This window comes from Callospermophilus lateralis, chromosome 3 (assembly GCF_048772815.1).
Source record: "Callospermophilus lateralis isolate mCalLat2 chromosome 3, mCalLat2.hap1, whole genome shotgun sequence".
In the NCBI taxonomy this organism is placed as follows: domain Eukaryota; kingdom Metazoa; phylum Chordata; class Mammalia; order Rodentia; family Sciuridae; genus Callospermophilus; species Callospermophilus lateralis.
The window spans coordinates 2,138,695-2,376,327 of NC_135307.1; the positions used below are offsets into that span (position 1 = coordinate 2,138,695).

The following is a 237,633-nucleotide window of genomic DNA, read 5'->3' on the forward strand; positions in this document are numbered from 1 at the left end:
ACCCAGGCCTCTCCTGGCCTCCCTGCATGTCCAGCTATGCACAGCTCAAAACGCTGCTGTAGACCCCCAAGCAGCACCTGCCCGCTGCACAGTCCCCAGACTCAGTGTCCCTTCCGTTCCTGAGCCCACTATGACTCAGGCAATAGACGGGGCTTGGGGCAGACCAGGGAGACTCTGCCACACAGGCCCCTTGTGGCCTCGGAATTCTGCTTGGGCTCCCAGAGCACGTGAGAACAGTCCACGTCTTTGTGGGGCAGCTGGCACCAAGATGCCCACAAGGGGGCAGCGGGGCCTCTGCTTTCTTCTCAGTTGCTCTCGGAGCCTCCCCAGGGAACCTGCTTCTCACAGCCTCCCCCTGCACTCAGGGCCAAGGTGGAGTGGACCGTCCATACCCTGGACTCTGCTGTCCCCCTTGAGGAGGGTTTAGTCACCATAGGGCCACAGGGAGAACAACAGGGAGACTGGGGAGAGCCTGTCCTCAAAGAAGTGCTCCAGCCCCTCCAAGGGCCCAGGACATGACCCAAAAGAAGGCCTTCTAGAGAGAAGGGGAAAGAGACAGAATGGTCCAGGAAGGGCTGGGCCCGCAGGTGGAGAGCAGACAGGTGGACTGTGGACGCAGGATAAATGGATGGGTGGGTGGGTAGACAGGCGGGTGGGGGGCTGAGTGGAAGAGAGCTTTACAGAGGGTGGGTGGATGGGTGGGTCATATAGCCCCATGGATGGACAGCTGATAGATGGATGAATGGCTGAGAGCCCCATGGGTGGGTGGGTGGGTGGGTGGATGGAGGGATGAAAACTCCATGGGTGGATGAGGGAATGGATGGATGGGTAAGTGGGTATGGGTGGATGGAGGGATAGACAGATGGATGGATGGATGGATGGATGGGTAAGTGGGTATGGGTAGATGGAGGGATAGATGGATGGATGGATGAATGGATGGGTAAGTGGGTATGGGTGGATGGAGGGATAGACAGATGGATGGATGGGTAAGTGGGTATGGGTGGATGGAGGGATAGACAGATGGATGAATGGCTGAGAGCCCCATGGGTGGGTGGGTGGATGGGTGGATGGAGGGATGAAAACTCCATGGGTGGATGAGGGAATGGATGGATGGGTAAGTGGGTATGGGTGGATGGAGGGATAGACAGATGGATGGATGGGTAAGTGGGTATGGGTGGATGGAGGGATAGACAGATGGATGGATGGGTAAGTGGGTATGGGTGGATGGAGGGATAGACAGATGGATGGATGGATGGATGGATGGGTAAGTGGGTATGGGTGGATGGAGGGATAGACAGATGGATGGATGGGTAAGTGGGTATGGGTGGATGGAGGGATAGATGGATGGATGGATGGATGAATGGGTAAGTGGGTATGGGTGGATGGAGGGATAGACAGATGGATGGATGGATGGATGGGTAAGTGGGTATGGGTGGATGGAGGGATAGATGGATGGATGGATGGGTAAGTGGGTATGGGTGGATGGATGGATGGATGGATGGGTAAGTGGGTATGGGTGGATGGAGGGATAGATGGATGGATGGATGGATGGATGGGTAAGTGGGTATGGGTGGATGGAGGGATAGATGGATGGATGGATGGATGAATGGGTAAGTGGGTATGGGTGGATGGAGGGATAGACAGATGGATGGATGGATGGATGGGTAAGTGGGTATGGGTGGATGGAGGGATAGACGGATGGATGGATGGATGGATGGATGGGTAAGTGGGTATGGGTGGATGGAGGGATAGACAGACGGACAGATGGATGGATGGATGGATGGGTGATAACTGGATGGTGGATCGGTGGAAGACTGGATGGACAGAGGAGGCTAGCTATGTGGATGGACAGAGGAGTAGACAGAGGCAGGATGAACTGGATGTATCAGCAGGGGACAGGCAGGCCCAGCCCCATTTGGCGTGGGCGATTTGTGCCCTGGGACCTGAAGACAGCAGGACTGCCATGCTGGTGTGCCTCTGCCAGGTCTCCTGGGAAGGCCACAGAGGCCGCGTCACCCTCTCCAGCCCTCCGCACCCTGACCTCAGACCCAGAGCTCCGTCTGTCTGGGAGGCCACTGAGGGCCTGCATGGGGCTGAGGCCCAGGTGGCCTGGGCTGGAGTCTCCTCGGGCCACAGGACAATGCTCACCCTCCTGCCTGCCAGGTCTCTTGCCTGGTGTCCTGAGAGACAGGGGCCTGTGGGCCTCCCAGAGCTGCCAAGGTCCCAGACCCTTGCCTGGGCCCTGTTGCTCCGACACATTTCAGACCTGAAGCAGGGAACCTGTGCTACCAGGGCCAGACCCCGAGGGCGTAGGAAGGGAGGCCTGAGACCCAGGCCCTCACCACGTGGGCTTCGGCCTGCAGGTCCTCTGTGTCTTCCAGACTGTCAGGAGCCACTGCCCTACGTGGTGCTGGACCAGCTACAGGAGATCCTGGAGGAGGACGTCCCAGGGGCCAGCCTGTGGCCCACCACCGTCACCCTCCTCACCCTCTTCCTGCTGAGCCTGTTCTATAGCACAGCGCTGACCGTCACGACCGTGCGGGGCCCGCCTGGCAGCAAAGAGGGCCCACAGTACTGAGGAGGAGACAGCCGGCCCAGGTGGGGTGCACGAGGGAGTCCGTGGGCCAGCGTGGGAGGGTGCACTCGGTTCTGTGGACCGGAAGAGACCACCTGTTCCCACCGTGTGGGCTCTGCTCTCCCAGGAAGTGGGTCCCTTCACACCCACTGAGGACGGGGGGTCAGGTGGGAGGTCCCCACAGGCGCAGTAACTTCAAGATTCAGCCCAGTCTCGGGGCCAGGCCTGGGTCAGGGGCACAGACCAGGACCTGCCCACCTCAGGACCCCTCTGGCCCCTCTTGTCTTCACAGGGAGGAAACCTGGAGACCCCCTCTACGTGTCAGAGCTGAGCCTTGAGTGAGGCCACGGTCTCACCCCCACTCCCACGCTTTCCCGTGCAATAAACTGACGCCAAACGCAGACGTTCTCAGACTCTCAGACAAGTGGGGGCAGGGACTGTGATGGCACAGACTGGGGCATGCCTATCTCCAGAGGGGAGTCCGGGCAGGATGGACAGAGTGACCCTCGCCTCGTGTCTGAGACAGGACCTGGCCCCACCTGAGACTGAGGCCAAAGGCTGAATTCCAGCTTCACCAACGGACAGTGTCCAGGAAGACTCCTCCTCAGAGCCGGGGCCAGGCCCTGACCGTGATCCCGAGGCCCTGATCACTGCTTGCTCCTGACCCCTTGGCAGGACTGTGGCACCCAGAGTGGGTCCTGAACGCTGACCCTGCTCCTGAGCACTGGGCCCTGGCCTTATCACAAGGCCCTGGTCCTGACCAGTGAATCCTGTTCCAATTCACTAGACCCTGGTCCTGGTTCCAAGCCTGGGTCTCGATCACTGGGACACAGTCCAGAACCCATGAGCTCTGATGGTGACCACTGGGCCCTGGCCCTGGTCACTGGAGCATGGCACTGATGCACTAGGCCTCCGTACCAATCACTGAGATATCGCTTGGTGACAGGGCAGACATTCGGGTCCCTGAGCCCTGGTCCTGCTCACTGGGCCCTGGCCCTGGTCCTGGATACTAAGCCCTGGTCCTGGTCACTGAGCCCTGGTCCTGATCACTGGGCCTGGTCTTGATTACAGTACCCTAGCTCTTACACCTGGGTATTGGTATGAACACTGGGCCCAGGTTCTGGTCACTAGGCCCTGGTCCTGATCACTGGGCCTGGTCTTGATTACAGTACCCTAGCTCTTACACCTGGGTATTGGTATGAACACTGGGCCCAGGTTCTGGTCACTAGGCCCTGGTCCTGATCACTGGGCCTGGTCTTGATTACAGTACCCTAGCTCTTACACCTGGGTATTGGTATGAACACTGAGCCCAAGTCCTGGTCACTGAGCCCTGGTCCTGATCATTAAGTCCTGGTCCTGATCACTGGGCCCTGGTCTTGATTACAGTACCCTAGCTCTTACACCTGGGTATTGGTATGAACACTGAGCCCAAGTCCTGGTCACTGAGCCCTGGTCCTGATCATTAAGTCCTGGTCCTGATCACTGGGCCCTGGTCTTGATTACAGTACCCTAGCTCTTACACCTGGGTATTGGTATGAACACTGGGCCCAGGTTCTGGTCACTGAGCCCTGGTCCTCATCATTAAGTCCTGGTCCTGATCACTGGGCCCTGGTCTTGATTACAGTACCCTAGCTCTTACACCTGGGTATTGGTATATAAACACTGGGCCCAAGTCCTGGTCACTGAGCCCAAGTCCTGGTCACTGAGCCCTGGTCCTCATCATTAAGTCCTGGTCCTGATCACTGGGCCCTGGTCTTGATTACAGTACCCTAGCTCTTACACCTGGGTGCTGGGGTCCTGCCCTAGCGGGGTCCAAGGAGGAGACAGGAGTCGTCCTGTTGGAGGGATCCCCAGAGAGCTCATGCAGCTTGCTCTGGGTCACCTTTTCTTGCCATTTTTCTCATCATCATGGATTCAGAATGCGTCACTGATTATACAATTTCCAAATCTTGCCAAGACATGACATTTCCTGAACAACCCTTAGGAGTATAGAAAAATCTGACATCAATTTAAATTTTCCAGGATGTGACATTTACTTATCAATTATTAGGGGTACAAAATCATTAATAAAGTGTGTCACTAACTTGCATTTTTCAGATTTTCCAAAGATATACTATTTTTCCCAAGATATACTATTTTCTTATTAACAGATGCTAAACTGCACAACCAGACTCTTAAGTCTCCTAACCTGTCATTAACCTTTAAACTTAAAGTACACCTGCACTTTATTTCTAATCTAAAATCCCCATCTAAAGAAGTCCCTGTAAATCTTATACTTAAAATATCCTAAAGTCTATAAACTATTCTTAAAGCAGCTTAAGAACCCATACAGCTGGAAACTTAAAAATTCTAAACCCCAAGAATCTAAATAAAATAATATTTCTAACATTTTTCTAAAGATATGTCCTATCAAGCTACTTTATTTAATCCCTACACTTATTCCCATAAAACTGGTTGAGCTGCTTTCTCAAAGCGTTTCTTTGTTTCTTAGCCAAGGTGCGCCAGTTCTTATGTTTTCTATAATCTCTCTCAGTGAAAGGCAAGTTCTGAACATCAGTCCACTTACCACCAATATTAACTACACTCATCATAGTCCCTCTGTGAGGTAAAAGAGGATTTAGAGAAAAGAGGAGAATGTGTCTTTATTTACCTTAACTTTCCTAAGTGCATAACATGACTCTCCCTTAATCAAATAAACTACCTATGGTGGGCTTTGTGCACTAAGCATGATGATCAGGCTTTCTAGGAGGCGGGGATACGGGCTTGGGTTCTTAGTGATATCATCAATATGGTGCCTAAAGTTCTCATGATTGCTGTCCATTATCAGTTTTGTCCTCAGTGGGCTGAGATAGAAGACATTTTGTCCCCGATGTGCTGAGGGCTAGTAGAGCAGCCTTGCAGGCAGAAGTGCCTGTTAGGTCTAGCCCTCTGAAGTTTAATTTGGTTTGGCATTTAGCATCCTCAGGCCTCCTGTCAGGAACATGAGCATGAAAATGAAAAGTCCCAAGTACATACAAAAGGGTCTCATGGTTTCAGTTTCCCACCAACCAGCGCGGCTTTGCCAGCACTCAGCCTCACTGTGACCTTGTCAAGACAGTGGGAGGGGGAGCACCTTCACCACCTGGGTATCGGTATGGACACTGGGCCCAGGTCCTGGCCACTGAGCCCTGGTCCTGGTCATGAGTTCTGGTCCTCATCATTTAGTCTTGGTCCTGTTCACTAGGCCCTGGCCATGATCACTGGGCCCTGGCCCTGCTCACTGGACCCTGGCCCTGGTCACTGGGCCCTGGTTTCGATCACTGGGCCCTGGCCCTGGTCACTGGGCCCTGGTCCTGATCACTGGGCCTGGTCTTGATTACAGTACCCTAGTTCTTACACCTGGGTATTAGTATGAACACTGGGCCCTGGTTCTGATAACTGGGCGCTGGCCCTGGTCACTGGGCCCTGGTTCTGATCACTGGGCCCTGGCCCTGGTCACTGGGCCCTGGTTCTGATCACTGGGCCCTGGCCCTGGTCACTGGGCCCTGGTTCTGATCACTGGGCCCATGTCCTCATCATTAAGTCCTGGTCCTGATCACTGGGCCTGGTCTTGATTATAGTACCCTAGTTCTTACACCTGGGTATTAGTATGAACACTGGGCCCAGGTTCTGGTCACTGAGCCCTGCTCCTGGTCACTGACTCCTGGTCCTCATCATTTAGTCCTGGTTCTGGATATTAGGCCCTGATCCTGGTCACTGGGTCCTGGTCTTGTTTATGGGACCCTGTTTTCTCATACCTGGATGTTGATATGAACACTGAGACCTGATCCTGGTCACTGAGCCTGGTCCTGGTCACTAGGCCCTGGTCCTGGTAACTGGGCCCTTGTCCTTGTCATTGAGCCCTGATTCTTTTTTTTTTTTTTTTAGAGAGAGAGAGAATTTTAATATTTATTTTTTAGTTTTCGGCGGATACAACATCGTTGTTTTTTGTATGTGGTGCTGAGGATCGAACCCGGGCCGCATGCATTCCAGGCGAGCGTGCTACCCCTTGAGCCACATCCCCAGCCCAATGAGCCCTGATTCTGATCACTACACCCTTGTCCTAGTCACTGGGCCCTGGTCCTGGTCACTGGCCCCTGGACCTGATCATTGGGTCCTTGTCTGGGGGGCCCTGGTCCTGGTCACTGGGTCCTGGACCTTCATCACTTCCCCTTCCCCTGAGGTCTGCCCAGGTTTCACTCGGACTTGGGGTCCTGTTTCCATGTACTGTCCTCAGTCTCCTCAGAAAGACCCCTGCAGGATTGGAAAGACTGTCCCACGGTCCCCGCAGACCCTCTGTTCTCACACCTCGTGTGGCTAGAGCAAGGTCCTTTGCTCTTCCGGCCTTTCCAGGCCCAGAGGGGTGTGTGGATACCAAGCTGCCCAGACCAGCGTGAGCAGCCTCCACCCCAGCAGGGTCCCCAAGTCAGAGGTCACCACTGTGAAGAGGGGCTAAGGGCAGGTGTGGGCTGGTGGGGCCAAAGGGGTGCGCATCGTGGGGTGGAGGGCCCTTGTTTTTCTCTTGTTTCTGCAGCCTCTCACCCGTCACCTGCGGAACCCCCAAAATAGCCCAGCGGGTGGCTGAGTCATTGTGATCACAGCTCAGCCCAGGTGTCCCAGAGAGCACTGCTGTCCTGAGACGCAGGCCCAAAATAGAGCCCTGGACAGATGGGCTGGTGCCTGGGTGAGGGGCTAGAGCCAGGAGGTCCCTTCAAGAGCAGTGAGGTCGCCAAGACCTGAGAAGGCCTAGGCCATCTGTTAGCATTAGCAAGGTCAGCCAAGGTCGGCCAGATCGGCAAGGGACCCCACAATCTGGCCTCGGTGAGCCCAAGGTCAGGCAAGAGTAGAAAAAAGTAAAACAGCACAACCCTGCGCTGCCCAGGGTCACCAGAGTCAGACAAGGATGTGCCCAGGGTCGGCTAAGATCAGCCTGGTCAGCCAGGGCCAACCTAGGGTCGGCTAGGGTCAACAAAGGTCAGCCAGGCTCAGCCAGGGCCAGGCTGGGGCAGGCCAGGACTGCCAGGATCCACAGGGGATTCAGGCACCTGCCAGGATGGGGCCAGGCGCTCCGTGGGGCAGGAGTCACCTGTGGGCAGGCTAGGCCAGGGCCCTGACCACCACACACAGGCACAGGAGCCTCCGCCAGTCCGCGACTCTGCATGCGCTTCCTCAACAGCCCCCTGACCCCAGCCAGAGCCAGACTGTGGGCACAGCCCAGGGCTCCTGCAGGACACAGTCCCACAACCAGGAAAAGGAGAGAGGACCAGGCTCATGAGACACAGACCCAGAGACACTGGGGATGAGGGAGAGAGACAGGGAGAGGCAGAGACACTGAGAGACAGAGAGACAGGACCAGGCCCATGAGAGACACAGACCCAGAGACACTGGGGATGAGGGAGAGAGACAGGGAGAGGCAGAGACACTGAGAGACAGAGAGACAGGACCAGGCTCATGAGACACAGACCCAGAGACACTGGGGGATGAGGGAGAGAGACAGGGAGAGGCAGAGACACTGAGAGAAGAGAGACAGGACCAGGCTCATGAGACACAGACCCAGAGACACTGGGGATGAGGGAGAGAGACAGGGAGAGGCAGAGACACTGAGAGACAGAGAGACAGGACCAGGCCCATGAGAGACACAGACCCAGAGACACTGGGGATGAGGGAGAGAGACAGGGAGAGGCAGAGACACTGAGAGACAGAGAGACAGGACCAGGCCCATGAGAGACACAGACCCAGAGACACTGGGGATGAGGGAGAGAGACAGGGAGAGGCAGAGACACTGAGAGAAGAGAGACAGGACCAGGCTCATGAGAGACACAGACCCAGAGACACTGGGGATGAGGGAGAGAGACAGGGAGAGGCAGAGACACTGAGAGACAGAGAGACAGGACCAGGCCCATGAGAGACAGACCCAGAGACACTGGGGATGAGGGAGAGAGACAGGGAAATGCAGAGACACTGAGAGACAGAGAGACAGGACCAGGCTCATGAGAGACACAGACCCAGAGACACTGGGGATGAGGGAGAGAGACAGGGAGAGGCAGAGACACTGAGAGACAGAGAGACAGGACCAGGCTCATGAGACACAGACCCAGAGACACTGGGGATGAGGGAGAGAGACAGGGAGAGGCAGAGACACTGAGAGACAGAGAGACAGGACCAGGCTCATGAGAGACAGACCCAGAGACACTGGGGATGAGGGAGAGAGACAGGGAGAGGCAGAGACACTGAGAGACAGAGAGACAGGACCAGGCTCATGAGACACAGACCCAGAGACACTGGGGATGAGGGAGAGAGACAGGGAGAGGCAGAGACACTGAGAGACAGAGAGACAGGACCAGGCTCATGAGACACAGACCCAGAGACACTGGGGATGAGGGAGAGAGACAGGGAGAGGCAGAGACACTGAGAGACAGAGAGACAGGACCAGGCCCATGAGACACAGACCCAGAGACACTGGGGATGAGGGAGAGAGACAGGGAGAGGCAGAGACACTGAGAGACAGAGAGACAGGACCAGGCTCATGAGACACAGACCCAGAGACACTGGGGATGAGGGAGAGAGACAGGGAGAGGCAGAGACACTGAGAGACAGGACCAGGCTCATGAGAGACACAGACCCAGAGACACTGGGGATGAGGGAGAGAGACAGGGAGAGGCAGAGACACTGAGAGACAGAGAGACAGGACCAGGCTCATGAGAGACCCAGAGACACTGGGGGATGAGGGAGAGAGACAGGGAGAGGCAGAGACACTGAGAGACAGAGAGACAGGACCAGGCTCATGAGAGACACAGACCCAGAGACACTGGGGATGAGGGAGAGAGACAGGGAGAGGCAGAGACACTGAGAGACAGAGAGACAGGACCAGGCTCATGAGAGACACAGACCCAGAGACACTGGGGATGAGGGAGAGAGACAGGGAGAGGCAGAGACACTGAGAGACAGAGAGACAGGACCAGGCTCATGAGAGACAAAGACCCAGAGACACTGGGGGATGAGGGAGAGAGACAGGGAGAGGCAGAGACACTGAGAGACAGAGAGACAGGACCAGGCTCATGAGAGACACAGACCCAGAGACACTGGGGGATGAGGGAGAGAGACAGGGAGAGGCACAGACACTGAGAGACAGAGAGACAGGACCAGGCTCATGAGAGACACAGACCCAGAGACACTGGGGATGAGGGAGAGAGACAGGGAGAGGCAGAGACACTGAGAGACAGAGAGACAGGACCAGGCTCATGAGACACAGACCCAGAGACACTGGGGGATGAGGGAGAGAGACAGGGAGAGGCAGAGACACTGAGAGACAGAGAGACAGGACCAGGCTCATGAGAGACACACACCCAGAGACACTGGGGATAAGGGAGAGAGACAGGGAGAGGCAGAGACACTGAGAGACAGAGAGACAGGACCAGGCTCATGAGACACAGACCCAGAGACACTGGGGGATGAGGGAGAGAGACAGGGAGAGGCAGAGACACTGAGAGACAGAGAGACAGGACCAGGCTCATGAGAGACACAGACCCAGAGACACTGGGGGATGAGGGAGAGAGACAGGGAGAGGCAGAGACACTGAGAGACAGAGAGACAGGACCAGGCTCATGAGAGACAGACCCAGAGACACTGGGGATAAGGGAGAGAGACAGGGAGAGGCAGAGACACTGAGAGACAGAGAGACAGGACCAGGCTCATGAGACACAGACCCAGAGACACTGGGGATGAGGGAGAGAGACAGGGAGAGGCAGAGACACTGAGAGACAGAGAGACAGGACCAGGCTCATGAGAGACACAGACCCAGAGACACTGGGGATGAGGAAGAGAGACAGGGAGAGGCAGAGACACTGAGAGACAGAGAGACAGGACCAGGCTCATGAGAGACAGACCCAGAGACACTGGGGATGAGGGAGAGAGACAGGGAGAGGCAGAGACACTGAGAGACAGAGAGACAGGACCAGGCTCATGAGAGACACAGACCCAGAGACACTGGGGGATGAGGGAGAGAGACAGGGAGAGGCAGAGACACTGAGGGACAGAGAGACAGGTCCAGGCTCATGAGAGACACAGACCCAGAATCACTGGGGATGAGGGAGAGAGACAGGGAGAGGCAGAGACACTGAGAGACAGAGAGACAGGACCAGGCTCATGAGACACAGACCCAGAGACACTGGGGGATGAGGGAGAGAGACAGGGAGAGGCAGAGACACTGAGAGACAGAGAGACAGGACCAGGTTTATGAGAGACACAGACCCAGAGACACTGGGGGATGAGGGAGAGAGACAGGGAGAGGCAGAGACACTGAGAGACAGAGAGACAGGACCAGGCCCATGAGAGACAGACCCAGAGACACTGGGGATGAGGGAGAGAGACAGAGAGAGGCAGAGACACTGAGAGACAGAGAGACAGGACCAGGCTCATGAGAGACAGACCCAGAGACACTGGGGATGAGGGAGAGAGACAGGGAGAGGCAGAGACACTGAGAGACAGAGAGACAGGACCAGGCCCATGAGAGACACAGACCCAGAGACACTGGGGATGAGGGAGAGAGACAGGGAGAGGCAGAGACACTGAGAGACAGAGAGACAGGACCAGGCTCATGAGACACAGACCCAGAGACACTGGGGGATGAGGGAGAGAGACAGGGAGAGGCAGAGACACTGAGAGACAGAGAGACAGGACCAGGTTTATGAGAGACACAGACCCAGAGACACTGGGGGATGAGGGAGAGAGACAGGGAGAGGCAGAGACACTGAGAGACAGAGAGACAGGACCAGGCCCATGAGAGACAGACCCAGAGACACTGGGGATGAGGGAGAGAGACAGAGAGAGGCAGAGACACTGAGAGACAGAGAGACAGGACCAGGCTCATGAGAGACAGACCCAGAGACACTGGGGATGAGGGAGAGAGACAGGGAGAGGCAGAGACACTGAGAGACAGAGAGACAGGACCAGGCTCATGAGAGACACAGACCCAGAGACACTGGGGGATGAGGGAGAGAGACAGGGAGAGGCAGAGACACTGAGAGACAGAGAGACAGGACCAGGCCCATGAGAGACAGACCCAGAGACACTGGGGATGAGGGAGAGAGACAGGGAAATGCAGAGACACTGAGAGACAGAGAGACAGGACCAGGCTCATGAGAGACACAGACCCAGAGACACTGGGGGATGAGGGAGAGAGACAGGGAGAGGCAGAGACACTGAGAGACAGAGAGACAGGACCAGGCGCATGAGAGACAGACCCAGAGACACTTTGGATGAGGGAGAGAGACAGGGAGAGGCAGAGACACTGAGAGACAGAGAGACAGGACCAGGCTCATGAGACACAGACCCAGAGACACTGGGGATAAGGGAGAGAGACTGGGAGAGGCAGAGACACTGGAGACAGAGAGACAGGATCAGGCCCATGAGAGACAGACCCAGAGACACTGGGGGATGAGGGAGAGAGACAGGGAGAGGCAGAGACACTGAGAGACAGAGAGACAGGACCAGGCTCATGAGACACAGACCCAGAGACACTGGGGGATGAGGGAGAGAGACAGGGAGAGGCAGAGACACTGAGAGACAGAGAGACAGGACCAGGATCATGAGACACAGACCCAGAGACACTGGGGGATGAGGGAGAGAGACAGGGAGAGGCAGAGACAGAGAGACACAGACTGGAGTTGGGGAGGGAGACTCTCAGAGACAGAGACACTGACACAGAGACAGAGACAACGAGAGACACAGAGACACTGAGACACAGAGGCAGAGACACTGAACCACAGGAAAGAGACACTGAGAGAGACAGAGACACTGAGACACAGGCTGCGGTGGATGAGGGAGACACTGAGGGAGACAGAGTCAGAGACACAGAAAGATGAGGAGAAGGAGACACTCAGAGACAGAGACACTGAGAGGGAGGGAGGTGGACAATAGGGAGTCAGCAACATTGAGAGAGACAGAGACAGTGAGCAACACACAGAGAGACACAGAGATGGAGAGGTGGAGAGAGTCAGAGGGCAATACAGAGACAGAGAGACTGAGAGAGACAGGAAAGGGACAGAGAGGCCCGGGGAGAGAGAGATCCGAGGATGGAGGGAGACAGGCGAGAGGGAGAAATGGGAGAAGAGACCAGGAGCAGATAGCGATGGACCCAAAGACGCAGAGAGGCAGGCAGAGCGCTGGGAGGAGAAGGAAAGATTCAAGAGATAACAGACAGCTGGAGCAGTGGCCATGCCTGTGATCCCAGAGGCTCAGGAGGCTGAGGCAGGAGGATCAGCAGTTCAAGTCCAGCCTCAGCAACTAGTGAGGCCCTGTGTCTAGATGAGATACAAGGAAGGGCTGGGGATGTGGCTGACGGTTAGGAGCCCCTGGGTTCAATCCCTGGTGCCCCCTCCCCACACACACACTAGAAAAAGAGAGAGAGATCAACAGAGGCCCAGACCCAGGGCGGGTTTCCAGAGTGGGGGACAGGCCTCTAGGGGCCCAGAGGGCCCCCGGGGTCTGTGGAGCAGTCTAGAGCATCTGGGATGCAGGGGGTGCCGGGAGGGTGGATCAGGGTGCAGGGAGCGTGGGCAGTGTGTGGGCCACCGAGACACCTTTGCTTTGCTCTGACAGAGCCCAGGTGCAAGGGGCTCACGTGGAGCAGGGCGCCAGGTCCAGCAGGAGGCTGAGGGCAGTCAGGGGTGAAGCTGGGTCCTAAGGGGTCCTGGGAGTGGAAGGTCTCTAGCCTTCAAGGGGGACAAAGAGCTGGGAGTGGCCATCCATGTCCTCCTGCCCTCAGTTAACAGCCCTCATAGGGGCTGTGTGCCCAGCACTTCCCCCAGGATGCGTTTCTCGTCCAAAGGCCATCAGAGCCCTCACTGTGTGCCCCCTGGTCCTGGACTTGCGCACAGGGAATCACCCAGGTTGCAGGTGCTCTGATGATGAGGGGACCTGCCAGGGAGTGCTGGACGCAAGGTGCTGAGTGTCCAGGCCAGGGCACAGTGCCACGTAGGCTGCATGATGGACGTCTGGCCTCCCTGTTAGTGGGAACCTTCTAGAAGGAGGGTTCTTGTGTATAGTTGTGGAGACTGATCACTGGGGAATGGGCGAGACCCTCAGATCTGGGAACAATGGGCCTGAGCCCCACAACCAGGGCGTTTCCAGGCCCAGGGCAGGGAACTGCTCTCCTGCGCCCTGCCCTGCCCCAGCCGGCCTGCTTCCAGCTCAGCCCCTAGGTCGGCCTGGGCTGCAGACGAGGAGTCTGGCCGCCTTCCCCCGTCTGGGCCTGGGCTGAGGGCACCTAGCCTGTTCCCCAGATGCCTGTCCCTGTTCATCCACACTGAGGCCTGCTGACCCTGTAGTGGGCTCAGGGCCGTGAGCAGTCCTGGGGGCCCCCACCTCTCTGCACCCTCTGGCCTCCACCTTCCTGGCATCCTGAACCCGGTGGCAAGAAGGGTCTGCCACACCCAGCCAGGGGTGCCACGTCCAAGCTGGCCATAGCTCCTCATGGCATGGCCTTGGCCAAACAGGCCTGGTGCCTCCACCCGGTGTCCACAGTGGGGCTCTGCGGAGGCTGCTGGGGCTCGCGGCGCCTGGCCTGAGGGTAGGCAGACAGGCCAGGGGCACAGTGAGTCGGGGTCTCTGGCCCAACACCAGCCTCTGCTGCAGGACCTACTCTTGCCCCCCCTCAGCACCCCCCTGCAGGTGTGAATGGCTTCGGTCTTGGTTTCTCTCTGAGTCACCCATTTGGGGTAAACTTGGCCCTCAAGGGCGCATGCAAATGGTTGTTGTTCCAGTCGGAAAAACATGTTTCTCACTCTCTGAGGCTTTTCCAGAAATAGCTACACCGCTTCCCCCACCCGCAGCTGCCACCCCACCCCCAGCTCTGGCAGGCTGGGCTGGCCTCAGGGTTCAGCACCCTGCCCGGGGCTGGCCATCCTGGGCCAGCAGCACGTGGAGCCCTGCAGAAGGGGACTTGCTGAACTCGGTGGCTGTCCACCAGCTGCCACGCTGCTCTCAGAATGTGCTCCAGTCCTCAGCTCCCTGTCTAGCTCCCATTCCCCAGCACACTTCATGGACAGGGTTGGGCAGGGCCAGGGCTGGCCTGAGGTCACCATACCTGCCCCATGGCCCCGTCTGTGGGCGTGGAGTGGGCACAGCACCACACAGGCTCTCCTTGGCCTTTCATCAGGCTGTCCACCGCCCATCTCCTCCTGCGCCTCCAACTCCCCCTCTGCCCTCCTCCCTCTGTCTCTGCCTCTCCCACAGCAGCATGTCTCTCTGTCTGTCCCAGGTCCATCACCCAGAGGCCTCTCTGCTAGCCCGCTCCCCAGCTCTGCTCTGCTAGGCGCTGTCTGCCTGCGCCTCCTTCCTCAGGCATCTCCCCGCTCTGTGTCTGCACCTCTGTCTCTCTGTCTGTCTGTCTCTCTGTCTGTCTCTCTGCCTCTCTCTCTCTCTCTCTCTGTCTCTCTTTCTCTCTCTCTGTCTCTCTCTCTGTCTCTCTGTCTCTCTGTCTCCACAGCTCCTCATGGCGGGGCCTTAGCCAAACAGGCCTGGTGCCTCCACGCTGCCATTCTGACAGGGTGAGATGAAATCTCAGGGTAGTTTGGAATTGCATTTCCCTAACTGCTAATGACATTGCACATTTTTTCATTTTGTTGGCCATCTGTATTTCTTCTTTTGAGAAGTGTCTGCTTAATTCATTTGCCCATTTATTAATTGGGTTACTTGATTATTTGGTGTAAAGTCTTTTGAGTTCTTTATATATTCTAGATATTGATCCTCTGTCAGAAGAGTAGCTAGCATCCAGTAGGTCCTCCCATCCATAGGTCCTGCCTCCTGTCCTGTAGGTCCTCCCTTCCTGTAGGTCCTCCCATCCTGCAGGTCCTCCTGTCCCACAGATCCTCCCTTCCTGTAGATCCTCCTGTCCTGTAGATCCTCCCTTCCTGTAGATCCTCCTGTCCTGTAGGTCCTCCCTTCCTATAAGATACTCCTGTCCTGTAGGTCCTCCCATCCATAGGTCCTCCTGCCTGTAGGTCCCCCCTTCCCATAGGTCCTCCCTTCTCGTAGGTCCTCCCATCCTGTAGATCCTCCCATCCTGTAGATCCTCCCATCCTGTAGGTCCTCCTGTCCTGTAGGTCCTCCTGCCTTTAGGTCTTCCTGTCCTATAGGTCTTCCAGTCCTGTAGGTCCTCCTGCCTGTAGGTCCCCCCTTCCCATAGGTCCTCCCTTCTCATAGGTCCTCCCAGCCTGTAGATCCTCCCATCCTGTAGGGTCCTCCCTTCCTGTAGGTGCCCCCTTCCTGTAGATCCTCCCGTCCTATAGATCCTCCCTTCCTGTAGGTCCTCTGTCCTATAGGTCTTCCCATCCTGTAGGTCCTCCCTTCCTGTAGATCCTCCCTTCCGGTAGGTCCTCCCTTCCTGTAGATCCCCCCTTCCTGTAGGTCCTCCTGTCCTATAGGTCTTCCCGTCCTGTAAGTCCTCCCTTCCTGTAGGTCCTCCCTTCCTGTAGATCCCCCTTCCTGTAGGTCCTCCTGTCCTATAGGTCTTCCCGTCCTGTAGGTCCTCCCTTCCTGTAGGTCCTCCCTTCCTGTAGGTCCCTCCCTTCCTGTAGATCCTCCCTTCCTGTAGGTCCTCCCTTCCTGTAGATCCCCCCTTCCTGTAGGTCCTCCTGTCCTATAGGTCTTCCCGTCCTGTAGGTCCTCCCTTCCTGTAGGGTCCTCCCTTCCTGTAGGTCCTCCCTTCCTGTAGATCCCCCTTCCTGTAGGTCCTCCTGTCCTATAGGTCTTCCCATCCTGTAGGTCCTCCCTTCCTGTAGGATCCTCCCTTCCTGTAGGTCCTCCTTTCCTGTAGATCCTCCCTTCCTGTAGGTTCCCCTTCCTGTAGATCCTCCCGTCCTATAGGTCCTCCCGTCCTGTAGGTCCTCGCTTCCTGTAGGTCCCCCCATCCTGTAGGGTCCTCCCTTCCTGTAGGTCCTCCCGTCCTGTAGGTCCCCCCTTCCTGTAGATCCTCCCTTCCTGTAGGTCCTCCCATCCTGTAGGTCCTCCCTTCCTGTAGGGTCCTCCCTTCCTGTAGATCCTCCCTTCCTGTAGGTCCTCCCGTCCTGTAGGTCCTCCCTTCCTATAGATCCTCCCTTCCTGTAGGTCCTCCCTTCCTGTAGAGCCTCCCTCCCTGTAGGTCCTCCCTCCCTGTAGGTCCTCCCTTCCTGTAGGTCCCCCCTTCCTGTAGGTCCTCCCATCCTGTAGGTCCCCCCTTCCTGTAGGTCCCCCCTTCCTGTAGGTCCTCCCTTCCTGTAGGTCCTCCCATCCTGTAGGTCCCCCCTTCCTGTAGGTCCCCCCTTCCTGTAGGTCCCCCCTTCCTGTAGGTCCCCCCTTCCTGTAGGTCCTCCCGTCCTGTAGGTCCTCCCGTCCTGCAGGTCCCCCCATTCTCTAGGTTCTCTCTTCACGTTCCTAATTGTTTTCTTTGCTGCGCAGAAGCTTTTTAATCTGATGTCATTCGAGCTACTAACCCTTGGCATTATTTCCTGAGCTTTAAGGGTTCTATTGAGAAAGCCGTAGCCTGTGCCTATATGCTGGAGTGCTGGCCCTATGTTTTCTTCTAGGAGTTGCACAGTTTCTGGTCAAATTCTGAGCCTTTGTTCCGTTTTGAGTTGATTTTGTGCAGGGTGAGAGACGGGGTCGAGTTTCATTCTTGTACCTATGGATAACCATTTTTCCCAGCACCTTTTGTTAAAAAAGGCTCTCTCTTCTCCTCTTTTGGTGCCTTTGTCAAGGATCAGATGACTGTACCTGCGTGGGTTTTCTTGCACTCTGTGCCTTTGGTCTACGCACCTGTTTTTGTGACAGTGCCCGCAGGGTGAGTTAGAAAGCTCTGGGTAAAATCTGAGTCAGGTCTGTCCCATCGCACAGGCCTCTGTGAAACGATGCCCTGGCCTGGGACAGACAGAACCTTGGGGCCAGGCGCTCCCTGGCAGGCCCCGTCACCATCTGGGCACCTGGCGCCCGGGTGATTCTGTGTGGGCAAGTCTGGGACAGTGGGGCAGAGGTCACCAGAGGCCACTGGGGCACCAGACGTGGCCGCCATCCCAGGCCCGTGGCTCCAGGAACTCTACAGAGAGGGTTTATGCTGCAGGCTCAAGTCTGAGAAGACGCTCGGGCGCCCTGTGACCCAGGGCGTGGGAGGGGGCCTTGAGGATCCGTGGGTGGGTGAGTGCCCAGGAATGTCCCTGTGTGTGTCTATGAGGTGCCACGTAAACCCTGCCCACTGCATGAGGCTTGCTTCTCCCCACCAAGGACGGTGCTGGCTCGGGGCAGGCCCGGGTGACCCACTAGTGGAACTTAGAGCTACAGGGACAGTGGCCTTTCCTGGGAACCCTTCAGCCATGCCTGTCCACAGCTTCCGAGGAAACGGGGCAGCTGAGTACTGTGGGGACACACACAAGACTGCTCCAGGGCCCGTCCTGGCCTGACACCACGTCACACTCAGGGCTGTCCTCAGCCACACCCTGTCCCTCTGGGGCCCCAGCACACACCCCGCCCAGGAGCTCAGGCCCAATCCTGGACCCCAGCCCACAGTGAGGGCTCAGATGACCTTTTATGTGGCACGCAACGTTGGGGGACACGGGTGCACATGAGGGACATGAGGGAGGGCAGGCACAGGTGGCTTTTAGATATGGAAAATGACAGACCCCAAAGTGGAGAGGCCCAGGAGAGGGGAGTGGAAAGGAAGTCATACCCGGAGAGCACTGACCCTCTCCATACATCCTCCTGGGGCAGGACGGGCCTGGGGAGCAGCCATCCGGGCCCAGAGCAGCAGGCTCTAGGAAGAGGCCGAGTACTGACCCCTCCCAACACCAGTCCTTCCCCAGTGACAGTACAATGAGACCCCAGAGGGAAAGAGATAAATACTGACCACTGACCCAGACCCTCCATCTGGCCCACTGACTGCTGAGCCCGGACCCTCCATCAGACGTGCTCTGGCTTTACTCAAGTCACCTCTCAGTATGACCTACATAAGCCAGCCCTCTCCTCTGCTGGGTGGCCCCTTTCCACCAGGACGGGGGTCCTTAGGACCATGACTCCATTTCTGGAAAAAGGCTTTGGGCTGATGGTGAAGTTTGTGTCCAGCCCAGTCTCTGTGCTAACAATGGCCACTCCCAGCTCTCTGTCCCCCTTGGAGGCGAGTGACCTTCCACTCCCAGGACCCCTTAGGACCCGGCCTCACCCCTGACTGCCCTCTGCCTCCTGCTGGACCTGCCGCCCTGCTCCACGTGGGCCCCTTGCACCTGGGCTCTGTCAGAGCAAAGCAAAGGTGTCTTGGTGGCCCACCCACTGCCCACGCTCCCTGCACCCCCTGCCCATCCCAGATGCTCTGAACTGCGCCACAGACCCAGGGGGCCCTCTGGGCCCCTAGAGGCCTGCCCCCCACTCTGCAACCCTGCCTCTGGGCCTGGGACCTCAGGCTCCCATCAGTGTCCCAGGCTACGTCCTGCTGTCTGTGCTGCCTGTGACGGTCCTGCCTGTCCAGCTCCTCCTGAGGCCTGAGTCACCCCAGACCTGAGCCTTTGGTGTGGGGACCTCAGTGCCCCAGGGCCCAGGGTCCTCCCCGCCGGCCTCCCCAGCCCATTGGGGGTCTCCCAGGGGTCTGGGGGTTTCTTCCTGATACCAGCCGGCATAACAGAGCCATGGGGTGACCTCGGGTCCAGAGCTGGGAGGCACAGGGGGCCTCTGAGCTGCTCTGCCCCTACAGCAATGAGCCCCCACAGGCTCAAGACAGCACTGGTTGGGCTGTCCAGCTGCTGGCTGACCTCTACCACTGACTCCTGCACCGTTGGCATTTGGGCATTTCCTGAGCCAGGCCCTGGTGGGGCCTGCCCCTCCACGGCCTGGCCCCGACTGCTCCGAGCAGAGGGCACCTGACAGCTCTCAGAGGAGACCCCAAGGCGAGACTGGGGAGACACTGAGCTGCCTGCTCGGCCCCAGGCAGGGAGGTGGCCTGAGCGGCTCAGCCAGAGTCCCATGGGAGCGGCCCAGCCAGGAGCTGAGTGCAAACTTGCGTGTTGTCCTGCGGTCCTGCCACTGCGTGTGGCGGGCGAGACACTGTGGCCTGGGCGAGGGTGCTGGGTGTGTGCTACCCACCTGGCTGTGAGCGTGAGCGGCTCTGGTGGCAAGCCCCCTGGCTGCCCCGGTCTCTGGGTCTGGGCCTCTGTTGATCTCTCTCTCTTTTTCTAGTGTGTGTGTGGGGAGGGGGCACCAGGGATTGAACCCAGGGGCTCCTAACCGTCAGCCACATCCCCAGCCCTTCCTTGTATCTCATCTAGACACAGGGCCTCACTAGTTGCTGAGGCTGGACTTGAACTGCTGATCCTCCTGCCTCAGCCTCCTGAGCCTCTGGGATCACAGGCGTGGCCACTGCTCCAGCTGTCTGTTATCTCTTGAATCTTTCCTTCTCCTCCCAGCGCTCTGCCTGCCTCTCTGCGTCTTTGGGTCCATCGCTATCTGCTCCTGGTCTCTTCTCCCATTTCTCCCTCTCGCCTGTCTCCCTCCATCCTCGGATCTCTCTCTCCCCGGGCCTCTCTGTCCCTTTCCTGTCTCTCTCAGTCTCTCTGTCTCTGTATTGCCCTCTGACTCTCTCCACCTCTCCATCTCTGTGTCTCTCTGTGTGTTGCTCACTGTCTCTGTCTCTCTCAATGTTGCTGACTCCCTATTGTCCACCTCCCTCCCTCTCAGTGTCTCTGTCTCTGAGTGTCTCCTTCTCCTCATCTTTCTGTGTCTCTGACTCTGTCTCCCTCAGTGTCTCCCTCATCCACCGCAGCCTGTGTCTCAGTGTCTCTGTCTCTCTCAGTGTCTCTTTCCTGTGGTTCAGTGTCTCTGCCTCTGTGTCTCAGTGTCTCTGTGTCTCTCGTTGTCTCTGTCTCTGTGTCTCTCAGTGTCTCTGTCTCTGAGAGTCTCCCTCCCCAACTCCAGTCTGTGTCTCTCTGTCTCTCAGTGTCTCTGCCTCTACTTGTCTCTCTCCCTCATCCCCCAGTGTCTCTGGGTCTGTGTCTCATGGGCCTGGTCCTGTCTCTCTGTCTCTCAGTGTCTCTGCCTCTCCCTGTCTCTCTCCCTTATCCCCAGTGTCTCTGGGTCTGTGTCTCATGAGCCTGGTCCTGTCTCTCTGTCTCTCAGTGTCTCTGCCTCTCCCTGTCTCTCTCCCTCATCCCCAGTGTCTCTGGGTCTGTGTCTCATGAGCCTGGTCCTGTCTCTCTGTCTCTCAGTGTCTCTGCCTCTCCCTGTCTCTCTCCCTCATCCCCAGTGTCTCTGGGTCTGTCTCACATGAGCCTGGTCCTGTCTCTCTGTCTCTCAGTGTCTCTGCCTCTCCCTGTCTCTCTCCCTTATCCCCAGTGTCTCTGGGTCTGTGTCTCTCATGGGCCTGGTCCTGTCTCTCTGTGTCTCAGTGTCTCTGTCTCTCCCTGTCTCTCTCCCTTATCCCCAGTGTCTCTGGGTCTGTGTCTCATGAGCCTGGTCCTGTCTCTCTGTCTCTCAGTGTCTCTGCCTCTCCCTGTCTCTCTCCCTCCTCCCCAGTGTCTCTGGGTCTGTGTCTCATGAGCCTGGTCCTGTCTCTCTGTGTCTCAGTGTCTCTGCCTCTCCCTGTCTCTCTCCCTCCTCCCCAGTGTCTCTGGGTCTGTGTCTCATGAGCCTGGTCCTGTCTCTCTTCTCTCAGTGTCTCTGCCTCTCCCTGTCTCTCTCCCTCATCCCCAGTGTCTCTGGGTCTGTGTCTCATGAGCCTGGTCCTGTCTCTCTGTCTCTCAGTGTCTCTGCCTCTCCCTGTCTCTCTCCCTTATCCCCAGTGTCTCTGGGTCTGTGTCTCATGAGCCTGGTCCTGTCTCTCTGTCTCTCAGTGTCTCTGCCTCTCCCTGTCTCTCTCCCTCATCCCTCAGTGTCTCTGGGTCTGTGTCTCATGCGCCTGGTCCTGTCTCTCTGTCTCTCAGTGTCTCTGCCTCTCCCTGTCTCTCTCCCTTATCCCCAGTGTCTCTGGGTCTGTGTCTCATGAGCCTGGTCCTGTCTCTCTGTCTCTCAGTGTCTCTGCCTCTCCCTGTCTCTCTCCCTCATCCCCAGTGTCTCTGGGTCTGTGTCTCATGAGCCTGGTCCTGTCTCTCTGTCTCTCAGTGTCTCTGCCTCTCCCTGTCTCTCTCCCTCATCCCCAGTGTCTCTGGGTCTGTGTCTCTCATGAGCCTGGTCCTGTCTCTCTGTCTCTCAGTGTCTCTGCCTTTCCCTGTCTCTCTCCCTCATCCCCAGTGTCTCTGGGTCTGTGTCTCATGAGCCTTGTTCTGTCTCTCTGTCTCTCAGTGTCTCTGCCTCTCCCTGTCTCTCTCCCTCATCCCCAGTGTCTCTGGGTCTGTGTCTCATGAGCCTGGTCCTGTCTCTCTGTCTCTCAGTGTCTCTGCCTCTCCCTGTCTCTCTCCCTCATCCCCCAGTGTCTCTGGGTCTGTGTCTCTCATGAGCCTGGTCCTGTCTCTCTGTCTCTCAGTGTCTCTGCCTCTCCCTGTCTCTCTCCCTCATCCCCAGTGTCTCTGGGTCTGTGTCTCATGAGCCTGGTCCTGTCTCTCTGTCTCTCAGTGTCTCTGCCTCTCCCTGTCTCTCTCCCTCATCCCCAGTGTCTCTGGGTCTGTGTCTCATGAGCCTGGTCCTCTCTCCTTTTCCTGGTTGTGGGACTGTGTCCTGCAGGAGCCCTGGGCTGTGCCCACAGTCTGGCTCTGGCTGGGGTCAGGGGGCTGTTGAGGAAGCGCATGCAGAGTCGCGGACTGGCGGAGGCTCCTGTGCCTGTGTGTGGTGGTCAGGGCCCTGGCCTAGCCTGCCCACAGGTGACTCCTGCCCCACGGAGAGCCTGGCCCCATCCTGGCAGGTGCCTGAATCCCCTGTGGATCCTGGCAGTCCTGGCCTGCCCCAGCCTGGCCCTGGCTGAGCCTGGCTGACCTTTGTTGACCCTAGCCGACCCTAGGTTGGCCCTGGCTGACCCAGGCTGACCTTAGCTGACCCAGGCTGATCTTAGCCGACCCTGGGCACATCCTTGCCCAACTCTGGTGACCCTGAGCAGCGCAGGGTTGTGCTGGATGGCATTTTTCTAACCCTCCTGACCTTGGGCTCACTGAGGCCTGATTGTGGGGGACCCTGCCTGACCCTAGTTGACCCTGGCTGAGCTTGGCTGACTGTTGACCCTGGGCTGATGGGACTGACCTCTCAGGCTTGAGGTGTGTGGGTGTGAGGGTGAGTGTGGGTGGGTGTGGGGCTGTGAGCCCGTCCAGCAGGCCCTGGCCTGTGTTTGGGTCCTCTGCTCCCTCTGTCTCCCTCACCCTCTGTCCCCCCTTGGTGCGCCTGTCACCCGTCTCTGTGCCTGATTCTCCTTTGCGGGCCTCCCCACTCATTGCAGGTGACCTGAAGTACAGTGGCCAGAGCGACATCTCCGCCCTTCTCCAGATCACCAGGTCAGCAGTCCAAGCTCCAGCCCTGACCCTGAGGGCCTCATCCCACGGCAGCCTGACTCCTGTCCCTCTGTGTCCCAGAGTCTACAGCTCTCCCGGGCACAGACACAGGCCCAGCAAGGTCACCTGCACAGGCCAGGCCTCACACACACACACACACACACACACACACACACAGATACAGAGACACACATGGACACACACACTCACATGAACATAGAGAGACACACACACACAAGCACACGTACATCACAGAGACGCATATACAGAAACACATGGACACACACAGAGACACACTCACACCTGGACACAGAGACACACACTTGCACACAGAGCTACGTGCAGGAACGCTCTACTCACACATAGATGCAGACACATGCATATATTATACACACGGGCACACGTTTAGACACACACAACAGGCATGGAGACCCATGCACACACACAGACACACTGGTGCACACTAGCACAGATACACTCGCACAGGCGGGTCCCGCTGCCCTGGGCTGTGCCTGCCCTGGCCCTTCACTCTGTGCTGGGCCACCCCTGCGTGACCTCAGCCCTGTCGCTGCCCAGCCACTGTAGTGAGTGGGAACCAGGAGGCTGGACAGGGGCCTTGTCCAGTGGGGAGGCCAGCCAGGCCTGGAAACCGAAGAGGAAGCCTGTGCGCACCTACACATGCGTGTGCACAGGACCACTCTCCTGCGGACTCGCTGCCCACACACGCCTGCCCCACACACAAGGCCCTGCTGGGCTGGGCCGCAGCACGCGGGGTCAGAGGAGGCTCAGGAGCTCGGCTGCACTGCCCGCCCGTGTGTTCAGGTGGAGGTGCGAGGCCAAGGGCAAGGGCGTGAGGGCAGCTTGTCGGCTCCACGGGACACCCGGCGGCAGTGCGGGCCAAGTGAGTGGGCTTGAACGCGTGTTTGTGTGCACGGTCGTACGTGTGTGTGGACACTGGGGCCCTGGGTAGGCCTTGCCCGGGGCTCGGAGCCCAGGCTGGCGTTGGAAGGCCGTGTGTGACTGCAGCCTTGGCTCCACAGGCTGACCATGGGGGACAAAGTCTGGGCCCAGGCAGGACCTGCTGCCCCCCAACCACCCCACCAGCTGAGACTGGAAAACAGGACCCCAAGGGCCAGGCTGCCGCTCCCACCCACCCCGCCCCACCCCACCCCCACCCCACCCCACCCAGCACAAACACCACTTGCAAATGTTTCTAAAAACACAAAAACAGGAACCGCGAGCAGGTGGGACCAGGGTGGAAAGCCCCGTCACCCCTGAGACTGAAACGCAGGGGCCAGACCACAGGGGATTTGCATGGGGGCAGGGGAGACTGGCCCCAGGCCCCAGGGCGGGGGTCCTGACCTTGGAGGGGGCCAGGCCCGTGCTGTGGTGGGACCCAGATGACCAGGCCCCAAGGACACTCCACAGAGGACTGTCTGGGGGGACAGAGAGTGGCCTTGTCTGAAGGGCCAGGAGGAAGCCAGGCGGGCAGGCACCCTGGGAAAGGGTCCTTGTGGGTCACTGGAACCGGGCTCCAGGTCTAAAGCTGGGCCCCCACCCACTCAGCTCCTGCCCAGAGCTCCCCAAGGCCCATCCAGCCACCAAAACTGTGTCCCCACCATGCCATGCCCAGACCTAGCCGCCCAGACCCCTCAGGATGCAGCCCTAAGTGGGAGGTGCCCAACCTCCAGCCCCAGGACCCTCTGGGCCTCCCACACAGCCTCCCCTGGTGCAGACCTGCCTAACCAGGCCCCGTGTCCCCAGGAGGTCACAGAGGCCCCCTTAAGACCCTTCCCCACACACAGCTGCATCTGGCCAAGCCCCAACACAAGACGTGGTGACAAGGAGGGGGGCACCTTTGTCCCTATCTGGGACACACCCTGGGGCTGTCCTGACCAGGCAACCTGAATCCCAGCCTGTGTCCTGGGAGGAAGGGTCTGAGCCTGCCATTCAGACACACAGACACAGAGACACAGAGACACACAGACACACAGACACACAGACACACAGACACAGAGACACAGAGACAGACAGACACAGAGACACACAGACATGGAGACACACAGACGCAGAGACACATAGAGACACAGAGACACAGAGACACAGAGACACACAGACACACAGACACACAGACACAGAGACACACAGACATGGAGACACACAGACATGGAGACACACAGACATGGAGACACACAGACACACAGACACACAGACACACAGACACACAGACACAGAGACACACAGACATGGAGACACACAGACACACAGACACACAGACACACAGACACAGAGACAGACAGACACAGAGACACACAGACATGGAGACACACAGACACACAGACACACAGACACACAGACACACAGACACACAGACACACAGACACAGAGACACACAGACACACAGACACACAGACACAGAGACAGACAGACACAGAGACACACAGACATGGAGACACACAGACGCAGAGACACATAGAGACACAGAGACACACAGACACAGAGACACAGAGACACACAGACATGGAGACACAGAGACACACAGACAGACACACAGACACACAGACACAGAGACACAAAGACAGACACGGAGACACGGAGACACGGAGACACAGAGACAGACAGACACGGAGACACAGAGACAGACAGACACGGAGACACAGAGACACAAAGACACAGAGACACACAGATACAGAGACACACAGACACACAGACATGGAGACACACAGACACAGAGACAGACACGGAAACACAGAAACACAGACATGGAGACACAGAGACAGACACAGAGACACAGAGACACACAGACACAGAGAGACACACAGAGACAGAGACACACAGACACACAGACATACAGACATGGAGACACACAGACACAGAGACAGACACGGAGACACAGAGACACACAGACACACAGAGACACACAGACACAGAGACACAGAGACACACAGACACAGAGACACACAGACATACAGACATGGAGACATACAGACACAGAGACAGACATGGAGACACAGAGACAGACATGGAGACACGGAGACACAGAGACACACAGACACATAGAGACACAGACACTGACACACAGAGACACAGAGACATGGAGACACAGAGACAGACACAGAGACACAGAGACACACAGACAAACAGAGACACAGAGACAGACACGGAGACACAGAGACAGACACAGAGACACACAGACACACAGACACGGAGACATAGAGACACAGAGACACACAGACTCACAGACACAGACACAGAGACAGACAGACACAGAGACACACAGACATGGAGACACACAGACGCAGAGACACATAGAGACACAGAGACACACAGACACACAGACACGGAGACACAGAGACAGACACGGAGACACAGAGACAGACACGGAGACACAGAGACACAGAGACACACAGACAGAGACACAGAGACAGAGACACAGAGACAGACACACAGACACAGAGACACACAGACACAGAGACAGACGCAGAGACACAGAGACACACAGACACAGAGACACACAGACACACAGACACAGAGACAGACGCGGAGACACAGAGACAGACACGGAGACACAGAGACACACAGACACAGAGACACACAGACACACAGACACAGAGACAGACGCGGAGACACAGAGACAGACACGGAGACACAGAGACACACAGACACAGAGACAGACGCGGAGACACAGAGACAGACACGGAGACACAGAGACACACAGACACAGACACACAGACACACAGACACAGAGACACAGAGACAGACACGGAGACACAGAGACACACAGACACAGAGACAGACACGGAGACTCAGAGGCACACAGACACTCATAACCATGACACACCCAGAGACAGAGACACAGACACACATGGAGACACAGAAACAGAGAAAGAGAAAGACAGGCAGACACCCTCACAGAAACCCACGTGGACACACAGACGTGCACACACACCCACTCACAGAGACACACAGGTCCAGACCCACACAGAAATGTAAAACACCTACTGGACACACACTCAGAGGCACAGGCGCAGACACACGGCCACACGGGCACACCTTGGTGTTGATGCACAGATGTGCCCACTGCAGCCAGGGGGCACACACCCACTCACACTTGACAGCGGACCCCTGTGGCCAGGGGCCCAGCATCTGCCACCCCGGCCTGTCCCCTCTTGTCATGGCCCCTGAGCCCTGCAGGCTCCAGGCCTGTGGCAGCCCACTCACCCGCCACCTGACCACACCTGACCCAGCCTCACGCACCCGTGGGCTGAGGCCCTGCACGGGCCTCCTCCAGAGCCCCAGCCTGGCCCCACTGCCACGTGGTGCTGGGAGGGCCTGGAAGGGCAGCGGGTGCAGGCTGACCATGGCTGTCCTCGCCGTCTGCTCTGCCTGCCCCGCAGGCCCGTGCTGGCCACCAACAGGAAAGCTGGTCGCAGCCAGGCCAGGCCCTGCCTGAGCCCCCACGCAGGGGCCTGTGCAAGGCAAGCCCAGCCCTGACCCCAGCCCAGTCCCAGGACAGCAGGGGTGGTGAACAGACTGCCCCTCACTGCCCTCCCGGGGCCCAGGCAGGGCGACCCTCTCAGGAGGAGGAAGGGGCCAGAGCGGGGTGCGGGCAGGGCCGAGGCTGTGACCGTCCTACACACTGTTCCCCAGGGGCTTCCCCTTGAAGCCCGCGCTGGCTGCGGGGGAGACTGCCGCATGGCGCCCCTTCCATGAGTTTGGGCGAAGGGAAGGAAGGGACAGGGCTGGGGGCCGAGGATGGGGCGCCGGCCACCCTGGCCGCTCCCTCCCAGAGACCAGGCTCCTCACGCGGCTGCCTGGACAACAAGCTGGGGCCTCCTCCAGCACGTGACAGTGATGAAAGCCTGGACTTCCAGGGCTGGGGTGCAGCTCAGGCACAGCACTCGCCAGTTGGCCCCAGGCCCAGTGCCATCCAGAACCCATACAGCACGGGAGCTGCGAGCCCTGCCGGCCTGTCTCTGGGAGGAACTTCCCCGGGAGAGGGGACAGTGTGGGGCCTGGAGCAGCAGTGACCTGGAGGCAGGGTGCAGAGGGCTGTGTGTCCACGGTCCCCGAGCAGCCTCCAGCCCTGCAGCTGCCCCCGGGGTGGGTCACTTGCAAGATGGAGGCTGCTTCCAGGGGCAGCGGGCAGGTGGGAGGACAGGGGAGGGGGCAGGAAGGTGACGGGGACGTGTGGGGTTGGGGCCTGTGGTCAGGCCACAGTGTGGGCCGCAGGTGGGGGGGAGGCTCCCCCAGCTCCCATCCCCTGCTGTGCCTGGGTGCCCTGGCTGGCCCGGGCAGCTGGGACCCACCCATCTGTGCTTCCCTGAGGCCTGGCAGCCCGCAGACGTGCCTGTGCTCTAGCAGCCACGGGCAGCCACGGGCAGCCACACCCTGTCACAGCCCGGGCTGGCCAGCAAGACTCCAGGTGGTCAGGACCTTGGGCTCCTGAAGAAGAGACTGTGGTCAGGCAGGGGCTCCTTCCACCCAGCCTGGCCCCCATTCCCACCCACAGGGCCAGAAACCAAAGAAAGCCTGGGGTCCCCGGGGCTGCCTGCCTGTTGGGACAATGTCTTCCTTGCAGACTGCTGCCCACAGAGAAGGGTGTGAGCCGGAGCTTCAGGGGCTTGGCCAGGAGGCAGCTCAGGGCACCCGTCCAGCCCTGCCAAGGGGGACAGGCCCTCCTGGCCTCTGCCCGTGGTGTCTCCTTTCATTTCTGCTGTGTAGGACCCCTTCCCCACAGAGGCGCCACAGGGCCAGTGCTGGGCCTGCTGTGCCCAGAGAAGAGAATGGCCGCTGCAGGGGCAGCATGCAGAGCCTGAACGTGGACACACACGAGCTGTCCCTCCTCACAGCCCATCAACCAGAGCCAGCATGAAACACAGCACACGGTGGACCCCTGGAAGTCACAGCCCACTTGTCCTGGAGATACGTGGACAGGGGAATGCTGGCTAGAACTCTGGGGGTGGGGGCTTCAGAGTGAACCACGTCAGGCGGGGGGTCCCCACACCTGTCTCCAAGCTCAGCTGTGTGTAGCTGGGAAACACTACAGAACAGGCCTAGCCACGTCCACAGACCTCAGTACCCTTGCACATGCCTTCCTGTCACATGAGGAGCCAGCCCTCCTGACCACCAGACCTCCGGCCCTGGCCACCCAGAGTCCTTGGTCCATCTCCCCTCCTGGGGCAGGCAACTCCTCCCCTGCACCCCTGAAACCCCAGAGGTACAATGGCTAAGCAATGGTTGAGGGGACTCCCCGCCCTGTCTTCATGGTCCCCTCAGTGTCCAGGGCCAGCCACCCAGAGGTGAGCAAGTGCTGACCTCAGCCGGGCACTCAGCACACCAGCCCAACTCGATGGAGGATGTCTGGGGGACAAGAGATAAGCTGCCGTGGTCTGTCCTGCCCTCTGTGGCGGGGCCTGGCTCCGCCTGGGAACATGAGGACAGACTGGCTTCCGTGGGTCCTGCTCCGCACAGGGACCGCTCCTCCCTGCAGCCCCCAGCACCCCCGCTCTGCCCCAGCACCTGCGAGGCTCTGCTGCCCCCGTAAGGCCAATCGCAGCATCACACCACTGCCACAGAAGGTTGTGCGGCGGACCCAGGCGGGTGCCCTATCTTCCTGCCAGGCGCTGCCCCGTCCTGTTAGGGCGGGTAGGGACGGGTGCCCTGTCCTCCGTGGTCATATCGGGGAGTTATTCTTGGGAAGGAGACCCAGAGTTCGTGTACACCCTCGTGGTAGCCCACGCGTGTCTGTGTTCACAGTTAGGAAGCAGCTGATGCCATGTGGAACCAGGCTCCTGGGCAGACAGAACGCCCCATCTCATGAGCACAGCTCGGGGGCACACCCAGGGCCCACCTCTCCAGCACCTTCTTGTGGAGTGTAGGGCTCTTTGCAGCCTGATGGGGAATGCTGCCAATCCGGGCTTGGCACAGACGGCACAGGGTCAGGCTCAGCCTTTGGGCTAGTTAGGCCCTGTGGAGCCGAATCGCACCTGCACCGCCAGTGGGGTCTGGGGCCCCTGGTGCACCTGAACAGTGTCCAGCGACCAGGTGTTGGACTCAGTCGTCCCCTTGTGGCCAAGATGTGTTACAGCATCTCCACCCACTAGGTGGGCCCTTTTAACAGGCATAAGCGTGCCCGGGAGTGTGCACAGGGGCATGTGTCCCACACGTGTCCCTAGTTCTGCAGGCTGGGTTCCTCGGGCAACCGTCCATGTGTCTATGTGCACTGGGTGGGCTGTGTTCAGATGTCAGAGGTGGCAATAGGGTGAGGGGAATTTGAAGATTTTGTGACAAGTTTACAATCTTGCTATTGACAAGACCCTCTGCTTGGCCCAATCACCAGGTTCCTGAGTCCTCTCCAGCCCCACCTGGGCTCATGTGGTGAAACCTGGTGTCAGCCAGGCCCCTGCTCAGTCAGTGCAGCGAGAACCCCACTCTCCACTTCCAGTCCCCACACCCCTCCAGGCTCCTCATCCTCCACCACCCAGGTGGGGGCTGGTCCCCTGACCTGTCTTTATCATGACTCTCTGGCCACGGACACCTCCTCTTGCTAACTCCCCCCTCTGACCGCACCTGCACCCTGGCCATGCAACCCACCTGCCCCTGTGTTCCAGGGCCCCATGTCCCCCACTGCCAACCCACGGTCCTGGCCCCTGCATCTTCCTGAAGGGCCCTGCATGTGCCCTGCATCACCGGCTGGTTTCCTCACCCACACTACACATCTGCACTGACCCCCAGGTGGACACAGGCGGCTGTCACGGCCTTCAGCAGCACCCGACAGCAAGAAGGAGCCCATCAGTGAAGGACTAAAGGTGGCCAGGAAGGAGGACTGGCCCGTGACAGCTTCCCCCACCCATGGACAGCGGTGGGACTGTGCCTGGACCTGGTCATCCAGCGGAAGAGGAGGCCTGAGCTCAAGAAACCGAAAGGGGAGAGAGGCCTTCCCAGGCTCAGGATGGCAGCCATGCAGGACCTGCAGCGGGGGACATTCGGAATTGAGTCTGGACCACATGGGGCCCGTGGGCGGGCCGCAGCAGCGCCCGGGCTGGGCTCTGCGCAGGGTCCCCTTGGTCCCCACTGCTCCCTCGAAGTCCCGCCCCGGCAGCCTGGAGCCCGCACCAGCGAGGCTCTGCTGCCCCCGTGCGGCCGAACGCGGAGTCCCACAGCTGCCGCAGGAAGCTCTTGGGGCCGCCGCTGCGGTTCCGGGTCTCCTTAGGGGGCGGTTCCGCGACTCACTGGGGCAGGTGCCCATCTCGTGGGGGGCAGTTCCCAGTCTCATTGAGGAAGGCGCCCGTCTTGTTACGGTGAGTGGGTGCAGGCGTCTGTCTCCGTGGTCATATTAGCAATTTGGGAAGGTCACTCCAGCTCGTGGGCCCCCTTGTAGTGTCCCACAGGTCCCAGGCACATCCGTGTCCACAGTTCTGTGAGTGTCCGAACCCGGCTCCTGGCAGGCAGGACTCCCCGACTCATGTGGCCACACCAGGAGAAAAGTGGGTCTGTGACAAAGGTGAGCCAGCACCTGCAGGGGTGAACACAATTCGGAGGCTCCTGGGGCCGCCGCTGCACCCCTTGCCTCCAGCACCTTCTTGTGGGGTGTTGGGTTCCTCGCAGCCTGATGAGGACCCTCTGCCAACGGGAGTCCCCGGCGTGGAGAGGGCAAGGTCATACTCAGCCTTCCGGCCCGGCCGACCCCTGTGACCATGCGCAGGGCTCAGGCGCCACCTCGTGGTAGTGACGCGTCACTTCATGCTCCCCCGGTCAGCGGAGTCCAGCAAAAGAGCAGATAGAGGATGCTGGCTCAGCCTCAATAAGGAAGGCACACAACGAACACCTGCAAGCCACACACCCACCGACACCTGCTTTGAGACCAGGACAAGGGGGAACATTCCGTGCCGGTGACCCGCGAACTTTGCTCCTGCACCCTGGGTGCGCACCCTTCCTAAGGGTGTGTCTGGAAACCAGGATGCTGGCACCTGGGTGCCAGGACTTTGGAAGGGCAGGCTCTGCTGAAGTCTGTGAGGTCCTGGGAGCCAAGGAAAGTCCACTTAGATAACCCAGTGAGAGTTCCCGGGACTCCTCAGGACAGATCCAGCCAGAGCTGGAATGATCTGAGCAGCAAAAGAAGTGGCATTGGATGACACTGCCAACGTGACCAAGATCCACAGTCTGTGCAGATGCGAGAGTCGCATACTTGACCAAATGGACGAGGGAGAAGAGGCAGACCTCCCCGTAGAATTCTGAATAATCCATGTAGATAGTCTGCCCTCGAGGCCTGGAGATGCAACTCCCTAGTCCCTACCCGTGGGTCACACTGGCAGTGCCCCTCCAAAGACAGCAGTGTGGCCACCTCGGGTAACTAAACCTGCATGTGGCCTCATTCACGTGGTTGCACCCAGCACCAACAGTGCTGAGTCCTGTTGACCCGTGCCACGGCTGTGTTCCTGTGCAGAACCCCAGCGCGGCCAGAGGAAAACACTGGGTGAAGGCCAACTGAGACAGTGTGAAAAACACAGGGTCACCTGCACACCCAGTGCACCCCAGCACTGTTCACAAGAGCCAAACTAGGGACTCAGCCCGATGCCATCCACAGATGAATGGATAAGGAAAATGTGGTGTATAAACACCCTGGAGTTTTATTCAGCCATAAAGAAAAATGAAATTATGTCATTTGCAGGAAAATGGATGGAACTAGAGACCATCATGTTAAGCAAAATAAGTCAAACTCAGAAGGTCAAGGGTCATATGTTTTCTGTCCTGTGCAGAAGCTAGAGAGGGAAAAACAAAGATGGGGGCCGTTCTCATGAAATCAAAGGAAGATCATCAGAGAAGGAGCCCAAGGGGTAGAAGGCAGGGAGGGAGGGGGAGTGCTGGGGAATGATACTGGCCGAACTGTATTGTTATACTGTGTGCATGTGCAAATTGTAACAACAAATCCCATGGATATGTACAACTACAGTGCACCAGTAAAAATGGGGGGAAGATTAAAATTTGAAAAATTCTGAAATTTTAAAAAGAAAAAGAAAGGAAACAGCCAGGTCACCTCAAAACTTGTCTCATCATCAGGATAAGGAAAGTCCGAGAAAATATTACATGGGAGAACCTATGCACAAGTTCCCAGACACCCCACCACTATCAGAGGGAGGGACTGGGCCCTAGACACGAACAACGGCCCAGCCTGGGGAAGGCCGGAGCATGCGCGGCGTTGCAGCAGGTCCAGGGCCAGGTCAATCCAGACGCACCGCCAGATCCACCAATTGGGCCTCAGCCCCTGGTGCATCTGCTCTGAGCGCAGCGACCAAACACGGAGCTCTGGTGCCCCCTTGTGGTCACTCTGCGTCACTGCATGCCCTGCCAGCCCCAGGTCCTGCGCTCAGCCCTCCCTGGCAGGTGAGAACTCACTAGGAACTCCTCCCAGCCCCTCGACTTCGCTCCTAGTGAAGTCCCAGCACCGTGGGACTCGGTGGGGAGACCTACCTGACCCAAGGCTCACCTGCCCGAGGTCCCTCTGTGCAGACCTGTCCTCTCCCCTGCAGGGCAAAGCTGCTTCTAGGAAGTTTCTGGAAACACCCTGAGGATAGGGATGTAAGTGAGTCCTAGAGGAAACCAGGGCAGTGAGGCAGGAGCTGAGGCTGCCCCCCAGCAGCACCTGACCGCTCACTGTCTATATGGGGACTTCACGCCCACAAGCCTCCAGGCTGATGGTCAGCTCTGAGCAGCACTAAGCCGGCTCTCTAGGGAAGGCCTCTGGCAGAGCCAGCGTCCACCAGGCTGGAGAGGGTCATCTTCAATTCTCCATGGCAGCCAAGCCTTCCCCATGCTCCTATTCCAGCCTTCTCCTGCACACGATGGATGAGACGTGACCCAGGCCCCAGTGTCTGGGACACATTCACCAAGTTATGTTTCTGTCACTGCAGGTTTTCTCTCAGAGCCGTTCTGACTCTGGGAATGGGTGGGTTCTAATTCCACTTGATAAGGCTTTGCAACGTGAGCTCTCAAGACACTGCTCCCCCGCCACACCTTGGCCAGCGCGGCTGCTGCCCCTTGGCTTTGCCCTGCTGCACCCCACAGGACTGCAGTCTTACTAAGACACACTCTGGTGGGTGCAGGGGGTAGGGATGTCTGTAATTCCAGCCAACCAGAGGCTCGGGCTGGAGCATGGAGTTCAAAGCCAGCCAGGGGACTTAGTGAGACCCTGTCTCAAAGCAGAAGAGAGGCATGCTCTGGCTGAGGCCGGCTTCTTTGAGACTCCAGTCAAATGTGAAGGGTTGGACTGTGCTCACCAAGGTTCTCTCCTAAAACCCAGCCACGGCAGGGTCTGGCCATGCAGGGAGGCGCTTCTCGGGCCGCCCGTGCAGTGGACCCCAGGGCACCTCCCCCATCTTCACAGGCCCAGCTACAGATGAGGACCCCGAAGCCACATCAGTAGCCCACGTGTGGAGACACAGCACAGGGCCAGGAGCTGAGAACCCAAAGCTGACAGCAGTGAGGACACGCAGGGTCACCCGTGCACATGAGGCCTCCCAAGGCTCAGGACACAAGGCCAGCAGAACTGGCCAGCTGCCACACCCGGCAGCAATCGCCACCTCCTGCACCCGTGGCCAGCTTCGTGAGAAACAGCCAAAGCTTCCAGAAATGTCTTTGACCTTGGGGAGGGACTCCCCTCCAGCCACTGTGATCAGGCAGAACTGAGAGTGAGCCCCTGGATCTGAGGCCAGTGTCCAGAAACGGCCGTAGAGCGCCCCAAGGCAGCAGCGGGCAGCTCGCTCCTCAGTGTGCCGCTCTGCTCCTGCCGCAGCGTGGCTTCTCAGACTGGGTGCCACTGCACATCCCAGCAGGGACAGCCCCAAGTTTGGGAGGGGGTCCAGGGGTCTCTATTCCAGCAGCCACGCCTTGAGCGGAAGTCTGGGGCACCCTCCTCAGGCAGCGAAGGCTCCGTCCTCCTCTGAATAGGCCCTAAGAGGGCATGGAGACCGAGGGAGAACAGTGGGCCAGTGGCTCAAGTGCCCCGTGGCGCTGGAGGCCCAGCCCTGGGCAGCAGTGTTGGGAGGCGGCCAGGGAGGTCCTGAAGAGTGCGGCCTTGAGGGCACTCTCTACCAGTGAGGACTCGGCCTCAGCCTCAGGTGGGGCCAGAGCGAGGAGGCCCTCTCAGAGGCCGGGCCTCCATGATGGTCGTGCCTGCTTCCAGAGCCCGAGGATGAACACCTCCTCCTTTAAGTTCCTCATCTGTGGTGTTGTTACAGCAGCACAACATGGACTAAGACACAGCCACTGATGAATCCAGCTACACAGGTGACAGTGAGATTCAACTTCATGTCACATGTTTAAAGTGAACCAAAAATCAAAACAATACTAGATTGGGCGACAAGAAAACCACAGGTTAAGTGCCGGAAAAAGAGGGCCAAAATGCTGAATAATCGTAAGCCCAGCTGCAAAAACTTGCAGTTACGTGCACAAGTAACCGTTAAATGGTGGCCAGTCACAGTGGCACACTCCTGTAATCCCAGGGAGCCTGGAGGCTGAGAGAAAAGAGGATCACAAGTTCAAGGCCACCCTCAGTAACTCAGCAAGGCCCTAAGAAACTTAGCAAGACCCTGTCTCAAAATAAAAAATAAAAAAGGGCTGGGGATGTGGCTGAGTGGAAAAGCAACCCTGGGTTCAATTCCCAGTACCAAAAATAAATAAATAAATGACCAGTGGTCTGCCCTGCAGTGTAGGTCGTAGCCTTTGAAAAGAAGTTGATCTACAGTGTGGATGAACCTGAGGACATCGGCAAAGAGAAATCAGTCAGACGCAGCACCACGGGGCGCCCCACAGGAGGCAGGAAGGCGCCCGCACCCCGCTGGCTGGAGAGGGGTGTGCAGTCGGTACTCCAGCGCTGTGCAGCTTTGGGAGCTGGAAGGCATCCCTGAGGTGGATGGTGGGCAGTTGCGCAGTGGTGTGGATGCCTGACCCCTCCGACCGATACACCGAAAATGGTCAAAATGGCCAAGTTCATACTGCATTTATTTTATCACAGTCAGATAATGGGTGAAATCTGCCCTCCTGGAAGAAGTTTGATGGTGAGTTACAAAAGAATTTTTTTAAACTATACTTTCCAAACTAAAGACATAATGGGAAAGGCTGCCGAACACAGAAAGAGGGGAGGGAAAGAAACAGAGAGGCCAGCCAGGTGCACGAGGCAAGGTGCAGAGCAGCCTCCAGCCATGCCCGGGTGTGAAGAACCAGCTGGCCTCGCCAACAGAGATGTCACACTGGGTGGCCGCAGCACAGTCCACACCCAAACCAGCCACACAGAGCACTGGGCACCGGCTGCCCTGGCTGCACTGTCCCGGCCGAGCCAGGCACTCATGTCCCCGGTTCTGCAGGCTGCACCCAGATCAGGGTGCCAGCAGGTGGGGCGCTGGTGAGGGCTCTGTCCCTGAAGGGCAGGTGGCCACCTTCGCTCTGTGTCCTCTCCACATGGGGTGAAGAGAAAGACCTCCGGTGTCCTCCTTGTTACGGTTTAGATATAGTGTCCCCCGAAAGCCCCCGGGTGAGACAATGCAAGAAGGTGTGGAGGAGAAGTGATGGGTTATGGCCTTAACTACCCAGAGTTGATCACTGAGTGGTGGCCGGAGGGAGCGTGGCTATGGGTGGGGTAGGTATTGGTATCTGGCAAGTGGAGCCCTCTCGGCTTCCTCTCTGTGAGCTGCTTCCCTCTGCCACCCTCTGCCACCAGGATGCTCAGCCCCACCTTGAGCCCCGTGGGATGGAGCAGCCTTCTATGAACTGAGGCCCCTGAAACCTTGAGCCCCCAAATCAGCTTTGCCTCCTGTACGGTTGTTCTGGCTGGGTCCTTTAGTCACAGCAGTGGAAAAGCTGACTAAAACACTCCTCTTCTTGGAAGGACCCCCATGTAACCAGGGGACCCCACACTCGTGACCTCCTCCGAACCCAGCCACCTTCCAACACTGTCACAGCGGGGCCAGGGTGTGTTCTAAGCACCAGAATACAGGAGCATGACCGTGCACAGGGGCACTGTTCTCGCCAGCAAAACCCTGGAGAGGGCCCAAACATACATCGATGGGAACAGGATTGAACAGACCAGAATATTTGCATAATGGATTTTTTTGTTTGGGGCAGTTCTGGGGGTTGAATCCAGAAGCATTTTAACACTGAGCTACATCCCCAGTTCTTTTTATTTTTTATTTTGAGAGAGGGTCTGGCTAAGTTGCCCAGGCTGGCTTCAAACTTGCAATCCTCCTGCCTCCCAAGTTTCTAGGATCACAGGCAGGCACGACTGCACCCAGCCCTATTACTAAAAGCAACAAATTAAAGAACCAAATATTGAAAAACAGTCCACCCTGCATGGTCCCAATGCCTCTGGTTCTGTGCACCTGAGATCTATTTAAAGAAAAGAAAGGGGCCCCGGGACAGTGATCCACAGACAGCCTTCCTCCAAATCTGTGGGGAAAGCACTGAGTAAGAGAACGAGTTTGCACCAAGAACCTTGGAAAAGGAATGTCCTGGGAAGATGGGAGAAGTTGCTCCACCCCTGGAACAGCAGGGAGGTGCCAGTCTAACCGGTCCCTGGACTCCACCCCTCGGGCAGCAGGAGCCTGCAGCCTGTGACCACCAAGTGTGGCCAGGGAGGTGGAGCACGTTGGCTGCTGCACATGCACATCAGCGTGATTCTTTGGAAGAACATGGTAAGAAGCCTCGGAAAGATTCCAGAAGCTGGCACCGGTCCCAGGATGGCTCCCTTCTCCATTCCACCTGGACACAGAAGCACCCAAAGAGCAGCCCTGGCACCGGACATGCCGAGCCTGAGAGCTGACTGCAGTGGCTGGGCTTGTCTCCCCAGATGTGGGGAGCCTCCCTGAGAGACCCCACCGGGCCCCTTGCACCTCCCCGGTCCCCACCTATGACCTGATGGCCCAGTGCCAGTTCTGACAGCAAGACTTACACCGAGGAGCAGCCAGGAAGGAGGGACTGGCCCTGGACAGACGGATGGGCGCTGACCACCTGCCAAGAAATGAGCGGCCAGCAGAAGCAGCTCTGGGGTGGCAGTCCACTCCTGCTGCCACCACAGGGTGACTTGGAAACAACAGAAACTTATTTCTCACAGTCTGGAGGCTGGAACTCCAAAGTCAAGGCACTGGCCAGTCGTGTCTGGCAAGAGCACCTGCTGCTGTGTCTTCAGAGGGACAGATGCAGCGTTGTCACATGGTGGAGGAGACAAGCCCTGCGTAAGGGTGCCAGTGCCATCTGTGAGGGCAGAGCCCTGGTGCCCCATGCCTCCTGAGGTCACACTCCTCCCAACTGCACCAGGACCAAGCCACCATGAACTCCTGAGGACACAAAGGCTCAGACCAAGCAGCCACCTTGGGTTTCCTGACCCACGGGGGAAGCTGGCAAGTCCTCAGTCAGCAGAGGGCCAACACACCCTCCTCTGCACACTTGACCATGCTGGCCCAGCTCCAGCCAGGACAGAGTCCACCCAAACCAGCATCAGCCAGAGCCCATGCAAATCAGCATCCAGTCCCTGGAGGGGTGGCTACTGGGACCCTGGCCATGCTGCTGCACCCCCGGACTCCATGACCCACCCTCTGGGCGGCCACTCCACCCCCCAAGCCTGACCTCTTCCCACCCCCGCTCTCAGCCCCTGCTGCAGCCCTCCTGCAAGACAGACCCTGTGCCCACTGGACTGCATTCTGATGCCCCCTGCAGCCAGGACCCTGGGCAGCGCCTCCCTGCCCTCCTCTGATGGTTGCTTCCCATCCCTGGTCTCTCTCTCTCTCGTGACATGGCAGCCATCTTGCTCTTCCCTAAGCCACTGTGTTTGGGCACATGGAGTCAGGTGATTTTGCAGCCTTCCTCCCACCTCAGCCTGGGGCCAGCAGCAAAGAGGGCCCCCAGGAGCAGAGGGACTGGTCGGCGATCCACACCCACAAGGACCGCCATGACAGTCTTCTCCTGGGTCCTGTCTGCAGAGGTCCTTGTTTGGCTGCTCTAGAGGGATCCGATGAGTGGGCCAGTTTGTTAGATGGGCTTCTACCGGGTGAGGCTGCTTTCCTGTGGGTGTGAGTGTGCTCTGAGTGGAAGACCAAGGGTCAGAGGACCAGGCCTTTCCATTCTGTGGAGAGACCGGGGTCTGGCCTGCCTGCCCCAGGAGCAGCTGGAGTGGGTCCAGCCCTGCCCCCATCACCGCAGTGTCCCCAGGAGTGGGAAACAGCACGGGCACCTCCTCTGAGGCTGCCTCCCCTCAAGTCCTCCTCAGAGGCCAGCTCGGGTGCCCTGGCCAGAACCAATTCCCAGGACTACCTTTCTCTGGCCGTGGAAAAAAGGTCACTCGACTTCTCCTGCTAAAGGTGAGCCTACCACAAAGCCCTGGGGTCAGAAGAAGACAGGAGACTGTGGGTCCAACGCGCAGGGTCCTCTACTCCCAGGCCAGAGCAGCACAAGGCCCCACCCGCCATGTTGCTTCCTCTTGCCCACAGGCCCTGGGGAGATGGGGAGGCCCAGCAGAGACTGTACTCACAGCTGACAGGAGTCCACCCTCCCTCTGCCATTGCCCGAAGTGCCATGGAAAAGGACAGTACAAGCTGGACACAGTGGCACGCGCCTGTAGTCCCAGCTGCTCAGGAGGCTGAGGCAGGACTGCTCGAGCCCAGAAGTTCAAGGTCGGCCAAGTTCACCTGCTGATGGAGCCATGAGCTTGCAACTTGTCTTTGGTCACGTGACAGCCAATCCATGGCAAAGATTTTTCTAGATCCTGCCAGCACATATTTAAATCTTCCCCCAAATGTCCAACTGACTCTGCACAGGCAGCCGGTCTGGCCCATAGCGTGTTAACCCCTCCTCCCCGGTGATTCCACAGCAAAGCCCAGGCTGATGCTGCATGCTTGGGACATTCTCAGAGCTACCACCTACCTCCACCACATGGGCATCCACAGTCCTCTTACCCACTTGGCCCTGCCAGACGGGACAGGCAGAGGCAGCTCGGGAGTCAGCCAGTGTTCTCATGGCTGCCCGCTGCCGTGTGCTCAGGAAGAAGCCGACGGCAGCTCACCTGGGGCAGGTTAGAGGCTGGGTCTTCCCTGGAGCACAGCTGGCTGCCCTGGATCCTAGCAGCAAGCCATGGGGAGGGGCCCCAGGACCCAGACGTGTCCGAGCTGGGGTCAGCGCCTCAGGTCTTGGCAAAGTTCCCTGGCAGCTGGGAAGGAAGGGGACTCTTCCAGGACAACTCAACTTGGAGAGATAGCAGGCCCTGTGCTGGGGCATCAGCATGAATGCTGTCGGTGTATCTGGAGATGGGTTCCCCTGGACCCTTGACTGACATGTCCTCAGAATGGGGTGCGGCATGGGCCTTGCCTGCAAGGAGGAGGAAAGAGCGGAAGGCCCTGATGTGACCACAGGTGGTCCGGGCTGTGCTGCAGTCCCTTCCCTCTCCCACATGCTCAGGCATAATCCCAACTTGCAGTCCAGGTAGACACCTCAGTGGCCAGTGGCCTTCTGGCTGCCCCAACACATGCTTCCAGTCCACACTCTACTCGGCCTCTCCCCCCACACCTGGCCCTGGGCCCCTTTGCCGGCTCCTTTTCCCCATCCAGCCCTGAATTGGAAGTGGAGGTGGGGAGCCTTCTGCCCTTTTCCTGGTACTTCTCTTCCAAGCTGGAACTCTGAGAGGTACGAGGCCGGGTTCCAGCTGCCGTCCCCGAGCAGAGACTCCTCACAGTGAACACAACCCCATGAAACTGATTCCTCCAAAACCCCTCATGTGACCCCCTTCCTGCAGACCCCCAGGGGCTCGAGCCTAGGAGGCATCCTTGATGACCTTACCCAATGGACAGTGGGTCCCCAAGTCCTTCTTCCTTCCCCCTGACTCTTGGCTCTGGCACCTCTCACCTGAGGTGTCCCTCTAAGGTCCCACCACCACGGTTACATTTCCCCTCTGTTCCACACTGACCAGCTCCCACAGCTCCCACTTGCAGAGGGGGCTCCAGCTGACTGAGGCCTGGGCCCCTTCCCTTGCCCCTGCCCAAGGCCTCTCCCAGTGCCAGCACCTGAGCTCTCCACAGCCAGGCCCCTGCTCGGTGGGTTTCAGCTCACCACCAGCCCACTCCAGGGTGCTCAATGGACCAATGAAAGGACAAGGGGCTTCTGGCTGGCTTCTCTGCCACAAGTGACCACCACCAGTCACTTTAGGAAGCCAGGGAAGGACAGGCCATAATACAGCCAGGGCCTCACCCTGTCCCCAAGGGGGCCCCCAGAGGACACAAACCTTACGCCAAGCTTAACAAAGGCCCCTCGGTGCCCAGCCTTGCCATGGCCTGGCTCTGCTCCCTCCTGGAAAGAGTGACCGCCATATGTACAGATGCCACACAGACTGGGGGTAGGGACACTAAGCCAGGTCAAGACAGGGTGTAGCCATGTCCCTGGGAAGAGTAACAGCAGGATTGGGGCCACTCTGCAGGGCTCTGTGGGAGGCAGAAGCCGTGGGAGGAGCCATGCCGAGGAGCCTGGAGACCCAGGGCATTGGCCCTGCATGGCCCTGGGGTAGGTAGTGCACTGGAACCTCAGGTAGGGTCTCTGAGCCCCAGGCCCTCTTCTCTCTGCTGGAGGGAGCAAAGCCAGGAATGGCAAGTCCCACCTCTGACACAGGACATTGGCCTGGCAGGCAGAGCTGACCCACATCAATGCTACCACACTGCCTCCCCAGGCCTCTAGGTCAGCAAGTTTTTCAGAAGAGTCAAAATCAGAGGTCAAGGCTAGGGACATGGCTCAGTAACACCTGCCTTCACGTGCAAAAGGCCCTGAGTTCCATCCCCAGCACCTAAAAACAGAACAGATACCAGAAGCCCAAGACGCTGGAGCCCACGTGCCCTTCAGCCTACCCTGCCTGCTCCAGGACTCACCCGGAGATGAGTGCACCCTGTGCACTGAGGGTGGTCTTCACCCAGGACACAGACCAGGTAGGACGAGCAGGCACTGGCTTCAGCAAGACAGACTCCAGCCTTGGACACTCAGAATGCAGGCCTCACCTACTGGCCCCCACCCAACATTGCTGAGAACATCCCAGGCTTGACCACAGGCCAGTGAGACTCCCACAGCCCATCCCTCTCCACACCTGCCCATGGGCCACTCTTCCACCACCAGCAGCCCCTCCACTTCCCTTCCTGGTTGGCTACACTAGAGGGTGGGCTCCCCAGAGCAGAGGCCTGCGGTCACTAGCAGGATGCTCATAGGGGGGCCACTGAGGATGTGGGTGGAGGTAGGGACAGGCTGATGGGGAGGACAGAGGCACTGGTCACACCTAGCCACAAAGGGAGCCTTGTGCACCTGTCCCCAGGGCCTGCTGGAAGGCAGGCAACTTACCAAGCCAGACTCCAGATGACAGGGGGGCAGTCCCCATCTGGGAGTGGAGCCCGCCTGCCCCTGGGGCCCTGGACAGCGGCAGTCGGGGTGCAGAGGAGCCCACTGTGAATGGCTAGCCCCATACCTTCCTGGGGTGGTCACAGATGACAGAAATCCTGAGGCTTTGGGGCAGCAGGGAGGGCCATTCTTGCCTCCAGGGAAGCAAAGGCCAATGCAGTGGACAGGTGCCTGGCACGGCACAGAGCTCCAAGATGCAGCGAGTGTCACCAAGTGTCACCGGAGGTTGGAGGACATATGTAACCATGGCCAGTCATGGGTAAGAGCCATCCTCTCAGCCTCAGAAGGCCCCCAGGTGCCACAGAGACCCTCCTGGACTGGTGGGACACAGGGACACAGCACAGAAGTGGGACCCACAGGAGGTCAGGTGAGAGAACACCTAGGTGGCTCCAGCCTCTGCTGCCTGTGGACTCCACAGGTGTCGAGAGCTGGAGTAAGGTGTGGCCAGGCCTCATGCTTCTGGCTGGGGCTGCTCTTCGGCCTGGGAAAGCTGGCGCTGAGGCCATCCAACACAGGCAGTCTTGGTTTGGAAGAGCCCATCAGCAGAGAGGGACTTCCATGGGACAGGGCACATCTGGACCTGAGGGGGAGGCAGGGACATGGGGCCTGGACACCCAAGGTGGGGGTCAAGATATGCCAGGAAGAACACCATTGGGTTATGGTAACAGTGGAGGAGGGAGCAATGAGATTAGATGGAAGAGGGGTCTCTGGGGCAGGGCTGCAATGCCTCCCTATGCCTGGCTGCACAGGCGTTCCTGAGAGTCACCAAGGAGGGAGCCCCCCACCCTGAATTGCCCAGCAGGCCCCACAGCCACTCTCCCTGCGCTGAGGCACTTCTCTTGACTCACCCTCCCTGACACCCTGCCCAATTAGTTATTAGGAGCGCATGAAACAGGCAGAGAGGTGAGGCTTTGGATACAAAACTGTAAACGAGAGTCTTTAAAATGACAGAGGCCTCCCTGGCCCAGAACTCTGAGCCAGAGACCCCCACCAAGGGACCAAATGTCGTCACACTCTGCCCTCCCTTCCCACCCGAGGGGCAGGCCCAGCAGGCAGAGGCCAGGTCACCTCCACTGGGCTCAAGCCTCGAAAACTGTTCCGCGCTGGGGTGGGCTGGCGCAGTGGGGACTGAGGGTCCATGGTCCAAGGGATTCCTGAGATGAAGAAGCGGCCGCAGCCCTGCACCGCACTGGCCCCTGAGGGCAGCCAGCCCCACCCCATCCCATGCAAACCAGGCCAGGTTGGCCCAGCGTCTCTGCGCCCTGGGGTACAGCAGGGCCCTGTCACGTGTCCAGTGCCTCACGGGTAGGCGAGGGCCCATGGGGGCGCCCAGGCGGGCCATGCAGCGGCGGAGGCGGCGGAACAGAGTTGCGCTGCGTCGGAGGTGGCTGCAGTTCCAGCGCAAGCGCAGGTGGTGGGAAGTCGCGCACCTGGCGGCGGTACTCCAAGAAGGTGCAGGCCTTGGTGGCCAGCGCCACCACATTCTTGCCGACGAAGATAGCAGAGACGCGGCTGTCACGGAAGAGCGCCATGTTGGCAGCGCGCGCCAGCACTGCCACCACGTTGACGGTGGCGAGGCTGAGCACCGGGTACAGCATCATCTTCTGTGGCGCTATGTGCTCGCCCTGCATGCTGACCTCGCTGAGCGCCACGCACGGCAGCACTAGCAGCAACATGTAGCAGTAGAAGAAGGTGAGGCCTTCGGCCCACAGCGGCAGCCCGGTGCGCGGCGGCTCCCACAAGTTGGCCTGCATGTCCAGCAGGTCCAGCAGGTCGAGGGCTACCCAGAAGAGGCGGCCGCGCAGGTCTTCACGCTTGCGGAAGGTGCGCACATACTCCATACGGTCAAGCGCCACGAGCAGCAAGAAGAGGCCCGGCACGCAGACCGACAGCAGCAGCGTCAGCGCCTTGCGCGCCACCGGGTCGGCTGCACCACGCCTCGCCGCCTTGTAGTTCTGGAAGATAAAGTAGAGTTTGATCTCCAGCACAAAGATGTAGAGGAACCAGAGGATCATGGCATAACCGCGCTTGGCAGTGCGCACCTCGGCGCCCACCCACACGGCCACGTAGCGCAGCACCAGCAGGAAGCAAACGTCTCCCACCAGCACGATAATGCACACACCAATCTTGCGCGGGCCCTGGTTCTGCTCCACCAGGTATGCGTCCATGACGGCCATGCTGCCCATGATAACCAGCGTGGTCAGGCACACGTGGCGCCGGTCTGGGGGCGGCAGCACCATGGTCAGCCGCCGGGGCCCCGGCCCAGATGCGCACGGCCCCCACGCGAGGCAGGACGAGGCCCTGCGGCGGCCGGGAGCGCGGCGGGGCGCGGCCGTGCTCAGCCCGTGGGCATGGTGAGACGGAGCTTGTCCAGCTGCCCGGAGGGCGCCGCCGCTCCCGGCCAGCGAGCTTGGAACCTGGGGAAGACCAGAGGAGACAGGTCAGCGCGCAATCCCGGGCGGCGTCAGGCTCAGGCGGGCCGGGAGGGCGGGCGACCTCCCGCAGCCCCCGCTGTTTCCTGCGCGGGGCGCTGTCACAGTGCAGCACTCCTGGGGTCTCGGTCGCACGCACGCGCAGCTGCGCGCACACAGGACCCTGAGCCAACGAGCAGAACCTCCAGGGGGCGCTGCAGCCCCACCTGAGAGACTGGAGACCTCGTTCCCGCCACCGCCAGGAAGGAAACCGAACGGAAATGGTTTCTCCTCGCCGCGCGCGTTCCCGGAGCCCCGGTAGTTTGTCACGGCTGGGCCAACGCCGCCACCCCTCCCGGTTCGGGCGATCTGGACCTCAAGCCCGGGACGGCGGCCCGAGGCCTTTCCTGTGGGATTATGGGCATCCTCTCCCTGCCGCGCCGCGCTAGGGAAAGAGGCGGACCTGCTCCTTGGCCCTAAGAGCACGGGGAGTACGGGAGGCCCAGGCCCCATCCCGGAGACAGGGCTCTGGGCAGGTTTCCGACCCGGATTGAGAGTCATCCAAGTCCTGCCGCTTCCGTCCTACACAGCCTCTCCGTAGCCCCCTACCCATTTCTTGAAGCCCCCACCACCTCTCCTCCCTAACTGGCAGACTCTTATTCCCTCCTGTCTGCCCTCCAGGGCAGTAGGGACCATTCTCTGCCCCGCGCCCACCATGGCTCCCCATTGCCCTGGAGACGTGTTCTCTTGTCCTGGCTGCATCTCCAGCCATATACATTCCCCACTCCCCGTACAAACACACCCACACTGCCTTACTCCTTTGCCCTGGTGGTCCCCGGCTGGGAGCTGCCTTCGCGAAGACGCCAGCAGAGTGGCCCTTCTGGTACACCTGGCACAGCCTGTCCCTCTGTGATAGTCGGAGGGCCCCTGCACCTGGGCCTGCTCACACCCCCACAGTCCTTACACACCTGAAAGTCACTCCCAGCCAGGCCCAGCCCCTGTGCAGGACACTCAGGACAGGGGGCTGCGTTTACTGCCCCGTCTAGACAAAGACATAAAATGTATTGTCACCCATGCTGAGCTCAGCCTGTTCCTGGTGACACGGCCTCCACTGACTGGAGGAGGCCTTGAACTGCACATCGGCACCCCTACCCTCATCTCAGCTGCAGCCACGCCTGGCACCCTCCTCCCAGGGGTCCCCACAACCACACACAGCACTTCCACGCAGAGCTCCAACAGCTAGTAAAGGACGCCTTTGGGAGCCATCAGCCCCCACACCCACCATCAGATTCCGTGCACTCCTATTCCCCAACCGCCCGCTGACCCTGCTGACTCGCCCACTAGTAGGCACACCTCGTGGGAAGCCCACGCTGGGCCCATTCCTGCCCACCTGGGCCTCCTCTGGGCGCAGCCTGGGAATTTCTTCCTCTCAGCACTTGCGCAGGCCAAGAGCCCTGTCGGCTCCACCGGCTCCACCACCGCTCCCCAGTCACTGGTCAAGGAGGGCGGGGGGCTGAGGGCTTTGCGGTGGTGATGGGGCAGACGCCACCCCCTAGAGGAGCCCCCGCCCACGAAGCCCGGGCCGTCCTTCCAGCCGGGCTCCTCTGGACCTGGCCCAGGTCCACCTGCCCTGGGTCTCCCGCTCCGCCCTCGGCTCAGGTCTCACGCACCGACTCCGGGCCCCCAGGCCTCCAGGCCCTACACTGCGCGCCCGGCGCCCGCGCCCGGCACGGACCCCCACCCCTCGGTGCCTCCAGGAGGGGGTTGGGACCCAGGAAGGGTCGCGCCACTCTCGCGCCGCGGATTCGAGGGTCCAGCCGCTCGCAGCAGGTTGCTTCTCCGCTTGTCCCTCCCCCACCAAAGGCTTCCCTAGCGGGGCCTGCCCCGTCACACCGCCCGCCCGAGGCTTCACCCGGCATTGTCCCCCCGGCCATCCCACGCCCCGCGGCCGCGGGACGGGGGTCGCCCAGGCCCGGAGGGCAGCAGCGCCGGCCTACCGCCCCTCTCCACCGACACGCCACCGGCCCGCCCGCCCGCCCGCGGATCGCCGGCGCCTACCCCGCCGCCGGCCAGATGCTGCGAGCCCGGCGGGCCCCGCGGAGCCGCTGCTCCCGACCCGGCGCGCGGAGCTGCGCTCCGCCCCTCCGCCCCCGGCGCCTCCCCCGGCCGAGAACCCGCCCCTCGGCCCGCGCCCCGGACCCGGACCAGGGCCTAGCGATCCGCGGGGGGTCCTGCACCGCGCCAGTTGCGGAGAAATCGCTCTGCGCAGTCCCGGCGCACTGGACAGGTGGCGCTGAAAGCGGACGCTCCAGGATCCACCCCTGGCCCGGATGTCTGTCTGTCTCGCCTCACCCAACAGCCGAGAATCCCTTCAGTCCTCTCTCCCCTAATTCCTCTGCAGCCCTCCGGGCTCAGAGCCTGACCGCCACTGAAGTGACCCTGCTCACCCACGACAGGCTGCCCGCTGGACCCCGTCCCCGTGGAGCTGGCCAGGATGTGGAGGCAGGGCCGACAGCCGCGGACCCTAGGAATGGCCCTCGGGCCAACACAGTGGAGGGGCCTGGGGCCTGCTCCCAGCTGGGAGCTGGGGCCCTCTGTGCCCTATGGGGAAAATCCAGCCCGGGTCTCTTTCGGGAGGAGGAAGAGATGAGAAGCTGCTTCCGTTTCCAACCGTCGGGGGGCAAGCCAGTGCTCTGGGGCTCAGGCTTCCTCTCTCCCAGAGTCCTCACTGAGCCCCCACCTACCTCGGGGCCCTGTGAGCCAGAGAAGGATGAGGAGGGCACTTACTCCCAGATGCCCTCGTTCCCAGAGAGGCTCACTTCTCTCTGACAGAGACTGAGGGTCAAAGATGTGAAGGGACATCCAGAATCCCACTGCTGGGAAGGGCAGAGTCGGATCCCTCTCAGGTCTGCTCACACTGGGGCACTGCACCGGAGGCAGGGTCCATGCAGGCACCTAGGTCTGCACAGGGCACAGTCTGAAGCACTCCCTAGACCCTGGGGACAGGTAAGCATCATGGCTGGTGAGAGGCAAGGATAGGGACCAGGGACCAAGCTGAGGTGCTCACTGGGATAGCTGGGCAGGGATGCCAGCCCCCACCAGCCCGCTTGCTCTCACTGGAGGGTGTTGCCTGGTACCCAGGAAGGGGCTCCACATCCAAGAGTGGACTTCTTCCCTCATGGATTTCTCCAGAGCCCCCTGGTGTCATCAACAAGGAGGCTGAGGGCTAGACCACTCCAGTGCCAGAATGGAGAGAAGAGGAGGCCCCCACTGGACAGTGGGCAGTGCCAGCCTTCAGCATCAGTGTCCGCACGACAGCCCTGGGTGTCCACTCTGCCCTCCCTACCTCACCCGAGGCTAGTCTTCCAATGCTCGGTCTGCCCAGTGCTCCGCCTGGCCCTCTCCAGCACCCCAACCCTTGGCACACTGCTTACACATCCAAATGGCAGCTGTGGTCAGGCCATGCAGTGAGACACTGTCCTGCATCATCTGGATGGCCAGAGAGGCAGGGGATCCTGTCAGAGAGGGACTTGAAGACGCAGCTCTGACGGCTCTGGAGAGGAGGAAGCGGCCACAGGCCAGCTTCACAGCTGGAAGGGCAGCACAGGGACTCTCCTTAGGGCCTCAGGAAGGAAGCAGCCTTGGTTTTCGCCCAGTGGCTCTATCCTGCACACTGCAGGGCAGTGGACGGTGTTGTCTGAAGACACTAAGTTTGTAGCAGTTTATTACAACCACAATGGGCTAGGGATGTGGCTCAGTGGCTGAATGCCCCGAGTTCAATCCCCGGGGGGAGAGAGAGAGAGAGAGAGAGAGAGAGAGAGATGGGGTGGGGAAGAAAGGAAAGGAAGAAAGAAGGAAGGAAGGAAGGAAGGAAGGAAGGAAGAAAAGAGAGAAAAGGAGGGAAGAAAGGGAAAGGGAAGGAAGGGACAAAGAAACCAGCACGGCTCCTGCCCTGAAACAACTCTTCCCACACAGACAAATCTGCGAGTGACTGCAGAGCAGGTCAAATCTGGGCAGGTGGCACATCTGTAATCCCAGCACTGGGAGGCTGAGGCCGGGTTGCTGGAACCCAGGGATTCAAGGCCAGTCTGGGCAACAGTCAAGACCCCAATTCGAAAAAGAAAAATAGGCCAGGCACAGTGGTGCACCCTGTAATCCCAGCAGCTCAGGAGGAAGAGGCAGGAGGATCTCGAGTTCAAAGCCAGCCTCTGCAATTCAGCGAGGCACTAAGCAACTCAGTGAGACACCGTCACTATTAAATGTAAAATGGGGCTGGGGATGTGGCTCAGTGGTTGAGTGCTCCTGAGTACAATCACAAGTTCCCAAAAACAAACAAAAAATAAAACAAAAAAAAATAAATAAAAAAGTGGACAGGAAGAGAAACATCCTAGATTAAGATGGGGAGAAGAGAGAGTGGCAAATCCATGGGGATGTTGAAGTGAGCATGCACTACATGTGATAATCACAAAGTGCTGACCACAATGGAACCTACCATTCTACATAGATATGCACCAGTAAAAATAGAAAACAAGAAATTAAAACACAAGTCAAGCACAGCACATGAAACAAGGGGAAGGGAGATGGTCCTGGCTGCCGGGGACCAGCAGGGATGCCCAGCAGGGATGCCCAGCAGCCCAGGGCGCGCACTGCAGGAAAGCAACACACAGCTCTGAGGGAATCCAGGGACAGTGGGGCAGAAGACAGGGTTAGCCAAAGGGAATCCAGGCCAGAGTGGGAGATGCAGCAGCTTACCAACCAGAAGAGAGAGCAGACTTAAACACTAACCTGTCACCAGACACGATGGTGCACACCTATAATCTCAGTTATTCAGGAGGCTGAGGCAAGAGGATCACAAGATCAAGGTCAGTCTTGGCAACTTAGCAAGACCCTGTCTTAAATAGAAATCTTACAAAGGGCTGTGCACATAGCTTGGGAAGAGTGCTTGCCTATGATTTACAAAGCTCTGAGATCAATCCCCAGCACCACAAAAAGAAAAAAAGAAAAAGAATGTCAATAACTACACTAAATGTAAATGAGCTAAACATCCCCACTGAATGTCTAAGATGATCTGATCAAAAAACAAAATAGAGACTGTTGGTAAGAGCCCCACCTAAATCCCGAGGACATGGGCTGGTGAGAGGCAAGGATAACAGGCTACAGTGGAAAAGGACAGCAGAAAACACATCAGAGAAGCGTGCACCAAGACACGGCATGCAGAGCTGCAACGCTTTCCGTGTGGCCGTGTGTGGCCAGCAGAGAGGAATTGGAATGTCCCAACCCAGTGACTGCATTGAGACAACAGCCTGCAGTTACCCTGATGTGATCATGCACGTCCATGTGTGTGCAGCCATCAGTGTTGACAGGTGAGACTGAAGGGAGCCGCCTTGTGTGTAGAGTACCCTCAGCTGCTCTGGGAGAAACTATCAGGACCCACAGACCTCGGGAGGACCTGCGTGTCACAAGCAAGGAAAGCTGCAGAATCCAGGTAAAGGCCATGGTGTGGCGGCTAAATGATACACTCACATTTCCTGGGCTCCCGCTGGGGTGCTGGTCTCCCCCAGGGAAGCACTCCAGAACAGGATGGAAAGCGTAAAGCATGCAAGGTCTCTGAAAGCCAAGAGCTCCAGGAGACGACAGTCCTGAATTTGAGGCCCCGTTGAACGGTGTGTTTCTGCATCTTGCTCCCACCTCCCAACCTGGCAGCCTGGAAGCCAGACATGTGTTTCTGACTTAGGATATGTTCAGCGTAAGATGCATTTAGGGGGACATAATCTCATTGAAACTAGAGGAACAGTGGTATTTTTTTTAAATCTTCAAAATCAGCAGCAAGAAGACAGTGCAGCTCAAAACTGCAGAGGCTGGGGCTGTAGCTCAGCGGTGGATGCTTTACTACTGCAAGAGGCCCTGGGTTCCACCCCAGCACTGCACGCAAGAGAATAAAAAGGGCAAGGGCTGGACAGGCTGGCTGTGTTCAGCCGCAGGGCTGCAGGGTCCCAGCACACTGCTTTCCTGTCTCAGAGAGCATGGAGGACTCGGCAGAGAGATTTTGGACACTTTATTACCGAATTGGTGGCAGCAGGCAGCAAGCAGTGGCTGGGGGGGTGGGGGGCGCGTGCCTGCAGGCTGAGGGAGGCGAGGGCATTCTTCAGATGCTCCCGAGTACCTTCCTCCACCTCCTCACAGTCAGGGTGCTCTGCAGACCTGCTCCCATTGGCGATGAAGTGGACACCAGCTCCCCCACCTCCCCCTGCCCACCTTCTCCAGAGCGCTCTCAGGAACTGCAGTGCCTGACGCAGCAGGAGTTGGACACTGAAGAGGTGCCTCCCATGCCTGCTAGAGGGGCTGTGCCCCAGTGCTGCGGTCCAGACCTGCACGACCCACAGGCTACGGGCCTTCTCCTCCAAGTGGTGCTGTTCCAGTGCTGGCAGCCTTCAGAGGTGGGCCCTGGGGGTCTGGTGACTGGGGGCTACCTAAAGTGGACACTGGGACCCAGCCCCTCCTCTTCCTCTCTCTCACATCCCAGACATGAGGCCAGCTGTGCCACAGGCTGTGCCAAGACGTCCCCTTCCGCATGGGCCCAGAGCAAGGGGGCCAATCCACGTGGGCCAACCGGCCATGAGCTGAAGCCACCAAAACCAAGAACCAAAATAAACCTTTCCTCCTCACAGGCTGATGATCTCGGGAATCGTTATAGGAACTCCACACTGACCAAGCCAGGGTGACCACAGATGACCACTGAAGGCTGAGTAGGGTGAGGGCTCATGGGAAAACTTAGATTACAAGTAGATTAGAGCCCAAGAGAGGTTTCAAAAGAGACAGAAACCTGAGGGTAAGAGACTGGGCTACAGCACTTATTTTGTTAGGAAAAGGTGGAAATAGTAATAAGTTCAAAAATAACCATGAAAATGGCTTTGAAATCCAGAGCAATGACAGAATAAAAATAAAACATAACAATGTCTACGTCAACAGAAGTAAATTCCATCTTTCCAATGGAAAGTGGAAAATGAAAAAAGAAAGAACAAAATACAATAGCAGGGCTGGGGTTGTGGCTCAGTGGTGGAGCGCTTGCCTAGCACATGCATGGCCCTGAGTCCGATTCTCAGCACCACATAAAAATAAATAAATAAAGGTATTGTGTCCAACTACAACTAAAAAATAAATATTTAAAAAATACAATAGCAGAGAGAAGTCCTAATATAACGATAATTACCGTTTGTGTAAACTCACTAAAACAAAAAGTTTTTTTGAATTTTTTGTAGTTGTAGACAGACAGAATGCCTTTATTTTATTTATTTGTATGTGGTGCTGAGGATCGAACCCAGTGCCTCATGCACGCTAGGCAAGTGTTCTACCACTGAGCTACAGCCCCAGCCCACTAAGACAACATTTTTGTGTTCGAATTTTCTAAAAGTCAGCAAGATGCTATAGAAGAAACACATAATTTTTTTAAAAAAAGACACATTAAGATTGAAAAAGAAAGAACAAATTAGCATATACCAAGCAAACATGAATTAAAGAAAGTTCCAAGAAACAACAAAGTGTATCCATCACAAAAGTGAACACCGAACAATTAGCCTCCAAGTACATGGAGCTTGATGAGCAGAATCACCAGCAAAAGTAGATTCATGAACCACTGTTTAGATTCTTCATATAAAATACCAAAAAAAAAAAATGTATTTTAGAATGTAGAGTTTGCTCTTGAGCATGCATTAAGGAAATTAGATAATAATGATAAAAATAAATAACAGCTCCCAGGTCTGGATGATTCTACTGAATATCAAAGATCAGTTAATTCCTACCTTAGCAAATTATTCCAGAAAACAGATTGCAGAGGCTACAGTGGGGCCAATATGACCTTGATTCCAAAATCCAAAAAGAAATACTAATAAAACAGAGAAAAAAAATCATAGGCCTGTTTCAGTTTAAACATTGATAGAAACATCCTAAATAAGACAAAGCTTTCAATATTTACAATTATTTTAAAAAAACTCAGGAAATCATGAGAGGAAGGAAACTTTCTACCTGGATTGTTATGTATCAAGAGCACCCGGCAAGCATCACTCCCTCTGGGGAAGGAGGTACTGTCCTGTAGGACAGGGGCCACTCTCCCTGCGGCCAGTTGCTACGAGCAGCGGGAACACCAGGGAGGCCCCCCTCGCAGCACCTCGCCACACCAGCAGTGACACACGCACACCTTCCCCACGTGTCCCTGTTCCACTGCCCCATCTAGCCCTGACAGGGAACAATGTGGCACAGGCTGTGTGGCATCAGGGCAGGCAAGGCCCACAGGGACAGCAAGACCCCCACAAATGGGCCAAAAGTGGAGGTGACAACAGGGTCCAATGAGGAAAGGATAGGCGTCAGCTACTCTGTGTATGGAAAGAAGCTGGACTCCCTGGAGCTGCCCGAGGGAGGGACGTGGCTGGACTGAAGACCTAAAGGTTAAAGGAATGGTGACAGGTGGGAGTGGGGACAGCTCAGTGGCAAAGGGCTCACCCAGCACACTCAGGCCCCAGGTTCCAGCCCCAGCGCCACACAGAATTCACAGGCCACAACTGCAAGAAGGTGACAGGAGGACAACACAGGAGGCAAAAGAGAGGGACTGGAGCACAGCAGAAGGAGGAGGTCCTGGGAGACCACAGGCCGATGGCCAGCCGCAGAACAGAGGCGAGAAGAGGTCACAATGTGCAGACCCCGGGCCTTCCTTCCGCAGGTCTTCAGAGAGTTCCTGAAAATTGAGTTTTAAGAGAGCAATCCACTCCCTCACCCCACCCCACCCCCCCCCACAAAACAAAAGCCAAAAAAGATACAACCAGGCATTTACAGAAGAGGAAACCCAAAAAACTAAGTACGTGCTGAAAAGATGTTCAGATTCACCAGAGAAACCAAGCTGACGCAATCCTGCCGACACAGAAAACCTGGAGCAGGGCAGCAGCAGTGCCATCCACGCCTGGTGGAGGACCACGGGCCTGGCTCTGCTGGCCGGTCCTGGGTATGCAGCCCAGAGCACTGCTCCTGCCGCCTGCCAGCAGGGCTCTCCATGGAGGCAGAGAACTGGAGACAGCAGGCAGTGTCTCTGGGAAACAGCTAGGTGCATGCACCCTGCTGGACACGGGTGAGGTGGGCTGGCTGGAAGAGAGAAGAGCTGGCCTCAGTGTGGACGGTGGCACCTTAGGTCACCTTAGGACACAACACTACACAGACACAGAAGGGGAAGGCTTAAAGGCGGGACCAGCTGTAGCTGCCGTTCTGAACCCTGTGCCGCATGGAATCCTCAAGGGGGCTGCAGGCATCGTAAAGTTCTGAGGGGTGCGCAGCCTGTCGGACCCCTCTCAGCCCATTCAAGAGCACACAGAGCTTCCCTTTTGATGATGTCTCTGCCAAGCTGGGTTTACAACCTCCCTGAGATAAAAGCAGATACCAGGCAAAAATCAATGTGAAGCAGGACACACGGGTGATGGTGTTCAACCTGACACGGTTAAAAAGGTGTGCAGAGCCTAACAGACCTGCACAGCCTCTCAGCAAACAGTTATAGCTACTTAAGAATTAAATCAAGGGCTCGAATTCTTTCCAATTTCAGTGTCTTTCTCATATCTAAACTGCTACTAAGTTGCCCGGACATAAATACTTAGGGCTGTTTGGTCCTAATAAACAAACAGGACTTAGATATCTCTTTTGAAGAAAGGGCACAGTGAAAAACTCTCTAAGACACTAAGAGCACTGTGAGAAAGGTCAGGGAGCCCAGTCAGGGTAAAAGCCAGCTGCTGTAACAGGCAGACCCCAGGAGGGGATGGGGGACACCCACTGCTGCATTTCCCACTCCCTGAAGCGGGGCAGGCAGCACACCCACACCACCGTCCCTGCACCCAGCTCACAACCCAGGGTCTCTGGAGCCACACCTGTACAGCCAAGTGCCGGTCTCCATCGCCCCCGTGTGACTCAGCTCATATCACTGATGCAGGACTGGCTCAGTGGAAAGCTCAGACCACAAAAGGGAGGCCTGGCCACGTGGAGGCCATTGGTGCACAGCAGACACTGGCTGTCCACTCTGCCCAGTAGGAGCTCTCAACCCTGGGGGCCACGTGCTGGCCGCTTGCTGATCCTGTCCTTGGGGTGAGCAGGAGCAGACGGCCCTTCTGAGGCTGCCCACACTTCCCCAGACAGGCTGTGATCTCCAGCAGCATGATTCTGTCAAGGGTCTGGGAGTCAGTGCCGGCTGCTCAGCCTCCGTGGGCAGCCACGCTCGCAGGAGGGTTCACTGGGGGAGGTCAGCAGGATTCTGGGGCTCTGTCCAACTCCCCTCCGGCAACCTAGGGCCTGGAATCAGCAGGGCTTTCCCTCTGGGGCCCGTCCTTCCTGCTTTCCGAGGGCCACAGCTCACTCTGCGCATTTCTTGGGTACTATAAAACGAGGTCCAGCGACGCCCTCCTGCCTGACCTCAGGGCCTTTCAAGGCATGGCCCATGACAGCCTGGTGCCCAGGCAGTGGCCTGGCCACACAGCTCTCCCTTCAAAGTCCACATCCTGCTGGTTGCGATCACCATGGCATTGAGTGTCTTTTTATTTTCTGGGTTTTGTTTTTGTTTTCTATCTTTGGAGCTTGGATGTCTGGGGCCTCACTGATGCTGGGGGGGCCTGCCCCTTGGTGACAGTACAGGATGAGCCTGCAAGCACAACTATCATACGTGAACGAGCCCCAGCCACCGTGGGGCGGCCCCACACCCCAGAATGTGCAGACTGCTGCGTGGCAGGTGCTGAGGCTGCTCACCCTGCCTCCCCAGTCCTTCTGCAGGAAACTTGCAGACATCTTGCCCCGTGTCCCCTTGCTCCCAGCCTTCCAACAGCAAAAGGCTTCTTCCCTCATGACAGTCACCATATTTGCGTGTCCTGCCAACTGGGCTAAGACAGATCCAGCTCCCTGCAGTCAGCACCCACTTCTCTGGGCCTCCCCTGCAGACGGCAGGAGCTGAGGTGCATACTCTCCTCCTCTACTGAGCCCACCAGGCCGGCACCCATCCCACCTCACTCCAGGACGCTGGACACAAGAGCCAATCCTCGGCTTCCTTGTCCTCCAAGACCTGCCCTCCCCCAGCCCACCTGACCTGCCCCTTGGTCCCTCTGCCCTCCTCTTGCTAACTGAAGCTCCTCTTCCAGCTGCAAGTCAGAGGACCAGAGCTCACCCTCTGACTTGGGCCCTAGCCCCACCATGCCCAGCGTGGTCCCACCATGCCCCAGGGGTCTCATCCTGCTCTTCAGCTCCAAGCTCACCACCCAGACATCTCCACTCAGAAGCCAAGGTGAACTTGCCAAAGCTGGGTTCCTAGGCTGCCTGTGCCCATGCTCCACCTGCCCAGCTCTAGATGGCCAACAGAGCTCATCCATGATGACGCACAATATCAGCCGAGCTTCCCTGGGCCACCCTCCTGCCCTCTGCTGGGCCCCAGAACGGCTCCTCCCCCAGGCAGAGGGGATCATTCCAAAGACCAGACCCAGGCCCCGCTGACCCACACAGCCCACTGTCCCCAACAAGTGTCCTCACGTCCCCCACCTGCACCACCCTCCTTGGGCCTCTGAGGGACCTGCTTCCCACTGCACAGGCCCTCTGACCTCCCTTGCCACTGCCCTGTCCCCAGCACTTGCCGGTGGGGTTTTCACTTCCCTCCTGCGCATGGGCTATGAGGCCTCTGTGCTGACCCCACCCACTCAGAATTCTGGCCAAATGGATGAGCAAAGCCGAGGACCAGAGAAGCCAGAGGCAGGGTAGGGATGGGCAGCTCAGTGCCCACGATCCGGTGAGCAGGGAAGGCTCCGAACCTGGGGCTCCTGTGGGGCAAAGGAGAGCCAGGACTGTGCACGCACAAAGAGCCATGAGGCCAGAGGCCAAAGGACAGGCAGGAGACCTCATTGCCACCACTGCCACCACACGCAAGGTGGACCCAAGAGCAAGGCAGTAAAGGCCAGGTTCCCGAGCTTAAACAGAACCCACCACGCCTAACCAACCGAGTTACTCCCCAATGGCACCTAAGCATCCTCCTTCCCAGTCAAAGCTGGGTGTCGGCAGGACACAGGGGACACCCCTTGGGCATCCACATGCTGGTGCAGCAGCAGAAGGGCATGCTCCTGATCGGCTGTGGGCCCACCAGGCTTGCCCACTGACCAGGTTGACCCATGCCACGCCACAAGCACAGAATGGGCAGAACCAACTAAAACCACAGGCTGGGCACAGGGCTGCATGCTGCACTCCATCCGTCTGTCTTCACAATGTAGGAGACACGCCCAACAAACAGCAGGAACATACATGAAGTCATGGAGCAAAACACCCATGTCCAGGGAGCCATCTGCACAGAGAACTTCCGTGCGCCTGTCTCCCACCCTACGCCATGGTGAGGTGACAGTCAATGCCAGACCCTTCCCTGTGCAGTGGCGGGGTGTGGGGACTGAACCCAAAGGCTCAAGCATGCCAGGCCAGCATCCTACTGCTGACCTTCTCTAATGTCCTCCTGTGTCTTACTGTGACTTGACCTTCTACGAAGGCTCTCCACTGCTCCACTTGTGTACACACCCTGGGCTTCCCATAGCCATCAGCGTCTCGGTCCCTGTGCAGCCCTATGAACTGCTGCCAGGGGACACTGCTGGGCCCCTGCACACTGAGCATGACTCTCCAGAGTGTGCCTGCAGGCTGAGGTCCTTCCACTCCCCGCCACAGTGCCAGTCCTCACGAGCCCAGGACCATGCTCAGCCCCTTCTACTGCTAGTGAAGGTGGACACTGCCACCCACTTGGCCTCTCCTAGGCCCTGCTCTCTGGCACCCACCCCATCTAGCACATTTACCTTCTTCACCCTTGATGGTCCCACGTATTGTCCTGACACTAATTATCTGCCATAAACATAGCAAGCAAATTTCCCACTCTGGCTCCATTTTTTTTTTGAGGCGCTAGGGATGGAACCCAGTGCCTCACACATGCTAGGCAAGCGCTCTACCACTCAGCTACACCCTGGGTTATGTTGTCTTCTAGTAAACAGAAGTTTCCAGGATTTTATTTCTCAGGGTACTAGGGACTGAGCTGGGGAGCACTCTACCACTGACCTACACTTCCAGTGATGTTTTTAATGTATCTATTTATATATTTAGTTAGATGTAGATGGACAGAACGCCTTTATTTTATTTATTTTTATGTGATGCTAAGGATCGATCCCAGTGCCTCAAATGTTAGGCAAGTGCTCTACCACTGAGCCACAGCCCTAGCCCCTAGTCCCTTTTTTAAAAATATTTTTATGTATATTTTTTAGCACTTTACCACTAAGCTACAGCCTAAGCACCCCCAGTCCTATTTTTTGAGGTAGGGTCTCTAAATTGCCTAGGCTATCCTCAAACTTGCAATCCTCCTGCCTCAGCCTCCAGAGTTGATGGGATTGCGTGTGCGCCACTGCGTCTGGGAGTTTTCGTTTGATGGAGTCAAAGTGATCATGCTTTCCCACACAGGCAGGTGTCGGGAAGCTGCCCTGCTGCCCTCTTGCTGCTTTCTGTAAGAACATACCTGCCTCTTCATGGGAACCTGGGGTTCAGACTGCATGTCCTCAGACGGACTCCCAGTCACACAATATGCTAGACCAAGCGTGCCTACAGGTCCTGGTTGTCCCCTGGGTAAGACAGGAAGGTTATCTGGAGGAGCGAGGGCAGGGGGCAAGTTCATACCAGCTCCTCAGTCAGAGAGGACAGGAGTGTCTGATGGCCTTCGGGGCCATGGGCGGGGATCCCAGAGCAGCCTAGGACAACGACTCCTGTGAATCTGGAAGGACTCCCCCTCAGGTCCTCCAGAGGCCCCTGAGGAAGTCGTGCCCACCAGCACTTGGTTTTAACCCCGTGTGGGGGCTCAGAATGAAGAGCAGGCAAGTCACACGGCAGGGCTGTTTCCAGCCACCGTGTGGAAGAGTTGGCACCCAACACCAGAGGCCTCCCCAGTGCCCACACATCACACTGACTAAGCCTGGGCCCTCAGGCAGGCCCCCTGCAGGCCCCTTCCTTAGAAGCACCAGGGTCTGAGCTACCACGGTCACCATGGTCATGTGCACAGGCACACCACACGACGCACACACACACACATATGCACACACATACACACACGCGCGCACACACAATACACACACGCCCGCGGTCCTAACTGGACTCTTTGGACCTGCAGAGCAAAGGAGGCAGAGGGGGTGCCTGGCATCACATCTGCCTTTGGGCTTCAAAACTCAAGCTGTGGAGGGCCAGTGGGAGTCCTGGGTTAGGACCTCCTCCAGATGCAGGGAGCAGAAGTGGCCTCGCTGCATGTGGCTGTTACGTGCAGGCCCAGGGCACAACGGCAGATAGCTGCAGGGCCGATAGCTGCAGGGCCGGAAGTGACTCCAGGAGGCTGGACTCCAAGTGCCCTGGGGCAGAAGAAGCCAGAGGAGTGGCAAAAAGGGCTGGGGGAGGGGCCTCAGGTGGGATAGGGGGCCAGGGAGCAAGAACACACACACCTGTGGCACATCAGGGGCCCCTGTGACTCTTCAGGGCCATGTCCACGAGAGTCAGGCACAACCTGCTGGACACCATTCCTGAAGATGGCATGCTAGCAATGGCTGGCCAAGAGGAGTAGCGGGGTGTACAGCCCCAGAGGCCAAGGAGCCCCTGGCAGAGTCAGAGTCTGGGTGTAGGCTATTGCTCCAGCACATACCAACCAGGCAGGAAAAGTCCCATAAAGGAACATTCTGGCAGAAAAACCAGGTTCCCAGAGGCTGAATTAGGCTTGGGCCTAGGCTGGCAGGAGGCTGCACACAGCCAACTGACCCTATCACCCGCCCAGTGCCAGGTCACGGTGTGAACCCTAGGAGGCAGGAGGCAGGGCTAGAGGCCACAGGGCCCACCTGTGCCTGTTGGCTGGGGGGATACTGGGATGGAAGTTGCTCCAGCAGGCTGTGGGCACGTCGCACATACAAGCAGCCCTTTGTCAGAGCTGAATTCCCTGAGCAGCCTCAGGAACAAGGCCCCTCTGTCCACATTACGGCCTCCCCCTCACTCCCAGGCCACCACCCCCAGGAAAGCAGAGCCCCCAGAGCTCCCATCCGGCCCCCACCCACAGCAGGCCTAGCACAGGAGGGAGGCTGTGCCCATAGCCTAGATCTGGGCATGCCATGGGGACCTGGGGAGGTGGCACAGTCACCCTCCCCAGATCCCCACACTCACCCGGTGTGTAGGCCAGGTGTCTCCCAGCCCTGGCCAGCCCTGCACTGGCTCCAGCTAGTCCACCACCACCCAGGGGTATCTCACCTGACCCAAGATGCCCGCTCCGCCCACCCTCAGACAGAACCCAGAAGGGCAGCAAAAGACGGCCAGTGGCCTGCTCCCTACGGGGAGGCCTCCACTGTTTATTTCTGGGTCCCTTTGCCCCTGTACTACAGGCCAAGGGTCTGGATCCTGGTCATTCAGTACGCAGCCCAACCTCTGCATCCACGGTGGCACATGGCTACCAGCTCTAGTCTGGGCCAGGGCAGGTTCCCACACAGGGAGGGCATGTCCACAGGCCGTCAGCGTCGGGGTGGCGGGATCCAAATGAGGCCAGGTATGGGTCCTGCCAGCCTGGCCAGCTCCTGCTGGCACTGTCCCTGTAGGCGGTGCAACGTGGCCTGCAGACAGGCCTCCTGGCTCCTCAGCAGCCTGGCCAGCCCGGCCGCCTGCAGGCCCTGGGTCCTTGCAGCACTCTCCTCCCTTCTCACCAGCCGGTGGGGCCCCTGAGGTGGGGTGGGGCCCCTGTCTTGCTCCCAGGACCTCCGCAGGGCTGCCAGCTCTTGGTCCACAGCCTCCTGAGAGGCCCTGCGCACAGAACTCCACTGTGGCCCCCGGCCCAGGCCTCCAACCTGCAAGGAGCAGATACAGCAGCTCCTGAGCCCAAGGGACTCTACCCCAGGACACAGGACACAGGCCCTGGGCAACCCTGGGCCCAGGTGTCTATCCTCCTGTCTCAGAAAGCAGGTCTAACCTCAGGCCAATGCAAGATGCCCTCAGGCCTGAGCTCTGCCTCAGCCGGACAGAGCGCCCAAGCCCTGCACCAGAGGCAGCTTCGCCAGGGGGACTCCCAGAACCCAGGGCAATAGGCCCCGCCTGACCCCACTCCCTGCCTGAGCTGCAGGACCCAAATGGCTTACTGGGCAGGAGTGGGGGCGGGCCTGGCAGCTCTCAGAAGACCACTCTTCTCAAAGCCCTTCAGAGGTCAGAGCAAAGACCCCCAACAAACTGTCCTCCTGGGTTCAGCCCAGCACTTCACACCTCCCGAGCTCTCAGGCAGGGACTGAAGGGTGGGCTCACCAGGAACACAGGACCCAGGGCTGCCCACCCTTCCACCTCCCGTCATTGAGGCCAACTCTATCCAGGACCCTATGGAGGGTAATCTGGAGAGGGGGTCACATCCATGGGAACCTCAAGCCTCCAGCTCCCTCCAGATGACCCCAGGGAGCCACCCTGAGCCTTTGGTGGACTCCACAAGGCCCCGAACAGCAGCAGGAGGCAGATCCATTCCTGGGAGCAGTGAGGATAAGGGGCTGCCACTCAGCAGGGTGAGGGGGTGACAGGCCACAGGGGCAGCGCCACTCTTCACGGAGGCTCAGGAAGAGTCTAAGGGAATCTGCCTGGAGTCACAAGAGCATGCGGCTGCCAGCAGTGTCTGCAGCCATAGCTGGCTCGGGGTGATGCTGCAGGAGGGCCACATGTCCCCACAGACCCGCAGGACTCAGGGGATGACTGTGAGCATGCACAGGAATGGCAGGCAAACAACGCAGCGTGGGCTTGCTCCCCTCTCTACTGATTCCCGTGGAAAGTGAAGACCCCTAAAGGGCAGTCAGGGACACAGTAGCTATCCTGGGGAACAGGTGGGCCTTCAGTGTGCAGCCTCCTGCCCGGGTGGAGTCTGGTACCTGAGTGTACCACCTACCAAACTTAATCCAACTAGATCGGTGATTCAGTAGCTCAGAAAGGCTGCCAGGCTCTATGGTGGGCACTCCCCAGGAGATAGCATGGGGCTGAGAGGGTACAGAGGACAGAGTTGCTACACTCACCTGGGCCTCCCAGGCCACCCGCCGGGCGGCGCCTGCCTCCAGTAGCTCCTCGTGCAGGGCCTGCAGCTCCTGCGCTACCTGCTCCAGCTCGCCAAGCCCTTGCTCAGGAATCCTGGGCAGGATCGTGGGTTGTGAGGCTGCAACAGGGCCCTCTGGAGGGCAGATGCCCAGGACCGTGTCCTGCAGGGAGGTAAGTGGGCATGTGCCAGGCATGGCTTCCATTAGGGGAGACAGAGGTCCCAGGAGGCAGTGGTGGCCCTCCCAGGTCCCACAGAGGTCTGGACAGCTACTGACTCCCCAGCAAGGTAGCATCCAGGAAGGCACAAAACTCAATACTTCCAGGCCTGTAATCCCAGCAACTTGGGAGGCTGAAGCAGGAAGATCACAAATTCAACACCAGCCTAAGCAAATTATCAAGGCCCTGCTCAAAATAAAAAAAAGAACAAGAGCTGGGGATGTGGTTCATTGATTAAGCACCCCTGGGTTCAATCCCCAGCACCAAAAAGAAAAGGATAAAAAAGAAGACACTTGGGGGTGCTAGAGGCCATGGCCAGCAATGTTGGGCCTCCCCAGAAGACATGCAAAGGTCGTGGGCAAAGCCCTAGACTTTGGGTGCCAGATCTGGGGTGTGGGCTCCCTTAGAGCCTCTTCCTCCTGTTGGGAGGTGCGCCCCCCACCCACCCTGCCCAAACCCACCACCTGGGCCAGGAAGGAAAGGGGAGGGGAGGGGGCAGCCTAGCTCACCATCCACCGCCAGAATACCAGTTCCCAGCGCCGCCACTCAAGAGCTGCCTTCAGACGGGTGTTCTCACATTCCAGTGCCCACAGCAGCTGCAAAACAAGCCACAGCTGGGCAGGGCACACAGGGCCCCTTGGCCCAGAGGACCAGCAGGCAGCAGGGCCAGGTACGTGCTCCCGAGCCACTCCTATGGTTTCTGCCTTTCTGCAGGGCAGGGTAGCCCAACGCATGACCAGGCCTAGCCACCCTTCCCCTCAAAGCACACCCATGCCAGGGACAGTGCTGGGAGACTCATGAGAGAGGCAGGGAGCCAGACCAGGGCAAGGGGAGTGCAGAGTATGTCCACAAGCCACCCCCCACTCCCACTCAGGCACCGAGACACACCAGTAAAAGAGCAGTTAACACAGCTTCCAAGAGTCCCCAGGATGCCCAGCACCCCTGGACTGGGGTCGGGCATACAACACCTCCCCTTCCTCTTCTCTGGGGCTGCACTCTGACGTCTTCTGCCACCCCCAGCAGGACTAAGGGCACAGGGGACAAACGAAAGGTTGCAGGCTCCACCAGTGACCAAGAGAACTGCCCAGTCACCCAGCAGCATGCCAGCTGCTCCACACCAGCCATAGGTCATTCCAGAAGCTTCTAGGACCTGTCCCAGCAGTGCAGGCTCTCAGGTAGGCCAGATCCAGAATTTAGCCAGCTCTGTCCAGAAACTTGGAAGGAGGCCAAGCGTAGTGCCACTTCACCTAACCACTGCTGTTTGAAATCCTGCAGCACCAACACATCCTGCCGCCCCCTCTAGGTCCCCAGCCCACACTGAGGGGCTCAGGCAGGCCCAGATGGAACCTGGGCAGCCCCTGTCCTGCTCTAAACCAGGGACCAGGGGCTGAAAGCCTGGGCCTTGCTGAGTCACCTCCGAAAGGGGGACAGAGTCAAAGGCAGGTGGGGACATCCAAATGCTGTCTTAGCACCTCCAAAGCCAAGCACAGGCCCTTCTGAGGCTAGCCCAGGCCTCATCCAGGGAGCCAGGCCCAGCTGGCACCAAGGCCAGGCAGGCCTCACCAGGTAGGCACACTCAGTCACAATGGGTGCATATAAATCACCTGGAGCATAAAGCACCAAAGCTGCATCTGACGGCCAGATGTGCCAGGGCAGAAGCCCCAGCAGAGCAGCCAGTGGGGACCAGGAGCCGTCCACCTCTGAGCCCTGGGCTCCCTGTCCCACCTGCCAGGTTGTAGGCAGAACTGGGATGAGGCAGAAGAGCCAGAGGAGGAGCTACTGGCTGGAGCTTCGGCCCTCCTGCCAGCAGTGCCCGACTCAAGTCAGTCCAGAGTTCAGTGTGAAGGTGACAGCCGGCCACAGCTGGGCAGGGCACACAGGGCACTCTGGCCCAGAGGACCAGCAGGCAGCAGGGCCAGGCACATGCTCCTAGCCACTCCCTATGGTTTCTGCCAAGAAGAAGAAAGGAGCGGCAAAAAGCCCCTGGGGAAGGGATGGGGACCAGTCAGCATGGATGAAGGCAGAGGGGACAGATAGACCCAACTTGATCTTTTATTAAAATTGGGAGCCATCTTGCCACAAAGCCATGAAAAGCTAATTTTGGCTTTACTATAAATTACTGCAAATTCTGAACCTGCTTGGAATGCCTGCCCATGCCTTGAACTCACCCATGCCTGGCTCTCTGACCAGATAGCAGCCCTCTCTGAAACTTAGTGACACCTCATAAATATTGGCCTTCCCTGGCCAGACAACGACCCTCTCTGAGGCTCTAATGGTCCTCATAAATTCTGATGTTGGGGCCAGCAAAAAATGTAAACTACCATTAGTGTGATGCTCAGAGTTCTGTTATCTGTAACCCCCTTTGTGTAACTTTCTGGGCTGTAAAGCTGGACTTCAGGAAAGCTGGGCTGCTGTCTTGTTCCCGCCGTTTTGGGAGGGAGAGGCAGCCCGGCCGGTCAAAATAATAAGCTTGCTTTAATTTGATTTTAATTGGAGTCAGTGGTCTTTTCTTGCGTCCTGGTCTAACAGGGACAGCAGAAATGGGAGAAACTGGACGGTGTCGGGGCCAGCCCTGACCCTCCTCTCCTTAGTGCCCCAGCAGCCTTAGCAAATGACCCTCTGCCTGAGGATACATGGCCACCCAGGTTCAGAGCTTGGTTTTTCTCTAGGTCTGTGCTTCACAGGGCTGAGATTCCAAGGGAGTACATCAACTGGGCAGCACTGTCCCGCAAACATTGAGTGGCCTCTGACCAGGAAGCAGGACTGAGGCTACCATGTCTCCAGGGCAGAGCCTTCCCAACAGGCCCCTGCTCTGAAGGGCAGCTGTGCCCTCTCAGCCAATCCTATGGACAGTCCCTCCTCCAGGACTCCCCTCAATACCAGGTGACAACTGTGTGGGCTCCAGGTTCAACGCAGACCTGAGGCCAGCAATCCTTAATTCCTGTGGTCTTCTTCCTCAACTAGCCCAGCCTGGACCCATGCACTTCTGGGACCCTGCTCATATCTGGTCAGAGGTGCACACACAGCAACCTATTAGGATTCTGGGAACGATGGACAGTTCATGGGACAGACAGAGTCCTGAAGACACCCCTGTCAACCACACCAGCAATGACAGCGAGCTCGGCAACAACCCAGAGACATGTACAGCTCAAAGCCTGGCACAGCCCAGGTCATCCCAAACAGGCCCCGCCGAACCTCAGGCAACACCCACCCCCAGCAGAGAGCCCTCACCTGCTGGCTACCCTCTGGGTCCCTGAGCATCTCAGTTTCCGTGACAGACAGATGGCCAAGGTTCTGGTCACTGTGGCAGCCGTGGGTATACAAGTGGATCTGGAACAGAAGGCAGACCCCAGGCTGTGGAGGTGCACCCTCTCCAGCACGGGGCCTCCACTGGAGCAGCATGGTCACCTTCAGAGTTCAACTCCCATGCAAGACGGCCATACCTTACCTGAGGCTGGCCAGGGCAGTGTCAGGCTCAAGATAGCTATCACACCACTCGGGAGCCCCTACAGAGGGAGGGACACCAGGCAATCTTACTCAGGGCCTCCCCAGGGGTCCAATATGGTGGGATGGTGCCCCCTGCCCTGCTATCAAGCCCTAGGCTCTGGAAGGTACAAACCTGCCCCAGAATGGTGGGCCCCTAACCCGGTGCAGCTGCTGGAGCCAAGGCCAGGCAACAGGAGCAGGTCCCAGGAAAGACCAGCTGAGAAGACCACAGAAGGGGTCTCAGCACCACGGAGCCCATGGCTACCACCCAGTAACCCATCAGCCCTCACTTCACAATGGTCATGTGCTGGGCACCAGAGCGCTTGAACCTAATCTCTACGGCTCCTTCAAAGGCCCCTACAGGAGCTGCCCACTGCCCAGATCAGCCCACATCCAGAACATGGTGGGAAACAGAGGGCTGGAAGTGTCCAGGGGGAACAGTTTCTCGTGGCAGAGTCTAAAGGCAACAATTTCTGTCAACAGTAAAGCTGATTGACTCCGTGGCTCTCTGATCCAGCAGACTCTCTTCCAGCAGGATTGAGAACTCTGACCATGGCTCCCAATACTGCCCAGTTCCATCGAAATCTGGTCCCCTACCTGGATCACAGTCCCAACCCCCACCAGCCCCAGCCAGCTCAGGGAAGGCCCACAACCAGCCTGGGGTCAGCCCCTGCCAGGCTTGGTGGGATGGGCCATAGGGAAAGGTAGCCAGGGTCTCGGGTCCCTGGTGGAGAGCTGTGTGAAACACTACCTTGCCCAGGAGGGTGCACTGCTCCTGCTGACTGGAGATCAGGTGCCGCCACCGGAACCGCAGCTTTCCCATCAGCCACTGCACACAGCGGAGGTCCACGGGGACTTCTGCTCCCATGTGTAATACAGGTGGGCCAGAGCTGGCCAGGGTCCCACTCTGGAGAGGTAATAAGGGTTAGCCCCTATTTCACTTTCTACCCTACCTGAAGAAGGGGCAAGGACAGTAAGAACCGTGGAGGTACAGCCACAGACCTAGCTGCCTGCACACTCTCAGCTAGACAGCCAGGACAGCCCAGCATGGGCTGCCCTCAAGTCTGACATGGGATGGCCCACAGGTCATGGGGCATGGGACACCCTGGCATCTGGGCAGAGCTGGGCCCAATCACCCTTATTACACACCCACCTCAAAATCAGGCACCTGGTCGCCCAGTTGGACGCGAGTCTGCACCAGTAGCCGCTCAATCAGAGGCTCTCGGGCCAGGAGCCAGGACAGGGCCAGCAGCAGCTCCCGGCTGCCCTGGGAGCCATCCTCCGGAAGCTGTGCCAGCACAGGCCTCGGGTAGCCCTGGGAGCACAGCACTGCCTTCACCAGGCGGGCTTGGGCCTCTGGAGTAAAAGACCACCAGCTCAGGGAGAAGCCTACCTAAAGTGGATATCATCTGTACCCCTTCAGGACCCCCAAATAGAGGAGACAGGAACAAGGACAAGGACCCAACGCGGGGTAGGGGTTGGGTCCTCCAACCAAGATGAGGGCACCATACCCTAACCTGGAAGGAAGGGGTTAGGTGTTGGTTGAACCAGGGTCTAACCAGAACCAGGACTTCGGTTGAGTGGGAGGGGCCAGAGCCTCCAGGGGTGGAGCCTTAGAGTTGAGCAGGACCAGTGCCTCCCTGGGAGCGTGGTCCCAGAGCCTTTGGAGGTGGGAGCCTTAGAGTTGGACAAAGCCAAAGCCTCTGGGGCGGAGCCTTACCAAGCTGGGCGGAGCCAGTGCCACCGGGTGGGCGGCGTCAGCGCCAGGCTAGGGTCGCCAGGGTGGGCTGAGTCGAGACCTTTGGGGCGGGGCATGCCAGAGGACGGGACTTACCCGGGGAGAGCGAGGCCGAGGCACCACGTTCTGGGAGCGGCGCGAGTACGTGGAAGAGGAGCCGCCAGAGCGCGGGGGCCTACGGAGAACAAAAAGCGCGCGGTCAGCGGGCCAGGCTGACCTTGCATCCGGCAACTCCTGGCCCGACGCCCGCGCCGCCGGCCTCACCGCCTCCGGACGGTCGAACTTGGCACGGCGGAAGATCTCCGGGCTGGGCCCAGCGGGCAGCAGTCTACTGAGCGCGGCAATCGCCTCGGGCAGGGTCCCGGTCCCGACTCCGGCCGCCCGGTCCACCCTGCGCCGCCGCCTCCCCATGCAGCCTGCTCCAGGCCTCCTTGGATCGCCCGCCCCGGCAGAAGGCGCCCAATCACAGCGCCGGCCAGGACCCGCTTTTGCGCCGTAACCCAATGAGTGCTGGCCCTGCGTCTATTCGTCAGGCGCGAAGGCACTTCCGCGCTCCTGGGGTGGAGCCTTCGAGGTCAGCAGCACCGAGGCTTCTGAACTCGTTCGCCCAACCTTCGCCCTACACCCGCCTCGTCCAGAACCAACCAATCAGCGCCCCGAGCCATTGACTACCTAGCAACCCGGCGTCATCAGCACTGAATGAAAGACATGCGCGCCCCCTAGAGCCCCGGAGGACTGTGCAACCAGACTCCCTTCACCCGCGGCCGGCGCCCCTCCGCGGAGCCTCCCCGGCTCGACGCCAGGGGGCGCCAGAGCCTCATAAGCCGCCGCCCGGGCAGACAACCCGGCAGATAACCCGGGGCAGCTGGGTGGGGACTCCGTGAGTAAGCTCGCCCGGCGAGCTGGGCAAAGGAAGCTCCAGAAGGGAAGGCCGTCAACTCTTTTATCTGCAGACTCCGGCCCCTCGCCCGTCCCTAGCCCCAGCTCTCTGCCCTCAGCTACCTTGCCCAAACATAGGCCTCACTGTCCCCACCTTCTTGGGGAAGCAGTGTGGCCATTTCCTTCAGAAGCGGAAGTTTCCCACACGACCCAACAGTATCAGTCCTGGTAGGCTGTGAGCCATCTTCGCAAGGACACGCGGGAGGTCACAACAGCCCTATCACACGGCAAACGGACCCAGAGTTCACCCTGGTGTGTGGGAAAGAACCACAGCACGCGCATAACTAGGAATCCTGTCCAGCCGCGGGCAGCCTGGGTGACATCCTCGCGTTCTTCTGAATGCAGGAAGCCCCTGCAAAAGCCCGCATCAGGTAGGCCGGACCGTGTGGAGTGCCAGGAGGAGGTAAACTCGCTGGGCCCTGGCTGCCCGGAAAGGGCTGGCCAGCGGGCAGGGGGAGAAAGGCAGTGGCTGGAACACTCTGGCACGAACTCCGTGCGCTCCACGTCACTGAAGGTGCGGCTGGGGCGGTGGACTGGACCGTGCGCACACTACACGATAAAGCCGGAAAGAAGGCAGGTGGAAAGGGGGAGGGCGCCCGAGAGAAGGCGGAGGAAACCCAGCTAGAGAGGGAAGTAGGAAGCACCCCACGCACCTGTCCGCTTGGCCACGCCCACTGGAAGCGGGAGCGCGGCGCGCCCTCTCGGAACGTCCTGCTTCCTTGGCCTCAACTGAACGGCGGTGGCAACGTTGTGCCAGTGGTCGCGGCCAACAGACTCGGCTCCGAGGTCCCTGGCCGGGAGTTCCTCCCCCAGTATGGGGTACGCTGCTGGCTTGTTCTCGGCTCCAGGTCCCAGGCAGTCCTGCCCTCCATCCCTTTCTCAGTGCCCCCTGAGCTTTGGGTGCGAAGACTGTTCCCCACCCCCACCCTGCGCGGCTTGATTTCTGATGGACGACTACGGATCTTTTCTTCTCAGGGATTTTGCACTGCTGACCTTCTGCCTGGGGTGCTCTTAACCCCATTTGGGGCTTAGCTGATTCCCACTCTCTTTCTGCAGGTCCCAGCTCGCTGACAGTGCACCCCAAGTCGCCCCAAATGGGGCTGTGAGCTATGTGGGGAAGGGAGTCACGGCAACGGCGCACCATCGGGAGGCTAGGACCTCGGGTTGGGGAGCTGCTGTCCCTACCCTGGCGGCCAGGTATCGCTGGGCCACAGCCCTCAGCCCCCACCCTCCACCTGGATAGGGAGCCTCTGGAGCTCAGCATCCTAGGCTCCCGCATGGCTGCCCCACCCCCTCTGCGGCCCTCCAGGATCGCCCCTATGACACGAGCTTTCCGCTCTACAGACCACCCTCGACAGCTCCCCACCCCTTCTTTGCCACCTTATGCCTACAGTTCACTAGGCTGACCTGGGCTCTTCCCGTCTACAGATGGTCTAAAGGGGTTTGGGAGACCTTTGGCCAGGGCTGGGACTGAGCTGCCAGGGGACAGTGGGGTTCTGACGGTAGCCCAATGGGCAGGGGCTGGGATTGCAAAGGAGTTTTCTAAAGGGCCCCCTCCACTGTGCAAAGCCAGGACATACCATGACAGCACAGGCCACTGTGGGGAGTCCCTGCTCAGGGAGGGGCCCAAACATGGGTCTGGTGTCTGGATGGCTAGCTGCGCAGCTACAGCAAGCCCCTGCAAAAAAACCCACAGCTTGATCTGGGGTAGATGGGGACAAGGGTGGAGCAGCAGGAAGTGGGAAGGCAAGGAGTCCACATCACAGCTCCCCCAAAGCTCCTCAAAAAGGGAAGCAGCTCCAGCTGAATCACTCTCTGACCTGTGGCCAGAGTCCTCCCAACACCACCCACTCCCAGGCCTCAAATTCCCTCTGACCCTTTGGCCCAGCCCATTCCAGAACCGACCACAGAGGAGGGCCTTGGTGAGTCTGGAGGTCAGAGGTGGAGGCCTGGACTCATACCCTGCAAAGGGGGCCCCAGAGACCTCCTCAAGGGAGTGGGCAACAGTGCCTTCTGCAGCAGGCAGAGCAAGCACCCTGGGCTGGGAGTTCCCAGATGTCGTTTCTTTCCACTATCTACCAGCACACACATGTACCCAAGTACTAGTGAACACACACACACACACACACACACACACGTCTTCCACGTGTTCAGGTTTATTGAAGGCACAAGGGGCTATTAGGAGCCCTGGGTGTCTGGGGTAAGGCCCGGCATCTGCTGAATGGGCAATGGCCCGGTGGGTGGCCAAGGATAGGGTCTCCTCAACCTGTGCAGAGAGACAGAGGCATTCTTGAGTACACCTCTCAGCCCTGCCTCCAAGCCCCTGAGTATCAGACCTGGGGGGACATCCAAATCCTGAGAAGGATGGGCTGGGTGGGACTGGAGGGAGGATTATACCTAGGTTTACTTGAAAGTGTGACTTTCGGCTCCACCACGGCCAAAACCTGCAAAAAAGATGTGGAAGGTCAACACAGTATGGGGCGGGGGGGGGGGGGGGGGCGCGGGCGGGGGGCCTTGGCAGACTGCCAGAATGTACCTTTGGGCCCAAACATGGCGGAGTAGCAGGGGTGGTTGCAGTAGGGCTTGCCTTCATGCTGCGGAGAAAAGGCCGTGAGTAGCTGCCTTCGCCCCAGCATGACTCCCCCTTCCAGTGGCCCGCAGCCCACCTACCTCTGCGTGGCCCCCGGAGGTCAGCGTCTTCCCGCATTTCTCACACTTAAGGCAGGGCCTATGCCAGTCCTTGCCCAGCGAGGTCACCCGCTCCGCTGCAGGGAAGTCCCCATGAGACACCGCTCTCGGGCCCTGGCACACCGCCACTCACACCCTTCCTCCAGTCCACCCATACTGCGTTCTCTCAACTTGGCAGCACCCCCCACCCCGTCTCTTCTTGCCCCTGTACATATTAGGAACACACCTCTAGTCCCCAGCCAAACTAATCAGAGGAGTCTGCCCCTCGTCCCACTTCCAGGTGCTGTGCCTGGGACGCGCCCCGAGGGCTGGGGTGGGGTAGGCGGACAGGAAGCCTGGGGTCAGGCTGGCCTGGCGAAGCCCTCTGGCCCCGGGCGCCGGGGGACTGGGTGGAGCCTGCGGGCGCCTTTCTCCTGGGGCGGAGGACCTCCCACTCCCTCCTGCCCCTCCCCGGGGCGCGCGCGGGGCCGGAAGGCGGGCGCTCGCATCTGAGCGTGCCGGGATCGCGCCCGGGGCGTCGGTTTCCGCGTCTGTTTCTACTTAGCGCTAGCAGGGGAGGCCCCAGCCCCGCGTTCCTTCCTATCCCTCGGGGACCCCGCCCAAGGCGCGTGGATGGAAAGTGTAGAGACATCGAGACCAGGAGTCACGAAGACAGGGGTCACCAGACGGGGAGACACAGAGGCAGGGAGACAGAAACCGTGAATGGGAAGAGATAGCCATGCCGCCCGACTCAGGGGGTCCCAACTCACACCCGGACGTCCGTGAGCCAGGCGGACAGGTTGGCTCCGAGGAGGCCCTCAGGACTCCAGAGGCCCTGCGCCTACCTGGGCGGCCCCCGCCAAGTCGCCAGGATGGCCAGTACGTCCCCCGCCCCGGAGGGTCGCCCCCTCGGCCGCTCTTCCGCATCTGGCCGGCAGTGCGCGCACGGGGAGGCCCGGGTGCAGGATTCACTCACCGAAGTACACCTCCTTGTCACACTTGGGGCACTTGGGCATGGCGATACTGGGTATGGAATGAGCTTCTAATGCTGGGCGAGAGCGGGCTGTGGGCGCGAGACTGGGTGACGCCCGCTTGGTGTAAGCTTTTCAGGGACCCTGGGGCCCCGCCTCTTAGGACCCCGCCCTGCGAGTCCCGCCCCGAGGCAGAGACTTGTACCCTGGGGACCTCGCATCCAGACCGACCCGCCTAGAAAGATCATCTGGTCCACGCCCGCCTCTGGGCAGAACTCAAAAGTGGCCGAGGGTCCAGCGGAGACATGGGGACCTTCTGGGAACCAGGCTGCTCCAGCAGGTCCACACCCCAGGCCAAGCAGCCCACAGTCCCAGATCTGGGGCAAGGGGCTCTCCTCTGCAGGAAGGCTTACCAGGTCCCTAGTGGCAACTCGCAGGCACCCGCCAAAGCCCCAGATCAGCCAGAGCCAGGGAAGGAACGAGTCACTTCTAAAATACAGAGGGATGCAAACTAGCATGAAAGGATTCTCCTCCCGTACTTGGACCCTGCCCCTCTTCTAGAAAGGTTGGGGACACATCCCCATAGTCTCAATCTGGTACCTCTCCAGGAATCCTGTTCTGATCTCCCACTCACAAAGAGGCCAGGAGCCTCCTCCCTCCAGACCCTGGGAGTGGGTGGGGCACTTGAGCTGTGCCAGCTCACCCCCACCCTGCTGCTCTCTGGGAAGTCCACTGAACCACAGCCGGAACGTCCCTGGGGAACTTGGAAGAGGAGACTTCAGGCCATGGCAGTCCCTCCTCCACAAGAATAGAGGAGCCCAGGCCCCGGGAACCATTGCCTGGGGGAACCTGAGACAGGGGCCAAGGTCCTTATCTTTACAGAAAGTGTCCCAGCACCAAGAGTGGTCCAAGTCTCCAGCCTACATTGGGGCCAGCCAGAAACCAGAGACCATCTGACCCAGCCTGTTGAGAATCAGAGGGCTGGTGCTGGCCTACAGATACCTGGGATATGAGTTGCATCTGCAGCCTCACCAAGGTGGGACTGCTGGGGCTTCCAGCCTCCCTTAGTCCAGGCCTCAGCCTCAGTGGGGATGCCCTGGCCCATCCCTCTATCTAACCCTCCTGTGCTGGGGTCACTGTCAGCCAGGCCCACCTCCCCCTGGAGCAGGGGGCTACCCTCTCCGTAGAAGTCCTTCCTGCTCTGTGGGGCCCCCACAGGAAGTATTCAGCCTTCTCTCCATCCCGGCCCTGGCACACATATGGGCCCTTCCTCTCCCTGCACTGCCTGCCCTTTAACCCCCTTATCAGCACCCACCTCCACTCAGTACACCCATCTCAAAACACAAGGCATCACTCTGGACCTCTTCAGGCCCTGTCCCTGAAGCAGAGCAGGAGGACAGGCTCCCTGATGCCCCATGCCCCTGGCCTTGCCCCAGGGTACTCAAAGGAAGAGCCATGGGTCCAACATCCCAGGATGCCCCCTCCCTGCTCCTCACTGGGCCATAGCTGGAGTGAGGGTCAGAGTTCCCAGGGTTGTGGGATGACCAAGGCCCCATGTGTCCCTTGCAAAGGCCACACTCCGGGGAGTCCCCCATATCTACAACACAAAGCCAAGTCCTGCCCCTGACAATACTTACCAGTTCCCACCATCCTCCCTGGGACCCCTCAGGTCACTGCCCAGGGCTGAGGTACTGCAAGTGCTGCAGTCCTCAAGGACATACTAAAGACCCTTGTCAGCTGGGATTTCCAGAGCAGAGGTGCACACGGATATGCAAGGGGTAGGACCCCAGTCTCCAGCCACTGTGTGGTTCCTGGACTTGAGGCCACCAACACAACCATCCTCCACCTCCAGCACGCCCCTTAGAGTCTCCTTGGCTAGTCCGATAACAAGAGGATCGGATCCTTTTTCTTTTTGTTTTTCCATGATGCTGGGGATTGAACCCAGGGCCTTGTGCATGCGGGGCAAGAGCCCTACCAACTCAGCTATGTCCCCAGCCCTAAGAGGGCAAATCCTGACTTCCTTTATCCCTTGACCTCAGTCCTCAGCACAGCAGAGACAAGACCACAAGGGCCAGGAAGGGCAACAGGAACACAGGACAGAAAGAGGAGGATCAAGCAGGGCCCCCAGCCACAGGAGGGAGGCCCCGGAGGGCCAGGACAGTCTTGGGCAGGGGGATCTTACTACTGTAGGCCCTTGGAACCTGACCACACCCAGGACATACCCACTTTGCTGTTTATAAAGAAGACCAGCCACTACCAATCGTGGACGTGTGTGGGTGGAGGCCATAGGACCCTGGCACAGCTCCTCCACCTCCGCCAGGATAAGGCACTGCAGCAGCTGGAGGGACTGAATGCCTGTACAACACACACACACACACACACACACACACACACACACACGTGCGCGCGTGTCCTGGCCCCTACAGATTTACCCGTGTGGGGCTTCGTCCATCAGGTGTGTCTGGTGTTGTGCGTAGGGTCTCTCAGATTACATGGCTACACACATTTCTGTCTGGCCTCCACCCCAAACCTACCCTGGGGCTTCTGGGAAGGTGCTTCACAGCTCCTCTCAGAGACATTTTCTGGGGCAGGTGGCAGAAATGACCTGGTCCTTGTCCCCCTTCCACTGCCCCACCCTAGGGATGGCTCTTTCTCCCATACCGGACTCCAACCCTGCCCTGCCCAGGGTGCCCCCACCCCTGAAACCAGATCCTGAGTCCTTCCTGGCCTTCCCTGCTGTTATTTCCCGTTGCCATGTCCACTGGGTGGGGAGAAGAGTGCCAGGCGGGGGAGCCCTGGGGCGGCACCCTCTGAGTTGGACACGCAGCAGTTTTTCTAGATGCGCGTGCTTAGACACACACATAAACATGCACATACAAAGACACACACGTGCACACACCAACACCCTCTCCCTGGAACTCTCCCAAAACTTCAGCCACAGGCTGATGTGCCCCCACCCACCCTACCTGTGGATGTGGGGACCCCTCATCAGTTGCAGGCCACCAGTCCCCATGCCAATGCCCAGCGGGGGCCCTACAGCCTCCCTGAAGCTGCAGCCCCCACCTACTTGTAAGGCCTCTTGCTTCAGTTCACCTGGCCCCTTCTGACCTAGGCTGCCTGTGGAGGGGGGCCACTGACCAGATCCAAGGGGTCGACCTGACTCAGGACCACTGGTCCAGGTGAAGGCCCTGCAGCTCCACCCCCTGCAAACTGCCAGGTGCTACTGGAACACGTCGCATCAATGGAAGGCAGTGTGGTGGGCAGGACAGGACACTGAGCACCCCGAGCTGTTGCCCTGGGTGCCTCTGTGCCAGAACATTCTGCCCTGTACCAGCACAGCACGAGGGCACTAAGACCTGGAGGGGTGGGGGCAGATTCCTCCTCATCTGCCCGGCCTTCTCTCTGCACACGCCCCTGCGCCCTCAGCTGGCCAGCCAGAGAAGGCAGGGCTGGGCCCCCTGGGGCCCAGTGACCGCTGAGGAATCCTGTCATCCACCCCCATCGGGAAAGTTCAGCCTCTGGGTAAGGGCCCCTGGTGGCCCTTCCTTGGCAGAGTGTGCTGTTTGCCTTTGCCTCCAGCAGCCACCTTCACATCCCTGAAGCCCTCACCCAGCACCTAGCCTTGTGCCCAGCTCAGGGTGTGGACAGTGAAGATGTCCCCCAAGGCAGCTGGGCCTGCCCTGTGTTCTTTGCACCCAGATACCTGCTCTGCCAGCACTTGCCGCTGGAAAGTATGCTGAGCCAGACCAGGCTCAGGTCGCCCCAGGGTCCACCCGCCCTGCCCCTCCTCCAGGCTCAGTCCAGGATATTCGCAAGTTCCCAGGGCCTATTTTCAGTAGTTTGTCTCTTGGGAAGGCTGTCAGGCCTGAGATCTGGCCCCAGGGTTGACCTGCTGGGACGCATACTGGAGTGAGGGTGAGGAGGGACTGGACATTGTGATTCCCAGACAGGTCTCTCTGTCCTGCAGGTATCATACCTTGGGCCTAGGTAGACAGTTTTTTTCCTCTCCTGTAAGCGGCATAGCTGTTGGGGTGATGCAAAGGGTACGGCCTCTGCTAGTGGGGCTGCACCCTCTGCCTAGGCTCAGAGTCTGGCCAGATGGGGTGTCCTGCCCTCCCCTTCCTTGTGGCTGGGCTTGATGCCCAGTTGGCTTCCTAGAACCAAAGCCCAAGCAGAACCACCTCAAATTCCAGACTTACAGCCCAGCAGCTGAGGCCCTGTTTATGGCCCTGAGCCAAACCCAAAACCAGTCAGCCCTGGGGAAAAGGGCTGCCCACACCTGGCCACTTTGGTCCCCAGCCAGCCCTTGCCTGTGCTCACCCAACAGCACAGAGCCCAGGGCTCTGGAACATGCTATTTTCTTGATACCCAGCCTCCCAGGCTGCAGCCAGAAGCCAGTGAGCCAGACCCAGGGGCAGGAAGGAGTCATGTCACCCCAATTTCTATAGAGGCCAGAGGAAGCTACCCTGAACTGGATAGGGTCAAGGAGCCAAGAGCTGGGGAAGTCTCTGGGGAGAAGGGTGCCAGGGCTGATGCCAGGGTCACTGGCCCAGAGGACGCTGAGATGAGCCTGGAGGGTGGGTGTTGGGAGTTTGGAACTCGGGAAGTGGGGACACAGGGAGCCTCAGGCTGAGCTGCCTCACTGAGATGCAGATATGGGAGCAGCTTGTGTCAGAGGCAGGGGAGAGGTGGGGGGGGCGTGGATTGGGACGGACACCTGGCAGGGAAGTCAGCCACTAAATTGGGCAGTGGGGTAGGGTGCAACTGGGGAGGGAGGGGGCATGCGCAGACCAGCTCTCCAGGCACAGCTAGTTGAGCAGAGAGGCCTGGGTATGAGGGTCCAGGGGTCCTGAACTGGGAGTGAGGTGATCACATGGCATTTTTGAGCAGCCTCACTGCTTGAGTGTGAGGGAGGGTGCGCGCAAACCCAGCCTCTCAGTGGGTGGGGGAGAGGGCAGTGCTCCCAGGGACAAAGACACCCATTCACCGCTTCCGTCCATCTTGGGGCCGTCTGGAGCTAGAGCCACCAAAGAGGTGTCTTGGTGGTGCATCGGACACCGCCCAGCAACAAGGCTCAGACAAACAGTAGCTGTGCCGCCCAGTTTCCATGACAACCCCTTGGAAACAAACACTGCAGCGTCGTCTTCCCCGGCAGGAAACCGGCAAGTCCTGCCCTGCTGAGCCTGAGACGGGAAGCAGTCCGGCCATAGAGCCAGGAGCTGATGTACTTGGAATGACCCCTGGTCCTCAATCACCCCAAGTCCAGGGCGGGGGGTCTCCTTGCCCTAATATGCCACTGACCCGCTGAAGATTTGGGGAGGGCCCCTCCATAGTTTCAGCGGAGGCTGCGGGGCCCGCTGCGCGCTCGGCAGCACCCCCATCCCCAGCCTGCGTCCGCACGCACCCCTGTCCGCGAGAACTTGTCCCGGCAGGAGGGGCGACAAGGCGGGGCTGGGGGTCTCAGCTGCGCCTCTGAGCAGGAGTCCCGCGCGCTGCCGTGCCTGCGTCCGCTTGGGATGGGAAGCGGCCGCCACTATGGGCCGCTAGACGCACATCCTGGCAGCAACCCAGACGGGGGCGGGGGAGACACTGCCAGACCCCAGAGCCAGCCGCGGAAGCTGCTTGTGAGACAATGCACGCGGCGTCCGGGTTCAGCCACCCCCTGACCGATGGCCTGGACGGCGAGCTGGGGACCCAGAACAGGCCTTGGATGTCCCCGAGGTGACCACGCCTGGTAGCTTCAGATGGGCCAGGTATCCTGGGTGGGGTGCAAAGCAGGAGCAGCAGCCCGCGGCGCGGGTCTGGCTGCGAGTCCTGCGACACCCAGAGCGCGGAGCCCAAGGGCAGGGGCGCCCTCTGGTGGGCGCGGAGGGTAGCAGGCGGAGGGAGCGCTGTGTGCAGGTCAGCCGCCAGGGCGTCCTGGTTGGAAGGGTAGTCTGAACCCGTGGGGAGGCCAGAACTCTGGTATTACTGCAAATCCACTTAGGCCGAGAAGGACCCCGCAGACCCTCACCTAGAAATGACCACCCTCATTCTGTCCCTGAGTCACCCTGCACACCTGAGGCAGGCTAAGTTCATGAAGGGTTCATCCTGCAGACTGCAGCAGGGAAAAACAGCCATGGCGGAGCCTGGCCGACTGCTGACCTCCCAGCCCACCCAGGCTGCCTGTCCGCCTTGGCAACTGCACACCCTTCACCAACTCCCCATTCTCTGCCCAGGACTCCTCTGGTCACCAGTTCCCCTTCCCTCCTCTGCCTGTTCCCAAGACCCACCCCTAATACGCCACCTGGTTCTGATGGCTGCAGCTGTTTCCCGAGACCAGGCTCCCCTGCAAGATCTCATCATGACCCAGGGCCACATCCTGCTGGACCCCGCCCATCCCCTCTCACCTCTGCACAGGTGTGCCTCCTGCTGCCCACCCCATCTCAGTGATGCTACCACTGCCCCAAACCAGGCCCTGCTTCAGAAACATCTCAACCCCACCAGAAGCCAGGCCCAGGGGCACGGGTTGGAAGCACCTTGGGCGGGACAAAGGGACTTTGTCCTGGATACACATCCATGGCACTGGGTTCTATGATCCTCAAACCTTTTATTGACAGCAAAAGTCTTAGCAGCTAAGTGTGAGCCATGAGAGAAGTGGGTGAGCGGGCAGTGTGGGAGCCAGGCAGAGGGTTCCTGGCAGGGCTCTGCCCTGCCTTAAGGACACCGTGAGCTTGTGGCCATCACCGGCAAGCTGGAGCATAAATAATACTGGTGGGCAGGAATGGGCAGTAAGTAGGGAGCAGCACAGCTTCCTCAGAGAGCACCAGGGACTTGGGGACACATAGGGTCAGACACACAGAGGATGCTGGGCATGGGGACACACTCGGCAATGGAGGGGGCAGTGAGTAACACACGAGGCACCATGAGGGTCTGACACACCAAGAACAGGGCTGGACACGGGTGCTGCTCTGGGAACCACCACTCAGGCTCCGCTCCAACACTCAGGCCTGGGGCTTGTGGCAGGATGCACTGAGGCAGGACTGGCAGCAGATCACTGTCCCCCACAGAGTCAAGGAGGGGCCTGGGGCAGGGTCCAGCAGAAGGCAGACAGGCCCTGCCCCTCTGAGGGGCTGTGCGCCTAGGGCTGAACCGTGCCTTCCGGGTCCCTGTCATAGATGTAGCTGCCCACAGCCCCGGTGTTCACTCCTGTGGAGAAAGAAGGCCCGGGTGGTCAAGGAAGGAAGGAGCAGGGGCCTGGGGCAGAGGAGGGGCACCCACAACCCACACCTGGCCACACTCACCCTTGGGTCCAAAGAGTATGCCATAGCAGGGCTTGTGGCAGTAAGGCTGGCCGTCATGCTGTGGGCAGGAGGAGGAGCGCGCTGGCGTAACCCTCCCCTCCCCAGGGTCAGAGACCACTGTCACCTGCGGCCTCCCCCCAAGAGCCCTCAGGCTCACAAGGCCATGTCCAGGCCCACTTTAGCAGTGGGGGGGGGGGGGTGTGACCACCAGCACTCCTCACCCAGCATGTGCAGGGCGTGTCTCTGCCTGGCCACCAGGGGGCAGCCCTCAGCCTGGAGCGGGCTCCCCTAGGGCCTCTCCCAGCAGCTGCAGCCATGGCCAAGTCTCCCACATGTAGGCCAAGGTAGTCCCCAGCCAGGTGCTCCTGTCCAGCCCCTGGGGCTCTTGCGTCCCAATGACACGCCCCTGCCCAAGGGCTTGGGCCCCTGAGTCCTCACACAGCCCTCCCTCTCCTCATGTGCCCCAATTCCAGGGCCTCACCTCTGCGTGCCCGCCTGGGGTCAGCGTCTTTGAGCAGCGCTCGCAGCGCAGACAGGGCCGGTGCCAGTCCTTGCCCAGAGATGTCACCTTCTCGGCTAGGAGGGAGGAGAAGCATGAAGTCCAGCACAGCGCAGGGCACAAGCTCCCCAAGGCTGGGGCCGGGCACCATCACTCACCAAAGTAGACCCTCTTGTTGCATCGAGGACACATGTTGGGCTCCCCAGTGAACGTGGTCACGCTGGAGGCTGGGGGTGGAGCTGGGTCAGGGGGCTGCGCCACCCACACCCACCCACATCTGCCCCCTGGCGGTGCCCAACCCACCTCTGCTGGGCCCCTTAGTGGGACCGCTGGCCTTCCGCTCCTCAGCTCGGACCGCTGGCACCTCGATGGGGCCGGTGACCTGAGGACCCTCAGCCAGGGGCTTCTCATAGATGTAGGAGCCAGCACCCCCAATATTCACGCCTGTGGGTGGCAGGCACATCAGCTGGGTGGCCAGTGCCCATGGCCCACCCTCCCATGGCACCTGAAGCTTCTCAGAAGACAGCCCTCCCAGGGCTCTGTGGCCTCCAGTCCACCCGGAACCCCGGGGCGAGCCCGTGGCAGTCCACCAGCGCAGCACTCACCTTTGGGTCCAAACAGTGTGGCGTAGCAGGGTTTGTGGCAGAAGGGCTTCCCGTCATGCTAGGCAGAGAGGCTGGGTTAGGGCGAGGTGCTGTGGCCCTGCCCGCCTCCCCAGGGCTGACCTTACCTCAGCATGGCCCCCCGGGGTCAGCGTCTTGTTGCAGCGCTCACACTTGAGGCAGAACTTGTGCCAATCCTTGCCCAGGGAGCTCACTTTCTCAGCTGCGGGCAGCAGAGGGTCAGGGCAGCCACTGGACCTACCCTTCCCAGTCCCCTTCCCAGTCCTGCAGCTTCCAGGCCCCACCTGGCTGTCTCCCACTTCAGGGGCTCCAAGCTGAGCGGGCTTCCCTCTTGGGAAAATCCCATCACCTAGGCCAGCCCCTGCTCTCCCTCCAGGTCCTTGTCATTTGTAAGTGGTCCCAGATGGAGCGCCTTTTATGCCCTCAATGCCTGTTTTGACTGAACCTGCTTACACCTGAACCTCCCACACACCTGCCCTCCCCACATCTGTTCTCCCGCACACATCACCAGCCCCCACCCCATAAGGGCCCTGTGGAGCTGGCAGAGGCTGGCTGCAGAGGGAGCAGCCCCTGGCCTCCTTGTGACCCCAGCAGGACCCATCTGTCTATATTTGGCTCCATCATTCTGGGCCCTCCCCCACCCTGTCTCCTCTGGCTGCCACTTTGGCGCCAAAGGCCTGAGACCAGCTGCTGAGAATGGGGTGCCCACTATCCCCACTCTGGGAGCTCAGGCTGCTGAGCCACCTTCCAAAGGGCGGAAGCGTGGGCCTCCAAGTGGACAGAAGCTGGGCCTCCCCATGGGAGTAAAGCAGGAAAAGGGTGGAGAAGAGGGCAGGAAGAAGGGCTGGAGCAGAGCCGGAATTCCAGAGGGAAGGGGCTAGACTGGAGGCTGAGGAAGGTGTCATGGCCCTGGGCTGTGGGCCCGGCTCCGCTGGGTAGAGGGTCAGCAGCTCTTTAGTTCCCACTCACAGTGTGGCCCAGTGCACGCCATCTGGGCCAGAACCCTGGCAAACCTGGCCAGAGGTAGAGAATGGAGCCCTGGCAGGATACAGCCTACCTCGAGAGGCCTGGGGTACTGATCCGGGCCACAAGACTAGGTGCTTCAGGTTCCTCAGTACAGGGCCCCAAGTGCTGGTTCTCCAGAACTCGGGGAAAGGCCATCCTCCAGGACCCGCCCCCACCTCCAGAGAGGAGTACCTGCTCATCTTCCCCTGACACCATCAGCCAGGGCCCCCACTGTGTCCACCCCAAGGCAGACAGGAGCTGGCTGGGTGGAGGGGGGCTTGGTCCTCTCCCCAGCCTGGCATCCTCTCCTAGCACTGCGATAAGAAAGTCGTTGAGATCGCCAACGGCGGTTGTGGCAGCTGCAGTCCAGGGCTGCCAGAACCAGGCTCCTCTGGCCAGCTCTGGGACATGGGCCATGTGGGGGCAGGGAACTGACCCTCAGACCCACTGGCTGAGTCGATGGCCACATCGACTTGAGCTGGGAACACAGAATCGATCAAGTCTAATAGCTTGGAAGGGAAAGGGCTCCCCACCAGGCCACATGCGTTCTCGGGGACACAGGCACAAATCCTAAGGTTCCTCTAGGACATCCTGGCTAGGGTCTGCGTTGCGGGGGTGCTGGGCTGCAGCCTGGTGGTGGAGTGGGCAGGCTCTGGACCCCTGCCTTCAGGGCTTTCAGGCAGGACACAGCCTCTGGGGCTGAGGAGCCTGTTTTCCTCTCTTCCGAGAGGCAGAGATCTTTTTCCAGGTTGCTTGTTGGCCAAGGCTCCAGAGAATCCTAAGCTGGGGTCTGGGATAAAGTCATGAACAGCCAGACTGCGAGGGCCCTGGCCTCTGCTCCTCACCCTGAGCCTTGTAGGGACAAGCCCTCTTTGGACAGGGACTGAGGGCTGGGCCAGCTCCTGAGGAGGAAGCAGGAAGCCCCTTAGCTCCTGGCCAAGCCAAAACACTCCAGGCCAAATCCGGTCCCTCCCCTCTGGGAACAGCAAACAGCAGTGTGGCCTCTCCTCCTCCTCCTCCTGTCGGCTGGGGAAGCCAGTGGCTTCCTCTGACCACCCCCTGGCAGACCCTGTCTGTTCTACCCTTCTGCCATCCTCATTTCTGGTGCTATGTCTGTCCTTCTGTCAATAGGCAGGGACTTTGCTACCCTGGGAAAGTGGGGACTCAGTCAGAAGGAGCAGGGCTTTCCCAGGGCAGCCCAAGGATGTGAGTGAACAGGTTAGGGGTCTGGGTGGACATCTGAAAGAAGGGACTGCCTGGAAGAGACCAGCCCCGCTGCCTAATACTGCCTCCTGCCCTAGTGGTCCTGACATCCAAAAGGCTGGGGTCCAGGCCACCCATAACTCAAGTCCGTGAGGACTTTTGTAGCACTCCCACCTCCACCCCGGTGTGAAACTGCGGGGGTACCTCGCTAAGGAAAGGAACTCGTTGGGACATGCTGGAGGCGGAGGCCAAGGTCGCCCCCGCTTGGACTGAGTCCCGACAACGCAGCCCGGACCTAGGCCAGCGGCCTGGGTAGAAGCAAGTGGGCTCTGGGGTCACTGCTTGGGTCCAAGCGATCCAGGGCCTGGAAGGGCAGCCGGCTGGGACCGAGGGGTACGACCAGGAACGACAGGAGCGCGCAACCCCGCCCGACCCCGCCCCGGGTGGCGCCGCCGCCGGAGATCAGCGATGTGTCCGCACCGGAGGGCGCCCAAGACCCTGCCCCACGGGCGGGGTCGTTACCGGAGGAAATGGCTTTAGGGCTTAGGGTCCCGCACCCCACCGGCCCCCACCCGCAGCTCAGGGCTTGGCGTGGCTGCCCCCGCCCTGCGCGGGCCGCACCCTCCGGCCGCACCCGCGTGGGTAGCTAGGAGAGCCGGGCTCCAGCCGCGCACCCCAACCCGAGCGCACCGCGGGGCGCGGTTGTGCAGCGGGGGACTGGCGGCGGGCGGACACTCACCGAAGTACACGGTCTTGTCGCACTTGGGGCACTTGGAGGCCATGGTGTGCGCACCCGGTCTGTCCGCGCCCTCCGCCCGCGCTCGTCTCCGCGCTGCCGCCCGAGTCGGCCCCGCCCTCCGGCCCCCCGCCCGTCATTGGCTCCGCGGCCGGGCGGGGCCTCGGGGGCCCGCCCCCCGGGCCGCCGGACGCTGGAGATGCAGCGGGCGGGGCGCACCTGCCGCGGGCGAAAGGCGACCCTGCCCTGCGCCCAGACCCGCTGGCTCCGCGGGTCTCTGGGGCCCGCCTCAGCGTTTCCACGGCAACAACGGGTCTTCGGGCCGGCGCGTGCCCCCCTGCGAACCCGTCCAGGGTCCTCCGCCCCCGCCCCCGGCGCCTGGCAGAGTCGCGGCGGGAGGGGTCGCGCGCGGAGCGCCGACCCACCCCCACCCGCCGCGCGACACCGCCTCCCTTTGTTGCCCGGTTTCCACAGCAACAGCTGCGCGGCGCGGGGCGTCGGGTTCCGGGCGGGGCCCAGCGGTCCTGTCTGTGGTGCTGAAGGCGGGCGGGCGGGACTCGCAGGGAGGCGCCGCCACTTCCAAAAACAGCGCGAGAAACGGCTGGAAGGGTGGGGAGCCGGGAGGGGGCTGCCTGCGCCGGCGCAGGGACGAGGGGGCCGCGGGCGCACTCGCGCGCAAAGGCTGCTCCGCACGCACTCCCACTCGGGCAGTGGAGCCGCTGCGAGTGCCCTTCCGAGCCGGCTGCTGTGGGCTGACACGCCCATCTGCGAGTTCCAGGCTACTTTCTTTCCTAGGCCCGGGGCCTCTGTGTTCCAGGCTCCTGGCCCCAAAGCCGGGCAGCCTGAGATCCTGCCTATCAGATGGTGTCTCCCACCCTGCCTGTTCCTCAGAACCATCCCCCTGCAAACCACTGTCCTCTCTACCAGGGGTCTGCCTGACCTCTCCAACCTCTACCTGCCTCCATCCTGGACCCCAGAAGGATCTGCCCCAAGACAAAGGCCTCCGGACCCCCAGATGTCTACTCAGGCCTCCTTCTCAGCCCACTGCCCAGCTGGGACCTGGGCCCCAGAGACCACCCTCACACTCCTCATCCAAGCCCCAGTCTGGGCAGCCAACTCTGGACACGTTCTTCACTGCTCTGTGCCAGACATTGAGGTCTGCCTCATTTCCTCTGCCTGGTGCCTCTGCCCGGCCTGAGGTCTGGGCCAAGTGACTTCGTCACCCCTTCCAGGATCCAGGTAGCAGTGGCCTGCCCTGGTTCCCTTCCCCCATCCTGGCACACACCAGGCTACCACTGCCGTTTCCATGGCAATGGCAGCACCAAAACATGCCCCCCCCCAAAGCCTGACTGACCAGCCTGACCAGCTCCCCCTGGGCACCTCTGGACTACCAAGGTGAGAGATGGGGGCAGGGAGCATTCAGCCAGTACCTTCCTGGGCAGGGTCCTTTCACTCACCACCAGCTCATTGCTCAGCCTGGATTCATGTCCCCCTGACCTTCACTTGGTACCCATTACCGTACCCTCTCGCTCCTTCCCCAGCTTGGGAGCCAAGGGGGGACTTGGGCACCACCCCCCTGACAGCACTCTACTTCTTGATATTTGCAGGACTGTGTTTTCTGGAAGGACGGATCCTAAGAGTGCCCAGCCCTGCCTGAAGAGCAGTTGAGGGTGGAGGACCCTGGAACGGGTGGCAGCAAAGGAATGGCATTCAGCACTGGCCAGATGCCCGGGGTTGAGAGGTGGTGGAGTGGGGAGGGGAAGGGGAGTTCTGCTGGCAGCTTTTACCCTGCTCACCCCCAGTCGCAGCCCCTTGGTCGAGGCCAGAGGTTCCATGGTGTTATGGGGCTGTTCTGGGCCTGACAGGAATGGACATGGGTCAACAGGCACAGAGCAACAGCCTTGGCTTCCACCTCTGAGGCCATGAAGAGCTAGAGGTTAGGGCAGTGGTGGGCCAGGATGGGCTCCTGGTGTGGAGAAGGGAAGGTGTAAGCACCTAGCATAGGCTGAGTGGAGCATGACAGGGTGTGGGGAGGCAGTCAGGGGCCTGGATGCTGAGGCAGGTGACCAGCTGTGGCCCCAGTAACACGGTGCCCTACTGTCCAGTCACCCTGCTGCAGGGAACCTAGGATGGGCTTGGTGGCAAATGCAGGAAGGGTGCATCCTGGGCTGAGGCTCTGAGGTGGGCCTTGGCAGGGAGGCCAGGGCTATTAGAACCAGGTCTCCAGGCCCACCCTCAGGTCCCTCAGAGCATGCCTGCCCTCTGGGGATGGCCCTACCCTGGGGATGCAGGTCCTTTTCCCCATCAGCAGTGCCTCAGGAGGACAAAGCAAAGCTGAGAAACCCACTCCCGGGCCCTCGTTCTGCCCAGCTTCTGCCCACCCCTCATCCTCATCGAAGATGGGCACACAGCCAAAGCCCTGCCTGGCACAGGTGGAGGGGCCTGACCCTGGGGTAGGCATTGTAGAGGGAGCCTACCTGCCCTTCCCACACCAGGTCTCCAGGACCCCACAGCGTTGAGGACAAAAACTGCCTGAAGAGGAAGGGCACCGCTAAGCAAGGGGTTGCGGTTTCCATCCAGCTGCTCGAGCTGACCCAAAGCCCACTCCCCTTCCCCAGACCCCCCCCTCCAGTTGCCAAAAGCCTGAGGCTCCTTTCTCAAGGCCTAGTTGGGGACCAAGGGCATGGGGTCAAATGAAGACTAAAATTAGCAGGAGAGGGAGTCAGTGACCTGAGAAGATAGGTAGGTGTCCACTGTAGCTGTGTCCCCAGCACGTGGGCCTGTCCCCAAGTTGGGCCCCATCACAGGTTCACAGAGGGAGGCCAAGATACCCCCTTATCTATCCCCAGGGCAGCAGCAGAAGTGGTTTCTATTTTAATGCCTTGGCTGGGGGTGGGAGAACCGAAAGCAGAGCCCAGTGGGGGAGACAGAGCCCACTGCCTCGTGGGGAGGGGCCAGCTGAGCAGTAATGGCCTAAGGGTAGGCCCTAGAGCCAGGGCTCCTCCCTCAGGCTGGCCCAGCCTGCACCTGTCCCCATGCCTGCAAGGGTGAGGGACAGGCTGAGATAAGATTTCTGAGCAGGGACTTGCTGAAATTTGAGCAAATCCTCATTGTGGACAAGTGCACCTGCTGGGGTGGCCGGCCAGTGTAGGGCGTGGGCCCTGGACTTAGAGCTTTCAGGCCAAGCTGGCCCAGTTGTGCCCATGACCCTGGCCTTAGGCAGTCTCAGCATAGCTCCTCTTAAGGGGAGGCCCTTGCCCTGGCTGACATGGAAGGTGGCAGGGGAAGGACTGGATCAGGGCTCTGAAGGTCAGCCTAGGGTGCCCTGGCCCCAGGAGGTCTGGGCTGAGGTGGCCGCTCGGGCTGCCCTGAGGAGAGCTGCTTTGCCCCAGTCACTGCCCACCATTCTGGCCTGACTGCCCGACCTGCCAAGGGAAGACCTGGGGTGCTTCACAGGTGTCGAGTTGAGGGAAGGCCCCAGGCCCATGACTGGGGGACAGGCTGGGAACAAAAGACACAGGCAAGGGTTGGCTGGGTTTTTTCCTTTTTATGAGATTTTTTTTCTTTGTTTTTGTTTAATATGAAAATTACTTGAAAAGACAAGGGGCCAACCCCGCCAGGCAGCTCGGCCACCACCGGCCGCTCCAATCCTAACGTTCCAGGTGTAAGTTACAGAGCTCAAGTTCATCTACAAAAAAAGTAATAAAAATAAAATTTAAAATGGCACCTTCAACAGAACACAACAAAACCTTAGGGCCCGGCCCGGGCAAGAGCCCCACAGCGTGCAGGGCAGGGCGGCTCCTCGTCCTCTCCAGCCAAACAGTAAACACAAAGCTAAAAAGGACCCCTCGGCCTCTCGGAGTGAGTGAGACCACACTTCCCCGACAACCGAGTCCTGCAGGTGAGGGCGGGAGGTGGGCACTACAGAAACAGAGGAGGGGCGGGCAGCAGTCTGGCGGGGAGGAGACCGCCATCTGTGTAGGCCTCGAGGGACACGGGCAAGGGCAGGCGGCCCTAGTCCTCGATGACAATGGGCTCGTCGTTGACTGGCGCAGGCGGGGGTGGCCGCAGCGGCAGAGCCTGGCTCTGGCGCAGGGCGATGGGCTTATAGGGCCGGCGGGCAGCACGCTTGGTGTCCGAGGAGGAGAGCAGCTTGCGGATCTTCCTGTGGGGAGAGGCAGGCAGGCTGGTGAGTGCTGGAAGGGTGGCCAAGACCCTGGCCCTGCCCTGCGAGGGCCCCACCTGGTCTCCTCCGTGGCCATGTAGAACACGTCATCCGGGGCGTCGATCCAGTTCATCCGTCGCCTCTTAACAGGCGGCAGGGAGCCTCCCCGGATCAGGCGCACTTTGGTGGGGTATGACTTCCCATTGAGCAGCAGGTTCCGGCTTGGTCCCTGGGGGGAGAAGAGCATGAGGGGCTCCTAGGAGAGACAGGAGACTCTGCCATGTGTGGCTCACACCCCCCAGGCCAGGCCAGGCCAGGCAGGGAGCCTGTGAGGGCTGTTCAGTCCCCCAAGAGGCCAGTGCTACCTCTCTGGTCTGCCCCATGGCACTGGCAGGGTGGCCTGGGCCTCACCCCCAACAGGTCGCTGGCTCTTACCATGTGCCTGGTCTGTCCGTGGTTTGCCAGACCTGGTGAGGAAAGGACAGAAGGTGAGCCTGGGTCAGGGGAGGGCATCCTGCACCCACACTGCCTGCTGATGGCCCTCATCCAGGCCCAGGACACAGGCAGCTTCTTGGGGTCATCCCTGGATCTATGGCCTACAGCAAGGGGCTTAGGGATGTGGGGACTCAGGTCCTCAGTCCCAGGCTGGCTCGACATCCATGAGCTCTTAGAGCCACCTGTTCTGGGCAGCAGACGATGCAGCCGCTCGGGCTCCAGGCAGAAGGCCAAGAGAAGGGAGTCTGACGGCCGGCTCCCCGCAGGCAGGCCACCCACGCTGCTGGGCCTCAACACACTGTCATGACGCGCCATGGCTGCATTCGGGTCAGCAGCCCCAGAAGCCCCTCTGCAAGGCAGCCTCAGCCCACTTGTGGCTTGGTGCCAGCTGCTAAGGAGGGCACCCAAGGCTCAACATGGTCAGTTCCTAGAGGGATGCCACCAGAGTGGGGCCAAGAGGTAAAGCTCAGACTCCATCAGTGGTGCCAGCGCCACCCAGGGCCACTGTTACCTCCTGGCCCTGACAGCAAATGTAAGCATGAGAACTAAAGTGGTCTCTGGACAGCCTGTCCCCAGCACTGGACAGGAAAGGGTGCCTCAGCCCCTTGGTGCCTGGTCAGGCCCTGGTGGCCCCCACAGCACCCCTCCAGTCCCGTTAAGGAGCAGGAGTCTGCCCAACCTCCTCCACCCAGAGTGACTCCTCATGTAGGGTGTTCCTGGGGCCCAGCTTTTACTTTTAGTTTATTTTTGTATTTCCTATTTGTTGTTCTCAGTCACACGTGACAGTAGAATGTACTGACACATCCACACACGGAGCAGGACTTCCCACTCTTGTGGCTGATGTGACCTGGAGTGACACAGGTCGTGTATTCATATAGGAACACAGCACTGGGGCCCAGCTTGTTTGGCTCCCTAGGTGGGGCAGGACTAGGCCCCAGGTCTCTGGGCTGTAGTGCCTGAGCAGGGACAGCCTGCTCATGGCACCTGCAAGAATCCCAGCCAGCCCTGTGCCCGGGGACGGCCATTAGCACCAAAGCTACTTACCCAGGTAAGTGCCTGCCAGAGCGACGGACGGCAGAGGGAAGAAGACCGGCAGAGTTAGGGTGAGCAGCATGCATGGGGCGGGGTGGGGCGGGGCAGCACAGGGCAGTGGCAGTGGGCAGTGAATAAGGCCCCATGAGCTGGGGCAGGCCCTCATCCAGAGCTCACACCTGCCCAGGCAGGACAGAGTCCCCACCCCAGGCCACAGTCTCCCTTCAGCGTCCGCAAGGAGGCTGAGCCAACGTCCAGCTGACACCCACAGCTTCCAGCCCTCTACAGTACACAGTCTGGGACTGGGATTGGTCTCATGGCCAGCCCCTGTGACCTGGGATCTGACCCTGTGGAGTACAGGCCATTGTGGTGCCCCAAAGGGCTGGACAGGGCTCCCCCTGCCTCCTGGGAGGTGCCCACCACTAGGAACCACACACTAGGATCCAAGGAGGTGGGTTTCTGAAAACTCAGTGGGAATAAACAGACTGGACCAACTTGCCTGTGAGCAGCTTCCCACAGAACCAGAGGCCAGCTCTTAGGGCAGCCCTGTCAACAGACAGCCCAGAGGCCCTGTCCAGATGGGTCCTGATGGAAGGGACAGGCCCAGGTGTGAGCTCACCCTGCAGCCCCAGAGTGGCTGGCTGACCCCACAGGGATATGCCTGCCAGGGTGCCCAGTGGCCTGCAAGGTCCTAAGACCACCTTGAGTGAGCATGTTCCAAGGGAACAAGGTACAGTTGGGTGGCTGCCACCTCCTGGGGCAGGGCCTGGCCCCTCCCTTGAGCCAGCTTGCTGGTGAGAGCAGCACACCTGTCCTGACAGCCTGGGGAGGGGCCTGAGCAGGCCCATCCTGGTAGCTGCCCCTCAGGGCTCGCTGGTGACACTGGGGCTAGGGCCTGCACCTGCTCCCCCAGGGTAGACTGGGGTCCTGCCACCCTGCTCCAACAAAGCAGGGCCTGAATGGATGCTCCGACGGGAGGCACCAGGCCTGGGCGTGGCCCAGCCACCCATGGCCTCCCAAGGCCTCCGAAGATGCTCCACCAGCCGCCGGCCCCACCCAGCATATGCGCAAGGGGATGGCAGGCAGCACCGCGTGGCCCCAGGGTGGGGCTGAGGGCATGCGAGCAGTCACAGCGCGATGGCAGTGGGGGCACCAGGGCGACGTGTGCAAGGACAGTCCACCCCAGGGCCCAGGCCGGGAGGACGCAGGCCAGAGGCCAGGGCCCATGGGCTCTCTGCGAGCGAGCAGCGAGGCCAAGCGAAGCACGGGGTGAGGCTGTGGCCGGGCCCGTGCAGACTGCCCCTGCACGTGCCCTGAGCCGCCCACGGCGAGCAGACAGCACACACAGGCACCACGCGGGCTCGCCACACGCCAGTGGCCGCGGGCCTTACCCCTACTGGGCATCAAGAGGCGCTTCTTCACGTTGCCTGGCAGCGCCACGGGCAGGAGAGAGGGAGAGAAAACACCATCAACTGGCGCAGTCAGCAGTGCTGTCGGGCCCAGCACGGGCCGTGTGCAGCCCAGGGCAGGAGGCTGTGCCCTGTACACACCCTGGCTGGCCTCCCCACCAGGGCGGGCAGCAGAACCCGACTCACCGTCCACACCGTTGTGCTGCTCATAGCTCCTCTTGCCCAGGATGGTGGGGGAGCCATTGTTGATGACCGGGGCCGACTTGGCAGGGGTCAGGCTGCTGAGTACGCTGGACGCGCTCTTTACAGGGTCGGGTTTGGGGGGTCGGGGATGGGTCTCTGTGGGAGCAGCAGAAGGCCGAGTGTCAGAGCCTGGCAGTGACATCACCCGGTCCTCCACCCGAAGGGCCCGCGAGACTCTGGGCAAGTGGCTATGTGGAGACCAGTACCCAGCAGGGCTGGGGCTCAGACACCATCGGCAGGCAGGCTCCCTGCAGGAGGGCCAGCCACAGCCCCAGGAGCTGCTGCAGTGCTGGGTCAGTGCCCGCAGCCTCCAGGACCCAGACAGTCCCGTAAACACGGCAGGCCCATCTGATGGCCTCTGGGTCTAAGCCATCAGAGCTGGTGTCAGAGGGCTGGCCGCTGGCCAGATGTTGAACTGCTGGCCTAGCTAAAGAGACACTCCAGCCACCTCCTCCACAGGACAAGGGTAGGACCAGCCCTGGGGCCCAGGGCCCCGGGGAGGGAGCGGTGCCAGGCAACTGTATCTGTGCAGAGCACACTTAGCTCATGTTTCCGGAACGTCCTTCCCAGGACAGGCACCTCCACCCTGGGAGGACTGACTCATGAGCCTGCTGGAGCATCATGTTGGCGGGGCACCCCCACTGCAGGCCTGGGGCCCATGCTTCTGGATGGACCAGGCACATGGCTGGAGTCTTGGGCCTCCCAGCAAGGATGGTGGCCAGATATGCGCCTCCTTCCCAAAAAGGCCCGCAAAGGCCTGAGTGCCGCCTATAGAGGCGCCTGGGTCCAGGAGGATTCCCTGTGGGCATCAGGGTGTGCGGGGACTCTGAAGGGGGTCCTCGGTGTGCCTCAGGGAGGCTGAACCCTGCAGTGTCTGGGACTCACTGTGACCCTGGTGGCGGGGGCGCAAGGCCAGTGGGTCTGCCTGACTGGCACAGTGCAAGGCACCCAGAGGGGCGTCCCTTGAGCATTCAAGCCTCTGGACGAAGGAGCTGTGGGCTGCACCAGAAGCTTCCATTTTGGCAGCTCCAAGGGTGGCTCCCTTGCCCCCGGCCACTGCCAGCTTACCCCAGCCACCATCAGCTTACCGAGATACCGGAGCACAGCTTCCAGGGGCTTCCGCACTGCCTGCTTCAGCACCAGTGGGCTCTGGGAAGCTTCGGGCAGCCGGGCAGTGCCTGTGGAGGGATAAGGTGTATCAGGGGCTGGGCCCCCAGGGAGCTGAGCCGAGCCTGTATCCCAAACTGGGTGTTCTCCCTGGGCCCAGATGCTGCTGGCCCCATGGCCAGGCCCGGAAGCTGCCTACCCACCCCAGCTACCCTGACACCAGGAGGAAGACTCACACTCAGCCTTGATGGCGGCACTGTTGATGGGCATGTAGGGGTGCCGTGCAGCATGCCATGGGCGCAGGATCTCACGGCACAGGCGCCGGGCGATCCGGGTCAGCTTGGTGGTGTGCAGGTAGAAAGCCTGCCTCGTCTTCATGGCAAACTTGGGGCTCCCGCTGCTCCGGGCTGGGATGCCGTGGGGACTCTGCGGAAGGGGGGCGCACCGCCCCAACACAGCGCCATGACCGAGGGCCGAGGGCCTGTGGCCGGCGCAGAGCAGGTGGCAGGCTCGTCCCACTTACCATGTTGTTGCGATTTGGTCCTGGCCTCTCTCCATCTAACCGGGTTGGCATTTTCAAGCCACCATATTTCTTCCAATATGTCCAACAAGATGCGCAGAGGCGACACTGCATGTTAGGGGGACCCCAAGAATACCACTGGTAAGACTGTGTGGCTACGGACAACAAAGTTGGAAATAGACGGATTCTTAAGCAGAACCAACGGTGCAGAGAGCATTCCACAGTGTCCCCCGTCCCTGCTGCAGCCGCCCCCACCCACCCAGGGAACCCCCGCATGCTCCCAGCTCTCCTCACCCCTCCACTGCTACAGCCCCACCGTCACAGGCCACCCCAGGCCAGGTCACGGGCCTGCAGAGACCACATGGCACCACGGTGGCAGTGACGTCCCTGCGGCCCCTGCCACCCCAGTGGGTGCCAGGCGGGCACTTACTGTAGCAGCTCTCGCAGGCCCGGCCAGCCCCGGGGCTCTGGCCTGGCGCCCCTGTGCCGTTCACCACACTGGCCTTAACGCTGTTGACGCTGATCTGGTTCGGGTTTGGCTTGTTGCTTAAAGGGGGGAGGGAGCAGTCACAGCAGCCCTGTGAGGCAGCCAGGTATCCAGACCCCTGTCCCGGTGCCTTTGTATTTCTAGGAGTGGCTACCACCAGGTGGAGCTGTCCTCCCAGTCCCAGGGTGCAGAGCACTAAGCCCTGGGCCTCAGGGCCTGACTCCCCCTCTGGCCCCGCAGGCCACACAGCACCACACAGGGTTTCCTCCAGGGCCTCAGGACTGTCTAGACTGCAGGCCGGCCAGTTCAGGCGCCCCCAGAAGCCTGGTGCCCACAGTCCGCCCTGCCAACCCGCAGGGACCAAAGCTGGAACTTACTAGTTGGGAATATAAACTTGCTTTAACTTGCTCTCTGCTTCAGCTGCTTTCAAACGTTTCTTAAAGCAAAAGAGAGGATCAGAGAGGTCAGTGGGCAGGCCAGGCCACAGCCTGGGAACCAGGGGGAGGGACCACCACTGTCTCCTGAGCACTGCCTCTCGGGGAAGGCCTGTGTGAGAAGTTTTCCTAACGAGCACAGACCCCAAGAGGGGACCAGCTCACCCTTGCTGACCCACCGGGGCTGTCTGCCTTGCCATCCCCCAGCTCCTCCCCTTGCTCAGGGTGGGGGGCAGGGGCAGGCGGGCTCACCTGCTGGACGTATCTGTCAGTGGTCTTCCACATGTAGTAGTACTCGATGATGCTGGTGAGCGACTTCCACGGGAGCTGGGGCAGGAAGGGGGCATGAGGTGGGCAGGGACAAGGGCCGCACAGAGGAGGGGGTGGCACCCACTGAAGGGAGTCCCCAAGCTAAATGCTGAACATGGCAACCCCCTAGACTGTCCCCTCCCAACCCATGCTGAATGTAACTGCCACTAGGACGCCAAGGGGTGGGACCTCCTGGCATCCTCTTGAAGGATCAGAGAGGAAGGAGTCTGGGGGGCTCCTCTCTGCACTCCCTGGCCCTCTGCCCTCTGGTGGCACAGCACGAAGGGGAAAGACATCTGTTCCTCGTGAACTCCCTAGCCTCAGGGCCTGCTAAGGGGCACCGAGGGACCCGCAAGAAGTGGCTGACAGGGCGCCGTGGCCCTCGCCTGGACGGACTCCAGCATGCAGACTCTTCTCTGCATCTGACGCGCGCTCTGGCCCTGGCACACTTCTGTGGGCTCCCACGTGCTCATGTCCTAAGCTCTGAGATCCCCCAGGCTCTGTGAGCTCGCAGTCTTCTCACCAAGGACATCCAGATGCGCTGCTTGCTCCCGACTCCTACCCCAAGCTACGTTTAGAAGGCACCTGCAGTCCCCCAGCTTGCACTGCCTCTGTTTACCTACACTCTCTTCTGGGTCAGAACCTGAGGCCTGGCAGGCTGGCCAGTGCTCCAGGCCGGGCCACACCCAGCCAGGGCTCAGCTGGAGGATCTGGCCTGCAGAGCTTCTGTGTCTTCCCAGCACAGACACACAGCAGTGCCCTAGGCAGGCATCTGTGGGGCCCCCAGGCCCCTGGCTCACCCTCTGCAGCTCCACCATCTAAATGACACGTTCCATTCTATTCCGTCTTCTGGTTCTGTGTTCAGCCTGAGGTTTTGCTCATTTTGTTTAGTTTCTGGCCAAGTTATGTATGCACCCTATCTGTAGGCTGGTGAGGGGAAGGGCCAGTGTCCTCCAGCACCTGTACCTGGTCATCTTCCACTCCTGCCAGGGATATCCCATCAGGAGACCCCCCAACCAGGACAGCCCAGGGCTGTGGGACAAGCTGAAGCTCCCCTCCAGGCCCACAGCCTCCTCCAGCCTGTGATCCTCGGCACTCTCCAACCTCCCATCTCTGACTCCTTGGGTTGGACTTGCTCCTGTTTTGCTGCTGCTCCTAGCTGGATAGAGGCTGTCCCGCTGTGTCCTGGCCTGACAGCCCCACCATGCGCAACATGCTCCTCCTCCATGGGTGACCGTGGGCCTTCGCCACAGAGCAGGGGCTGCTCTTCTTTCAGCCAAATTTAAAAGTATGCAATCTTTCGGGGCTGGGTACAGGACACAGGCCCTTCCGCACTAGAAGAGGGGCCTCACAGCGCAGACCCATAGTCCTGAGTTCAGATTCTCACAGGACGCATGACACAGGCTGAGCTCCATTAAGAACATAAAAAGCCACATTCAGGGAGGAGGGGCTCCCTGAAGACACCCCCAGGGACCTGGTCCTCACCACAAGGTGGCACTTGCAGGTGTGGCCCAGGCCCAAAGGGACCTAGTGTGTGTGCTCAGCCCAGCACAGAGGCAGGACAGGGCACAGGGCTTCCCATGCACATCCCACAGCCCACCTGGTGAAGGGCCACAGCTGGTTGCTCCCCGCCCCTCCCGGGGCACTTACAAAATCTTGCTGAATATCTGTAAAATCTTTCCCATATTTTTCCAGGGCTTCCTCAAAAAGATTAGCCTCAGATGCTGACCACTCCTCCATCTCGTCCCTGCAGAGCACGGGCCCGCCCTGCGGCACGAGGGCTGAGATGGCCCGGGAGATGTCGTAGATATTCTTGTGCAGGGTGTCCATGGCGTGGAACTGTAGCAGGACAGCAGGGTCACCTGGGCCCAGCCCTCCCAGGCCCAAGCATCCCCCTGAACCTGGAATGTGCTTTAAGAGGAGCATCCCTCCCTCCCTGACCTCCCAGCACACACTGGCCAAGTCGGGGTGGAAGGGGAGAGGCTGAGCTCTAGGTGGAGGGCCAGCTTCCCTTACCCTGCATGCCTGAGGCAGGTGCTGGCCCCAGGTGAGGGCGGGGAGATGGCTGCAGCCCACTTACCAGGGTGATGTCTCGGGAGGCTGCGGCAGCGCTCATGTGCAGGCTGGGCTGTCGCACTGAGCTGCTGCAGTCCAGGGCCCGGGCGAAGGTTCCCACGGAGCTACGGGGGCGGAGGGTCACAGACACCAGAGTCGGACAAGCAGGAGGGATGCCCCCACCCCACAGGCCAGGAGGGCCCAGGAGACCAGCGTTCAGCTCCCAGCAGGCCTGGGACACAGGCCTGCGGGCACCTTGGGCAGCTGAGAGCAGGCATCGCAGACAGAAACTGCAGAGCTGTTTGCACCCACACCCAGCTGCCTCCGACTCAGGGGCTGAGATCAGCCCTTCTGCATGAGCGGCTGGGGTCAGCTGAGCCACAGCTCCCAGCCCACTGGCTCTCTCCAGGCCTCACTCCATCCCTCGTGAACTCCCCTGCCACCCCAGCCTGCCCCATGCTGGCTTGCTGGCCACTAGTGTGGATGGCCCGGAACTCCCAGGCAGCATCGCCACGGCCAGAGAAGGATGGGCTAGGGCCTCTGATGCCCTCTGGGAACTCTAAGGGGTCTTAACTGCCAGTGAGGGTCTGGCCATCAGGAGCCCAAGGACAGGACTGCGGGATCCTGTCCACGTGTGAGATCTAAGACCCCTGGTGCCCCAGCACCTAGTGCAGGAAAGCTGCAGGCGAGCCCCTTGCAGTCCTGACACCAGGGCCCAGTGGGGAACTTACCGGGCCACCACAAGGAACTGGTCAATCTGCTTGTCCACCAGTGGGTTATGTGCCTCCCACACCTTGGTCTCCAATTTGGATTGGTCACGGCCATCCTCCTCACCTATGGGGAGAAGTGTGGTTTGGCGGGGTCAGAGAGGTGCTGGGGAAAGCCCAGGATCTGTCATGGGAACACCACCACCTCCACAGGAGCTAAGACGAAGAGAAAGGACACGCCGTGTGCACACACAGACACTCCAGAGAAGGGCCTCGTGACCCTGGAGGCCGGCATACGTGTACACACACACACACACACACACACACACACACACACACTCCAGAGAAGGGCCTCGTGACCCTGGAGGCCGGCATACGTGTACACACACACACACACACACACAGTCCAGAGAAGGGCCTCGTGACCCTGGAGGACAGATCACATGTACACACACACACACACACTCTCCAGAGAAGGGCCTCATGACCAGGAGGCCAGCACACATGTAGACACACACACACACACACACACACACTCCAGAGAAGGGCTTTGTGACACTGGAGGCCAGCACACATGTGCACACACACACACACTCCAGAGAAGGGCCTCGTAACCCTGGAGGCCAGCACACATGTGTGCGCGCACACACACACACACACACACACAAACACACTCCAGAAAAGGGCCTCGTAACCCTGGAGGACAGCATACATGTGCGCGCGTGCACACACACACACACACACACACACACACAGAGACACTCCAGAGAAGGGCCTTGTGACCCTGGAGACCAGCACACATGTGCGCACGCACACACACACACACTCCAGGGAAGAGCTGTGTGACCCTAGAGGCCGGCATACACGTGCGTGCATATACACACACCCCACTGAAAGACCTCATGGCCCTGGAGGCCAGCCCAGGACACACTCCACACTGACTGGGACAGTGGGGTGCAGCCGTGTGACATCAGAACTTGGAAGTCCTAGTGAGCCCAGCGAGGTGCCTGCCCACTGTCCCAGGGTCCCAGGGGGAGCAGGAGGTCCTGGCAGGCAGCTGCCAACCAAAGGAGAGGAGCTGCAGATTCCACGCAGCTGTGACAAGAAGCATGTTCCATGCGGTTTCAGTCACATGGGGCCACATCATGTGACACCTGCTGGGTGCCATGGCAAGAGTATAGCAGGGCGATGTGGTGGAGGACAGCCCCACACCCCAGGACGCTCGCAGTTGTGCTTCTGGGCGAAGAGGAGGTTCCTGTGCGGCAGAGGCCCCGGAGTCTGTCCTGAGCAGGGCCGGCCTGACGGCAGAGGCCGAGAGCCCACAGCCAGCCCTTGGCCGTCTCTCCGGCCCAGGGCCACGTCTGTGATTAAGTGAAACACCAAGGCTCAGGTTCTGCAAGGCGCCAGCCAGCTTCCCTGGGGCCCTTGGCAACGATGTGCCGTGTGACCAGGGACGGCCTCAACTTGGTGCTGGAAATGGAAGAGGTGTGGGGTCCTGGGCGGGACCTGGGCCAGAATGTCTCCAACACCCTCGCAGGGACAGCTCTCCTGGACCCTGCTGTGAGCAGAGCTCACCACATGTCCAGGGGAGGTCAGGCCTGTGACCAGGCAGCTGGGTGGGTCCCGGGAAGGAAGCCCAGTGCTGCAGATGTGGGGATGGAGCCAGGAGGGGTCCCAGGGAGGCCTACAGGGCTTCCCTGCAGGGCCTGGTTCTGGGGCTGCTCCAGGCCCCACAGGGTCCCCAGTGCTGCAGAGGGTGTCCTTCTGGTATAGCCTGGGGTCAGGGGCACATGGAGAACTGGGGTGCACCTCCTGCCCCCCAGGCCAGAGTCACGGGCTGAGTCCCTTCCTCTCCTTGGCCACAGTCACGCCTGTGACACCTCAAAGCTAGAGGGCAGCAGGGCCCAGCAGAGGAGGCCACCACGTCTGGCCCCTCTCCTAGTAGCCGGCAAGAGGGTTGCCGAGCCCTGCTTTCCAGGTCAGGCCCCATGGCCAGGGGAGGGACCTTTCAGGCTCTCCTGGCCTCCTGTCCAGCAAGCACACAGCACCAGGAAGGAACAGTGGGTTCCAGTGACAGGTTCTAGGCAAGGTCCTCTGGCCTTCACAAGCCCCTTCCACAAAGGAACAGTGGTCCTCAGGACCTAAATTCACACGTGTTCACAGCTGAGGCCTCTGCTGCATTCCCAAGTCCCTGCCCTGGCCAGGATGGGTGGCAGCTGCACCAGGAGGCCAGCACGCGGCCTGGTTCTGGCTGCCTCGAGGAGGCCCCAGAGTGGCACGAACTGGGTAAAGAAGCTGAGCCACAGGGCAGAGCAGAGGGTGGGTGGCCTCCTGCCCATAGGGCACATAGGGAAGTCCATCCACATCTTGAAGGCGCCACAGGACAGCCCTCCAGGAAGGGCACAGCTTAGCACGCCCAGGTCCCCTGCTGCCTCTCAGCTCAGCCTGGTGCATCACAGGCTCTTGGATCCGGCCAGCCCCCGAGAGAGGAAAGGAACACAGAGCCAGGAGGCACGGAAACAGGCACATCAAACAGCGCCGGGGACGCACATGGCCAGGCCAGCCCATGTGGCCTGGGGGTGCCACCAGTGCAGGCGCGCAGCTGAGCCTCCCTCGGAGAGCCGCGGCACTCCGACCACGGAGGGGGACAGGCTACGAGAGGAAGAAGACTGGGGAGGAAAGACCCGGACAAGCTGGGACCTGGAGGACCAGGGCCACGAAGTACCTGGGGCAGCCTGCGCCCCCATCTCCCAGGACAGCCTGCCAGGAGCCGCCATCGAGGAGTGGGAGGAGGACAGCAGGCAGTGGCCCCAGGACCTTAGGCCAGCCCATCAGCAAAGAGTCTAGGGACTCCAGCTTGTCCCTGCTGGGTGCCAACACTGAGGGCTGCTCACCTGCAGGGTCCACGCAGGGCCAACCTGAGGGACGCAGCGGGCAGAGCTGCCAGTCCAGGAGGCCAGAGCCTGCCCTGATGAGGGCCAGGAAGGCAAAGGGAGAAGAACCTAGTCAGACAGGGACCAGGAGGCCGGAGAGGCCTGACAGCCTGACTGGACCGCAGCAGAGCTGGACACAGAGCTCAGACCGGGGCAGCGCCACTCGGGAGACAGGGAGCAGGGTAGCAGGGGCTCCAGAGCCAGGGACAGGCTGGCTCAGTTGGCAGAGGACAACTACCAGGAGGTGGGCACATCCACATCAGAGCTCAGCCGGCAGCGGCCCTCGCAGGACGGGCAACAGCCCCTGCAGAGCGCCTGGCTCAGAGACAACAGCGCCCCCGGCCCTGGTGTGCCCAGGTCCCCAGCTGCCTCTCAGCTCAGCCTGGCGCGCCACAGGCTCTTGGATCCGGCCAGCCCCAGGAGCACACCGCCTCACCCAGAGCCTCACCAGGCCGTCATCCCACACACCAGCAAAGAGAACATGTGCAAACACAAGGGCCACCGACAGACCCACACCCGTGGACAAGGGCTCAGAAGCCCCGACCCACAGTCCTCGACTCCCAACGGGGCTGCTGGGCGAGCCCAGGTGTTCAGGGCTGGGAGGGGTGGGCTGCCCCATGTGCAACCTGCCACCCACCCTCACGCTGCCCCAGGCCAGGCGCACAGCAGGCTAGTGGACTCTCAAGCTTCAACAGGAACCGAAACTGCCACAGTGAAACAAAACACCAGCCTGCCCGCAGTGGCCCTCGCTCCTCCCGGGGTCCCTGCTTCCAAGTGCCACCCGATACTTACCGGGGCAAGGGGGCCCAGGGCAGCAGCCTGTGCCCACCACTGTTGACCCACACCTGACCGGCACCCCGCCACAGGCACAGCACGTGCACGCCTCACAGCCACAGACACCATGTCTCAGCCAAGGTGGACGCCCAGGAGGCACCACGAGGGCCCTGGGCCACACCCACCTTCTCTCAGCAAGTCGGTGATATCGGCCTGGTACCGGTTCCCCACGCGGATCTCCCCTTTATCAGCCAGCAGGGTCTTCTGCTGTGGGTCGTAGACTAGGGAATAGAAGAAGAAATCCTGAAAAACACCACACACAAGACACAGGCGTCAGAGACACGCCTGCCTGTGACCCAGGGCGGACACAGGCTGCTGCAGCACCAGGAGAAACGCAGAGTGAGGTCAGCCAGGACCCAGAGACCACGCCCAGGACGTCCTTCTGCTCAAAAGCTGGAAACCAGTGGCTGAGAAGGCTGAAACAGGAGGATCCCGAGTCGAGGCCAGCCTTAGTAACTTAGCAAGGCCCTGTCTCAACGTGAAAAATAAACAGGACTAGGGACGTGGCTCAGGGCAGAGGGCTGCTCTTCAGCGGGGTTCCATTTCCAGTACCAAAAAAGATAAAAAGTCCATAAGAGCAACAAAAAATAAGGCCACTCTGAACAGGCCCAACAAGCCGCAGACAGGCAGGCCTTCCTAGCCCGATGGACAGCTGTCCCTGCAGCGGCAGGTCACTGCTTCTGCAGACGGCCTCTGCCCCTCCCCAGGTCTGTGTGCACCCCAGATCTCAGCCGCCAGGCTCCCAGAGCATGGGAACTGGCATGATGGTGCCATTTCCGACCCTGCGGGTCCTGCACTTCATGCCTGAGGTCCAGCCCTGTTCCCTGGGAAAGGACTGCAGCTTCTGGGTCGCTGGGGACACCTGCACCTTCCTGGGCAGGCTCTTCTGAAGAGTGGACCCCTGGGCTTCCTTCCTGCATGCTCAGCTCCTTCTGGCTGTCCTGCTGGCCCTCGTCCCCCTTCGCTCTGAAAACCACCAACTTTTCTCTTGGCAGCTGCACTGGACGTCAGCACTGCATGGAGCCTGGTCGGGAGAGCTGGCCGCCTGAAGGGTCTAATCTGATTTTCCCCAGGCCTGGGCCCTTGCCCCAGCCCTGCCAGATGGGCCTCTGGGTGGGGCTGCCTGCCTGTGGCTGACCGGGCACAGCCTGGGCTTCCCCTGGGAACTGTGAACTTCTTGATCAGGCAGGTGGAAAACAGGCTTCCAGGGCTTTCCTGGCCTCTGCCTGGGAAACGAGCAGCGTCCAGCAACACCACCCAGGCCGTCGGCGCAGGCCCCGCACTAGGAAGGGCCCCTGCGCCCGCCACTCCACCACCAGCTCTTCTGTTCAGAAGGGCTGTCCAGGGGCCGGGTGGGGCTTGCGGCCGAGTGCTCGCCTGGCACGTGCGAGGGGCTGGGTTCCATCCTCAGCTCCACATAAAAACAAAACAAATAAAAATATAGGTATTGTGTCCAACTACAACCAAAAAGATATTTTTTTTTTAAAAAAAGGGGCTGTCCATGGGCACCTGTCAGCAGTGTCACCCGTGCCACCCTGTGGCTACCACCAGGGTCCTTCCAGACTGCTCTCCACACTCCTCTGTGGACAAATTCCAGGGCCTCCTGGAATTTGGTGCACCCTCAGGTGGAGCCCGTCCCCAGGATAGACTGCACACCGTCCCTGGTGGCACCCTGACCCCTGGCCACAAGGCACAGGGTGGTGCCTGGAGCAGGCCGCAGTCTCACACAGCCCCCGCGGGGCCTTTGTCAGGTCTGTTTCTGGGCTGTGTGTGGCAGGAGCAGGGCTGAGGCCAAGAAGACACAGTTCTACCCAGAACATGGTCACTGTCTCCACAGCGTCCCCATCCTGAGGGAGGACGGGCTGAGCTCAGCCGTCTGGCTCCCACAGCGCCCGGGCCTCGATGTCACCCCTGGGGACACACAGGGAGGCCTCATCCCTGCCAACCTGAGCAGGTGCAGGGGGCTGGCTGAACTGGAGTGTACAGCCACCACCTGGGCAGCAGAGCCCAGGGGAGGGAGGGTCCCAAGCTGGGAGACCTGTGAGCCCCTTACCTGACCCAGGGGTCCCCTTAAATCCACCCGACGCCACACAACCTCCACACAACCGACTCGTGCCAACAGCTGCAGCCTGTCCGACCTCAGGAGACCTGATGTCCCCGCCAGCCAATCCCACAACATCCCTGGCCTCTGTGCTCCCCAGGAACAGGCAGCCCTGCCTGGAGACACCTGGGTCATCGCAACCTGGCGGTGGCAGCCGGTGGGCCACGCTGCCCTGTGAAAAACCCGCCTGCTCAAAATGCCAGCAGTGCCAGGGCTGGGGACAGGGTGGCCTCAGAAGGGTTCCATCCACTCTCCATATATGGCCACCTGGGCCTCAAGTGGCCCTGGAAGAGAAGCCGGCAGTGGAGGCAGGAGGGCATGCCTGCTCTATGGTGGTCAGGCAGGGGGCACCTAGAAGGGAGGGAGCCTGGGGGCTGCGGCCATGGGACACCAGAAGTGACCATCAACACTGGCCCCAGGACACTGGGGTAAGGAAAGGCCAGGCCAGGCCAGGGGAGGACGAGGTTCCTGCCAGGCTGAGGGTGGGGACAGGGGCCGTTTCACAGAATAGCCAAGCGGACAGCGGGCTGGGCCTCACCTCGCGCTCCAGGTAGGACTTGAGCGACTCAGTCTCGTTGAGCAGGGTAACGCTGCACTTGCCCCTGGAAGAGAAGGACAAGCAGGTGGAGGAGAGGCCGGCAGCGGGGCCCCGGGCAGGGGCCACGGGAGCTACCTGATGTGGGTGGCGGGCAGAGACTCCAGCTGCCGGGAGAGGAACAGCTCCCGGTGCCGCAGCTGGTGCTTCAGCTTCTCGGGCAGGTCCACCATCTCCGGGTTCTCCACCTCCTCCTCCACTTCCCCTGAAGGACAAAGAGTCCCCATCAGGGCCTGTGCCGACACCTGGCTGCCGGCCCCAGGTCGGACCCCACGTGCAGGTGCCAAGTGCAGGAAGGCCACCTCCCTGCCTACCACTTCCCCTGCCCACCCCGAAGCTGCCCAGGAGCCCTGGACAAAGCCCCATGGGTGCTCTGGCACCCCAACAGGCCAGTCCTCTGGGCAATTATGAAGCAGAAGAGGACATGGTGTCCAGTGTCAACCTTGAAAGCAGCAGGCCCGAGAGAGGAAGGAAAAGAAAGGGGTGGCCACAACACATCAAGGGCAAGGCGGCCAGGGGCAGAGACCTTCAGCCCTGGACCCCGGCCTCTAGTCCCCAAGGCCAGATGGCCCTGCACAGCCTCTGCAGACCTCCCTGCACCAGCAGGGCTCCCCTTGGGGCCAGGCCACAGCAAGGTTGGGCGGCAGGCCTGACGGGGGGAAGCCCTCCTCGGCCGGCCGGCGGGGAACGTCCGTCCCCCAGCGCACCCCCGCCCGCCCGGCACAGACAGGAGGACGCCTCCTTGCAGAGGCGGGCTCTTACCTTCCTCGCCGGTGTCCGCCCCGGGTCCGGCCTTATAGCAGACTGACAGGGCTACATAACAGACAGACAGCACCCGGTCGGCAGCTGGGCGCCAGTGCCGGCCGCTTGTTCCCTGCCCAGGGCCCGGACCGAGGAGACACGGGGGCCACAGGCCTCCCGGTGGGAGGGCAAAGACCACCCGACTGAAGACCCCTCAGGCTCTACATCCCACCCCGCCAGCCTCAGCCTCCTGTCGCCCCAGAGCTCAGGTTGCCCCCCACTCTGGTCCCGCGCTACCGCGATCACTGCCAAAGACCTCCCTGCACGCGGCTCCTGCCCACCCTCGCCAGATCACTCCTCACTCAGGACCAGCCCCTGCCCAGCAGGACAGGAGAGACAGTGAGTCCCTCTCTGAGGCTGTGCGGAGACCTCGGCCAGCATCTCAGGCAGCTTGGCAGCTGCCCCTGATCTGTACCAGAAAACGACTGAGAGCCTGGCGTGGTGGGCACGCCTGTAGGCCCAGCTACTAGAGGGCTGAGGCAGGAGGGTCTTCAGCTTGAGGCGGGCCTGGGCAACTTGGCAAGACTCCATAAAAAGGCAAAAAGACAAAATACTTTCTAGCCTGTCACGTTCCCCAAAATTGGGGGATGTGGAATGGTGCTCCCCAGTGGCCCACACTTGCCCAGTGCTATCCATCTGGGGACACTACAAGCCACTGTCACCTAGGGCCCAGCTCCACTTGCCAGCCCCGGCCTGTTGCTCTCTTCTGCCCCGCTGTGGTCATTGCAGGAAGTCATGGCACCTCTGGGCCCCAAGCCCCCCGCCCCTCACAGCTAAGAGGCAGGGTGTGGGGAGTGGGATCTGTTCCACATGGACCTGGAGTGTCCGCCCCACCAAGTTGCCCGTCCCCCTGCCCATGGAGCAGGGGCGCTGTGCACAGCAGTGCCTGCCCCAGCAGCCTGGAGCCCTGAGTTCAGACCAGCAGCAGCGTCCTGACGCACACCCCTCAGCTCCACGTGGAAGGCAGCGTTTGCTCACGCCAGCCTCGTGCTAGGGACAGGCGGGTCAGGACCCAGCCAGCATCTGGGCCCACGGGTAACACTGGCTTCATTCAGGTCCTTAGACAGCCTGTCCACCAGCTCCACAGAAGCTCTTAGAAGCTCCAAGATGCCCCCACCCTTCCAGGCTCCCAAGCAGAGCAAGGCTCCAGGGCAAGACCCTGTTGCAGCCCATGTATACCTCAGACCTCCACCTCCCCCAGGACACCCCTCGTGGGTGAATCCTGGGGCAGGTGGCAGTCCCTGTTCTTTCCCCAAGTCCTTTTCCAGATGGGGACACCACTCACTAGCCACTGGAGGCACGCACTGCCTTCCTGTCCCACCCAATCTTGCTCCCAAGCCCTGGCCTCAATTTGGAGGGCTCTGGGCAGTTCAGGTGACGAGCCCCCAGGAAGGCCTGGGAAAGGGCTGCTGTGCCCCACCGGCCTCCCGCCTGAGGACACCTGGGTGGGAGGCTTCCCCCACAGGGCTCAGGAGCCCAGGCTCAACTGTGGGGCCCAGGCCCCGGCTGCAGGGCCTCCCCGGCCTCAGCCTTCCTATCAGGGGGGTCTCCTATTGCAGGGCCACGGCCACAGGGTGAACACAAGCACAGGGGACGTGGCCCCGAGCAGTCATCAGGAGCCAGCCACAGACTTACAGCCCTTGATCCCTGCCCACCCCAGGCCCAGCTCTTGGGTTCACAGGAAGCTGGACAGCGGGGCTCTGTGGGCACCTTGGCTGCCTGCATCCCAGAGCTCAGGAGACCCTCCCACAGGATGCCCTCCAGCCCTGCCCTCATCTCCAGAGTCCCCTCCTAGTTCCCCACAGCCACTGGCTGTCCTCCACAGGAACACCTGTCCCCCTGGGCCCCTGACCCAGCAGCAAGGTCCTTGCCAGAAGTCCCCACAGGTGACTGCTGGTCTGTGACCAACAGGGCACTGACACAGGGCCTTCTGGACGGGGCAGGTGTACCCTGAATGACCTCTTCTTTCTGAAGCATCTTCCAACCAAGACTATGGATAAGCACTGGGGTGTCCCCAGGACCACCCCCACCTCGTTGGCCCTGTCTGCACCCCCTCTCAGAGGCGGGGAGGCCCAGAGGGGGAGAGGAGGCCACCAGCCTACACATCCTGCCTCTCAAAGGTCCTGCAGAGGACGGTCAGTGAGGCCTCCCACTGCCTGGCACCACAGGGCTGGGCTCACGTAACGTTTGACCTCCCTCCAGATGTGCACTGGAACCTGTCACGGGGGGCTACAGGTGGGGTCTCTCCCCACAGCAACAAGAGACTTGGAGACCACACCTGATGACCTCACACTTAGCCTAGGTGGACAGCACCCAGCAGCTGGAACCCCCATGGTCCTCATCACTGGAGGACACCCCTGCACTGACCAGTCTCATGGCCCCCAGGCAGATCCCACCCCAGATGCCCAGACACATGGCAGCCATAAGCTGTCCCCACATCTACCTGCACCTGCACCCAAGACCTGCACAGAAAGGACTGCCTGTGGCCATGGTACATGGACCCAGGGCCAGGTTACCCTCCTCTGCCCGTAGACGCATAGAGAGCTCCGTGTCAAGTGTCCAGCACCCAGCAGCCACCCAAGGCTCAGGCAGCCTTGCCCCAAGGTTACAACCCCCAGATCTCAGCCCCGTGCGCGACAATACTTCAGGGTGAGAGGCCAGGCCCCGGGGATGACAAGGGCCGCTTCCAAGCACTGGAAAAGACAGTCCCTCTGAGCCGTGCTCAGACTTCAGGAGGGAGGGATTTTTTCCTGAAGACGCCACTTCCAACCCCCACAGAAACCTTCAGCAAAGTGCAAACAGGTGCTGCAGAGCAGTCCCACCTGGACCCGCACCTGGCCCATGGGGTGTCCACGCCAGCACCCCACCAGGGCCTGTGCACTTGCCTGGGACCCTGCAGAGGTACCCATGGGCGCCCAGACTGAGAGCAGAGGGCAGAGCAGGTGGCAGAGGGTGGCCGCAGTGAGGCCAGGACCCCAAGGCAGACCCAGGGGCAGGTGCCTGGAGCCCCCACCCTCCCGGGCACAGGCCGACTCACTTGCATGCTTGTCCGCCAGGGCGATGAGGGTGCTGGAGATGTCGCGCCTCCGGTAGAAGCACACCACCTTGGCCTCCACGTTCCCATTGGCCGTCTGCAACAGCAAGGCAAGCAGCTGAGCCCCTCAGCACAAGGAGGGACCCCGACGGAGCCTGGTCCAGCCCCACCTGAGGGCCATCCCTCAGGACTCCAGGAAGGGGACACGTCCCCAGTGCCCCAAGCAGTGAGCAGGAGGAAGGCATCCCTCTGACTCCTCCAAGGCCATCATAGCAAGGGGACCTAGGCAGGGGCGCACCAGGACCCAAGCCCACACCCTGATCCTCTCCTCACCTCAGTGTGCTGCGGGAGAACCAGGAGCAGAAGGCCCCGGAAGGGCAGGACCTCGTCCAGCCTAGGAGCCAGCCCCTCCCACCACTCCTATGACCTGGACGGCAGCCTCAAGGTGGAGGGCTGAGCCTGCGGAGAGCCCCCACCCAGGCCCTGCCTGCTTCCCCTGGAAGTGCCCAAGGACGGTCTGGCCAGAGTCCAGCCAAACCCAGCTCTGCCTCTGGTGCAGGCCAGTCACTGCCTTCATCTGGCCTGCACTCTACCGGGTCCACCAGGAGGGCAGATGGCAGGAGACTTGGACCCACGTGAGAAATGGCCTCCACCCCGGTGGGACCTGGATGCAGTGTTCACTCACTGGACACGGAGCTGCCCAGGGAACCATCCTTGAACTACTGGGAGCTCACCAGAGGTATCTCGCCTAGGGGGTGCAGGCTACTGACCAACCACCATAGAACTAGCCAGCATGACCAGGCACCAAGTGTCAGCACAGCCCCACCTGGCGTGGGTGAGATCCACCCTGGGGTGGAGAGCCTGCACAGGCTCCTGCAGTAAGAGGAGTCCTCTTACCTGCCTCCACTTACTGATCTGTCAGTCCTTCGCGTACGTCAGTGTGGACCACAAACACCTGCCTCCCCTTATTGATCCAACGGTCCACTTACTGATCTGTCAGTCCTTTGCGTTCGTCAGTGTGGACCACAGACACCTGCCTCCCCTGGAGCTGGTTCAGTCATAGCCCCTAAGAGCTCACACACTGCAGGCTTACTCCTCAGCTGAGGGAGGCAGGGCCTAGTGGAATAGAGCGAGGTTAACTGGGCAAGGTCTCCAAGCGGGTACTGGGCCACAGCCCTCCTGTGAACAGGCCTCCTCCACTCCTGCCACAATGACCTGCACTGCCACAGGTAAAAAGCAACAGCCCAAGCAACCATGGACGGAAACCTGGTTTCAAACATGAACCAAAATAAACCTTTTCTGGGGCTGGGGTTGTGGCACAGTGGCAGAGTGCTTGCCTCGCACATGTGAGACGCTGGGTTCCATCCTCAGCACCAATAAAAATGAATAAACAAAATACAGATATTGCATCCACCTATAACTAAAAAAAGAAATAAAAAAAACAAACTTTTTCTCCTTTTAAGCTAATTATCTCGGATATTTTGTCACAGCAATGAAAAGCTGACATAGCTATAATCCACCACTACTCTATCCTGGCAGTTAAGCTGTCAAGCTGTGACCACTGGGAGCTCACGCAGTGGGCTCCCAAATCCCCGTGACAGGTCCCACCATGTTAGAATGAAGAGTATTTATTTGCAACTTCAGAGTTTACTAAAGCAACAACAGGGTCTGCAATCTCAGTGCATGCCATGAGACTTGCATGACACAATAGCAGCCTCTTACCCCGGGGCAGCCCCTGTTATGCTCAGAATTCAGGTCCCCTGGACGCTGCCTCCCAAGTCCACCAACCGTCACTACAGACAGGCCTCCCTGTCCCCCAGCCAGCCCCCTCTAACCTGCCTCCACAGCACTGTGATTTTGGCTGAATCACTTTTGGTGTCTGTGCTCTGATCACGTACAACCACACAGAACTGCTGAGCCCCTCACTCCCCACCTGGGCCAGCCACTTCCCAAGCGCACAATGGCAGCATCTTTCCACCTGCCCGTGCTGTGTGACTGCCACGGACCATACGTGCACATCAGAGACCACTGAGCACGTACACATCCAGTCCTCTCCTGGGGACCCTGGCTGGGGAACCCTCAACTCCTTCCCAAGGTCAGGTCAGCTGCCAGGTCTGCTAGCGCACAGTCTCCCCAGCCTCCACCCAGCCCCACGGGGCCACTGTGCAACTGGGCGCAGGGTCTACGGGGCTCACCAGGCCTTGGCCCACCAGCCTGCCGAACAGCCTGGAGGGAGTCAAAGCCCAGTCGTGTGCCCCTAAATACCACCTGCCTTCCTCTGAAAGCACCTTATCGTCCCTGCTCTGGATTCCTTCCTTCCTTCCTTTTGTTTATTTATTTTTCTTGCAGCAAGTAAATGCACTCCCTCTGAGCTCACCCCCAGCGCCTTTGTGAAGTTCTTTTTTTTTTTGAGACGGGGTCTTGCTAAGCTGCTGAGGCTGGCCTTAAACTTGCCACCCTCCTGCCTCAGCCTCCTGAGCTGCTGAGGGAGGGTCCGGCTGGCCTGAAGGAGGGCCGTTTCAGGCCCAGGGCGCCTTCTTGCTGCCTAGGGCCCGCTTCCCTGCCTGGCAAGGCTTGCATTTTCTGTGATTCCCGTCCCGTGAACGCTGAGCCGCTGGACCCGTGCCCATGTTGTCATGTTCCTTGTCCTTCCACCGTGAGTGTGAGGGCCACCCTTGCCCAACACGCCTCACTAGCTCACCTGGCCTCTGCTGCTCCTCCAAGGACCCTGTGGGCTTTCCACCCCCACATCAACTGGTCTTCCTCCTGCACACAAGTCCTTCCCAGACTCCTCACCCCCTGCCACCCACGTCTGGTACAGGCTGGAAAGCCAGGCACCCAGGCTGCAGAGGGACAGGCCGGGCACCATGGTGCTGCTGGCACTGTGGGTGCCCATGGTGTGCTCTGGCAGCCCCGGGAGAAGCTCTTTGGTGCTTTCTCGTCCCCTGAGTGTGGGTCCCATGGCATCTGCTGCTCCAGTCCAAGGCAGGGCCCTGCCAGCTGCCAGGCCCTGGAATCCTGAAACCTCTCATGGCTGGCTGGCGGCACTGCCCTGCTGCTGCTCTGCCTGTGACACTGAGCACAGTGGCTGTGGCTGACAGCCAGGGCCATCAGGCAAGTCACCCAGCTGTACTGACATGGTGTCCAGGGGAAGGGCAGCAGTGCCCCTCACGGCTAGTGCTGGGACCAGCGATGCCAAGCACAGGCTGAGGACCAGGCAGGCTCACCTAGGTGTGCCATGCTGGCCCGCTGCTAATGCCACAGACCCAGGAAGTGGGTTTCTGATGGCCCTGGCTGGCAAGCAGCTGCCCCAACCCCACACCTGCCGTCCCCACATCCTGCTGAAAGGCGAGATACCCCTCCTGACAGTCCCCCAGCTTGTCATGGTACCTGCTGGGTGTGTGTGGCCACCAGCTCCCTTACACTGCAGAGAGCAGGACGGTGTGGCTGACACCCCTCCCCACCACGCTCTGTGGCCAGGTGAGCCTGGGCCTGCTGAGAACGTGCAGACAAGTGCCTCTTGTCCAGCTCGTCAGCAGCAGTTTGGGGGTGGCGCAAGGCCACACCAGGCATGTTCTCAGAGATGCCTAGTCATAATCCCCAAAAAAACACCAGGGACTCACCTGGGCCTCTCCCAGAGAGGGACCCAGGTCTAGGAAGATGATGCGACAAGGTCACCCAAAGGTCAACCCTGAAGCCCAGGGCAGGCCACTTGGACTGGAGCTGGAAGACGCAAGTGGAGGGCAGCAGCCCTGCAGGCCCGCCCCGCCCAGCAGCCCGGCACTACCTTGTTGAGCTCCTCGATCCTGCGGATCAGATATGGGTTGCTGGAGGAGTTCTCGAAGTAGACGTAGTCTGCAAGAGATGGAGCGAGCGTCACCTGTGGCCGACCCCAGGACCCTGTCCCACGCACCCGTGGCCTGCCTAACCTCCCACCACACTCAGAATCTCCTGCCCAGGTGCCCAGGCCTCACGCAGCCCGCCTGGCACAGGAGCCCTGCCCTGCTACCTCAGGGCGAGCACACAGGGAGCAGAGGGCGCACCCCCAGGCCGCCCAGGAGGCGACCGACACCACCTGCCCAACAGGTGGTACAGGACCAGAACTCAGCCAGCAGTGTCTACCTAGCGTGCTGGTGCCAACGCTTAGCGTTCAGGCCTCCTGGGAGAGCTGTGGGGACCAGCTTCCCTGCACGGCCTAGCCCTGGTGCTGCCCCAAGACCCCGTCCAGATGGGTGTGTCCCCACAGACCATCTCAGCACAGGGGTGCTCCGGCCTTGCCAGCTCCCCCCAAAACCACACAGAATGTGTGCTAGGGCCTCCCAGGCTGTGGCAGGCACAGAAATGGGGCAGTCACCCCTAAACCATGGCATCAGCCTCACCCAAGCTCAGCGTCCAGGACTGTGACACGGAAGGTGCCAGCAGCCTGGGACCCCTGAAGTCAGGCCTCTCACAGACTCCACAGAGTGGGAGAGTGTTCTGGGGGCCAGAGGTCAGCTGGGGCCCAGGGAAGAGGAGGCCTCTCTGCCACCGCCAGGCCCCAGGTCCTGGAGCAGCGCAGCTGAGTTCTGCCATCCCATGTGCCCCCCCCCCCCCAGGGCTGACCAAAGAGGCCATCTCAGCTGCAATCAGCCCAGATGCCCATGAATGGGAAGAAGCAGCACAGAGGACCAGCAGAGGAGCCTGGCCACCTCAGCCACTGGCTGGGGCTGCACGTTGGCATCTCCGTGAGTGGGCACACACCCCTGCACACCAGGTGCTGCCCCCACCACTCCACAGAGCCAGATGTGGCTGGTGCTCAGGGCACAGCGCCACGGTGAGCAGCAGCCAGATGCAGGGTTGCAGAGAGGGGCCCGGGGTGGGAAGGGTCTGCACTTAGACCGCACCCTGCTGGTCCACCCACAAAGGTAACCAAGTTCACCTAATCATGCACTCAGCTGATGTCATCACCCGTAGGTTACATTTTGACAAAAGTGGAGTTTTTAAAAAGGGTCTCAAAGCAATAATCTTCCATTCTTGTAAATCAGATATAGAACAGATCATAAACTGGGCAGCACAGTTCAGGCCTATAATCCTACCACTTGGGGGCTGGGGAGAAAGGAGGATTGCAAGTTTGAGGCCAGCCTCAGCAATTTAAGGAGACCCTGCCCCAAATAAGAAAATAATTTTTTTAAAAGGGGGCTGGGGCATAGCTGGGTGGTAGACCACCTTGGGTTCAATCCTCAGTACAAGGACAAAAAGGAACAAACTATAAAACTCAGAACCCAAGACTGTTACTACGGTTGAACACTGACGGAGAGGGGAGTCACTCAGCGGGGAAGGTGGGCAGCAGGCCATGTCTGCTTGGTGGGCAGTGCCCACACAGGACGGCCACCATGGAAGGCCACTCGGAAAGGATGTGACGCATGGGGCACCAGGTAGAGAGCGGAGGTGGTCCCCACCTCAACAGGAGTGACGTCATGGGGCGGGACTGTGGTGACACGATCACACACTTTGCCAGAGCAGAAATGTGGACACCTGATGAGAGTGAGCAGCACTGGGGGCAGACACTGTGCTTCAGCAGTGGAGAGGACAGGAAGGCAGGAGGCTGGGCGCAGGACCAAGGGCCTCAGAGTGGGCGCAAGGACCAACAGGCTTGGCTGGCTCCAAGACAGGAGGCAAGGGCTGCAGACCACATCCAATGGGCACTCCTGCCACTCCTGCCATCGCCTGGGCACGTCTGCAGGCGCCCAAGGTACAGCGAGAGCCCCTGGCAGAGGCAGGAGGACACCTGAGACAGCCCGCCATGTGCCATGGACTTGCCGCGAACCAGGGTCCCCAGGTGCTTCTGAGCCCACGGCCACCCACGCACACCAGGGGGACGAGTCAGAAGGGAGCCGCGTCCTGCGCAAGGGTAGGGGCGCAGAGCAGCCGCTGAACCCACACAAGGAGCTGCAAGCCACTGGAACGAGGGTCCAGGGAGACACCAGCCCCGCTTCCAAGTGGCTGATCAATACTCAGAGACTGCAAAGGCCTAAGGCCGCACTCAGCAGACCAGAGCAACCAGGCCCAGACTGGCCCAGAGCTGCCACGCTCCCTCCGTGCTGCACAGCGCCCCACCACTGGCTGCTGCCCAGCCCTTCTACTGTATCTTGAGACAGGGTCTTGCTAGGTGGCCCAGGCTCCCCCGCCTCCACCTCCCGAGTCTTGGGGTCACAGGTGGACACAGTACCCAGCCTGACTCTGTGGGAACGGGGACCTGGTGAGGCAGTCTGTGATCCTAACACCCAACACTGCCGGACGACTGGACCATGGCGTGGGTTTAGCCAAGTCCCACACCCTTCAGGACAAGCTCACAAGGGACTGCTGAGCGCCCAGCAAACACCGATTTCCAAAGCTACTAGGCTCTGACAATAGTGGTGCCAAACACCCACCTCTGGAAGCCATCCACACTGGAGCATGAGACACCAGGTGCCACCGCGCGGAAGGGCAGACACAGCAAGACACCCAGCTCTTACCTGACAGCAGTCCACAGCACTGACACGCCAGACTCAGTGTTCCACACGTGCCCGCTGACAGGCAAAAACCGCAGGCCACAGGCACCCCACACTTTGCAGGCATGCAACCGGCCCTTCTGCTCCGCAAGTTCCAGTACCATCACCTGTCACCCGTCACCCAAGCAGGTCCACCGAGGCCGGCTAAGTGAGCACAGACATGTGGACCATTCCAGAAGCTCCCGCTCGCACGTGGACCCTTCAATCAACAGGCAGGCAGCACCAGAAGGGCCTGTGGCCCCATTAGTAGCCCGCGCCACACCTCCTGGGGCAGCTGCTCCTGGCGATGCGTGCTCAGAGCCACCAGGTACTGGCCCAGATGTACAGAGGCCAGCTCTTCCGCACAGCCCCTTCAGCAACTGCTCAGCCAGCAAGCGAGCGCCCTGGACTCCATTACACCTTCATTTTCTTCTTCTGAAGCTTCAGTGCTCTGCCTTAGGCCTTCTCCTTTTTCTAGTTGGGACCGTACTATCAAGATACCGTATCCTCCACACAGCAACCGCGTCCTCAGGTGACAGGAGGCTCTGCCATCAGAGGGACAACCAACGACACACAGGCCACTGCACCCTACAACCAGGGTTCTGCATCCAGCCTTCTCGCCACCGCAGCTAGGTGTCAGCATACAACCCGGGTGCACTGGACATGCTGAGCCACAGCTGGGCACAGTGATGCCGTGGTGGTGCTATGACAGACTGGGGAACAGCCAGCCACGGTGACACTCGGGAGGCTGAGGAAGGATCACAAACTCAAGCTCTGCCTGGGAAGCTCAGAAGGACCCCATCTCAAAATAAAAATGAAAAAGGGGGCTGGGGATATGACTCGGTGGTGGAGCTTGCCTGGTGCCCACAGGGCCCCGGGCTCCAGCCCCAGCATTATCCCTGTCCCCAGCTGTGGCACTCAGCTCCTCGAGCCTTCGGAACCTCCCAAGTGCACTGCAGCTAGGGGCTGGGAGGTGGTGGGACCTCCGGGAGGTGGGCCAGTGGGGCAGGCCTGCCAAGGGGAGGGTGGGGCCCAGTCTCTTCCTCACCACCACTCCCAGTCACCCTGAGGTGAGTGGGTTCTGCTCCACCACCTGCTCTTGAGAAACTGTGTCACCTCAAGACCAAAGGCAACCAGGTCCAGCAGCCATGGGCTGAGACTGGAAGCAGAAGCCACAACAGACCTTTGTCTATGTGATCTGCCAGGTATCTGCTAGTGATGGAAGGCTGGCACAGTGCGCCAGGGAGGTGTGCCTGGGGCCTTGGCGGGGTCAGATCTCAGGGTCAGGACTTCCACCCACCTGCCCCCAGCTCCAGGGAGGGGAGAGGGGCTGAAGACTGAGGGGCCACCCATGGCCAGCACACTGGATCCTGCCTGCACGCTAGAGCCTCCGGAGAGATCCAAGGGTCTGGGTTGGGGGAACTCCTATTGCTGAATCAGGAGGTGCAAGAGGGTGGCGTGCCTAAGGCAGGGGACCTGCACCCTTCCTATGCCTTCCTGCAGCCTCTTCTAAAAGCCGGTGATGACTTCAGAGTAACCCATCCAACAGCGAGAGTCCCCAGCTCTGGGAGCCGCACCAGGGCTACAGGTCACAGGCCACCTGGTAGGGTCCAGCCCTCGACCTGCGGGTCTCCAGGTGAACGGCGCCAAAACCTGGTTTAACTGACGGAGCCCCAGCTGGTGTCCCCTGGAAAACTGGCTGCAGGCAGGGGAGCCCCATTGGCTGCTGACCAGAGCTGAAGCTTTGTGGGCCGAGCTGCCAGCTCAGGAGAGCCACAGGCTCTCGTGCGGGCGTGAGCACGGCCGTGCTCCAATGAAACCTCATTTATGGGCACTGGAATGTGAATTTCACGTGATCTGCACATGCCATGAGTATTCTCTTATTTTTTCTCAACCACTTAAACGTGAACAAGCCATTCTCGGCTTGGGAGCACACACAGGGCACAGTCTGCCCCTGCTGCGGCTCAGCACATCCGAGGTAGCCACCTCCCTGGACACAGCTCAGCACCAACCAGCACAACCCCACTGGTCACCTGCTTTCATCTCTGTGGAAATCGACGATTCCTAAGGGAAGGTCAGGAAAGGAGAGCGGGTCACCATATTCTGAAAGGAAGAGCACACCAACTCCAAGCCTTGGGAGGCTGCAGCAGCAGAGCAGGTACACCGCACAAGTCGAGGCAGAGGGCGGACGGCAGAACCTGCAGCCAGCGCCAGCACGCTGAGAGGACCACAACCCAACCTATGGCAATGGGACAAAGGACACTTGCATACAAAAACAGACCCTTACCCTACCCTCACGCAGAAGCTACCTTGAAACGGATAATAAACTAAAAAGCAAAACTAGAAACCAGGAAATTCTACAGTAGAACAATAAAGTCTCTGTGACCTTAGGTTAAGCAGGCTTCTTAGTTGTACAACATGTGCAATTTCAGTCCACTGAATGAGTACTGAAGCCTAGAATATAAAACAAACTCTCAGGGGCTGGGGTGCAGCTCAGGTGAAGTGCTTGCCAACCTGGAGGAGGCCCGGTTCAATCCCCAGCACCACAAAAATACAACACAATAACAAAAAATTCTCACAACACTTAGAAAAATAATCCAGTTCAAAAAACCACACAAAGGTATGTGGACGTCAAACACAGAGATGTTGAGTGTCACCTGCCATCAGGGAAATGCAGACCAGAACTCCACCTGGATGTGCTCGCGGCTTTGCACACCATGCAAAGCAGGCGCGGACAGGACCAGGCCAGGAAGCCTCTGTTGACCCCAAATGTGAGCCAGCAGAACACTGTGGCTGGAACAGGGTGACCTGTCAGCTCTGGGGTCCTTCAGTTGCCACTCAGCCCTGACCCAGGCGGCACACTCACCCAGCAGAAGAGCCCGCATCCATGCAAAACTCCAGGCACGGACGTTCACAGCAGCCACGCTTGGAACTGCCACAGACTGGAAGACTGGAAATCACCAAAATGTCCATGGACTGATACAGGTAAACCCACGTCCGCACAACAGAAATGGAGAAGAGGGAGTCGACCACGGCAAACAGGTGATTCTCACCTGCAGATGCTGTGTGGTAGCAGCTCAAAGGGTAGCGCCATCTGCAGGACAGTGTGAGGCATAGCCTCAGGATCAGAGCACAGAGGAGGGGTTACAGGATGGGGTGGGCTGTCGGCCAACGGTACCAGGGAAACGTGTGGGGTCGCAGAAATTGTGTGAAGGTCTGTGGCATTACCAAGATGTGTGCACCCGTCAAAAACTGCAGACCAGGGCTGGGAGTGGTGGCGTGCACCTTCGTCCCAGTCACGCAGAAGGTTGAGGCGGGATCAGTCAAGCCCAGGAGCTCTGGGCCAGTCCAGGCAACACAGCGCAGCCACAACACCCCGTCTCAGCACAGGGGTAGGGTAGGGTGTGCACGCATGAGAGGGCTGGGTAAAGCACATCACAGGGCACCAACCTTCAAACTAAAAGCATACACAAGACCCAGTTCTGGTCTACCAGGCCACGCTGAGGCTGATTTACAGACACAGACCTGCTGCTCCCCAGGAGACAGGCGTAGCCCTGCAAGCCCCCAGGTCTACTGGTGACTCACCCACCTTTGTCTAATAGCATCCTTGTTCCCAGATACCAAACACAAACGACAGTACCACCCCTCACACCCAGGAAGTGCACCAGACCACCTGCAGGTCATGGCTTGGATGTTGATGCAAAAACAGATCCTTCACCCTACCCTGGCTCGGGAGCACACACAAGGTGCAGAAGGGAAGAAGTCCAAGAAGAGACAAAGACCCACCCTGACTGCAGGGCGCATGGCCAACAGAGGGCCCTGAACACTGCTAACCCCACTGCTAACACTCACCAGCACCACAGAACCGCAACCCTGCACACAGGGCCACTCAGAACAAAGTCCCAAGATGGCACAAACAGAGCACTGAGCAGACTGGGAAGAACCCAGTTCACGGGACCCACAGGGAAGGCGGCACCTCAAACATCTAAGCAGGAGCCTTACAACTTACCTACTGGCAAGCACCTACACAGCCATGCCAACAATGCAGACAGTCCTGGGGTCACAGGTGGAGGATGGAAGTTAAGTCCAAGAGGAGACAAAGACCCACTCTGACTGCAGGGCGCATGGCCAACAGAGGGCCTTGAACTCTGCGCTCAGCGAGTGCTGCCCAGGGCTGCAGGGTCAGGCACAGGCTATGTAAGTGTCCTAAGCACATCTGCTTAAGGGGAGAACCGTTCTTCCCCAGGAGAGCTGCAGGAAGCACCCTGATCTCCCTGAAGGCCTCCAGGGGCAACAGGACAGGATCCCAACGCTGACCGCTCGACAGCCCCTGAGGCTCACCTGCAAGTGAGTGTCATCTGCATCAGGAGCCTACCCACCATGCCAGTGTCTCCTCAGGTCTTCAGGACAGTGGCTGCCCTCTCACTCCTGTTTTTGTTTTTGTTTTTGTTTTTTGGCACTTGGGATTGAACCCAGGGCACATTTCCACTGAGTCACATCCCTAGCCCTTTTTGTTTTATTTTTTCTATTTTGAGACAGGGTCTTGCTAAGCTGCTAGAAGTTGTGCAAGGACCTTGGCCTGCAAACCCCTCCCAGCCCAGTCACAGCAGGAACCCTCACAGGGACCCTGGGGGCCACTGGGCATCTCTGCACCGAGCTCCAGGGGCCCTGCTGGGTATGAGCATACCGGCCCACTGCACACCTCAGAGCCATGTAGGGAAGGCCCAGTGGGCAGCATCAGGCTCAGGGTGCCACTTAGGCCTTGTTCCTGAGAGCAGCCGACCAGGATCCCCTGGCAGAGCTGCCTCTCATCACCAGCAACAGCAGGGCCCAAAGGCACGAGGCCAGATTACAGGCGATCTCACCCCCACAGTGGAGGCTGCTAAGCGCTTCTAAGCAGGGACGTGAGCAGATCAGATCTGTTCCTTGGAGACTCATCTCCCCAGCAGGTCATCAGCTGCACAGCAGGGACAAGAGGGAGGGCCAGAGAGGGGCTGCCCAGACCCCAGCCACAGGCAAGGATGGGGAGCCCCTGTGCAGGACATTGCCCTGGCACATCAGACCCAGGACTAAGCAGCATCCCGTGGGCGTGAAAAGCCCCCATTGTGGTGGGGCCTCCAGGGGGACCAGGGAGCCTTGGACACTAGCAAGCAGAGCACACAGGCACTAGAATTCCATGCCAAAGGCCAGCCCAGAAAGAAGGTTGGGGGCCTCACCTGGCCACAGCCCTCCCCAGGCCCCCTCCTGCAGCAGTGTAGAAGGAGCCCAGCACTGTCTGCTGTACACAGCTGGCAGGGGTCCCACAGACAGCTCTGCGGCTGCACGGAGAGCCTCTGCCGGTGCCACTCACACGGGCAGCTTGGGGGGTGGGAGACTCCTGTAGGGAATCAAGGAAAGGAGTTTTCTGAAATCTTCAATCCCTAAGAGAAGGATGCTGGGGTACCAGGCAGGGCCTGGGCTGGGCCAAGTCAGAGGCCCCAGGACAGGTAGCTCTTGGGGAGCGGAAGCAAGAGTCCAGAGCAGGTCCTCTCTGAGCACCTGTCAGGAGCACCGAGTTCAGCTGGAGGCAATGCACAGAGGAGGGGTCCAGGCCCTCCCTGGTGAGTAATGCCATGACATCCAGCCAGTGGGGTGACCTTGGGGGCCACTGCAAATAGGTGCCTGGGAGCCTGCACCCCCAAAAGCCTATATGGGGGTGGAGCAGCAGCAGGCCCGGCTTCAGGTGTGACAGCTGTCTCTGAACCACTTGCCCCTCCGTCCCTAAGCCACCGCATCCTTTTGTTAAATGTTAAATGCTCCTAGGCCGGATTTCTCTCAAAACAATTAGGAGGCCCAAAAGAAGACCCCAGGGCTACTCCCGCCAGGCCAGGAGTGGTCAGCAGGTGAGGCAGCCCAGGGCAGGACTCTTGGGGGCTTCGAACCATGCCTGACCGGTAAGACCCCAAAGGCCTCCCCACAGGCTGGGAGTAAAGGGCTACTGTCCAGACACACTGCCTCCACCCTCTCCAAGGACAATCTAGGGCCCCAGCCTGTGGCTGGACTCTAGGACCCCTGCCCTGTGGCCTACACTGTCAGGGGAGAAGATGGCAGGACCCAAGGGCCTCTTCAGCCCCCACAGCAGCCATGTGCTGGGAGGACCCCAGACGTCAGGACGTGGCGTGGCCCCGTAGGCCCAGGGCACAGGTACTGCCCTTCAGGAGTCTGGAATTCTCATCCCTGGGAACATATTAGTCAAAAGTTTAAAACATAAAAGTCACCAGAGCTGGGGGTGGCTGCCTGGCATGCACGAGGCCCTGGGTCCCATCCCCAGCACCACAACAGAAAAAACAAAAACAATGAACCAAAAAAACAAAAAAAAGTGTTTCTGACAATGGGATAAATACCTAACACCACAAACGGAAAACGCAGGGAGCGGAAGCAGGAGGTCAGGCTCAGGCTGTAAAACTGCCCTGAGAACACTCAGCGGGACTGGCCAGTCTGAAGCACGCATGGCCCACAGGTTATTGGTTTTCTGTCACCTTCTACAAGAGCAGTAAAACAAAAATCAAAAAGCCATCCATAAAGACTGGGTGTTAACTTCTTGTAATCAAAGAAAAAACTCCAGAGAAGACAGTAACAGCCCTTCAACGAGAAAAACCTGGACAGAAGCAGCTGGAGGTGCAGGGGCTGGGGGCACCTGGGGGCAGGTTCTTCAGCCCTGAGGCCTCACCCAAGGTTCTGAGTCGTACACAGGAAAGAGACACCTGCAGCTCCCCAGGGAGCCTGGCTTCTCAGGAGAGGCAGCCTCAGGAGCAGAGGTCCTGCAACCTGAGGGTCACAGGCGCCAACAGAAGGCCTCTGTCATGCCAGCCACTTCCCAGGGAAGAAACAGGCCACATCCCTTCCCAGGCTGACCACTTCGTCCAGCAGTCAGCTGGCATGCAGCTGTGGCTGCCACGCATCCACCCTGCCCAGCCCACCCTGGCAGGGGTCGGACTGCCCACCAGGTAGAAGGTAGGACATCCAGAGCTGCCTGCCAGCTAGAATGACCATGTGACACTTGGGACACACTTACAGTAGGGCATGGTTGCTGCACCTACACAGGCCCCTCGACATGGAGGTCCGCCAAGAGAAGACCCAGGGCAAGTCCCATCCCAGACTTGGTCCCTGTTAGCTGCTCCCCTCGGCCACAGCAGGCTGCCCAGAAGGCCAAAGCCCAGGCAGCAATGGACGCAACTGAGGCCTAGCTCAGGGAGGGGAGATGCAGCCTCCTCCCCACTAGGAGGACTCAGGCACCCAGCAAGTAGCACAGGGCAAGGCCCTGCTGACACCCAGGGGAGGTACCAGGCGTCCTGTCCAGAAACCTGGGTCCATGTGATTGCCTCTACAGGGGCCAACAAGTGGAAGAAGGGGAGCCCACAGACATGCCTGCTGAGCACAGCCTCATGGCAGGCCCCAGAGGCTGGGCAGCTCCCACAGTGGACGGCACAGCACATCTGGCAGCACAGCCAAGGCCATGGTCCATGGTCCATGCCAGGCAGCAGAGTGTCCCACGGAGGGACAGCGATCCTGACCTCTCCCTGCTCCTCAGTACAGAAACAGGAAACAAGATGGCCTTTGCCAGGCAGCATGGCTCAGGTCCAGTCCCCAGTCCATGGGACCCCAGGCTCAGAATGGACTCCTGGCTGAGAAAGGCTGGCCAGTGAGGTTCCAGACGGGCCAGGGCCAGACCCACAGACAGGCCAGATAGGGTTCCGCAACAGACTCCAAAACCTGTTCAGGGACCCAAGAAGTCTCACTTCTGGGAATGTGGCAAGACACGACCTGGCTTTGGGCAGTCACATTATGTCCACATGGGTGCCAGGCACTCCCCAGGGGAACCACCACAAGGCACAGAAGGACAAAGAGACAGATCCTCTCATACCAGGAGGAAATGGAGGCAGAGGCCCAAACCCAAATCACAGGCAGGCCAGCCTGAGCACCAAGCAGGCCCGCAGCTACAGGGGCCTGAGCCAGAGTCCAGGCTCCCTCCCCCAGCCTGAGCAGGGGCAGGGAAAGCTCCAAGTAGTGGGCTGGGGCAGAGGGCCCTGCTGGCACCCCCAGGCACGAGCATCTCCCGGCCAAGGGCTGGTAGTCTGGCGCTGCCTCGACCCCGTCTCCTCCTGCAGGCCCGGTCCAGGAACAGTGCCTCTGCCGTCAGCCACTCTTCTCCTTACCATGCTCGATCCAGAGGCCACAGCAAGAACTGTGAACTCAGAGGGATGGGGGCCAGAACAATAGGGACCCTTCACAGATGAGGGAGAACCTTCCAGATGGGGGGACTAGAGGCAAGACTTGGGTGAGAACCCCCAGGGGCCTCATCTCAGGCAGGAAAGGGTCTGCATTACAAAACACGATCCAAGGGGACGCATCAAGCTACAGGACCACCAGAAGCCAGGCAGAGCTGGATGCTACCGCACAGGGAGGAAAGCTGTGGCCTCAGTGGGGAGGCATCCTGCCCACTCCCTCACAGGGCCCAGGTGGCACCATGTAGAGATGACCTGACCTATCTGTGTCCACTCAGGACCTGGCAAGAAGCAAAGGTGTGAGGACAAAAGAGAGGCAGGCTGACATTCCTGGGAGGGAGGAAGGCCCCCAGCTCCTACTGAGCTTGGACACTCATTCAGGCCAGGGGACAGTGCTTGGCTGCTGTGCCCAAAGCCAGAGCAGGCCTGGGTGGACTGCACTCAGTGGACACAGTGGAAATGGAGCACCCTGAGTACTCAGGGATCAGGCAGATGGAGGGGAACATGGCACCTCCTTGCTGTCCCAGCTGTGACACAGGTGGAAACCACCATGCAGGTGGGGAAGGGGCAGAGGCCTGGGGAGGCATAATCCCACTGCCTGGTGACCAAGGGAGGGGTCTGAGTCCAGACAGGGACAGGTACGTGGAATAGATGGAGTGTCAGCAGGGGCCAACTGTGTGCAAGGCCACTGCCTCTTTTCTGTGAGAGCACCAGCTGTGGACAAGCCCAGGGCTCCACTCAGCACCCAAGAACACACCCCCACACACCCGCCAGAGTGAGGCCCCAAGCCAGAGGCTTCCTGGGGCCTAGGCAGCAGGGAAACTGGCCCCAGGAGGAAGACCCCAAGGCCTCAGCCCAGTGGCGACCTCCTACCTCTCCCCAAGGCTTGCAAAATGCCTTCCTGTTGGAATGGGGCGAGCAGGAGACCGAGAAGAGTTTGGGGTGACTCAGAGGGTACTTGGGATGATGGCTCCCTGCCGATGGCCAGCCCCCTAGAGAGCCCCGCTGGGGAAAGCTCCTGGGCTTCGGTGCAGAGGGCTCTGGGCAGGAACGCGGCCCGCTTCAGCGGGGCTCGGGGTCCCAGCAGCAGGAGCCAGCGCTGCGCGGCCCCTCGGACACCCCACACGCCCCAGACCCCCAAACTCCTGCTCCCAGGAGGGCGGCCAGCGCCTCTGAGGCCACGTGCTCCGGCTCGGCCGCTGCAGCCGGCCGCAGCCCCGGGCCCACCGACCCCCGGGAAGCTCCTGGCCTCCAGCGCCGGCCCCGAGGGCCACCCGGCCCCCAACAGGTGGGCACGGCCCGCTGCCCGCCCGGTTCGCCACCGCGGCGCCCGGCCGGACCGGCCCGCGGACGGGGCCATTTTGGGGCGAGCCGGGCGGGGGCCGGCGGCGGGCGGCGGGGGAGGGGCGGCGGCCGCGCGCATGGAGGCCGCGGCGGGGCCTTACCTCCGACCCTGTACATGTTGGCGGCCATGTCCGGGCCGGCGGCGGCGGGGCCGCGGGCGGGCGGGCGCGGGGCGCGGGCGGCCGGGCGGGCGCGGGCCGGGGCCGGGGCCGGGGCCGGGGCGGGGGCGGGCGCGGGGGCCGCCGGCGGGCGTTTAAAGGGGCCGCGCTGCTCCGCCGCCGCCGCCGCCGCCGCCTCCGAGGCCGCCGAGGCCGCGCAGGGACGGGAGGGCCGCGGCGCGGGCGGGAGAGGAAGAGGAGGAGCGGCCGCGGGCGGCGGGGAGGGGCCTCGGGCGCCGCCGCCCACCGCGCGGGCCGTTATCCGACCCCGCGCCGCGCCGGCCCGCGCGCCCCTGCCCGCCTGGCCTCTCCGCAGCCCGGCGGCCGGCCGCGCGCCCCTGCCCCGCGGCCCCTCGGCAGCCCGGGTGGCCCTCCCGCGGCGCCTTCTGCCCTGCGGGCCTCCTGGACATCTCCAGGTGGCCGTCGCGCGCGCCCCTGCCCAGCCGGCCTCTTGGCGTCCCCGGATGGCCCTTCCGCACGCCCCTGTCCGGATGGGCCCTTTCCACATCCCTAGGTGGAGCACCCTGGGGCCTCCATGCCTGAGCCCTTCTTGTACCCCCAGGTGGATCCTACCCAGGCCCTCTGAGGCAGCCCCCAGGGATCCTCTCGATACTTTAGCCCTCCAGGCATTCCCAACCCCCTCCCTGAGTAGCCCACCTATCCTGGAGCACAGCAGTCCAGCCTGACCCCCCGCACTTTCCTCCCAGGGCTAACTCTGCCACCCAATATCAGGGGGTTTGTGTCCTGCTGTTATCTTCCAGCCCCTAAGGCCATCTCTGGACTTCAGTAACTGTTTTCCGGCCCCTCAGGGGCATGTTCCTGAGCTAGGGAGGCCTTCCCGAACTGTGGCCTGGTGAAAAAGTCCAAAGGAAGGAAGGGTCTTGTGCCTAGGACCCCCTGCTGCAGGCCCCAGATGAGGCTGAACCCCAGCAAGGATAGAGTGCCTGGGGGCAGTTCCTCTGTAGGCAGAGGGGCACCTCACACTTTCCAACTCATCTCAAAATTCTCAGCTATGTTGATTTTTGAGCATTACTAAAGCTTGAGGAGAGTATATTGCCCAGATACCACCCCCAAGAGCTGAAGACAGGAGGTGGTCCCAAATGACAATAATCATGGGTCCTTCCAAACCATGTGGGGGAAGGTGAGGCAGGTATCTGGGGGCTGGAGGTTGGTCTAAGGAACCCTGTGGTGCTGCCCAGGTTACCTGGACAGTGAAGGTCTGTGGCTGCAAGGAGACCATGTTCAGTTTGAAGGGCAACCCTATGGGACACCCTGGGAAGTACAGGGTGTCTCTCAGAAGAGAGCCCTGGGCCACCATGCAGGATTTGAGCAGGTGGCCCAGGCCAGTGCGCTGCAATCTCCCAGCACACACAGTCTCCCTGCATGATGCTGGGAGTCTAGGCGGGAAACCAATAGGAGTGCTGAGACCAAAGCCAGGAAGGGTCCAAGAGGGGTTCTGCCACAGTTGTGTGCTAAGAATGGAGTTGGAACTACCAGAGCTTGCTGTGAAGGGCTCCCAGGGAGAGTGGAGGGGTGTAGGACCCCAAGGTGCTTCCTTTTGTGTTTGATGGTGATTGATGTGCAGAGTGAAAGAGAAGTATAGGTACAAGAGGGCAGGTGATGATCCACAGGCTGTCTCTCCAAAAAAGGATAAGATGGAATGGGGGTCTCCCTCCCTCCCCACAGGCCTACGCCTCACACTCTTCCATAGCATAAGATTTCCTTCTACCAATTCCAGAATAACAGACCAAAAAAGTTAGAATTACCCAACAATGCCTAAGCAGCTATCAGCCATGGAGAGAACATGGAAACATCACTCCGTACCTCTGCATTTGCCTCCATCCCAAACAGGACAGGCTTCAATAAAACAATCACATCCTACAGGTGCCTGCTGAGGAATATGACCCTTTCCCTCTCCCAGTGTGGGGGTGGACAAGAAAAACATGGCCGTCAGAGCTCAGGGCCCATTTCTCAGGAGGTACCAAATGAATTCCAAACCAGCCCCACCAGGCCTAAGACACACTCCTCACACAGCAGAATGATGCTCAGGAAGCCTCAGAAGAGGCACAGGGTCCAGCTGCAGCAGGCCAGCTCACTCTGCCTTCCTCTCTCCAGATGAAAGGTGAATGGACAATTGCCTGCTCTCAACCTAGCTCAGAGACAGCCAGAAGATCTCAGGACTAAAGAATTAAAAAACATCTGGTAGCAAAGCAAATAGACATTCAAGCGAGGAGAGTGGCTTGTGCAGAGAGCAGGCATGCTGGCTCAGGAAGGGGCCTGCTGACAAGTGAGGAAATTCAACAGAAACACTAGAGGGAGGGAGGGTCAGGTAGGTGGAAAACCTGGCAGAGCAGAAAGTGCACCTGAAGGTTGGGGACCCAGCACAGGAGTGCTCTACATATTAGGACCCTAATGAGAAACTAGGTCCAACAAAGAGGAGCCCAGAAATCTGCTGACCAGACAGCACAATGCGAGGAAGATTTAAGAGCCAAGGAACATAAGAAGGGTTCACATCACACCTCAGTAGAGTAAGTCAGAAGCAGTCAGGGTAGAACATCAGATTGCTAAGGGAATAACATTTCCAGGTCATCTCAGGGCAAGTCAAGCAGTTTAAGCAACTGACTCAGCTGTTATTTTCTGAATACATACTTTAAGCTGCAGACCACTCTCAATGCTGGAGGGTAAGGACATAAAGTCTCAGCCCTGGAGAGCTGACAGTCTAGCAGCAGGCTGGGGACACATGGTATATAATATCTTGTGATAAGTGTTTTTGAGACAAAATGGTGAGGGTACAGATTCAGGATCAGGACAGAGAGGGGCACTCTTCAACTCAGGAGTCAGCAAAGGAGAACCCATGCAGGTGGGCAGGGGCCCAGAGGACACTTGGCAGGGACACATCCCTGTGCAGGATCCTTTGGGGCCTGGGGGATTTGGCCTTTGCTTCTGTGATCTGATTGTTGCTCAGAAGGATCCCTGAGGCTGCACAAGGCACTGGGTTCTGGAGGTAGGTGAGTTTCAAAGGGCCTGCAAGAAAGACTCCTTGGAATAACAGCAGAGCCTTCTCAGGAAAGGCCACAGCATGTTCCAGAAAATCAGAGTGTCATGAATTAACTTAGACCTGTTATTTGTCTTGCCTGTTACTAAACTTCAACAATTAATGGAACCCCCTTCCCCTAGGAAAAGTGTATCACCAACAAGGACAAAAAAAATCATATTGGCCTCTGTTTTTCCCAGAAGCATTTTCAAAGTTTGAAGACATAGTCCTTAGGAAAATAAAGTAGAATACAAGAATTATTTCTCCAATTGTTCATACAAGTATAGACATCAATATGAGAGATGCTACTCAGGAGGATCACAAATTCAAAATGAGCCCAGGCAATTTTGCAAGACATGTCCCAAAATAAAAAGGACTAGAGATGTAGCTCAGTGGTAGAGCACTTGCCCAACATGTGTAAGGCCCTGGGTTCCATCCCCAGTACTAAAAAAGAAAAGATTTTTTTCTTTAAAAATTTAAAGCCATGTGCAGTGGCACACAATTGTAATCCTAGCTATTTGGGAGGCTGAGGCAGGAGAATCACAAGTTTGAGGCCTCAATGACTTAGTGAGACACTGTCTCAAAATGACAAATAAAAATGGCTGGGGATATAGCTCATTGGTAAAGCACTCGATTTCAATCCCCAGTACACATACACAACCTTGACCTTAAGTCTAGCCAATAAAAGACCTAAATCAAAAGAAGGAACTTGAGTGGTCTGGTTCTGGTCGTGAACTCACTGCAGGCATCAGAGTACAGAGAATGTGACCAGGCTCAGGGTGGGTCAAAAATACCAAGACCCTGGCCAGCATGGACCCGGCAGGGCAGGCAGAAGAGGTGGGGAGTCTCAGCAGGGTCCTCACCACTCAAAGCCAGACATCAGCTAGTCTGGTCTAATTAAACCATGCTGCTGAAAAACAGGACACCCTTTCCTAATGATTCTTCATTCCTAAAAATAATTTAAGAATAATTTAATAAATTATTCTTGAGAGTGAGAAGCAGTCGTGTGATTTCAGCAATAGTTTTTCTATCTTAAAATATTATTTTAAGATGTCTCAGTGGTTTTTGTATTTCCATATACCCTTGCATCTCTTCATCTAGAAACAGCTGCAAATAACCCTCCCGGAAAGTTAACTGTGGTCATTTCAGTGATCGAATTGTGAGCGAGTTTTAAAAAACATATTCTTTGTTGCACTGCTTAATCACGGACAAGTATTTGCAAAGCCAATAAAGTCATTTCTTTTAAACGGGGGCAGTGGTGGCATTGTGTAGGCACTCAGCAAAGCTGCAAACTACATCTCCCAGGCACCCCGACTGGTCCTGCGCGCTGCGTGGGGTCAGCTCCCGGATGGGCCGCCAGCGCGAGGCCCCTTCGGCTTCAGGTGAACAGAGGGGGCCGCTGCTCCCCAACCGGAGCCAGCCAGTCACTAGCCGAGAAGGGTGTTGGGGACGCAGGGAGATTCCGCGGCCAAGGCTGAGCGAGCATGCGCTTGAAGAGCGTTTGTGCGCGCGCGCCCGCCCGCCCGCGGCTCCGTTCTGGGTGTCTGTCCTGCTCCAGAAGCGCGCAGGCCCTCACCCTCAACCGCCAGGGTCCCCGGGGGCCGGGTGGCGGGACACACTCACGTGAGTCCTGGGTAAAGGCAGGAACTGACCTGGTGCCCAAGCAGAAGTGAAAGCAGTCTAGAAGCATGGGGTTGCAGTGACTAGAGCCAGACCTAACCGCACTGCGGCTGGGGACTTTGGCTGCGTTCCTTGGATCCTTCCCTCCTCGAATCCTTCCCGGCGTATCCAGCCTCCCCTTGACTTGTGTCCCAAGACCTTTCTGTTTATCCTAGGACGAAAGCCCCCTGTTGCTGTGAACTCCTACTTACCCAAGGTAGGTCTCTCTCAAGTGAGCCCCTGACTCCCCAGACCCTCCCCTGTTCCTGGATTTCCCAGCCGGGCCACCCCTATGCACTGGCAAACCCCAAGCAGCACCCTGGCCTCTGCCCAATGGCCACCAGAGTACCCTGAGGGAGACATCAGGCTCCTTCCTAAAGGCCCATGTCCTGTCTTTGTGTTTGTGTGTGTGTGTGTGTGTGTGTGTGAGAGAGACAGAGACAGAGACACACCAGGGATTGAACCCAGGGGTGCTTAACCACGGAGCCACATCCCCAGCCCTTTCACTTCCTGAGTCTTGCAAAGTTTCTTGGTGCCTAAATTGGTGAGGCTGGCCTGGAACTTGAGATCCTCCTGCCTCAGCCTCCCCAGTTGCTGGGATTACAGGCATGCGCCATAAAACACTCATCTACGATAATCTGTTACAGCAACAGTAGAAAACTGATACATGGCCTCTTCTTCCCAGGTGTGGTAAACACACTGCCCCAGGCACTGCCATCTTTTCTGGCACCTCACTGTCCTGGAGAGGGTCTCATTTCCACTGAACAGGGCTGGCTCTGAGGCCATGTCAACCACTAGGAGGTGGCAGATGAACCCACATGGGTCAGCTCAGCCCCAAGACCCCAAGACTTCAGCTTATGCTGCTGTGGTGGGTAGGAGCTCTGCAGGAACCCTATGAAGTCAGCATCTCACCTGGCTGCAGCCTCAGGAGACTCCCCAGGTGAGACCAGAATTGGTGGGATGAACCCAGTCAGCCCTCAGCCATGAGTGAAAATAACACGCAATCTTTTAAAGTCACTCAGAACTACACAGCATGCGACCTCTGTGGTGACCGTTGGCACGTAGCTCCCACTCTGCCCTGGGATGACTCTTGTGTGTTTCCCTGGCCCAGAGCACCCCAACTCCCACATCTTTGTCAGGGGCCTCAGGAGGGGGAGGGATTGTGATGTTCCCCTTCCCCAGGACCCTGTCTGAACCCCACCTCTTAGATCCCCCCCACCAGTCCCTGTGGCTCCATGGCCTGCCCTCCACCCACCCTGGGGATCCTGACGAACAAATGGGACAAAATCACATTGAACTGGAAAGGGAGTGCCCAGCTGGGTGATGTAGGCAGGCTTCCTGAAGGAAGAGGAACTTCCACTGCATCTTATAGTGAGGGAGGCAGAGAAGCAGGAGGAATGTTGAAGGGCAGCAGGCACCATATGGCCAGATCTGCACCTCAGCCTGGGCTCTGGGACAGCACTGCCTGTTTGCCAATGTGTGCACGGTCCAGGTGGCTGTCACCTCCTCTCAACCCAAAGCCCCTCACCAGCCCTGCCCCCGCAGAAGCCCAAGCAACCCCTAAGTCGGTCACTGAGTCCAAGGCCACCACCTCACACTCCATCCTGCCAGCCAGCAGGGCTGGGAACCCTCCCTCCTTTCCCTATCTCCCACCCCCAGGCCCCTCCAGCTCCATCGCCTCAAAATGCAGCCTGGATTGTCACCCTGGCTCAGAACCCTTCTTCAGTCCCACGCCTTGAGACCAGGCAGTTATGGCTCCAGCCTAAGGCCTGGGGCCACTTGTCCAGCCAGCTTCTCAAGGCCACCCCAGACCTTCTATGCACCCTAGTCCACCTCCGGGTTCACTTCCAGAGCTGGGAGCTCTCTTTCTCAGGAAGCCTCCCTCTGTGTGCCTCACCCAGCTGCCCCACCCCACCCCGCTGCCCCACCCCACCCCGCATCACTGCTGGGTCCTGGAATCCCATCTGGGCCTTCAAAGGCAGGACCAAGGCTCCAGAGGTGCTGTCAGCCCCAGGGTGGGGCGCCTGGCACCCAGCTGCCCAGGTGCCCCAGAACTTCCTCCTGGCAGTGTAAGGCAGGCCTCCTTCTGCCGGCAGGACCCTCTGTCCCTCACCCTCCAGGTGGTGGAGGCTGGGGCAAGACCCCTCCCCGGCAGCTGCCACACCTCCCAACGGCCCCAGGGCACCAGGCAGGCAGTGCTTTGAGGCCTGTTTTCTCCCTGGTGAGACACAAGGACACAGAGGTCTCCCCCAAAACCTCCCCACGGAGAAGCTCTGGAAAGCTGAGGTCCGAGAGCTCCTAGGAGCCGGGAGACCCCGAGGCTTGGCTCTTCAAAGTCGCACTCTGCCAGAAGGGCGTGCTCCGGGCCAGGAAGTCGTAGAAGGCATTAGTGGACTCAGCAGACCTGGGTGGCTGTGCGAGGAGCACGTCCTTGTCCACGTCCTCAGACACCAGCTCTGCCACCATCTGCGTGATGTCCTGCGGGCGACATTGGTGTCAGGGGCTGTGTGGGCAGGGAAGCACAGGGACTGGGCAGATGAGGCCAGGGACAGGGCAGCCTCCCCACCCACCACACACCCTGTCTTGGGAGGGGGTGCCCAGCATGGCCAGCCGCCGGCGCTCATCAATGCTGATGCTCCAGTGGCGGCGTGGGCGCCTGTGCTCCTGTGGCTCACACACCTGTGGGGACAGGACAGGATGGTGCGAACACACCTGGGGCCTTCGCTCCCCTTCCCCTGCACACAGTGAGCTCTCTTAGCCTCCCCGCTCCCAGTGGGCCGCGGCACGTGGCACCCCGGGCACCTCCCAAGTTCCACAGTGTCTGTCCCTAGGCTTACAGTGAGGGCTGCAATGTTTAGAGCTAGAAACGGCCTCCAGGACCCTGGGCACAATTACTACAGGGGCCCAGGCTGGGCCAGAGATGGTCAGTCGGCCTGTTGTGCACCTCCCAGAAACGCTAGACTCAAGAGACAGACCTCATACATCCCCCCCACCCCTCTAAGGTGATACGTGGGGTGAGGTGGGGTGATGCTGCTCGTGAATGCACAGGAGGAGGAGAGGTACAGTGCAGGAGGGCCATCCATGTGCGCAGGAGACCAGAGGTGGTGACCAGCAAGAGGGCCAGGAGAAGGCCAGGCACACCTGCAGGGAGAGGCCAGCAGCATGTCCCTACCTTCCCCGTGGGCAGGCCGTCTGCCCCATGAGTGGAGGGGCATCTTCTCACCTTCTGGAAAGGGGAGGGGTGCCACGCTGAAGACAGCAGGCAGCACAGCCCTGCAAAGCCTTACTCAGAAAATCAAACCTCAACAACCCCGTGCCAGCTATTCTGCGGTGGGCACGTGTCCATGGAATGAAAAGCAGGGACTGGACAGGTGTGTGCACAACTCCATCCATAGCATTGTTTTCAGTAGTCGAAACGCAAGTATCCATCAAGGGATGTAAAAGAGACAAGGGGCCAATCACACAAGGGAACATTATTCAGACTCAAGAAACTAAGAAACTTGCTGGGCATGGTGGCGCATGCCTCAGCTTCTTAGTAAGGCCCTCAGAAACTAGCAAAGCCCTAAGCAACTGAGGGAGACCCTCAGTCTCAAAAATAAAAAGGGCTCGGGATGTGGCTCAGTGGTTAAGCACCCTGGGTTCAATCCCAGTACCAAAAAAAAAAAAAAGAGAGAGAGAGAGAGGAGAGCCCCCCGCTCCATTATGCCAAGGTGAACCCTCCAGGGACGAGCTTCGCCAAGCACATAGCATCTGCACAAGCACTGCTTTGGGAAACAGGGCCAGGCCTCCCAGGGCAAAGGACACTCAGAGAGGCCTCCCAGGAACCACCAAGCACAGGTCCCTACTGACACTGCCGTCCTGGGAAGCAGATAGACCCATGAGCAAGGGCAGGAGGGTATGGAGAAGGGCCACTCAGAGGACAAGACTGGTTCTTCCACATGAAACACTCCATGGGAGGTAGGCCGGGGGTCCCTCTGTTTTTGTGGTGCTGGGGATGGAACCCGAGGCATCAGTGCATTCAAGGCCAGCACTCTACCAGCTGAGCTATGTCCCCAGCCCTGGTGTTTGTTTTGGTACTAGGGACTGAACTTAGGGATGCTTTACCACTGAGTTGCATTCCAATGTTTTTGTTTGTTTGTTTGTTTTGAGATGGGGTCTTGCTAAATTGCTAGGGCTGACCTGGTACTTGTGATCCTTCTGCCTTAGCCTCCTGAGCAGGGGGGCTGGGATTACAGGCCTGCACCACTGAATCTGGCTGTTGTATCTATTCTTAGCCCTGTTTCTGTAATTGAATTGTACACCTCCCCTTTAACATGTGGTCTCGCAGTGCTTCCCCTAGAGTTTCTCTTCCTGCCCTGATGATGTTACTCCCAGAAGGGGTATATTCTCACAATATGCTTGTGTGAAGTGGGCTGGCCTTCTGTGTTTCTTCCAGGAGCCTGAGAACAGCAGGCCCTAGGAGGAGCACCAAGAGGGGAATGCAGAAGACACACAACCCTGCTGTTCAGGTCCATGAGCAGAAAACAAAATGGAAGTTCACTATGCATCACTAGAATTATGGAGCTGCTTGTTACAGAGCATCATTACAGCAAATGCTGACTAATGCAGGACTGAAAATAAGATACAGAAAACATTTATAAAAAACAAGGAAGATGGAGAACTATTCCTGTTGGGCCAACATACAACTAACAAACCTTGAAGAGAGAGAAAATGAACTCACACACACAACACGCACACATGTGCTTTTCCCAGAAACTAAAGGAAAAGGCCCCAGTCAGAAAGCCCCCACCCAGGGCAATGAAAATAAATGCCTCCCAGAGTACATTCCAGAACTCTGACAGGCAGACAAGCTTTCAGGGAAGAAACGAAGCACAGGGCTGGGAGCACAGCCTATGCAGCTCTTGCCTACGTGCTTCAGGCCCTGGGTTTGATCCCCTCCACCATAAAACAAAAACAAACACAAACAGGGCACAAAGATCCGAAGTCCAAAAGTTCAGGGCATCACACAGCAGCCCTGGAAACCAGAAGTGGTGGGGCACTTAAGAGTCCTGCAGGAAGAGCCTCTCCCACCAAACACGCCACCAATCAAGCACCATCCAGTGTGGAGCTGAGTAATGGAGCTCACCTGAGACCTTCAGCACCCTGTGAGCCCCACTGGCGGAAGCTGCTGGGTGATGTGCTCTGGGATCAACAGGCAAACAGAGAAAGCAGGGCCAGGACAAGGGCTGCTGAGGAAGACAGGGTGACAGCCAGGGCCTGAGGAGGGTCACTGCCCATCCTCTGTGAGAGGACCTGCAGAGATGTGTTGTGAATTTGGGAAAGGACTGATCATCAGTTCACAGAAAATAGAAAAGAGGAGTCAGGAAGGGAAGAAGTGGGGAGAAACAAGAAGGGTGTGGACAATGCTCACTGTCACTTCAGGGCCAGTGGTGGCAGCTGACAGGTGTGATCTGAGGGCAGAGGGCAGAAAAGTGTGGGGCTGGGAGTGGGTTGCTCAGGCCTTAGCTTCCCCGGCGGGAGAGCAACAGAACCCAAAGCTGAGAACTGGAAAGGCAGCAGCCCAGGGTGCAGGCTCCTACAGCCCAGGGGACGGCTGCCCTACAGGCAGAGCCACCCAACAGACAGGACAATCAGAACTCACGTCTGCCGAATGTATGGGACAGTCACAAAGTCCGTCATGATGTAGGCCACAAGCAAAGCAGGTCCTCCCACACACTACAGATGCCACAACAAATCTGTGACTACGACACAGTATAATTAATTAAAAATTACTAATAAGCCAGGCACAATGGTGCATGCCTGCAATCCTAGTGACTTGGGAAGCTAAGGCAGGAGGTTACCAAGTTCAAGGCCAATCAGGGCAACTTTGACCCTTTTCCAAAATGAAAAATTGAAAGGGCTGGAGGTGTAGCTCAGGGGTAGAGCACCCCTGCGTTCAATCTCTGCAAAAAACAAACACAGGTCACTCCTATTGACACAGACATTCCAAAACACCCTTCTAATTGACCCCAGAGTGAAAAAGAAAAATCAAGGTTGAGACGTAAATTTATTAGGAATAAACAATGAGAGAAGGACACACCAAAACCCATGAAGGGTGGCCAAAAATGTCCTCTGAAGGCACTCTATACCTTTAAATGCATCATTAGAAAAAAGTTCAGCAATGGCCAAGCAAGTCACTTGAGAAGCTAGAAAAAGAACAAAAGAAATTTACTGAAAGTTTAAAGATGGAATTACGGTAGATTAGTGAATAAGTTAAAAGAAAAAACAGTGGACAATAATCACAAATGGATTCTTTGAAAAGCCAAAAGAAGGACTGCTCTTCTCCCACATGCTCACCCATCCCACGCGCAGCCATCTTTCCACTCATGCTCAGGGTCCGTTCAGCTTCTTCTTTCAGAACTGCATGTCATCACAGGTTTTACCCACTTTTCTATTCAGTGGGTAAATAGAAAATTTTTTGTTTGGGGGGCTTGTTTTCTTGTAGTGCTGGGAATGAAACCTTCCCTACGCAGAACCACACAGGTAGTCTGCCTTCCCCTGCTCGGGAATACCCTTGGGTCTGCACAGCGGTGTCAGTCCCTTTCACCATCGTGTGAACCAAGGCACAAACCTGGGCTTGTTGGAACCCAGGGGTACCTAACCACTGAGCTCGGCAAGTGCTCCAACACTGAGCTGCACCCCGAGTCCTCTGTTCGGTTTTCACGACAGTTTTCTGACAGCTTGCAAGCATCCCTTCATAGACACTTGACTGTTTAAAGATAACAAGTATTTCCTTCCAGAATGTCATTTAACATTTTTATGTCCTTGATTGTGCCATAATTTAAAAATCTGTTATGCTTTTCCTCCAAGGATTGTACGTCTGGCCTAAGAAAGGCATTTGTTACTCTGGGATTCTAAACACTTCGGCGTCTCCAGTGCTGCTACGGTTTGGGTTAAATGCTGTGTTTCAGAAGAAGTGGGGGTTCACTCTGCCATGTTCTAGGTGGATAGCCAACCATCCTACTACCACTTATTGAAAAGTATTTCCTGCTGCTTTGAAATTCCACGCAGAAATTAAACCTCCAGATTAAAAAATGATATGGGTCACTTTTTCTTCTTTCAGTACCAGGGATGGATCCCAGAGCCTTGCACATGCTAGGCAAGCGCTCTACAACTGCACCACCCTCCGGCCCACAAGTGTCACTTTGACACCCGTTTGTCCTAAATTGTGCAAATATTTGCCACTTTCTGCCCCAATACCACACAATTTTAATTGCTAGAGCTTAGAGGAAGCAAGGACTTTTGTTTCTGTTGCACAGGCTGGGTGCCGTGGCACATTCCTGTAATCCCAGCGGCTCAGGAGGCTGAGACAGGAGGATCACAAATTCAAAGCCTGCCACCACAAAAGCAAGGTGCTAAGTAACTCAGTGAGACCCTGTCTCTAAATAAAATACAAAATAGGGCTGGGGATGTGGCTCAGTGTCGAGTGCCCCTGAGTTCAATTCCTGCCCAAAAAATTGTTGCACGCTTTCTTTATAAAGTAAAAATTTTAGACATATATTTTAAGAAATATCTTATTGTCAATGAACTTTATTTATTTATATGCAGTGCTGAGAATCAAACCCAGTACCTCACACATGCTAGGCAAGTGCTCTACCACTGGGAGTCACAACACCAGCCCTACATGTATTTTTTTAAATTAGATTTTAATGAATATATTACCAATATTACTTTTCCATGTTTTTGAACTCTGAATAAATAGAGCCACACTGCATAGATGATTCGGTCAGTTGCTTCTTTCACTCAGAAATATGCCCATTAAATGGGTCCATGCTCCGTCCTGTGGAGCAGGTATCGGCACAAACAAATTTGCTGAATTTGACACAGAGTGTGCAGTAAACTGGCGGCTACTTACAGTCCATCCCCGCCCCTGGGCTGGAATACTGCTGTTCTCCACACATTCACGTGGGCGGCGCAGGATCTGGTTATTCCCAGTCCCCTCCACCCTTTTTTTTTTTTTTTAAGTTGTCAATGGACCTTTATTTTATTTATCTTTATGTGGTGCTGAGATTCGAACCCAGGGCCTCACACAAACTAGGCAAGTGCTGTACCACTGAGCTACAACCCCAGCCCTCCCAGTCCCCTTGATGAAGCCATTCTTTCAACTGGAACATTCAGTCCACGTTCATTTGCTGAACTGAATGCCAGGTGAGTGGCTCTGTCTGCTTCTCAATGTTTTCTGGCCCTTTTGCCTGTCTGCGTTTCTTGGTTGGTGCCTCATGCTTCCTTCTGCGATCACTGCATGTGGTTTCTGTCCCATCTTCCCTTCCCCTGTGGGGACAGGGCTCTTTCTATTCTTGGGTGCAGTCACAGTGTACATGCAAAACCAAGTCCAATATTCCCAAATGGTGCAAGACCCAGAAGCCTTGTGTCCAAGCCACTGTGGTGGGTACCGTACCCCAAGCAGGCTCTGTAACTGACACCCAGTGATTGTTTGAACCCAGGGGTACTTAACCACTGAGCTCGGTACTTAACCACTTAACCATCGGTGCTCGTTTCAATCTCCCCAAAGACTTGTGTTTCACCCTCATTCCTGGTCTACTTCATGCCTTCTGAGATCACTGTCTTCCTCTTTGAGGTCCGTCCTCAGAATTGATATGAGAGTCTATGGGGGGACTGGGGATATGGCTGGCATGCGTGAGGCACTGGGTTCAATCCTCAGCACCACATAAAAATAAAATGGAGATATTATGTCCATCTAAAGCTAAAAAAAAAAAAAAAGAAAGAAAGAAAAAAAGAGTCTATGGAGGATGAATTCTTTTTTGTTTATCACTTTCATTATGTTATTTATTTTGTGGTGCTGGTGATTGAACCCAGGCCCTCATGCATGCTAGACAAATAAATACTTTACTACTGAGTTAAGTCCCAGCCCTTTATTTGGCGGTACTGGGAAACAAACCCAAGAGTGTTCTACCACTGAGCTACACCCCTAGCCTATTTATTTATTTGAGACAGGATCTCCCTAAATTGCTGAGGCTGGCCTTGAACTTGAGATCCACTTGCCTCAGTCTCCTGAGTCACTGGGATCACATGTATGTCCAACAATTGTCCTATATTTATCATTTGAAGTCAAGTGATAACTTGCCTTCTCTGTAGAAGATACCTATGCTGGGCAGAATTTTTTTCTTTTCTCTCGGCCTACATGTGGTACCCTCTCTGTAACAAGCTTCCACAGCCTTTTTTTTTTTTTTTTTTTTAAGTCCCACTGTGTGCCCCAAGCTGGCCTCAGACTCTCAATTCCCTTGAGGGGTTCGGGTCACACATCCTAGGGCTGCCGACTAAAGGTAGCTGTCAAGTCCCTCTGCTTCCTCTGCCTACCTCTGAGAGATTTGTCTCTGGACCCTGCAGGACCACTGTGATGGCTCGGGCTTGAAACCTAACTTAGGCCACTGGGCTTTGCTGGGCCGTCCAGGACAAGGTCTGATCACCACCGACCTCCAGAGCACATCCAAGGACTTGCACATGGATCAGCCTCATGTCGCCCCCTCCCAGGTTCAGGAGGGATGACCAGCATGAGAAAAGATGCTGCAGAGATGATGGGGTGTGACTTCCAAGGTCACCTGCAGAGCCCTGGCTACTTGCACTTGGCTCTCACTCCCTGGTGTGTGTGTGGGGGGAAGACCCCAGCCTGCTGTGTGGAGATCTGTGGTCAGGATCTGTGGCCTCTGCCCATATCCAACCCTGACCAAGTGAGGGAGTGCTGTGGGCACAGCCTTAGTGCAGCTTTCAGAGGGACTGTAGCTCAGACTGACATCTTGACCACAACCCCCTGACAGACCACATCAAGGCCACCCAGCAGAGTTCCTGGCCTACAGAGTCCAAGGCAAAAGACTGTTTCAAGCCACTAAGTTTTGGAGTTACTCTGTTTATGTAAGAATGTATAACTAATATGCCAGCAAAACACTAGGTGCATCTAGAGTAAAATTTTCAAGATTCATGAAATTTTGTTTGTCCATCCATCCCAGGGATGGAACCCAGGAGTGCTTAACCACTGAATTACACACTTAGCTCTCTTTATTTTTTGAGATAAGTTCTCTCTAAGTTGCTGAGACTGGCCCTGAATTTATGATCCTCCTGCCTCAGCCTCCTGAGCTGCTGGGATTATACGTATGCACCACTGTGCCCAGCATGAAGTTTGTTTTTTTAAAAAACTGGGATTGCATTGAATCATGTTTTTGAAACTTAGCAGGCTTAAACCTTAATAATGGAGCCAGGCATGGTGGCACCCAGCCCATAATTCCAGCAATTTAGGAAGCTGAGGCAGGAGGGTCACTGGCTAGCCTGGGCAACTTAGTGAGACCCTGTCTCAAAAAATAAAAGGGCTAAGGATATAACTCAGTGGTACCCCGGGGGTTCAATCCCCAGGGCTGCACACATACATAAAGTAAAATTAACACCTAAAACTTCTCATCTTGTGAGGTATCTGTGTATTGCTCAGCTACTCAGTGGTCCTCACAGAGGTATGTGGCCAGGGCTGACCGAGTGCTGCCACAGTGAGCAGGAGTCTTCCCAGGCTTTTCTGACTGTTTTTTTTTTCAGGCTATTGAAACTAGGGTTTCACCCATAGCAGCTACTCAAGCCTTCTTTCATTCAGGAGTATGGAGTTGTTAACTGGCTGGGGGAGGGTGTTTCTAGGTAGAGAAGACCTTGTTGTGAACAGTGGCCTTTTCATCTTTCCTGCCCTCCCTTTCCTGGAGTATGGACACCATTCCCATCTGCTGGGTGGGAGCCAGGGTGGAAGCCCTACTGGCCATTTGTGCTTCTGTGGCTAGGCTGCAGAGCTGAAGGAGGAGGCAGGAGTCCAGTACTTTTAGTGCAACACACTAATTCCTGAATGCCCCTGTCCAAGCACGGAGCTCTCTCTCCATCTTCAGGGATCTGTGATTCTATGGCAATATTTAAAAGTTACCCTCAGGAAGGTTTTGTACACTTTTTAAATTTACTACTAGTACTATTGTAAGTGGCCTTCTTTGCCATTTTTTTTTTTTTGCCCTTCTTTTTAAAAAATTTTTTTAGCTGTTGATAGACTTTTATTTATTCCTTTATTTGTATGCGGTGCTAAGGACAGAACCCAGGGCCTCACACATGCCAAGCAGGTGCTCTACCGCTGAGCCCCAGCCCAGCCCGTGTGTTATCTTCTTGAGCCTGCTATTGGGTCTGTAAAGGCTACTAACTTCCCAACCCTCTTTCTGTGGATGGATTCCAGTCAATGCCTCTAGACTGATCAGGACATGGTTTCCAAACAGGGCTGACTTCACATGTCTGGTGCTCCATGGCTGGTCACTTACAACTCCAGGGGAGGAAAGGCAGACACTGGCATGAGGACAGAGGGAGGTGTATGGCTTCTGCTGCCTCGCTCACCTGCCCGGCCTGCCCAGTGGTAACCCTGGTGCACCCCAACCCCGGTCCCAGTCCTGCAGCTCCCAGCTTCCTTACAGCACTACCACCACCACCCCTAGCCCTCCACCCTTCTACTAGCTGTCATTAAGCACAAGTGCGACAGCTGGAGCTTCACCCACTGGTCTAGGCTGGTGGTCTGGACACCCTGTGCTGGGGAAGACCTCCTTGGCCTGATGTCAGCCCAAGGCTGCTCATCTTTGTGAGCATGTTCTGGCACCATGCATGGCACTGGGGGCTGTAGTCAGGCACAGTAGAGGCAGTGGCTCTTGAGACCCAGGTTGGGAAAGGGGAGGGATGAAGGACTTAAGTTAGCCTGGGAGGTGACACCGGAGAAGAGGCCAATTAAGGGAAGATCTGGAAGAAAAAGATTCTACATCCAGGGGACAGAAAGTTAGAGAGGGCAGTCTGGGTGCCTTTCAGGGCCACAGTCAGAAGCAAGGGAGAGGCCAAGGAACTTTGCACAGGAGCAACCCTGGAAGGACCCAGGTGTGAAAGACACTGCAGTGTCTCCTCCTGTCCCTGCTCTCTCTGCCGCAGGGCCCTGTGGTTTGTGCAAAGCTAGCCCAGGCCCACTCTTCCTGTGTACCTACTGGCTATACCACCTATCAGAAGGCAAGTCCCTCAGTAGCTAAAGGGTCTTGCTGATCCCTCACTCCAGTGGCCCCAGTACTGGGTACCCACATAAGGAAATACCCAGGAGGGCACAGGGCAGTCATGCAAGCAGCTCAGAGAGCCTTCTTACTTTCCCCCCACCTTTGACCTCAGTGAACACATGTGCTGGACACACACAAACCCAAATGCATGACTCAAAAGGCTCCCTGCACTGTCTGACTGCAGGACTAGCACCTGGCATCCTGAGAGACCCTTGAGCTCCTGTCTTACAGAAGCATGGACCTGTCTGGCCTGGCTTTGAACCTTCCCTAAGTGGAACCACACAGGTAGTCTGGATTCCTCAGCTCAGGGAATGCCCATGGGCAAGCACAGCTGGGTCTGTCTGTCTCTCTCACTACTGTGAGAACCAAGCACATCCCTGCCCTGGAAGCTTGTTCTCCCTCCAATTCAAGATACTCTTCAAGATACTCTCTTGGCCAGGAGTGAGGGGGCACTGGACATCTTCCCGACCTCGGGTGGGCCTCCACTCTGCCCGGCATAGAGAGGCAAAAAGGGTACAGGATGATGGGGAGAGAGCATACTGCCCCTCTGTCTCCATTCAGGCCCCTGTATTCCTGCCTGATCCCCTCCCCAACTAGCCCACCCAGAGGTGGCCTCCTCTTACTTACCCAGTCCTGCGTTTGCAATCCGTGCTGGTTACTGCTCTGGGCACCTGGTTGGCCCCTGGTCCTAGACTGGCCCCCAGGGGGAAAGGGCTGCCTATGCTCTTGAGTGAGCTGTGACTGCTGTGCCCACAGCTGCCTGCTGTCCATCTTGACCCTCACCAGGCTGTGGGTCTTCACCTCTGAGGCTCTAGGGGAAGGATCAGGATCAGGTGGGGTAGGGTCCCCAAGGCTCCCAGGGCCCCTTGGTCAGATGGCAGGCAGCAAGTTAGGCCACCTTCCAGACACTAACCAGACTGTTGCCCGATGGCTGGCCCCTGTGAGCAACATGCTCCTCACTACTCCTGTGGCCACTGCCCTCCACATCAGCATCCCAGTCAGAAGCCTCCGCCGTCTGTTGTCTCCAGCCCTGGCTCCTAGCACCAACCCTCCACCATCCTGCTCCTTGACCTGGCTTCACCACACCCAAGGCTCAGGCCTCAGTCTCCACCCTCTGGGGGTCTGTGCTGAAAGGGAGGGACACAGGAGGAGAGAACAAGATGCACGTTGGAGAGGGGAGGAGTAGGCCCAGTGGGTCCCAAAACCGGAAAAGCGGGAACAAGCGGGAACAACTGGGGAGGTGAGGCCCTGAGACTGGGGTGGGGGGTAGAGCATAGAGACCAGCGCTGTGGGGTCCTGGAATGGAGGAGCAGGGTTCTATGGAGGTACTGAGAGGTTCAGCGGGGTCCTGTGGGGGTACAAAGAGGCTGGCAGGGGGTCCTAGAGGGAACAGAGAGACTCTGCGGTGTCCTGCGGGGGTACAGAGTGGCGTTGGGGGGTCACCAAGTAGCTGGGCGGGGTCCTCTGGGGGCAGGACGGGCCTCTACAGGCCTCTGCAGGGTCCGGTGACAGCGAGGCTGGCTCTGTGGTCCTGTGGGGGCAGGACGGGCTCTACGTGTCACTGGGAGACTCTGCGGGGTCCTGTGGGGGCGGGGCGGGCTCTACAGGTCACTGCGAAGCTCGGCGGGGTCCTGTAGGGGTAAGACGGTCCTGCATGGTCACTGGGAGGCTCTGCGGATCCTGTAGCGGCGGGGCTGGCTCTGCGGGGTCTTGTGGGGGCGGGGCGGGCTGGGCAGGGGTCACAGGGAGGCTCTGCGGCGTCACAGGGCAGCTCCGCTGGGTAACAGGGAGGCCCTGCGGGGTCCCGTAGGGATGGGGCGGGCTCTCGGATCCTGTAGGGGCGGGGCTGGCTCTGCGGGGTCCTGTGGGGGCGGGGCGCACGCACCGCGGCATCGCGCGGCCGGAGGGGCAGCCTCTGGCCCCGGAACTTCCGCCCGCAGGCCCCACCCCGCGGGCTTCGGGTTCGGCCTGCCGCGCTTGCGCCAGCCGGCCCTGGGCACGGCTGCTCTTGCGCAAGTCTGCTCCCTTGTCCGCATAGAGGAATAACGCAGGTGGGCGGCGTGAGTGCCCTCCGTTTATTAGTGTCGCTTCAGCACCTTAAAGTCGTCCACATGGTCACATGGGACAGATTAGCATCAGCTCCTCGAAAAGCTATTTACATTAATTTTGCTTCCCATTAAAAAGGAAAACTAGCAACACAAACACTGTAGAAACCAGTCACAACGAACAGGAGGGGGCGCCCACAAGCCAACTCGGCCCGCTGGCCCCTCCAGGACCCCACAGCCCGGGAGGGTTGGGGAGCCTGTAGAGTTCGGCAGCCTGGCTCTGGAGGAAGTGGCTCGGACGTTTTCGTGAGGACATCGTTCGGAGACGCAGGTCGCAGACGGCCAGGTCATTCAGGGGTGAGAACAGCGCGGCAAGGCCACCAGCCCCCGCACAGAGGTCCCCACCTCGCGTCCAGGTGCTGACCGAGGACCCTGAACTGCATGCCCAAATGAGACAGTGGCAAGGCGACCAACCTGGAGAGGGGGCAGGTCCCCACCTTCAAGGATAAAGGTGGAGCCTGCCCAAACCTCTCCGACAGCGGTGGCCCCGCTCAAAAGGAGCCTGGTGTTACTGACAGCGACTAGTGGCTTAACCTTGGAGACTGGTGGGGCTGAGACATCCCTCTCGGTGCACGTGGGGTGAGGCCTGAGAAAAAGCACACACTTCTGACACACACTCTCCACTGCCCTCATGGCCACACCGCTGAAGACAGGTTTGGCTTCTGGTGGTCCATCGAGGGGACAAAGTGCTTTTCCATGAATCCTCATAACAGCTCCATGAGGTAGGCAGGGGAAATGTGACCTTCTTCTTTAACCAACAGGGAAACTGAGGCAAGTAATGCATGTAGTCCAGGTCTCCATTTGTTGCTTCCTGGCACAGGGCCTATGTGGTGGTGGTCACATGGTGCTCCGGAGCAGCCCAGATGGGTGCTGGACCCAGGGCCAGCTGTTGAAGAGGCTCTATCTTGCAGGGTGGAGCCTCAGAGCCACCTGGGGAAGAGTACCCAGGGAGGTTTTCCCCAGGAAAGGGCTGCCCACAGCCAGGTTATCTGCACAGTCTCTGTGGCCTCGAGGATAGAAAGTTCAGTCATCTCTTTTCCACCAAGAGTGACCTTTCGGAAGAAATTGGATGGCCATTCAAACTGAGAGCCCTGTGTACTTCAGCAGGGTGTTCTCTGGGGCAGTCCCCTGCAGGGCATTCTGCTCACAGGGCTCCTCTAAGCCACATATCCAGGTCTAATCACTAGCCCCCTAGAGAGGGGCAGGTAAACAAGTAGATCACAGTTAAGAAAAATAGGCCATTCTCACCCCAAGGAAGGTGGTCCTGCATTTGGCACTGTTTTCTGAGTAGAGCCTTGTGCAGCTCTTGTTCTTAGGGCCACCAGTGTCCCTGGGAAGGCCACAGCTTCCAAGGGGATAGAAATGGGTGGGCTCTTCCTGTGCAGCCTGCAGGGTTCGGGCATGTTGGGAGAAGCGTGTCTGAGGCAGCACCCCTCCCTGCTGGTCTGTGGAGCAGATAGTTAGGTGGGTGACCCTGTTGCCGTTCAGCACATTCCTGTCCTACTGCAAGGGAAGGCAGAGGGCAGGGCTGCCACCCAGGATGAGACCCAAACGCAACATGCTGCTCCAAGGAGCATGGCCTGGAGGGCGCACAGCCCTGAAGGGGGTGCCTGGCTCCTGCAGTTACCTTCTGTGATCAGCTGGCGTGTCAGAGCCTGCACTGGCCACGCCATTGCTGCAGGTGCCACACACACCTGGTTGCCTGTTCCCCAGTTCACCATGATCCTCAATCTCAGCCCAGATACCCACACGGCCAGTTCTGGATGCTCTAGGCCAGCAGGCAGGGCAGGGATGGAGGGTGTGGCACAGCAGGCTAGTGTCTGGGCACTTGGCTTCAGCCTCAAACCAACCCTGCCACAGCTCACCATTTCCCAGGCTGGACACTAGGACATTTGCAGGGACCAAGGCTCAGTCTGGGACAGCACAACACATAGAAGCCTAGCAGTATCTCAGGAATAGCTGAGGGACTGGAAGGGGTGAGGTGGGTGGGCAGGACTGTGGCTCTGTGGAGCCCCAAGGGGACTTCATGAGAGGGACATCTGTTTGGCAGCTACGTCGTCACATGTATTTGAGAGCATTAGACAGATTTGCTACTATAAAATCTCCCCCACGAGGCTGGAGTTTATTGGGAGCTGTGCGTGGATGGTGCTGGGGGTGGCACCCCCCACACCTTGAGTCTGAGCGTGCCTGTGACCCTTGTCCCCTGGCCACCAAGCTCCGAGACCTGTGCCTGCCCTGGGCTCCCTGAGGAAGCAGATCCTGTCTTCCAGGAAGAAGGACATGAAGGAAAGAACCCTTCTTGCTTCACGGGCTCTGGGTGGTTCCTGAGGCCCTGGACACTGCCCTCCACCTTCCAGCCTCCCTGCTCCAGCCGGACATTCTGGTTAATAAGCACGGCAGTTACTTAGCGCCCAGCAAGGAGCTGCCCCTTAGTTTTCAGGCTGTGAGTACATCTGTACTTAAGATGGTTTGTGTTTTTGACAGTCTGTCTGTGTAGTAAACTGCAATGTTAACATAAATGTAGCTGCCCCTCCAGCAGTGGCCACCACGCACGGGGCAGTAAATAGGCGCCTCCAGTGTCCCATACCACCCCCACAGTGGGCAGGGCTAGAAGGTGGCCTTGGAGTGTCCAAAGATGCAGATGGGGAAGTGCTTCACATGGGACGACCACTGAGCAGCCAGCTGGAAGAACTTGACATCGCTGCACTCCACGCCATCGATGAGGACTGCGAGAGAGGGCTGCCTGACCACCTGCCCGCCGGGCTTGCCCACCCACAGGGCAGTCCCTCAGGAAGCTGGGCTGCCGCCAGAGTACAGGACCAGGATCCCGAAGCTGGAGGCGCCCACACCCTCAGGAAGCCCCCTTGCCAGACCCTCTCTGCTACCCCCCTCCCAGGACATAGGGTCTCTGGGGGCCTCAGAGGAATAGCTGGCATGAGCCTCAGCCAGATGCTGTTTGTCCACCAGACCTCCTCCTCTCAGGTCAGGCCAGAGACTCTGTCAGCCCCATTTAAATATCCCCACTGGCCATCACCATGGGAAGACCGGGGCAGTTCACCTGGAAGCCATGGGACTGCCCTCACAGGGAAGGAGAACCCTGGGAGCTCCACACGGAGTCCAGTGTTGTCAGAATGCACCCTGAGAAACACTTAACTCACACGAATTGCTCCTTAACAGCAGAAGGGTTGAGAGTTATTTGAATGAGAAGAACTGTCCGGTACACCCAAGGGCCTCATCACCGTGTGCAGAGAACAGTGTGACGGGCGTTTCACAGTATGTCCTGTGGTAGCTAAAAAAGCTGCTCCCGGCCGCACTGCTCTGCCTGCACATGTGACATAACCCCAGGGGCCCTGGGGTCCCAGCGGGCCCCAAGTCACCACTGCCCTGCAAGGGCCTGTCTTACCCCGCAGCATATTCTGCTGGTGCTTGGCTGTGCAGATCAGGCGGCTGATGCCCTCGATGCACTGGCTTTTGGACTCCACATCCTTGTCCTTTGTTTTCTTGGGCAAAAACATCACTGGGAGGAAAAGGGCCCTGTTGTCATCCACTGCTCCTTCTGGGCCAGGCTGACCAGAGCCGCCCTGCAGCAAGCAGGACAGGAGAGCAGTGGCCAGAGGGCTGAAGAGGAGTTGAAGGGGCCTGGCTGGCTACAGCTCTCAGACCCCTGTTATCTACGATGCCCAGCTGCCTGCTGTGACCACAGGCAGACACCCTCCACCTGTCCCGTGGCCTCCAAGGGAGGCTCTGGTCAGAAGTTGTCCGATCCTCAGTGCCCCCTAAGGCTCACTGTTGTCTGGTAGACCCCCTGAAGGCCAGCCCTGGGCCCCTTGGGTGTATGGGGAACCACACGTGGGTGGTACTTGGAGGTGAAGGCCCTCATCCCCAATTCTCATGGACTGTCCCTCTTCCGCTGTGCAGCCCTGTGCAGCCTGCCCCCACCTCACCCTTCTTGTTCTTCTCCTTGGTGACCACAGTCATGGACATGGTGGGCGTGGCTGCAGCCTCACCACTGCTGGGCAGCCTGCTGACCTGGAGGGACCGGAAAGTGCACTTGAGCGTGTTTTTGGTGGTGGGCAGGTCCTTCTTCTCGGTGTCCCTCTTCCTGTCCGTGGGTTGTGCTGCTATCCAGTAGTCCACCTGTAGCCCCATGAGCTCGGCGCCAGCGCCCTGGCTGTGAGAGGCAGAGGGAGACACTCACACTCAGGGCTATGGTCCTGGTAACAAGGCATCACTGTCCTCATGGGCAGGGAGGTATGCCAGCACCTGTCCCAACAGCTGGACGGCCAGACATTCTGAAGAGCCGTCTGTTCCCGGGACCCATACCATTGCCATGCCAAGGAAACCCACGCACTAGCTGGGCAACTCAGACTAAGCACCCCCTCAGGAGGTGTGGCCCAGTGTGAATTGGCATTTGGTGAAGCTCAGGGAGGGCCTGCTGGAGGGCCCTGGATAAGGAGCCAGAAAGTGCAGTGTGAGGAGCACACATCTCCAACTTGGCTCTGGAGAGACCCAGGGTGGCCTGGCAGGACACCAGTTGGTCCTGTGTGGATGGTCCGAGGAGCACATCTCCTCTGCGCTCCCCCCCCCATGCTCTCTGGAAAGCCTCACGTGCAGAGCCAGGTTCATTTATAGGGTGGTGGCTCCTGCCGTGGTGCTCAGAGGGGAACAGGTGCACCTGATCTGTGGCAGCAGGTGGCCAGCTAGGATCGAGCCCTCAGACTCCACCACAGGGTCTTAGCCTGGGCCTGCCCACAACTTTCAGGGTGGGACATGAGGTCAATGCCAAGTCAGAATAAGTGGGACAAGAGCTGTGTGTTTACCTGGGGGAGGACAGGCCTCCGCTCACTGATGGGGAGGACGGTGGTGTGGGCGAGGCCTCCTTGGCCGCAGGAGACGTGGAGGTGGAGGGTGGGGTGGAGGAGAGCACACTGGAGCCCGAGGGTGCTGCGTCATCAGAGTCGCCTTTGGGAGGAGTCAGGCCAGGTGAGACCGTCGGCTACAATGGCCCTGTGCCTAGGGCCTCCAGACAAGGATGCAGAGAGGTGGCCAGCAGCCCTTTGGGCAGGTGGGATGGGCAAGGCAGCCTGCAAGGGAGGCAGGGTTCTCTTCCGTGATGGAGGAGAGCTGCCTGGCCTGCTGCAGCCTGGAGCGTGGTGAGGACAGCAACTCTTGCAGACCAGAAGCAGCAGGGCTGAGCTGCTCCTTAGTACAGCAGAGGTACCCCCTGGGCACAGGGCACCACCAGGACCTAGGGGGCACTGGTTCACTCATATAGGCCTCAGGGGGCGAGGTTACCTGATGTGGCGGAGGATGGTTCCACAATCCCAACCTTCACAACCTGTAACAAGAGATGCCGGTTGGAGGCAGCTGAGTGTCAGCCAGCCCCACTGCCCTGCCCACTGCCGCCCTGGGAGGCTGGCCTGACGGTGCTGGCGAAGAGGCAGGAAGCTGCTCCAGAACCCACGTGGGCTGCTGGGGACCGTGACAGACCGTGTCCTAGGCCTGTGCTGCCCAGCATGGTGGCCACCAGCCATGTGAAGCTGTGTCAGCTTAGAGCACATTACACTATCAAATTCAGGGCTTGGCCACATGGTAACAAGTCAAGGGTCCAAGAGTGCTGTGTACTCTTGTCACTGCAGGAAGGCCCTGGGTGGGGGTGTCTGGATGAGTTCCATTCCTTACAGGGGACAGACCTACCCTAGTCCCTTCACTGGGCCAGGAAGGCACCTGCCACATGCCATGCAGACACCTCAGCAGGGCAGGGTCACAAAGGGAAAAGGTGGCAGTGAATGGTCATGGAGGCTTGGGGCTAGGAAGAAGCACAAGCATCTCTCAGTCTCCTGCAGAGGAAACAGCAGAAGGCCACAGCCATGCAGCCTTAGCGGGCAGGCCAGGAGGTGCCCTCTTGCCTCAGCACTTCTCCTGGCTACTGGGCTGGTGCTGTCTGACCCCTTGCTGATGACCAGGACAGGCTGAACTGGACACTGGTCCTAACAACAATAGAGTCATCACTGCTTCTTCACATCTGCTAGGGGAACCGATAATCCTGGGCCCCCATTCCTTGTCACAAGGACACAGTGCACTATCATGGGAGGACTTAAGGCATTACTGGGCTCACATGGTGAAGAAGGTTCTGGAACACGCAGGTTAACTTGAAAGCACTGTTAAGAAAGTTACTTTGGTCGGCCACCATTCCCAGCAAGGTGGAGCTGGCAGTACTCACCCCAACAAAGGGAATGAACCTCTGGGAGGACTCTTCGTCAGGGCTGTGAGTGAGATAGAGAACAGTTATTCTCCCTTGGTATAGCCCCAGCCCCAGCCCACCATCCCCAACCCTGCCAGCCAGGGCTTGGATTCTTTCCAACAGGCTGACACATGAGAACGGTGAACAGAGCTCTGTAACCCTGGGCAGGAAGCCACGCAGAGTCCTGCAGCTGGGAGGAAGGGTCAGAGGGCATGACTTCCCGGGGAAGCTTGCCGGTCCATCCCAGGTGCCTGAGGCATGGCAATAGCTCAGCCAGTCCTGTCTGCACTGCTGGCCCACCAAGCTGGTTCCCTGAGTAGCTGGAGCTTCATATGCCCTGTGGGCCCCAAAACATCTGGGGAACATCTTGGGCCTTCTCCAGTAACTAGAGTGGCTGCCCCAAAGCAGGGAACAAAGTGCCTCCTCAAGAGGCCAGGTCTTTGGCCCTATAGTGCCAGTGTAGATGCCAGTACTAACACAAGTAGAGCCCAAAAGTGTGACTCCCCAAGGAGTTGACATGTTGAGCACCTAGGACAAGGGGGCTGGACTTGGCTCCATACAGCATCTGGCAGACCTACAGCCTCTCTTGGCAGTGTTGGCCACAGCCCCTCCATCACAGGGATGCGGAGGGTTCCAGGGCAGGCACCAAGGCGATGAAAACTGTCTTCTCCTCCTGTGTACGTCCACCACAGCTGGCCATGTGGCTCGTCTCCATAGAGGGTCCCTGCCAGCTGGTCCCCAGTGACCTGACAAGCTCTCCCACAGGCTGCAGGGCCAGCACAGAGCCACGGCTCTATCAACAGCAGGAAAAGCAGCCCCTCCAGCCTCTGGGAAGGTCCACCAGGCAGGTCTGGTCCCAGTGCTTGACTGGACCAGTCTCCTCCATGTCCTTCTTGCCCACCCACCCTTGCAGCTCCCTGGCTTGCACCCAGGGAACAGAGGTGCCCCTCACCCCGAGTGGGTCTACAGCTGGTGCCATCTCTGGCTGTGTCTTCCAACTCCATTTTACCCGTCTCATTTCCCCAAATCTGATGCCAGCAAAGTTCTCCCAGATGGAGACTGAATGTGCCCCTGGTGCCAAGAAGTAGTCAAGCACTGGGAGTGGGTGATGAAGGTTCTCCCTGGACTTCAGGGAACTAACCAACTGTTGAGGCTGGTGGAGTGCCTCAGGGACAGCCCTGGAGCATGTGCTGCCCAGCACCTGGTCTCCCAGACAGAAGCCTCTACAAGAAGCAGGCTTGGGAAAGGCATGTGTCCATCTAGCTGCCTGCCGTTGAGCACTGACTCCCAGGTCCAACAGCCCATCTTCTCAGAGTCCAAGTGTGGGCAGAGGCTGAGCCTGGTGCTCCCCACACAGAGGGTATTCACAAGGTGGACCAGCAGTCCTCACTTGGCCAGCCCGGAACCCACAACTAGGGCACTGCTAACATAGATTGCTCCCAGCAGGAGCCCCCCAACCCACCTTCCACTCCCACCCATAGAACCCACCCCCTCCCCCAAAGACCAAGATGCTTTGGAATAAAACCCCTGCAGGTTCTGTCCCTCCCACCAAAGACTACATTCCCAACCTTCCTTTCCCGTCTAAGGAGAAGTGCTGTCCATTTTAAATAAGTGGTCTACGTCTCTGGCCACAGCCTGCTTCTGCTCCATGAAGTTCAGGACATGTCCTGGACCCATGCCCAGGCTGCCCTATCTACCATCAGCATGAGCTCCTGGGTGGCCATCCACATGAGGGTCCCACCTGTTCTCTGGGGCAGGTCTGTGTTTGTAAATCTTGGTGACACCCAAGTCCTTCTGGGCACAGGAGGTTGTAGAAGCCAAGTGAGTGGTCCTGGTCCCCAATGCATGAAAAGGCTCTAACCCACAATGAACAGGGCTTCCCACCCACCCCAGGGCCCCCAGGCCTGTAGCAGAATGGCCTCTCATCAACAGCTGACAAGGGCCATGTGTGACCAAGACATGGGAAATGTCACAACACAGGAAAGCTGCCAGAACTCAAAGCCAAGCTGCATCTTGGGCCATGCAGACAACACCAGCACAGGCAGGACAGGGTGACACCGGCTCTCCACTGAGGCCCCCAAGCCCTGGTCAGAGGGGCTGCTGGCACCTCGCACACGTGTTTCTGAGGACAGTGTGGTCAGCGGGACACCTGGTCTGGCTCCTGAGACCTGCCACTGTGCAGAAGGCAAATGCCCTGGGCCTGAAGACCCCTTTGACCCCCACATGCTGATGGGCAGACCAGGGCTATGGCTGCCCTGCTCTGACAGCAGGGCCCACTGAAGGGACAACTCCCATTCCCGGCCAGCCAGCCACACTGCATGGGGCATGGGATAGGCAGGAGCAACCTTGGAGAGCTGGGCAGGGCTGGAGCGACTGGCAGGACTCTGGGCTTCTCTGGCCTCATGCTGTACTTGATGCCCACCCGGCCTACGGTACCGATGCCACCACTGTATAGCAGGCAGGAGGCACAGAGTGGGAGTGGGTTATGTTCTCGCCAAGCCTTGTTTTGCAATTCAGAGGAGCCAATCCCAGGAGTGACAAGAAGCTGCGACTAGGCAAGAGCATGCTCTGGGCTCTGCCTGCACAGCCGACGGCACAGGCCAGCCCACAGGGTCAGGGAGGCATGAGACGGCTGGTCTTTCTCTAACACAGGGGCTTGTTTAGCAGGACAGACTTGGATGCTCAGACCCCTGCTTGTGCATCCCGCCCACCTGCAGCTTGGGTGGCCCCAAGGCTACGTGTCTGCTACTGTACACTCCTAGGAAGGACACCCCTTGGACCCAACAACCTTCCTGGGGGCAAGAGAGTGGGAGAAGTTCACCCAGGAGAATAGATAGCCTGAGATCGGTGTGGAAGACAGAGGGCAGGACCTGCCAGGCAGAGGAAAAGGGACAGCTGTGGGGGTTCCTGGACTACTTGACTTCACAAGTCCAAAAGTTCAGAGGACAGAGCTCCCTAAGGTAACAGCACTCTATCCCTATTTGGGGGGCCTCAGTGGTCTGGCTGCCTCACTGGGCACAAAAGATGCTAGGAAACCCTCTCTGTGACTCTGGCCTGGGAGCCTGACTCTGTGTGCAGAAGGCCAGCTCCAGGAAGGCCACCCTGACCGCTCCTTGGCTTCCCCCTCCCTGTCTCCATGCAGGCCCAGCACGGATACCTCCCCGCTAGGCTGTGTGCAGGGGGCCAGGCTAACCCATGTAAAGTGCTCAGAACAGAGTTGGCACGAGGCAACCCAACATCAATGCCAGTGGCAGATGTAGCCCAGTCCTGGCCCCTGCCTCTGCTATAACTGGGACAGTGCTATCCTGGCCACAGATTCAGGGACCCCTGGGGGTCAGACCTCCCCCAGAGGCTGTGGGCCCAGACCACACAGGCCTGCACCTTCAGCACACAGGGCCCTTTGTGAGGGATCCCCAGATGCCCTGGGCATCAGGGGAGAGGGATTCTGCAGTGACTCTGCTAAACAAGCCTGAAGACCAGCCTGGGACAGATGGGGGCATCGACCAGAGAGCTTGGGACAGAGAGTGCCGACCAGAGAGCTGTACCTCAGGGTGAAGTCAAAGTGAAAGTGCCTTTTCCTTTTCAGAAAGCCACCAAAAGAGAAAACAGGGCCACGTTAAGGCGCCTCCCGGGGGCCCAGTGAGCCCTCCATGCATGGCAGCAGGAGCTCTAGGGCCTGGAGCCTGGGCAACTACCCGCCTCACTTAGGGGCAGCCGCTGGAGTGAGTTTGCAGGGGTGGCCATCCCCTCCACCAGGAAGTTCCAGAAGTGCTGGGCTCCACTGGAACGGGACCAGCCATCCCTACTGACCTCCCTGAACCTCCCAGACTTCAACTTCACTCTCCTTCAGTCTAAGGAAGGGGGCGAACACCCGTTAGAATCAGGGACTGCTACCTCTGCCCTTGGCTGAGGCTGGGTGCCTCTCTTCCACTCTTGGACAGGGCCCACTGACTGCCTCTGCTCCCCTCATCTGGTATGGGATAGCCTGTCCAGAGGCCTGGCCACAAGAGGGAGGTTCAGTCTTCTGAAACCACAGGAAAGCCTCTGCTTGTGCCTGACGAAGGGGCCCTGCCCAGGGCTACCCAGACCCATGGCACCTGGCCCAGGCTTTTACCCACAGCTCCTGGGGACTGTCATGCTCCGAGCTACAAGAACATGAGCTGACTGCTCCCCAACAGGCTGAGACCATGGCCCAGGTAGCCTAGGCCTAGGGTGGAAGATGTGTCAGGTCTGTAGGCTGGGCCACTTTGACAGCTGCCACCAGCTGCATCGTGGGACATATCAACGGGCATAGAAATAGAGAGGTACTGAAAACCCAACCACTACTCTGGTCTGCAATGGGGTCAGTGGAGGGCCCTACAGTCTAGGCTCACCCAGGGGTTTTACCCCAGACCTCGTGGAGTCTGTCCCGGCCAAGGCCAGAGTGGGCAGGTAGCCATGGAGAAATGGCAGCTGGCAATGACCTGTGTTGTGTGGTCAGGGGGTCCCCTGCTGCCCCAGGCCTGGGCCCACCGCATTACCTCTTCTGCTTGTAGGTCAGCATGGCCTCCGCAATAGGGAGCTGGTGGGCGCAGTTGGCCCCCGCGATGTACTGGGTGATGCGGGATACGATGTCTGGTGTGTCCTGCACTGCACGGGGAGGAGGCCATGGGTTGGTGCGGTGGGCCAGGTGGGTCAGGGTGGAGTCTGGGCAGGGTCATGGGCACCTCTACTTTCCCACTGGCCACAACAGGCCTGAGTGCCCATCCACAGTGGTGCTGGGTCACATCTTCCACAAGCCCTGAAGGCGTGTTCCTAGGGCTCTGCGCCCTCCCCTCCTGGCCACCTTGGCTTGGACTAGGGAGAGGGAAGCATCCTGGCAAGCCCCCTTACCCCGCCTGCTGTCCCTTTTCTGGGGCCAAGCTTGAGAAAGGTAGATATGAGGGGAGGTCTCCTGGAAGACCAGGAGCCCCTTCCTCCAGGGAACGGGACTGTGGGTGCAAGCCCCGCCATAGGCACCACACTGGGCCTCACCTGTGCTCTGGGCCTCCAGCTTATTGAACAGGTCTCTCCAAGCCAGGTCCTGGAAGAAGTTGTGGTAGCGGTAGTCCACGGAGCCCAGGTACCTGGCCACAGGGTGGGAACCTGTGTGCCCAGGGCAGGATGGTCACCACGTGGAGCTCACAGTCCAGGACCCCTCTGTGGTGGTGGTATGGTAAAAGGGTGTGGCACACTGTCTCCTGGAACCCCATTCACCAAGGAAGCCACTGGCGCTGGCTTGGGGCACACACACAAGGTGGGCCTCCAGCCACGCTGCCTGCCAAGCCAGGACGGCTTTTTGGTAGAGGAATTACACAGAGTATCAAGCTCAACGGCACAGTACCACGGGACCAGGAGGGTTAACCACCCAGCCCTGCTGTGCTTCTCTGACAAAGAACTCAAACTGGCAGAGAGAGAGCCCCGTGACAGACCAAGGGGATGCCCGGTGCAGGCCATCTCAGGGGGACAGCTTTACCTCTTGCCCCTTGCAGGGTGACTGTGTCAATTTTCATTTAAGTGACATCATCATACGTAAACCCTACCACAGGAAACATCGGGAACAAGACACCACGGCTGGTGCCTGCACCTTCGCCACCATGTGTGCCCAGCCAGCCGCAGGCCTCACCCAGCGGGATGACGAGGAAGCGCATGTAGCCGAGCCAGTCCGGGGTCTTGTGGGACAGCTGCTCCACGAAGAGCCGCAGGACGGCGCTGAGGTAATGCTGCGCCCCCGCAACAGCGATCTTCACGGGGGTCGGGGGCTGGGAATTGCAGTTGCAGCTGCAACCCCCAGACAGGTGGGGTGAAGAGGGGACAGGCACCTTAGGGGAACTGTCAGAGCTGTCCTCAGCCCAAGGTCTACACAGCTAAGCCCCAGAAAGCCTGTTCCCTAGCTGCAGCTGCTGCCGCCACCATGAGCCTGCCACCCAGGACCCCTACCAGTGGGCACTTTAAGCTGGAGCGGGAGCTGCCTGGACTGACAGGCTGGGTGGCCCCCCTCCCGGAGTTGCAAGAGACCCTCCTGCCCCTGGAATCAGAGGAAAGCCTAGGCTGCAGGGGACCTGTGGGCAGCAGGTCAAAAGCCACCCACATCCCCGGGCAGAGAACATGCCCACCTCGGAATGGCAGGCAGGCCTGGGGTACAGGGACCCCAGCAAATGCTCGGGCAACAGCTCCACAGGGCAGACCCCAGGGAAGGCCAGGACTCACTATCTCTGGATCCGAGAGACGATGGTGCTGAAGGCGGCCTGGACATCGGCTGCAGAGCACGTGCACACCACAGGCAGCGTGTGCCTCTGCAGGACGTCTGAAAGGAACTGGGTGGGACAGGCATGAGTGACCCTTGGTACGGCATCTGCACCCATCCATCTGACCCTCTCCTTGGAACCCCCAGAGTGCAGAGACCACGCTCGTGCAGGCCAGCCCGCCACACATGCTACTCCAGCGCTCGTCCCTGAGCAGGGTCTCTGTGCAGTCCCCACTCAGCTCGGCCACATGGAACTCCTGGGGACAACCAGCCCCGGGCAGCTGCTCCTACCTGCCCCTGCCAGTCAGAGGTGTTGACGAGGATGATATTCTCCGGAAGCTGGTCATCAGAGACGAGGATGTGGTTCAGCTGGTCGTACACAGTCTTCCTGGGAATCTGGAAACACCTGGCCGTCCACACCCAGGACACGTGGCACCCATCCTCTCCCCACCAAGAGTGGAGCCTCAGCACCACACGGTCCCCAACAGCAGCAGACTCCCAGCAGCAAGGGGAGAGAGGCCCACCACCAAGCTGCCTGGCTGAGGTGGCCATGTACCCTGCCTGGCCCCCGGAGGTTGCAGGGAGGGCTGGAGTGTGCACGGGACCCACACAGGCTTCCTGACACTGACAGGATCCTTTCTAGGTCTGCTGGCAACCTTGATCTCTAAATTTCTCTCCTGCCTTGACCTGGCAAAGCCCCACAGGCACCTGCAGCTGGCTCCGCGTGTCCGGGCAGCGCTCACTGTCCAGGCTATTGGCCCGCTCGTTCTGTGGCCGTGATGGCTGTCTCTCCTTCAGGGATGTGCTCCGGCCCCGGCGACCAGCTGGCTTTGCCTCAGACCTGCTGGGATCAGAGCAGGCTCGTGGAATGGGGCAGCTGGGGCAGGCGGACGGGGACAGGGCCAGAGCAGGCCAGGCACGTGCTCACACAAGCCGCACACTGCGCTGCTCCAGGGAAGAGCTGCCTAGCAGAGAGCAGGGAAGGATGGCCACAGTGTCACTGAACGAGCGGCGGGGCCCTGGGCTACACAGAGCTCCCAGCTGTGAGGGTGGAGCACTGAGACCCAGGTGCCCGTATGGGACCCGGCCCTCAGCCCTGCTTCCCTCATGTGTGTACCTGATAGGGGACCTTGGGGTTGCCCACCCCTCCAGGGTAAAAGGTAGGGTCAGAGCTGGGGGCAGGCCAGTGCTAAGTGCTGACTGTCCAGGTGACTACCTAGAGCCCAACACAGGCTCCTGTTTGCTTCCTGCTGGGTAAATGCCAGTGCCCAGACTCGCTGCTTCCAGGAATGTCCTGATCGCCTCGAGAAGGCGCAGCGGAGCCTGGCGCAGACACACCTCCGACCCTGGCCTGCACTAGCTTAGAGAAATCCAGGGCTGGACTGCTGCTGAGTGCTGGGTTCTTCAGATGGACCTGCGCAGTGAGGTGGCTAGGGAGTGAGGTGGCTAGGGAGCGGGGAGGCAGTTTGTCTAAAGGGTTGCCTGGAGGCAAGAGTGGGGAGGTTGGGGTGTGCAGCAGGGAATCTCCTCCCCACAGCCCAGGCTGAGTAGGGTGCTGACACAGGCATGGGCTCACAGGTCTCCTGCCCTGAAGCCACCAAACTCTGGGCACAGTGGTGCTGGCCAGAGGAAAGACAAGATCCCAAGGGAGATCCAGCAGAGGCAAGGAACACTACATGCTCTGGTGAATGGGCTCTGGGGTCAGGCATGCAAGGCAAGGGGTACCCACAGTTGGGGACAATGGAAGGTGGGTCTGGCATGTCCCCAAGCAAGAAGCATGGAGCCTGCCCATGTGAGACTGAGATGGCTGTGGGGAGAGGGCCATGGGTGTGACCTGTGCTCACCTTGACACAAACCAAGCTACCTGTGCCAACACCAGGCTCTCATCCCCAAGTGCTCCACGCCTCTATGTGTGCCGCAGCCTGGGGGTGTGGGGTGCAGGCTGGAGGTGGGCCCATCCTGGCCCTTGCCAGCCACAGGCTCAGGCCCTACCCTCCCTGAGCTGTCAATCCTGCCTGCTGCCTGTCCCCAGTCCCACCCACTTCAACGGCCTCCTGGCCCCCAGCTGTTCCCCCAAGGCTTCATTCAGCAGCTTGTCCTGGGGCATGGCAGGTAGAGGGGCAGCACCCTTGGACATGTGGCCCTCCAGGGAGTGCAGGTGACAGCCAGACAATGGAGGCAGCTAGCTGTGCACAAGGTGGGGCCCAACTCCGGCTCCAGAAGGTACCCAAGGTCACGGCCTCTCCCCGTGATTCCCATCAGGTCAGCAGCCCCATCCCATGGGGAGCCACTCCTCCTGGCAGGCCGGGGCGCACAGGGACCTGGTGGAGGGGATGACTAGTGACTCTGTCTTGGTGATCCTCCCGCTGGGTGGCAGCTTCTCAGTGAACACGTCCAGGGTGGAGGTCTCGGCCTCAGGGCTGTCCTCAGGTTGTTCCGATGGCTCCCGTGAGGCTGGTGCACTTTGCTGGGCAGAGAAGGAAGCTATGTGCTCTTCCCTAGCCCAGAACCACAAAGCCCACCTGGAGTCCCTCTCGGCTTGTGTGGTCCTGGCTTGGGGGAAGGATTAGGCCACCTTGGAGCCCTGTACATCACAGAACTCTTGGTCCAACACTGCAGGGAGACCAGCACCAAACCTGCCAGAGACCCAGCTCCCACACAGCCCAGCACCATCTGGAGACCCTTCCAAAGGGCACCAGGGAAACCCACTGCTCATGGGCCACCATGTCAGTGGAAGCAAGCAGCAGCCCTCGACTGGGCACCCTGAGCACCTGCAGCCTGGCCCGGGGCCAGCCCATGTCCAGGCAGTGAGCACAGGCGCTCCATATGGTAGGTTGGGGCCCAGGGCACGGCTAGACAAGCATGTCCACGCCTACTTACAAGGGCCACTGTGTCAGAGACACTGTCACTTGGCTGCTTGCCTCCTAGGGACCGTGTCTTCTCTGGCACATCAGCCTGGGGATGGAGACAGGAATCAGGCTGTGTTGCTCTCTGGCTGCAAATGGGAAGAGGCCCAGGGGACACCAAATGGGACTTTCCTGGACTGTGGGCTCAGGTCATCCAGAACAGTCTCCTGCCACTGGGAACACATGGCAACCAGAGACATGCTTGCCCAGTGTTTGTCCAGCATGAAGACAGGAACCCAAGGGCTCTGCTGCCACTCACCGGGCTTGGAGGCTCCTTCTGGCTGCGGGCACTGTGGATGCTCCCAATCTCCGTCTGTGAACTGGAGTGCGACAGGCCTTCGAAGTATGGCCTGGCTCGGGAAAGGGATGAATGTCATTTTCCAAGACCCTCCCCACACTGCAAGTGAGGCTCTCCTATCACACATGAAGGGGCAGACAGAGGAGCCCAGGGGCCCCTCTCAGAAAACAGGCATCCCTGAAACCCTGTCTGCTCCTGGCTGTCAACAACTGAGAGGCTGAGTGGCAGCTCCACTCTAATAACCTGCTGGAGGCTGCCTGAAGAGACCTGCAGGAAGCAGAGCATTCTCCACAGCACAGTGAAGGCACCCGCAGCAAGCACAGGCCACTCTAGGCCAACCAGGCCACTCGAGGCCTGTTCCAGACCAACAGGCCAATCCAGGCCAACCAGGCCATTCCAGATTAACTGGGCAGAACATGCCCACCTCCAGCAGATAAGGTATGAGTGAGGGGGAAAAGAGGGTACAGACCCAAAAGATGTAAAAGACATTACCAGCCAGGACAGTGCCAGGACTCCTGAGAGCACTGAGGTGCCCGCTAAGTCCTAAAACCTGGACAAACAGGGACTCAGCTGTGTGACCACCCAAGACCACAGTCCTGAAATGTCCATGCCCCACCCAGAACTGTGGGCACTAACTGGCCAGGGACTCTCCAACAAGGCCAACATCACTGAACTCACAGGGGAGGACCCAGATGGTGTGGGAGGAGCTGGTGTCGTCCCAGCAGTGCAGAACGCAGAGGGCTCACTCAAGCCCAGGCGGAGAGATGAGGCAGGAGGCCCAGGTGGTAGCATGGTCTATGGCTACTGGGCAGCACAGAGCTGCATCTCCATCCTGTAGGCTCTGGAATGGAACTCTGCATGGCCACACTACCCTGGAGGGCGCCCCCACCCATGCCGGGTGGGAGCCAGCGGCCAGTATATCAGCCCCAGTGCAGCAAGACACCAGCAGAAATGAAGCCAAGCCCAGGACACTGCCCTCCAGAACAAGGAGTAAAGGTGGCTTAAAGTCAGTGTCAGGGTAAGACGGGAGCTGCCAGGGAGCCAGGGTCAGCTGTGGACCTGCCTAATGACACAGGATACCACTTTCTTGTATGTGCCTCTCTGTACCATGTAGGTTTAAAAAGCCTCAAACCTCAGCTGCCACCCACACCCCAGACCTGCCACACCCAGTCACACCGAGGCCTACACACTGTCCTGTGGGCTGTGCTTCCCACCCCACAGAACAGGGTCTCCTAAGCGTCCACGGCGAAACTGCGAGGAGACCTTCCGTGCTGCTCCTCCTGCCCCAGGCCAGCCTCAGCCAGCCCCTGCCACCCCAGGAGAGGTGCTGGCAGGCCTCCAGCACCCAGGAGGACCCCTCAATCCTCACAGCCTGCCCCACATCCCACCTGCCCCATGCCCCGAGCTCCTGCCTTCTACAGATCGTTCCAGTCCACCCCCATCCCAACGACCTGAGAGCTCACCTGATTCTGTCACCTGAGAACCACACTGCCTTGTGGAGACTTTACCCCAGCTTCCTGCCAGCCTTCGGGCACCTCCCACCGGATTCACTCAAATACACCCCTTCCTGATACCTGGCTCAGTCTACCCGCAACCACCTGGGACTGACTGGCCCACCGCCCCATCCAGGCTGCCCCTGGCAGTCTGGCCTGTGGGAACCTTCCAAGCCTTCAGAGGCAGGTGGCCCTGCCCACAGCGCCCAGGGCCAACCCAGGTCAGCCACCAATCAAGCAGCAGGTGTGGGGGCATCCTGAGGGCCGCTCAGAAGTCTCTTTGCAGGGTTCATCAAAATGACCATCTGGCTCTGCTGACTCACCTGAGCTTGGGCTTAGGAGTACTGAGGACGCTATCATCCTCCTCCATGTCAGGGCCACTGTCGCTGGGGTTCTCCATGTCCAGTGTGTCATACAGAAGGTCCAGGTCCTCCTCCACCTCAGGGACATGTTCCGCAGGGTCCTGCTCTGAGTCCAGGACCTGTAACAACACCAAAGGTGCATAAGGGCCCCACAAAGGCCCATACCCACCCTTGGCAGCAGCCTATGGGCTATGAAGAGTGGTCTGCAGAAGGAGGACAAGCAGAGTGCTGAGCTGCTGGGCACACTCAGCGACCAGCACTTCCATCTTATTTACTTTCTAGTTTCTGGGAACCGGGACTCTCTCCAAAGACCTCAGGTCCTCACAGTGTGTGGTACAAAGGCTCCTCGGCCTGACCTGGCCCTCAGTCAATGACTAGGGGGTGCTTCCCGCACAGGAAGCCGAGCACGCAGTGTAGGCCAGGGAGCACTGGGAAGTGCCTGCAGCTGTGCGGCTGTGCTGTAGGCGGCAGTGCAGAGCACCTCCTGTCTGCCCAGGAAGCCTGTGCCCTTGTAGAGCTGCATCCCTGGCAGCCACCCCCAGGCCTGCCCTGTGAGCCAGCCCCTCCAGACACTGCCAGAGTGGAGTCGGGAGGATGCAGCCTTGCGTCTGGCATCTGACTCAGCATGGGGTGGCAGGCCCATGCGAGCCCCGTGTCAGTGCTGGTCCCTTCTGAGTGGGAGCAGGTGTTTGGGGCCAGCGCTGATGGGCAACTGGACTGTTTCCCACGTGGCTCCTGCAGATAAAACTAGCAGCACAAGCCTAGGGGTCACAGTGGGGATGCACCCCTACCTCCTTAGGGCTGACCAGGAGCATGAGTTGGAGTGTTCAGTGCCTGCTTTCCACCCACCCGTGCACATGTGCCTGCTGTTGGGGGGCAAATGGTGACCTACCTGACAACCAGCTTACCCGATGCCCACTGATGACAGTCCTTATTAACCACATCTCTCTCTTCTCTGGCGAAACATCTACTCAGATCCTTTGCCCATCTTTTAATCAGACAATTCATGTTTTTAAACAGACGAGAAACACCATCTTAGGGTAGCTGACAGTTTCTGAAGTGGTAACCTCAACCTCCACTCCCAGCCAGCCTGAGGGTCTGCTGGCGCCTCCGGAGGACTGGATGTGGACCTCACCATAGGCATTTCCCTGGTTCTGAGGCTGCCAGGCCCCCTGCGGGCCTCCACCACACCTCTGCATCTCTGACCACAGCAGGACATGGGTTCTTCGGGGAAGGTGCACCCTAGCTGGTCAGCTGTTTCACAGCTGTTTTTTCACCTGTTTTCACAGCCACCTTTCCAGTACTGTAAAAGCTGTGCTGCAGCACAGCTTCCTGGCTGCTCTGTTCCTTGGCAACTTGTGGGCCGGGAGCAGTAGTCGGGAGCACCACAGCTCCCATCGGGTGTCTTCCTCAAGAGACAGACGCCTGTTTTTAACTGGGCTATTTCTGAGTTACAAGTTATCTTTATATATTCTGAGCACAAGCCCTTTATAATTCGCTAAACAGCTCTATTCTCTGGGCTGCTGCTTCATATCCTTGAGGGTATTGTTTAGAGTGCAAAAGCATTAACTACTGTGATATTCCAGTTTATTTTTCTTTTGTCACTGTGTCAAATCTAAGAGGCCACTGCCTGCTGAGTGTCCTGAAGGTGTTCTCTGCTGTGGGTTCTGTTGTATGTGGTATGAGGACCAGTTCTCCTAGCAATGTGTGTTGAGAAGCCTGCACCCTCCCCTACAGGGTGGTCTTAATGTCCTTGCTGAACACTGGTGGCAATGTAAGATCTGTCCTGGGCGCTGGACTCCATTCCGCTGACCTAGGTCTGTGCTGGTGTCAGCACCATGGTCTTGACCACTTCAGCTGGGTGGTAAGTTTTGAAACCAGGAAGTGTAAATCTTCCAGCTTCTTTCTAGATACTGTCTTCCTGGGAGGCCCTTGCTCTAACGCATTGACGTCAGAGCCGGCTGGTGGGGGCCCTTGCTCTGATGCATTGATGTCAGAGCCGGCTGGTGGGTCTCTTTGCAAAGGCAGCGGGCTTGCAGAGGGACAACGTGGGGTTGCAGAGGGACAACGTGGGCTTGCAGATCAACCCGCAGGCACTGCCACCTGAGCAAGAGTCGGCAGGGTCCACCCGCGCCTTGCTGCCACTACCTCCTCTTCAGGCCCTCCCCATGCTCGCCACACCCACTGGGTGAGTCCTGCCCACTTGAACCTTGGGTCGTCTTTCTTACCGGGTCTTGAAAGTTCTTATACACTAGATAGAAATTTTTATCAGACGTGTGATTTAAAAATATTTTCTGTCATATTGTGGCTTGCTTTTTCTCTTAGTATTTTTCACAGGCAAATTTCTAATTTTTGGGGGAAGGGGGTTCTGAACTCAGGGGCGCTTGACCACTGAGCCACAGCTCCAGCCCTGTTTTGTATTTTATTTAGAGACAGGGTTTCAGTTGCTTAGGGCCTCACTGCTGCTGAGGCTGGCTTTGAACCCATGATCCTACTGCCTTAGCCTCCTAAGCTGCTGGGATTACAGGCGTGAGCCACCTCGCCCAGCTCTACTTTTTTATTATAGCAAAAATATACAACATGGGGCTGGGGATGTAGTTCAGTGGTAGAGTGCTCACCTAGCACCACAAGGCCTGGGTTTGATCCCCAGTATACCTCAAAAAAAAAAAAAAAAAAAAAACTACTGGGGCTGGGATGGTGGCTCAGTGGTAGAGCACTTGCCTAGCATGTGTGAGGCCCTGGATTCGATTCTCAGCACTGCATTTAAATAAATAAAATAAAGTTCCCTTGACAACTTAAAAAAACACCACAAACTGGCCAGACTATGAAGTGACTCAGGGTGTGGAAGAGCGCGGCGTGACACCCCCAGGGTGTGGAAGAGCACAGGTGACCCCGACCCGCCCGAGGAGCCACCCCATGCTTCAGATGTGTAGCCATGGTTTGCCAGCCAGAGGTGCCACCCCAGCGCTGTCCCCCTAGTCACTCCTCCTGCCCCTGCTGCTGCAGATCTGCTGCTCCAGGTCCCTCCCGTGAGTGGGCTCAATGTCCACCCTTCTGAGTGTGGACACTTCAGTCTCCACTTTTGACAGAGCCCAGTGCTTTGTTTTTCCCACTTTGAAGACTCACACGTGTTCTGGGTCCTAACAGATCTTCGCCTAATCCACATTCACAAAGATGTTTCTTTATATTCTAGAATTTTGATAGAATTTAAATTTCTGATGTTTCGAGTTTAAAATTTAAGTAATTATTTTTTAGGTTTTAAATTTAGTACATGACTTTTCAGAGGGTGACTTTTGCATACCATGAGGTTACGTGTTGAGGTTCATTTTCTGTTGAAAAGATCATTTTTTCTCTGATGAACGTGGCACCTTTGTTGAAAACCTACTGACTATACAGGTGTGCCACTCACAGGTGACATGAAGAACAGCCTTTTAGCTGAGGCTAAAGGCCCAGGGACACACTGCGCCTGGAGTTCCGTGGCTCTGCTGAGTGTGCTGATCAAAGACCCGAGAGGCCTCAGCCTGTGTCAGAGGCAGCAACTCAAATGTGTGTTCCCTCAGATCCCTGCCACAACCTAGGCCCCCGAGGATGGTATTAGGAGGTGGGGCTTTGGGGAGGTGATCAGGGGATGAGAGGTGGCCTTATAAATGGGATTTGTGTCCTTGCACACGGAGCTGGAACTGCTCAGGAGGCTGAGGAGGTAGATGGCAAGTTCCAGGCCAGGCTTGGGCAGCTCGGCAAGACCCCTTCTCAAAATACAATAAAAAGTCCTGGGGATGCAGCTCAGGGGTAAAGCACTCCTGGGTTCAATGCCCAGTACTGAGAAAAGGGGGACTGTGGGGAAGCATACTCTCCCCATCTGCCCACCCTGGACACACAGTGCTGTCCATGAGGAACAGGCCCCCTCCAGACTGGGCATCTATGGGAGGCTTGGTCTTGGACTCCCAGCCTCCAGAACTGTAAGCAACACACTGTGGTTGTTTCTGAATCACCAGTCAAGGTGTCCAGCTGTGGCAGCTCTAGCAGTCCCAGACAGGGAGGCGCAGAAGCACAGTGATGCTGTGACAGACTCCTGACACGTACAAGAGGCTATGGAATGGGGGAGGGTAGAGGTTGGAAGGGTCTGTGGAGCCCACCGAGGTGAGCTGTGAGGGAGGTTCTGGCGATGCTCAGAAGAGGAGAGCTATGGAGAGAGCCATCTCGGAGCCAGACCTCGGCAGGACCATGCCACCAAAGGCCACGAGACACCTCACCCAGGAAGGAGCATGCTATTGGAAACTGGAGGAAAGCGACAAAGAGCTTGGCTGGATTCTGTCTGTGTCCTAGTGTCTGGTGGAAGGTAGAACTTCCAAGTGTCAACGGGACAGCTGGCAGAAGAAATCCAAGCTTAGCACCAAGGGTGCCACATGGCTTCTCTTGACTACGCACAGTAATGTGCAGCGAGAAAAAGGAATTAAAGATGAAACTTATCAAAAAGACCTCGGCTGGGTTGTGGCTCAGTGATGGAGCGCTGGCCTGGCACGTGTGAGGCACTGGCCTTGATTCTCAGCACCATATATAAATAAATAAACAAAATAAAGGTCCATCAACAACTAAAATATATATAAAATTTAAAAAAAAGAAAGGGAAAGGGCTGGGGTATGGCTAAGTGGTAGAGCACTTGCCTAGCCTGCGTGAGGCACTGGGTTCCATCCTTAGCACCACACACACAAAAAAATGAATGAATAAATAAAATAAAGTTATCTAGAAAAGAAAAAAGAGCTGGGGATGTGGCTCAAGTGGTAGCGCGCTCGCCTAGCATGCGTGAGGCACTGGGTTCGATTCTCAGCACCACATAAAAACAAAATAAAGATATTGTGTCCACCTAAAACTAAAATATAAACATTTAAAAAAAAAGAAAAAAGAAAGGGAAGGACTTAAGGTCTGGAAGATTCTCCCTGGGAAAGGCTGCACAGAGTGAAAAAGTGTTTGCAAGAGAACATCAGGGGGTGGCCAGTGAATGTGAGGAGGTCAGTATGGACAGGACAGCTGGAGACTGGCCTAAAGGCACTTGAGAAGTCTTTGGTGCTGTCCTGCCTACCACAGGCCCAGAATGCTAGGAAGCACAATCTCTGCTCTGCTCCCTGCATTTGGGGGCACTGCTCTGGAGTGATAGGGATAGCAGCAGCCACCCCTCCAGAGGGCATAAGTGGTCTACTGTTCGGTACCCACATGGTGCCAACTCTAGAGGCGAGAAGAGCCGGGGGCATGGGCACCTTCACCCAGACCCACAGGATGCCCTGGGCTAAGGCAGAAGACTTCTGTGGAGATAGGGCTCCAGCAGAGCCCCCACTGGGGTAAAGTCCAGTGGTGCCATGGGAGTGGGGCACCCAGGATGGCAGAACTTAGTCCCCAGCTGCCACAGAGCTGGGAGGACTGCAGGGACATACCTCTGCATCTGCACCCTATAGCACCAGGAGTGGGCCACCTGGGGCTGAGGCCCAACTCCCCGCTTGGGGTGCCTGGTGGGTGGAACATCAAAGATGACCATCTGGAGCCTGGAGATTCTGCATTTTCCTTGCTGGGTTCTGACTTCCTTGAGACAGCTCCCTCCCTCCCACAGGGAACATCCACCCTGTGCTGGTCTCACCGTTATCCTTTGGAAGCACATCACTGGTTTCATGAGCTTACATACAGCTAGAGAGGAGTCTGACCTGCTCTGATGCAGATGATATTCAAATTTGGGTCTTTAAATTCTCGAGTTGAGGCTAGAATGAGTTAAGACTTTGAGGCTACTGGGGTGGAAAGAATGTATTTTGTATGTGAGAAGCACATGGACTTTGTGGACTAGGGTCTAGACGTGAGCCCTAAAACTCAGATGTTCAGACCTGACCCCTGAGGTGACGTGCTAAGGAGTGAGGCCTTTGGGAGGTGATCAGTGGCCTCATACAGGAGGTGGAGGAAGTGTGCTCCCCCTACTTGCCCTGCTGTGTGAGGACATGTGGACAATACTATCTGAGAGGACCAGGCCCTTCCAGACACCCCATCTGCCGGAGCCGTGACCCTGGACTTCCAGTCTCAGGACTGGGAGTGAAGCATTCGGCTGTATCTTAGCTACCCAGACTGAGCTGCAGTGACAGCAGCAGGAGTGGTCTAAGTGGGCTCCCGGCCCAGCAGGAGGCTGCCCCTTGCCAAGCCTCTCCTGCATCTCCCAGGGCTGCTGTGAGGGCCACAAGCTGGGCAGTGCTGGGAGGCACACACTGGCCAGAGCACCCAGACACAGGGACAGAGCTGTGCAAGGTGGTCTGGTCCTCACACCAGAGGGAGTACAGTGGCAGATAGAGACCACCTGACTTGTCACACCATCCCAGGAGATCATCCCCAGGAAACGATAGAGTCCTTTACCCAAGTACAGTGCCTGGGATGTTGGCCGAATCTTCACAATCTGAGCTGAGTTCCAGAAGTCAGAACCCAATTTGTGTGGGTCAGGTACATTCTGGGACTCAGTCCCCGGCTGGGCCAAGTACAGAACCCCGTGGTCGAGAGCCAGCTGAGGACACTCCTTCATTGCTCGGCATACAGAAGGGGTCAGGGAGGCCTCACTTACGCCCGAGCAGAGCAGCCACCAAGTGTGGGTGCTCTGGTGATATGGCCTTCATGTTCAGGGACACAGAGCCACTGTGTGGGCCACTCCTCTCCACTGCAGCCCAGCATCACACCATGTGTTAAAGCACCAGGAAGCTGGGTGCAGTGGCCACGACTGTAGTCCCAGCAGCTTAGGAGGCTGAGGCAGGAGGATTGCGAGTTAAAAGCCATCCTCAGCAACAGCGAGGTGCTAAGCAACTCAGTGAGAGCCTGTCTCTCAATAAAAAAATACAAAATAGGGCTGGCTCAGTAGTTAACTGCCCCTGAGTTCAATCCCTGGTACCCCAAAACAAAACAAAACAACAACAAAATCCAAACCAAAACAAACAAAAAATGAAACCACCAAGGAGTTTTTCTTTCGGTTATGGAAGTTACACAAGCTCATTACAGAAAATTTGGAAACTAGAGAAACGCTAGAAGAATTTAAAACCTAAGAACCCATGCCGTACTTGCAGCAAGGGAGACCGCCTATGGCGGCAGGGGCATCAGAAGCTCTGTGCACACCTGCCTGATTTTTCTATGGGCCTAAACAGTTCCCCAAATAAAGTCTATCTATGAAAGCTAATGAACACAAAAACCCGGTGTCCATCTTCCCTGGTGACCATGACTTGGAGTTCTACAGACATGGAGCTGGCCGTCCCTGGCTCTCTGCTGACACCTCGGGAGATGTCAGGAGACAGCTCCACTGACGCCCAGCCTGGTGGGCAGAGGGCAATGCCCTACAGAGGGTAAGCACAGAGCTGTAGCTGCCCAGAGATCAGATACCTCCTCCCCAGCAGGCCGCTCAACAGGGAGGCTCAGCCCACTCACCTCCTCGGACACTTTGAACCTCCGCAGAAGCGCCACCACCTTCTGCTTGAAGTTTTGTTGCTGCAAGGCAAGCGGCAAAGTCAGGCATGACCTGGAGCCACTCCTGGGGCACCGTGGGGCTGTGCCTGGGCCTCTTGCTGCGCTGGGCCAGAGGAGGTGCACGGGAAACACTCAGCAGCACTGACACATGCAACGTGGCTCTTGCAGGAGTCCCACGACATGTTCACCAGGTCTCAGGCCACAGCTGAAGCCAGACAAAGAATGCCCGGGAGAGCTAACCGTCCCAGGCCCCACCCAGGGGTGCTAGGGGTGCCAAGAGGGCAAGTGCTGCTTTGCCATTCCTCCAGAAGCTTCACAGCCCTTCCTGCTCTCCCAGCCCCCTCCGGAAGGAGGCTGCTGGGTGGGCCCTGAGCAGATATGGTAGACAAGGTGACGGTGCCTCCTCAGTGGACAGTCTGAACCCCACTGCTCCCTGGCTGCCCTGGGCTGTACAGTCTCAGCTCTAGCCACTGGCCACCAGCGAGGTATGTCCCAAGTCAACCTACAGAGAGACAGCTCGCCCCACCCACCTCCCTTCAGAGGTTGGCCCAGGGCCCTGGAGCTGAGGCTTGACTGGTGCTAACCATGGTCCAGGACAACAGGCTTCCCTGTATGGAAGTAGCTGGCACAACAGGGGCACAGCCTCCCAAGGCCTCCCTCTCACATGCTGCCACAAGTGGGCAGTGCCCGTCCCCTGTCAGCACTAGCATAGACTTCCCTGGCAACCCACACTGCCATTCCTGCAGGGGCACAGCTCAGTGCTGGGGTTGAGGGTCTCCAGTTCCCAGTGAAGGACATGGAGGGTCAGGAAGGGCTGAGGCCCACCCAAGTTTTCTTCCTAGAGGAAGGAACCCTGCCGAGCTCCGTGCCCATGGGACCGCAGGCAGGCCGGGCTCAGGGCAAAGCAGGACTGGCCACACATAGGTGTGAGTGGTGCCGAGGCAAGGAGGCAGCCATCCCAGGCCCATGGAGGCCGCAGCAGCAAAGGCCAGTCTATCTAGCCTCACTCCAGACCCTGGGGACCTCGTGACCATGCAAAGCTGGAGCGAGGACCTGGGGCAGGCCTCAGAGGGCAGTACCTGGCGGGAACTGGCAGTCAGGGGTTGCCCAGGGACGCCCCTGCCTGGCCTCAGGCCCACGGTGCCCCGCGCGAGCCCCACCACCCCGTGTTAGTAGAACAGCTTCCACCGACCCTGGTCATGGACGTCGTTCTTACTATCGAGCGCCGCTGCTTCTTGGGCTTCCCCACCTCAAAGTCATCCTCATCCAGGTCCTGCGGGCACAGCACACGCCTGAGGTCACAACCACCCACCTGGGCCGGGCGGGGCCAGCCAAGCATGCAGCCCTAAGGAGGTACTGCTGAGGCCACCCTAGCCACAGCCTCTTTGGAGCTGCCCCTGGGCATGTGGGAGCCTGGGGTGGGAGAATCCAGGGGCCTCCCTGTGGCCGTGGCCGCGCTCTGGCCAGCCTCAGTTACCTGCCCCTGCACAGCATCGTCGCTGGCCTCCTGCTCCGAGGAGAAGCTCTCGTACTCGTCCTCAGAGTCGTTGTCTGTGGAGCAAGCACAGGGTATGGCGGAGACTCGAGTCCTCCCACTGCCCTGGCACCAAGGTGGCTCACAGGCCCCCAGCCCGCGGGCCTGGCAGGGTCAGCGGGACCACACGACCCTGCTCTGGACCCCACTGCATCCTGCCCTCTAGCGTCTCAGCCAGGCCCCAGTCAACCTCCAGCAGCCTTCCCTGCCCCGGGGGGCCCAGTTGTGATGGTGGCAGCAGCTGCAGGCTGCCCAGCATTTGTCCCAGGCCACAGACTGAAGGGGACAGAGAGGACGGCCCATAGGGTACCTGGTCTCTGTGAAGCCACCCAAGTAGGCCCCAGAGCATCAGGTGGCACTGATTGACTTACAACACCTCCTGAGCACATGCAACTCAGCCTTCAGGACCTGGGTGCCCCACAGTCCACAGCTCTGCCACCCCTGCCAGGGCAAACCAGTGCCGCCTCACTCACCTGCGGACTTGGCCTTGGGCCCAGCCTGCATGGCGCTGTCCTCATGGTCGATGGGCTGGCTGGACAGGGAGATGATCCAGATCTCAGCCACCTTGACGGAGGCCTCCTTGATGTTGCTACAGAGGTTCAGCACCTGGCCGCCCTCAGAGGGGTGCTGCATCACCTGGAGGGGATGGTGCTAGAATGTACCACCAATGGAAAGGGCCTCCACCCTGGCAGCCCCATATTTGAGAGCAGGAGGTGCCTGGCAGTGGGCAAGAGAGTCCACAACAGAGAGCAAAGGAGAACAGGGCTAGGGGGACAGCCAGGATGAGGATGGAGTGAGCAGGGGAGCAGAGCCCCAGCTTAGATGCCACAGACAAGGAAACAGATAGGACCGACTGCAGCCAGCTGGTCTCTGGCACACCTGTGGTGCCTGGGAAGCCACCCAGGAGGCCCCGGCTCCCACAACAGCCAAGCGACCTATGGCAGCAGGGGTGAGGGCCAGCGTGGAACGTGACACGGCCACCAGCCCTTAAAATGCCTGTCCAGGGGCATGTGTTCATGGGGGCCAAGGAAGAATGGCCACGAGCAAGCACAGGACCTACCAGGTCTGGCTTGTGAGACCATCGAGCTCTAGGGTCAACTGCTACAAAAGAGTCACAAACCAGAGAGGCAGGGTGCGCCCATCCCTTGGTCCCTGCCTGCCTTGCACCACCATGTCTCAGAGCCCTCACTCACAGGCCCGAGCTCTCTGAAGCCCTGCTGGTGGCCAGCTGATGGGACCCACGTCAGGATTTTATACATCAGATTCAGCACTGAGACTTGAACCCAGGGCCTTGTACATACTAGGCAAGCGCTCTGCTAACTGAGCTACAGCCCCAGCCCCAATCCCATAGATCAGATTTTTAAAAAATTTTGGGTCCTGATTTGGGGGTGCTAAGTCTAATCAGTAAAAAAATAAAATTCTAAGAAAGCTCACACCTGCTTTCACATCCTGTCAGATGCCAAATTAGGTCAGCTGGCAGCCCTACACCAAGACTCCCCCACTCCTGGGCTCTGTGCACCTGTGTACCAACAGGGACACAGGTGCCCACATACTCTGCACGGGTATATGCCATTCAGAGGCTGCTTCCCTCACCTGCCTCTGCAGGCCCAGCTCCACACACCTGTCACTTTCCTGCAGTGACCTCAGACTTGGTGTGAACCACTGGCTCAGAGGCCAAAACATTCTCCAGAGGTGGACACATGGATCCATCCCAGTGACCCTGGCTGAGGGAAGGGCCACTGGTTGTTGCGGGTGAGCAGCAGCCCGGATGTAGGCCCACTGGCCCTGCCTGCCCACACCACCTCTGCAGGAGACAGGTGGGTCAGGGCCTCTGCCAAGAAAACCCACTCTTGCCTCCTCCATGTGGGAGGGTAAGAGGGAGATGGGACCTCCTGTGACAGGCACGTTTGCGCTGATCCCTGTGTCCAGCCGCTCCTGAGAGCACCCTAAGTCTGGAGTGTAGGGGCTGGTCCTGTGAAGCGGGTTGGGAACATGCTCCACACCAGCCACCACAGATGAGGGCGAGTCCCCAGGGCTGGCTGGGGCTGGGGCTGGGGAGGTGACCGTGGCCCACCTCTCCCCCGTTTGGTTCCCAGTCTCCCTCTGACCGCTCCTTGACGCCCCAGCCCAGAACCCCCGGCTCTCCCAGCACACTCCGGGCTTTGGCCAGGGCTCCTTAGGACTGGCGCCTCTTCGCAGCAGCACTCAGGAGCTCTGCCGCTGGGAGCTCTGCTGGGTGATGCTGATGGCCAGGGGCCGTCCCACTTGGGCCTGGCTGTAGTGCCATATGGCACTGAGGGCCCTGCGCCCCCTAGCTTGGCTGGCCCATGGGCCCAGTGACAGCTGGAGCCTGCTGGGGTGGCCTTCTCCTGCCACCCTACAGGCTCCGTTTTCACCATCAGAGTTTCAGAGCCATGGGAAGCTGCTCAGAGGCCAGGGAAATGCTGGGCCAACCTACAATTCTGAACCTCAGTGGTCAGGCCTGTGGACCTCAATTCTGCCACCCCAGCTACCTGGGTGAGGGTGCACAGGCTGAGGCCTGGGTCCACCTGGGACGGGAGCCCCAAGGGGGCAGAGCTGGGGCCTCCTCCCACCACCATGACGCTCACCAGTGTGAGTGGAGGCCATGCCTAGCAGGTCTTGAGGGGCCATTAGCTCCTCCTGCTGCCAGGTCCTGGGGTTGCGCTCTCCTGTTTATGCCCCTGGCCCTGACAGCCATCCACATGCACATGCAGGTCCCCAAGACACCCAGCTCAGGCCTTTCTGCCCGCCAAGTCCCTTGGGCAGAGTACATGGTGGGTCAGGGCCAGAGGGACAGTAGGTGGGGCCAACTACCGCTAGAGGCCCCTGGGGCTTCACGGGGAGACCACCCAGCCGTCACCTCTATGTCCATGCACTGGCTTGACCCCATGTCCCAACCTTAGGGACACTGTCCTCCTGCCACGTGCCATCCTTATACAACAGTACCAGCCTCGCTGACAGCCCCAGCCTACTCCTATGTGGCAGCTTCTGCGACCACACCAGGCTGGCACAGCCCCCAGGTGAGCCTCATGACACACCCCACGCCCACCAGGCAAGGTCAGAGCTACCTTTATCCCCCAAACCACCAGAGCTCATGGGATGACATACAGCCCGCAATGGTCATAGTGAGGGACAGCCACTGCCAAGCAGCAAGGAAACCAGGCCCCGTGGGAAGGCCGAGCTGGGTCTGGGGCCAGAGGTGTGGTGGGAGAGGACAGTGCAGGGCCTGGAGGAGGGTGGCCAGGGAGCACAAAGAGGCAGGCACTGAGGCAATCTTGGCTTCAGAGCACACAGCTGTGGGGCAGTGGGCTGTGGGGAGCAGAGATGCAGAGGCCACATCCAGGGCCTGGCCCTTTCTCCCAAGAACGGACAGGCTTTAAAGCCGCAGCGCCATGGCAGGTGGCCTTTAGAACAGTCAGTCTAGCACAAGGGAGAGGCCAGAGTCTGGGGGCGGAGGCGAGTTCCAGGAGACAGGATGGGGGCTTGGGTGCGGCATGGCGGGGCAGCTGGGGTCGGGGAGACCCAGGCCTGCAGTGACTGGTGGGGCGGGACCGCACCGGAGTCTGGCAGCCCCGTCGGGGTGGGGTGCTACAGCCAGGCCTGCTGCTGCGATGCTTGCCCCAGGTAGGCCCAGTACAGCTCCACGAGACCCCAGCTGTCCCTCTTCAGAGCCACTGCTGTGGCTCCCGGACCCATGAGGAAGTCTGGGCCCCTCAGCCCAGGGTGCCTCTATGTCACAAGTCCCTTCCATTTGCACAGTCCCCCGGCCCCATAGTACCCCACGGCACGCAGGATGACATGGGGCTGCTGGGCAGTTTTCCTTCTGAGGTGCTCCCACTGCTTCAGCCAGTCCCATGTTTGGGGCTGGCAAGGGCCACATGGGATACCCAGGAGGAGCCTTCTGCAAGGGGTTCCAGGACAGGTCCACCTGGGCCCTCTGCCACGGTGGGCAGGTATGGAAGCTGGACGTGCACATAGGGCTGCATGTGTGGCAGGAGCTATGCTGAGCCATGTGGGGCTAGGGGACCAGGAAGACGCAGCACATTTGGGCTGAGCTCAGCATCACGGGGGAGCCCACTCCTCTGGTCACTGTGGTGTGAACACCGGACATGTAGGAGTAATCTGCCACATACAAATGCTCTGCTATCCTAGAACCAGCCTGCACAGTGCCACACAGCGCCCAGAGTACTCACCTCGGCCATGTTGATGGAGCCCGCAGCCAGCGTTTTGTAGCCCAGGATCGTGCGATTTTTGTAGCGCTTTCTGCGCTGCAGCATGATCTGAAGCTTGTTGCCTTCTCTCTTCAGGAAATGCGGGTACTGCGGGCAAAAGTGAGCGCCCTGAGGTGCCCAGTGCAGCCTGCCCCATGTGCCATGAGGTCAGGTCTGCATGGGGTGACCTTTGATGTTGCCTGAGACCTTTCAGGGTTGCCCCTGGTCCCCGGGCCCTTTGTCTTCCACCACCCAGAAACGAGCACAGCAGTAGGGCTTGATCCTGGGCAGAGCTGCCTGGCTCTGCCCCCGCCCTGCTGGCTGGAGCTGGTGGATGGGAATGGCTTGCCAAGATATTTGGGTTGGGGGGCCATGAGTGTTCATGGATGCATGAAGGAGACAGCCATGGCCTTGACCCCCGTGCATTCTCCCACCTTCGGGTGTGTGTACCCTCCAGCTAGGCAGCCAGAGGGGACTACTTGGAGGGACTTGCCCAAACAGATGCTCACAGGTTCTTTCTCAAGACTTGACACTGAGAAAGCACCTTGGGACCAAAGCAGATGAGCCCCTGCTCTTGGCTGAGCAGGGCTGTGTGCCTGTTCACACTGCAGAAGCCAAGGGTTCTGCTCTCAACACAGGTGAGTCCTGTTCAGTAAATTACACCTCAAAGAACTGGACACCCCAAAAAGTCACACACTACAAACCCCAGGAGCATGTTGGTGGGGATAGCTCCAGTGGCCGGCCCCAGGTAGCCAGGCAGGGTAGGGCTGGTGGGTGGTGGGTGGTGATGGGGAGGTAGTTGGCGGGAGCTCGCAGGGACACGGGCATTTCACCAGACTCGTGCATTTAAAAGGAGAAGAGGAGTCATAGGAACTTAGAATGAATTGGTTTAGTGGGTGCTGAATTAACTGGTGCTGGGCTGGCTTTCTAGAAGGGGCAAGGCTCTGGAGAGAACCAGGGGGGCTCTCTGTTTCCCACTGGCCTTGGGAGGCGCTCAGCCACATCTTAGCTGAGAGACAGTCCACCACGAGGCACACCCAACGCTCATGGCTGTGAACTTAGTAGACTGAGTTCCCCTGTACTCCTGCCCATCTTCTCTAAATATGAGAATGAGCTTAACTGGGAATTCGATGTGTGGCCTCCTCATTACATTTTTTAACCATGAGAAATGAATAAAAATAGAACATGGTACACCAAGAAAATTTTCTGACCGTTTAATAAGCTACCACCAAGAGAAGCTCAAAATAAGAAAGCACACAGTTTGCCCTAGTGAGGGGGTGTCCATCACTCCAGGTGCTGAGCAGGCCAGGCCAACATCCAGGGCATGAGGAGAATGCCCATCCCCCGTATGAGACTCACCTGCAGAGAGAAGGTCAAGGCCAGGTCAGTCTCCACTTGTCCACTGGGGGGCAGCACAATCTCATGAGAGCGGAGGACCCGTTTGGAGCCCTGTGAGAAGACAGATCTGCTGATTTGAAGGGAATTTTTAAATGAAACCAAGGACACGGTCACTTAGTCACTCTTTAAGCCGTCACGATGAGAATCCCGGGCAGGAGGCCTAAGCAAGGAGGGTTCTCAGGGGCAGCAGAGGACACACACCAGAGCCTTGAGCACACCCTCCCTTTGCTGCACCAACCCCACCTCTAGGACCCGCCACGGCACACAGTCACCAAGACGCCTCCCGGCAGACGCCAGCCTTAGCTGGTAGGCCAGTGTGCTGGGCATCCCATATTTTAAAAAAGGCAGGTCAAACAGGGCCGACGGCCCTCCAGAGGACATCCTCAGGCCTAGTGCCGATGGCACAGAGACACTGTGGCCAGGAGAGAGAGGGTAGGCACCATCTGGGGACAGACACAAAGTACGCAGGCGCAGTGAGCGTTAAGTGGCCTCAGTCAGCAGGAGCTTCCTGTCAGCATGTGGAAAGTCACTGTATGAACTGACAGGACCCCAACCTCCCACCTACACCAAACTAAACTCAAGTGCACCATCGCTGTTCTTCACAGTACTGTCTGAGAGGACCTGCTCCACAGGATGTGGTGGTGCACGCCTGCAATCCCATCGACTCAGGAGGCAGAGGCAGGAGGATTGCAAGTTCAAGGCCAGCCTCAGCATCTTAGTGAAGGCCTAAGCAACTTAGCAAGGCCCTGCCTCAAAAGAAAAGATTTGGGAATGTGGCCTAGTGCTCAAGCGCCTTTGGGCTCAGTCCCAAGTACACACAAAAACAGCATCTCTCTGTCCAGCAAGGACAGACCCCGAGGACTTCATGCTGGAGAGAAGGGGAGATGTGGCCAGGTGCGCTGAGTGTCAGACTCCCACAGCATCAGACACAGAATGTGCCAAGGTTTGGAGGTGGGGTGGGCAGGCAGCTGCAGAGGGGGCTGGGGGTGGGGAGCCTGGGGATGTGAAGCAAAGGAGGGGGCATGGAGCTCACCACCCAGGGAGCCCGGAGCAGGGTCATGTGGCAGGACGCAGGCCTGGGTGGCCTGGTTCGGGGGATATCAGCGGTCAGGTCTGGACCAGGGTGGCAGGGGAGTGGAGGTCCTTCCCCACAGCCCTCCTTCCTCGTTCCTGCTCGGCTCCCTGTCCCACTACCAGTCATCCTAGCTTCTGCGTCTCGGAGATCCAGACCTACCCAGCTGGGACAGCAGGAGAGGGCAGTGCAGAGATGCAGCCCGAGGGCCTGGGTGCCTCTGGGGCCGTGGAGAAGGGCCTTGGCTAGGGGGAAACCGACACACAGAGGGCCAGGGACATGATGGGGAATGCGGGGAGAGGCCACGGGTGTAAAGAGGGACGGTCCAGCCCTGTCCAGCTTGTTTGATGCAGCCTCCTGCGCCTTTGCACCTGTGTCTGCCAGCCCCACACTAAGAGGAAGCAGGAGGGACTCTTAGGGCTGGCAGGCTGAGCTCACCTGCATCTTGACCGCGATCACCACTGATGTGAGCTCCTTCTCCAGCTCCCTGAGGACCGCCAGCTTCTTCAGAGTCAGGCTGCACAACCTGTAAGGCGCATGCAGTTCAGCCTGGATGCTGCCGGAAGGCCACCCACACCTTGCCCCCACCAGCCTGGCTGTCCCACCTCCCAGAAGTTTCTGCAGGCCTGGCCCACTGCAGCCACACTCAGTGACCCTGTGTACCATGGCCAGGGCCTCATCTCCACCAGAGGCAGCTCAGCAGACAGGTGGGAGAGACAGGCCACCAGGATCCCAAAAGCCCTCCCATAAGACTGCAGAACAGAGAGGCCCCCAAAGACCAGGGTAAGGGCATCACCCCGAGCCCAGCTCCCAGATGTGGGAGCAGAGACCCTAGCCCACACGGCACTCCCCACCCTGGCTTCCCCAGCCCACCCAGTGCTCCCTAACCTTCCCACTGCCAACCCCACCTCTTGTGCAATTGTGGGTTCCCACAGGGGACCCCAGTCACTGCAGGCAGTGTCTTCCTAACAAGACTACCCGGTGGACTGAGCCTGCCTGGGGAGCACTGGCCAGCAGGGAGCAGCAGAGGCTGACGCTGCACAGTGGACCCTGCAGGAAGGGCCTCCAGCACTTAACCTAACCCTTGCCACCCTACTCGGAAGGGTGTCTGATCTAAAATGTGCGGATTGCTCTTCCTGGAACTGTCCACTTGACATTTTGGACTGTGGTGCAGTCAGCACACTGGGACCCCGGGGCAAAGCCACAGCTGAGAGGTGACTAAGGGGTAAGGCTGCACAGGAGGCCGGCCACACTCCCGCAGCCCCGCCTCAGAGGGGCCTGACTGAGATGAAATCGCAGGAGGGGCTGCCAGAGCCGGGAAGAGGAGGAGCCCAGGGAAGGGGACGAGGGAGCAGAAGCAGCTAAGTGAAACCAGCCAGAGAAGCAGAGAGCAGCGAGCACCCGTGGCCTGGGTGTGGGCAGACTTCAGAACACCTCCAGCTGGACAAAGGGAAAGAGGACAGGAGTCCTCACTTCAGGAAGGACCTGCAGACATCAAAACATGAGCAGGGCAAACACTTCTTTGATGCCACCAACTACCCAAATCCACCAAGATGCAACAGTAATGGGGCTCCTCCTGTCTCTGACCAATAAGTTGAATTATCAGCTCAAATATCCTGAAAAAGAAGCCTCGGGAAGCCCAAGCTGACATTAGAGGACAGGGCCCAGACCAGGTGGTGGGGCCTGGGCAAGGTGAGGCCTAGTGGGGACGTGCCCTGCAGGACCCAACCCTCCCACCTCCTGCATTTTTTTGCTGCCTGTCCATGACTGAGCAGCTGGGCCTGCTCACCTTGGATGAGACGCCCCTCCTGAGGCAGCCTTGCTGGACCTGAGTAGGAGGCTGGCAGAAAGCTGTGGTCCTCCCTGCACTCATCTGGGGCTCGGGCCTTGGCTGGGCTGGGCTGGGCTGGGCTGCAGGGTAGCCCCCATGCCCGAAGTGCGTGAGTGGAGCTGGAGGGCAGCTGCGCCATGCCCAGTAGGAGCTCTCCGCACAGGCTGAGACCTGGAGCAGCCACAGGATGCCCACGGCTAACGCTGCAGGTGAGGGACTGGGCTCCGCCTCAAGACGGGACCCAGGCCTGCACCTGGGCTCTCACACCGTGGCTCACACAGACGGGCCCTGCTAGTGCAAGAAGCAAGGCCGGGAGAGGACACCGGCAGGAGGGAGATGAGCAGCTCCTGGTCTCAGACCTTGCTCGTGCATGCACACGACACCAAGAAATGCAGACTTAGCTCTGGAATCCACCAGTGTTCTTGGGCCACACGTCCCAGGGCCACTTGCAACAAGCTAATGCACCCACATGGGGTGGGGGGTAGGAGGGTGGGCAAAGCTTAAAGACACCCTTTTACAGATCCCCTCAGGGCTGGGCTGTGGCTCGGAGGTAGAGCGCTGATCTAGGTGTGAGGCACTGGGCCCAATTCTCAGTACCACACAGACTTAAATAAAATAAAGGCTCATTGACCTATATTTAAAAAAAAAAAAGAAGTTCAATTAATTATTTAAACAATAAAATCCCCTCAAAGAGGAAATGCTTGGTCTAAAACAGTGCAGATCTTCACGCTATAAGTCCCCGAGTGCTGGAAGGAAGGACAGAGCTGTACAAGCGTGAGGGGTGCTGCTGGCCCTCCCTAGCCCGACCTGTGCATCTGGCACCATGCCAGAGACATCCAGGAGTTCAGTCTGTGTCAATAAACTGATTTTACATGCAACAGCACAGGAGCCAGAACAGCCCTGGCCACTCAGGAAGAAGTGGCAGGGACTGGGGCTAGGCTGGGGCTGGGCTAGGGCTCAGTGGCAGAGCACTTGCCTAGCACATGAGAGGCACTGGGTTTGATCCTCAGCACCACATAAAAACAAACAAAATAATGGCGTTCTGTCCATCAATAACTAAAAAATAATAAAAATTAAAATTAAAAAAAAAAAAAAGAAGAGAAAGAAGGAGGTCGTTCAGCTCTGAGACGGCAGCTCCACCCTGCACGGGGCAGCAGCAGTGCCAGTCTGTGCCCGGCAGAGGGGCCACAGCAGTCAGGCAGGACAGGAAGCTGACCACACATCTAACAAAGGGTTCTATCCCACTGAAAAGGCCTCTCAAAACCCATCAATATGAAAACGAACCTAGTGAGCCAGTGAGCGGATTAAGACACTGATGGCGAGGGCGTGAAAGGTGCTTCCCGCCAGAGCCACTGGGGAGACTGAGCAGCCGCCACACAGCTGTTCAGATGGCACTACAAATTCACAAAGAAAATGGAAAAGAGACCTCACCCCAGGGGATGGAGAGGAGGGACAGCAGCACCTGGAGCTCCTGTGGCTGCAGGGACGCCAGGTGCAGAGCCACCCGGACACACCCCGGCGGGTTCTTGTAGCACCAGGCACACTGCTACCCCTTGGAATGCCTCCCAGGGTAAAAGCCCAGTCCACTCAGAGACATGCACGCATCCCCAGCAGCATGCTCAGTGGCCAAGGGCTGGAAACAGGCAGAGGAAGACCTGCAGCCTCTGGCCAGGAGGCAACCGGGCCACCTGAGGCTGGGCGGCAGACACGCACGACCATCCAGAGGTACCATGCTGGGCACAGGCCATTGGCAGCAGGCTGTGCAGCTCTTCATTCTGGAAGGGCAATGCCAAGAGCAGAGAGTGCAGAGGCCAGGAGGGGTATGGACAGTGTGGAGGACTGTCCCAAGGTGCAGACCTGAAGAGAGTGGTGGACACAGAATTGGTTAGAACTCGAGAGCTGTGTAAAAGGAGGTGCGGAATGGAACGTTATTATATGATCACTTCCTCTTTCCTTTTTGTCACTGGAGATGGAACTCAGGCGTGCTCTACTGCTAAGCCATGTCCCCCCAGCCCTTTATATTTTTTGAAACGGGTCTCACTAATTTGCTGCGGCTGGACTTGAACTTGTGATGCTCCTGCCTCAGCCTCCTGACTCACTGGGATTACACTTTTGTACCACCATGACTGGATATGTGATAACCTTTAGAAGTGAGGGGGAAAGGCAGGGTACATGCCTGTAATCTCAGGGCTCCAGAGGTTGAGGCAGGAGGATCACAACTTCTAGACCAGCTGTGGCAACTTACCGAGTTGCCAACTGTCTCAAAATGACAGAGGGCTGGGATGTAGCTTGGTGGTAAAGCACCCTGGGTTCAATCTCCAGTGCCAGAAGAAAAAAAAAGGCAGGGGCAGATCTAAGAGACACACCAACCTACTGCTAATAGAAACCCTATTTGGATTCTGCTTTTTATAAACTAATTGTAAATCCGTGTGTGTGTGTGTGTGTACCCATCCTTGACACTTATTTGGGGGCCAGGGTTTCAAGGTCTCAATTTTTCATACTTGATGCTCTCAGAGGTCCTAGTTCTACAAGTTTATGCTCCTTGGCATTTCTCTGACGTGGGGCAGCACAGGCCGGTGCTGCTGGGAGGACCTCACACTGCAGAACAGGAGGCTCTGTGGGACTGTGGCTTCCACCTTAGGGGCCACTCTTCCTGGTAGATGCCCAAGGCCCCAGCTTACAGCTCTGCAGGGCACCAATTACAAGGGGTTCCTCCCTGCTGCAGCGGTGCTCAGCTCCGGCCCACTGGGGTTGCCACATGTGTTCCTTTGTGTGTTTATTTCCTGGCGTCCTGAGGTATGTTCTAAGAAAGGCTATTTGTTGCACACAGCATTAAAAGAACAATCACCTGCATAGAGAAACTGAGCCAGACAGCAGCACTGCCACTTGCTGTTGATCCAAGATTGGTCTGAAGAGAGGACAGCTGCCTTGGGATACAGGCCAAACAGCCTCACAACAAGCCTACAAGGACATGCGACATGAACCTGCACCTGGAACTTGCAAGTCTTGTGATAGTGACGGTGAAGTTACAGAAATGAAGCAAAGTGTATTTTAGGCTGGGTCCAGTGGTGCACACCCATGATTCCAACAACTAGGGAGGCTGAGGTAGGAGGATTGCAAGTTAAAGAACAGTCTGGGCAACTTAGTGAGGCTCTGTCTCAAAATAAAAGATAAAAAGGGTCGAGAATGTGACTCAGTAGTAGAACACCCCTGGGTTCCATCCCCAGTGCCAGGAAAAACAAGTATTTTAAGACAATGTCAATATAGGGACCATATCCATGCCCGGGGGTGATCTGCTGAGTGCCCAGTGCTGCTCCTGCCCAGTCTGCTTGGGGCAGCCCAAGGTGGTACCTGGCTGGTGAGCCTGGAGGCAGCAGCAGGAGGCTCAGTGGTCAGCCGGGACTCTGCAGGATGAAGGCCTCCTAAAAAAACACAGGGAAGGGCCACCGACACCAGTGTGCTCCTTGCCACGCCTTCCCCACATCCTGAGGAGCTGGTGTCCCCACGGGGGCCTGCTGCCTGTCCCGACTCTGCCTGCACCCTCCTTGGTAGCGAGTCTCCCGTGCTGTCAGCATCAGCTTCCTGCCAGAGCCCAGTCCTGCCTCCTGGACATCTGGGCAAGCCTGCTAAGCTCGCAGCCCCTAGCAAGGCGGCCTGAGCAGAGGCAGTGGGCATCAGTTCCTGGGTGGTGGCCCTGCCCATTCCTGCCTCCTGGCTGCAATGGCTGGAGGAAGTGGAAGCCAGCCCAGAGGTCAGAGAGCTACCAGCTGGCCAGCTCTGGACCGCAACCCCTGTGACACACGGGTAGCAGTGAGCACATGTGTTCGCTCAGGAGGGGCAGTGCAGCATCCCTCCAGCTGGGCCTTGGTCCAACCTGGCAGCCGTCCTCGGGACAGGACACCTGCCTGCAGGGAGCCACGTGGCTGGTGCTCACTCCCAGGCCAGGGGCAGCTCCTGGGCATTCCCCCTGGTCCTCGGCCTGTTTTCCTATTGCAAGGCCTTCTCCTACAGATGTCTAGGAATTCTTTATTCTAGATACTATTTGTCAGTTCAAATACACTGCAAATGTCCCCTCCCCGCCTCAGAAGGTCAAGCGAGGTTTTCCATTGATTTACATGTCGGGTGTCCACGACGTCACTTCCCAGACACTTGATCTTCAGTCCACCCCTCCCCAAGCTTTGCTTCCTCTTTCCTCCACAAGGTACTTCACACACTTGGTGTCATCTGGGTCAGGTGTGAGGCAGTGACCCGCCCACGCTTCTTCCTGCGTGGGAATGTCCAAGTGCTACAGGCCACACACATGGCCACTGCATTCTACACTGCACTCTACCACCGCACTCTACCCGTTAGTCTACACTCTGCCACCGCACTCTACCCGTTAGTCTGCTCTCTGCCACCGCACTCTACCCTGTTAGTCTGCACTCTGCCACCGCACTCTACCCTGTTAGTCTGCACTCTGCCACCGCACTCTACCCTGTTAGTCTGCACTCTGCCACCGCACTCTACCCTGTTAGTCTGCACTCTGCCACCGCACTCTACCCTGTTAGTCTGCACTCTGCCACCGCACTCTACCCTGTTAGTCTGCACTCTGCCACCGCACTCTACCCTGTTAGTCTGCACTCTGCCACCGCACTCTACCCTGTTAGTCTGCACTCTGCCACCGCACTCTACCCTGTTAGTCTGCACTCTGCCACCGCACTCTACCCTGTTAGTCTGCACTCTGCCACCGCACTCTACCCTGTTAGTCTGCACTCTGCCACCGCACTCTACCCTGTTAGTCTGCACTCTGCCACCGCACTCTACCCTGTTAGTCTGCACTCTGCCACCGCACTCTACCCTGTTAGTCTGCACTCTGCCACCGCACTCTACCCTGTTAGTCTGCACTCTGCCACCGCACTCTACCCTGTTAGTCTGCACTCTGCCACCGCACTCTACCCGTTAGTCTGCTCTCTGCCACCGCACTCTACCCGTTAGTCTGCTCTCTGCCACCGCACTCTACCCTGTTAGTCTGCGCTCTGCCACCGCACTCTACCCGTTAGTCTGCGCTCTGCCACCGCACTCTACCCTGTTAGTCTGCGCTCTGCCACCGCACTCTACCCGTTAGTCTGCGCTCTGCCACCGCACTCTACCCTGTTAGTCTGCGCTCTGCCACCGCACTCTACCCGTTAGTCTGCGCTCTGCCACCGCACTCTACCCGTTAGTCTGCGCTCTGCCACCGCACTCTACCCGTTAGTCTGCGCTCTGCCACCGCACTCTACCCGTTAGTCTGCGCTCTGCCACCGCACTCTACCCGTTAGTCTGCGCTCTGCCACCGCACTCTACCCGTTAGTCTGCGCTCTGCCACCGCACTCTACCCGTTAGTCTGCGCTCTGCCACCGCACTCTACCCGTTAGTCTGCGCTCTGCCACCGCACTCTACCCGTTAGTCTGCGCTCTGCCACCGCACTCTACCCGTTAGTCTGCGCTCTGCCACCGCACTCTACCCGTTAGTCTGCGCTCTGCCACCGCACTCTACCCGTTAGTCTGCGCTCTGCCACCGCACTCTACCCTGTTAGTCTGCGCTCTGCCACCGCACTCTTCCCTGTTAGTCTGCGCTCTGCCACCGCACTCTTCCCTGTTAGTCTGCGCTCTGCCACCGCACTCTTCCCTGTTAGTCTGCGCTCTGCCACCGCACTCTTCCCTGTTAGTCTGCGCTCTGCCACCGCACTCTTCCCTGTTAGTCTGCGCTCTGCCACCGCACTCTACCCTGTTAGTCTGCGCTCTGCCACCGCACTCTTCCCTGTTAGTCTGCGCTCTGCCACCGCACTCTTCCCTGTTAGTCTGCGCTCTGCCACCGCACTCTTCCCTGTTAGTCTGCGCTCTGCCACCGCACTCTACCCGTTAGTCTACGCTCTGCCACCGCACTCTACCCTGTTAGTCTACGCTCTGCCACCGCACTCTACCCGTTAGTCTACGCTCTGCCACCGCACTCTACCCTGTTAGTCTACACTCTGCCACCGCACTCTACCCTGTTAGTCTACACTCTGCCATCTGAATCGTTTCAGTTTCATACAGCTTACTTAAATACCTCTATATCTGCCAGGGAAAACCCAGCCTGTTAAGAACTTGATGTTTGTGTTCTTCCCAAATTCGTGCTGAAATCCTGACCCCCAGTAGGAGGTGGCTAGATTCTGCGGGGGTTAGGGGGACCTCATGATGAGAGGGATCTAGAGAGCCACAGCTCCTTCTGACAGGTGCAGACCCAGCAAGACGGTCGACTGTGAGCCCCAGTCCATGGTGGCACTGCAGCACCCCAGCACGGAGAAGCTCCTCACCTCACCAGACCCCACTTTTCCCTCAAGTAGCCTGTCCACTTCAGAATCAGCTTGCCAAAACCAGGGCACATCCGAGTAGAGCTTCACGACCAGAGTCTTCGTTTCTCTTTACTCCTTGTCTGATGTTCGTGAGTGAATGGTACAAGTTTCTCCTGTAAGTCTTTAATGCTAGTTGCTTTTGTGAATACATTTTATTTTCAGATTGACTGCTGCTGCTGTGTGTGCTGACCCATACCACGCAGACCTGTGTCCTCTGTGTTCTGTGCCTGTGAACAACGTCACTTGCGAATGGCAGCTTTCTTTTTTCCACTCAGTCTCGCCTTTGTGCCACTGCAAAGCCCAGAGGGGCGGGAGCAGCCACATAGTCCCTCCAACTTCACAGATAAGACCTGCCATGACAGCCCACGCAGCATCGTCCAGAACGCCCTGCGGCTGCAGAACAGGGCAGCAGGCAGCTGGCACTTGCAGAGTGAATGAGCAAGTTCAACAGCCCAGGAGACGCGCACGAGATCCTGGAGGGTGAGGTCTGTGATCCTGGAAGGCACCCCACAAGCTGAAGAAGTTCCTGCTCCATATTTCTACACACACACTGGTTCCTCAGTTGCCGCTCCTCTCTGGGCCTGAGTGTGACAGGTGAACAGTGGCCTGGGCACAGACGCCTCACCCACCCTCCCTGAGGCGCCCTGTGAGCTTCCACAGCACCGCTGTCCCCAGGGCAGGCAGCCCGGCTCCTTTCCAGCCTCCCCAATCTCTGGGACACACAAAGAGTTTGTTTCTTGAAGATTTAGTAAAAGTCACCAGCAGAGCCCTTGGTGTGCTCCGAGGAGGACGAGGCTTGATGGCCGTTACTGAGCGCAGGTGGAGCCGCCCTCCTCCGAAGGCCTGGGGCCAGGAGTGCTCTGGATTGGGTTCTGGTCGATCTGTGTCTGCACCACGGAGCACCTTGAGGCTGCGGCTGGGGCCCGGAAGACGCACAAACTGTTCATGTCAAACACACCAGACACACACAGCCAGGAGGTAGTGCCACACAGAGCTTTTGTGGACACAAGTTCCACTTGACCTGTCATGAGGGCAGGAGTGGGGTTTTCCACTTTCAGCATCATGGCACTCAAAAATCAAAAACAAACAAACAAAAACCGCAGATGTTGGTGCACTCTGGATTTCGGCTTACTAATAATTCATACTTTTTCCAGAAGGTTATTCTATTTATCAAGGTTTTCACCTTTATCGACGATGTTGTTTCAAACTTCATCTGTTTCACTTTATTCCTACAATCAGGTGTGCTTCCTCTTCCCACTTTGTTTTGGTGCTGGGGATTGGACCCAGGGAGGTCTAACCACTGAACAACACCCCAGCACTTTGTATTTTTTACTTTGAGACAGGGCCTCACTATGTTGCTGAGGCTGGCCTCCAACTTGTGATCCTCCTGCCTGGGCCCCCTGGAGTCTCTGAGGTTACAGATTGCACCTTGACTCACTTTTGCCAGAAGTCTGCTAGCTAATCACGCTTTTCCAGAGCATCTGCTTCTTCATTGAGACTTGCTCTTTGTACTCTCCATTCTTCTAACTTAGTAAAAATCCACTCCGTTCTTGAGTTGAATGCTCCCATGATGAGGTGACAAATTTCATTTTCTAATATATGCATTCAAAATGAGTTTTGTCTTGGGGACATGGTGACACACGTGTAATCCCAGCCACCTGGGAGGCTGAAGCCGAGAATCACATCAGCCCAGCAAGACAAAACTGATGATATAGCAAGAGCCCCACCTCACAAAACCCAGGAAAAAAAGTCCAGCCTCAGACCCTGTGTGTGACACCAACACAGGTTTCAGTGTCTTTCTTGCAAGGCATCTGTCCTGCTCCCAGCCAGGTGGCTGCACCTCCTTGGCCCCAGCAGAGAGGGTAGCTCTCAAGCCGCAGCCTGGGGCCCTACCTCCCAGGACAGTCTCCACATGCACAAGGCACCTCCTGCCATCCTGGGCACCTTCTTCCTCCTGTCCCCTCATACTGGCCCATGCAGGGCACACCTAAAGCCACCTCCATCTCCTCACAGAGGCTGGCCTTGCTCTGTGTGAGCAGCAGAGAGCGATGCGGCACCATTTCCGGCTCCAGCCGCCACAACTGTCCATCTGTGAGAATCTGCACAGCACTGCCATGCAGCCAGTGGTGGCCACAGGACACCTGGATATTGAAGGCTGGGTCTTAGCAACAAAAGGAAGGAGCTGCCTCCATGTGGGGACCAATCTGAAGAGGGGGCCAGACCTGTTGCTGCAGGGAGGTGGAGAGGGGCCATGAGGAAGGGAATCTGAGTCTTCAGTTAGTGCCAGGCTCTCCGCCAGCCAGGGCGCTGGAGCTGACCATGCTGGGGGGCACTCAGAGCCTGGCATGGAGACAAAGAGCAAGGCAGAGGTGCCTGAGTTACGGCACGTGGGACCCTGGGCCAGCATGGAGCACAGGCAGCAGACATGGGAGTGGGGCCTCCCCTCCTAAGTGTCCATCAACAGCACATGGCCTGCAGGCAGTAGAGAGCGAAGGCAAACTCTCTCACACAGCAGGGGCACAGGGGCCATCTGAGCCCACGGCCCCCGGGTCTTGTGAGGCGACTTCCCTGCTAGCCACCGCCGATCCGAGCAGGCAGCGCTCTGGGGGCCGACCCCACCCAGAGGGCAGGGAGGAAGCTGGGATCCTCTCCTCCCAGGGAAGCCTGCCAGCACCCAGAAGGACCCTTCGGCACCTGCCCCCGTCCCGTGTGCAGGACCTAGCAGCCCAGACCAGGGCTCCCTGCAGGGCTGAAAATCCCCCTCCTGCACTCCCCTACGTGCCACATGTGCCAGAGGTGAGTCCCTGCTACTGCCGGGGGACACACGCGAGTAACAAAGGAGGGCACCTGACGCCCATGTGTCCCTGTGGAACGGGGCACCCCTTTAAGCCACCACAATCTGATGGCTGGGTCAGATGGGCTTCCTTCGTTGCACCTGCCCCTGGGTAGGAGCAGCTCTTGGAGGTGAGGGTCTGGACACCAGGTGGAGGAGTCTGGGCTGAGCAGAGTCCCAGGCAGACCTGGGCTACCACCCAGAGCCCAGCACAGAGAAAAGCTGTGTGTGTGTGTGTGTGTGTGTGTGTATGCACGCATGTGCACTAGGGACTGGACCTGGGGCACACTTCCACTGAGCTACGCCCCCAGCCCTTTTTTATTGTTTTAATTATTTTTGAGACAGGGTTTTGCTAAGTCGCTGAGACTGGCCTCAAACTTGTAAATCTCCTGCCTCAGCCTCCTGAATTGCTAGATTACAGGTATGGCCACTACACCTGGCTTCTCTTTTTCTTTTCAGGTAAAATACACACACAACAAAGAGTTGGCCATATCCCCACTTTTGAGTGTACAGATTGGTGGCAATGGTACACGTTCATCCTTCCACACCGCCACCACCCTCCACCTTGGGGTTCCTCCACCTTCCAAATGTGAAACCTGCACCATTAGACAGTCAGGCAGCCACCATGCCACCTCCTGGCCCCGTGACTCCAACCACTCCAGGGACCCCATAGTGCTGTCACCAGGATCTGTCCTGTGGCTGGCGGACAAAGTCCTCAAGGACCGCCCTGCTGATGCCCCTCTGAAGGCTGAACTGTGCTCCACCATGTGGATGTGCCGTGTTGCTCGTGCACCATGTGTTCCCAAACACGCGGGCTGCTTGCGCCTCATGGCTGCTCGGATGCTGCCCAGTCCTTCAGCACATACACAGAAAGGAACTGCTGATCATGCTGTGATTCCCTGCTGGGGTGAGGCAGCTCCACGGCATCTCCAGGGCTACGCTGTCTCACGCTGTCCCCCACATCCAGCAGGGCGGAGGCCTCAGCTGTGACTAGACAACCTGCTGTGGCCAGTGACAGCAGCACACACCTGCAGGGCCAGCCACTCAGGAGGTTGAGGATGGAGGATTGCAAGTACCTGGCCAGCCTCAGCTGGCCACTTAGTCCCTGTCTCAAAATAAAAAATAAAAGGGACAGAGTCTGTAGCTCAGCAGTAGAGCACCCCTGGGTTCAATCCCCTGCAAAATAAACACCTCTGGTGGGACGGTCCTCCTGAGGTGGTGTCCTCTGGTGGGGGGGTCCTCACCCCTCTTGCTGGGGCACACCTCAGTGTCTGCTGGGGCCTGAATGGAGGACAGAGGCTGGCCACATCCTCTGTTGCCCAGCATCCCCTGGAGAATAAGGGCTGGGCCCTCCTCACTGCCCTTGCCCTGGCCTCATGCACGGCTCCAAGGGTAAGAGGTGCTTGTGTGTGAGCAAAGCACCATTTTCCCTCTTTTTCCTTTGTATTTTAATTCTAAAATGAAAAGTTCCAGTCCCTCTAATGCCCAGCCTCCCAGCCCACCCGGGAAAGACCCCAGGCCCTCCATGCTCCTGGCTCTCCAACTCCTGGATGCCCCTGGCTCTCCTCTCTACCCAACCTGCCCTGGGGTCCTCCAAGGCTCTCAGACTCCACCCTGTCCTTTCTGGTTGGATCCCACCTGCTCACCTGGAGAACTGTGTGGAACTCAGGGTGCCTGTGACAGGTGGCAGCGGACATGCACTAAGGCCCAGCCAAGGCCCTGGGAGGGCATGGGACCTCCTACAGACCTGCATACTCTAAGGACAGGGAGGCAAGTTCAGGACTGGTGGCTTCACAGGTCTCTGTCAGCCCTTGGGCCAGAAGGGCTTCCACAATCTCCCCAGCAGGGACGCACAGGGTGGCCTGGTGACAAGATCAGAGCTGGCCATGGCCACTCAGCAGTTCCTCTGGCCCCTGGGTGTCCTCTGGCCAGCTGGCTTCACCCATTCCTACTCCCTGCCTTCCTAGACTCTGGTCACAAGGGGCCCCAGGCCCATCTACTGCCCACCCTCCACACAGGGTCCCTTCTGCTGAGCTGTGCCATACCACGTCACAGAGGGCATCATCACGAGGGAAGACCTGGCCACCTTCGCAGCCCTGTTAGACCAGGTCAGTCCCAACAGCACTGGAACCCGAGAGCAGGACAGCACTTCATGGGTCTCAAAAGCACATGGTGCCACTCTGCTGGCCCTCTGAGGACAGACTCCACCCTCCCCTCAGACGTGTGGGGAGCACAAGTGGTTAAGCCCCCAGCCTCGCGTGGGCTTACCCTGTAGGCCCCAGACCTGCTGACCCTGGGTTTGTCATGAGGGAACACTAAGGGGCTCTTGTTTCCAGGGCTGCCCATCTGAGCAGCATGCTGTGTGGGAGCAGGGACCACAGCGGCAGCTGGCCAGGCACCCTGTGTCCTATGACAGGAATGCTGCAGGCCAGCACCCGGGAGGGCTTGCAGTGCCTGCCCACCCACTCCCCTGCCCAGCAGGTATCCTCAGGCCCCCCTCAGACTGGGCCAGAGAAGCTTCTACAGCCGTGGCATGACAATGCTCCCAGAGCAAGCTCATGAAGACACCAAGGCTCATTCCACCAGCGTCTCAAACACTTGGCACCCTCATGGGGCCCTGCGGCAGCTGCCAGCTCACACTGGCCAAGCTCAGCTTTCCCCTGTGTCCAAGCCTTATCTAGACATGGCTGCTACTGCTAATGAGGAGGAAAGGTCACAGGTGTCTTCTCTGTGTCCCCACCAGCAGCACTCAGAGCCAGGGCAGCCACTAGGGAAGGCAAGAGTCAGCCAGGCTCTGCAGGATGGCCTGTGTAGGCTGAGACCAGGCTGGCACCCTCCACTGGGTACCCAGCCTCCTCCCCATGAGCCCAGCAGAGGCCTCCCAGGGAAGACAGTGGCAGGTGTTGGAGTAAAGCAGGCGCCATCCCACACTGCCTGCTGGAGCACACCCTGTGCCCCTGCATGTCCATGGTGGGGGTCCTAAGGGAAGACCCGCCATGCGCCATCAGCTGTCAGGAGGATCCCTGCCCTCACGCCCACAGGGCTTGCATCCTCTGGCTCAGTGACCCACAGGTCCCAAGGCCATCCCCTGTGGGCTCTGCAGCCCACAGCCCAGATGCACAGTGCGCAGATCCACCTGGCCAACAGCCAGGAGGGAACCCAGCTCTGCTCCCACCCCCACCATCTGCACATTTGCAATCAACGGCCTCCTAGGCTCAACCCCACAGCCCGCACGGTGGTCCACCCAAGGGAGCCAGGGACTTGACTGAGTGCCCTGAGCTGCCCACTCCAGCCCCCTAGCGCAGAGGCAAGAGGGTCAGCTCACAGTCTCCACCAGCAAATGTGCCATGCTGCCTTCGGTAACTGAGGCCCAACAGGACGGGAACAGTCCCTGCCCAGGACCTGGCTTCATGTGAGCCTGGCGCCCTCGACAGCAAGTCCGGTCTGGTGCAGGGTGTTTCAGCAGACACAGATCCCTAGGGCTGACCCCAGGAAGGCCTGCATGCAGAACTCATGCAGCAGGCCTGCAGACTGGGCTACCATCCTGGGGCAGCCTGCACTGTGGCTTGGGACTACATCCACAAGAGTGACTATCAGGAAGGTGAAGGGTCAGGCTGGCCCCTAGCCCTGGGGTCCAGCTGGACCTCCTGTCTTCTGCTCCTCCCTGATGGTCCACAGGGCAGAGAGAGAGGGGTAGGCAGGAATGTGAACACACTGTGGGGGCCTGGACAAGGATGGTCCCTAAGTTTGCTTGTCCTAGGTACATTCCCAGGGTTTGTGTCACAGGCACCTCCACAGCTGGTGGCACCAACTAGGGCACAGCAATAAGCAGCCAGAAAGAAGGACAGTGTCCTGGCCTGAGCAGGACAGTCCATAAGTTTCTACAAGGGCCTGACCAGTGCCCTCCAGCTGACTGCAGGCAGCCTATACTGTGTGGTGCTACCAGGGAGTACCTCTGTGGGACAGTCTCCTGATGAGGTACCTTCCAGGGCAGGCCTAGTACCTGCTGGGTGTGGGGCCTGGCATGAGGGCAAGCTGGAGTGGCACAGGTGTCAGATGATGGGGGTGAAAAGAGGCCCCAGGGCCAGGAGGCAGGGAGCAGAGGGGCAGCACGTGGGTAAGGCCTGGGAGCAGGTGGAGCCTGTTGTCAGCAGTCTCCCAGGGCCAGCACATGTGCCTGAGGTGAAGACCCTCCTTGCCCAGCAGGCAGCTGCAGGCCTCCCTGAGAGCGTGGGGCGTGGTGGGGAGGGTGCAAGAAACTCTGGGATCCCCTCTGCCCAGCAGAGGGAAGGTGCACAGGGCTGAGTTGGTTTAGAATCGGAGACCGCGCCTCGGGCAACAGTAAGGAGTGTGCAGCCCGCAGGACGATGAACTGCCCTCCAGTGAGCTGACCAAGGCTAGCCCTGGCTGCCACAGTTCGAGCCACAGAAAGTCCTGTGGTCCATTTCCAAAATATAGGATTTAGCTTTAAATGCAAAATTACGTGTGGGGGAGGAGTAGGGAAGGAGGAAGAATGGATGCACAGCTGGAGGGCAGATAAAACAAGTGGTCACCAGCAGGTAATCACCTGCTGTGGGACACCTGAGTGGGACACACAGGAGCCGAGAAGGAAGGGACCTAAGCAACAGAGAGGAACTGTGCACGTGCCAGCTAACCCAAGGGGACTTTCCTGCCTAGAGAACACAGGGAGGTGGGGACAACAAAAGGTACTTTTCTTCAAATAACCCAGCAGGAGGCAGTAAAACCTAGGTGATGTTCCGGAAGACTGTGTACCCCTAGGTATTCTCCAATGAGGAACCAGGGAGGGACCGCGCTCCAGGGGACAAAACACTGGTCTCTCAGTTCCCAGCCACAAGCACCGGACCTACATGGCCGTCATTCACGCCCTCCAAAGCAATGCATCCTGTACTCATCAGCTGTGTTTCATCTAACTGGAGATTGTGTAGAGCCCTCTACGATTTTTTCATGCTGCCTTTATTCAGAGGCCAATTATTCAAGGTTCAACTCTCAAGTGCACTGAAAAGAGAGAGAGGCTTCCTCCTTTGGAGAGTCCTAAGGGAAACCCACTGGTGGTGGGGGAGTAACTCTTCCCCACCTTAACCTTTGATTTCAGCATCCCCCATGGCTGACAGACTCTATTCCCAAGGTGCAGGTCCACCTCATGTCTGAGTCACACTGTAAAATCTGTGACAGGCTCTGCTTAATTTCTAAAGGGCCAATATACATTGGTAAAAGTGAAAATGTCTTTAAAATTAATAACCTACACATTTTTCTAGATGCCCAGCCAATCAAAAAAAAAAAAATTAGTTCCTATAAAATTTTTAAAGTGCAATGTTCATTGCTTTTAAAGACTTTTCTTTGACAGGAATAACTGATTTAAAATGTTAACTAGACTTATCTGATACCTTGGTTTTCAATGGGTAACCTAAATTAAAAATGAGTTTATTAGATTTAACATAAATGAGATAGACATTTATAAATATGTGTGCTAGAAGAAGACAACTGATTAATTTGCAAAGTTAAAATACTAAAGAACATCAACTGCTAAATTGAAGTGTGCCTGGCTTCTTAAATTCATAAGGTAACATATATTTGGATCTATTAAATGTGTTTTTACAAGTTGGTAAAACAGTTTTAAGCTTGCTTTGCTTTTGGGCCTAAACTAAAAGCAAGGTTATTAAGAATTAAAATTCTAACAGGTATAATTCTATATGTAAAGAATACAAAAAGTTTCAGCTGTATTTTAATGAAAGTACTATAAAAAGCATAAAGTATTTTATCTTACTAAAAAGGAGTAATTTGTCTAAATTTAGAAATTTCATAAAGATTGTTTCAAAATTTGAATTTAAGAAAGGGTCTAAAACAAACAAACAAAAAAGAGATAAGAAAGTTATAGGGGCTGGAGTCATGGCTTGGTGGTCCAGCGCTTGCCTGGCATGTGTAAAGCCTTGGGTTTGATCCTCAGCACCACATATAAATAAATAAAAGATCCACTGACAACTAAAAAAAAATTTTGTAATATTTATTTTTTAGGTGTAGATGGACACAACACCTTTATTTTTATGTGGTGCTGAGGATCAAACCCAGGTCTCACCCGTGCTAGGCGAGCACTCTACCATTTTTTAAAAAATTATAAAAAAGAGGTGGCCACGGAGATCCAACATGGCGGCGGCCGCGGAGAGATCAAGTCTCTGACCTCTTCAGCCGCGTGGGCATAGGGAGTCGTAAACTATCTAAATGCTGTTTGCTCAAGATCACTAGGCAATGCTGAGCTGACGAGGATCTGGGGCGAACAGTCTGGGCCTCTCGGAGCGCACACGGAGCCCGGATCGGCTGCATTCAAGCTCTGGTTCGCCTGCTTCTCGCAGCCATACTGCTGTGACTCAGCACTAACGATCCCGCTGAGACAACTGCTCGGCCCTCCTGAACTGCAGAGGTAAAAGCCAACCGAGCCTTCATAGGCAGTGGCCACAGGATTGAAACGGGGTTTGGGAGAGACAGTCAGGACCCACCCGTTGCATTGGTCACCCGGCAAAGAGAACGAACTGTCACCATTTGCATGGGATACCACCATGGCAGAGAACTGACGCCACCAAAACGCGGTGGAGGAGATAACTTCATTGAAACCAGCGGCGACAGGTGTGTAATCCCCTAGCCTTCCCTCTCCACACAGCAGGGAAACCTTGGGGGCCCCTCCCAGCTCTCCCGTGAGCGCGATAGCCAGACCTAGGGAATCAGGAGTGGCGCGGGACTTGCAGCGGGGAACTCCTGGCTGCCGCTCCCACCAGTGCTGACAACTGAGGTCTCTTGCACCAGCAACCGGGGGCGTGGCTGCCGGAGGGCAAGCAAATTCGCTGGGGGTTCTCAGCCCCAAGCTCTACAGACTTGGGGTCTGAGGGAGTGGCAAACAGGGAGAGTGTGCCCAGGCGTTCATGAAAACAGGGCTCCCAGGAGCAGAGGACCTGGCATGTGGCCAGTGTTGTGGTGAGCGTCACCAGTGAGCGGGGCCTGGCTTGAGGAAAAGTGGGGAAGTGACCAGACACAGGAGAAGGCCCTAGGCACTCAGGATTGGAGACCCGCCCAGTCGGGGAGGAGGAGCTGCTGCTCAGTGATTGGTTCCCGCCTATTGAGAGGAGAGGCTTGGCCCAGTGGGCACAGCTCCACCTACTGGAAGAGAAGTTGATCAAACTCTAAGACTGCCTTTATTAATTTTTTTTTATTTGTTTTTTTTTCTTTTTCATTTTCATTTTTTTGTTGTTGTTGTTTTTAACTTTTTTTTTAATTTTTAAAATTTTTAAAATTTTATTATTTTTTTTAAATTTAAATTTTAATTTTTTAATTTTTAAAAATTTTTTTCTTTTTTTCTTTTCTATTTTTTTTCTTTTGTCTTTTCATTTCTTTTCAATTTTCTTATTCCCCCTTCCTTGAATTTTACCTGCTTACTCTCATTCTCTTTAGTGACTACTTCCCTTCCCTTCTAATATCTTTCCTCCTAAGCATCAAATAAATTAATAGGAGTAAACAGTAACTCAGCAGTCAAACAGAACAAGAAGTATCATGAGCAGCATGAAAAAGCAAGGAAGAAAAGGAGTACAAACAATGCAGGACAGCCTAAATAGTCAGGAGGACCTAGAGTCATCAGAAAAATGGTCAAATAAAGAACTCAAGGAATACCTTAGACAGATGGAATGGAACCTTAAAGAGGATACAAGACAGCAAAACCAAACAGTGAAAGAACACATTGAGAATGAATTACATAAACAGATAAAAGAAGAAGTTAAGCATCTTTATCAGGAGATAGAGATTATAAAAAAAATCAAACAATAATTCTAGAAATGAAGGAAACTATAAACCAAATTAAAAACTCAAATGAGAGTAGCACTAACAGAGTGGAGCAAGTAGAAGCCAGTACGTCAGATAATGAAGACAAAATATATCATCTTGAAAAGAGTCTAGCCAACTCAGAAAGGCTGGTAAAAAATCATGAGAAAAGCATCCAAGAGATATGGGATAACATAAAAAAACCTAACTTACGAGTCATCGTGATAGAGGAAGGTATAGAGATTCAAACCAAGGGAATGAGTAACCTGCTGAATGAAATAATTACAGAAAACTTTCCAGAAATAAAAAAGGAAACGAATATACAAATTGTAGATGCATACAGGACACCGAGCACACAAAATCACAGTAGACCAACGCCAAGACACATTGTTATGAAGATATCCAATATACAGAACAAAGAGAAAATATTAAAAGCTACAAGAGAAAGGAGGCAGATTACATTCAGGGGTAAACCAATAAGGTTAACAACAGATTTTTCATCACAGACGCTGAAAGCGAGAAGATCCTGGAATAACGTATTTCAAACACTGAAAGACAATGGATGCCAACCAAGAATTCTGTATCCAGCAAAATTAAGCTTCAGGTACGACAACGAAATAAAAATCTTTCATGATGAACAAAAGCTAAAAGAATTTGCAGCCAGAAAACCAGCATTGCAAAGCGTCTTGAGCAAAACACTACACAAGGAAGAAATGAAAAACAACAACCAAAACCATCAGTGGGAAGTGCCTCGGTAAAGACAGAGGGTGGGGGGAAAGCTAATCATGGAGAAACAAACTAAATAAAAAAAAAAGATAAATAATCAAACATGGCTGGAAGTACAAAATATATATCAATAGTAACTCTAAACGTTAATGGCTTAAACTCTCCAATAAAGTGACAAAGGCTGGTAACATGGATTAAAAAAACAAATCCAACATTATGCTGCCTCCAGGAGACACATCTGATTGGAAAAGACATACACAAGCTGAAGGTGAAAGGTTGGGAAAAAATATACCATGCACACGGTCCTCGGAAGCAAGCAGGGGTGGCCATCCTCATATCAAATAAAATCGACTTCAAGACTAAGTTAATCAAAAGGGATAAGGACGGACATTATATACTGTTAAAAGGAACCATTCACCAACAAGACATAACAATTATCAATATTTATGCACCAAATAATGGTGCTGCGACGTTCATAAAACAAATTCTCCTCAAGTTCAAGAATCAAATAGACCACAACACAATAATTATCGGTGACTTCAACACACCTCTCTCACCATTGGACAGATCCTCCAAACAAAAGTTGAATAAAGAAACTATAGAACTCAATATCACAATCAATAACCTAGACTTAACTGACATATATAGAATATATCAACCATCATCAAGTGGATATACTTTTTTCTCAGCAGCACATGGATCCTTCTCAAAAATAGACCATATATTATGCCATGGGGCAAACCTCAGTAAATATAAAGGGGTGGAGATAATACCATGCATTTTATCTGATCATAATGGAATGAAACTGGAAATCAATGATAGAAGAAGGAAGGAAAAATCCTACATCACATGGAAAATGAACAATATGTTACTGAATGATCAATGGGTTACAGAAGACATAAAGGAGGAAATCCAAAAATTCTTAGAGATAAATGAAAATACAGACACAACATATCGGAATCTATGGGACACAATGAAAGCAGTTTGAAGAGGGAAATTCATCGCCTGGAGGTCATTCCTCAAAAAAAGGAAAAACCAACAAATAAATGAGCTCACACTTCATCTCAAAGCCCTAGGAAAGGAAGAGCAAAACAACAGCAAATGTAGCAGAAGGCAAGAAATAATTAAAATCAGAGCAGAAATCAACAAAATTGAAACAAAAGAAACTATTGAAAAAATTAACAAAACTAAAAGTTGGTTCTTCGAAAAAATAAACAAGATCAACAGACCCTTAGTCATGCTAACGAAGAGAAGAAGAGAAAGAACTCAAATTACTAACATATGGGATGAAAAAGGCAATATCACAACAGATGCTACAGAAATACAGAAGACAATTAGAAATTATTTTAAAAACCTATATTCCAATAAAATAGAAGATAGTGAAGACATCCATAAATTTCTTAAGTCATATGATCTGCCCAGATTGAGTCAGGAGGATACACACAATTTAAACAGACCATTATCAATGGATGAAATAGAAGAAGCAATCAAAAGACTACCAACCAAGAAAAGCCCAGGACCAGATGGGTATACAGCGGAGTTTTACAAAACCTTTAAAGAAGAATTAATACCAATACTTTTCAAGTTATTTCAGGAAATACAAAAAGAGGAATTTCTTCCAAATTCATTCTATGAGGCCAACATCACCCTGATTCCGAAACCAGACAAAGACACCTCAAAGAAAGAAAACTACAGACCAATATCTCTGATGAACCTAGATGCAAAAGTCCTCAATAAAATTCTGGTGAATCGGATACAAAGGCACATCAAAAAAATTGTGCACCATGATCAGGTAGGATTCATCCCTGGGATGCAAGGATGGTTCAATATACAGAAATCAATAAATGTTATTCACCACATCAATAGGCTTAAAAATAAGAACCATATGATCATCTCGATAGATGCAGAAAAAGCATTCGACAAAGTACAGCATCCCTTTATGTTCAAAACATTAGAAAAACTAGGGATAACAGGAACATACCTCAATATTGTAAAAGCAATCTATGCTAAGCCTCAGGCTAGCATCATTCTGAATGGAGAAAAATTGAAGGCATTCCCTCTAAAATCTGGAACAAGACAGGGATGCCCTCTCTCACCACTTCTATTCAATACAGTTCTCGAAACACTGGCCAGAGCAATTAGACAGACGAAAGAAATTAAAGGCATAAAAATAGGAAAAGAAGAACTTAAATTATCACTATTTGCAGATGGCATGATTCTATACCTAGAAGACCCAAAAGGGTCTACAAAAAAACTACTAGAACTAATAAATGAATTCAGCAAAGTGGCAGGATATAAAATCAACACACATAAATCAAAGGCATTTCTGTACATCAGCGACAAAACTTCTGAAACGGAAATGAGGAAAAACACTCCATTCACAATATCCTCAAAAAAAATAAAATACTTGGGAATCAACCTAACAAAAGAGGTGAAAGATTTATTCAATGAAAAATACAGAACCCTAAAAAGAGAAGTAGAAGAAAATCTTAGAAGATGGAAAAATATACCCTGTTCATGGATAGGCAGAACTAACATCATCAAAATGGCGATATTACCAAAAGTTCTCTATAGGTTTAATGCAATGCCAATCAAAATCCCAACGGCATTTCTTGTAGAAATAGAGAAAGCAATCATGAAATTCATATGGAAAAATAAAAGACCCAGAATAGCAAAAGCAATTCTAAGCAGGAAGTGTGAATCAGGCGGTATAGCTATACCAGACTTCAAACTATACTACAGAGCAATAGTAACAAAAACAGCATGGTACTGGTACCAAAACAGGCGGGTGGACCAATGGTACAGAATAGAGGACACAGAGACTAATCCACAAAGTTACAACTATCTTATATTTGATAAAGGGGCTAAAAGCATGCAATTGAGGAAGGATAGCATCTTCAACAAATGGTGCTGGGAAAACTGGAAATCCATATGCAACAAAATGAAACTGAATCCCCTCCTCTCGCCATGCACAAAAGTTAACTCAAAGTGGATCAAGGAGCTTGATATCAAATCAGAGACTCTGCATCTGATAGAAGAAAAAGTTGGCTCCGATCTACATATTGTGGGGTCGGGCTCCAAATTCCTTAATAGGACACCCATAGCACAAGAGTTAATAACAAGAATCAACAAATGGGACTTACTTAAACTAAAAAGTTTTTTCTCAGCAAGTGAAACAATAAGAGAGTTAAATAGGGAGCCTACATCCTGGGAACAAATTTTTACTCCCCACACTTCAGATAGAGCCCTAATATCCAGAGTATACAAAGAATTCAAAAAATTAGACAATAAGATAACAAATAACCCAATCAACAAATGGGTCAAGGACCTGAACAGACACTTCTCTGAGGAGGACATACAATCAATCAACAAGTACATGAAAAAATGCTCACCATCTCTAGCAGTCAGAGAAATGCAAATCAAAACCACCCTAAGATACCATCTCACTCCAGTAAGATTGGCAGCCATTATGAAGTCAAACAACAACAAGTGCTGGCGAGGATGTGGGGAAAAGGGTACACTTATACATTGCTGGTGGGACTGCAAATTGGTGCGGCCAATTTGGAAAGCAGTATGGAGATTCCTGGGAAAGCTGGGAATGGAACCACCATTTGACCCAGCTATTGCCCTTCTCGGACTATTCCCTGAGGATCTTAAAAGAGCGTACTACAGGGATACTGCCACATCGATGTTCATAGCAGCACAATTAACAATAGCAAGACTGTGGAACCAACCTAGATGCCCTTCAATAGATGAATGGATAAAAAAAAAAAGTGGCATTTAAACACCATGGAGTATTACGCAGCACTAAAAATTGACAAAATCATGGAATTTGCGGGGAAATGGATGGCACTAGAGCAGATTATGCTTAGTGAAGCTAGCCAATCCCTAAAAAACAAATGCCAAATGTCTTCTTTGATATAATGAGAGCAACTAAGAACAGAGCAGGGAGGAAGAGCAGGAAGAAAAGATTAACATTAAACAGAGACATGAGGTGGGAGGGAAAGGGAGAGAAAAGGGAAATTGCATGGAAATGGAGGGAGACCCTCATTGTTATACAAAATTACATATAAGAGGTTGTGAGGGGAATGGGAAAATAAACAAGGAGAGAAATGAATTACAGTAGATGGGGTAGAGAGAGAAGAGGGGAGGGGAGGGGAGGGGGGATAGTAGAGGATAGGAAAGGTAGCAGAATACAACAGTTACTAATAGCGCATTATGTAAAAATGTGGATGTGTAACCGATGTGATTCTGCAATCTGTATTTGGGGTAAAAATGGGAGTTCATAACCCACTTGAATCTAATGTATGAAATATGATATGTCAAGAGCTTTGTAATGTTTTGAACAACCAATTAAAAAAATAAACTTAGATTGTATCATTAGATACACATTATTATTATATTATTATAATCAATAATAAATATACTTAAGCATTTCTTGCAAAAAAAATATAAAAAAGAAAGTTATAGGTATAAAAATACTTTTTAGTACAGAAAACTGGAAGAAAAAATGTTTCTGAACTAGAAAGTATTTTGTATGATAAAGTAATATTTTGGTGCCAAAGTCCAACATGAAAGAGGACAGAACTAAGGATGTAAACAAGTTGTAGAATGTCTGAGTAAGTTGCAGAACGTTTGTGGAAGGTAAATCTCAAAAAGTTTGTATTCGTGATTAAGTTGGCTATAAGAAAAGTTAGCACAGCCAGTCAAAATTATTTAAGGAATATCCTAAGGTTAAATTTTAATGTACTCATATGGAACAAAGTCTAAAATATTGATCTGTTCTTATCAAGATAATTTCTGTTAGGTTTTATTACTTAGGGCAACTAAGTCTTAAAGGAATTAGAATTTGTAGTTAGGTTATTACAGAATAGTTGACAACCTGAATATATGTGACTAGAGATACACATACATCTGAAATTAAATATGTTTCTCTACGCCCTAAGTGTTAATGTAAATATTTGTCAAATGAAAGTTAATATAGAGCTGGAGTTGTGGCTCAGTAGTAGAGCACTTGCCTTGCATGCGTGAGGCACTGGATCTGATTCTCAGTATTACCTAAAAATAAATAAAGATACTGTGTCCAGTTGCTGGGATTGTGGCTCAGCGGTAGAGCACTCGCCTAGCACGGGCGGGACCCGGATTCGATCCTCAGCACCACATAAAAAATAAAGGCATTGTGTTGTGTTCATCTACACCTAAAAAATAAATAAATATTTTTTAAAAAATATATTGTATCCACCTACAACTAAAAAAATATTTTTTAAAAAAGGAAGTTAAGGTAGGTTTATAGGCAAGATAACCAATAAGTACTCTATTATATATCAAATCCCACATAAAAGGGCCCCACAGCCATTTTAAAAACTTGGCTTATATCTGTTTGTTTGACTAAGTGTATTTCTGATTGTTAACACTGTTTCCTGAATGCATAAGAGATTTAATGCTAGTTTAGAAGAGCACTTTACCAAGCTAACGTTCTCCAAACTAAAACTGTCAGTAGCAATAGTCTCCTTCAGATTTATGCCATTGAATATTCTGTAACTGAATAAAGGTAATGTGTTATCAATAAATTTTATGTTACTTTTTAAATTGGAATGGAAAGTTTTTTTAAATGTTTATTTTTTAGTTGTAGTTGGACACAATAACTTTTTTTCACTTATTTATTTTTATGTGGTGCTGAGGATTGAACCCAGCGTCTCACACATGCGAGGCGAGCACTCTACCACTGAGCTACAACCCAGTCCCTGGAATGGAAATTTTTTAAAATACTTTTTTAGTTGTAGATGGACACAATATTTTATTTGTTTATTTTTATGCAGTGCCAGGGATCGTCAAACCCAGTGCCTCCTGCATGCTTGCCTCTGCCACTGAGCTGCAGCCCAGGCCCCTGGAAATTTAAATGCACTTTTAAAAGATAAAACTTATTATCTTATTAAAAGATAATAAGGAAAGACAGATTTTGTGGAACACGGAAACATTTCGCCTTTTTTTTTTTTTTTTTTAATTCCGGGAATTGAACTCAGGGGCACTTGACCACTGAGCCCCATCCCCAACCCTTTTTTTATTTTATTTAGAGTCAGGGTCTCACTGAGCTACTTAGCACCTCGTTGTTGCTAAGGCTGGCCTTGTCACTGTCCTCCTGCCTCAGCCTCCCAAGCACTGGGGTTACAGGTGTGCACCACCACACCCAGCACGTTCTGCCACTTTTTCCATAAAAAGAAAGTTAGGAGCTCCCTTAGCTTTTGATTGATTCATGTTTCAGATGTAATGATATGTTATGTCATTGGTCAAGAGCCCCCCCTCACCTGAGATAAAGCTTTGCCTCTAAACCTACTCCATGTTGGGATGGCTCCAAAGTAGACAGGAATTAAGCACATTTAAAGTTATATTCAAAAGATAGATTCCTAGTTGTAAAAATTATTGTGATCTCAAATATGGGGATATAATAAAAAACTTACACTAAGGACTGAATAAATTGTAAATGATACTTAAAGATTTTATAAAAGAGTTTTAAAAGAAAGTAAAATTTATAAAGGATCTCCTACATGATTGAGTAAATTTATGGGTCTTTGTGGAGGCCAAATAAATACTAAAGTTATTAGAATTATTATAGAAATGATGTTTCTTGGTTCAAAGCTATTATACAAACTGAATATGCTTTTGCTCTTGTTAATTTCATTTTGATTTTCCTTACAGAGTCACCCAACTTTCTGTTCAGGGGGATCATGAGGACCCCAGAGAACAGGAAGCCGCCCAGTGCACATTCTGCCAAGAGGAGGCTCATTACAAAACTTCATAACTGTTGCCTGTTAAGAGTTTTGCAAAAGAGCTGCTTCTAACAGAACCACCTGAGCTAACTGAGATACTAATCCATCACCTACAGGAAAGACAGTATGGTGCACCACCCGTGAAGCTACTTGAGTGCTCTTTTACTACCTGAGCACTGAGCCATGAGGACTTAGGTCTCCCCTTGGGAACGATCCCAACATTCCCGTGTGTAGACTGCCAAAGGCGTGAGATCTCTGTCCTCGCTCTACCAGTGGGACAGCTCTTGCAGCTTCGGAATTGAGCGTGACCCACTGGGTTTGGACAGCCCACCTCCTGCTTTATTTGATGAAGAACATTCTACAGAAAATCTCTGAAGTTCCCTGTATAAATAAAACAAATGCAGGGTCACACTCTCTCTCCTCCTATTGTGGAAGCTGGACCACTAAGGTCGTAGAGCTGTCCTGCCCCCGCTTTTCAAAATTACTTCTGTGTAGTGTGGTCTTTCTTATTTCTTAGCATTATTTTGCAGCCAGTTCACTCCACACAGAGAAACTCCAACTCAACCACCCGTGTGGGACGTGGGCAGGAAGACAGGATTAAGGGTGACTTCCAGCACTAATACTGACCCCAGTTAAATGAAAGGAGTAACTACAAAATTACAGATATTTAAGTTATAACTTGTTACTTCTGCTTCAAGACTGGTGAAACTGACCTGCTGGATGTTTAAACCCAAAACTTGGAGATCAAAGTCAAGGAAGAAAAAGGGCTAAGGAAAAGGCAGCCAAGATTTTGGCCCTTGCCTGCTAAGGTCAGCAAGGACCCAGGGAATGATGGGACCCCTTCTGGGTCCTGCAACTCAGGAGAGTCATCCAACCTTCTGATCAGGGGGATCATGAGGACCCCAGAGAACAGGAAGCCGCCCAGTGCACATTCTGCCAAGAGGAAGGTCACTGGAGAGGGAAGTGCCCTGATGGGTCAGCAGGACCCTGACCCATCCTGGCAGATATCATGACTGGTAGAGGAAAACTGAAGGAGCCAGGAGGCTTCTCAGAGGTCTCCAAGAGCGAACTCTGAGGAATTTCCGCTGACCCTAAAAGTAGATAGGAACAAGGTCAGTTTTGACCACCTTGGTCTTGAACACCTGGCAGGAGAGTATAACCCAGCACAGCCATACCTGGGCATTTAATAAAAAGGTGGGGGGCAATGGTTTTTGTTTGGTTGGTGGTTTGGGGTTTTGTTTGTTTTGGGCTTTTTATTGGTTTGTTTTACTGAGGATTGAACCAGGGTCACATACCCAAGTCTCTTAATTTTTTTAAAAATTTGAAACTGGGTCCTAAGTTGCTTAGGGCCTTGATAAGTTGCTGAGGATGGTCTCCAACTTGCAGTTCCCATGCCTCAGCCTCCTGAGTTGCTGGTATTACAGGTGTGCACTGCCCAGCTAATGGTTCTTCTGATGTCAGCTGAGATGTGCATTTGTGCCAGTCCTCCCCAAAGTAAGTAAAACTGGGAGATTATAAAGGAAGAGTTTTCTACAGGAAGGCCTGATGAATATCACGAAAGCTCTGTTAGCGTCACAAGTTTGTCCTGAGTCAATCTGAGATCTACAGACCTTCCTAACCTCCTGCACAGGCAGACTTGATCTGTGCTTCTCAGGGTTCTTTGTTTTGCTTTGTTTTTTCTTTTCTTTTGTTTTTGCTGGTATGATTATCTAGCCCTGATATTTACTATGAGCAGCTATATGGGCTCCCTTACGTGGGAAAACTACAGAATCCCCTACCATGGAAACTAAAGGCCAATTTCCCAGAGTATACTAGCCATATCCTTCACTTTATCACCCTTCAGGTCATAGAGACTCCTGGCTCATCGGACTCCTCCTCTGGAGTCTGCAAGTCTTCACTTCCAGCCTGGCGACTTGGAAAGCAGAAGAGCTTCCATGGAGCCAGAAAGGACCTCATGGAGTGCTCCTCATCACTGGGAAGGCTATCCAAACTGCTATAAAATGGGACTTGTTTCCATGGGCAGTTTCCATCCCAAAAAGTTAATACGTCTCGGATGGAGGGCAATACCAAAGGGCACAGAAAAATGAAAATGAGACCCAAAGGTATAAAAAAAGGGGGGTAGACTTGTGAGAAATAGAAAGTCCAGTGGTCCATTTTCAGAATACATTATTTAGCCTTATAAATGTAAAATTACTAAAGATCTAAGAAAATCAGCCAAAGAATAAATAGAGCAAATGGTTACCAGCAGTTAACACCCAAGTACACCAGTTTCTTAGCCCCTTGAGAGACAGGAGGTGAAGGGAAGCATCCAGCTTGACCAACAAAGATAAATTTTGTATATGCCAAAATGCACTCAATTCCAGAAAGGCCTTTCTACCACTAAGGAAGTTTAAAACCCAACAGGAGATGGTAAAAGCTAGGCGTTGTTCAGGAAGACTCTGCACCCCACAGTACTAGCCAATGAGGAACTGGGGAGGGACCCTGAGCATCAGGGGAGAAGATGCAGAGTATAACTACTCTGGGTGCCTGGCTGCAGATACCTGGTCTTGCAGACGGTCACAAAGCTCTGCTTTCCCTGCACCTTTTGTCTCTCATGTCTATCTTCGGGTTTGGACAGGTGAGCATGTTTCTCACAACCAGAATCACCTGGGAGAAGACAGGAGCTGCCTGAGGCTCCCATGGGCTTGGAGCTCTGACGTGTGTGCTCAGTGCCAGCAGCCCAAGGCAGGAGCAGTGGCATACAGGTGTGACCTGGGATGTACCAGCCACCCCTCTGGCACTCAGGTCCACAAAGGTCCACTCTGGGGCCTCCTGGTGCCACGTGGACCCTGAACAGCAAGTGCAGCATGAAGACCCTTTGCCTGTGTAGCCTCAGCTGGGAAAGGACAGCTCCATCATTGTGAAAGTGCCATTTGCCCTTCATAGCACCCTGTCCCAGTTCCTCCGGCAAGGAGATCTCTGGCTTCCTGTAGGTTCAAGCCCCACCCCCCCCCATTCTCGGCAGGAGTCATGCGGTAGGCATGACTGTGCCCTCAGGTTTGTTCAATGTCCCCAGGAAAGGGAGGAGCCCACTGCCCACCTCCCTGCATGGGCAGGTGTGTGGTTCACCCCTTCCTGTGCTGGGCTCCTAGTGCTGCCAGGGAGCCCTGACCTCCACTACAGAGACTGTCACCAGCCGGCTGGGCCCAGCAGCCTCCTCCTGGTGAGACACATACGATTGGCTGGCTCTGTGAAGGAGAGTACTTTGGGACAACAACCTACTGTGACCCACAGGCTTTTTTCTGTGAGGGGATGCACCACGGCCCTGCAGGGCTATGTTGGCTGCAGGTCTGGGGGAAAACACCCAGGTGCACATACTGGCTGTCCCTAGGACTGCCCTGAACAAAAGAACCCCTGTGAGATGTCCTTGCATGGTTCTGATCTATGAGGGCTTCACCCCCAAGGGAGGCCTCCCGCCACTTGGCTAACATCCCTGAAATCCCTAGAGATGCCCAAGACCCCAGCCCCTACTCCATGAATGGAGATTCAAGCTCAATCACCAGCCAGTCCGGTTCCCAACTGGGGACAGCAGGCAGATGACAGCAGGCTAGCTCTGGGTCTTCGAGCTTCTCACCAGGTGGGAAAGGCCCCAGCGGCAGGAAGCAAGTATCAAAGTGCCAAGCCAGGGGACTTGGAGCACCTTCAGCCAGCATGGTCGGCCACTCCAAGGTCCTGCAAGCCACAGGCTCACTGCAGCAAGGCTCTGCTCAGCCCCTTGCTCTGCTACTTGTGGCTCAGGAGCACCTCACTCTGCAGCACGCTTCCCAGAGGCAGCACAGTGGTGTCACCTTGGTGGCCTGTGATGCACCCAGATGCCCAGCCACGCCATGGGCCAGGGCCATCTTCTGTCTCACATGCTGTCCACCTCAAGGAGGGACACTGTACAGGTGCTCCGTACGTCCCCACTACCTCAAATGCTTGATTGCAACCCTGAGTCCAGTAAGGTCTGACACCTTCCCTTCCTTGGTGATGTGCAAAGACAAACTACTCTTCTCAGTGAGAAAAGAGGTGCCTCTGTAATTTATTCCTAAAGGGACTGGAAGATGCTACAGAGGACGTTCACTAGAAAATCTTTCTTAAGTGAGTCAAATCAAACAAGTCCTTCCTTCCTTCCCTTCTGTTTTCTGTACTGGGGTTGGAACCCAGGCGTGCTCTACCATGAAGCCATATGCCCAGCCCTTTATATTTTGAGACAGGTCTCACTAAGTGGCTGAAGCTTCCCTTAAACCCGCTATCTTCCTGCCTCAGCCTCCTAGTCCCAGGGACTGCAGAAGTGGCCTCTGTGTTTCCTTTTATTCTTCACTGAGCAATACAGCTGCATCATCCTGTGATCTGAGCGACTCACCTTCAACAGAGGCTCCGAACCCTCTACCATGCTGGGGAGGAAGCGTGGGGAGCCTGCCCCTCAGGACCCACACTCTGGCAAGCAGTCCCGGCTCCTAGTCAGCCTGGGCCATTTGTGGTTTGAACGACCCAGAGCAGAACAGCATCGACATCCCTGAGCAGTGTCCAAGCTGGACATCCCCCAGTAGGTAGTGACAGTTGTCCCATGACTGGTCTTCCAGTCCCCTGCCTTGGGCTTCTGTGCAGTGGTGGCTGGTGACACAGCTGAGGCCACAATGCTCCTGACACCAGTGGCTGAAATGTATGTCACATGTCCAAGAGACTTGCTGAGCCCCAGCAGGGACCAGGGAGGCAGTGGGTATGGAACAAGGCCATTATGATTATGCCCTTTTCAAGAGATCAGATTCCCCAGGAGGGAAAGGATAAGCAAGTGAAAACGGGTGTGGAGATGACTCCACAGGCCACCTCTCGGATCCCTCAGGAAGTGTGGCTGTGGTAACAGCCACGTGTGATGGAAGAGGCTCTTCTCCATACCTCCCACCAAGGGCAGGCCAAGTGGCACCCCTTCCTTGGGCAGGAAGGCCACAGGGCCTGCCCCTTCTGAAGGCAGTGCTGCATGGAGGCGGTGTTCTCTGCTGACGAGTAAGACGCCTGGGAGCCCCAGCCAACCTCAGGGCCTGGAACAGCGAGATCTGGCTGCTGCTCTTGGGGCCTCAATCACCAATTAAAGAAGCACTGAATCTGCAAGCTGGCCAGCTGCTATGGGATGCATGGAGGCTACCCAGGCCACTCTACCTCCCACATGCTCCCCAGGCTGCCATGGACCCCACTTCTGAGGGACTGCCAGTGCTGGTGGCACCTAGTATGGCCCTCAGGTCCCTGGCCCTGGTTGCTGGCTCTGCCCTGATGAGGCAAGCTCCCCTGTGAATCTGCCCAGCCCCTGCACTAGCACCCTTGCCTCAAGGTGAACACAGAGCCATGGCAGTCATCTGGACACTCAGGTCACAAGAGCCTAGACCAGGGCAGGTCTTCACAGAGAAAACTCCCCTGCAAGAGGAGCACTGAGAACATGGAAGGGCTATCCTGTCCCATCACTCATGGGCCCCGCACAGAGCATCCCCAGAATGGCACCCAGCCCTCTTTCAGCACTCCAGTGCAGAAACTTGCGGGAGAGCCTGGCCACAAGGCACTGAACTGACAGCAGGTCGCCAGCCTCCTGCAAGATCCATGCCAATGGTGCTTCAGCGGCACCTGGAAGAGGCGTTAGGTCCACTCTCAGGCTGACAGGAATGAGCCCATGGGAGAGGCTGCCAAGCCCGACTGCGTCAGAACTGAGGATGAAGGCCAACATGCTGACACCTGACCTCCGATGTCTGAAGATACCTGGACAGAGCCCACTCTGCAGCTCCTAGCCAGGGATGCAAACTGCTGCAAAGCCCATCCCACCAATGTGACCGGAGGGAAGCCAAACACTGCTGATGCCTCCTGCAAGGGACAGCTGCGGGATCAGGTTGAAAAAGACGGCTTAAAGTAGACCAAAGATTCTGGTGGTGTGCCCAGCTGTCAGCACACGTGGCACTCTCAAAGGGCTGCAGAGTAAACAGCCAGGAGGAAGGAGCAGAACAGGGAGGTCTGCATCAGTGCACAGGCACAGGCGGCAGAGGCCGGCAGGCTCACTCCCCCGGCATCTCTGCCTTTCCCTGGGCAGAGGGCCATGTTGGTGAAAGGGGCATCTCCAGGCCTGGCCCCGCCCAGGAGTGTGTGAAAGGGGCTTCTCCAAGCCTGACCCTGCCCAGGTGTGACCCTGGCCTAGCTAGGGGAGAGGGGGAGGGGGACACAGCACTGGTCGACACATGCTGTCCTGGTGAAAGATGAAGGGAAGCTGGACATCATGGCCACTGTGCTGCTTACCTCAGCAGCCAGGTGGTTCCCAAGGCTGTCAGTCTACCCACATGTGCAGAGCTGCCTGCTAGAGCAGCTGTGGGGAGTGCAGGCTGCACAGGTGGAACCGAGGCGCGATCTGGGCAGGGCAGAGCTGAGCAAGGGGTCTGACCACAGGGTCCATACTCCACATGCACCTGTCTGAGCTCAGACTCCTGTATGGTGAGGCCCATCCTACCCGCCTGAGGTGGAAGTTGGAGGTGGAGGGGTGGTGCAGAGATCTATGCGGGGACCAAACCTGCCCACCACTGTACCACCAGTCCAGCCCACGCGCTCTGTCCTGACCTGTCAGTCTCTACCCTGGACACTCAACAAATGCAAGCCTGACCTTGGGGCAGAAGCCCATCCTGCTGACAGTGCCCTTGAGGCTGGGCTCAGGTGAAGGGAGGCAGGTCTGTGGCTGGGAGCAGGGGATGCCCAAGCTCAGCTGCAGGACCCTAAGGAAAGGCTGGCTTAGGGTGGGGTGAAGGGCCCCAGGCCCCAGGCCTGAGTGTCAGAGCATGAAGGCAGAGGTGGCTGCTTCTCTGGCACCTTCCACCACCATTTCCACGTCTCATGGGGCCAGTTGCCTCTGTGTGGCAGGCACCTGCACAAGAGGAGACCCGAGGCCACAGCCTCAGCTGCAGAGGCTCCTCTCTCCCATGCATAGAGAGCAGAGCTCCCTGCACAGGCTGGAGTCTTTGCAAGCGTCAGCAGAAAGTACCAAGTGCTGTTGCTAGGGACTCACCAGCTATGGCCCCATGCAAAGCCTGCCTTGGCTTGGGAACAAGCACCTGTGTCTGCTCCAACCCACCTCCAGAGCCAAGGGGACAGGGCTCTAACCCATCGACACGCCATTCCTACCCACCTCCAGCATGGGGAGAACTCAGCTTCTAGGGCTGGGGTTGAGGCTCAGTGGTAGAGCACTTACCTAGCACATGCAAGGCCCTGGGTTCAATCCTCAGTATCACATAAAAATAAAAATAAGTAAAATAAAGGTACTATGTCCAACTAAAAAATAAATATTAAAAAAAAAAAAAGAACTCAGCTTCTAAATCCATTCACACATGATTTTGGGACTACCTGTCAGTGCCACTGTGGAGCTATCCATGGTAGCTGGTAAGTCAGCTGCTCATATGCTCACACACTTGCACCTGAGAGATCCGCAGCCAGAGGCTCTGTGCGTATTCAGCGAGAGGGTCCAGCACAGCGTGGGAGAACAGCAACCCAGGCGCTCCCCACACCTATCCGCTTCCCGCCTGGACCCGAGCACCCCTCCTCAGCCACCAGCAATGCTGGCCACGCCGCCTGTCTCCTGGGCTCCCAAATGGCCCTCAAGACCCACTGAGGTTGCCCTGCCACCTCCACACAGCCACGGAGATGCCAACTGTCACACATGACTATAGAACAGCTCTCTGCATCGGCCTTGCTACACCCAACTCCTGCCCTTAGAAACTCCGCTCTTTCAGGAGCCAAAAGAGAAGACTAGACACAAGGCCGATTCCAGGGATTTCAGATTGCCTACGGGTACCACAGCCACCACCGGTTATAAAGGACATGCTTCTACTGTGTCCTGCCTAGGCAGCGTGGGCCACTGCTTCCTCCCTAGGAACCGTGGGCACTACTTCCTCCCTGGGCACCTGGGCCACTGCTTCATCCCTAGGGACCGTGGGTACTTCTTCTTCCCTGGGCACCTGGACCACTGCTTCCTCCCTAGGGACCGTGGGCACTACTTCCTCCCTGGGCACCTGGACCACTGCTTCCTCTCTAGGGACCTGGACCACTGCTTCCTGCCTGGGCACTATGGGCCACTGCTTCTTGCCTGGGCACTATGGGCCACTGCTTCCTCCCTAGGGACTGTGGGCTGTTCTTCTACACAAAATACTCAGGACAACAAAGGCATTCACAGCACTGGGTCCATGGAGGACCACTGCCCACTTAGAGTGCCCACACAATGCTCCAAGGCCAGGACAGAGAATCGGTCATAGGCAGCTTTCTAAACTTGTGTCCTAAAAGCAAACTCCTGCCCTGTGAACCATGAAGGGGAAGAGAAGATGGAGCCTGTCACTCCCAACAATGGAGCAGCCCTCCTCTAAATCCCAGGGCCTCGGGAGGCAACAGGCCCTACCAGCCTGCCAGGGATGCGTTCCCAGGAAATGCCAAGCCCGCAGGCCATGCACAGCCCACGCTGGCCTCCTCAGTATCTCCTTCATCATCCCACCCCCCTCAGATTGCTGCACTCTTCCCCCAGAGTTCATCTCCAGCCCTGCGGGACCCCTCTGTCAACCCCCATGTACACAACCCCCATCCCCACCCCAGTGGAACTACCCTCAACCAGCACTCCCCTCTCCCAGAACACCCTCAGCATGGCCCAGAGACTTCCCACGACTCAAAGCAAACAACATTCCTTAACATGACATCTTGTTCAATTACAGGGACACTCACCAAGCAGCTACTCAGGACAACCCTGGGCCGGGGTGGGGATGGCACCAAGAGAGACTGACACAGCACCCACGATGGGAGCCATAGCCGCCTTGAAAGGATGGGTGAGTCCTGAAGAATAGTGTCAGCGTGTGGGCACAATGGGCTGCTCTGCAGTGCCATGCCACCCTCCTCATCTGGACAGGGAGCACAGGGGAAGGGCTGACATGTCCACAAGCATGTCAGCCAGAGGTGACCCAGACTGGGGCAGAGGCCACAGCCCTAGAGAAAGCGGCTGAGAACCTCCAGAACAGGGAAACCTGCGACCCGACCCGCAAGGCAGAAGCCGTGACCCCTGCTGAGCACCACAGGAGAAGCCCATGCTTGGCCACATGGTCAGGCAGCCATCACAGGGAAGGGGCCACCAAGCCAGACCTCCTTCCAGCAGTCCTGGCTGGCCAGCAGCTGGCTCCCTCACAGCAAGCCAGGAAGCCAGAGCCTGGCGCTGCCATAGCTACGCAGGAGACGCTGCAGAGCCAGCGCAGAGTCAGCACACCTGCGGTGACAAGGCAAACAGACAGCTTGGACAAGCAGAAATGCAGCTCCAGGTCTGCAGTTGGGGGTGGGGGGGGCTTGGGATGCATCTCCAGACAAAGGGGGAAACAGAGGAGGTGAGGTGAGAAGGGCTTCAAGTCAGGCAAGTGCTGCCAGGAGGGGCAAGAGCCAGACCTGAAGCACATGCAGGGGACAGGAGGGCTGGACTGCACTCTGTGGCTCTGCTCTCAGGGGAGGCAGACACAGCCAGCTCTCACATGTGTGCCCCGAGGTCAGTCCCCAAGGGGAGGGGCAGGGATGACCTCCACCAGGATCGTGGGGAAAACAGAGAGAGTCAACAGAGCGTAGGCTGAGAGCGAGGGAGAGCAGAGAAACGCAGGCAGGTTGAAAAAGCCCCAAACTAAACCGGACATGTATTGGCAGCAGGGAGCAGGACGAGAATGGAACCGCAGGTCAGGCAAAACAAGGACAGGCTGGGCACAGTGGCCACGCCTGTAATCCCACTACTTGGGAGGCTGTTGCAGGAGGATCACAAGTTCAAGGCCAGCCTTAGCCACTTAACAAGGCCCTTAACTCAAAATAAAGCGGCCTGGGGTGTAGCTCAGTGGTAGCTCATTCCTGGGCTCAATTCCCAGTGCAAAAAAAAAACCAGTGACATGGTGGTACTTGCTAGTAAGCTGATGGCCAAAACAATGACCTAAACCAGTCACCTGGCCAAGCCCAGAACCCCTGTGGAGCGAGGCGCTGAGAGGCGGGGGCACAGAAGCAGGGAACTGGGCTCCTCCTGCCCGACATCAGCCAGGGGAAAGGAGGTGGGGCAGCTCCTCCAGGGCAGAGGACCACGGAAGGCGCCTGGAGAAGGACGGGCTGGGGGCTGGGGGCTCGGGGCTCTTTCCTCTGCTGCTCCTCATCCTCAGGGCCCTGCAGAGGTTGGAGGCTGAGCAGTTACCAAGTTAACTCGGGCAGGGGAAATGCTGGCAGGGTGGCGAAACCAGGAGGATCACAAGTTCCAGTCTCTCTAAGTCTCTGAAGGAAAAAAACTTATAAACTAGGGTACAATGGCACACACCTATAATACCAGTGGCTCAGGAAACAGGCAGGAGGATTCCAAGTTCAGGGGCAGTCTCAACTTAGCAAGAATTTAATGAAACTCTGTCTCAAAATAAAAAATAAAAAGGGCTGGGGATGTGACTCAATGGCTTGGGGCCCATGGATTCAATCCCTAGTACCAAAAAAAAAATTAAAGACAAAGCCAGGTATGGTGCTGCAAGTCTATAATCCCAGCTACTCAGAAGGCTGAGGCAGGAGAATTACAAAATTGAGGCCATCCTGGGCAACATAGTGAAATCCTATCTCCTATCTCAAAAAATAAAAAGGACTAGAGGTGTGGATCAGTGGTACAGCACCCCTGGGTTTAGTCCCCTGACCCAATCAATCAATCAATCAATAAGGTCAAGGATGGTCAGATCAGGATGAGAATGGAATGTAGATCCATCCTGCATGACCACATGCACTGCTAACCGTACAGGAAGATTTCAAAGAAAAAAGGTAAAAAATGTACCAGGCAAATATTATTTACTATCCAAAAGAAAGTTCACCTCCTCATCAGTCACGTTAAATCTAAAAGCAATATAAGACCCAGAGGCCACATGAAGAGCTCCAAACACCTGGGAGGTATTAAAACCCTACACACATGTGTGCCTAATGACAGCCTCAAAGTGTACAGAGAAGCAGAACCTTCCTGCTTCTGAGACAGGAACAGACGTGCAGGACACAGTAAAGCAAGCTTGACCTAAAGGACACACAGCCATCACTGCACCAGCAACACCAGACACGCACTGCTCTCAGGGAAAACAGAATATACACAAACACTGACATCCTGAGCCACCAGGCAGAGACCTGCTTTCATGCTGACCCTCTTCTCTGACTACAACATCACTGAATTAGAAATTAATAATGGGAAAAAGAAAATAATTGGAAAAGCGACTAAAAAACACATATGTTTAGATATTAGGAAAGTGAAATACTCCATTAAGTTGAAGAAGAAATAAAGAAAATTTTTAAATATTATAACCTGAATGATATTTCATAAAAAGGTTGTAAAGTACAACTAAACCATGAACTTTTTTTGGCAGAGAGGATATCAGAAACTGAACTCAGGGGCACTCGAGCACTGAGCCACATCCCCAGCCCTATTTTGTATTTTGCTTAGCACCTCGCCATTGCTGAGGCTGGTTTTGAACTCACAATCCTCCTGCCTTAGCCTCCCAAGCTGCTGGGATTACAGGTGTGTACCACCACATGCAGCTAAGCCATTAATTGTGAGAGCTCGTGTGGCTATAAATGCTTATGTGGAAGGAAAAAAAAAGAGGAAAAATAATTAGTATGTTATTTATCTTAGGAAATGAGAAATGAGGGGTTGGGGGCCAGGTGGTGACGGAGTACATGCCCAATAAGCTCGTGGCCTGGTCCAATCCCCAAGACCAAAGAGAAGACAGCATTAGAAACAACAGAGCAAAAGAAACCCAAGCAAATCAAATGGAAGACAATAGAGAACTAATATTTATTTTCAAAAACTGATGGGCCCACGAGGCACTATGGTACGTGACTATGATCCTCGTGCCTGAGGATGGCAAGTCTGAGGCCTGCCTTGACAACCTAGAGAGACCCTGTTTCAAAATAAAATAAAAAGGGTTGGGGGTATACCTCAGCAGTAAAGTGCTCACCTGCCATGTGCAAGGCCCTGCTTTAATCCCAGTACCCCTACACACACACACACACACACACACACACACGCCCAAATTGGTGGAGCCTTGGGTCAGACAGATCAGGAGTAGAGGTCCACATGCGTGAATAACCATAGTAACCAAGTTCACGGAGACTGCACTACAGACCAGCAGACACCAGGGGACAAGAATACATAAACAACATCACGCCAGTAACCCTGAAGATCTGGACAAATTGAACAAATTCTCAGAAGACTATAATCCAAAACTAGGGGAAAAGGCATTCTACAGCCATTAAACAGGTAGTTAAACTTTCCACAAAGAAAGTCCAGGGGGCTGGGGATGTGGCTCAAGCGGTAGCGCGCTCACCTGGCATGCACGGGGCGCTGGGTTTGATCCTCAGCACCATATAAAAATACAAAATAAAGATGTGTCCACCGAAAACTGAAAAATAAATATTAAAAAATTCTCTCTCGGGGGCTGGGATGTGGCTCAAGTGGCAGTGTGCTCGCCTGGCATGCGTGCGGCCCGGGTTCGATCCTCAGCACCACGTACAAACAAAGATGTTGTGTCCTCCGATAACTAAAAAATAAATATTAAAATTCTCTCTCTCTCTCACCTCTCTCACTCTCTCTTTAAAAAAAAGAAAGAAAGAAAGAAAGAAAGTCCAGGATGGGGATATTTCATAGTGGATCTCCAGACATTCCTGAGCAGACGGCCCCAGCTGAACACCAGCGGTGCCTGATGCAGCAGAAGCCCCAGGTCCTCAGCTCACAGTTGGAGGGAGTGGACACCTCAGTCTGCCAGGCCAGACAGGAAGGCTGCGACTGGACAGAACAGCATGTCAACTCTACTTGAGGTAGAACAAAAGAAGCCAAGGCCACCAGCAGAGCAGCGACAGCCAGGACAGTGAGGCGAGAGGGGTCAGAGGGCGGGAGACTCACAGCCAATTCCCCATCTGCAAAAGACAAGACACATGTAGAAAAAGCAGATCGTGTACAGGGAAGGCACAGGGTTAAAACAGTCAGATCACCTGAAGTCCAGGGCACACAGCCAGCCTGCTTCACCCGGTGCCCACCTAGCGAATAGTCCACGCCTGGCAGAACCTGACCCATAGAACGTGGGTAAAGACGAGCACCTTGCTGCTTCCCTGCCCACTCCTGGCCCTAACGGCCAAACTTGCTCCTCCACGTAGAGGGCTCAGGGGAGCAGAGCCACAGAGGGAAGGAGGCTGAGGTCCTCCCCTCCCACCTGAGGAGAGCTGACCACCAACCCAAAACAGACTGAGCTTGATGGGAGTGAGTAATGAGCACCTTCAGCTAAGCTGCTGAGATCTGGGAGTTCAGTGCCATTCATGGCTTGTGTTCCTTACCTACTGTGGCTTGGGGTAGGTCACTCATCCTAAGCCTCAGTTGCTATCTGCAGGATGAAGTTAGCAGTATAAACACAAACATCAAGAAAAAGAAAAAGAAAAGAAAATCAACTGAAGGCCAGCCATGGGCAGAACCCGGCTCAAAGAAACAAAAAAAGTTCTAGATGCTGGCAGCCCACATGAGCTGTGGCTGGGGATGTGGCTCAGTAGTGAAGCACTTGCCTAGCATGCCCAAGTCCCCAAGACTGCAAAGTCAATCAATCAATCAGCCGATCTTTTCACTCCAGCAGCAAGTGATGAAAAGCTTACTTTCACTGTAATACCAAGTGCCAGCCTGCAGGAGTAGGTCCAACCCAAGATCCGCACGCCTGAGGGCAGGTGCTACACTGCTCTCAGGACAAGCACTGAGGACGGAACCCTCAGGACAAGCAGTGCCACTCCTTCCACCTGCTCTGGGATCAGGAACTCCCACCACAGAGCACACAGGGGCGTGTGCAATTCAGTGACTGCAAGTCACTCGGGCACTTAAAACCCTGCCTGCAGTCACAGTCCCCTGAGGCCAAGATGAGTAACACACCCAAACACAGAGCCAAAGCCATAAAAAGCTTCCAGAAGAAACAGAAGAGCATCTTCATGACCTTGAGATTGCTTACTCAGGACACAAAGACCACTAACTGCAACACTGGACTGCACCAGAACCTGCTCATCCACAAAGGCCACGTGCTGGGCATGGCAGGCACGTGCCTGAGGTCCCCACTACCAAGGAGGCTGAGGCAGGAGGTTCCTGGAGCCCAGACCGACACCAGCCTGGGCAGCCCAGCAAGACACTGCTCTAGACAAAACCCACCACAAAGAGAGGAGAGGCAAACTGTAGCCAGGGTAGAGCACGCGTAGGCCATGCATCGGACACCACGAGACCCACAATGGCCACCTCACAAAAAAGAAAGGGCCCACAGCCGTGAAGCAGCGCTCAACACAGGGTAGCCCACTGAGAAGCATGTCACAGCCACAGAACCACTGAAATGGGAACGCACAGCCCAGACTGCTGGCAGGATGAGAGATGGTTCCCATCTCGGAAACTGGAGCTTTCTTAGGGTCAGTCACACCCACCCCTGTGGCCAGCTGTTACCAAGGAGAAGTAAGAACAGCCGTCCATAAAAAGCCCCATACAGCAACAGCACAGACACTTCCAACAGTACCAGCCCAACTGGGAAGAGCCCCAGGCCCACCCAACAGGTGCAGCCAGACCAGGGGCGTCACTCTTCACAAGAGAACACTGTGGCACAGGGAGAGGAACAGGGGCCCATGCTGTATCAGCCTGCAGCTTGATCCCACCCATGTGGCCTTCTGGACAGCTGGCGCTGCTCATGGGTGGAGAGTGGGAGGCACAGGGGCTGACTAGGGAGGCACAGGCCCCTGAGGGTTCTCGGTGCCTCCCACAAGCACACACCTATCACTACTCAGTGCATGTGGAGGACCCAGCTCCTGGCGCTTGAATGCATCTGCAACACCTTCACTCCACAAGCCAAGAAGCAGGCAGGGTCTGCAGATGCCAAGACGCGTGCGGATAAAGGTGCCAAGATGTGTGCCAAGGAAGGTGCATTTTGTGAGCACACAACGTTTAAAGATTAATCAGTGAACCTCAACATGAAAGGAGATCCAGTAGGAAGTGCAAAGGCCCACGATGGCCAAGGCTCTGTGGAGGGCAGGTGGGTACAGGCTGTATGGCACAGGGTCTCAGGGGCACTCTGGGCATCCCAGCAGGGGCAGGGACACTCTGGGAGGCAGGTGCCCCCCGCCCATGTGCCACAGCACAGCCACAGAGAAGGGAGATGCTCTCAGCCAGCAGTCACTGGACAAACACCAGGACACTGGACCCTTCCTCCTCTGTGGGCTGTCATGGCCCCAGGGCCCTGGCACAAAGATCCCAGGGGACAAAAACTCTCCTGCTTCCTCGGATGACAAACCCCAGGCCAGCCCCAAAGGCATATCCAGGGCAGAAAGACCCTGAAACTGGATGAGCACTTCAACACTGGCGGCTGGAAAAGGAGCTCCGTTTCCTGTAGAAACTGCTGAGGACCAAGTAGGAAAAAAGAGAAATGAAAACAGCAGAGAAACGAACAGGATTTCCACTGACAAGGAAACAAAATGGCCTAGATTCATAATCAAAGAATAATATTAAAGTTAAAATCATGGTGCCTGGCACCATGGCACACCCTGTAATCCCAGCAACATGGGAGGCTAAGGTAGGAGGATCACAAACTCAAGGCCACCCTGAGGAACTTAGCAAGACCCTGTCTCAAATAAAAATAAAAAGGGCTGGGATGTAGCTCAGTGCTAGAGTCCCTGAGTTCAATCCCGAGTACCAAAAAAAAAAAAAAAAAAGGAAAGAATAAAAAAGAAAATCACAATACCATTTCACACCCACCACATTTTCAAAAATTAAAAAATCAGACATGCTGGGCACAGCAGTGTATGACAATGATCTCAGTGACTCGGGAGGCTGAGACAGAAGAATGGCAAATTTGGGGCCAGCCTCAGCAACTTGTAAGAAATAAAAAGAACTGGGATATTCAGTGGTAAAGCACCCGGGGTTCAATCCCCAGTACTGCAAATAAATAAATAAGTAAAATAAAAGTCAAATATGTGTTGGCAAGAACATAGAGCCACAGGGGTCCTGCCCACTGGTGGGATCAGAGTGGACACGGCTCTGGAAAGCCTCTGGCAGGACTGCTGAGCAGGCACATGCCCACACCTCTGATCCACACTCGAGGCAGGTCCACAGGAAGAGACTCACACAGGAGACAGGCTCAAGAACATCTACAGCCACAGCCCCAAACTAGAAAGCAGCCAAAGGTAAAGGGAGGGAAGAAGAAACCAGGGGTGCTTCTGGGGAATACTATGCATCAACTAACACATCCACAACCACCAGCACAGGTATAGCTCAGAGAGCTAAAGACTGGGCCAGAACCAGAAGTGGGAAAGACACAGGGCAAGGATCCACCAGCATAAAGTGCTCAGATGAGCAGTACTAACCACCAGGTCATCCAAGCACGAGTGCACAGGGGTGCCAGCAGAACCCACTGGACAGAGGACAAGTAAAGTTGCCATTGCACCTGAGGAGTGTGCACCATCTGCTCTGCCCACCCAGTCCCCCCACCTGCACACTGCAGAGCCAGCCCAGCACCTAGAGCTGCCCTGCTACCTATCCTAATCAGCCTCTCCTGCCTTGCCTCCACAGCTTCCCCTCTCAATAGCAGCTTCTAGACCCCTGACAAACAGAGCCAAGCTCCACAGTGGAACTGATAAGACACCTGGCCCCTCCTCCCCCTCACACTCCCCTCTGCCTGAGGTTAAAAACTTCAGTACTAGCCAGGCATGGTGGCATGTACCTGTGGTCCCAGCTACTCAGGAGGCTGAGGCAGGAGGATGGCTTGAGCTCAGGAATTCAAGACCAGCCTGGACAACACAGCAAGATCATGGCTCAAAAAATAGGCAAGCAGGGGCTGAGGCTGTAGCTCAATGGCAGAGCACTTGCCTAGTATGTGTGAAGCACTGGGTTCGATCCTTAGCACTGCATAAAAAACTAAATAAAGGCATCCTGTCCATCCACAACTATAATTTTTTTTTTTTAATAGGCAAGCAGGGGCTGGGGGTGTAGCTCAGTGGTAGAATACTTGCCTGGATTGTGCAAGGCCGGGGTTCAGTCCCCAGTACAACAAAATGCACACATACACTCCTGCATGTACACTTTGCCCCTCGTCTGGGGAGCCCAGAGGCTGCTGGGGAGGCACAACAAAAGCATGCCCTGCTAGAGATGCAATAGGGGAGGTTGGCAGGGAGGGGAGAGGCTCAGGGAGAGCCAGCAGCCAGGTCCAAGGGCTGGGGTTGATGGCAGTGAGGCAGTCAGAGAGAGTGAGGGAATGAGAAGGTCAGCACAGCCCCTGGTGAGGAGTCCGATGCTGGGGCAAGGTAGGCCTGGGAGTCACTGCTGATTTTGGTTTTGAGGCAAATGCTGTTCTTCAGGTCTCCCACGGACACCAAGTCCTCCAGGAGCCTCACCAGGTGCAGGAGTCCTGCTGAGCACCTGCCTTTCCTTTCCATAAGGCACCAAAGCCCTGGGGTCCTAACCCCAAGAGGGCAAACCTCATCCTCTGTATCCTCAACACAATGCTCATAAAAAAACTGTTGAAGGAGCCAAAGCAGAGTGCAGCAGGCCCATCTGAAGCTCACCTGCAGGCGAACACAGCTCCACAGAAGCAAGCCCTCTATTCACTCCTGGGGTCTCCTCGACGGCACACTGGCCACATCTCGGGCGGATGGCACTCTTGAGATGCCCACTGGGAGGTCCCCTCGCCCTCACCTCTCCCTAGGGAGAAGCCTCACCCCACCTGCTGCCCCCTCGCCTGGAGACTGCCTTGTAGGAGAGCTCTGTGACCCCTCAGCCTGGGAGCTCCTGCGCAAACCAAGCAGAAGTCACGAAAGTTTCAAGCTGTGCGGAAGATGTGGGGGCAGCAGCGCTGCAGTCCACGTAGAGTGTGGCTGCTCCCAGCGCTGGCCCCTGGGTAAACCTTGTCCAGTCCTTACCACAGGCCGAGTGGGCGGTCGCCTACCGAGTGAAGGGCAGGGAGCCTTTTGCAAAATTAACGGCTCGAGGCAAAGAGCAGTATTGATTCAGAAGTCTCTGCAAGACCAGGCACATGGCCACACAGGTAAGGAGAGGACCGACCGCCCGCCCGCCCCGCCCCGAGGGACAAGCCGGACAGACGGCGAAGCTGGAAACCCTCCGCACAGGGGTTACGTAGTGATCCCAAGTTTGCGCGTCCCCCGGACACTGCGCCGGACGAACACTCCCAGGCCGCTGAGGTTTGACAGTGCCTCCGGACGCGACGGGAAATCTGTGGAGCCCGGAGGGGAGGGCTCGCACCCCAAGTCCACTCCACGTCCCGCACCAGGAGGCAGGTGTCTCGGCGCAGCAGGCTGGGCGCGAGCCAGGCGAGCCGCAGGGCCAGCGGGCTGCGCAGCGCCGCGAGGGCAGTGGCCCCGCAACCTGGGGGCGCCCGATCAGGGGCGCGGGGTCCCAGCCGGGCTGCAGGCCCCGGCGCGGGCAGGTGCGCGCGGACAAAGCGCGGCGCGCGCGGGCGGCGTACCTGGGCACGCAGCTGGGGCTGGAGCCGTCCACCTCCCAGGTGGCGAACAGGTTCATGGGCACCGGCGTGTTGAGCGCGCCGGGCGCGCCAGGGAGGCCGAGGCGGCCCCGCTCGGCCATGGCGCCGGCCCCGCCGTCCCTCGGCGGCCTGGGGCTGCGCCGGCCGCGGGCGCGCGGCAGCGGGCGGGCCGGGCGCGCGGAGGGCGGCGGCGCGGTCACATGGCTGCCGGCGGGGCCGGCGGGCAGCGGCAGGCCCGCGGGCGGCGTCCAGACTGCGGCCGCGCCCGCCCCGCCGCGCGCCGCCGACGATTGGCCAGGCCGGCCGGGCTCGCGCCCCGCGCCCAATCGCTGCCCGCCGGAAGTGAGGTGCCGCGCGCGCCCGCCGCCAGCCTCGGGAGCGCGCGTCTGCGCACAGGCCCCGCCCGGCGCGTGCCCGCCCCGCCCCCCGGGATGGCCTCGAGGGCCGCGAGGGACCCGGGCGGAGGGCCCCGCGGGGTCCGCGAGCTATTCTGCCTGCTTGCCGCAACGTGGCGCCCCCGAGGACGCTCATTGTCCCCCGGCTGGCCCCGTGTCCCAGCATCGGGGTCCCAGCGCATCCCCCCCCCCGCACCTCCTGAGCCCTGCCGCCCCGCGTGTCCCCGCACAGCCCCCTAGAGCGCGGGGTCCCCCTCACGCCCTGAAGACGCCACCCACCCGCCCATGTCCTCTGTGCCCCGCGCCCTGCGCTGTGGTCGCAGGGCTGTGGCAGGGCCCAGGCGTGACTGTTGCGGTTCCTGCCAGCTGGACACCCGGGTGGGCTTAGCCTGGGACTGTCCTCCTTGGCATTCAGCAGTGCTTTTCTAAGTTTACTTGAGACCCTGAGAACAAGTCTGTACGTAAAGGGCAGAGTCCCTCCTGGCTGGGGATCGCAGTGCCAATAGGAGGCAACCTCCAGAGCGGCCCGGGAACCCAGTGGGCTGGGACCTTGGTCAAGGCCTGTGGACAGGACATCTAGGTTCAGGGTCATCCCTTCCCATCCTTTTGGCGTCCTTTTGGTGCTGTCTATGGTCAAAATCAACAGACTTAGGAAAAGCTTTTCTGTCATGTCTTGTTTCTTCGTATCCACAGCTTCTCCTACTCCTGTCCCTGTGTTGCTGTCTACGTGTAGTTTTATTGAAACAATTCCAGCCCAAGCCAATCAGCTTTGAACCAGCTGTCTTTCCCTGTCCTTGGGGTTTACCACAGCAGTCCACTGTTCGCATTTTCTCCAGCAAAAGCTGGTGCTGCTGGCTCCCTCTGCAACTCCAGGATCTGAGCTGCAAACAGCTGCGAGCGCTTAAAGCCAGGGTCCCACTTTGGAGAAAACAAGGGACCTGTGTTTCCCACATGGTCCCCGCTCCTTCAGGGTGGTACAGCTGAAAGCCATGAGAGTCTGTCTGTCTGTGGCCAGCTGACTGGGGTATTGTCTTACACCGTGGCCCTGCTGGGGCCAGCAGAGCGCCTGTGGGACTAGTACCTAAGAGGTGGGGGCTGTGTTCAGAGAGGCACAGCAGCCCCGGTGAGGACAGGCTGCCTTTGATGTGAGGGCAGAGGACAGGCATCCACTGACTTCAGCACTTGGCATGCAGTGTGGGGACAGGACGGGGGTGCAGTTGCAAACAGATGAATGGGCCGCCTGACGCATCGTGTCTGTGTGCGCCAGGCAGGCAGTACAGCCAGGATCCAGGGAGGAAATATGGGGTGATTAGCGGTGCACATTGGGGCTTGCCACCAGCAGCCACAGTTGAGCCGTGCCCCTCCCCTGTGCCAGGCACTGTTGGAGTCCTCAGTGCCCATCCCCACCTTACAGAGGAAGAAACTGAGGCGCTTGAGGTTCTGCAGCTGCCACAGAAGGAGGCAGGGCTTGCCTCGCTCCGTGATTGCTATGGTGGAAAAGTTTAAATTCTTCTCAGGGCAGAGACAGTCTGACCAGCAGTGCTCTGACCCTGAGCGACAGCCCAGCCTGTGTTTAAACTTTTTTGTTTTTTAATTTTTGAGGCAGGGCCTTGCTAGGTTGCCCAGGTTGGCCTTGAACTTGCAGTCTTCCTCTGCTTTTGCTCCAAGTAGCTGGGATTACAGGAATATTCCACTGATGAATTATTTGTTTGGGGTTTTGGCACTGGGGATTGAACCCAAGGGTGCTTTACCACTGAGCTACACCCCCAATTCTTTTTCTTTTCTTTCTTTTTTTTTTTTTTTGCCTGTCAAGAGACAGGGTCTCACTAAGTTGCTATAGCTGGCCTTAGATTTTCAATTCTCCTAGACTGGAGTGTAACTCAGTGACAGAGTGCTTGCCTAGCAATTACAAGGCCCCAGGTTCAATCCTCAGAACTGAAGAAAGAAGGAAGGAAGGAAGGGAGGGAGGGAGGGAGGGAGGGGAAAACTTGTGATCCTCCTGCTTTGGCTGCCCAAGTTGTGCTGCCACATCCTGATGTTCTTGGTGAATTAAAGCTGAAGGGTTCCAAATGGTCATAGGACTTCATCAGTGATAAAGAGAAGAAAGCCCCAAACCCTGGGTGACGGGGCTAGGCAGAGGTGCCAGCTCCTCTCCTGCAGTTCTACCTGTGGTCACAGGGGTTCCCTCAGCCTGCCCAGAAGGACTCGGGTGTTTCTAGCTGGGTGCTGTGGCCTATGGGCTCCTTGGAAACTCATTTATCAAATCAGTTTAAGGCAAGATGACACAAACTCGTTGAGGGACATGCAGCATGGGGCAGATGTGGTCCCTGACTGAAAGGGGTTCCTTTGAAGCACAGAAACCACAGGAACCTCATTGTACTTCTAAGGGTGGCAGGAGCACAGCATAGTGAGAGGACAATTGCTGACCCTGGGACTTCTGCTGCCCTCCTGTGGGAAGGCCCATGCACTTCTCTGCTGTTTCTTTCTTTTCTTTGTTCAAATTCGTTATACATGACAGCAGAATGCATTTTGATTTATAGAACACAAATGAAGCACAATTCTTCATTTCTCTGGTTGTACACAATGTAGTGTCACACCATATGTGCAGTCATACATGTATCTAGGGTAATGATGTCTGTCTCAGTCCACCATCTTTCCTACCCCCATGCTCCCTCCCTTCCCTTCCCTCCCCTTTGCCCTATCCAAAGTTCCTCCATTCCTCCCATGCCCCCACCCCCATTATGGATCAGCATCCACATATCAGAGAAGACATTCAGCCTTTGGGGGGGAGGGATTGGCTTACTTCACTTAGCATGATATTCTCCAACTCCATCTATTTACCTGCAAATGCCATGAGTTTATTCTCTTTTAATATTGAGTAATATTCCGTAGTGTATATATACCACAGTTTCTTATCCATTCATCCACTGAAGGACATCTATGTTGGTTTCACAGTTTAGCTCTTGTGAATTGTGCTGTTATAAACATTGATATGGCTGTGTCACTGTAGTATGCTGTCTTTGGTGAAGAGAGAGCCTACAGAATGGGAGGAATTTTTTTTTTTTTAAAGAGAGAGGGGGGAATTTTTTAATATTTATTTTTTAGTTTTTGGTGGACACAACATCTTTATGTTATTTTTACGTGGTGCAGAGGATCGAACCCAGCACCCCGCGCATGCCAGGTGAGTGCGCTACCGCTTGAGCCACATCCCCAGCCCGGGAGGAAATTTTTACTACACACATCAGATAGAGCACTAATCTCCAGGATATATAAAGAACTCAAAAAATTTAATATCAAAAACAAACAAACAAACAACCCAATCAATAAATAGGCTAAGGAACTGAACAGACACTTCTCAGAAGAAGAAATACAAATGACCAACAAATATATGAAAAAATGTTCAACGTTTCTAGTAATTAGAGAAATGAAAATCAAAACTACTCTAAGATTTCATCTCACTCCAGTCAGAATGGCAGTTATCAAGAATACAAACAACAATAAGTGTTGGGGAGCACGTGGGGGAAAAATTCACTCATACATTGCTGGTGGGACTGCAAAATGGTGCAGCCAATCTGGAAAGCAGTATGGAGATTCTTAGAAAACGTGGAATGGAACCACCATTTGACCCAGCTATTCCACTCCTTGGTCTGGAACCAAAGGAGTTAAAGAAAGCATACTACTCTGCTGTTTCTTTGGGGGCAGCTCCAGTCAGAGCTGCTGAAACTCCTGGATGTGGCTTCTGTCATGTCCTGTGCCATGGGTGAAGCCCATGGAATGACTGAGCCACTATCGCTGAGGCAAGAATGGAAGCTTCTCACACTAAGGGCACAGAAGTCACACAGAGTGTCTGGACATGCACTCCTCTTTCAGGTAAAGACACCCTGGCGGCCTCCTGGGACAGCAACTGCATAGGGACAGGCCACAGGCAGGAAGGCTGAGCAGCAGACCCATCATTGCAGGCCATAGCCTATGAGAGGAGCAGGATCATGGCATTCGGTACAAGAGCTGTCTGTGGTTGGAAGGCTGCCTTCGGGGCACCACTGGGAGGGTGGCAGCTCACAGATACCTGCCATATGGCTGCAGCTTGATTTCACACCTGCTACACCACACCCCAACGTAGCCTGAACTTCGTGGGCAAAGACAGTGTCTGGGCTCTTCCCCATGGTTGCCCCATTAGGTGGCCAGTGTGAAGCAGGCCCTAGACCACTGATGCTAACTGCTATAGAAACCAGAAATTCCTACAGGAGTTGCCCCTTGAAAACAACCCAGATGACCCTTGCAGACTTGTTGTATTGAAAGGGGCAAACTGCTGCGCCCCTCCCCTGACTCAGGCAATGGCAAGGCCCTACTGAGGTGGATGGCGCAAGGCGTCCATCCTCTGGAGGAGCGCAGTATGTTTCTGGGAATGGGCTGATTTGTTTTTGTATTCCTTTAATAAATATAGTTGTGACTTCTCATATGACCATTAAGTATGAAGGAAAAAACATGACTTTCCCAATTAATGCAACTACTTCTAAAGAATAGATCTGTTTGCTCTAAATGCAATGATTCAACTGTGGAGCGTAAATTGTTAATGTCTAATGAAAAACTCCCTGTATTCCTGTCAGGGAAGTTTTTGAGAAAATAAATTAAAATCTAGAGAAGAAAAATTAATGTTAAGAAGACAGATTAGTGCTTAGTACTGGGCAACTTGTTCTTGTTCCTGTGCACAATGGTTTGTGCTCTTACTCTTGTTTGATTAAAATTAATAACAAGTCAACCACTTGCCATAACCATGGCACTGGCTCCAGTCAGTAAGTCAAGAAAGAATAGTCAAGGCATAGGCCAATAGTTTGGGACATTTGTAACTATTATTAAAAGTTAACTAAGCAGAAACAGCTCAAAGCAAAACTCGAACTGAAAGTACAAATGCTTGCTTATGCATAAGCCAAGATACATTCTTCTATTCTAATTGTAGCTAGGTAATATTTTGTTTCTTTGAATAATGATTCCTGTTTTGTAACCACAAAGTACTGTGAGCCTGCCAAAATGAAAAGTATATATGATCAACTTCACAAGTAAAGATGGGGATCAACACCTGCACTTTGGTGTCTGTGTTGTTTCTCCACCCCTCTTTCGCCGACTCCTCACCATCCGTTCGTCTCCTGAGACCCCCTGTTGGAGCTGGTCTCTGACAGCAAACATTTGTTCACCTAGCACATGATTATCAAGCCAGTTTTAAGCCCTGGGGATGCGGGAAAGAAAACTAGACAGTGCTTCCCCTCCTGGAGCATTCTCCTGAGAGACAAGACGGGCACCTCAAGTGCAGGCAGGGTGCTGGCAGGTGGGGTGGACAAGGGTGGGGCCAGGAGGAACACACCTGCAAGGCTCCAGGCTCTGCAGGGCAGTGTCCCTCAGTGCCCTCCTGGTCCAGGAGCCCCTGGGCCAAGACACCAATCTGGAGAGCCCGGGTCAGTAAGACAAACCCTCCCAGGCAGGAAGGCTGTGTGAGATCTCTGCAGAGATCAGGTGTTGGAGGAAGGGTGGGGAAGGGAGAGGCCTAAGGGTGACATGAGGACTTTTGTTTTTGTTTTGAAATCCGGATTGAGATGCACATACTATGTTGTCTCCATCAATATATGAGCATTCTGCTGCCGCAGTCTGGCTGGGCACAAATCATGAGCTACTCAAGCAGGAACAAACCTTATTTCCGAACTCCACCAGCACACTCCCTGGGAACTCTCCCGAACGCCACCCACGCGGCTCCTCCAGGAACACACCACACACCAACCCGAACTCCCTCCCCAAACCACAAACAAGACAGCAAGACACCTAGCCTGGCAGTCGTGAGTCCATGCTGCCATAACCAAGTGCCACAGCCAGCGGCTGACACACAACAGGATGTGTTTCAGTTCTGGAGGTGGCATGTCCAAGACCATGATTCACTATTATCACCTTGGTGCTGAGGATGGGACCCAGAGCCCCATGCATGCTACGTGAGCTGTCTACCACACCCCAGTCCTGGAAGTTCAAGATCAAAGTTCCGTCAGATGAAGTGTCTGGACACTAATTCCAGTAATGAGGGATTCCCAATGGCTCCGCCTCCTATCACCACCACGAGGGGTAGGATTTCAGTATGAATTCGGGGGACACATTCAGTCCGTATCTCAGAGATAGGGAGTAGGCCCAATGTCCATCCTTTCATCTTCCCTGGGCACAGAACTCCCAATGAGGGGTGGGGCACAGGATCCCCCAGAAGGGAAACCATCTTTCCCTACTTTCGCCAGCATCTGCAAGGACCTGTGATGGGTCACGAAGCAAATTCAAATGCATGGCTGGTAACACCACGCTCTCTGTGGGGAGACCGAGGGAGTGCCCAGCACCCCCAGCAACTTATGAGGTTCAACGAGACAATGCAGGGGGCTCTGGAGCCATGCTAGCATTCACCTGGGAAGGCCTGTGTCTTCTCACCGTTCAGGCAGTGCCACTGCCTGCCCACCTGCCCACCTCATGGCTCCCAAGTCAGGTCGGAAGCACAGCTGAGCTGGTGCTTGCAGGTGCTCCCAAGGCCCCTCCATTGTTATGAATGTCATAAGTGTCACCATCAGTGCTGCTGGCACACTTTGGAGGAAGAGGGGGCATTGTCCCTGCAGATGTGTAAGTGTCCCACAGAACAACTGAAGCCATGAGGTGTCTTTCCAGGTGTCTGAGAAGTGTGAACAGTGTGGACAAGCATGGAGGTATGGACAGAGGGAAGCCTGTGAGCCTTTGGGGAGGCACAGATTCTTCTAAAAGCTGATTTGCACAAAATGACAGCATGAAACCCAGATGTGTGACTAGTGAATACAAAAGGTGTCTAGTAGGAGGAGGCTGCCTTTGGCTGTGTGGGAAATGGGACTAGACATGTTGAGAGAAATCTCTGGTTGTTGACCCACGAGTTGTCCACTTGATGTCAAACGTCTGCAGGGAAAACTCCACCATTGGCAAGGTTCAAAGGCAAGTTGGGGGAAAATCTTCCCAGCACGTTTCACCAACCAGCATTTCTGCCAGTGATGCATCCGGCCCCTACAAACGCAGAAAATGCCACCCCCAAAGACCTGCACTCAGAGACAGGCAGGACATGGCCAACCGCAGGGGAATCACGGTAGAGGTCAGTCCCACTGGAGACGCCCATTTACCCTGTCAGATTCCCTAATGGAACACAGTGTTGGTGCACTGTTGGGGGTGGCCTGGGATTTCTCAGGTTCCCTGCCCTGTGGCAACACGTGTGGGTGATTCCTACAGTCAGACCAGTCCTGCCCCTCAGAGTGGAAGCTTGAAATCAACTCCAGGGATTTGAAGTGGCGCATAGTTACGTCAGCCATGACGGAACCTGATAAAACATTCTACAGTTACTGACACAGTAAGTGCAACAGGCTGTGGTGATGCACACCTGTCATCCCAGCTGTTGGGGAGGCTGTGGTAGGAAGATTGCAAATTCAAGGTCAGCCTGGGCAACTTAGCAAGACCCATTTCAGAATAAAATATTAAGGGCTGAAGGTGTCGCTCAGTAGAGCTCTTGCCTAGTATGTGCAAGGCCCCCCAAGAAATAAAGTTAAAAACTTGCAGGCATGACATGACTCTATTTGTTGAAAACAGAATGGCTGTGTAAATGCATGCATGTACAAAATATTGTTTACATGTAAGTGATTATGCAGGTCAAATACCTATTTTCATAAATATCCACAGCACAGGAATTAACCCAAATTGAAAAAAAAAAATTCTCTCTGTGTGGTAGGAATTTAGTTATTTCATTCTTCTTATCTATCTTTCATGTTTTCTTCTATAATGAAATGTACTAATTGTGCAGGGAAAATAATGCATGCTCTGTGGTTGCACATCAGGATTGACTGTGGCCAAAGGGAATGCTGGGCACCCTCTGGCTGGGCCTTTGCCCAAGCCTGGAGAAAGGAAATGAACAAAGGCAGGCCTCAGCCCTCCCCCTTTAACCAAGGACCAGCTCTGTAGGAGTACTGTTTAGCTAGGTGACAATCTTAATAGCAAGGGGAATTATACAAATCTGGAAACCATTAAAAAACCCCAGTGGGAAACACTTAGAGGAGTGGCAGAAGATTCACCAAACAGTAAATGAGACAGTTTTCTCTGTTGTCATGGCGATGGGGAACTGTAAGTGTAAACAAGATCAGGGTTTCACCTATCTCCTTAGTACAGACAGGTCCTAACAGGGCCTGCTACCATCTTGCTTCCCAGTGAGCATTCAGTTTGTGACCTCAAGTCCCTCTCCAAGCAGGAGAGGTTCTGGTCTGGCTCTCTTGCCCTGCACCTGGGGTGAGGAGACCTGAAGTAGACCTTGCAGTGGCTTGGCAGTGGTCATTGGCACCCTGCCACAGGAGCACATGAACAGGTGTCAGCTCAAATGGCAAAACTTGGGTAAAGGAATGTCTGATGATGGAGAAGTGACAACAGCAGTCAGGTCATGTCCTCCTCCTGGGGATATGAAGTAGCCAGCAAAGGGAATGCTCATGAAGCACTGAAAACAAGGGAGACCAAGGGTATGTCACTATGTGAAACAGGAGATAGGAGCAGTGTGAGAAGGAGAACCAACAAGCAGTCCTGATAGGCCGTCCATGGTGGTCATTCTGGGCCCTAACATTAAGAGGGGACCCTGTGTTCAGACTCTAATGCTTCTCTGTATCTCCCACAGTGGAAATAATGTCACAATAACTGAGAACATAGGTTAAATATCAGGAAATTCTAAGGCCCTAACACTGTACAGAAACCAACCAATGATATTCATAGATAATTCACAAGTCACAATGCCACTGACAACATGTATAAACCAAATGTTCAACTCATTCCCACTAGAGTAAGTGTGGGAATAATTTCTGGTTTTTCTTAATTTTTATATAGATTTACAATTAGCAAAAATGATTCTAGCAACCTGAGAGCAACATTATTTTTTGAATCAAAGAAAGTCAGGCCATTTCTTAGTCCATTACTGTTCTTGTAACAAAAACCTTAGCCTGGATAATTTATAAATTATGGAATTTTTTTCTTACAGTTCTGGAGGCCAGGAAGTCCATGATCAAGGTGCCCCAGATTTAGGGTTTCTGAAAGCTGTTCTCTGCTTCACAGGTGGCACCTCTTGCTGTGTCCTTGTGTTGGAAAGGGCAAGGTAGCTCCCTGCAGCCTCCTTCCCAAGGACGCTAACCCACTCACTAGGACAGCTCCATCACTTCCCCAAAGGGTCCATCTCCTAATACCATCATACCAGGGATCAGGGTCCAACATGGATTCTGGAAGTCCCTGACCCTCAGATCACAACAGGCCAGACGGATAGGGGCCTTAACTACCAAAGTCTCACCTGGAGCAAGCAAAAAGAAGTGGGAAGGACTCTGTTTTTTTTTTTTTTTTTTTTTGTATGTGTGTGTGTGTGCATGCACACACACGCACTGTACTGGGGATGGAACCCAGGGCTTTATGCGTGCAAGGCAAGCACTCTATCAACTGAGCTATATCCCCAGCCCAGGACTTAGGTTTTTGAGGACATTCTTTAAAAGAACATTTTTGTGAGGGAGAGAAAACCTGCAGGAAGGGCCAACCCTCCCTTGTCCTGGAGTGGGCCCAGCCAGCATGCAATAGAGAGGAAGGACAGGGAGGGCAGGGAAGGAAGATTTGGCAAAACTTGGTGACCTCATGAGCTGGCGAAGGGGACGAGAGAGGAGGAAAGGTGCAGTGGTGCATGCCTCTAATTCTAGCAACTCAGGAGACTGAGACAGGAGGATTACAAGTTCCAGGCCAGCCTGGACAACTTAGCAAGGCCCTGTCTCAAAAAAAAAAAAGAAAAAAGAAAGGACTGGGGATGTAGCTCAGTGGTAGAGCACTGAGTACTTCTGGGTTCAATCCCCTGCACCACAAACACCAACAATAACAGCCAAACACTGCTCAGGTTTGGAAACAGAGCCCCTCAGGGGAAAGAGGGGACACCACTGCAGAGGACACTGACTCCCACGTGGATGTTTCCAGGCCCTGGACGCTAAGGGCCACCCATGCACATTTGCTAAGGGGCAACTTTAACTGCAGTGGGAGGAAATGAACCGGGGGCACATAGAGGGACAGCTATGCAGGGAGAGCTGCCTGGCAGGAGGGAAGGAGCATGCTCTGGGAGAGCCTCAAGGAGGGCTCAGGTTCTCTCAAGCAGGAAGAAAGCTCACCCCAGTCACAGGTGACCAATGTGGATGCCTTTGCCTATTGAGTGGGAGGTCACATGTGTGTACCCAACTTTAAATTTCGCAATAGGCTGGAAGTTTGCAAAAACAGATTCAGCTATTCTACTGACTCCCAGTGGAGTCTTGAAATACTGTGTGCTTTTGTCAAGCTCATTGAGCAGTACTTAGAAAATATGAGCATTTGACTACATTACAGGCTGAATTGGTCCCCCCAAAATTTACATTGAAATCCCAATGCCCAGGACCTCATAATGTGCCTGCATTTGGAGATAGAGCTTTTAACAGATGATTAAGCCAGGCATGGAGGCGCCCACCTGCATTTCAGCAATTCAGGAGGCTGAGGCAGGAGAATCAGTTTAAGGCCAGCCTGGACAACTTAGTTGAGAACCTAAGCAATTTAGCAAGATCCTGTCTCAAAATAAAAAAAAATTAAAAAATAAGGCCAGGTGTAGTTGTGCATACCTGTAGTCCTAGTGGCTTGGGAAGCTGAGGCAGGAAGATTGCAAGTTCAAAGCCAGCCTCAGCACTGGCAAGGTGCTAAGAAACTCAGTGAGATCCTGTCTCTAAATAAAATAAGGGCTGGGGATGTGGCTCAGTTGTTAAGTGCTCTTGGATTCAATCCCTGGTACCAAAATTTTTTAAAAACAAAAAGAGCTGGGGCTGTGGCTCAGAGGTAAAGCACCTTGGGTTCAGTCCCCAGTACCAAAATAAATAGATGCATAATGTAAAATGAGGCCACTCTGATGAATGTCCTCATGAGAAAACAGGACCAGGACTCAGACACACACAAGGAGGCCCATGGGAGGACAGGGAGAAGGTGGCTGTCTATAACCCAAGGAGAGAGGCCTCAGGGTGGCCAGCCCTGCCCACACCTTTGACCCCAGGCTCCAGCCTACAGACCATGACAGAATAAATTTTTGTTCGAGCCACCTAGTCATGTCCCGGGGGATGCCTGAGGACAGCAATCAGAGGCTGATGGCGGATAGAGGGATGGAGAGAGGAGAGGAGTGGGTAAGAGCAATGGGATGAGTGCTCCCTGCAGAATATGTGCCTGCGGAGAGGCTCACAACTCTGCTGTATGCTTGACATTTTCCCATAGCAGAGTGTCAGGAGGCCTTCTTTTTTATTTTATTTTATTGGATCGAACCCAGGGCCTTGCACATGCTAGGCAAGCACTCTACCACTAAGCCACAACCCCAGCCCCTGGAGGCCTTCTTTTTTAAAAAATATTTTTTTAATTGTTGATAGACCTTTACTTATTTGCGGTGCTAAGAGTCAAACCCAGTGCCTCACACATGCCATGCAAGTGCACTACCGCTGAGCCCCCGCCCGGACGGACCCTCAGCAGGCTTTCTTGCTGGCATGCAGGGCCCCAGCTCCAGGCTGTGCTTTCCCTCTCCTGGAACTGCTGGGAAGCAGGTGCCTGGCAGAGGGAAAGGATATGCCAAGGCAGAGTGAGAACAAGCACCTGCTTGCTCTCTCTGCCAGCCCAGGTAAGCAGGTAAGCCAGGCAGTCCCGCTGGCTTTATGGAGGGGGTGGGGGGAGCCTGACATTACAAGATGGAAGGCAGCAGGGAGGGGGCTGGTTGGATCCCGCAGCCTTGGCAGGAGGAGCCATGCTCAGCTCATCCCTGCTGCGCTGCCTGCTCTCCAGCCCTTCCTGACTGGCCTGTGTCTTCCCCTGACTCACTGGGGTCATCTGAGGCACAGAGACACCTGTGGCCACATGTTCTATGAGGAGATCCAGAGGACCTTGGTCCTTAGCCCCAGGGACCCTGCCTGAGGTCGCCCTGTACACAGGAACCAGGTGCTTCTGTGGGTGCCCACTCAAGTCTTCCAGAGCCTTGTTCAATGGCTGGTGGGCCCTCGGGGCTAGGGGACAGGGCAACACCTGAGGCCCTGATACATATTGATTTGTCCTCCTCCTGGCTTCCCTTCTTTCCTTTTCTTTTACACATGGCAATTCTTCTCTTGCTAGCTTGTAATGGCCAACCTTTGGCTCCCTTGCCCACCTGGATGCACCCCCAGGTGAATGTTTAATCGTCAGATGAGGAGGTGACTTTCTCAAGCTATTGGAACCAGAGAAAGGCTCTGTCCCAAAAAAGCAGGAGCTCACATACTCCCCCAGAACAAGACTGCCTGTGTCTCAGAACATTCCCGATGCCCCAAGTTCAGGGACTTTTCACTGGAGTTTCAGCCGAGAAGGAGCTGTCAAAAAGGCTCAAGATGTCCTCTCGTCCAGGGAGCTGTTAGCCAGGAAGGTGACATCTGAGCAGCTGACCCACTGCCCAAAGGAATCTTTTTCCTGCCTCTTGTCTACACGGAAGCATGAGGCTGTGCCCACCCAGCAAGGGGAACACAAAGACTCTGGTCCTTGACTTCTAAAGTGGACAGTGGACTGGAGCCCAAGTCTCACCTAACAGAGAAGGGGTAGAGACAGGAATGGGGGTTTGTGTCCCAAGCCACCCAATAGATAGCACTGCCCCTTGCTGCGCAGTATTTCTTTCCTTGTTGTGCAGAGGAGGAAAGGAAACTTGCAGAAAGTAAAGGACTTACCCATGGCCCCGCAGCAGGCAGGAAGGCTGCCCTGCCTTCAGGGTTCTGCCCTGGTTCCCCTTGGACATGAGGACCTGTAGTATTATCAAGTGACCCAGGCTGACTGGAGTCAGGTGTGGTTGATGACAACCGCAGAAACAGCTGCCTGGCAAAAAGCTTCTTGCTTATGATTTTTAGAGGAGCCTGTTGTGTGGGCATGGCCATGTAGGGAAGCCGCAGGCCAGCTAGCAAAGAGAGGGGCAAGGGGAGGTATGGGTGAGAGTCTTGCTATGGGTGCCCAGGTGAGGCAGGGCAGGGCAGGCCAACCACGGAGGCCAAGCAAGGGCATTTCAGGGCTCTGGGCTCTGGGTGGCACCCAGTGTCTGGGCCTTGGCCCTGGGATGATTTAGGGCAGGGGCCATGTCCTGGCTGCAGGAGCCTGATGAAAGGGTCCAGTGGGTATGGACTCAAATGGTTAGTCTGTACATCCAAGGCACCTTGCAGGCAAGTGGTCTGTTGTCTCTAGGACTTAGCTAGCCTGGGGATGGTTCCTCCCTGATTCTAGGAGACCCCAACATGTCAACATGTAACAGGGTCCACTTTATGCTTTGAACCTAAGCATCGCAACGTTGAACCTAACCACTTCAACTTATTTTAAAATGTACATGTTTCTTTCTCTTCCTCTCTCCCTGCTCTTCCCTAATCTCTCCCCATCTCTAATCTCAGGGGAAATAGGATTACCTCTCTTCCCCATCCTAGGCAGAGTTTACCTTTTCCTGAGCACACACCCACCACAGGAAGGAAGTAATCCAGACTTTGGGGATGGCACCAGAAGATCTTAAAAAGGACTCTCTCCCAAGTGAACAAGTGAATCACAACTACAACAGAGAACAAGTGGAATGTAGCCTTTGAGTCACCTCTTTAAAAATCCCCTGCTCCTGCTGATGGGCAATATTGGCATCAGATCAATATTGGCATCAGATTCACCATTTCAGATCAGAGTCGTTTTCAGATCAGAGTCGTTTTATCTAGAAGTTCCAAAGTTTTGATTCTGAGGCTTAACTTCCATAAGAACATGTGCCTGTGAAATGATCACCCCCACCCCAGCCCCCTGCTCTTGCTGACAGGCAGAATCACAGCCTCTTGGACAGGAGTCCCCTGTGTTTCTCCTTTGCTGACAATGCAATAAACTTTCTTCTTCCTTTCTCTCAATACTGTGTCCTCATTATTGGTTGATATCAGGGACAAGAACTGAGCTTTCACCAACACACACGTCACTTTTAGAAAGTAAAGAGCATGATGACTCCCGAGAGCCATCAGAAGCAGGCAGTTCTGGGGCTCACGTGCTCCCTCCAGGTCTAACTCTGCTGGCAGGCCCTGAACCAAGAACCTCTGGTTTGAGTTTCATGTTCAGCTTAGAAGAAAGCTGTTCCCTTGTTCCATTCTGACACTCCTGTTCCTTTCCAGCTCTGTGAATCCCCTTAGAGGAAGATCTGCGCCTGAGCCTCAGCCTGGCCCACCCTGCTTCTGCTGTGTCCATCCAGGTTGGTGAAGAAGAAACCCAACCCTACCCTGCACTCAGAGTGTGATGATCACTGAGCCTTCTGGCTTCCCCTTCTGTGAGGTGCCGGTGAGTGTCCTTCCTGTAGTACTGAGAAGAGGCTCAGGAGCATAGAGAAACTGCTCATGTTGGGTATCCACGTAGGAGCCTGGGGGTGTTGGCACCTTTGTCTCCTCATGCTGGGTTCAGGTCTGTCAGTCAGTCCTAAGTGTTTATAAAGCTTCTCCTGCAAAGACATTCAGAGAAAGGGCAGAAAGGGGGTCAGAGGATGAGCAGTGGCATGCCCAGCTCCGTCCCTCCTCTCCAGCTGCTCTGCCTTCAGGCCTCTGTCCTGGTTCCCCTAGCTTTTGGCAAGTCTTCCTCCAGCTTCCTTCTGCACTGTAGCAGGTAGTGTTATGCTTTCAAGGGCTCCCTCCCTCACCCTGACTGGGGAGCATCCCACTGACCTCATCTCCCAGGACTCTGCATTCTCCTCTTGTGGAGCATCCAGGGCTATCAAGCATTTGTCAGTGATTGGGTGCTGATGCTTTCAATTACTTCCACAAACCCTCCTCTCTCCAGGAGGTGCAGCTTACTATGCACCCTTGATTCGGTTGGATCTAGTGATTTCAGAGTGCAGGTGTGGGGGAAGTGAGGGATGGCAGGTCACGGAGGTACTGCAGATCACTCTCTGGGGATGGCCAGATGCTGTGTTGGGAAGATATTCAAGCAGCCATACAGAGGGCCCCACCTTAAGAAATGGAGGTCTCCCACCAGTAGCCATGTTCATGGGATTAAAAGGGAACTCTGCAGTTCCATACACATCCTCGGGGGCCTGGCTAACAAATTGACCACAGTCTCCAGACACCCTGCTGCAGTTTGGATCTGGAGTGTCTTCCACAAGCCCATGTGCTGAAGGTTTGGTCACTGGCTATGACACCACCAGAGGTGGTAGGGAATTCAGGAGGTGGGGTTCAGTGGGAGGAGACTAGATCATGGGGGAATATCCTTGAAGGGGAAATTGGGACCCACCTCTTCTTCTCATTCTTTGCCCCCTGGCTGCTGTGAGTGAGCAGCTGTGCACTATGACATGCTCCCTACCATGAGGTTCTGTCTTGCCACAGAACCAACAGCAACAGAGCCAACCAACCCTGGACTAAAACCTCTGAAACTGTGAGTCAAAATGAAATGAACCTTTTCCTCCTTTTTTTAAAAAAATATAGTTAATGGACCTTTTATTTTATATATTTATTTATATGTGGTGCTGAGGATCAAACCCAGGGCCTCATACATACCAGGCAAGTGCTCTACTACTGAGTCACTACTCCAGCCCCTTTCCTCCTTTTAAATTGATTTATCTCTGACTCCAGAAATTGTGTGCGATGATCCATGCTGACGCTGTAAGATGCTCAGTTTTGGAATAACTTGTTTTGCAGCAACAGATAATTTGCCAACAGATAACCAAGTTGGTGAGCCTAGCCTTGAACTTACAATTCTCTTGCCTCAGCTTCCTGAGTAGCTGGGATTACAGGCAGGTGCCACTGTACCTGGCCTGCATCCGGCTTTAAAACATGTAAAACAATGGACAGATGGCCCTTCATGTCCATGAGTCTTTGGGTTCAACCAACTTCAGATGGAAAATATTTGGAAAAAAATTGCTTTGTATTGAATACTTACCAGTTTTTTTTGGGTCACTATTCCCTAAACAAAGTAATATAACAACTATTTACATATTATTTACATTGTAGTAGGTATTGCAAACAATCTAGAGATGGTTTGAATTACAGGGCTGGGGTTTAGTGTAAGTAGGTACTTAGAATACATGAGGCTCTGGGTTCACTGGCAGCTTCAGGAGGGAAAAGTTATCCATTGGAAATCTGAAATATTCACTTGTATTTGATTTTGTTAGTTTTGCAATTTTGTTTTTGCTATTAGTCCTTAATGTCACTCACACTGCATTTTAAAACAAAGTAAGGTCGAGATTCCATTTACCCTTTCCTTTCCTTTCTTTCATTTTCTTTTTCTTTCTTCTTCTTTTCTAATACCAGGCATTGAACCCAGGGGCACTTAACCACTGAAACACATCCCTAGACCTTTTTACTTTTTGTTTAGAGACAGGGTCTCACTAAGTTGCTCAAGGCCTCCCTAAGCTGCTGGGGCTGGTTTTGAACTTGCCGTCCTGCTGCCTTGCCTCCTAATGGCTGGGATTACAGGCATTCGACACTGGCCTGTGCCTGGTGTACCCTTTCCTTTTCCACTTGGAAATCCCAACACTATTGAAGAACCTATCTTTTCCTGATTTTCGGGCCGTACATTTCCTGTATACTTAGGCTTGTTTCAGGATTCTTAGATTTACTCCAATTGTCTCTTCACAAATACCATGTTGCCTTTGAGGTAGCTTTTAAATACAGAAGGGGAATTCTGCTTGAGCTTTTTACCCCCTCCCCACCTGCCTTCCTTCTTTCTGGATTTTTTCCCCCACTATTCTTGAGGATTATCTCTTTCAGATGACTTTAGGATCAGCTTATCAAGTTTTTTGAAAAATCCTGTCGACATTTCTATTGGGATCAGACTTACTGGTGAAGAATATACGTTTTTACAATGTTATTTCTATCTGGTAATGGATATTTTTCTGATTCAGTTTGAGCTCGGGTCATGCCCTGCAATCAAGGTTTGGAGTTTTCAAAAACGTGGTCTCACACATTTATTTTTCAGGCTTCCTCTAAGAGATCCTTGGGTGTCCAGAAGACTGTGAGCATCATCTGCAGACGTTTGAGGGCTGCGCAGGTAGTAGGGTGCCTCTTGCTCAGATTCCACTTTGGGCGGGACCACCGAAAGGAGACTGTCACTGTCAAAAATTGGGGAGTCCTAGGGGGAACAGATAACAAGGGGCTGATGGTGCAGAGCGCAAGGCAAGGCGGCCTGGCACAGTCTTCACCTAGACGGGGGCGGCCTGGTCTCAGAAGGCGGCTCCTCCCGCCCCACCGTCGCAGGTGCGGTCCGGATCTCCGCCCAGTGCTCCAGTCCCGGCCCGGTCCCGCCAACAGTTCCCTGTCCTGTCCCAGGCCGATTACCGT

The 237,633-nt window shown here is 56.7% G+C and overlaps 7 protein-coding genes across 17 annotated transcripts; all 7 read right to left on the minus strand.

Annotated features, from left to right (window-relative positions):
• Positions 1-43,442: 43,442 nt before the first annotated feature.
• Positions 43,443-46,959, minus strand: Tmem121 (transmembrane protein 121). Its single transcript, XM_076847921.2, has 2 exons — positions 46,899-46,959; positions 43,443-44,846 (listed from the first exon to the last, which is right to left on the minus strand). Exon 2 carries the CDS (start codon positions 44,667-44,669, stop codon positions 43,713-43,715), a length of 957 nt encoding a protein of 318 aa, XP_076704036.1. The 5' UTR covers positions 44,670-44,846; positions 46,899-46,959; the 3' UTR covers positions 43,443-43,712.
• Positions 46,960-60,191: 13,232 nt separating this feature from the next.
• Tedc1 (tubulin epsilon and delta complex 1) lies at positions 60,192-68,732 on the minus strand. 2 transcript variants are annotated; one of them, XM_076849517.2, is made up of 9 exons: positions 68,408-68,732; positions 67,639-67,929; positions 67,471-67,549; positions 66,790-66,992; positions 66,388-66,543; positions 65,382-65,480; positions 62,660-62,746; positions 61,916-62,095; positions 60,192-60,721 (listed from the first exon to the last, which is right to left on the minus strand). In XM_076849517.2, exons 2-9 carry the CDS (start codon positions 67,783-67,785, stop codon positions 60,392-60,394), a joined length of 1,281 nt encoding a protein of 426 aa, XP_076705632.2. In that variant the 5' UTR covers positions 67,786-67,929; positions 68,408-68,732; the 3' UTR covers positions 60,192-60,391. The 2 variants fall into 2 exon arrangements, with proteins under 2 accessions (XP_076705632.2, XP_076705631.2); XM_076849516.2 differs by lacking the exon at positions 68,408-68,732 and having other exon boundaries at positions 67,639-68,359.
• Positions 68,733-70,453: 1,721 nt separating this feature from the next.
• LOC143394957 (cysteine-rich protein 1) lies at positions 70,454-72,086 on the minus strand. Its single transcript, XM_076849519.2, has 5 exons — positions 71,957-72,086; positions 70,984-71,078; positions 70,850-70,907; positions 70,711-70,757; positions 70,454-70,579 (listed from the first exon to the last, which is right to left on the minus strand). Exons 1-4 carry the CDS (start codon positions 71,994-71,996, stop codon positions 70,717-70,719), a joined length of 234 nt encoding a protein of 77 aa, XP_076705634.1. The 5' UTR covers positions 71,997-72,086; the 3' UTR covers positions 70,454-70,579; positions 70,711-70,716.
• A 6,434-nt stretch (positions 72,087-78,520) lies between these two features.
• On the minus strand, positions 78,521-83,416 carry Crip2 (cysteine rich protein 2). The gene is made up of 8 exons (XM_076849518.2): positions 83,304-83,416; positions 80,464-80,558; positions 80,339-80,396; positions 80,037-80,177; positions 79,892-79,960; positions 79,716-79,810; positions 79,235-79,292; positions 78,521-79,139 (listed from the first exon to the last, which is right to left on the minus strand). The coding sequence occupies exons 1-8, from the start codon at positions 83,344-83,346 to the stop codon at positions 79,072-79,074; spliced, it is 627 nt and encodes a 208-aa protein (XP_076705633.1). The 5' UTR covers positions 83,347-83,416; the 3' UTR covers positions 78,521-79,071.
• Positions 83,417-86,838: 3,422 nt separating this feature from the next.
• Positions 86,839-122,862, minus strand: Mta1 (metastasis associated 1). 3 transcript variants are annotated; one of them, XM_076849520.1, is made up of 21 exons: positions 122,780-122,862; positions 110,349-110,416; positions 106,565-106,658; positions 103,489-103,539; positions 102,805-102,931; positions 102,670-102,733; positions 100,156-100,273; positions 96,288-96,390; positions 95,582-95,681; positions 95,152-95,340; positions 93,445-93,519; positions 93,136-93,194; positions 92,702-92,817; positions 92,275-92,426; positions 91,988-92,177; positions 91,733-91,822; positions 90,588-90,740; positions 90,384-90,419; positions 87,901-87,932; positions 87,543-87,694; positions 86,839-87,465 (listed from the first exon to the last, which is right to left on the minus strand). In XM_076849520.1, the coding sequence occupies exons 1-21, from the start codon at positions 122,805-122,807 to the stop codon at positions 87,315-87,317; spliced, it is 2,148 nt and encodes a 715-aa protein (XP_076705635.1). In that variant the 5' UTR covers positions 122,808-122,862; the 3' UTR covers positions 86,839-87,314. The 3 variants fall into 3 exon arrangements, 2 of the variants coding, with proteins under 2 accessions (XP_076705635.1, XP_076705636.1); XM_076849521.1 differs by lacking the exon at positions 103,489-103,539; XR_013090717.1 differs by lacking the exons at positions 86,839-87,465; positions 87,543-87,694; positions 87,901-87,932; positions 90,384-90,419; positions 90,588-90,740 and having other exon boundaries at positions 92,275-92,379.
• Positions 122,863-129,827: 6,965 nt separating this feature from the next.
• Tex22 (testis expressed 22) lies at positions 129,828-141,293 on the minus strand. 2 transcript variants are annotated; one of them, XM_076847923.1, is made up of 5 exons: positions 141,065-141,293; positions 140,535-140,748; positions 140,249-140,432; positions 130,107-130,208; positions 129,828-130,007 (listed from the first exon to the last, which is right to left on the minus strand). In XM_076847923.1, exons 3-5 carry the CDS (start codon positions 140,390-140,392, stop codon positions 129,828-129,830), a joined length of 426 nt encoding a protein of 141 aa, XP_076704038.1. In that variant the 5' UTR covers positions 140,393-140,432; positions 140,535-140,748; positions 141,065-141,293. The 2 variants fall into 2 exon arrangements, with proteins under 2 accessions (XP_076704038.1, XP_076704039.1); XM_076847924.1 differs by lacking the exon at positions 141,065-141,293 and having other exon boundaries at positions 140,535-140,962.
• A 389-nt stretch (positions 141,294-141,682) lies between these two features.
• On the minus strand, positions 141,683-220,021 carry Pacs2 (phosphofurin acidic cluster sorting protein 2). 7 transcript variants are annotated; one of them, XR_013090718.2, is made up of 25 exons: positions 219,861-220,021; positions 175,442-175,529; positions 173,893-173,982; positions 172,516-172,641; positions 168,775-168,937; positions 168,245-168,318; positions 167,960-168,040; positions 166,729-166,788; positions 159,256-159,413; positions 157,401-157,491; positions 157,116-157,190; positions 156,557-156,702; positions 154,944-155,079; positions 154,527-154,631; positions 154,199-154,305; positions 153,615-153,769; positions 152,984-153,094; positions 152,491-152,599; positions 147,950-147,992; positions 147,022-147,064; positions 146,547-146,688; positions 145,671-145,897; positions 145,130-145,243; positions 142,975-144,452; positions 141,683-142,778 (listed from the first exon to the last, which is right to left on the minus strand). XR_013090718.2 is itself a non-coding variant. In XM_076849528.2 (25 exons), the coding sequence occupies exons 1-25, from the start codon at positions 219,977-219,979 to the stop codon at positions 144,334-144,336; spliced, it is 2,712 nt and encodes a 903-aa protein (XP_076705643.1). In that variant the 5' UTR covers positions 219,980-220,021; the 3' UTR covers positions 141,683-144,333. The 7 variants fall into 7 exon arrangements, 6 of the variants coding, with proteins under 6 accessions (XP_076705643.1, XP_076705641.1, XP_076705640.1 ...); XM_076849528.2 differs by adding an exon at positions 151,516-151,548 and having other exon boundaries at positions 141,683-144,452; positions 154,944-155,076; XM_076849526.2 differs by having other exon boundaries at positions 141,683-144,452; positions 154,944-155,076; positions 167,984-168,040.
• Between the last annotated feature and the right edge of the window lie 17,612 nt (positions 220,022-237,633).

Coding starts and splice junctions, on each gene's coding strand:
- Crip2 (XM_076849518.2), bottom strand. CDS start 83,346: ATGGCCTCCAAGTGCCCCAAGTGCGACAAGACCGTGTACTTCG. Junction 79,961..80,036: donor CACTAAGGGGCCCAGCAGAG/GTGGGTTGGGCA, acceptor CTCCACCCCCAG/CCTCCAGCGTGACCACGTTC. Junction 79,140..79,234: donor CATACTCTTTGGACCCAAGG/GTGAGTGTGGCC, acceptor CTTTCTCCACAG/GAGTGAACACCGGGGCTGTG.
- Mta1 (XM_076849520.1), bottom strand. CDS start 122,807: ATGGCCGCCAACATGTACAGGGTCGGAG. Junction 103,540..106,564: donor CCTGGCGGACAAGCATGCAA/GTGAGTCGGCCT, acceptor TCTGTTATGTAG/CCCTGTCAGTCTGCTATAAG. Junction 91,823..91,987: donor TGCCGCCATCAAGGCTGAGT/GTGAGTCTTCCT, acceptor ATCCCTCCACAG/GCACTGCCCGGCTGCCCGAA.
- Tedc1 (XM_076849517.2), bottom strand. CDS start 67,785: ATGGGGAGGCGGCGGCGCAGGGTGGACCGGGCGGCCGGAGTCGGGACC. Junction 66,544..66,789: donor ACCAGGTGCCTGATTTTGAG/GTGGGTGTGTAA, acceptor TTACCTCTCCAG/AGTGGGACCCTGGCCAGCTC. Junction 62,096..62,659: donor TGGTATTCTGGCGGTGGATG/GTGAGCTAGGCT, acceptor ACCTCCCTGCAG/GACACGGTCCTGGGCATCTG.
- LOC143394957 (XM_076849519.2), bottom strand. CDS start 71,996: ATGCCCAAGTGCCCCAAGTGTGACAAGGAGGTGTACTTCG. Junction 71,079..71,956: donor TGACAAGGAGGTGTACTTCG/GTGAGTGAATCC, acceptor ACTTCCCTGCAG/CGGAGCGGGTGACCTCGCTG. Junction 70,758..70,849: donor CGCCATGTTTGGGCCCAAAG/GTACATTCTGGC, acceptor TCTTTTTTGCAG/GTTTTGGCCGTGGTGGAGCC.
- Pacs2 (XM_076849528.2), bottom strand. CDS start 219,979: ATGGCCGAGCGGGGCCGCCTCGGCCTCCCTGGCGCGCCCGGCGCGCTC. Junction 168,938..172,515: donor GCTCCATCAACATGGCCGAG/GTGAGTACTCTG, acceptor CATCCCCTCCAG/GTGATGCAGCACCCCTCTGA. Junction 147,993..151,515: donor CACTTTGACTTCACCCTGAG/GTACAGCTCTCT, acceptor TCTCACTCACAG/CCCTGACGAAGAGTCCTCCC.
- Tmem121 (XM_076847921.2), bottom strand. CDS start 44,669: ATGGTGCTGCCGCCCCCAGACCGGCGCCACGTGTGCCTGACCACGCTG.
- Tex22 (XM_076847923.1), bottom strand. CDS start 140,392: ATGGACAGCAGGCAGCTGTGGGCACAGCAGTCACAGCTCACTCAAGAG. Junction 130,209..140,248: donor GATTGCAAACGCAGGACTGG/GTAAGTAAGAGG, acceptor CTGTCCCCACAG/GTGTGTGAGCCACAGGAGCA. Junction 130,008..130,106: donor GCACCCCCTCCCAAGACAGG/GTGTGTGGTGGG, acceptor TGTCGCCCGCAG/GACATCACGCAGATGGTGGC.